The sequence below is a fragment of the Drosophila nasuta genome, chromosome 2R (assembly GCF_023558535.2).
Source record: "Drosophila nasuta strain 15112-1781.00 chromosome 2R, ASM2355853v1, whole genome shotgun sequence".
Lineage (NCBI taxonomy): Eukaryota > Metazoa > Arthropoda > Insecta > Diptera > Drosophilidae > Drosophila > Drosophila nasuta.
This window is the reverse complement of record NC_083456.1, coordinates 16548283-16786176: the sequence shown is the minus strand read 5'-3', so window position 1 is coordinate 16786176 and position 237894 is coordinate 16548283. Positions and strand designations below refer to the sequence as shown.

General features: G+C 40.8%; 15 protein-coding genes across 23 annotated transcripts; 9 read left to right on the top strand and 6 right to left on the bottom strand.

Moving 5' to 3' along the window:
* Positions 1-23043: 23043 nt before the first annotated feature.
* Positions 23044-24531, bottom strand: LOC132787166 (isoinhibitor K). Its single transcript, XM_060794083.1, has 2 exons — positions 24207-24531; positions 23044-23654 (listed from the first exon to the last, which is right to left on the bottom strand). Exons 1-2 carry the CDS (start codon positions 24268-24270, stop codon positions 23467-23469), a joined length of 252 nt encoding a protein of 83 aa, XP_060650066.1. The 5' UTR covers positions 24271-24531; the 3' UTR covers positions 23044-23466.
* A 26898-nt stretch (positions 24532-51429) lies between these two features.
* Positions 51430-104000, top strand: LOC132785639 (alpha-2Db adrenergic receptor). 2 transcript variants are annotated; one of them, XM_060791831.1, is made up of 3 exons: positions 51430-53451; positions 95318-95476; positions 96834-104000. In XM_060791831.1, the coding sequence occupies exons 1-3, from the start codon at positions 52573-52575 to the stop codon at positions 97950-97952; spliced, it is 2157 nt and encodes a 718-aa protein (XP_060647814.1). In that variant the 5' UTR covers positions 51430-52572; the 3' UTR covers positions 97953-104000. The 2 variants fall into 2 exon arrangements, with proteins under 2 accessions (XP_060647814.1, XP_060647815.1); XM_060791832.1 differs by lacking the exons at positions 95318-95476; positions 96834-104000 and adding an exon at positions 77426-77480.
* A 2861-nt stretch (positions 104001-106861) lies between these two features.
* On the top strand, positions 106862-145162 carry LOC132785400 (sodium-coupled monocarboxylate transporter 1). 4 transcript variants are annotated; one of them, XM_060791488.1, is made up of 11 exons: positions 106862-107030; positions 109230-109323; positions 133776-133993; positions 134064-134211; positions 141824-141998; positions 142424-142559; positions 143139-143298; positions 143515-143733; positions 143786-144164; positions 144226-144368; positions 144431-145162. In XM_060791488.1, exons 3-11 carry the CDS (start codon positions 133783-133785, stop codon positions 144897-144899), a joined length of 2040 nt encoding a protein of 679 aa, XP_060647471.1. In that variant the 5' UTR covers positions 106862-107030; positions 109230-109323; positions 133776-133782; the 3' UTR covers positions 144900-145162. The 4 variants fall into 4 exon arrangements, with proteins under 4 accessions (XP_060647471.1, XP_060647470.1, XP_060647472.1 ...); XM_060791487.1 differs by having other exon boundaries at positions 109226-109323; XM_060791489.1 differs by lacking the exons at positions 106862-107030; positions 109230-109323 and adding an exon at positions 122014-122099.
* A 543-nt stretch (positions 145163-145705) lies between these two features.
* Positions 145706-154541, top strand: LOC132783975 (ectopic P granules protein 5 homolog). Its single transcript, XM_060789310.1, has 16 exons — positions 145706-145841; positions 145904-146667; positions 146725-147010; positions 147076-147545; positions 147874-148101; positions 148156-148555; positions 148609-149426; positions 149487-149630; positions 149693-149870; positions 149931-150898; positions 151018-151474; positions 151537-152293; positions 152353-153070; positions 153127-153447; positions 153513-154088; positions 154143-154541. The coding sequence occupies exons 1-16, from the start codon at positions 145815-145817 to the stop codon at positions 154453-154455; spliced, it is 7425 nt and encodes a 2474-aa protein (XP_060645293.1). The 5' UTR covers positions 145706-145814; the 3' UTR covers positions 154456-154541.
* A 198-nt stretch (positions 154542-154739) lies between these two features.
* LOC132783976 (serine/threonine-protein kinase greatwall) lies at positions 154740-158442 on the bottom strand. 2 transcript variants are annotated; one of them, XM_060789311.1, is made up of 7 exons: positions 158048-158442; positions 157081-157923; positions 156840-157019; positions 156620-156772; positions 156137-156312; positions 155242-156071; positions 154740-155178 (listed from the first exon to the last, which is right to left on the bottom strand). In XM_060789311.1, the coding sequence occupies exons 1-7, from the start codon at positions 158195-158197 to the stop codon at positions 154913-154915; spliced, it is 2598 nt and encodes an 865-aa protein (XP_060645294.1). In that variant the 5' UTR covers positions 158198-158442; the 3' UTR covers positions 154740-154912. The 2 variants fall into 2 exon arrangements, with proteins under 2 accessions (XP_060645294.1, XP_060645295.1); XM_060789312.1 differs by lacking the exon at positions 156620-156772.
* Positions 158443-158873: 431 nt separating this feature from the next.
* LOC132785582 (immunoglobulin A1 protease autotransporter) lies at positions 158874-163806 on the bottom strand. Its single transcript, XM_060791735.1, has 2 exons — positions 163675-163806; positions 158874-161172 (listed from the first exon to the last, which is right to left on the bottom strand). Exon 2 carries the CDS (start codon positions 161117-161119, stop codon positions 159455-159457), a length of 1665 nt encoding a protein of 554 aa, XP_060647718.1. The 5' UTR covers positions 161120-161172; positions 163675-163806; the 3' UTR covers positions 158874-159454.
* Positions 163807-164342: 536 nt separating this feature from the next.
* On the top strand, positions 164343-166239 carry LOC132786079 (thioredoxin domain-containing protein 9). The gene is made up of 3 exons (XM_060792467.1): positions 164343-164454; positions 164665-164934; positions 165111-166239. Exons 2-3 carry the CDS (start codon positions 164758-164760, stop codon positions 165582-165584), a joined length of 651 nt encoding a protein of 216 aa, XP_060648450.1. The 5' UTR covers positions 164343-164454; positions 164665-164757; the 3' UTR covers positions 165585-166239.
* Positions 166240-166356: 117 nt separating this feature from the next.
* Positions 166357-167423, top strand: LOC132786077 (uncharacterized). The gene has a single exon (XM_060792466.1). The coding sequence runs from the start codon at positions 166579-166581 to the stop codon at positions 167347-167349; it is 771 nt and encodes a 256-aa protein (XP_060648449.1). The 5' UTR covers positions 166357-166578; the 3' UTR covers positions 167350-167423.
* Positions 167424-167827: 404 nt separating this feature from the next.
* LOC132784901 (deoxynucleoside kinase) lies at positions 167828-169724 on the bottom strand. Its single transcript, XM_060790799.1, is given in 5 exon segments — positions 167828-168066; positions 168572-168649; positions 168651-168843; positions 168908-169262; positions 169558-169724. Coding segments are annotated over 5 exon segments (810 nt in total). The 5' UTR covers positions 169592-169724; the 3' UTR covers positions 167828-167916.
* Positions 169725-170075: 351 nt separating this feature from the next.
* On the top strand, positions 170076-173876 carry LOC132784900 (adiponectin receptor protein). 3 transcript variants are annotated; one of them, XM_060790795.1, is made up of 7 exons: positions 170077-170230; positions 170922-171314; positions 172154-172252; positions 172467-172819; positions 172878-173179; positions 173241-173320; positions 173379-173876. In XM_060790795.1, the coding sequence occupies exons 2-7, from the start codon at positions 170952-170954 to the stop codon at positions 173511-173513; spliced, it is 1332 nt and encodes a 443-aa protein (XP_060646778.1). In that variant the 5' UTR covers positions 170077-170230; positions 170922-170951; the 3' UTR covers positions 173514-173876. The 3 variants fall into 3 exon arrangements, with proteins under 3 accessions (XP_060646779.1, XP_060646778.1, XP_060646781.1); XM_060790796.1 differs by lacking the exon at positions 172154-172252 and having other exon boundaries at positions 170076-170230; XM_060790798.1 differs by lacking the exons at positions 170077-170230; positions 170922-171314 and adding an exon at positions 171893-172074.
* Positions 173877-178256: 4380 nt separating this feature from the next.
* LOC132786431 (elongation of very long chain fatty acids protein AAEL008004) lies at positions 178257-186656 on the top strand. Its single transcript, XM_060792954.1, has 5 exons — positions 178257-178550; positions 185124-185215; positions 185290-185547; positions 185608-185907; positions 185969-186656. Exons 2-5 carry the CDS (start codon positions 185132-185134, stop codon positions 186185-186187), a joined length of 861 nt encoding a protein of 286 aa, XP_060648937.1. The 5' UTR covers positions 178257-178550; positions 185124-185131; the 3' UTR covers positions 186188-186656.
* A 489-nt stretch (positions 186657-187145) lies between these two features.
* Positions 187146-196382, top strand: LOC132784803 (uncharacterized). The gene is made up of 6 exons (XM_060790662.1): positions 187146-187228; positions 189451-189738; positions 194711-194826; positions 194896-195663; positions 195726-195910; positions 195990-196382. Exons 2-6 carry the CDS (start codon positions 189654-189656, stop codon positions 196060-196062), a joined length of 1227 nt encoding a protein of 408 aa, XP_060646645.1. The 5' UTR covers positions 187146-187228; positions 189451-189653; the 3' UTR covers positions 196063-196382.
* A 9-nt stretch (positions 196383-196391) lies between these two features.
* Positions 196392-225300, bottom strand: LOC132784802 (octopamine receptor beta-1R). 2 transcript variants are annotated; one of them, XR_009632285.1, is made up of 9 exons: positions 224848-225300; positions 208115-208873; positions 204830-205027; positions 204588-204759; positions 202636-202772; positions 202358-202540; positions 202120-202273; positions 201835-201957; positions 200298-200419 (listed from the first exon to the last, which is right to left on the bottom strand). XR_009632285.1 is itself a non-coding variant. In XM_060790661.1 (8 exons), exons 2-8 carry the CDS (start codon positions 208573-208575, stop codon positions 200129-200131), a joined length of 1596 nt encoding a protein of 531 aa, XP_060646644.1. In that variant the 5' UTR covers positions 208576-208873; positions 224848-225300; the 3' UTR covers positions 196392-200128. The 2 variants fall into 2 exon arrangements, 1 of the variants encoding a protein (XP_060646644.1); XM_060790661.1 differs by lacking the exon at positions 201835-201957 and having other exon boundaries at positions 196392-200419.
* A 4318-nt stretch (positions 225301-229618) lies between these two features.
* Positions 229619-233013, top strand: LOC132785533 (uncharacterized). The gene is made up of 5 exons (XM_060791672.1): positions 229619-230081; positions 230150-231573; positions 231632-232290; positions 232351-232547; positions 232601-233013. Exons 1-5 carry the CDS (start codon positions 229979-229981, stop codon positions 232750-232752), a joined length of 2535 nt encoding a protein of 844 aa, XP_060647655.1. The 5' UTR covers positions 229619-229978; the 3' UTR covers positions 232753-233013.
* Positions 233003-234338, bottom strand: LOC132785534 (inositol polyphosphate 1-phosphatase). The gene is given in 4 exon segments (XM_060791674.1): positions 233003-233717; positions 233777-233834; positions 233836-234156; positions 234158-234338. Coding segments are annotated over 4 exon segments (1119 nt in total). The 5' UTR covers positions 234266-234338; the 3' UTR covers positions 233003-233085.
* Positions 234339-237894: the final 3556 nt, after the last annotated feature.

Here is a 237894-nt window from a genome sequence, read left to right as displayed (position 1 = left end):
GCATTTTTGTGCATACAAATTATACAATGGGCCATGATTTCTATTTGTATCGAATGTGACTATTATTATGCGACTGACAACTAAACTTTTTCACCTGACTGTGGCAGCATTGAACGGTCAGCCAGCCAACAGATTGCTGGCCAAGGAGCGGGAGTGGTGAGGGGGGTGGGGCGCTCGTTGCTGGCCATTGGCAATATCCAATTGGAATTGCATTGAACGGCTAAATTGAAAACTGAAAAGCATATTTCACTTATCGCTTTTCACACAAAACACAACCAGGAACAAAACGAAGAGGCAACAAGCGGAAGAGGGGGCGCCAAGTGTGAGGGGGGGCAGGAGGAAGGTAGAGGGCGGGACATTGATGATGGTAGTCAGTTGCAGAGGTAAAGGGAAACAAAACGAGTGAAATGAAATTGTAAGCGCACTACAAAAACGTAAAACACAACAACAATTCGGCCAACCCAGGCAATACAATAATACTCTCTATGAGTGTGTGTCTGTGTGTGTGTATGTGTGTGGGCGGTCAGACTAAGGGCAGCCAGTGTAGATCGAGTGGCAAAAGGGGTAAGTAAAGGGGATGGCACATTGTTGTTTTAATTAAAAACAAACCCAGAGTTGCTACCCTGACACAAAAACCAAGAAAAAAAAGAAAACACGAGAATGAGGTACAAAAAGTGAGCAACCAGAGAGCACTACAGCGATGAGGGAGAAGCGGAGAGAGTGGCATAGAATAGCACATAGAATGGGGATAGAATGGAAAATGGCAAAGAAAGAAAACTGTTGAATATTTAGTGCATGGTGAGAGAAAAGTTGAACACAAAAAAGGAAAAAAATGAAAATTATTGAGCACAAAAATGTCTAAATACAGACACCGGAAATGTGAGACGTGTCTGTGTGTGTGGTTGTGTGTGTGAGGGTAATGGTAACCCTAATGCTGTGGTTGTTAAAATTGGACACACAGATGCACACAAGAAGTTGTTACAAAGCCGAACCTAATGGGAATTTAAATGAAACAAACAGCAGAATAAAAATCAAAATGAAAATGAAAAGTAAAAACCGACGAAAATCGCATGCAAACAAAATGGAGGCCTGACTAACAACGATTTACTTGTTGCTGTTGTTCTTGTAATTGTTGTTTGTTGCTGTTTGCTGTTTGCTGGCAAATGCACTTTGTTGACCGCAAATGCAATTTACAACACAACAATCAGCGTCAAAGAAAAAAACTAATAAAAATACAACTTTTCAGCAGTTATTGTTGTTGTGTTTATTTTATATTTTTTGCTGTTTTTTTTTGCAGTCATTCTTGTTGTTCTTGTTGTTTCAACATCAACAACAAGTATTTTGCCATCAGCAGTAAAAAGCAGCTCGGCTACCAAACTGCATTAACTAACCAGTTGGGGACCAGTGTTGGTCAACGGGGGAGGCAATCGTGATAGTGTTGCATATGTGCAAATGTGTGGGTGTGTGTGTGTCTCATGTGTGTGTGTGCTAGTTCCGGTGTGGGTTTTGGCTTTGGGTTGAATTGCGTTGAATGCCAAAGCGAAAGCAGCATCATGCTTTTCGCCACACTCACACAATAGCATTTAACTGGCCAACACACACACAAACACATACGAACACTCACACAATTAGACGCAGTGGCTTGCAGAGCGAACAATGGCTTAAGGGGTGAGGCGAGGAGGGGCAAAGCAGGAGGAAAGCGGAGTGCTTTGCCGCTGATTGAGGTTCAACGAATTTTTGGGTTTACGTTTTAAATTAAATTTGCCGGAAGCGTGTGTATGTCGGTGTGTCTCTGTGTATGTGTTTGAGTGAGAGCTTCTTTCCCTTCTTCTCATTCACTTTATACCACTGCAATCATGCAACTCGTACAATTCTAAATAAACGCCATTACCGCGATTTTATTTGGACTCACTCAGGTGTGATAAATGAATTAAAATGCATATGCTGTTCTCTGTTCCTGCTCCTATTTCACTTTCTGTTACTGCTGCTGCTGTTGCTGCTGCTGCTGCATTGAAGTAGGCTACGACTACAACTGCAAAAGCGCGAGTGCGAGTTTTAGTGCACTCATAAATATTTATGATCGGTGTGGCGCTTGGCGGGATTGTGTTGCCTGGTCAATGGGCTAACCGAGTCGGGTTGTCCTTTTATGTGCGGTTAGCTGCCATGATTGAATTGGCCATATCCGGCCAGCGAACAAGACCAACAACCGACAACCGACAACCAACTGACTGTCGCATTGGTTGAATGACTGACCAACTGACCAATAGCTCACTGTATGTGTGTGTGTGCTGAGTTGTGCAACAAACAGTTCATGGGGGCACATAAACTGTGGCACGTCAATTCGGCGTGGACACGATTGCAGGAAACAAATGAGCCAGTTTAGACCCGTTTGTCAGTCGGCACTCTATCGAAATGTGTTGCCCGCTTTTCAGATTCGCATCATTAATGAATAACGAGTGCACAGACAAAACAATAGCAAAACGAGAATGAATCAAATCAAATCAAAACAAATACTGAAAACATTGTGAAGTTGACCAAAGGCGAGGACCGAATACGCTTACGAAAATGAAAACTTCATTAATTTGACTTATATTAATGAATTTTCATTTCTTGGATGGCTTAAAAGATGAAATTGTTAGAAATATGTTAATTAATTATTCAATGCGTCACTTTGATTAAGGAGATTTTAAATTTAATGTGTAATTTATTGAAGTTATGTTTAAAGATATGTGTAATTCAAACGAACTTTACTTACGTATACTTAATATCTTAATGTAATATAGATTTTCTTTAAAAAGATTGCATTATAATAATTGAAATTCCAATATTTTACTGTTAGTTTAATTTATTGACAATCAGTATAAAATAATGTTTGTTTGCAAAAAATATTACTTACGTATACTTAATATAGAAGGAAATTAAAGCTCCCTCTTGAAAAGATTGTTAATGCTAGTGAAGTATAAATCACAATATTTGAATGTTGTTTGGTGTAATGTATTTTATTATAATTTAATATTGGTTAAAGTTACGTATAAGACTTAATGATTATTTAAGAAAGTCTTTTTCAACGTATACTTAATATAGTGAAGCAAATAAAGCTATAGCTGTTAATAATTGTTTTCGTTGTATTGCATAAAGACGGTTATAAAGTTAATTTAATTTTTCTTATTTATTGTTGTTTTACAATCAAAATTAAAAATTATTATAACAAAAACATCATAATCAAATAAACTTAAACAGCTCAGTTTAGCTTAAAGGACTTATTTTTTAATAAAATTTACACATATTAGTATATTCTTATTTCCTTGTGGCATGTATTATTTATGTTGAATCACTTCTTAAATTGCAATTGCCCTTTGTTAGAGTATCACCGGTCGTGACTCATTAAAAAGTCAAGCTTCTGTTGCTTCCTGGGGTCTTCCTGCTGTTTCTCAATATTTCAAACAGTGCGGCGACTGGCAGAGATTGCGATTTCGAATGCGATTCGTGGAGCTTTGGCCCAATAATGCCGCACGTAACGGCAATTCGGCAAATGATGATGCAATGACTACTGCCGCATTTGAAAGCAGACAGAGGCGGCAGAGAAAGCAGGAAGGGGAGAGGAGAGGAGTGCGGCACGTTTCAAGACGGCAGTCAATCGTTTGCAACATCTCGTTGCGGCTCCTTGGGCCTTGTGCCTCAGCTCCTCGTAAGTCATTTAACATTTTGAGGTATTTAATGAGCCAAAAAGTTTTTGCCGCACATAAATTAAAAGTCGACTGGCCTAGCGAACCCAGTCAGTCAGTCTGTGAGTCTGTGGCCAGGTGTTTTTTCTTTTCTGCAGGCTGACCAAGCCAACAGCAGGGCAGACGCTCGGACAAGCCAATGGCTCTATTAGCATGCCCATTAAAATTAGACAAATGGTTTGCCGTTGCTGTTGCCGTTGCCGCTGCTGTTGCCATTTCGCATATCCGCAACTTTTGGCCAAGACTGCAGATTTATGGCCCGCTGAGTGGGGTTTGTTTGTAAGTGTTCGTTGCTGCTGCTTGGATCGGTCAAGATTTGAGCCGGGTTTGGCCTTGATTTTGGCTTGGCCAGAGGCTAGGCAATCACATACGCCACTTGAGAAATGCCATTTGTTATGATAAATGATTATGTTTGCCAACGCTTGCCCCTATTGCCAAATTGACGCAGAATCGCGAAGTTCCCTTGCTCTCCCTCTTTCTTTCTCATGTGAAGGTCAGTGAAAGGCATCGTCGTAATTGGCAAGAGCGTCAGTCTTCAGTTTTCAGCTTTAAGCCAAGTTAAGCCAGTGCCTGGGCCTTAAACTCGTCTCAATTTCTTGATACACTTTCTGCAATTGAACAGAAAAACAGCATAAAAGGAAAGCGATTTACTTTTGTTTTGTGCTCCACCTCTTTTGTGTGTGTGTAAGCTGCTTCGATTTGGCTGCTGTTGCTGCTCCTGCTGGTTGGTAGTGATGTTGGCCAAGACACCCTTTGGCAAATCTAACCCTTCACTTCATTAAACGTATTTTCGAATCCTTTTGGGGTGCACAAATCACTTTGCCGCAGATACTTACAAAAGCCCTGAGCTGAGCTCTGGGGATGGGTGTGGCCATAGAAATTTGACAAGCAGCCAAACAAAAGCCTAATCGTGCAGTTGTCCTCCCTCACCCGTCCCCTGTCTCCTCTCTCCCCTTCCTCATCGATCAGCTGCTGAATACACCTTCCTTACAATTGCTGTGACTGAGAAGAGAAGTTACAGCCGCCTTTTGGCTGTAATCCATCAAGCGGTTCTTTTGCTTCACTGTCACAACAAATGCAAAAAGTAGGTGAAGGAGAAAAGTGGGAGCTAAGAGGCCCAACAACAACAACAGCAACAGCAGCAACAACAATCGTAGGCAGCAAATTGTTTTCTACTCTTTGGCTGTCGTCATGCCTTTGTCTCTTGTTATTTTAGTTTTGTTGTCGATGTTGTTGCTCGGTTGCTCAGTTGCTCAGTTGTTGCTGCTATATTAAGTATTTAAGCAGTTAGGACAGTCGCTCGCTCGGTTGATGGATCACCCGTTTTGTGGAGTCTATAAGTCATTCCAGTTGACATTTCATATTTTTTCGGGTCTCTTTCCTCTCTCCCCAGGGGCTACATTCGGCTGCCAAATGAATGTTGAGGCTGTGACAAATTAGAGCTCAGCCTCAAAGTCACAATCGAAGTCAAAGTCAAAGTCTGTCTGCTTGAAGATGTCCTGCCATACTCTGTTGTTGATGTTTAAGTTGCTCTTTAATTGGTTGTTGCTGCTGTTGCTGCTGCTGTTGTCGACAGCTTGTGGCTGCCCAAAGTGCAACAGGGGGCCGAATACAGATACCAAGTGTCGTTGACATGGCCCAAAAGAATGGCCTAATTGATATACATTTCACTTGCCTGACAGTCCCTGAACTGACCACACGATTCTCGTGTCAAATGACGAGAGACAAAGCAACAAAATAACACTGAAACACTGATAATGACAGCAACACACAGTGCGACAGAAAGGCGAGAGAAACTGAAGTAGTTTAAACGAATTTAATCGCACACCCAACTACAATTTCAATTAACAAAGTTCCGAGCAATTATTTCGGCAAGTTTATTCACCTTGATTGAATGCAAACGCTGATGATACCCTCAGTTCTTGGAAAAAAGGGATTTTCAAACTTTCGAGGGAAAGTTATGCAGTAAGTTATATGGGGGAAAGTATTTGTTAGTTAAAGTGAAGTAGTTACAAATATTTGTAGTTAAAAGTCGAGTTGCTGCAACTTTCTGAGGCATGCCAAGAAAGTGTTTCTTTTTGTACTTATGACTCTAGCTTAAATGTTCGTAGTATCGATATCAATAGAGCATTGAATATTCGTGCAGCTCTTATTGCACTTGCGGCATTTGTTATTTATAACTGGAAGCTCTTAAGCTGATCTCCGCGTGCAACTTAAAAGTTTTTGTGCAATGCTGCTGCAGTTTTCTGTGTGTGTGGCAAACTCCTTGCGTCAATTTCAATACGACACGCACATGACTTGGCCGCAAAACTTTGTTATTTGTCCATGACTGACAGGCCAGCCGCACATTGCACCTCTCGCACATTGGACACATCCTGGCCTGCTGCTATCCCTTGACGATCTGCCGCATCAGAAGCAGAAGCAGAAGCAGCAGCAGCGGCAGCAGCTGCTAAACTTTTTTGCAGTTTTCAAAACTTGCAACTTTTCTCATTTGTGCGTGTGCATTGGTAAGTTGCTGTCTACTGACTGCTGTCTGTGCTATCTTCTGTCTACTGTCTGTTGTCCATTTGTCCATATCTCTGTCTGTTGACTGTTGCCTCTGTTGTCTACTCCTCTGCTCATGCTGGAGTTGCACTTTTGCAAATGATGTCCAACTGTGCTGGCACTCGCTCGCATCCTTCCATCTCTTCCCCGAGCCCTGGACGAGCACGAAACTAATCCGCAACATGATGACAAGAAAATTGAATTCTTGCAACTGTCAAATTGAATCTTCCTGTCGCCCAGCCGCACTTACATCCTGCCCCTTTACTTGCCTCCTCTCAATCTCTCTCTTCTGCTGCTGTTGCTGCTTCATAAAATCAGAATCAGAGCTGCTTCAAGTTGCTGGTCCTACGATTGCCACGTCCTCTATTCGTCCCTCTATTCTTCCTGGTTGCAGCTATTTGTTTCAGCAAACGTCCAAGGCAACGTGACAACGCCGAATGTCAAAAACTGAACCCGTCCTCATAACCTTCTTGCTCTCTCCTCTCTTGCGCGCACTCTCTCTCTCTCTCTCTCTTTATTGCTTTCTTGCTCTTGTGCGACATTTTTTTGTCCCGCCTTTGACGCCGCCTAAGTGTTTTTTGTTGCTTTGCTATTGAAAAAATTGTACTTATTGACTTGCCTTTGGCAGCGACTGCGACTGCGACGTCAACTGCGACGGTTGACAGCAGCATCGACAGCGACAGCGACAGCAGCAGCAGCGAGGGGCTCATGATAATGACAGACTTCATCGATTACGCGATTATCGCAATGTCACTTTAGAATTTTCGAAATTTTCCTCATTTCAGTTGGCCCAAAAGCTTTTAGCGAGCATTTTAGCACTGCCACTGTCATTGCCACGCCCCCTCCCCCTCACTCTTCAGCCCACCTCTTTGGCACTCTGTTTTGGACCGCGCATTGCGCATTTTGTGGATGAAATTGCTCTGCTCCAAGTGTAATTTCACTTAAGCTCTTAAGCAGACAACCACACTCCCGCCATCCGCCATCCGCTATCCGCCGATTGTCGATTGCCAACACTTGGCTGCTGCTGCTGCTGATTTTTTTTTTGTATCGAAATAACCGTTTGGTCGCCACCTTCTCTGCCCCACAGACTCATACATATGTGACGCAGTCGAAGAGCCACTTGGAATGTGTTTAGCTGATTAGCGCTAAAAGGATTTTGCTGCATTAATTCATTTAAAGCCAGCGAACAGAGTGTGAGCAATTGCTTTGCACTTTAATGTCATGTTACAATTAAAGTCGAAAGCCAAGCAAAAAATGAAACACAATAAACATTTCAATTGTCATAAATTTTGCAGCCAACGACAAGTAAAATTGTTTCCGCTTTTATTTGCACGCTAATTTCGAAGCGAATTCAACTCAACAAATTAGTCACTTAGTTACTGTTGTTGCTGCCACACAGTACAGAGGTACAGGTAATATACTTGCCATATGTTGCAAGTACTGTAGTCTGCTTGGGACAGCTAGTCAAAAAAGAACGAGGGGAGAATGCAACTGCCAAGATTCCGTTGCTGAAATTTATGTTCTACTCATGTTTGCCATGTGTGTGTGTCGAGGTAAACAATAAAATAACGAGTCGTCTGCAAAGTAAATTGCATAAAAAGAAAACGGGAAAAGCGCTGAAAAGGCAAAGGAAAAGGAAAACAACATGCATTACTATTTCTAGTCTAACATGCGCTGTGCCTCACTCCCTTCTCCCTTGCCCCCAATCGTTACCCCTTCGCTTAGCACGTGCCAAACTCAGGCAGGCGGCAAGCAGGCAGGCAGGCAAATGTCTTACGCTTCTCTGAGCTGCCTAACAAACATGCAACAACTGCAACACAGCGACTGAAACAGCTAACAAGGCAGCCAGGCAGCTAGGCAGCCAAACAGCCAGCAGCCATTTGGGGCCAGCAGTTGCCTCAAGCAGTTGCAAGCAAGCGAGCGAGCAGGTGCATGCAACATTTTTGCCCCCGTTTGCATATTTGTCCCAGGAGCCAACTCAATTTCTATACCCATTGTTGTTGTTCTGCCTCAGCAGAAAAGAACAGCAACTGCAACTGCAATTCGGCATTAAAACAATGCTGCTCCGTTGCGTCTTTAATGCGACTTACCTTGCATAATTTTGGACAATAAAATATAATAAAATGAATATACGACAATTTTAAAATTTGGTAGATTCAATAGCCTCGGTTGGTTGCATTTTAGATATGATCACAGCACAGCACAGCATAGCACACAAAAGCACTAAATATTGATTATATAACTTTAGAAATTGTATAAAGTCAGTCGAGAGAAAGTTTTCACAATAAACATCAAATGAATTTCTAAAATGAAATGCCAAAAGCGCATGCAAATATTCATATTCTTGCAGATAAAACTAAAATCAAAACAAAGTCGAGTGTGTTTGACTGTGAGATACCTGTACCATTGTGAATAAAAGAAAACAGTGCGGTATTAATTTCAACACATTCCACATTTATATACTGCAAAATACTAAAAATATACAGAATGCTATACGTGGTGTATTAGTATAATACTATATGTATCAAATATGCCAAATATACAATGCATAAAATATACCAGATAGTCGGCCAAAGCAACTAAGCTCTGATTCTAGTAGAGGTAATTTGCCATGCAGAAGTATTTTTTAAATAACTTTTTCAGTTTTTATCCGATCGCAGTCAAATTCTCAGAAATCATAAATACTATAGTTATAATTGTATAAACTTAAATTCGACTCTATCATTCAAATTATGCTTGTTATTTGCCAACATGGCTCTATCGTCTATATACTTTATAGGGTCGCAAATGCCTCCTCCTTCCTGTTACATACATTTCCTGAAAGCACAAAGATGTAGCACACTTCTACCCTATGGGTAGCGGGTATATAAATATACTATATATATACATAATAAATAAAATTAAACTAAATTAAAATTGAGCATACTCAGATGCTTCCAATTCCCACATAGAGTATTCAATGCATCACAATATTCTTAATAATAACTGAACTAAATAATATACACAATACACAAGCTTTCTTCGTTTGGAGATAAAAAGAAACTAAATCATATACAACATATTAAATGTTTTCCGAGTATACCAAAATGAATTCCAATAAGAAATTCACAGAATTTAGTATGTGATGCATCTGAATATTCTCAATAATAAAGAGCAGGAAAGTTATTCAAGAAACTATTTGATGCATTGCATGGCAACTGTACACGCGGTCGTATACTTGATTTCGACAGAGCAAAACATACTCGGAACAACATGCGCTTTTATCGCATTTGCGTTACATTTTCCACTAGCGAATTGTCTTCAATTATTTGTATTCCTGTCTAACTCGATTTCTGTGTGTCAGTGTCTGTCTGCTTCCATGTTTGTTTGTTTGCATGTTTATTTTGTTATCGAATTTCCAATTAATGGGCGCAACAGCGAACCGAGTCGAACTTCATTAGGTGAACTCGCGCCAGCAGCTGGCCAATGCAACGTTCGCATTCAATTTAAAGTGCCAAATCGAAATGCTGCGTGACTTAATTAAATTGCAATGCCATCCTGTAATCCTTCCCCTCCCCAACCCCTCGCCACGCCACATCTCACCGCAACGCACACCGCATGCCAACAACAATTGGGCCTGCGTAATATCGACATTATCCATTTAGAAACACAATGGAAGCGCCGCAGTGCACGTGATATGCAAACGTGAACAATTAGCTTTTTGAAATAGATACACACAGACACACACACACTTACTGTGTGTGGGTAAATATAAATATCCCCTGCCTAATCGGCTAATGCATCTGATGAGATGAGCCTTAAACGCTGCACGTTTCAATTCGAATTAGCCGCGTTGATGTCGCTAATTTAAATGCATACCGCCCCCTTCTTTCGATGACCGTGGCCATGGGCCACGCCCACTACAACGCCCACGTTTGTGTGTGTGTAATCAGCAAATAGCGTATGTTGTAATTATCGGGCAGGCAGACTGCAACTGTTCGATTAGACTGCCCTTTCTTTGGGCCAAATGTCTTCATTGTCCTTGTCATCAAAGAGACTTGCAAATGGCGTGTGAAATGACATGTGAGCGCCTACACACACACACACACATACAAACAGGCACAACGTGTGCGTGAGCGAAAGGATAACGCGCTTGGCGCTTGGAGTGTGACTAATGCCGACGTGATGATGATTAAGTTGTTGTCCCATTGCGTGCGATTCAATGGCGCCTTCAGGTCGCCGCTCTGGAGATTCTGGGCGTGCCTGGGCACAATGAAGTGTTGGTGGCCAAAGCAAAACGATTGAGTCTCAGTCTCAGCCACAGTCGGAGTCCCAGTTCCATTTGTAGTGCCATCGGCAATTGCTCAACCCACGCACGTGATTCAATTAGGGTGCCAAGCGAGAGTGAGAAAGAGTGACTTCAACTCTTTTTTGCCAATAATAATCAGTCAGTTATCCTGCGGGATTTGTAGCGTTGCCTTTTAATTATGTTGCTAATTAGTTGCCAGACGTGATGTCTTTGAACCGACCACACACAGACACCTCACTATCCCTAAAAAAACAAAAAACCCAGAAGATGCCAGATGGAAGTTGGAAGATTTGAATATGATTGTTGTTTGGTTTTAACCATGATTGCAATAGCAGCTGCAATTGTGACAACACTTTGCGTATGCTGACAGTCTGACAATTGCCAAGAAAACGTGGCAATACGAAACGAAACGAAATGGATGCCCTGGCATAAAGATATTTCTACACTAACCCTGGCTGCTGTTTGCTGCTGCTGTTTGCTGTAACCTGAACTGCCAATCAAACAGGTCTCTCTCCTCTGTCACGACGAGACAGGCACAATGATAACAAGTTGTCCTTGTTCTCTTCTCGACCAAAAAAAAAAATACTCGGTGAGTGACAAACACAAACTATGGGATCTAAATCTTGGCAGCCAAACGTTTCTCTCTGCATTTCACGTTCGTCGTTCTCTGACAACAGCAATTTTGAGCTCAGAATTCATGTTGCCCTCTCCCATTGAATTGTGTGTGCTGCATTTTCAGCGGCCAGCTCAACGCTGTCCCAGTCGCTGTCGCACGTGTCAATGCGTCTTTGAATGCTCAATTAAATTTTCCCCGACTGATTTGGTGCGTCTGACAGTCTAGCCACGGCCTGGGCCCCCGAATTCAATTGTAATTGAGGTTTCGATTGGGCCGCATTTTGCATTTTGCGATTGAGATTACGATTGTGATTTTTGCATTGGCCCTTGAGCAGGAGAAACGATTTGCCCCATGAGACCCGCTTGACATTTGCTTTGGATTTTTATTGGCAAAAATTCGCTAAATTCGAATTTGCCTCAGAATTGTGCGCTGGCTCATGAATTATTCACTGCGGCTGCAGTTTGAGTGGCCTTATTGATATCGTTTCGTTGTCCGTATGCTGGGTGGATCATGGGGAATGGGGGAAGAGGGAAGGGTTTCTGCAACTATGAGAAAAATATTGGCAACCATTTCTATAAGTCATGTTTACAAAACACTTACACAAGTCGGACACACAAAGTCCAAGTCTCGAGTTGCCTGATGAATGAATGAAGTTAATGAAAGTTTATTGAGCGCAAGGCGAGCACTTGAATGGCGACGGCAATAGCAATAGCAAACGGCATTGATTGAGGCATTGCCTGGGTGACTGATTGACAGATTGAGTGACTTTGCGAGCCCCATTTTGTTCGGGCTTAATGAATTTTGCCAGTTGAGCGGAAACGGAAATAATGCGCCGACATTTTGTAATGTGTATGTATTGCTAAACAAAGTGGCTCACACATGTGCGTGTGTGTGAGTGTGTGGGTGTGTCTGTGAAAGGATTTTACACGTGGCAATTGCCAAGTTTTCAATTGTGTCTGCGAGGCTCGGCTTATTGAAACACTTTTCATTTGCTCGCATCTCATTTGCCATCAACCTTTGTCTCAGTCATTAAGCAGCAAATTCTTCCCCCCCTCTTTTACCTAAACTTCCCACTCACACACACTCTCGTTTTTTTTTATTGCTTTATCATTGCTTTGACGTCGCTCTCTTTGGTCTTATCTCTGGCCATTTTGCCATTGGAGTTTTCTGTGTAAAGTTTTTCTTTGCTTTCCTTTTATTTGCCACTTTCATTGGGACTTGTGCTCGTATTACATTTGCGATCCGAACAACAAATTTACATGCAAATAACTTTCTCAACTTTGGCACTTCACATGCCGCAACACACACACACACACGCACACACAAACAGCTGTGTGTCGCCTCAATTGCCACTTATCAGCTCATCGATGAGGTTGCTAAAAGTTTTTTGTGGCTCATCGGCTGCCTCAAAAGTTTCTTTTCATTCGCATTTTTTCTGTGTTTTCTGATCGGGTTTGTTTCTTCATTTTATTGGCAATCGACAGATATGTATCTGGTTATTCGGGCATTAATATGTGATTTTAATACGCACATTAGTTATGCCAAATCCAAAGTCCTTTGATGGCCCTAAAGGGCTGACACCTTCCCACTTCCTCTCTCACACATACACACACACAAACATGTGTCCAGTGAACATTTGAGCTATGTTGCCGCAGAGTCGAATTAACCGCAGCCTAACAGCACCAGGGGCTGAAAGCAGTGACTGCTTTAGCTTGGGGGTGACTGACTGACTGGTTAGTTTACCTGGCCGTAATCATAAATAACGACAGGAACCACACACCGCTGCCTGTTGCCTGTTGCCTGTCGCACAGATCCTGTGATGCACTGCACCACTGTGATTTGCTGTCGCATGGACTTAATGTGAATTATTTGTATTGCGGTCAAGGCAAGGTGACTCTGCTTGCCTGCCTCTGGCTGCTCAGTTGACACTTGGCCCGCATCCGCTTCACTTATAATTGATTTGTTAAGCCTCAGAGTTGGGCAATTAAAACGCAGTCGCGCGCTATCAACGCGTCTGGTCCCTTGCTGGTACCCTTGCGGCATTCATTTAAAATGCATGGCATGCCACGAAATTTGCTATGCAACGCGTAACAAGCAGCTACCAAATTGGGGTTAGCCAAACACAAGCTGCAACGCGCGTTTCCCTCCCAAGTTTTCAATTTCCATTTGCGCGCTCAACTTTAACATTGCTTAGCTTAGGCAATTGAAGCTTGAGAGCTTTCCGCGCTGTTGTGTTGCATGTTTTAGAGCCCCCATGCGGTGAACTTATCGCTTTATCGCTCTCCCTTAGTCCTTCCCCTTATCCCTCTGCAATTTGTATTTGTTAATTTTGATTTGTTTGCTGCATTCTGTATTATGCGGAACTGAGAGGTCCGCTTTGCCTGTTGCCAATGCAAATTGATTTCCCCGCACCTCCCACCTCCCACATATTGTAACATGTTATTTTTGCTGCTGCTGTTGTTGTAATTGCCGCTGCTTGCCATCCAATTTCGTTTGGCTCTGTTTTTTGGCAAGTAAATATGCGTTTCAGCAAATATTTTTACTTGCTGAGTGTTCGGCGTGTTTGTTTGCTTTTTTTTTCTGCTCGCATACTTATTTCATTTTTAATACCCTGACGAAAGCGATTGTAATAATGTATTCTAATTTATTACTCTCGACTTTCGAAACTTTTGCTGTTCTTACACAGGAAACTCATTAATAAGTAATTATTTAATTCTTGCAAAGCCTGAACTTGTCAACTTGACTTTTGTTATGGGTAATGAGTTAGTTTGGAAAGTGATTGCTTATGCAGTATCTGCCAGTCGAGCATGCTGAATAAACCAATTGCTATTCTTGTTTTCAGGTTTGTGTTTTTTTTTTGTTTTGAGTTGGTTGCTGTCAAAATGTTTGCTTTTAATTCCGGTTACTTCCAGTGTGCGCCATTTTAATAACGATAACAAACTGACAGCAGTGGCAACGCATCAGCAATTTTCAAACCGGCGGTCTTAGGATTTATTTACGAAATCAATATGACACAAATTGCTGGCAGCTTACACGCCATAAACGCTTCTTGATTTGAGCTGCGCTCAAAAGTAGGCATCACTTTTTATACTCGAATAGTTGAGATTTTGAGCATTTGATACTAGATCTCGCAACGAAATGAAAATATTTAACATGATTTAATATATTATAATTAAGACGGAGCCTATGCTTTTTTTTGGTTTAGTTAAATTAAGACATGGAATGATAAATATACATTATTTATTTTAGAGACTTTAAATTATTATATTGATTTCAAGCTCGAGTAGATGACTTTCTCATAGGATTGATTAATATACCTTATTTATTTTCGTGACTTTAAATAATTGTAATACTTTACTTAAATTTAAGCCCAGTAAAACTACATGTGATATAAGCATTATTAAAATTTTACTTACATCCGTTTGCTGTGGCAAAAACTAGTCCCTCAACAAGGACGAATTTTTGTGCAGTATTTTAAATAAAAGTGTGCAGAACTTTGTAGCAAATTAAATTACAAATATTGATTTTCAAGCAAAGTTGATGAGCTAAGTTTATAGTGTTATGCATCGCAAAACTCTAGTCTGCAGTTTAAAATACATTAAAAAGGCCAATATAATAACGATATCTGTAAGTTGTGCTTAGCAGAGATAATAAATTTTAAAGAGGTATGAATTTTAATTAACTGTAATAAATATTCAGATGGTTTTGCTTTTATAGCGTAGTAGATGAGTCCACTAAAATAATATTAATGTTGGGTAATTAGTTTTAGTAAAAAGATTTTATTTGCTATTTATGTCTTCGGGCACTTCGATTTTAAATTCAAATTGCATTGAATAAATAAATGTGTGGCTGATTTTCATTTAATTTGATTTGGAGATAGAATGTGATATATTGCAATATAAATTGTTCTAAACGCATTCCAATACTTTGTCATCATTTTAATTTTATCTCATTTTAATTTCAATTTAAGCCTAAATGTAATAAATCTATGTGCAACGCTCTTGGCACTTTAATAAGCTGGTAATTAAATTAGAATTTAAATGTTCAATGGCTAAATGTAAATGTATATATCTCTATTTAAAAATGCATTAAATGTTAGGGCAATATATCAACTACTTGCGGATATAATGTATAATTTAAAAGCACATAATTTATTTACAAGTTCTCGATAAATGAATTCAGTTGGACAACAATTTATGTGTGTGTGAGTGTGTGTCTGTGTGATATGTGATTGTATGCTGTCAACCAAAGTGCGTGAAAAGCGGATGTAGCAAACCGGAAATGGCAATAACAAACAACAACATGAATTAATGCGGCTTTCCACCTTTCTGCAATGCGATACGCTTGGCCATTATTTGTAATTGAGCTGCTGTTGTTTACATTTATAATGCAATTGATTTCCTTTTGTTCCCTTCCTTTCCCGATTCCCATTCGTTAAAGAGTCAGCGCATAAAACGCTGAATATTTCATAGAATCCGCTTGAAATTCATTTCCAAAAACGATTTTGTGATCATTGCTATTGCTGCGTACTCTCTTTTTCTCTCCCTTTTTCTTGTTGTCCTGGCTGTCAGTGCCTTTTTAATATTTCGTTGTTGACATCTCTCGCCGTGTATGTTGTCCTTTCCCTATCTCCCTTTCGCACACACATACACACACATTCACAGATAATGCCATTCCTCTTACTCGCTTTATCTCTGTCGGGTTTTTGTTGTTGAATTTCATTAAAATTTGCGCCCATTTGCCATAATTTGTATTTCTCATTTTTTTCTTATATTTTTTCATATTCTTTTTTTTTTTTTTTTGGTTGTCATACGAATGACAAACACGCCCCGTCGCCCATGTTGCCGCACAACAGTCAGCGCAGCGCAGTCGGCGCTGAGGCCGTGCCACAGATGAGCTTGACAAGTAAATGAAAAAATATACAAAAGACTCTCGCATTTTGTGCAGCGCAATGTATGCGAGCTATAAGTGAACTTTAAACAAGCAGGAGAGCTTTAGCTAACAATGATGGACGAAGATATACGCTAGACAAATAATGAGCATTTCACTTAAATTAACTTCTGTAGAATTTCAAATTAAACAAAGTTTCGTTTCTTTGAAAATTATTTATTTTTTTTATTTCAATACATTTTATTTAGTTTATTTATTTTATTGTTTGACTTTGGTTATTTATTTCATTTTATATTTTTTGTGTTTATTTTATTTGTTTTAGTTTGTTACTTGTTTAATTTATTTTGTTTTTTGTATATATTTTATTCACTTTATATATTTTATCATTTTTATTAATTTAATTTATTTTATGCAAGGTATGAAATCGTGACGCATTTCTAAGAACTCAACACTTGACGCACCATTTGTTGCGAACCAATGAAATGCCAGACAGTGTCAGATCTGACGGCAACTCGACGACCCCGTTACGACCACATTAAACACATGTGCATGCGTACATACATATATGAGAAAGAATATTTCATTTGCGTTTGCCATGCAGTCTATTAACCACGCAATGCGCTTAAAGGTGGCCAGATTTATTTGCTGTGGTTAAAGTTGACACTGATTTTTCATCGATTATGGAATGTTTACTTAATAAATCATAGCACTTACTCTCGCAAGAGAATGAGAAAGACAAAGAAAATGACCGAGAGACAGAGAGAGAGAGGCAGATAGAGTAGTGTGGCAATGTGGCAGATGAGACATCACTCATACGCACTGTTGACTCCGGATGCAGGCAACTTATTCATTTATGCACACATGCACGATACAATATACGTATGCGGATATGCTGCTGTGAGTATTTGCCATCATTAAACACTGCCAACGTTCATTTATAAGAGCTAATGCTAATGCATTTCGCATTAATTTCGAAACACGACACTTGGCAGCAGCAAGATGCATGCGAAAATGAAAATGAATTGCTTGAAATTAGTTAAAACGCATTTGACGTTTTCTAAGTTTGGCCTCAAACTTTACACTGCCGACACGTGCGTGCCAAGCGAGTGGGTGGGGAGCGATGCAGAAGGGGAGGGGAAGGTATGGATATGCTGGCATTAATAGTTATACAACAACTGACATTTTGATAAATGAGCGCATTTTCGAAGCACCATTTCAGGGCTTCAACTACAACTACAACTACAACAACGACAAGAGCAAGCACGGGGTTCAACTATTTCAATGGCAAATGGCTTGAAGCGAGCGACGCAGCAGCATTGCTGCGAAAAATGACTTTAGTGCCAAGCGTGAGAATTTTCAACATTCGCTGTATACAGAAAAACACACACACAGCGTCGCGTTCGGGGTGAGAAACAAATGCTTGCAAATATTTCTGCAGCTGTGATTCCTTTTTACTTGCTTCGCTATCGCTTGCCTTTCGCTATACGCACAACAACGCAAAAGTCTCGAGTGAGTGTGTGTAACATTTGCCAGCAATTTTTGTGCCTTTCGTTTCTCCATCGAACGCGCCACAATGAGTCAATTTTTTAACATTTATTTGACAGAAATTTTCATTTATTTTGCTTAGCTAAAAAAAAAAAACACAACAAAAACGAAACGAAATGAAGCAGAGAAAAATTTAATTAAATTGAAATTAATTTGACAGGATATTGCCAGCACCGCCAGAACTATTAATAATGTGCCATATGAATGAGCTAGCGCAGTGAGTGCCAGTGTGAGTGTGAGTACGAGTGTGAGTGCATGTGAGGGCGAGTGAGTGTCATGGGCAAGACAAATGCGCGTGAAATAAATTCTCATGTTGCGCTTTTGAGGCTGCCCATCAAAATTGCACAAAGAAAGCCAGCGAAAGCGTAGCTGGGAAAACAGACCAAATAGCGAGAGATTCACTGCTAGCCACCGCAATTCCTGCTCCGTTTCCCTTACTTTCCCCCTCCCCCGCTCATACTTTCATCTGCTATGCTAGGCTGGCAGCAATAAATCATTGCATACGCTGCGGCGCACAGCATCCAGAGGCAATAGCAGCAACGGCAACAGCAACAGCAGCAGCGGTATATAATTAATTAAATTTCACTTTTAACAGAGCAGCCATCCACAAAAAGATCACATATCCGCGAAGCATTTGCCGTTATTGGATTGGTATTGTTGTTATTGGCGCATCAGTTCCCAGTCTCAGTCTCAGTCTCAGCATCTCAGTCGCTTGGCATTGACATACGCATACTAAATAAATAGGCTCTATAAATTTTCAGTTGGCGTAGCGAACGTGCTCGAAATTCTTGGCTCTACAACATTTTTTGGGGTTCTTCTTCGTCGGCTTTACAATAATGCAAAACTTTCGTTTAGGTGCGCTATAAATCGCGTGCTGTTTCAGTTTTTGGTGACGCCTGAGCCGGTCGCCTTTTTGAACGCATGAATGCTGACAGCTTGAACTGCTTGTACAAGTGGGAGAGAGCGAGGCGTGGCATGTCATTTAAAGGTTGTGACCAAGAGCCAAGACCGAGTACCAAATGCCACGCGGCGCAACGTGCTTAAGTCGAATAAATAACACAACATTGGCGGACAGGCGGCAAACTGAATTTATGGCTAAGCACAACACAATGGAACAAGCAATTCTTTTAAAGCTTGTAATCGGCCAAATGGCAAATTAAATGAACTTTAAACTGGTGCCAAAATGAGCTAAATTCCCACTGACTGATTCAGTCGATTCTCTTGATATCCCGACTGACTGACGGACTGACTGAGTGACTGACACGAGCTGGAGACAATGATGGCTCGATGGCTCAGTGGCTCAAGTGGGCGGCTCGATGAGAAGCTGTCGTCTCCAGCGTGCACATCGCTAGGCATTAGGTATGCATGCCATTGCCTCTCGCTTGTTGGTGGCGGATGGTGGCGCTGCCAAAGAGATGTTCAGCAGAAATGCGCCCAGAGAGATAGAGAAAGCGAGAGACAATGGGCGGGCGCACAACAAGGACGAGATCAGGCGGCAAAGGCGAGGACATAGATGAGCAGCGATGCGTAGCGGCAAATGGTAGCATCAGCCTCGATAATGAAGTTAAAAATTCCATACATACAAACACAGAATGACAGACAGACAGACAGACGAAGAGCGAGCGAGAGACAGATGCTTGCGAAGGCGTGTGACAGAGACAAGATTGCAGTTGTTGCTGCTGCTGTTGCTGTGCGGCATTTGTCTTTGGTATTTATGAGTACGTTGTCCTTGATATGCCTGTGGAATTACTAAATGTCCCTGACTTGACACTAACTCACACGTATAGACATGCGACACACTCACACTCATACACACACATACACGCATCATCAGCCCTTCATTCACTCATTCATATATAAACACGCCCGCTTCCGTCTTCGTCTGCGTCCAGCACTGACTGCAGCATGTTTGCCTGCCACGCCCACAACAGCATCTCCCTTGGCAGCTGCACACGTACACCTTTTATGCGAATGTGTGTGTGTGACTGTTTGTGTGTATATATTTTTTATCTCGTACGTGCAGCAATGTTCGCCCGATTCGAAATTTAAATAGAAATAGCATGTTGATGTTATTCGATGTAGGTTTATATTTAATTTAATATCCGACTCGATGCCTCTGTGTGTGTGTGTGCGCCATAAATATGTATTTTAATTTATTTGTATGCAACAAGCGACAACAAACTAACAGCATCAACATACATAAACGTATAAATCCACTCGACTGTGCTCTCGACTCAACTCAAGACTTGCCTCGAGTTGTGGCACTTCCATTACAACACAGCCTTGCAGTGACTCTCGATGTAAGCTCTGCAAAGAGATGCGTAACACCAGAATGAAAGAGAGAGAGAGAGAGAGAGATAGAGAGACAATGTCTGTGCCATGCATTGCAATGTTGCTGCCTCCGAAAGTAAAGTGTGTTGCACCTTTTTTTTCTTTACATGCTGTCATGCTGTTGTCTATGTTGTTACGTATACGCACCGATGGACCATCTAGGTGGAAATATCGAAAAATCGCAATATCAGCTAGCAAATATATATACACTATAGTGTGTGTGGGATGTGTGAGCTTGAGTGGCAACAAGCGTAAGTTGGCTGCTCGGCTGATCAGCTAAGTGCAGATAACAAGTCAAGTGGTTTTCAGAGCCGCAGTGCTTACCATGTGTGAGTGGCTCTCAACTCAATGTATGTGTGTGTGTTTGTGTGTGTGTGGGATGTGGCACCTGGAATAACAGTACTTCAGTTTGTGCATGAAATCAAGCAGAAAGAGAAACCAATTTGTGTGAAAATACAAAGAAGAAATGAAATTGGCCAAAGGGGTGACGTCTTGGCCATGACCGTGTTTGGCTTTGGCTTTGCCTGAACTGAGCTGAGCTCCACAGAGCTCTGTGGCAAACATTTGGTAAGACAAACTTTTTTAAATCGCCCAGCGCCAGGACGATGGCAATAAATTTCGTGACAACTTTTGACCCTCGACTCTCCCACTCTCGCTCTTTATGAAAACTTGTCGCAGGAATTTTAATTCAATTCGACTCACAAAAAAAAAACATTCAAAATCAAACAGAAATCCCAGTGACATAACTAAGGCTCATCCACAAAACGAAGCATCTTAAAATTATTTAAACGGAAAAATAGTTTCAGTTAAATTGTTGCCAGGGAGGGAGGGAGTAAGGATGGTGCACTCAAATGCTGTACGGTTAACCGGCTTGGGAAAGAGAGAAACTAACATTATTTGATCCACATAAATGAAGCCCAAAGCCAGTGGGGCACAGACACACACACACACAACAACCAAGCCCTGCTGCCAAGTTGCATGTTTGGACCAATGCAGGCTGTGTTGCGTGCATGTGTGTGTGTGCAAGGTCGCCTGGCCACTCAACGTGAGCGACTGTGACTGCGGCTGTGGCGGTGGCTGTGGCGGTGGCTGTGGCTGCGGCTGAGTGTGCGTCGCAGTGGAAATGCACCCGAATAAACACAAAATTTATATGAACACATATGGGCGTTGGGCTAAAGGGAATGCACACCACACTCACACTCACACACACGCACACTCACACGCGCACATACACATGCTCTGCCTTTCAGTGAATCCTTGCACGTGTGTGGCAACAAAAGCAATTTTGTCGTTTCATGCAATCCTTTGGAGTAAAATGGGGTGCATGGCTTTAACACGACCTGCGGCACATTTTCGTTCAAGCGAAATTCAATAGACTCGCATGACTAAGAGATACCCTGTTAATACATTCTACTATATAGTCTTGCAGCTTATATTCTTTACACCTGCATACCCTTTAGACTAAAATTCCAGGGCAACGGCATCTAGCCACAAATACATTTTCATTTTTCATTTGAGCAAATCGTTTTGCATAGCACACTTTTGTGCGCTTTGTCAAAGGCCTGGCAGGATACTGGATGAGTGCCCACAGAAATATTGCTGTTTTTGGTCCAAAGTCGGAAATCTGGACAGCCCATATAGCTGAGCCTCAGCTCCGCTCATACTCACAATCGCCCTCGTCATGATGTGGCTCATCAACATGAAAACTTTTTTGATTGACCAAGAGTACGGCGTCATTTTTATGGAGTGCAGTATATGACGTTCGCCGCAGGTCGACACTAAGAGCTTTTTGACAAATGCTTTCCTCCCTTTCCCTTCCCTTCTACAATTGACTGACCTTTGGCATATCGAAGTAAAAGCACGCACACAAATATTCAACTCGACGGGAGTAGGAGATACATTTAGGCCGTATACTTGGTGAACTTTCTTTGCAAATGATGCCCACAAACTGTGCTTATCTGATGTGCGCCTCACTCTCTCTCTATCTCTATCTCTGTCTTTCTCTCTCTTGCTGCCTTTGCTTTTGTTGTGTTTTTCGCGATGGGCACATAAAACTCAATTGAGTCGTTAAATGTAAAAATTGTGATAAATAATCAAATTACACGCATTTGTTGCTCGCCAAGATTTGCTGCTTTCAATTTTTATGCCACAGATTTTTTGTTGTTTCCTTCTTTCGGTCGCGCCTTCTTTGTTCCGCCTGCTGACGCGGCGAATTATTTATGACCAGGCGTCGATTATGGTATAGCGATTATGAGCCCTGTCAGCTAGTCAGATAATAATTTGTATTATATGTATGCGGATGTGTTCTATGGAGCTGCATTTTCAATTATCACGCATACGCCACGTGTGTCCTTTACCCACTTTCCACACACAGCGCAAAACGTATGCGAATTGTGCGTTTAGAATTTCCAATTAGAATAAACTAATTTTGCGCAAATTGCCAAAGACTGTCAAAACTTTCCACTGCCAATCAATTTCGCCGTGCGAATCTTTTCTGTGCGTAGCAGGTGCAATTAAAGGCCACGTCCACGTACACACTTTCTCTTTCTCGTTGTTTGCACCCACATATGTGTGGGGTGGCTTTTTATGTGGCCACTTTTGGATGCTCGCACTCTTCGGGGTGTGTCTGTGTGTGTGTGTGTATGTTTGCTGTCATTTAAACAGATTAATGCGCTGCCGTCAACGGCGTGTCATGGGCGATGCCACGTTATGCCTTTGATTGGCAGTTTGTTTGCGTTGAGCGAGCAATCAAACAAAACGCCGACCGACGCACTTAAGTCTCGATAGGGTATTTACTATTCGAGACGGAGGCAGGAGGTGAATATAATTTCAATTACTTTCGCTTTAACTATTTTAATTAGCCGTAAAATGATCACCGCCCGAAATGGCTAGCAGGCAAACAGATACGATAGACAGGCCTTTGATGTGTCCCTGACATTTGCAGCGAAACGTCCCGTCTGGCTGATGCTGCTTTTGTTCTCGTTGTTGTTGCTGTTGTTTCTCCCATCCAGCATTGTCTCGCAGTGCGTCAGCACTAAAAGCCCACACTCTAGGCAAGAGCCTAAGAGTCAGCATTCGTATCTACACATCCACACATCCACACATCGGCATCGACAACGACATCGACATGGGCATCAAAATCAAAGTCAACTGGCCATTGGCGACACTGTCATGGGGCATGTCATCGCGTTATTTGATACACGAGGCGTCAGCACACTGACAGTTTGCACATTTTTCGGACCAAGCCAAGTGCTGTGCTGCATATTCGATTGTCGTTGCCGATGTTGTTGTTGTTGCCAGCTTACAGCACTCGACTGTCTATTTTGGTCGGCATTTAGCGACTATTGATTCGATCAAAGGTGAGAAACACTTGCGGCGGCTTCCTCTTTCTATTTGCTTTCAGTACTTAGACTAGACTTGTGTACATACAAACTTATCAACTAAGTGGATGTGAAACTCAGATGTAGAGATGTGAAACTTGTTGTGAATCGATGTGAGTGTGCATTTCTCTCTCTGTGTGTGTGAGTTTATTTCTTTCCACAGCGTGTTTCACAGCTTTCCTGCGTGCAGAAGCGATTCCGATTGCCATTGCAGCCACGATAGGAGAAGGGACGACAGGAGCCCTTATCGTAATACCAACGGGTGAGAGCCTTCGTCTGGTCCTTCCTGTTGCAATAGTTGCCCTCGTTACGGCCCACATAGCAGTTGACGTTGTCTGAAAAATGGACCAAGCGAAACGTTTGCTGTATAATTGAGCAATTAATTGATTAATCGATTCCTAGAAGTGCCCATAAATCCGGACCGGCATTATTATTATTTGTTGTGCACTCCGTCGAGTGCCCTCATTTGTTGCAATTAAAATTTGAATGAGCGCATTACGCATACAATTTTGACATGAAACCAAAAAAAAAAGTAAAATAAAAATCTCTAGCTATGTTTATATGCAAATAATTCTATAGAAAAATGGCAAAATACGGCTGGCGGAAATATTTTTTGGCAGTGGCTAGCTAAATGGACGAGTGAAGAGCTTTTGGCCAAATGTTTGCTGTTGCAAACTGCAAAATCAATGTATATTTCTGAATGAATGCATTCACAAAAACCTAAAAACATAAACCTGTCTTTAGCATATTATTTCATTTTGCCACATTTATTTGATCAAAGCACTTTGTGACCCATTTGATTGAAATAATTGCGGATATTTCTATCATTTTTCGATTTTAATTGGATGATTGCATTCGGTTGCTGGTTGCTTTTTGGTTTTGCTTACTTAGTTCCTTGCATGATCCATCTCCAGATGCGGAAACATGGTGAGTCAACATTATGACAGACATCAAGCAGACACAGAATGCTAGAGAGAAAGCATTGTCATACTGATTGGAATTTTCATGTTTTCTTTTCTCTTTTTTTCTCGCGCACTGAGATAATCTGCAAACAGCGAACGACGAATCGAAGCGAATTGTGCGAAAAGATGAGCAAGAACTTTGTCAGCGTCTATTCCAAATAGTTTTGTTTGAGTTTATTTTAAGTAATTTGCGCTACTTTTGAGGGAGAAAAAGCGCGACGTGGGCCAACGAACCGAGCGAACTGAACGCTGTCCGGGGCGTACTTTCAGTTTATATACGAAATGCCGGAAATTGTGTCGAGATTTTGCCCCGAACTCGACACGAGCAACTGTGTCTGTTCCCATTTTCGTAATACTATTATTCTTTTTCTGTTTTTTGCTTCTAGCTTTCTTTGTTGTTGCGGCGAAAATTCGAAAATATTTCGAGCATTGTCCACTTGTCCAACTAACCAGTCAACCGTTCATTCATTCATCCATCCATCCATCAATACATCCATCCATCGGTTCATCTGTCCATCCACAGTTTTGTGTCCATCAAATGCTAAGTAGGGGCGGCTATTTTCGGTCCACAAGTATTTATTTTTTGTCGAAGGGGGGCTAAAGCAATTGCACTTAGCGTTATCTCGAGGCGTTTACTTTGCGCTCGTTTGCATAATTTCCAACTTATTGAATATATTCCACATAATTAATTTTAATTATTTGTGTTCTCTGTCTCTCGCACTCTCTATTCATTCTTCTTTTTTTTTTTGTTTTTTGAATTAATTTTGATAAAGCAAGAAGCAAAAGGGTCGACGACGGAGAGGACGCAAAGACCGGCCAAGGGTTCTCTTCCATTGTCTCTAATTACAATTGGGCGGCATTTGTTTTAGATTTTTCAATGTCCCTTTGGACAACTTCATGTTCTCACCGCCCCGCACCAATCTGTTTGTCAGACCGTGTCCATGTTTAAGTCAAGAGGCAAACGCTAAAATCAATCTTCATTTAAAATTCAATTTTATAACCGAAAATTTTTATCTTTGAATCCTATGAAATGCAGAGCGGGAAAATTAAAATGATATAATTCGAACACTGACGCATTAAAGCGAAATGAAATGAAGGAGGGAAGTGAACCGCAAGTGCAGACTTGTCATCTGTCCAGTGTCCACTTGGGAGTAAGTAATCATCAGCTTACTTTCTCACTTTCCAACTACCTTACATACATATGTGTTGAATTTAATTGGAACAAGTAAGAAAGCTTCGGTCGAGTGTACTCGACTGTGAGTTACACGCAACCCATTTTGATAAAAAAAAGCAAAACAGTTAGTGTTATTTTAAAATACACGAAATTAAAAATACTAAAATTATATCAAAGGCTTTTTTGACCAAAGCAGAGAAGACCCGATAGCATTGGCCTTTTTGCCCATACAGTATTTAAATTTTCATATGAACGCAATCAAATTTTCAGGAATCATAAAGATTTCTGATTTTATTGTATGTACCAAATCGCTACTTTAAAATTACGCTTGTTATTTGATTTTTGTCGATTTGCGGGGGCAGAATGAGCGTAGCAAAAATTTGAAATTTGAAACTTCACAAATGCTGTCGAAAATTATATCTCTAACTTTCATTGTCTCCGAAATTGCATGTGTTCATATGGACGGACGGACAGACAGACAGACGGACGTGACTATATCGTCTCGGCTGTCGACCTTGATGAAGAATATATATACTTTATAAGGTCAAAGATGCATCCTTTTGCCTCTTACATACATTTCCTGGAGGCACAAATCATAATACCCTATTATCCTGAGGATAGCGGGTATAAAAACAACTCGAACGGAATCTGCAGTGTCCCTTATGAAATGCGCATATGCAAAGTGTATTTCGATAAGAGAGACAGAGAGAGAGAGAGAGAGTGAGAATTGAGTTGGTTGTATTCGCCTTGCGAGCATCTTTTACTGCACAACACATGTCGTTTAATTAATTGCCAAGTAATGCACAAGAAAAGTGCTAATGAATGAATGCGCTGCGCGCAAGGACAACGACAACACTAATGATGACGATGATGCCGATGCGCCAGCTGATGACAAACCAGTATTCGAGTCGTCATTCATCTGACAGACGACAGCAATCGGATCACACCCTTGCCCAAGTTTCAGGTTTTTATGTTTGCAGTGCCAAATGTCAACTTGATTTTTAATTGGATGCTGTGCTGCTCTGCTCAAAGGAGGGCGATATCGCATGGGGAAGTTTATCTGTAGTTGGAAAATAATCAAAATTACGGCAAAACGGAAAAGTAAAATTGTAAGAGGATATAAGAACCCCCCCCCATCCATTCCCAGGAGCGGAAGTCTTTCCCAAATACCAGGTACCCAGGTATACAAAACCACTCAAGTGGAATAGCTGACGAGCTGCCAACCAAGCAGCAAAGCAGCAAAGCAGTGAAGCTACCGAGTTTTACCCTGCTGCCAAAACTCTGCCCGCAGCGACCCGCAGCGAATGAGTTTTGAGCGCAATGTCCGTGATTAGTTAGGCAAAGGGCAACACAACGAGTCGAGTTAAAAGGGGACGGAACGGGATGATGGCGTATACGTGATGTGATGTGATGTATCAGCGACAGTAAATCAATACATACTTAAATGCCGCTCATACCACACAGCATTATGATTTAGCTCCAGCTACAAAAATGAAAAATCAAAATAAAAACGAAAACCAAAACGAAACACGAAAAATAAAATGAGAAGAGGAAAATATAAAAAAGAAAACAGAAACCAGAGAAACAAGCGCAACATAAAAGCCGCCAACGTTTTGATTTCTGCGTGTCCGTTGTCCAGCCAGCCACGTTTTGTAATGCCGTAATTTGTGATTTTCCACTTGTTTTGACAATTTGGTGATTTTCTGAGCTTTTCCGTCTTTAATTTTGACGGATTTTTGAACGCACTCGACCAAAAGTTATTTAATGGCTGCACTTGAACGTGCCGAGAGTCGATGCCAGACCTTAACTCTCAACTTAAGCTTAAATCGAAGCTAAAGCCCAAAATGCGTCTCGACATTTTCGCTGACTCCATCACAAGGTGAAGTCAAACAACTCGACGACTCAAACATGCTAGAAATATTCTCGAGTTATTACAAAAATGCAGATTTCTCTGCTTATATTGAATTCATTGTTGTACTCGTCGTAGTGGGAAGTTTCGTTTAAATATTTTTTTGGCTTTCCCCCGCTGCTCCGATGGCTTCTTTGTCCTTTACAACAAGTTTGAGTAAATTCACTTTTGACTTTTGCCCACAAATTGAGGAAATGAAACATTTCAATGATTCATTTCCGGCTTTTGTTCTGCAAATCGACAAGCAACCAAAAAAAAAAAGAGTTCGTTTTTTCCACATTTTGTTTGCTCAATTTAAAACGCTTTGCCAACTAAATTATTTAAATACCAAAAGGTATTGGGCGATTTCCTCCTTCTCTACAAAATATCTAGTAAATACTTTGAAAATGAAGTGCTCAATTTGGAGTGCTGGACATGAAGTAATTGAAGCTGCAAATATTATTGATTTCAATGGCAGATGGCAGTTTTCAATGGCAGGCCGTTTCTTCCACTACATTGGCATTGTGACAATGAAATCTGTCGACATTGCCAAACAATCAGGCCAGACGCCTTAGCATTGTTGTTGTAGTTGTTGCTCTGCCTTGTGTGTTGTGTTTTACTAAAAATTTTACAATTTGCAATAAAAATTCCAGTTTTGCTTTTTGGAATTCAGTTGATGCTCTCGGCAGTAAGCCGCTAAGCAACAGCAACAGCGCCAAAGTCAGTGTCCTTGTGCGTTGTTGGATAGGAAAGGATACCGATGGCTTGCCGAAGCTATCAGCCAGAAATTATTATGCGTTGTAGTGGTTGCGTGTTGAGGCTGTGCTCCTTGAAGCAGCAGCAGCAGCAGCAGCAGCAGCAGCAGCAGAAGCAGCGCCAGCTGCGTGTGTGTGGCTAGTGGAGAGTTGAGGAGTGGGCGTGCCAAGCAACAATTTAATAACAAAACATATTTCGCTTGCATGCCAAAGATGTTGAGGAATGCGCAGTGAACAAAACCAAATGAAGCGCACACTTTTGTTGCTGTACTCAATCATGTAGCGCAGTGAAGTAGTAGTAGTAGTAGTAGTAGTAGTAGTTGTTGTTTAAAGCCATGGCCAAAGCCTTGACATTTGCCAAACCCCAAAGGAGTCCCGAGTTATGCAGCTAAGGATGGGCAGTGTCATGTTGATTTCACTCATTTCCGACTCAAATGGATTTTGATTGTCTGAGCCTGAGCCTCCACACAGAGTCGCGTTCGGTCGTTCGCTGTCTGTCCATGATGGGCATGGCATGATGGTTGGAACGTGTCTGCCATTTGTCTGCACACTCGTTTGGCAGCCGCCACTAAATGACTTTCTTTTCTTGGCCCGTTGGCTGACGGCAGTTGGCAGTTGGCAGTTGGCTCCTGCCTGTTGGCTGTTGCTTTGGGGGGCCATTAGGTTTTATTGTAATGATTTCTATTGCCACACTGAATACTGCTACAGTCCTTGTTGTTGTTATTATTGTTGCTGCAGTTGCTTGCAGTTGGCCAGTTGACCAGTTGGCAGTTGGCAGCGAGCAGTTGGCAGTTGGCAGTTGGCAGTTGGCAGCTTACGTGGCCATCGCGCTTAATGAGTAGTTATTTCCGCTTGTATTTCTTGATAATGCCAACTCGTGCGAACATCGCCTTTTGTGGTACTCGGCGCAGTTCCGAGACACGTTTCCATATTAATTGCTCTTTATACTCGCTTTCGCTTTCGCATAAATTCATTAGCGTGTATGCTCTCTAATTGAATTTATATATGTGTGTGTGCTTGGCTCTGCTCATCGCACGAAATTTGCATTTATTTATGCATAATATGCGCATCATATTCCTTTTATATGTTTTATTTAGCGCAAAACGTTTCATTTTTATGAATTTCATTACGCAGCTGTCATAACAAACGATAATAAAGAATAATCCCAATTTGATAATCCACAAAAAGCTCAACCGAAAAAACATGAAAACAGCAGCAAAAACAAAATATGAAGCGATGATAATCAGCTTTTATCCCCTTAAATTTTTAATTAAATTTAATGTACATTTTTAGTTTGGCATGCCAAACTGTCGCGCTGCCATTTTTGCACACACATCTCTGTATCGATTATAAATATAAATTTAAGCTTAGTTTAAATATTGCTAAGATTGTTATTTGTATGGCGCAAATCGATTCGCATTCACATCGCACGCAATTGGGAAAGTAAACGGCATTTTCAAATGGCTTTTAGCGCTGTTTGTGCACTCGACTTTTATGTGGTTTAGCACAATGCAGCGTCACGAATTAGGTTGCAGCCACTGCTTGCAATTTCCAACTTGCCTCGCTATTTCACTATCCAATCAGTCACCACTCTATGCAAAATAATTTGCTGGGGATTTTGCACAGCTCGCATGGCAGGCGACTGATTATCCATTTCGATTTTCGTTGGTTAAAGCCATATTGAAATTCTTCTTGAATTCTTGAATGACAGTGGTTCAAGCTGTGATTGAGTTTCATTTATTTTTAATCATTTAAAAGATGACTTAGGGTAATGAACGTGTTGTTCGTTGACCATTTTATGTATTTAAACAATAACAACTATAAATATTAGTTTGATTCAAGTAGATGTGAGCAACACTGTGCAACCATTGTAAATAAACCAATTTCAATCATTGAGAAGAGCGATCACATCCGCGGTTTCATTTGCTTTGTGATAAATTAATGATACCGAAAAGCGCTAAGTTTCTAGTCGATTGATAATGTGGTTGAATGCACAATTGAGAACTGAATTTCCATACGCAATTGTTGCTTGTCATCATTTGTGCGACAACTTGGACAACTGGATTGCAAATGCTATAAAAGTTGCTAAAGTTTTTAAATGCAAAGCAACTGCTGTAAAACATAAAAATAAGATGCAAAAAAAAAACAATGAGAAAAACAGTGCCGAGTTAGAGAAAAGCAAGTGAAAGAAAGTTATGCAAATTTATATGCAACAAAGTTGCGAGCTTGTTTGCCTGCAAGTGATTTATGTGGCCGAGACCGCGAACCCGGCAACTTTCATTTCAGCATCGCCCTCATTCGTTTGTTATAAATAATGCGATGAGCACAACAACAGCATTGAAAAACTTCTAAAGAACAATGCAAATGAAGAGTGGACGCTGCGTTGCGGATACGCCCGTTGGTACGCGCCTATCGAAATTCAAATATTAAATAAATGTTTTGTATACGCTACAAAACCGCAGGACATCTGAGCTAACCTGAAGGCTTTATTGAGAGGCGGCGCTACCAGCTGCTGGCTAGGTTTATTCCAACCAAAAAAAATGTCGTAAAACAAAATAATAAATATAAATTTAAATTTGATAACTACTGCAATGCAGAGTGGGAATGACATTAGCTTTTTAAAGAAGATCTTGGTAAATTTGCGATAGAAAATCAGATTTTTCTCTGATTACTGTTTTGTATGGTATGTGAATCAATTATTAAAAAATAGAAAATTAAGAAAAATATTTTATTGTTTCGCACTCAGTTTTTAAGTAATACAAAATTAAGCTACATATTTTAATATTTTACATTTCATTTTTAAATAAGAAAAATTATGGACAACATTTTTATGTTTGAGAATAAAATGTGTTGAAAAATGTGATAGATAGAATATCATATTTTAAAGTAGCTCTTAAGAACTTTTTAAGGTAATTAAGAAACGTTAACATCAATTTAAAATATATAAATTATATTAAATTTTTAAATAATAATGGATGAAAATGTTTTTATATTTGTCAGTGAGTTAAAAAAAAAAGAGTCCTTATCCCATTGTGCACTGTTACGCTATTGTTCCGTATACAAAAAGCAAATTCGAGCTACTTGTTAATGTTTGATAAGGAGTAGAAGTTTGGACAACTACAATAATGAAAAGCGCTAACAATGGTGTTGGCACGATTCTCTCTGCAGTTATACTATGTGCTGCATGCTGCTTGATATATATTTCAGCTCAGGGAATATGTGCAAAATGTTGATATTTCGTCGTATTCATCGTGAGTTGCTTTAAAGCCAAAGTGTCAGAAGTCCAATCTCATGCGGTTAATGTTAATTAAGTGAAGTAGCTGCTAAATATTGTTTGGTTTTGTGGTCATATATGAGAGTATATACTCTGCTCATAAAGGCACCGCATCCCGCATTGTACTCGACGGCAGCCATCACACGCAAAGGGTGCAATATTGATATTCCTTTGAGGTCACGTCCATGTTTGACTTTGGTTTGCATAATTAATTTTGCAACTGTTTTGCGGCCGGTTTTAAGGCCCAGCTGAGCAATTGTACAAAATTGCATATTGCATGTAATTAATATTCAATTGTGTGTGTGTGAGGGACAAAACATTTCAACTTTTCTGCATGTCCAGCGTGCAATCGTGTAAATCACTTAAGTTTTTGCCAACTTCGTAATATTGTTTACACATAATTTGGTTATTAACGCAACACCGGAGCAATTCAGTTAACACAGACACTCATATACAAAATCAATTTTGACTGCAAGCAATCAATGACAGACGTTTCGTTCCATGGCCTCATCCTTTATCCCCGCGAATTTCATAACCGACGAACGCGCGAATATCTTTATCAGCAGCCCAAGTGCAATGCACACCTACGTTGTAAATATGTGTGTGCGGTGTGATCAAACGCACACACAGACCGGACACACATCTTCACAGCGTAGGTGTGCATGATGTTTTTCGCTTTTATAGAGGGAAAAATACTCATTTCACATGCGCTGCAATTTTCTCGCTCACTTCAATTATGCAAATTGTGTGTATGTCGAAACCAATTCGCATTGCTTGTCAGCTCATGTGTGCCATTTGAGTGTGCGTTTCGCTATATGCGCTATCCATATACTATTATGCAAACCAACAGGCGGCGATGTGCCGCTAAAGAAATGCGCATCAGCTTCGCCATTTCCAATCGGTAGTCGCATTCGCTGCTGCTGCTGCTGCTGATGCATCGAAGGCAACAGCATTAATGTTGTACATGCAATTAACGTCGCTGGCATTACACTGCTGCCGACAGCGAACAACAACAATTCGACAATCCAACTATCCAAAAAAATAAAAAGGAAAAAAAAATGGAAGACAACCAAAGACAGCAACGTCGTCGACGGAAGTCGTCCAAAAACTTGATGCATACCAAGCCAAAAGCAGCTGCTGGAGAATGGGAATGGAAATGGAAATGGGAAATGTGAGGGGAAAACTCGAACTCATTATAATTTTCTTCAACTTAATTTTGGTTCGTTTGCTATTCAATTCAGTTGTTGCGTTCATTAAAGGCACTGATGTGTGTCCTGCTGCTTCCACTTCTTCCACTGGGATGCTTGTAATTTAATTTACATGAGCTGCTCCCGGCTTCGTCCAGTTGCCACATCGAAAATTATCCATCCGATGCCCAAAAAAGTTTTGCCAGTGACATTTGCCTCGCCTCGTCTTTCGCCATACCAGAAGCCCATCTCTCATCTCACGTCCTGCTGCTGCCTGTTATACTTATATTAATTACTAATGTGAAAGTTTTGCGTTGTGTGTGCCTTGTGGACTTGGCGATTATGAACATATTTCGGGCATGTAGTAGACCAAGTTAGCCTGATTGCCAAGATTTTGGGAATGGCCAAATGGGAGCAAAGCTAATTTTTAAACTTGTCCAAGAAGTGCTAACTCAATCAGTGTGTTCGAATATGAAAGGGCTGGACTCGGTCTCGGTTTTCATTAGAGAGAGCTGCTGGCAAAATCGAAATTAATTTAACTTTAATTGGTCTGTGGCTCGAGGGATGAAGAAGAGGTCGTGACTGTATTTGCTTTACGTTTTGACAGCCGATTCCAATTGACTGTAGGTTACCGTAAGTAAGTAAGTAAGTAAGTAAGTACGCCGTAATCAGGCCAGACTGTCTGACAATTTGAGTGGCTACTGAGGCGAATGGGTCTTCTGGCGATTTGTTTACAGTCTGCTGCAGGCTGTTCGAGAGTCCTTCTGCCAGGCAAAGCCAAATTGCACTTAAGTGGGTCAGGCATTGAGGCTTAAATGCATACAAATACTGCACACTTGCAACAAACTACCTGGCTTTGCTTAGTGGTTCGTGGTCAGTGGCAATATAAAGTAGACAACGGTGCCTCGCTTCTTTTTCTAATCCAGGTGCCAATTTCGAGCTCGACTTACGGCTGTAAAAACTAAAATGTGTGCTACATTTTTCGGCTTGAATTGAGCGAGCGAGCGCGCGCACGTAAAGCTGAAATGTTGCATTAAAAAGTTTGCTGCAAAAAGCATGGAAAAAGCGATTCAATTTAATTAGAGAAGATTTTTGGCAACTAAAAGTTCGCTATGCTGTTTTTATGCGCCACTTTTATGGGGCAAGTTTCATGCTTGGCATTTTCAATTGAAATGTGCCACGACTACTCTAGTCGTAGCTAAAATGTTTGCTGCTACTGCTGCTGCTCCTCCCAGTTTCAGCCAACTCATGCAGACATCTGGTATTGGATTGTGGAAGCATTGAAATTCAGAAGTAGAAGAAAAAAAAAAGAACAAACGTGCATCAAAAGCAAAAAGCTGCCAGCATATTGAATGGAAAACAGGTGAGGCCCAGGCAAATTTGATGGATCACCAGCCGCCAGAAGATAGAGGCGGGGGAGTGAGAAAGCGCGAGGGGGAGAGAGAAACCGTCTCCGGCCATTCGAAGCGACCTGACTCAAAAGGCGGGCGGCCAGACGACGGCCATTTGAATCCCAAGGGCGGGACCAAAAGGTTGCTCATATTTCATATTTTATAAACTGCCAGCTTACATTTCTTATTGATTTGATGAACTTGGCATGATTTTTGTTTCGCCAGCTCATTATTCGTCTTTCAATTTGCTGCCATTTTTTCCATTATATGCTATGCACTCTTCATGTTTTTCCCCCACTGCGCTCGAAAACACCCACAAAAATACCTTTTACTTTGCGGATTTGCTGCTTAGATCTCCATTTCTATATATACATATATTTTTTTTCACCTTCCTCGTTTTGGCTGCCACTTTGAATACCAATTCAGTGAAAAGTTGGTGCTTTTATGAAGACGCTATAAAAAAGTTACTTTATGCGCTGTCTACGTGTGCCTCTCCGCCTTCTCCTTTTCCTTACGTTCCTTGAGTGTGTGTTTGTGTGTGTGCTAAGTGCGCCTTGTTGCGGTTGCGAAAATGTAGATTTAGCTACACCTTTCATCTGGCTCTGCTATAGCTACTATAGCTACTGCCAGCTTCTGTTGCCTGCTTGATATTTGCGTTTGCTTTTGCGTTTTGGGTTTGAGTTTGAGTTTGCGTTTGCATTTGACTCTTGCATGTTATTCTGACATTGGCAGCAGAGCAGCCAGCTCGTAAAAGTCTCTCACATTCTTGTGAAATGCAAATGTAACGCCTGCATAGCAATGAAGTTGTGGTCCACCCATCATTTAACGGCAGCAGGCAGCAAAGATCGTCAGTTGCCCAGCCACAGAATGTGCTCTTCTTAGTCTACTATATGTATTGTATTTTGATTTTCAACAATGGCGTTGTGTTTACAAATTGCAAGGTCCATTGCTTAAAGTTCACCCAGCACCTTTGCAGCCAGCATCCGTATCAGCATCAACTTAAGCTTCAAGTTAAAGCTGGCTAACCAAAAATGTTACGCTCAGGTGTAATTTTTGCATTTAGTCTTCAATTTGACCCAAAGAAAGAAACAATGGCTGTGGATGGAGAGATGGAGAGTTTTGTGCCTGTCGTTTGGCGTCTTAAATTTTTATTGCAAGAAAAGCGGAATCCTTGGTAATTGCTCTCGGGGCGCACATAAAAAGATGTGTAGCCAACTAAGCAGAAGAAGCTGCCTGGCACGCAAATGCCCATCGCTCTATCACCAACTACTCTCTTACTAACTGCGCCTTGCCTAATGCGACGTTCAGCAGACACACAGCAGTTACAGATACATAGACAACATAGAACAGGATGTAGAGTGTTGTGTGTATCACTTCAATCTCTTTGCTTCGTTGTGAGAGTGTGTGTGAACTTGAAGAGCCCCTTAATAGCACGTGTTCACTTGGCTGCCACTGCTTTGGCTGTGTTGTTGGCCAGTGCTAACTGTAATCTGTGCCGCACTGCAGGTGTTAACTGGCGTTGAGTTCGGCCAACTGAACTCCAGCTCTTGTTTACGTTTAGTTTACTCGGCCAGTCAAGTTGAACTTGCCTGAAATAAGCCTATTCACTTCGACTCCGACTCCGACTCCAACGCCGACTCTGGACTCCGACTTTGGCTTACAGTTTTGCAGCAAACTTTTACCCTAATTGCAAACGTATTTGAGTAGCATTCAATAAAGTGCGAGTGCGTTTGTGAGTGCGAAAGTAAGTGCTCTTAAGCTCGGAGCGGGCAGTTCATAACTCAGGCGCCAACTGCTGGCAACAATTGCAAATTGACAAGCTTATTAATCGGCTAATCGGCTTGCAAAGTTTCATGTAAATCGGCTGAATTAAGACGCGCTCTGTTTGGCTTGATGAGACTGGGGGATGGGGACTGATGGGGTTGGTTTTTGCCTGGGGAAGGCAAAACAAAGTTTTTACTGTTAGCTGCTTGCCAAAAACTTTTTGATAATTGCGCTCGAATGGCCTCGACTAAAAGGGTTTGCTATTCACTTGGCAATCCGTCGCCTTTTGCGGCCTGGATGCTCGCAAATGAAAGCTCACTGCTCACAACTGTGCCAAAGTGTTTTGTTGTGGGTCTTAGCTTTAATGAGGGCGAGCAAAAACGCTTAATGACTGCAACACATCATACTGTCGACTGGCTTAGCTGCGAGGGTCTTTGGAGTCTTGAGAGCTAAGCCGCGCTGAGCTAAGCTCAGTCAACTCCCTGGCCAGAGCATCAGTTTGTCGCACTCTAATCACAGTATTCGTTTGCATTTCACAATCTCATAAATAGGAATAAGACGCGCAACTCAATGGCGCACACTATTCCATTCCAATCAAGCTCAAGCTCCGCTCCCAGTTGCCCGTTGCCCGTTGCATTCGGACCAAAGCAATCTGGCGAGAATTTAATTTCCGTGGTTGTTATTGTCTCAGCCAAGTCGCATATTATTTTGGAATTCACTAAGCCATCGCCTCGAGCTGGGGGCTGGACTTGTAGGTGTGGTCTGTGTTGCCTCTCGCTTAGTTTTCGCTTAAACTTCACTTCTTATGGTCCACTGTAAGTAGACCATGGACTACAACATTGAAAACAATGACAACAACAACGGCTACGACATTGAGAATGAGAATGAAAATGACGATGCCAACGGCGGATGGCCAACAAAAATAGATAACATTAGCCAGCATATACAAGATTTTTGTTTTTTGGAAGTGTTGCAAGTTTATAAAGCTGCCGCACGAGTTGAAATCCAAATGAAATGCGGAAGCACAGGACATAAACTTGGACGTGGTCATTGTTGTTTCAGTCTCCACCAAGAGATTATTTGTACAGATTGTGGCGCGTGGCGTCTATAATTTGCCGTATCTTCAATGAGTGTCTCTCTTCTGGATCTGATGATCCCCGTTGGACCTTAATTCAATTAGATACGGCTACTTGTTGCCGCCCGCTCATCAGCTTATGATTTCCAATCAAAACACAATCAAAAGGTTGCCTGCAATTTCAATTTGCTTATTGTTTTCGCCGAACCTTGCTTTGCCTTGCCTTGGCATTTGTGTGTATTTCCAATTTGAACTTTTAAATCCCAAAGCAAATTCATTGAATTTATTTTGTGGAAATAAACAAAAACAACAATTTACATTGTTTCCCCCCCAAAAAAAAGAAAAACTGGCCCAACTGAAGAGGCTGAGATCCAAAGACTCTCAAACATATGCAAGTTGGCCCTATTGTTGGCAACTTTGAAGCTGCTCTCTTGCTTTTGCTCTATAGGATGCGATGACGATGTCGAAGCCGATGCGATGCGATGCTCACCTGAAATATTTTTGAATAAACTTTCCGACAGTTTGTTATGGAAACTTTTTGGCTCTAGGGCTGTTTGGGCAGCTGTGAGCCCACTTTAATGCGGTTTATTCTATTGCTCTGGCCAACCACTCTCCATCGCTCTATATGTATTGTATATGTATGTATGCAAGTGCCTTTCATTTTCTGCTAGCAAAACAGCAAAACAGGAAAACAACAAAACAACAGATGGAATTTTTGGTATTCTTCTTATTGTTTCGCCTGTGGCATTTTTCATATTTCCATATTTCCTTTGTCTTAACAGTATTGCTTTCTAATGCCAATCAATAATCCTCTTCTTCGCAATTTATACTAAGAGGGAATTTAAATCATCCAAATGGCAATGGGCTGCTGTTTGGTTAAAGTGGTTTTCTCCATCACGTTGCGTTCATCATAGCTGTGTTAACACTTCACTTTGTTCGCGGTTAAAATGTTGATTATATTAAAACTGTAATTTTTCTAGCTAATCGCTTTACAACAAACAACAAAAAAACGTCAAATTAATTACGTTTATAATCAAGTAGATAGTCGAATGCTTAACCAATTTTAATAAACTCACTAGTAATGATTATGCATTACCGCTAATCAACTCGATTATGAGGCTCGGCGTGTGTTTCTGTCTGCGCCTCCGATTATGGCAATGTGTGCGTGAAAATGCCACAATATGCTAATATGCTAATAAGACTGGTCGAGCCGTTTAATAAACATATGAACCGCACACGCATACGCTTGTAGCACACACACCTACATATGATTGCTGTTATAGCAAGCAAATGTGTGAACAAATATTTACCAGGCCACAAAATCATTGCGCAAATATGCAAACTATGCGCGACAATGAAACATTTTGCATAAACAGTTGCAAAACTTTACAAGGCACCATTTGCACGGCCCAACGCGTTTCACACAAACATAAAACCTGAATAAGTCATGTCGACATGCAGACACTCTATAGCTGCTGTTTTATCCTGCCTTTAATACCAACTCGACTGTTGCTGCATTTTTAAAGCATACTTCTAGGCTGCCACTAAAATCAATATTAGTTTGCTCGTTCGCTGCTATTTTAGCTTTCCGATGGAGTCTAATAATAGTGTATGCCATTAAGCTAAGGACAGTTTTGTTATCCTCTCGATGAGGCTTTACAAACAATTTGCAAACGCAGCTCTCTAGTCGGGGCACACATTACGTTTATGGCAGCAATACATGGCATCTCAGTTTATACACACACTTTTTTTTTATTTATATTTTTGTGGTAGGGCAAAAGTTGCAACAGCTAAAATCAACAGCAGTTACAGCAGTTTTTTGAACAACCACATTTGGTGCAACAGTGCAGAGTGACAGAAAACCAACAGTTTGCTGTTGTTGTTGCAAGTGGAAAAGTTTAAAGTTGCTGTTTGTCTTCTTTTTCCTTTTTACTCTGCAACTCGACATTTATATTTTAAAAAGGTGTGAGTAGCATTGTGTTTGTATATACAACATATACCATAATCTAGAGGTTTGAGGAAAAACTCAATTTTGGCAGAAATAAATCAGAGTCAGTGGGTTCCATCAAAGTTTGCAACCAGATTGCTAGTAATTGAAGATGAATCGTGAATGTGCGCCTGTGGGTTAGAGCATTAAAATAAATAATTTAGCATGCGTTAGATTTTAATTAAAAGCCATCTTGCCACAAACCGAAGCCGTTAGTCAAGAAGCCGCTCCATTGCATAGGGTTTGCCTTAACTTAAGTGTGATTAATGCTCAGCAGGAGGTTCCATGAATACCAGGTATGCCTTCCACCTCCCCCCTGCCATTCGACACACACACATCTACACATCAGAGATTTTGTGTGTATTTTTGGCAATCAAAAGTCTCGAGTCCTTTTAGTGGCAGCAAAGGGGTTTCAATTTGATTTAATGATGCCAGGACAAATTCAACGCGTTAGCGTCTAAACACAACACCACAGAAACACGTCACAGAGGTGGCACAAAAGTCAATTCCATCAGGTTCCGGATGCTGCATTGAATAACAACTAGTTTGGACCAGCAGCAACAGCAACAGCAACAACAGCAAATAGCAGTGTCCTAGCAATAGGACGCAGGCCACTTAAACTTTTGTGGCGTTGACGACGGCGACGGCGACGGCGACGACGGATGTTGCGTTTCACAGATGCCACGGGCGAGGTTTTCATGTCAGCGTAAATTTCCGTTTCAGTGCCGCAAGTTCCTCACACACACACACTCATGTAGTGGTCTATCTCTTTGCTTTCGTCTTTGCTCACATCATGTGTCTGTGGGTGTCTGTTTGGGTGCTTTGCTTTGTCCTGCAGGTGGTAGACTGTCAATGACTTCATGCATAATAATGAGCTCGAGCTCAAATAGCCTGCTGCTGTCCTGTCGCGTTGTGCCTTGTGTTTTAGCCCCGTTGCTGTTGCTGCTGCTGCTGCTCCTCAGAGAGACTCTTCTCCTTGGGGCGTCTCGAATCCTTTCGTCCGAATGCCTTTTGCCATTCAAGTTTTGGATTTATTGTACGATATTTCTGGCTGTGCATATAGACTTGACTCAAATATTGCCAGAGGCAATTGCTTGGCATCGCTTTGATCAAATTGTTCATGTTGTTTGCTTTGCATTTAGTGAAAATGTTTTCTTGATTTCTTGCCAATATTTGCTTTAGATGCATAACTTTATTATTTTGTCGGGCCAACTGCTGTTTTATTCTGCTGCCGTCTGCTGGGCTTTTTATAAGCAATCGCTCAAAATAAATGTCACAAAAATGCACTTTACTGTTATCAATTTCAATTAAAATGCAAATGTCTTAGCAGCTAGGGCAAGCAGCTGACATGCATGTAAATGCATTGTTGGGGACGTTATCTAATATTCATTTGTCTGTTGACAATACGTATTCATATCAAAAAAACTTGGCTTATTTGATTAAATGCCACAAAACACATTTTGGGCAACGCAATTGCAATTAAATCTCAAATTCAATGAAATATTAAATTAACTTTTGCTTGGTCAAATCATAACACTGAGCGAAAATTTATATTTCTTGTCTTCAAATTTATGGCTTGCCATCTGTCATTTGTGAAGCATTTGTGATGGGAACTACGAGTATGGCATATTTGTTCGAGGTGTAGTAAACTCAATTCGCTGTGTAGCCCACGCAAATTATCGCACAATTGGAATTAATGAGGGCTTTAATCAAATTTCTGCACACAGAATCACGTTCATTAATTTAGGACGCAATTATTATGATGCTGCTGCTCCAGCATCTTTGGAATGCCATCGCGCCGTCTTATTCGGAGCTCGACTCGGCTCGGCTCAGCTTCACGCCACTTTATCAAACAAAACACACACACACAATCAGGCGAATAGAGGGCAAATTACTTTTCATTACAAGTGTAGAACATAGCCACCACTGACCACTGTGCAGCGTCGTGTGGCAGCGTGGCAAGTGTCAAGTGCCGGATCCGGCTTAGCTCGGGCATTTAAGCACAACTTCATCATCATTAGTAAGTAGTACTACACAATGCTAAAAAGGCTCTCATAATGCTGATTATGCCGCATAAATACAAACAAGCGCGCACACACCAAATATGTCTGTTTGTGTGCAGCAGAGTGTGTGTGTGTGTGTGACTCCTGCTGTGTAATGAAATCATATTGAGTGTAGATTAAATGGCGGCACGTCGTCATGTTGGCGCATAAAAATCCATTAGATGCGGAAATGTGCACAGACATACTATATATAGTGTGTGTATGTATGTGTGTGTATGCTCATGTATGCTAGCGACGAGGTTTAGCAATTATCGTAGTAGCAAATGTTTCGATAGCACACACACTAAGTTCACTCCCTCTCCATAGCAAGCACTTACAAGAGCCTTGACTTCGATATTTTTCGCCTCCCGTCGGCATAACATACACTTAACCCCCCCTACCTCAGAACTGAATGTGCTTAACCCAATTTTTGTTAATTTCTCTCTCGAGTAGCAAATGGCACAGAAATGCAAAACATTATCGCTCTGGTTGGTCGGGTCGTTGAGTTGACAATGCAACCGATTCATAGACGTAATTAGAGTGGAATATCCTGGAAATACTTAAAAACGTTTCCAAGTGTGTTTGCCTGGCGCTGGTAATAAACTGAAGATTTTGATTTAGTTTTCTTTTCATAGCCCTTCTTCTTTGTAAGTACAAAGTGTAGTCTCAAGCGGCTGCTGCTGCAGCTGTGCTCCTGTGTATGTGTGTCTGTGTGTGTGCAGATGACATTCATTTCTTCAGCAACAGACAAGGCAACTTCAACTATCAAAAGCCGTTCGTTGGTTCGTTCGTTGTGCGTTGTGCTCTGTGCGCTGTGTGTGCGGCTTAGCAGATAAGACGCACATGTAGGGCTGCTGCATGAAGTCCTGGTGGATGCTTTCAAACTTTGTATGAACTACACTTACTTGGCTTCCGACTACCATCCCTTCATCCATCGTCTGCGTCTGCAGTCGAGAGCTGAGCAGAGCACACGGTTAGTCAATGAGAATCTGCATGCGGCATGCTGGAGGCTTGTCAAAGTTTTTGTGCGACAGAATTGCGAGTCAGTGAAGCGGCGCCACGACAGGAAAGTATTTCGCGCTAGTGACAAACAACTGTCACTATTTTCGCAAACTTGTCACGCCAATTATGTATGAGAGACAGAGAGCGAGAGAGCGAGCGAGTCAACTTTGGCCGATGCATGACAGTAATGTGAGTTATGTCAGTTGCAAGTCAACGACCCATAGGATTACCCCCCTCTCTTACGACTCCCGACTCACGACCCCTAGATAACAATGCCCAATGTGTATTGAATACATACTGTGACTATTTTGTTGGACGTAGGCGTGTTGCTAATGTGCGGCGCTCTAATGATATGTTGCGCATACGTCGCGTGTGCTGCCATGCAATAACTCAAAATCTTAGCGTCGTAAGCCAATTTTCGTTGATTTAGTTTATCACCAGCATTAGGCGGAGCATCAATACAAATGCCTGTGCGTCGGTTATTCCCATTTGGCCTTTCGCATCGCTATCTCTCCCTTCCCTCACTCCTCACTCTCCCCATCGAAGCCACTTTGATTCCATTTGTTGTCTCAATTCTCAGCAGTTCGCAGGGCTGAAGTTTGTCGACTCGCAGAGACAATTTGATTTATTGGCACAAATTGCCTTACATTACATTATCGCTTTGAGTTCCACTATACAAGTACTTTGGGGAAGCCTAGCCTGCTTTTGTGTGGCTCTGTGTGTGCTGTGTGATTTGGCTGATAAGTTGCCACCGATTTACCTTAAGGCATCTGCCACTCCCTGTACCCTCAACTAATACCTGTTTCTCTCCTCTCTCAGTCTCAACTGCATTTTTCAATTACTTAATGGGCAGCCATCGTTAAGCTAGAGCAGCATATCTTTAGGAATTTGCTGCAGAGCCAACGAGATTCGTATTCGTACTCGTATATTTGTCAAATAATTCCTAACGACTTTATTCAATTCTATTTGCATTTGGCTGACCCCGTAAAGACTCTCTTACACACACATACAGATCAAACACTCTGACAAATGGGCGAAAGAAATGTCGTTCGAAATAAGTGCACAAACATAAAAAGCATTTGCTTTAAAGCATTCTCCCGATGGGGACCGATTGCTGCCACCAAAAGCCATCTCTCGAGATTTGCAATTACGCGCGAGAGCAACGCGTGAAACTCGAAACGCCAACAAAGTGGACCCTTTTTGAAAAGCAGCAGGGGAGGGGAAGCGACCAACCCAATCTGACACCTAAATTGCGACAGGTGACAGCAGGAGATAGAGGGGCTCCGATTTGCTTGATTTGGGTAGCGTTTGGATTCGAATCGTTCGCATTTTTTTTGCAGAAAACCCCTTTAATTGAAATTCAAATTGAAATTGAAGCTCAAGTTTCAGCTTAGATTCCAGCACGCGTTTCGCTAATTATGTTGTCTATGCATTAAATCGCAGTTCATAAATGCAATCTGGTCAATTTCAATTTAAATGCTGTCAAAGCTAATTCAAATTAACTTTATGCCTGCATTAAAAAGTAATTGAAAAAATATACACAATAAAAAATATGATTTTGCAGATTTTAGCTAAAAATATTTTAATGACAAAATATGTCACAATTGTTATAGAAAATGCATAGAAACTTTAAATTCACTTTCAAATTAGATTGCATTGTTAGCAGCAAATTCAATTAGCTCAACCGCATATAAAGATGAGCTATCCTTGAATTGAAATTTTGTGTAGAAAATACAAACTTTAATGCAGCTCAAATAATTGTTTTAAATGTTTGGTAATTTAATTAAATAACTAAACTAATTAAGCAACTATTATGCACAAGTGTTTTTTTATTTTACACATTTATCAGCACACACTTCATGCAATTTAATAATGCAAATTATAATTGCGAGTGTGAGCTGACCGAAGAACTCTTAAAAGCTAGACAGCTCTGCGGTTGCTCTAGAAAATACTTTTGTGAATTTGAAAGCAATTCGGCGCACTTAATGCATTTCTGGCAACAGAGAATAATGCTGCAGTCGCCTCTTTGCAGCAGTTAACAACATTTTTGCGGTACAAAATGACCAAAAGTTTCCATTCTGGCCACAAGGAGTGCAAAATGTGCAGAATTTGTTGTTGCTCTACTGGAAAAAGTAAAAAGCCATGGAATGTTAAAGGAGTGCAAGCCAAGCGACCGACCGACCGAACAACAGCAAGTCATCAAGTTATTTCAGTGAATTCTCATTCATTAATTGTGGCTGGCATAATGGAAAGCAATAAATTCGTATCGAATATCTTCGGCTGCTGCTGCTGTTGTTGCTGTTGGGGCTGTTGCCATTAAAGCGTTAAACAGAATTCACCTGGTTGGCGCCAATTAAGTTTCAGCACGTTTCATGCATGTATGCGAAAAGTTTTCGCACCAAATGAAGCGAGGGTCAAGTAAAAGAGGCCACTGCCATGGCCAAGCACACACACACAAACACACAGACACTGTTGGGTCATAAGTCGAAAGGTTGAATCGACAGCAGGAAGTTCATTAAATACGACTAACTTTTTTGTTCTTTTCGACAGTTTAGTGTTAACGATGTGTGAGTCTCTCCGTTGTTAAACACTTGAGCAGCCAGCCAACAAACCACATTATCAAAATTGAGGCATCTTTAAGGCCAGTGTTATCCAGTTATCCTCTCGTTTTAAGCGTTTGCCACACGCGTTTGTTCGCGCACATTGGCATTGCATTCAAATTGATTTCGATGCGCCACGTTGCGATGCGATGCGATGCGATACGTTTCGCATTGTTTCGCAGAGCAATGCAATTAATTTGAACCCTAATTGAATTTTTGTTTGATTTGAGTTGATATCAACTCTCAACGCTCAAACGCTCAGCGCTCAGCGCTTCAACTGCAGGCAACTCTTCAAACACTCTGCAGTTATTTAGAAAATTCAATTTACTTTCACCAGCCAGCGATTGTTTTTGTGTGCTAGTTGCCAGTTACCAGTTACCAGTTTGATGCTTCTGGAACGCAATCAAATTGCCGCAACAAATAATTTGCAGCGAGCATAGTTTGTTGCACTCAACTGTACGTAATACGGATTGCCGCAAAATTAGCTGCTGGCAACTGGTGAACATAAATGGAATGTTCAAATTACTAGATCACCTTTGACTTTTAGGCTGCAAAACCTTTTAGCCACGCCGTCGCTGTCAATGAAGCTTGGCTGCAAACGCTCTTTCAGTGCAGTTGTCAAGTTTGCTGAGTTGTCGAGTTGCCCAGCTGCCCAGTTGCCAAGTTGCCCAGTTGCCAAGTTGCTTAGGTGATCAGGTGAGCTAAGCCACAATCAAGGACGAAAGCTCACTTCAAATGCTGATTGAAAATCAATTGAAAGCCATGACGATGCACTTACCATTCGCTTGCCTTATGAGCGTGTCTAATGCGTTCTCTACCTCTTAGGTTCTGCTTTCAAATTGTGGGCGTGGCTTAAGGTGGGCGCTTAAAGCATTCAGGCATCAATTTGACCCTTATGAATGAGTGTTGTTGCAATTGCAGCAGCTGAACATGTTGCATTTAATGTTGCCGCTTGTAATTCCACATGTTTTACAATGCAACAACACACCGACAGACGGAGACAGGGACTGACACAGTGAAAGAGAAAGAAAGAGGCACTCACAACTTTGTTGCACGCATTAGTTTCGGAATTTGTTATGCAACGAGAAGAGAGAAAAAAAACAGCTTGAATTCCATGCAAATATTTGCAGTGTCGAAGGGACGCGGTGGCAGCAACAAATTCAACAGACCCTAACAGAACAGAGCCGAGCAGAGCAGACGCCCCCTCTGGCCATATGAAACTTGCACAGATGACACTTTATGCAAATAGATTCAAAATTAGTTTCCATTTTGGGTATATTTTTTTGTTATTGTTGCTACTGTGGCAAAAGCAGTGCAAACAGAGAGCAGATTCTGAACACTGAACCGGCTGCAGCTGGCGGCATTCACTTTGATTACACAAAACTTGTGGACAAGCATAAAAATGAAATACAAAAGATAATACTCGTAATACACGCACTATGATAAACTTGTCCTATCTACGAACAGATTTCCATCGAAATCAGTTCGATTAGCAGCCGATTGTGCGCCCCAACTCTTCACTCTCCTGTGAATTGGACGCAATAAATCGCTTGCTTGGTGACAGAATCAGAATTAGTACACGAAACCAATGTAACACACAGCGTCACAGAACAACGGCAATTACACGCGAGCTGCTGGATTCATGTTTCACCGCCATTTTCGTAATTACACAAATGCCACAACGCACACACACACTCGCACACTTACAATCATGTTCACACATTCACACATTCGCACATTCACGTCTGCGACTATGGCATCTAATTGCCTGCGTTAAAGTTCTTCTTTGGCGTTGCCCAAATGCAGTTCACATGTCATTGCAGCGTCCATCCGCGGGGCGTCTGAAGGCAAAGTGCGCCTAATATGCTGCTCTTTTGGCTGTCAGCATAAATGTCACGATTCCTAGATACCCATTAAAGAATTGCTAGCGTTGAGAAAGGAAATGTGTCATTAATAGTATCAAACTTATATTAAAAGCTAGGCTTGTACGAACAACTTGTCTCACTCTTCATTTAAAATTAAGTATACGCCCAGCACTCCTCAGAAATATACCCCCTAAACCCGTTTTGATTGCAGGGTATGCGAAACAGCAACGGTAACAGCTACACAAAATTCTAATTAAGTCATAGGGTTTTGTGTTTCCACAGCCGCGGGCGCTTTGTGTTGCGAATTTTCGTGTCGGCTTGGAAAATTTGCCATAAAACAGCAGTTACAAAAAAAGCAAGCACAATGGGAACTATGAAAAAGGCCAAAGGCAGACAGACGGATTGCTGGCTAGTCGGCAACAGAGGCAAACGGCGTCGACGGCGAGCCAAAAGTAAAAGCAAAAGCTGGAAACAGAAGCAGATGCAGAAGCTGAAGCAGAAACAGACGCAGGAAACGCAACGCAACTGTTCAAAAAGTGGCGCAGATTTTTGATGGCGTCGAGAAGAGCTCCATTTGAAAGTCCAAGTTTTCATGTTTGCTTTTGCCATAGCACCGGACACGCCACGCCACACTCTGCCTCGTCCTTATCCCTTTTTTTTTTGCCACCATGCCACCGTTCCACAGCTCAGGGCTTCTAGCTCGAGCTCGAGCTTGAGACCACACAACGACCTTTGTGCCCGTGTCGCTTTTGTTGGCGGCCCCTTTTTCGGGCTTTGTTTTGTTTTTGTTGTCGGCGCAGCTAATTAAAAATTTTGTTAAGTGTAATATGTAGGCAAATTCCAACGTCGTTTTTCGTTTTTTGCTATTCGCATTTTGTGTTGTATTCACATAAATAACTCCAAGCATTTTACCTGGCTACATGCTGTTGCCTTTCGCCTTTCGCCTTGCCTCACCTCGCCTGGTCTGGTCTGGTTCACACAAATTTTGAGGGACATTAAACGCATTAATGTCGAGAACGAACCTTTTATGATTGCTCAGTCGGCCAGCACAAGAATCGTTCGCTATGTCAGATATGCCAACGCACTCCAAGCACTTTCTTTGTCTGACCTTGTGACGTTCCAGACTCGCCGAATGCGGCACAATTAGCTGCACAACTTCGCCTTAAGATTAATGGCACTTTATGGCAAAAACGTCCTCCTTATTGGTTGTACCCACCTCCCCTTCCTCTCGTCCTCTCTTCCTTTCCATCCACCCAACAAGATCCACTTCACTTTAACTAAGGCCACAGCCGTCGGCTGGGTTGTCGTGTCAATAAATGGTTTGTTGTTGCTGTGTGTTGTGTAAATAAAAATAATAAATGATGTCGCTGCTGTCCCCCATCCCGGCATTCTATGAAAAGTTGCCAAGAAAACGGCAAGTAATTAGGCGCATAAATTTTATGACAACTGACAATGGCACACTTTGCCGCTACACACACACACATACAACTTTAATGCAGTAGCTTAAATAATATTCAATAAGAAATTCGTTACTGAAAACATTGTTGAATTTACAACGATTTGCATTAGCATTTGGATGCTGGCCCTGTTTGTCTGCCCGGCTAAGCAGCAAATTTGATATGTTGTGTGCCCCGAGGCGCATGCTACATGCACTTGCCACAACCCATGTCGAGATTGAGGCATCCTTTCCTGCCCGCCCCGAAGAACTTTGTTGTGTGTTTGTTTGTGAAGTGAAGTCGTCAATTGTCATTGGGCGCACGTGTTGCCCACTTTTGGCCGGAGGCTAATTATCGGACTAATGGGCAGCCCGGAAAGACAGAGAGCAACGCAGAAGGCGGAAAAGGCCAACAAAGCAAAGGCCATTCGAATAAACGCATCAAGAGATTAAAACTTTAAATGCTTTGCCTACAAATGGTAAGGGTCGCGATGTTATCGCCTTTCCAAAGGTTACCCATTAATTTCATTTTGTTGCGCATTTAACTTCAATTGATTGTTATTTTCAGTCAAGACAAGTAAGAAATCTGGAGTCGGGTGTGCTCGACTGTGAAATACGCGCTACCCATTTTAAATAAAAGCAAAAACAAGATGTTATCATTATAAAAATATACCAAATCAATATACCGTAAAAACTTAAATATACCAAAGGTGTTATAACGAAAAGGTCAAAAATATACTGCAGGCTTTATACAGACTTTCTACTTTAGACTGAAGAAATGCTTTATACCGAAAAATAATAATATACCCTATGCTTTATTTGGTATATCGATACACTATTATATTTAAAATGTACCAGAGTCTTTAAAATATCCTAGATTGTCAGCCGAATATTCAGACAGGACTTTATCGTCGCTGCTGTTGATGCTGATCAAGAATGTATATTCTTAATGGGGTCGGAGATGTTTTCTTTAATCTGTGACATGCATTTCCTACCTCCACAATTTTATAATACCCTTCTACTCTACGGGTAGCGGCTATAAAAATTGAGACGCATTTGCGCTTCGCATTGTTATTTGGTTTACTGATAATTTTCTATAATTTTTGTTGCGCCCTGCACATGAACCGCACTGAGACAGCTGAGAGCTAAATGGAGAAGTGAAGCGTGGGTGTGTGTGTGTGTGTGTGAGGCAGGCATAAATAATTGCCGCTGACAGTTTGATAAATGAGTTTTCAGCCGAGTTAATGAAACTAAAACACGGCACATGAGTTGCCTGCCAGCCAGCCAACTTGCTTACTTGCCTGCCTCTGCCTGTCCAATGTTGTGTTTGCTCTTGTAAATCCATACAACGGTGTTTGCTGTTGTTGTGCTGTGCTTTTAAATTAAGATAATGCATCGAGTGAAGCGCCACGGTGCGTATGAGTAACGCAATTTCCGGGGGCCCTAGCAGTTGCTGTCGCTGTCGATGTTGCTCTTGCCACTGCCATTTGCCAGTGGCTACACGGATAATGCCGTAGGATACCCCACAGCAGCAGTCATTTTGTTTGCTTCTCTCCCTTGGCATATGGCAAGCTTTTAGCAACAATTTTGCCAGCTAATGCGAATGATAAGCGCACATAAAATATTCGCAGCCATTAGCGAGCTGCATTTGCGCATTTTTCAACTGAGCCTGCATAGAAATGTTTCGTTACGTTACGTTTCGTTTCGACGGGCTCTTACAGTCAGCCATTGAGTCCCTCAGCTTGCGCTCCTATTCCCAGTCATATAATGACAAAAATACGAAACGAAACGCAAAAAAAAAAAAGAAGAGAAATGAGCGCCAGCAGCCTGACAAGTTCTGCAACGAAACGAAAGCTTAGAGTGCTCGATTTTTGCGACTTGGCCACGCCCATGCAGTTTAGCATAGCCGCCGACGCCCACAAATCCGATTTCATTATGCAAAACGTGCGGCGAATTAAAATTAGATTTTGCACAACGACCAACTTCAATGGCAACGTTTGCATTTAGTCGCAAGATGAAGGCTCCATTAGCGGCACACATTGTGCGTGCTGCAGTTGCAAAGAGGCATGCAACATGCAAGGCACAAATATGCAAGAGTGTTTGTATGTATGTGTGTGTGAGTGTATGATTGTATGCTTGTAATTTAATGCATGCGCATTTGAGAGATTTGCGCATTATCTCTGACGTTAGACTAAGGAAAACCTATGCGGCGTATGCGCAATTTGATGCCTGCGTGTGCCACTGATTGGCTTTACGCACACACTTCTACTGCTGCGAGTGGAGGTGTGCGTGCGAGTGTGTGTGTGTGCAAGGGCGTATAAGACCATAGGCAGTTAATATAATCAGCGCTTGACAAGCAATCTTCTGTCAGGCGTTGACGATGAGTGCCCGTTCTCTCAGTTCGATGTTGATGTTGCTGTCGCTGGCTGCTTACTCTTTCCGGCATTTGTCACTTGACTGAGGTCGTGCGGGTGTGTGCGGCTGTGTGTGTGTGTGTGTGTGGCCGTCACGGCAAATAAGTTGCTGCTGTAACAGCTCAGTCGTTGCTTGTTTGTCAGTCGACGGCCCTTTTCAGATTTATTATGTTGATGTTGCTTTGCCGTATGTAATTTGAAATTATGCGTGGCAGCAACAGCAGCAGCAGAAGCAGCAAAGTCGAGCACAGCACAGCGTATGCTTAACATAATCAAATAACTCGCATAACTCATACGCAGTGTATACATCGCCGCACTCGCAAGAAGCAGAAGCAGAAGTAGAGGCAGCAAAATATGCTGCATACTTTCGAGGCGCTGCTCATAAAGAACTTCCAGACGAACTGTATTGAAGTGTAGTATGTGCGTTGAACTTTTCATTATCATAATAATTTCTAGCTGATTGCATTGCCTAGCCACAGATAGCTAGAGCAACAACCTGTTTGTTGCCAGCCCCGATTGATACTCGCATACGCCCAACTTGGCTTTTCAATTATGTGATCCAGGCACGTGACTATCGCGCATAATGTGCGTGATATGCCGACAGTTATCCACCTACCCACTTTAAGTATATATATTCTTAAATATAAAGGTGGTTCAAAGTCGACCCGCACGACTTTTGATGGCTTCATTCGACTGGAGTGGGTTGCTTAGCTTTAACTGGTCACAAATCGTGCGGAGTATTTAAAGGTGAAACTGCCCAAACTTTTACTGGGCAAAACAAAGCCAGCAATGTGGGTTAAAATAAAAATGTAAACAAAAGGCCGCATCGCTCACATGGGCATCGTTGGCATGGCTAACATTTGTAGCAAACACACACACACACTTACACGCACGCAGACACTCACAGATACAAATGCCAAAAGGTGCAACAACGAAATGAAATACGTGAAAAGTGCTGCAACAAATGGGCTCAGTTAGGTTTTTGGTTTTGGGTTTAGGTTTAGGGCACTGGGACAAACATCAAAACAAAAACAAAACTCACACAAAACGAAACGAAACGAGAAAGAAACACCAACAAGAGACAATTTCCCTTCGTTCAGTGAGTGAATTTCCCATCAGAGTGGAACGTGCCGAACATGAAGCGAAACAACGACGACGATGTCGAAGTCGTCGAGGAGCCGAAGCAACGAGGCAGCAGCAGCGGTGGCGGCGGCGGCAATAGAAGCTGCGCTGCGTGTGAAAGACGAATTTGGTAGCAAAAATTGTTGGGCTATATTCAGTTAAGATGTGCATTTCCAGCGGTGCGAACGTGTCGCGGACGCGTCAGCTGGCCGAGTAGCCAAAAGTACTTCAAAATAAAAGTACCAAAGTAGCCAAAAGAACGGGCAACAGTTCCCAGCGCAATCAGTTGAGCCAAGTTATGCACACGCCCGATTGAATTGACTAAAAATTCGTGGCGCGCGTTCAGCTTGTAAATAAACAAAAAAAAAAAGAATAATAGCCGGCTGATCGAAATAAGTGAATGAGTAACAAAAGATACAAAAACGATTCGTTGCCATCAAATTAAATGAAATCGAATCAATTTACAAACTGTTGATCGAAAACCGCGAGTGTGCAAAAAGGGCAAATCAACAACAAAACAAAAACTAAGTGCGAAGCGAAGTCCAAAGTGAGGAGGGACGAGACAGTGGACGCTATGTGAATAATTGTTTGCCAGCCGTTCGAGCAGATCGATGAGATCCAGATCTAGATCGAGATTCAGATCGTGGGGATCATATGCCGCCAAGGCGATGAGCCCCAATTGTAAATAGTCAACACACATAATTAGCGGGCAGTCTTTTTCTATTTGTATTCGTGTATATCGTATATCTATGTATGTTATGTGATTCTCTACCTATCTATCTGTCTAGATATCTACTATATATGTATGTATGTGTATACGTATGTATGTGTTGTTTTATTCAACCATATACATAATTAATTAAAAAGTCGCGCGCGCGTTTCGTTCGACGTGATCGATGCAATCGTAAAGAAAAATTTAAAATAATAAATAAATAAACGCGCACCACGCACATAGCAACAACCACAACAAGAAAAAAAAACACAAGTTTCGGTGCAAAACGGGTAAAACATAATCGAATAATTTGCGAATCGCAAAACTATGCTAGGCATTATTAGATAAATTGTTAGATTTAATTGGGTGTTAGCGGAAACACACTCTGAATACAATTCACTCTCACTCACTACGCGCAAAAGGAATTCGAAATTGCCGGCCGCATTTTCCCCAACATTTTCCCAACCAACAAAAAAAACGAAAAGAATTTTATTATAAATATCTCTAAGCGAAAGCTAAACTGAGTGCGCCAGCATGGGACCAATCAAACGTTAGACAGAGATAGAATCAAATTAAACACAACAATAAAAATAACTACACCAAGATGGACTACGCCAAGGTGGAGGCAAGCATCAACACGGGCAACATCAGCACCGATGATTTCCTCGCCGTCTTCACAAGTGGCACAACAACAACCACAGCTGCCACACTGGCGGCAGCTGCCATTGGCAGCACTATCTCCAGCTCCAGCTCCAGTTCAAGTGGCACCCTCAATCCGCCCCTGGTGACAGTCGATGGTCAAGTGCAGCTGCCGAATCTGCTGGATCTGCAGTCGCCGGTGAATGATACGATCTACCTGCTCAATGGCAGCTTCTACAACAACAGTCTGCAGCTGGCGGGCAGCTATTACAATCAGACGACGGGTAATCAGAGTAGCGGACTCGGTGGCTTACTGGGGAACAGCAGCAATGCCACCGAGGTGCATTGGGATGGACGCTATCCAAGTGGTTATACGTTGACACATATTGTGATTGCCTCGATCATTGTGACCATACTGATGATCATCATTGTGGTGGGAAACATGCTGGTGATCATTGCCATTGCCACCGAGAAATCGCTGAAGAACATACAGAACTGGTTCATTGCCTCGTTGGCCGTCGCCGATTTCTTTCTGGGATTGATCATTATGCCCTTCTCGCTGGCCAATGAGCTGATGGGCTATTGGATCTTTGGCAGCTGGTGGTGTGACATTCATTCGGCCATGGATGTGCTGCTGTGCACCGCGTCCATTATGAATCTGTGCCTCATCTCGCTGGATCGCTACTGGAGCATCACAAAGGCCGTCGACTATCTGAAATCGCGTACACCCGCCCGTGCCGCTGTCATGATTACGGCTGTGTGGATTATGTCCGCGCTCATCTGTATTCCGCCGCTGCTCGGCTGGAAGGTCAAGATGCCCGAGGGTGATCTGCCAAAGTGCGAGGTAAGTGCAGCAGCCGCCACTTGAAATTGACGCCAATTGTCGGTGGCAATTGACGGCATCACAATGCCGCCCGCCGTAGCTCCTCCTCCCCATCTCAAGCATCTCCCCAAGTACGGCAAACGCTGTCCATTTGCGTATTTGCAAACAATAAAGTGAACGCGTCCCGCACACTCTGACTGTGTCTGTCAATATGCAAAACACAGAAATTCGAGGCAGCCCCCTATGCAAATTTCGTTTCGTCTTCATCTCTCTATTCTCCATTCTCCATTCTCCATTCGCCACTTGCCACTTGCCAGTTGCCAGCACAATTGTCGGCCCATTTTGGTTCGCATTGTTATTGGATCTACGGCAAATGCCGCGGTGCGTCGTCGTCGTCGCAAAGTCACGCAGTGTATAAACCCACACAAATATTTATGCATATGAGTTTTGCCTTCTAATTTGCTTGGCTCCCTCCGAAATCGCTAAATCACATGAAGGCTCGCTTCAAGCCAGTACCCAAAAAAACTAGGCAATAACCCATCAAGATATGCGTGTTATCATGCGGGTCCTAGCCACAGTCTCTCTGTGTTTCCCTATCGCCATCTCTGTCTACCCTCTCAGTTGCTGTCTCTTTCAGTCGTTGTTTAAGTAAATGCGTGCATACATTTACATTTTTCGAACCGCTCTTCACCCCCGCGCACATAGTTACTATACTCTACACTAGCACATACTTGCCCACATTATGAATGTGTGGCGCTCCCCTTCGTAGCAAGCTGGCTGGAAAATTCACAAGAGAGATTCCTTGACAGCGGCAACATGGGCAACGTGCCACAAGGCACAACATTTTGCAGCCCCTTCCAACCCCCCTCTGAGCCCAGTTAGCAACCCGACGCTGACTGTTGTCGAAGTTTCGTTTTGAAAATGCTTTAAATTTTGCCACAAATTGTATGCGACGAATGGAGCAGAGGGCAAAAGCAGGCATTCAAGTCTGTCAGGCACACATCACAGACAGAGATAGAATGAGAGTGAAAGAGTGTCAGAGTGAGAGTAAGTGTGTGTGTGTGTATATGCGTGTGTGTGGGTTTGCCCCAGCTGAGCTCAGGCTGCAGTAACGCAGCGCAGCGCAGCATTCAATCAATGTGTCAGTGACTGATTGACTGACGGGCCAACACACATGCCCCAGCAGTTGCATTGGCAGGGGAAATATGCAGAGCATACACAAAATTGAAGCAACCTAAAGCAAAGCTCAATTGCAACAACAGCATCAGCACCAGCAGCATCGCATCGAGTTATTAAATGCCAGCTGCCTTTGGGCAATTTAATTGAATTTCAATTAAATCGCTGCTGCCCAGTGCTTGTGTGTCAAGATAAGCTGCAGTAATATTTATGGCAATCCATGATAAATACTTGCTTACTTACTACCCCAATACGAAAACAAACAACACTCGTCGTTTATACGCTGAACATTTCGCGTATTCTGCGTATCGTAGCATCCACAACAAAAATTTGATTAATTTTTTATTCGTTCCGCAGTAAATAATAAAGCAAGAAAGCAAAAAAGCCGATGGCAGCAGCCAGAAAAAAAGACAATAAATAAATAATACGAATTATAATAAAGTGCGGAGCAAAAAACACATGTACATTAAAGTGATCGGCTGTGGGGCACTCTGCTTATGTAAGTTTTGCCATTCAAATTAACCTTGAGACAATAAAAACCAGCTCATTTGTGTGGACATTGGTCAGTGAGAAAGAGGCGCCTCTCTTTTATTTACGGGTGCATGAGTTTAGTGTGCTTCTTCCTGCTCGTTCATTGGGTGTTGGCCATTGTCCGTTAAGCGTCCGGCTGTTGGGTGCTGGGTGCTGGGTGCGGGGTAAATGCGACACATTAATCAAGACTAAGTGGCCAGGATAACGTGCAGCCAACTGCTGGTCGCTGGCTCAGTTAGTTGGCCAACGATTTTTATACCCACTTCACATTGGGTTGAAGGGTATTAAAACACTGTAATACAGCACTTTTGTGGAAATTCTTAAAGAAAAAATGTAAATTGCAAAAAAACGTCGTGTATGTTTTTAACTTTATGATATATTTTGAACGCAATACTTTTCAACTTTTAAACATTTTAAACGTAGTACTTTATATTAAATATCCTCGGCATACTTTGTATTTTTGGAATATTAATTTGGTGAATTTTCGAAATAATCCGCACTATTTTGCTTTTATTCAAAATGGTTAGTCGGTATCTCACAGTCGAGCACACTCGACTGTAACTTTCCTACTTGATTTTTTTTTTCGTCCTGGTGCCAGAGGCGCTTTAAATTTAAGTCGGAAAGTCGTGAATATGCATAACAAAAATAAAATGCTGTTTTAAAGCGATATGCCGCAGGCAAAATTGAACAATCATCATAAATTACGCGACGTACAAGATAAATATATTAGAGTAGTGAGGTAAACACACAAGCACAATAAATCTAAAGGTCAAATGCGATTACCTTTTGCTTGAATTATTGTTTTTCCTGTTTATTGTAATAATTTTCTGATAGGTTAAAGGGCAACAATCTATAATCGAAAGAAAAGCAAAGATGTTCTTAGTAAACAATATTAACTAATTAACCAAGCAACTGCATTAAGATTATATTGCATTAAAGTATAAAAAAATATGCCAGAGCACTTTAACTTGTTCCATTTTAAGTTATATTAATAGTTGGTTCAAGGCAAACAAAACAAAGCTGATTATGTTTAAAAATTCGTGCAAACAAAGCTTGCGAAATATTCTGGCACAATTCATGTTTATTTAAATGTATTTTTGTGTGTGTGAATTTCAATTTTTATAGGACTTTTGATCTTTTATTAGCATATTATTTTCGTATGCTATTTATGTATTTATTTTAACAGCACACACCATACACGAATGTTATTTTTATAAAACGAGAACGATTGCATATATGATTATGTGCAAAAAATATATTTATTTTTGGTAGCCACATTGTGAATCATTTTGTGAAATAATCTCTCTTGAGAACTGGCTCATAATTGTAATACCAAGCAAAAATAAAGCCTTATATGTCACTCTTAAAGGTGTAATCCTCACTGACAACTGACAACGTCTGACATTCAATAAAGCGGGGCCAGGGCAAAGATGTGCAATTAGTAGCATAGTCATTTGAACCCCTAATAAATGGGTACAAAATGTCGCTGAAACCCAAACCGCAAAACCAATCAGCTAACCAGCAACTCAAACTCAAATAAGTTGCCCCGAAAACTCTTTCCACTCTCTTTTGCGCTGCTGCTTTGCTGGTGCTGTTGGGTTGAATGCCAGACGCGGCCCATCATTAAAAATGCCGTCCAATGGTAAAGCAAACAAAAACGCTGGCATTTACAAAGGAAACGCCTCTAGGCGATGGAGGTCGCGAATTTAAGCCTCCAATTTGCGAGCGAATCGAACAGCACACACACAGAGAGAGAGGGAGAAAGGAGGCAGAACACAACTACAAGGCAAACAAACACAGACATACTCGCAGCAGCACACATACACACACATTCAGCCAGTGGCATGGCCTGGCGAACATTTTAATTATGACACCATGTTGACATGTTTAAAATTGTTGTACACTGTTGTCGTTGTCGACGACGACAACGACGACGACGACGTTGACATTCGCAGCACATTGAACCGCAGCACAAGCCGCACAACAGTGAGGATTGGTGGGCAGGGGGATCAGGGGACGACCACGCCCTGTCGCTAATTTGACACTTGCCTGTCGCATTTAATTAATAAAATCACATTTTAGAGAATTATGTCGTTGATTTTAACTCTCGCTTGTTCGCTCGCTCAGCCACCTTTGTTGCCAAACTATTCGGCATCGTCTATTCTGGCCTGGAGGGAGCAGGCGAGTTCTCTTTGGATTTGTTTTTTTGGTGTGCGTGCCAGATGCTTGTGTAAACATTGTGACAGACGCATTTAATTGATGAACGGTCGGGAGATAGAGACGAGGGCGGGGGGCAAGGGGTGCTGAACCGCGTGAAGCTGATGAGGCAACAAACTGCTGAAAGTTTTCATTCTCAAATGTTGCGAGCGTTGATTAATGCAAAGTTGCTGCTGCTTTTATGCGGCATTTGCCTAATGAGGTGTTGGCAATTACGCATGAATTGTCTGCGTGTGGCTGCCACAGTGTATGTGTGTGTGTGTGTGTGTGTGTGTGTGCGTGTGACCTGCTGTGGTTGCTGTTGTTATTTTTGGCAGCCTAATGAATCCCGCGGCGCTGCTGATCTGCAAATCAGCTGCCTTTTGTTCATCATCATCAGCCAATGGGCAACGCTCGCAATTTACGTAATTTGAATAAAAGAGCCAAAGGAGCGAGAGAGCAGAAGCTTTTCAATAGCCATAGCATTGTTACTAAGTACATAATTTAGTGCATTATTTCCTTGCCAACACGGAGAGCATATGGCAAACAAAAACGCTGCCCGAGTTCCTTAAGCAGCGTCGTCCTTTCCGTCCGTTTATTGCCTGCCATCCAGCAGCTTTTGTGATCCCAAGCAAGCATGCACAAAAGGATCGTATTATTGTAATCCTTAAAAGGGCACACAGTTTATTGAAATATTAATCGAATATTATATGCCATTTTTGTGGCCGAACAACGACGAACAACGAATCACACAATGGCCAGAAAGGAGCATAACAAGAAGTTCTACCGAATTAAAGTTGTAGCAAAACAAAGGCACAATTTTCCATCCCCTAAGGGCAGCAAGTTGTTGACGTTGGACGGCGTCATGCTCACACATTAAGGGGACTAGGCTGGGGAGATCAAAACTGCTGCCAAAGGTGACCGAGCAAACGTTGCGTATGTGTAATGTCACGATGTGCAAACGCCCACACAATAATGACTTAAGTCATCGCCTAAGTAGCTCATTAGCGTCGGTTTAGCCCCGGTCTTTGGTACTTTAAAGCAAACGAAGTGATGGCCCCGGCATTCAGCATTCACAACTGTAGTCAGTAGTCAGTAGTCGGCATCAGTATCCATGTCAAGCCAGAGCTAGGCGCTCGTCTGTCACTCAGTCTGGGCACTTCTCATCCATATATTTGTTGGCGACCAGCGCAGCAGCTGTAAGAGCTTTAAGTTGACATTCAGCTGGGTGAGCCCCGAAGGCCTGAAAAGAAAATATCAAAAGTGGATGGACAGACATACATACATACATACATATGTGTACTACATACACTTTTGAAATTTTCTCATTATTTTCCAGTACGTGTGAGTGGCATTTGAGTGTGTGTGCGTGTGCCTGTGCGTGAGTATATGTGCTTGGGATGTGTGTTTGTAATTTTGGTTAGGTCTTTGTTACATTTCATACACTTGACTGGCTTTGCTTAAAGTCTGTCCTTGTTGTTATTGTTGCTGTACTTACACATGCCTTTAAATTGCGACCGTATGAGTGACTGAGGATATGTATATTGAGTGTGGCTGTGCGTGTGTGAGTGCGTAGCCTTTTTCGTTATCCAAGAAATTTTACATTTTTACGTAGAACACCCCAAAAAGTGTAGCAAAAGAAAAGCAGCCCTAGGAAAAAAATCGAAACTAATGGGGCCCAGGTCCTAGCGAAAAAGGATATGCTATGTGTATGCTTTTTCTCGGCCATTACCGAGTCGACAGTTCTTAAGATTATAATCAGCGACATTTACTTTCAATAACAGTGCGGCAAACTCAACCCCTCTGGCTGGCTGGCTGGCTACTTGGCAACCATTTTTGCTCTCAAAGTGCGCGCATTGAACTGCGTTATTACATCCTTGATTTGTTTATAACAGGAAATTGTTAAAGAAAATGTGAGCCAGCAATGAAGCAAGCAAGTGAAAGAAAAAAAAACGTACGCACTGCGAGCAAAAGAAAATCAAATAACACGCATACGCCGCGTTGTCTCGCTGCCTCCTGCGCTTAAATCGTTTGCTAATTTCCGCTCTCGCCGCGGGTTTTGGCAATACATATGCCACAGAGTGTGGCAACGAAGCCAAGAAGCGAGAGGGAGCAACAACTGGCGGCAAAAAAAATATATTTTAAATGTCCGCTGACAAACACACACACACAAACTGACACACATGCAAAGGAAGCACATGCTTTGGCATTTGGTGGCGGGTTTAATGCGTAGCATAGCCAAATATTGACATTTCGGCTTATGGAGCACGCACCACTAATACTGACGCCTCGGCCCGGTGTCCTCCCTCGCTCCCTGCATCAACAATCCGCATGCTTAAATTAAATTACTGAGCAATTCTTTCCGGCTGCTTTCGGCCCTTTATTACCACTGTTCTGGCATTGTTCTGGTGAGTGCACCACGTACTAGAAGCATACGTACAAGTGCGTACAATTTGCGGTCGCTCTTCCTTCCTTTTAGCCGCAAATGACGACAAGCATGACGACGACGACGACGACGACGACGATGGCACAACTTAAACTTCATTTGGACTCGCTTCTCATGCTCATGCTCTTTGCAGCTGTGTCGTGCCTGTCGCGCATTTCGCCAATGGCTTCGTTACCCAACTGCGTGTGGCATATTTCTTCGTTACTTTCAGTTTTTTTTTTGGGGAACTGCTTCTCTGTCGATTTGATTAAAATAAAGCAAAAGTTTCTAAGCTGGGATTAGTGCCAGCATTTTTTTGTTATTGTTGTTGTTGCTGTTGTTGTTATACTTCGGCGCACCGAAGTCAGTCAATTGTTGTGACTTCTCTGGCGGCACAGGTTCGACACACAATGAGCCCGAAGAGGCTTAGCGTGCATGCTTTTTAATATCGCCGCCAGATCTTGAAAGAGATTGGTATAAGGTTTAAGTCTCGCGTTTATTGCTCATAGAATTTGCATTTGCATACTCGCTGCTGCTGCTGCTGCTGTCTGTCTGAAAAGTTTTTTATTGCATTCCTGTAACTGCTGCAGCCCGCTTGGAAAATGGCATTCTTTTCCATCCCGCATAGCCTTGAGCACACATACACACACACAAACACCCCGAAGTACGCACACCCATTTACGTAGATAGAGAGAAGACGCCAAGTCTGCGGGCCGTTACTCATTTTTTGTTGTTATTCTCCTTATCGCACAAAGCACGAGTATTCATGCCGGTCTTGAAACTTTACCACTGATACAGGCAGCAAGTACAGACACTCCCACACACACAAGCACACACACTCAGACATATGTATATACACATGTGAGGAATGCAACTTTATACGCGCTGATGTCATCTCATATGAAGAATAATTCCTTTGCTAAAGTTTAGCTTCATATTTTTTTCTTTCGCTTGCGCTCTTACGTCTTGCTTCTTGCTCGTCTTCGTTTTTCTTCTTTTTGGGGACCGCGTGCTAAAAGTGCCTGAAAATTTCGCACGCGTATTAACTTTCACTTGCCTGGCAACATAAACAAGCTTATGGGAACAACAGCAACAGCAGCAACAACAACAGCAACAACAAAGGCCAATGAAAATTGAAACAGATTTGAAATTTATGAGCTCGCGCTCTCACATTTCGCCTCGTCTACGGCCGCGCAGAGAGTTGGGCAAAGTAAATTAAAGTTGGCAAACAAATGCGACAAAAAAAAGCAGAAATAATAACGAAAAATGAAATAAAGTAAGCGAAAATGTTAAGAAAATTGCTGTCAAGCTGGTGACGCGACTATCTAATACTCTACCTTAAGAAATTTAAGAGAATATTGTGTCTCTATGTACATTAATTTATTTTTATTAAATTCCCTTTATTGATGTAACATTCAACTTTTCACCATTTACGTAATTGCAGGGTATAAATGCGAGTGTTATTAAATGTTAAATCTCTTTTGTGAAAGTTCTCGTTCTGTTTGTTTATACTGAATCAATTTTAATCCGACTTAAAATTACGAGTTGGCCAAAACTTAAGAGTTGCACAGTTAATTTATTGCGAAATTTCCAAAACGCAGCGTTGGTTGTCGCCTGTCGCTTGGGTGGAAAAGTCGACAAAAGTCAACTGGCGCCTAATTGGCAAAACAAGCGGAAAATCGCAAATTAAAGCCAAAATGCACGTTCCAAGTCCGAGTTCCAAGTTCCAAATTAAGCCGGTCGTCGGTCACTCTGTTAGTATCTCCTATTTCTCACCCTCTCTTTCTCCCTCTCAACCCCACTCTTTCACTCAGTTTGATTCAACTACCGAACGCTTTCAACTTTATACAGAGAGAGAGAGAGAAAGAGAGACAAATAAAACAAATTGCGTATACGCCCAGCAGCTGCTTTGGTTGTTAGTTTTTTGGGTGCGGCCAAAAGTCTTGTGATTTTCCATTTCGAAGGCAGCATTTTATGAAATCAAATGAAATGCCTCCTGCTGCCACATGCCACACACACACATAGCCAGCATACATTTTTAACCAGTCTCCGGCGCCAGGCAGCAATTTTCGCTGAGGTTTCCTTTGGGCGTCTGCCAGCAGCAATTTGCGGCCGGTCTGCTGCTCTCAGCCGTAAACTGTAGAGTTTTGGGTGAGCTGTGAGATCTTCAATTAAAGACAGTTTGTTGTACTTAATGGTAGAATTAAGCACCCTCCTCTCGTTCTCGGTTGTAGTACTCAAGCGAGTCCACACGATCATAATTCTTAAATGAAATTCCAAAAAATTGTCGACATTTATGACAACATTTGCATACATGAACACCATAAATTAACCCCACATGTGCTCCACCCATCCCAACCATAAACGACAAGCGCCTCCCCATTATAACTCCTCCTCATCTCGTCGTTGTTGTTGTTGTTGCTGTCATAACAATGTCAAAACTTAAATATTGACAATGCCATCGACATCGACGCCAACGCCATCGCCATCGCCGTGCGTCGCCTTTATAGCCACGCATAATTTTTCGATATTTTCACTTGTGTCAAAGTCAGAGATTTGAGAACCCTTTCACACGGAACACCCACACACACACACACACACTCACATACAGCTGAACACGGGACGTCGTCTTTTTGCTCAGCTTTTATGTGCAAATTGCGCGCAGTAAATAAAAATAAATGAGTATGAAAATTTTTACTCCTATCAGCAATATTTTTTATTTGCCAGCTCGGCATGGCGAGTCGAGCCAACTTCAATCTACACACACACATACGCTCCTACACTCACTTACACACACACACACACACACACACATGCTACCCACCGTAATAATCGTAATGAATGGCTTATCACGCCAGCTGGCATTGTCAACGATTTGCCATCGCCTGGCGCCTTTGTTGGTTCGATACACACACACAGCGTCAGTCAGAGGGAAGGGAATGAGAGTGGGAGTGGCGTCTCGTGAATCGCAGGAAATGGTTAATAAATGAAAGAGTTATGCAGTCGTCGTCGTCGACACGGACTGAAAAGGATATGGCGGCAAACGCCAGACGCGACGACGACTCGCACGATTTCACAATCAAATGAAATTTAGCCATACAATTTAATGCGTTATTCGCCGTAAACTGTGCCCATATCAAACGCATATTGATTTACTCAAAGCCCCCCATCCCACTGTCTCAATCTCTCTGCCAGCCTGTGATAGATAATTGCCTGATGAGAGTCACACACACACACATGAGACCCGCCATCGCAATATGGAGATTTATAGCTGATGCCAAGCTGCTGCTGCTGCTGTGAAGTCAAATAACAATTTCGCCTTTCATTAAATTCAACTCTAAGCCCTGCTTTAAAACGCAAAAGAGGCTGGCTACACACTATAAGAAAGTATGGCAAGGAATTTGGTTGGAGCTGCGGTACTTTTTGTCGCATAAACATAAACACCTCTAAATGCCGCGACAAGCAAAACACAAGAGTGTAGAAACACCATTGCATCCATTGGATACTCTTATCAGCCGCACGATAATTCAGTCAGTAAGCTGAGAATACACATTATTATTAGAGCACATCAAATAAATCAATTGACAAGCGTCAAACACATCGATTGATAATAAAATGTTAATTTAAAACAAATCAAACAGAAAGCTCAAATCAAATAATTGCCATAAAAACACAGTACACAATAATTAATAAGAAAGTTGTGGGAGAGAGAGGTGGCGGCAGTAAACATTCATAAATAATAATTTTAATATTGCCATGAAATTCATTTCATTTACATTCCATTTCTTTTTCTGTTATTTTCCCATTTTTTGGCGAGAGTATTAAAGCTTCTTTGCATCTTTGTCGTTGTCGTTCGTTGTCGCAGTCTTGTCTTTTGTCTTTCCCTTGTTTTTTTTTTACGTTGTTGTTGGTGTTTTTGTATTCTTTTGGTGCTGTTCACAGGCGGCATAATCCATTTTAAATAAAATTCCAAATGAACAGGCACAATGAAGGCACAGCCGAAACCTGCGCTATCCTTTGTTGTTGCTTTTGCTGTTGCTGTTGCTGTGTTGTCGCGACGGTCGTTGCCTTTTTTGCCGGATCGGAGAGGCAAACACACTTAAAACATGAGCACGAAAAACATTTACATAAAATCGTCTTAACGCATTTGCCGCCTCATCGTCATCGTTGTCGACGTCGTCTTCGTTCGTTTTCGCTTTGGGCCTGGCCCTGACCGAGGACAGCACATTGTGGCCAGGGCAGAACAGGAAGAAGATGGGAAGAAGGACAGCACGCGGTGCGCCTTTGGGCCAAATAAATTACACCAAGTGTCGTTGGGCCCGTTCTGTGGCACATTTCATGGCAATTTAATATGCCCCAAAAATATAGGGCAAAAAACGAAAAAAGAACGAAAAGCGAAAAACGAGCTGCACAGATAGACAAAAATTTAATGGGCGTGGCTTAGGCAAACAGGGCGCACTTGAAGTCATGATTGCAGCAGCAGCAGCAGCAGCTATAATTGTAAGCATAGCCTTTTTGACTAATAGCCAACTAATTGCATTTGCTGCTGGTTAAACACTCAACACAGTGATAAGTTTTAATTTGCATTTCAATTTCATTTGCCAAACATACACACACGCACACACACGTACACACATACAGACAGAGAGAGAGAGGAAATCTGTGCGAGCTTAATTAACATTTGCGAAGAATTAAAGTTTCATGTGTGCCACTTAATTGAATTTCATTTTCAAATGCATTGCGCAAATAAATTTTGTTGCTAGTTTTAATTTGTTGCGCAAGGGGAAAACTTTCAAATCACATTTACAGACAGCAAAACTGGCAATTGCCAGCCACCCTGCCTGCCACTGGGATGATGTTCTTCCTTCCGAACATGTTTAATACTCGAGAGAAATCAACAAAAACAAGACAAAAAAACAAACAAAAAAGACATTAAACTTTGCAAATTGAATGGACATGGAACGCTGTTGGGTGACTGTAGAATTGTTCTTGTATGATGTTTTATTATTGACTTGAATAGCAACAAATGTAATTTTCAGCATGAGCTTAGAATTCGAATAAGTTTTTTTTTAGCTCAACTAACTTCTTAACAGACAAAAATTTTCTCTAGTTTTTTGTGTGACTCAACTCAACTAAACTATACTGCGTGTGTTTTTCATACTCGAGTCCTAGCTCTGGTAATTATGTAAAAGTTGCTTGTTTTTTCAGCCGTTCACATTTTTTTGGTTGTTGTTCAAACTCTGTGTGCATTGGGTGCTGAAGAGTGTTGAGTGCTGGGCATTGGGTTCAGTCCCTAAGGGTCAATTTTAATTACGTTCATTTGAGATGCGAAATAAAATGTGAAATAAAATAAAATGCCGGGCGTGTAAAGTTTTTTGACAGGCGCCAACGAAGTGAAAATTGCTGTGGCATAATTGAAAGCGCGCTGCCAAGCTGAAGTTGAAGCTAAAAGCCATGCTCAAATTGGGTTTCAGTTCTTTCTTTCGTTTTGGTATGGCATTTGGGTGAATAATTAAAAATACATTGACATTTAATGGCACGTCGTGTTATAAATATTCAGTTTTTTTTCCTTTCGTTGCCTTTTCATTCCTTTACTTTCCTATCGTTGTATTGCGTCGAGTTACGTTTCGTTTAATTTTGCTGTTTGGTTTTTGTTGTGCCTGCCTGCTGCTTTATTGTTAGTCGGCTCAAAGTCATTTTGAAATTCCGCTGGCATATTTGGCCGCTGGGTAAGCCTTTGACATGTCAAGACCGACTTTCTTCTTTTGCCCAGCCCAGTCGCAGTAGTGGTAGTAGAAGCTGCTGCTGCATACTTTGCGGCGTATTCAAATACCGTCAAGCCATTGGCAGCCAACGCGGCGCATACTTAACAATTCATTTGCGAAATTCCTTTTTATTTTGCATGCCAAAGCAAGCAGCAGCAGCAAAAGCAGCATCAGTCCTCTGATGCTGTCGCTTTTACACACTCCGTCACCCAGTATAATCATCAATCATCATAATTGAAGTACTTCGACGCACACATTGCGCATACGTCTCGTTGCCGTCGTTCACTCTCACTCACTCGCTGGTTAAGTGACTCATTTTCCCAAATGAAGCGCACTCTGCTGTATTCACTTTAATGTTGTCATAAAAGCTGCCGCCAGATATCTTCCCTCGCTTTTCATTAGCACCTCAATGAACTTGGCTAGGAAAATGCCACTGTGACAGAGTTGCGTTGCTGGCAATGCGTTTCATTTGCTTTCCAAATGTTTGTCGTCTCCTTTGTCTCTATATTATTATTAGAGCATTTGTCTGGCACTCAGCTTTGATCATTTCCCCTTGGCAAAGACAATGCAGTTGTCCTTGAAGATTTTGTCAAAGTTTTTAGCAAGCAACAAAGTTGCCGTCGCGATAAATCCATTTCTGTTTTCTGCGCTCAAATAATATCCTTTTTCATCCTGTCTCAGTCTGCGGCATTTTGGGCATTTTTATTTTATTTGGCTTTATAAAATTAGTAAACGTTTGCCCATTTTTGTTGCTGTTGCTGTTGTGGCTCTCTTAAAGAGATTCCTTGTTACTTTCCCTCCACTGCTGCCTCGGTCGGAAGTAGCAAGAGAGATTGAGGACCATGCTATGTGTTTCGGTTGGAATAAATGTTAAAATATGATTTGATATTATGCCCAGGCACGCCCTAAAGACAAATGGACGGAAATGGGTCAGTCGAGGCAGCTGCCATGTAGCTTTGGCATTTGTTATCCTTTTTATGAATTCGAGCATGCAATGAGTAGACTCCTTATTGTTGGCCACAATAACAACAACTTATCCAAACAATAACAAGCGGAACACACACACACACACACACAGAGGCACACGCACAAAAACGAAATACTTGTACGCAAAATTAAGTGTTGAACGTCATTGGAATTTTGATCGCAAAAAGTCAAGAAGATATTCAAGAGACGTAATCATATTTGAGGCAGAAAACCAGATGCGTAGCTTTAAGCGCTGGTTGCTTCTAATTGTCAACTACAGAGGCAAGCCAAGACAGGACAGGGTAGGAATGAAACGGAAGCCACGTGTTTTTCATCTGGCAAATCATAAAAGCACTGGCATAAGAAAAGATGGCAGCCACTCATGATTCCAGAGGACGGTAAGTGGCCACAAATAGCGGGCTAGCTAACAATGCGCGCCCAAGTACACACGTAAAAAGAAAAGCCAAACTACAAGTAACTACACTTTGGCATGGAAATGAAACAGCTACAGCTACAGCTTCAGGTTCAGCCAAAGCTTAAGTGGTTGCCGTGAAAGTCAAGCCAAGACCCGGTTGCGAGTGTTAGCTGGAGGAAATATGCTGTGAAAGTAGAGAGTCAGTCAGGCGCAAGGCAGACGTGTGAGCTGGGCTGGAGCACAGCTGCCAACTGCGGACGGGGTTGGGGTTCAATTCCTGTCCAGCTAGCTGCGGTCCCCCTCTATTTGACTTTCTGTCTCTCTGTGTGAGTTGCGATTGCTACAGTTGGAATATAGCCGGCGTATGCTCTACGTCAAGCTCAGTTGCTGATCATAAACTTGACACACACATATGTACGCACATTCATACTCTGCTCATATGCTAGGCAAATAAATAACAGAGCGCAAGAAAAGCCAACGCCCTTCGCACTTTTGCCGCCCTTCGAATGCTCAGCAACTAACACTCATCCAACAAGCACAAGACACAACATATCATTTGTTGTCCGCTGCTGCCATTCCATTGTCCGCTTGTCTCCCGTTCCATATGTCCGTGTGCTTAGGTACCCTGCAAAATTACCGCCAAAAGGGTATATCTACGTCCATAATCAGTCAAGGTCTGTTTATTAATTGCAATAGCATAACAATTGAATATTTTACACATTCAATTAATTACACTTTTAATTCCTTTTTTTTGGTTTTGTATTTTCTAGGGTGTTTTATGGGGCTGCCTTTATGCTGCCTGCATTCTATATAGTTCTTTTCTGTTCTCTGTTATTGTCGTTGTTCCATTGTTGTTCCCGCTTGCGTTGTCGTGTTTGTGGTTACACTCTGCGTGCTGTGCATTGCCTCCCCCTCACATGATGCCAGACTTGCCTTCCTTCTCTCTCCCCCTCGCGCCTCCCGCATGTTCCAGTCCCTGTCGTCATCCTGTCGTATATTTTTTTTGCTGCTGCCTTTTGCCTGCGTTGCGCTGCGGTTGCTGTTCCGTGTCTATTGTGCTAATAGGCAGCGCTATCGTATTTTAACAGCTTTTATTTACACATACGTATGTGTGCATACACACGCACACCCTTACAGACACACATACATGGCGCAAGCATTTCACTTGTTTATCATAGTTTTGCTATTGCTGCTGCTATGTTACCATACAGCTTGTTTTTCTACCCTTTCGTTGACGACTGAAAGGGTATGTTGAAAGGTTTGAAATGGTTAGAGAACACTTTTAATAATTTATAATCGATTTTAGTTGATTTTTAAATAATAATAAATAAATTGTATTTTTTAAATAATTAATTAAATTATAAAACGAATTATAATTGCAAAAGTAAACGATGTTTTGCAGCTACAGTCGATTTTTGGTACATACATTCATGAAAATCAGATTAATATTGTAAAACTAATTTAAGAAATAATAATATATGGCAAAAGGCGACTATTGCTGTCGGATTTTCGATACTTTAGTTGACAATATGGTACTTTCCACACTGTGGTATATTCTGAAAGTAGTATTAAATCAATACACCAATTTATTTTGAATGCAATAGTACCGAATATACTGGTGTATTGATCAGTATATTCGGTATATTTCAGTATTTTTTTGGCTTTCTTTTTCGTAATAATTCTGCACTGATTTGCTTTTATTGAAAATAGCAGTAGCAGGTATCTCTCAGTCGATCACACTGGACTGCTGCTTTCTTAGTTGTTATTCTATACGCTTCATTCCAAATTCTTGCTTGCTTGTCTCTGCATCTGCTGTTAATCTCTTTTGCTTGCTTTTGGCACATAACTTATTTGGCTTTGCCCAAATAGCAAGCGCAGGTGGTCATGCAGTCCATTAGGAGAGGGTTCATCACATTTCGGGCTGCTTCCGTTGTGCTGCCAGCTGAGCTGAACCTGCCACGAGCTTGTGCCCGGGCTGGCTTTTGGCTCAAGCATTCACTTGTCAGTTTTAACAAGCTTCATGTCCACGTGCAGCATGTCATCAGCATGATTGGCATTTTTAAGCAACGCTATTTCCCATTTACCCCAAGCTACCTTTCCGTTTTTCACATCTTTTTTCGTTTTTTTTTAATACATTTTTTTGCGCATCAATAAAAATGTCAAAATGACAGGTTTTATAATTGGCGATAAAATGCCATCAACGAGGCGCACACACAGTGTCAGCAACAGTGGCTGTAAGCAGTCAGCAGTCAGGAGTCATCAGAGCCAGCAGAGCACACAGTGGCCATGTCCATGACATGCTGCTGGTCAGAAGCCATTGTCTACTCACGTGTCTGGCTGACAGCAACACAGCAACACCAACAGCAACAGCAGCAACAGCAGCTGCAAACTTAAAGCTACTTGAATTTTGCACATTTTGCTCATATCTTGCGATTCCGGCCAATAAATAGCAATTGAGCTACGCTCAGTCAATAAAATTGTTAATGGTCATCGTTGAAAAACGCATCAACCGAGGAGAAGCGTGCAACATTTGAGTTTTAAGTGTTGTAGCTTTAAGTGTACCCCACCAACTGACGACTACGACTAGACTCCCAGAGCAAAGCAAGCGTATCCGTTCTGATATGGTTCGGGTGGGGGGAAACATTTTGCGTGGCAAACGGAAGTTGCAAGTAACTGAACTTCCCGACGGGCGCCAGTAAACTGTTATAAACACTAAAAGGCAGCGCAGCGATGGCTTGAGGAAGCTGCACATTTAACGTGCCGCACCAGCGCCATTTGACTGACAAATGTGGCCGGCAAACAGAGCGTCCCGGAAATGGCAAGGAAATTAAAACAAATATAAAATGCCAGCCAGCACGGCCAACTAGGAGGAGGGGAGTAAGTAGCTGCTGGAGTAGTAATGGGGAACAAGCCAAATGAAAATAAATATGGTAGAGAAAGTTTGCCCGCAGCCCAAGACACAGACTAAACCAAAGCGAAGCAAAGCAAAGCCAAGAGGGAGAGTCAAAGGCAATGGCAAAGCATGGCTAGCCAAGCCAAGTAACTCACTGAAGTCCGCCAGGAGGCATTTAAATGCGGCAGAGCAGTAGTTAAGCGACATGCGGCATGCGGCAAGCGGCATTCGGCGAAAAAAAGGCGCATCCCAAACCATTTTTGCCATAAAAGTCAACAACTTTCGCTGCTGCCTGTCGGCGACGCTGATAAAGGGCAATCGAGCAACTCCCCAATCCCCTTTTCTCGATTGAGTTACGCGTAATCGTTTCGAGTGCTTAAAAATTAAATTAAAAATTTATTTACTTTAAAAATGGCTGCGTCTATGGCGGCTGCCAGCTTATCACTGTAAGACGTAAACACACCGCACTCACACACACACTCGCAGATAGACACAATCATACACACACACATAGAGACAGCTGGTGCGCTGCCAAAGGCCATAATAAACCGCAGAGTGATAAGAAATCGATTTGTCACCAGGACGTGAGACTCAATTGGCGCTTAAGCAAACAAAAGCCAACGCGAACGCAGTCATGAGGGCATAAATCACGCGCTCACACACACACTACTCTGTGTACACGCACACACACATACACAGAGACACGCATCCTCACTCATATGGAGAGAAGGCACGAAGGTGGGCGTGTGTGTATGTGTGTGGCACATTTAAGTTTATTACAGTTACTCCAGCGAGTTGTTTTGAATCAAATCCCCAACAAAATACTCGATGCTTTTGTGCGCAATGTGCGCAACTGAGATTTGGATTTATACTTGTAATCATGGACGGGCGCGACAATGAAGAAGAAATTGAAACAAATTTTTGAGTCATGCCCCCCTCTAAGCCCAGTTGATCCCCTAGACTAGCAGGCAGGCAGACACAAACAGAGGGGAATCCTCGTAAGTTTGTTGTGCTTTCTTTTCTTTTTTTTTTTGCCCCTAATGGCAAATCTTCAAAGCGACGCCTGAGTCGCAGGTGACTGACTGACTGACTGTGCTGCCTGTGCTGTTGATTTATGTTCGATTTACAAGTAAATCCCCCAGTGAAATATAATTTCCATGTGTTTATTTCTGCAAAATTTGTTGCTGCGATTGAGCGACTCGCTTCGATCATCAAAACCCCAGCACAAAAATTTTGACAGACTTATTTGCTTTCGCTTTACTTCGCTTCACGTGACAACACATGGTTGGCTGGCATCGACGTTCAGCTGTGTCTCCCATTGGAATAGTAGTGTCTGCCCAGGCAGTTAAAAATAAGGTAAAGCCAAATCTTTCTCTGACTTTTCTTTTGCCTCCCTCCTTCCCCAATTCTCCCGCTGCCTTTCTTCCCATGTTTCCTGTTGCGGCTCCCTTGAGATGTCGAGCTATTTGTGGTAGCTGCTTCTGTTTTTAGCTGTCGATTTAAACTTCGTTTTTTCTCTACCAACAGTTACTCACATTTTCTTAAAGAGTTTGTCGTTTTAATAAAACAAAGAAAGAGAATTATTTCTTAATTTGTGTTTTCAACGTTTATCGTATAATTTAAGTTGTTCACTTTAGAGATACGCATTCGTCATTAATCCAATAATTAAGTTATTAACATCTTAAGAAAATTATTTCTCAATCTGAATTTCAAGTATTTATCATACATAAGTCTCAAGTGATTTACTTAAACAACGAAATTTAAATTATTAAATAAATCACTAAACTAGCATTTTCTATTTTTATAAAAGCAAACGATTTAGAGATTAGTTGAATATTAAATAAATCTTTTGAATCTTTATAGAATTTAAAATTTTAAGTGGCTTACTTAAATGCTCAATCAAAAATTATGAAATAAAGCAGTCAACTTTATTCACAGTTCAATGTGCTCTTTCAATATGAAAGTGTATTTGATTTTAGCTGAGACTTTCTAATCAGTTCCATTCAGTCCAGAGAGCTATGTTGCTTCTGTCTGTGCGGGTTGTGCTCTGTCCGCAGTTCGTGTTTCTCCCGTTTCCTCTTCGACAGTTTCCTGCTGTTTCTGTTGCTGTTTCCCTGACAGTCTCGAAGGTAATGTTTTTTGCCTCAGCTGCACGTGAAATATTTTCGACAGCCGCAGAGTAAACAAGCGCTTACATTAACTTTCGCTTACTTTCTGTGTGCACAAGTGTGTGTGTGTCTGTGTGTGTGTGTGCGAGATTGTATTGCCGTGTATGTGCTTTCACACACACTCTCAATTTAAACGCTTGATTTCACTTTATTTCGACTGCGATTTCAATTTAAATTCCATGAATTTCTTTTGCGCTTCAACGTCTTTTACTTAATCTCAAGTTTTTTTTCTTTGTTGGCTTTTTCTTTAGCTCATAAAAATGAATGGATTCTGGTGATTTTAATTTTTAATTTGGGATTTGCGCTTTGTGGCTTGCCAAATTTATTTAGCCCTGATGTGCGATTTGTTGTTGGTGCAGCAGCAGCAGCTGAAGAAAAAGCAGCAGCCATCTTAGAGTGTTCTACTTTAATTAAAAATGCAATGCGAATTATGTTGAAGCGGTCAACCAACAATTGGCTACAACTGAACATGCGGGTAACACGGAAAAAACCCTTTTCCTAAAATGCACGTTCTTTCCGAATGCGGATCACTTTTCAAACGGGTTAAAAAGAAAGAGAATGTTTTAATTAACTTTTGTTTACACAGCGCCCAAAAAGTTTTCCATTTGCTTTAACTCTGCTCGAAAGCTGAATGAAAACTTTTAGCGTTTTTGCAGCTAAATCTGTGTGTGTGTGTTTGTGTGTGGAGTGGCCGCTGAAATGTAGGCAACGCTTTTTATACGCTGCCAAAACCAAACCAAAAGCTGCGTGGTCCACATTAAAATAGATTGCTGTTTGCTTTCAATTTACTAGCGCGCCATCTCAATTCAAATCTAAATCCAAATCTCAAACGCAATCGCAATCCTTTGGCGCGTCAACGCACCCCAGAGTAAATATTTGCCTTTTAGTTATTACCATTTTGATGCCAACAGCTCCTTGGCACCAACAGTCTTCGTCTCCTTCTCTATCTTCATGTTTGTTTTTTTTTCTTCTTTTTTTTTGGGTATTCCCTGCTGTTGATGGCTCTGTTATGTGGCAGCATTTCAGTTTAGATCGCTGGCAATATATTAACTGCACATTTTAGCGATGTGCTGTCAAATAGCTGCAACTTTCAGCTGTTCACCCAGCTTTGCAAATTCCCCAAACGCATAACAACAACAACAGCAGCAACAACAATTGCAACTGCAGCCACAACAATGGAAAAGTGTATGAAAAGCGAACGCATTGTTTCGCACAAAAGTATGCAAATGTCAACAGCAGCATTTTTATGACTTTGCCAGCTTCGGGTACAACAAAAAAAGTTGCAAGTTTGATGCAAAAATGAAAATTGCCGCTTTGGGTGTGCTCCACAGCTTCAGAGTTTTGTGTGTGTCACGTCGGCAGTTGAAACTTGCACTTTTCCCTATTTTTATGGAATTTCTTTCATTAGTCTAATACCCAAACGGAATTTCTGTGCAGTTTGCCGAGTTACGTCAGAGTTTAGTCTTCTTCAAATTCCGAATTCCAAATATGCACAGCTTAAAGGGCCAGAGCGACAATATTTGAACGGTAACCGAAACCATTTTGGGGGTATTAGCGGTTGGCATTGCTGCCGTTGGCACATCTGACATTATCGCTGCGTTGACGTGACAAGACGTTTTGACGACAAGGACAAACAGCCAAGACCAGCATTGGTCATAGAGAAGGCCTGAAAAAGAGAAAGAGAGAGAGAGAGAGAGAGAGAGAAAGATGGCGAGGCATGACCATAACTAGCTTTTTGGTCTGCGTTTTGCGTTTAAACAAAGTGACAGAAACATGCCACTGCTGCTGCTGACGGAGCGCCACTGCCGCAGCAGATGCGGCATTTGTGGCAACAACAGCAACAGCAACGACAACAGCAAAACAGAAACAGCGACATCAACATCCTCGACATAGATAAACAAGCGTCTGTTGCTGTTGCCGCTGCCATAACCGCACATATCGCTCATAAACACCGCTATAAAAGTTACACAAACAAACAACGAAACAAATATGTGATAAAGAGCGCAACAGTAACAGCAACAACTAAATATATGAGCTCGAGTATGTCGTAGTCGTAGCCATTTGGCTGTTTAATGGCCCATCGGTAGCGGGAACTAAGTAAAAACTTTGGTCACTCGACGCCATCAAAAGGCAATAAAAAAAACTTATCCTAATTTTCTGCATCAAAATCATTGCAACCGAAATGTGCTACAATTTATGTATTTTCGTGTCCCAAAAAATGATAATTGTAAAATGTAGTCAAGGCCTGGTTTTTACGATACTTTGAAGATGTTGGCTAAGAACAATGCGCATACTAGGCGTATGCGTAATGTGCTTTTACACTACCCATAAAACTGGCTGTCAACAGAAGAACTTGAAGCTTTGCGCCCTAATTGTCAACGCTTCCGCTAATTAAACGCAATGCCGCAAGAAGAACAACAACAACTTGTCCAGAAGGAGGATGGCAGAAATCCAGTTGAAACGAACTGAGCAAAACTGAAACAGATTATTGCATTTGTTGCTATCTGCTGCTTTTGCGTTTCCTTTCAGCCATTTGTGTGTTGATAAACGTTTACCGTCATTTAAGAAGCAACAACCAGAAATTGCAGCATCAAGAGTAAAATGCACAAACAGACAGACACAGCAGAGGGCAAAGCGAAGAGAATGAGAGTGAGAGCTGACTCTCTAGTCGCAAAAGGGAGGAGAATCGAGTGGACAGTGGAGGAGGAGCAGAGCAGAGCAAAGACTTGAGACAACGATGGAAACAAACGCTGGCAGCGTTTTGCCAGCATTTAGCTTGTCTTCGTTTTGGGGCCAGTTAAAAGGAAAGCCAGCACCAGGCTCCACCCTTCTCCATCCCTTCACCCACCACACTCACACACACAGACAACAATGCAGACACGCAACGCAGGATGCACGCTTTATTTGCCTTAAACAGAGCGCGCCGCATTCGTTCTTATTGTTGTTGTAGCCGTCTTTGCTTATTGTTGTTCTCGGAAAGTAGGCTACGTCGTCATCGTCATCGCCATCGTCGTCAGCCTCGGCATCGTCCCCGGGCCATCTCCTGTTCAAATTAAACCGAAAGTCTTGTCCGCTTTACAGACAACGCAACGCAACGTTGTCTGGCCATTGCCGCTCCCAAGACGACGGCGACGACGACGCCCTCGGCCTCATCCTCCAAAGGCGGCCAGAACAATGTTATGAGGCAAAGTGGCAGCACTTTTTCTAGAGCACTCAAACCCATTCTACATTCTACAATCCCTTCTTCCTACCCAGCGAATGTTGTAATTAAACTTTAAGGATTGCGCAAAGTTTAGAACAAGATGTAGAGAACGAGAATGCGGCGGTACAGCAAGAAAGCAAAAGATACAGCAATACAGCGTTAAACAAAAGGATAAAACAAAATGCCGACATGCATTCGAAGCAGGCCAAAGCCAAAGCAGGCATCAAGTCGGTTATTTTGTCGGTCGGTCGGAGGCTTCTTGGTCAGCCATAATAATCGATAGCTCTTTAACTTTTGCACACAACTGTGACACTGATGGGTTAAGCTCGCGCTTAATGGTCGTCTAAGTTGACACAACGCTGCCAATGGGGAAAAGTGAAGAGAAAACCGAAGTTGACTGCGTCGACGACACTGAGCTGAATTGAGCTGAGCAGCGAGCAGCGAGAGGCCAGCAAAAGTTTTTCTGTTGATTTATTAAATTAATTGCTGCCACATGCAGCAGCTCCCCCCTTTACCCACCGCAGAAAAGAACCCTGCAACGATGTTAGCATTTATTTGTCTTTAATTTAATTTATATGAAAACGCCGCAAAACTTTTTTTTTTTATATTATACGACAACATTCATACGAGTGAGAGGCAGAGGCCCCTTCTCTTTTGATGGCCTCGCGTCAGTTTCCGCCGCCAACTTTTGCAATACTCGAAAAAGAGGTAAAACGGAAGCTGCAATTTATGTACAATATTTTCATGCTGGTTGTAAAAGTAGCGAAGAAATAAATTCATATATTTTCTTGATTGTTGCACTCTTTTGTAAGAATTTATTTACTCTTTCACTTGTACTTTCAATTATCTTTGTGAAATATTATTCGACACATGAAACGAGATATGCCAAGGATTTATGAGCAAAAAATGTAATATGCATACCATAGCAAACAATTTGTATTGCTTGAAATGTAAACAGAAAATGTAGAAAAAGGCGATTGAAATCGGCCCAAATATTTCAATTGAATTTGTATACCCATAGGGTAGCTTCGTTGCTTTGGCTGACAATGTAGTATGTTTTCTACTTTGGTATGTCTTGAATGTAGTGATATATTAGTATACATACCAAAAAGGGGCATATTTTATGAACAATACTGCAATTTTTTGCACTTATTTAAAATGTGTTGCGGGATATCTCAAAGTCAAGCACACTTGACTGAAGTTTTCTGACTTATTTCTGCTGATTTATTGCACAATTTCATCGACTGCTGACATAAATAAAAAAAATAAACAGCGAGCTTTAAGGAAATGTGAATCAAATTTAAATAATTAATATGAGTTCGCAATATTTTGGTAATTTCCACACAAATAGTTTTCTATTGTGTTGTTGTTGCACCCGGAAATTGAGTACAACTTGCGATATGGTTGATATGGTAGAGGTTGATGATTTATACGAGCGATGCACGCACTGAAAGAGATGCGAGCAAAATGAATTGCCACACTACGTGTTGCTGTTCCACACAATTTCCGGAGGGACGAGACGAGCACATCCTGCTACTCCTTCGTCTCCTTCGACTCCTTCGACTCCTGCTACCTCATCACTCAGCTGGCCGAGTTTCAAAACGGAGAGGGCGAGCGAGAACATAACATCCAATCGCTTCGCACACACTTTTACAATTGATTTAGCTGCTGTGAACTGAACGCAAGAATACTTCGACTTTAGTATGTTGTGTGTATCTGACCAGATTGCTTGGCACTGCTTAAAGCGTGCGATTTGTTGCTCCAAACTTTGACCAACTTGGCAACTTAGGACAACATTTAATGGCATTACAATTTGCCTTTTGTTATTGCCTGAGACGAAGGTGACGTTGCGTCCGTCTACCACTGAAATCCAAGGAGAAAAATGATGCCACAAAACCCCACGGTGCGAAATGCTCATTTATTCCGTGTGGAAGGAGGGCACACGGACTAGGGTAAAACCCTTAGAATATGTTGCACGTTTAACGTTCGCTTTCAGAATTTATTGCTGGGCGGCTGCGCGGTTGACAGTCGAACCCATAAAAACTCACTCTGTATGCGGGTTGAAGTGGCATGGGTCACTCCCTCCCTCCTAGGGAGTATGGGGCATGGGGCATGTGGCAGCATGGAGTGTGATGTTGACCGTTTATAGCGTTTACAGTTACTTAATTCCTTTGCATGAACTTGCCACATAAAACAATAATAATTGCACACCTTTAGTAACACGCCCCCCCACTCTCTCTCTTTTTTTATCGTTGCAGGTACGTTGGTAACTGTGTCAATTATGCGCGGGACGAGGAGGGGAGTGTGCAGCATTTTTGGATTGTTGGCAACTTTTGTAAATTCTTTAAACTTTCAAAAACTGCTGCTGCCATTACAGCCAAAGCCCAGCACTGAACAGAACAGAGAACATTTTGTCCATGGCTCAGCAACATCAGCAGCAGCAGCAGCAGCAGCTGTCGACAATGCTATTGTTGTTGTTGTTATTGTTACTGTCGTTACGCGCGTTGATTGTATTATGAGTGACGTGTACCGCAAAAAAGCTTTTAAGTCATTAATTTCATTTGGAGTGCCACACTCAAAGGATTTTAAAGTGCACAGTTTTTGATGCAAAGCCAGACGATCCCCCATCTCCCGCCTCCCTCTGTTATCGACGAGAACAATCGCAGCCATCAACATGCCATTAAGTCGCTTTTCAGCCTGCAGTCAAGGGAATATATATCCTCCATATATATATATATGTATGTATGTAGGCTTGTACATACAATAGTACAAGATGTACAAATGGCTTCATTAAGCGCAATGAATTTGCTCGAGATGCGTGAAAATGTCAGGCAAAAATAAATCTGCTAATAACTAAGATTTATGCAGCAAACAACCATAGATATATTCGCATATCTACAGCAGTCAGAGGACGACGACAAAAACCAACATTTAAAAGCAGCCGAGATAACGACACAAGAGAAAGGCACAATTCACAACCTCATATCTGTGTGTGTGTGAGAGAGAGAGAAAGTGCGTGTGTGTGTAAGGAAATCAGAAAACACAATCTGCATTCAAATGAATCAAATAAATTAGTTTGGCAATTTTGAAGCAAAAGCTAAAGCATTTTTCTAGCAGCCTCCAGCAAACGCCCCCCACAAAGTAGGCGTGGCTGCGCCCCTCACTCACACTATGTATGTGTGTGTGTTTATATCTGTTGCTGCTGCTGTTGCGGTTGCCAGCAAAACTTTTGCCTTATTTGATTAAATAATTTCCACTTAACTTCTTACTTTGCCCTCGTCGACGTCTTACTTCCGCCACAGCAAAAAGGACTAAGGCCAAAAAGTCAGAGACGAGTACGAATACGAAAGTCTATGTTATGTATGTATTTTGGTAATTAAAAGCAACAAATTCACACACACATACACACACTCGCACACACGCACAACAATTTTGCTGGCAATTAGTATGGCAAAAACTTAATCTTTTGGCCCGCAGGCCAAGCAAACGAAGAAAAGGTGAACGACGTTCACAATGAATGACTTTCAGCCATAAACAACTAGCATTGATTGTCGACATATGTACGTGTACAGCTGCCACTCTTCTACATAGCTGCCTACATATCTAGTTAGTTGCCGAAAAAAAAAAATATATATAGCAACTCCTTTGATATTCACACTCGCTTTCGTCGGGCAGCCAGGCAGACAGGCAGACCCAGCAGAGGCAACAAATGAAGTGGCCCAGTGGCTTTGGTCTCCTGACAGCTAGATTTACAGTGTGGTCATATATATGGTATGCTGCCAGACAATGGCATGCACTCAAAGAAATTGTTAAGCTACTTCGAATAACGGTAAGAAAAGTAGAAATGGGTAGATGCAACAAGAAACTCGCTAAATATACTTAAAATATACCAAATTAAAAATTTAAAATATATTAAAATACGCTGTGAGGATTATTTGACATGTCGATATACTACATTCGACTGTAGCAACACTCTAAAAATATACCAAATTAAAATGACGAAAAAGTACTTAAAGGCAATAAAGGCAAATAAGGCAATAATTGGTATATCTTTATACTAATACTTTATGAGATCGGAGATGCGTGCTTCTGCCTGTTGCATATATTTCAGTATCCTACCCTACAGGTATCCGGGTACGAAAATAGATAAATCTAAGCATTTAGTTTATCTCAGCATAACTTAAAATTTATTTCGAGCAGTGCAGGCGACAGACAGAAGATAGAGTAGCATATAAATATCTGGGTGGCGCCGTTTGCGTCTGCGAGTGTAGAATGTGGAAATAGGGTTAAGGCAGCAACAAATATCCGAGCGAGTGAGTCGAAGGAGTTGTGGAAGGTAGAAGAGAAGCGTTCTTAACATGGGTTCGCAAATTGTATTGTTTTTGTGTAAATTAGTTCATTGTGGCAGTGCGTGTGTGCGAGTGTGTTAGTGTGTGTGTGTGTTAGTGTATGTGTGTGTGTTTGTGCTACATCTTCAATTTGGACGACGTGTTTGGTCCTTTTAATTTGCATGTTTTATGTTCTTTTTATGAGATTTGAGTTGGTCTTGTGGTTTAGCATAAAATATTAAACTGGCCACATGTGTGCGTTTCTGTGTGTGCTGCGATCATAATTTATCGTGTGCCTTTTCGTATGGGTTAACCTTGCACACACACACACACACTCACACACATCGACACACTTTCAATTTGAGTTTTTGCCTGACGTTGCGTTTGCCACAAATCTGGCTCGTGTTTTCTGCACTTCTCTTCTTTTAGTTTTCGTTTTCCTTTTTCATTTGCCTTTTGGTTTTGTTTTTTCTTTCACTTTGTTTTGCTTTGCTTTGTTATTTATTTAATTTATTTATTTATGTCGCCCACTAAAACCACTTTAATCAGACCCAAGCGACATGACCAGCTCATCTGGCCTGAAAATTAAGCCCACACTATAAGCCATGATTGCCGAAGAGCCTGACATAACCAGCAGTCACTAAGCCGTTTAGTTATAAGCCGTCAGCACGCACGACGATGACGACGACGACGTCAACGGAGTCGGAGACGTCGACGCCTTGGCTAACGACGGTAGTCGCCTAATGACATCCCGTCAGTCGCTCACTTGGTCAACTGATTTTATTTATGGCCCCGTTTTATGACACATTTCGCTTTGAGCCAACTGGCAGAGCACATGCAAAAACTTGAGCCAAATAAGCAAAGTCAGGTCCCAAGAAACACATTTAATTCTTATTTATAAACATGGCCAAAAACATGTCAAATTAGTGGCCCAATGGAAATTTTCCAACTGCATCGAGCAATTGGGGAATTGTGCGGGTGGTCTCCGAATATGCTTGTGTGCCTGCCAAACATATCAATAATTTAAGTCAAATTCCATTTGGAGCTATACATATTTATAGATGGCAAACAAATGCGTTGTGGTCACATTCAGCTACGTGCAAGTGAACAAGGACATTCAGCAGGAATCGCAATCGAAGCACATGTTAAACTCTTTACACCGACATAAAGAGCGAGCGAAAATACGTGCGTCGCATGATACATTGTAATTGAGGCCAACGACAACAGACAGACGAAGAGAGAGAAAGAGAGGAAGAACGACAGTGAGACTGAGAATGGCAGACGGATAGATGAATGAATGAATGCATGGATGGATGGATAGATGGTTGGATAGACGGATTGTGGCAAGAAATTGATGAGAACAGAACGCAAGGATGTGTCGATGTGACAACACATCCTGCTGCAAAACAAACATATAACAACTCCAGCTTCAGCTCCAGCTATACCACTGTGATCCTGGGCCAAGCAATCAACTGGAAAATGCAGCAACAATGACACTTCTCAGCTGCCATACTAGCTCTCTTCTCCCACGTTTTACGTTTTTTTTTTCTGCTGGCTCTCTCCGTGTATCTCTGTTTTGCTGTTAGCCGGAGCTTGGCTGATATGTTGCCCGTGAGTGCAACTGAAGTGCGATCCAGTGCAGCAGAGCTGAAAGCGCAGAAGACGCTAAGAGTAGAGCAGAAAAAGAAAAAAATAATAATAAGTGGAGATGGCACATTGCTGGCGCATGTTTTCAACGACTGTCAACGGAAATTGCTGTCAGCATTGCGCTGTGCAGGAGCAACAGGAGCAACGAACGTTTCGTTGAGGTTTTCAAATTGTTTGCTTACATGCGGCGAACTCGACAACTCGACAGAGCCGTGCATGTTACCATAAATCTGGAAATGAAATAAGTGTACACTCTTGTACTATATTTGACATTTGGTCACTCAAATTCTCCTGGAGTTCAAGCACTCTACCGCAGACACTCCCTCTACCTCGCTCTCTATCTCTTTATTTTGACTAGCTGGCTTTCTGCTTGGCCAGCAGCGTAAACTTGAAGGACTTGCGGACAGCACGTACCGTATTTAAGTGTCCCTATGTGTCTCTATCTCTCTCTCTCTCTCTCTCTCTCTCTCTCTCTACTATCTGTTCATGTGTGTGTCTGTTTCTGTCACAAACACATGCGTCAATTTAATAACAACAAGCAAGGGAAATAAGCAGCACAAGAAGAAGACCCAGAAGTGGAAGTGAAAGCAAGCGAATGACCAAGCAGAACACCAAAATAAATGAGATATTACCAATTTGTATTGAATGCCTTAAATGACATAATGGCCAAGGCAATATCCTACATGTTGTCGCAGTTGTTGTTGTTGTTGTTGCTGTTGGCGTAACGCTTATCGGGCTATCGACTGCTTGTCGTTGTCATCATAGAGGTTGTAGTTGATGTTCGTGTGTTGTTACTGTTGTTGCTGGCAATCATTTGTGCTATCCCCAAACGCAATTAGGATAGCACAAAGCAAACACTTGCAAGTCATTAACCGTGTCAAAGGCGTTGCAAATCCATTACCTTTATTAAGTATACGCCATGTGGACACACGTCACAGGCCAGCCAGCAGCAATAAGGGAAATTAACATGGCAGAAAAGGAAGAACTAATAGATAAGATTCAACCTATTGATTAAACACTGCCCCACTGCCAAAGTGATTTGTATACTCGGTACACGAATATACCAACTGGGTATTGCATTACATATTAAGTATACGCAGTGTGTGGGGGGACAAAAGATAAATACAAACACAACATTAAGCAAGGAAAACCGAACATCAATCAATCATTAAATAAATATTTATAGATAAGACAGTGGCATGCCACTTAGGCTTAGCAGCATTTTTACAGGGTATAAGCATCTAATGCACTGACGATAATAGCAAAACAAATCAAAGCAAACACAAATACCAATAAAGGAAATTAAAATGACGAAAATCAAGAATGGAAAGACATAATATATACACAAATACTGCTTAACTATGATCATCAAATTATGGGGTATAACAGCATTGCTTGCGTCATTGCGTATACGCCACGTGGCCTGCAAATAGATAATGTATAAAATTATCGTAGCGAAAGATAAACTACGAATTATATAAGAAATATGTATTCCAAAAATGGAATTCCTAATCAGATTAAATAAATCAAAAATACCCCAGAGTGAGAGTGCCGACTTTGCAGGGTATAAGCACCCAAAGTACTGACGATAAAAGAAAAATATGTCAAAGCATTGCATTCCATTTCCCCAACACACACACACACACAAGCACACAGCGCAGCTAAATGGACAAAACATGTGCCATGCCGAACTGCGAGCAAGGTCCTTCATAGCATGAATTAAATGGACTACAAAGCTACAAAAACAAAAGTACAAAAAGCAAAAAAAAAATGAAAGAAGAATAAAATAAAAACAAAAACAAAACAATGCGGCAACTGGCAACTCGTAAAGCAACAGGGACAGACAGAGGGGGCAGGCAGCAAAAGTGAGAGAGAGCAACAGCAGTAAGAGCAAAGGAAATTCGTACACAAATTGTAAAGAAATAAAATTTTAGTATGCGCATATTGATTTTATGATCAGAAATAACTACGCATAGAAGAAGCAGGCAGTGACTGGAGAGGGGAGGGCTGGGGGTACGAGTGGGATACATTTCAAAAAGTGCAAAGCAATCACGAGCCTCTCGCTATGAGAGAGAGAGTGTGTGTGTATGAGTCTATGTGGCAGAGCAATGTTAAATTGCCGGGCATGAAAACGAAATAAAAAAGCGAGGCACACGATGGCAGCCAGTCAGCCGGGCAGACAGCAGAGAGTTGGTTCGTTTCGCTTTCGCTTTTCCTTTGCGAATTTGGAGTTGCGAGTTCCAGTTCCATGGCATATTTTCCGAGGACACTCCGCGCGCTCCTCCGGCGTGACAGGCCTGGCGACAACAGTAAAGTATCTGCCGGCCATACATTTGACAGTTGTAATAAATTTTTGTGTTAGCAACGACGCATTTTGTATCTCTCTCTCTCTCTCTCTTTCTCTCCTTTCCGACATTTGCTGTTGCTTTGTTGTGTTTTTCCACGCTTCTGCTTTTCATTCTGTCTCCATCTTCTCTGTGGTATCTGCGAATATGTTTCGTTTAATGCAAATTGATTGGGCGCAGAATGTCAGCCATAAATATTTGTGAATTCGCTTGATTGCATCTAGCAGGGCGTCGGAACAGTGTCAAGTTCAAGGCAAACAAAAAGAAATAAGCAAAAGAATCTAGCAAGCAAAACAGCAAAACAGTCTTAAATGCCAGAGGCGAGCAAAGTTTTTAATCTCATTTGCTCATTTGCCACATTATACGCTTCATAAAAACTTCATAATCCAGTAAACCTTCTGTTCGTTCGCTTTTCTATCACAATGTAACGAATACATCAACGGCCAAAATCAGACAGACAGACAGAGCCTGCTGCTGTTGGCGCAATAAAGAAGGCGCACAACAACATGCCAAAATAGCTGCGGCCCAAATGTCGAAACTGAAACTGAAACCGAAAGCGAAACCGAAGCGACGGCGGGCGGGCGGAATAAGGCGGCGGCCCAAATGTATGCCACAGAATGTTGTTTACAAATCTCTTCAGCAACGCCCACAAATTTGTATGCAAGGCATTGTTGTTGCTGTCGCCTTTGGCATGCGGTTCAGAGGTTGTAGATTTCAATATTTACTTAGCCATGGATGGCATCATGGCATTCGCTGCCGAAACCAAACACAAAACTTTCTGCTGAGACCGCTTAATGATAGCTTAAAGTTTTTTTTGCTTTCTATTCTATTTCGAGGGAAATACTTCGCTTTATTAAATTAAATATAGCCAAAAGAGGGCCGACCAAACATGAGTTCAACAAGCCGACAGGCGTTGTTTTACTCGCTGCTCAGCTGACATTAGAGGCGGCCAGTGACCGCCATAAATCGACTAGTCCTCGGCCTGCCCAATGCGACGCCAATGCCACACGCCTGCCATAAACTATGCTGAGAGAGGGAGATGGAGGAGTTGATGCTGCCGCCCCCTAGCACATGTCCAGCAACCACTTGAGAGCAGCATCGTCCCAACGCCCACTTCAACTTGCCTCGAATTTCGCACAGATCTCGTGTTGCTGCCTAGGATGGAGCATAGTTTCAGGAGTGTGTGTGTTTGTATGTGTGTAATAATTATGTCACTTTTGGTTAGATCTTGGCAGACATCGGCAGATGTCGCACACTTTAACAGTAATTTGAACTTTAACTTGACTTTAAATTCGGGCGGGCAGCAAACACTTTTTGCTTTCGACTTTATTGTCCTTTAAATGACATTTGCGACGACTGCAGTAAAGTTTTGCAACCCTCCATCGCCATCGCCATCAGCCGCTCTCAGCAACGAACGAAACGACGAAATTGTATACAGAGTGGAAAATCTAAGCGAAAAAAGTGTCAAATAAGAAACTAAATCGCATGTCCGCCACGCCATTTCGAGCTGACCCTTTTGTGCTTTGTATTTTGGCAAGCATCTCAAATTGAAGGCTGCCTTTCAGTTTTTTTTCCTTTACTTCCTTTTTTTTTTGGCAACCAACATGAGCATCTAGGGGAAAGCGGAAATGGCTAAGGGAATGGCACCGGATGTGAGATCCTGGTGGGTGGGGGAAAACGCGAACGGCAATAATGTTGTTCCATTGGGGTCGCTAGACGCCCCAGGGCAGCATTTAATTACGCTCGTGTTCGTTGTAATGAGGCAAATTGCTTTTTGCTGTCAATTAAAGTAAAGTTTTCCCTTTGGCTGGCAGCGGCAACGAGAATACAGCGACAGCGACTGCGACGGCAACGGCGAAGTCAGCGTCGCTGCCATTAGAGCCAATCAAATTTGCGGAGCCAAAAGCGAGAACGATGCCAACGTGCAGCTGAGATTTTTGTGGCATTGCCCCGGTTGTAAAGTAAACTTGCACACTTTATCTTGTGTGTGGCACACTTACGAGCCAGCACTCCTAGCAACCCATCAAATGGCGGCTCTAATTTCAAAGCGCATAACACACACACACACACTGACATGATCAATTCCATATGCTCATACGTTGCCTTGTTGCTATACTTCCGTTTCCGGATTGGCGCAGTTGTGGCTTTCACGCCGCGTTCTAGTTTCCACTCGCATTTAATGTGCGCATATATGTGAGTGTGTTAGTGTGTGTGTGTTTAGGCAGTGTCTTAGAACACGTTTGTAAACATCTTAAATGTGCTTTTAATGAGCAGCTTCCCTAGAACTGAAGCAGTCAAGCCAGTCAAAGAAAGACAAGCGGCAAGGCTTCTGCCATGCATTACATTTGTTCCTGTCCTTCTACCCCTCTATTCCTCCCTCACTCTCCTCCCTCTTCTGGGCTATTGCGCACTTGTAATCGCTTGCCAGTGCGTTTGCAGACATCGTTGGCACTTTTGAAGACGTTGTTACCGTATTTTAATAACGTTAATTAGCGTTCTAATTAGTTGTTGCCTTAGTTCGCATTTAGTGCGCGCATGTTTAACGCATTTAAAACATGCACACACGCCCACACATACGTATATAAATTTATATGCCAGTACTTGAATTTCAAGTGGCAATTGGTGTATAGCTAAAGTTAAAGTCAAGTCCAACTACTTGTGTTATATGCTGCAGCTGCATGCGATGCACCGACTCTGAACTGACCTCGCTTTAATTTGTGGCCACATCGTTATCGTGAATGTTACCGTTTAAAAATTAATGAAAATTTAAATAAAATTATTACCAGACATTTTACATAACAAAACGAAGCGAAACGGTCGAACAAATTCACCCCATGTAGAGTTTCATTCCAAAAGCTAGTTAAAGTCCCTGCACTGACTCCAGTTGAACATTGCGTGCCGTTAGTGCATTTGTTACTATGCGAAAATGTTATATATATATACATATATCGCAGAATAAAGCTGCAATTAATTAGCCATTATTAAAACGGAACACACACACAAACACAGGCACGTGCGTGCACCTTGTGTTGTGGGTAATAAAAATGGCAATTGTTGCAGTTGTTAGTGGTTGGAAATGTTAATCAATATGCGTTGATTCATTGGCGAACGATACAACAATGCATTTAATGCCATTAACTAAGTGCTTTAAGTGAAAATAAAGGAAAAACATTAATACGTAACTCTTTGCTATTGCCAAAGGAGAGAATGGGCAGACAAAGGGCGGCACAAGTGGACAATAAATTGCCGGCGAATTACACAATTTTTAATCGCAATTTCAATTAAGCGTTTGAGGCATTATGTAAAGTTTCGATTCAAAAGCGATAAAGCATTTAAAATCCATAACACGAAGAGTTAATACACTTTTCATGTAATGAATGCGAATAATTATTAAATGCAATAATTGTTTCTCAAGTATGATAAATGGAAGAACTTCGAATCTATAATAAAATGACAACACAAAATCAGAAATACAAATACAGAAATTTTAAAATATATATATTTCAGTTTTCTATATTTTGTACTGTCATTTAAATTCGAAAAACTAAAATTAAAATCTCCTCTCTTCAACTAAATACAGGGTCAAACTCTGAAAGTGCAGAATATGAATATGTGCAGTCACGCATTCAATGAAATCAAAAATGCCTTTCATCAATCAATTGCGTAGTTTACAACAAGCTCAGCCAGCGTAGAGTATTATTAATGATACAACAACAAATGGATTTGTATGGCAATTCACGAATAATTTAAGCGTATACGCAATCCCCTATAGAGCTCTGTGTATATTACCGCCTTAAAGGATAAACGTTGCAAACGGAATGATATGTGAAATATGTGCTTAATGCCAATTTAACATTGCTGCTGCGTTTGTTGTGGCATAATTACAAATATTGAAATTCAATAATGCACCTTTTGTGCCATAAACGTTTTTATTTTCTTTTGCACACACACACATACATACAAATGTACATATATATATAAGGCAATAAATAATGGGCAGACCCTGCCATGGCATTACTTTGGTCTGCTCTGGTCTGGGACAGCCCACACAAACCAAAAACAACATTGAAAATTGCGTGAGCTGTGCAAAACTGTTTTGCTTGTTAAGAGATGGTCAACAGCAACAACAATAACAACAACGGCAACAACAATGCCTGTCGTTGTTGATTGTTGTTGCTGTCGTTGGTGTTGTTGCTATTGTTGCTGTGGCAGTTGCTGTCGTTGCGGTTGAGTTGCTCCTCTCCTGTCCTCTGCCGAGGCACATCCCTCATCCCTCATCACTCGGCTGAAGTAGACCAATGGGCAACTTGTGCATGGCTCGCACCCGCAGTTGTTCATTTGTTCGGTTCACAAGTGTCATGCTGTTTGTCCTAGAGCGACTGTCCCCCCGACCTCTCCCCCGCCACCCTCTTTCGCCTACTCTAGCCACTATTGTGCCTCTCTCGCAATGCATGTCTTTGTGTGTGCCAATAACCATTAAGCGTTAAAATTTGTGCAGTTTGTTGATGTTGATGTTGCTGCTGCTACGGCTGCTGTTGCATTGCACTATGGGATAATTTATGATTTTAGAGAATTAAGTCATTTTGCAAATCAATTAAAATTCTTGAAATTTTTTGACATTTTAAGAAAGAGTTAATTGTTAAAACGGGAATGAGAAGTCGGCACATACAATAATAACTAGAGTATTTAACATTGTAAAGTAAAAACCACTTTAAATATAATTTCCTAAATCCATTTTTATATTTGATAAATAAGGCCTTATTAATTATTTTTAATCATCAAAAATGTTAATAATTCGCCAATGTTTTAGAAAATCAGATATAACTATCTGAAATTGCAATTTTAAAGCAGTTTCTTCTCAGTTCAGAATGTTTAAAATTGCTTAAACATGACTCCAATATTCATTGCAGTCCACAGTGCATTTGGCTTGTTGCTGCTCAATGCACGTACGCAAGCTGTGTGTGTGTGTGTGCGTGCAGCCAACAAGATTTGTTAGCCTGGCCAAAACACTGTAATTATTTTATGCTTGCAATGGTCAGTAGGCCATAGAATCTCTTTCCCCATTCCCCCAACGATGCCCCTCAACAGATTTCCTTTGCCAGGAAGTTGTTCAAGAGCCTAACCAAAACTGGCCTAGTAGTAGATCATTTAAAATTTCCAATTGGCTTGACAGACACACACACATACACACGCACACTTGCACACACATCGACACACGCACAACCAATAGGGTCAGTTAGCTGGTGGCATTGCCTATGGCTGGTTAACTGCCCAACCTCAACTTCTGCTCCCGCTTCTCCTTCTGCTTTGGCTACAGTTTGGCTACGCTTACAGCTTTTGGCCCATTTCGAGGATGCTTGTATTTAATTTACTATTGAAATTAACGATGCGTGCATCAGTGTTTATATGCTTATACTTGTGCTGGTGTGTGTGGGTGTGTGTGGAAAAGTCAAGCCCCAAAACAACAGTTTGGCAGCAATTTGTTACAAGCGATGGCAACTGCAAATGATTAACAATGTATGCGACATTGTGGTTAAAAGCATAATATTATCATACATTTTGGCCGAGCCTAGCATACATTACACACACACACACATGCACACGAGCATATAAGGGCAGGGCTTACACACATGTATATGGAAATTAATTTTCTGGCATTTTACTGACACTGACTGTGGCGCTCCCTGCGATTGCCCCATTAGCTTATTGTGATATTTATGCGGCAGCCATTAGAGTGAGACAATACCCGTATTAATTACACATTTCATTTCATTCGACAGCCCCGAATGCCAATGAGGCTAAATCAATAACTGCGTTCCCCCGCTCGCTTCGCTCTCTTCTCATTACCTAGTCCCGTAAATAGAGTCATCATCATCATCGTCATCGTCGGGCAGCGAAGCCTGTAATCTAATAAAACGGAATGCAAATCGTATGCTGTAATTATGGTGCGCACCATGGCTAAGGATAAACATCAATCAAAATTTAGCAATTGGAGCGAGCTGGCTGGCTGGCAACTGAGCTCGCAAGCTTAAAAGTTGACCACCGGCAAAGTGAGAAAACAAATTGCCGTGCAGTAGGTCACACACACACACACACACACGCACACTTACATATCGTGTCTGCGTGTCAACAAGCAATTTCCGCTGTGAACGATCGGGAACAAAACAACGACATCAATGGCAGAGGCCGCTGCAATAGGCAAAAACGTGTGCGCGCGATGCAGCAACAGTTGGCGAGTTGTTGTTTTATTTTTACGATAATACCGTCTGCCAGACGCACGGACGGACGGACGGACGGACGGACGGACGGAGCATGGCAATCAGCATAAAGTGGTTGGCATTAAAAATATCAGGCCGCACAATAAAAACGCCGTTTCGCAGCGGAAGTGTCAAACAGGGCAGAGAACGAGAATGGGAATGGGAATGAAGAATGGAGAATGGAGAGAGAGAGTGGAGCATAGGGATTGCCAGTCCTGTTGCTATTGTTGTTCTTGTTCTTGTTTTGGTTTTTTGTTGTTGGGCAACAAAATCAAATAATAAAGCCATAAAACTGCGCTGGCCACAATTAAAATGCCTCTAGCACATTAAGGCAACAACATTTTTGGTTGCTTTCGGTTTTTGTTGCCTACTTTTCATGGCACATAATGGCGACCAATGCATTTCCCGTGGCTTTAGCGCATGACACAACATTGTGCTAAAAAATTGCAATTTAATGAACCATGCCGTTAGCCGCAATTAGGCAACAATAACGAACTGCCTCGCAACCGCCACAAGCCCCGAAAACCAATGCTTACCCCAAATCGGGTATATTGCCGCAGAAAGAGCTTTGGTAACGGACTCGAAATAATAACCGAGCTGCTGTAACGTATTTCGAGCGTATTTTATGGCAGATTCTCATAGCCTTTGCTTGCGTCCATTATCAGCGGGCATCTGTTTATTTTTTTCTTCAACTATCGAGCGTTGGTGTCTTTTAATTGGCGACGACTGTGGCGCGTGTTGGACATTCAGACAACGGGACAGATTGTTCCTCAAACATAAATGTGCATTAAAGTAGCCATTTTTTTCCATTCTTTTTGTTATTTTATCTTCCCCCCATTTATTTTCTTTGCGTTTTCCCTTTGAGCAATTGATTTAAGTTTATGGCGAGTGCGGGCAAGCGTAAAGCTGTGGAAATGCGAAAAGGCAAAGAAAATAAAGTCAACGGGCGACAATTCCAACAGAACTGAATTGGGAATTGGTGTCCCAGAGCGAGAAAGAGAGAGAGAGTGAGTGAGAGTGAGAGCTTCGGGGCAAACAGAATGCAGTCAATTGAAATGCAAGTGCAAGTCCAAGTCAAGTCTGGTGCAAAAGCGAAAGGAAACTGCCAGGCAAATTGGCAGCGCAAACTACAAAATGGTTGCTCCACTGAGCAGCGACAAATAAAGAATGCTGAAGTTGCGGAACCATTGGCAATGGCAATGGCAATGCAAATAAGTATGGCTAAGAAACCCAACTCAACTCAAGTCAGTCATTCAGTCGGATTGGTCGAGGGGCCGACCAGCAACAGCAGCATTCACAGAATTCACAAGCACTGACAACATTGTCAAAGCACAAAAACGAAAGCAAAAAAAAAAAATGCCAAAAGAAAGCTGCATCTTCTCTTTGCTAGCATTGAATGCGAGGAGAAGTGCACTGTGTGTGTGTGTGTGTGTGTGTGTGTATTCTCAGTAGTCTCGCACTTTAGATTTATTGATTGTTTCAACAGCGGCGTTTCGGCCTTGTGGATCCACTATTTGTCCAAAAGCGGGTCAGAAGTGTAAGAAGGGAATGCTGTTCTGCAGTTGTCTTTGCAACCATTCGAGTCTTGAGCTCGTTGTTGTCCCTCTGAAAAAGTTGCAACGACAACAATGCTGATGATGACAGCCGCCATTCGCCCTTGTTTCCGTCTTCGACCATGTCAGAGAGCTGATGTCCTCGGGCCAAAACGCACTTTTTCTCTACACACATACACATACACACACACATACACATGCACAAACACTTGCGTTCACTTTTTGTGCAAACTTTCAGCAACGATTCGGATTGGAATTCTTTTGTGTTTACAACGGAATTTTTGCCATATATTTCTTGTTATTTGTTTTGTTTTTCCTCTTCCATTTTTTTTTATTGTTTCTGTGTGTGTGTGTGTCAGTTAAGAGACGGAAACGTGTCATAAGCACATATAAGCGGCCAGTTGATTTAGCTTTAAAATATGTACTTAAAAACGATTTCTCTCCCTCTGTGTTTTGCGCATCACTCATACGGCACGTGGCCCCGCGTGCACGCTGCGTGGACAACATTTTTATCTTTTAATTACAGTCATTTGAGTGTGCCGCTCGCTTGATGTTTACATTTCAATAAATTGTGCGCTCTCATCAACACTTTGCCAACCATTTCGTTCTCGTCATCCTTCCTGGCACTTGTGTGTACATCAACACTTTTTGCTTTGCTTTCGCTCTCTTTCCTCCTCTCAGTCATCGTTGGCGTCGTCGTCACCGATGTTGTCGCTTCGACGTGGCACCTCCCCTAACGATTTTGGTTGCCCATAATGAGTTTTTGTTTCCAGCAGCTTAAGTTCTGCATAGCGAACGGCAACAGGAAGAAGACACAGAACAGAACAGCAACAATAGCAATAGCAACAGCAACAGCAACAACAACACAACGGCAGCAAGCAATTTCCACTGCCATTTAATTAAAAATTGCAGAATAATTATTTTTCTTTTCGCATCTTTTCCACTTTACACGGACTTGGCTGCGCGCAAAAAGAACTTTTAAATAAACAAAGGCGCTCAGCGCAATTTGAAAATCTGCAAATTAGCGCAAATGCAGCTCAGATGAAAACAACAACGACGAAGCACCATCCACCAACGCAAATGGATAATGGGTAATGGGTAACGGAGAAATGATGAAAATGAAGCAAAAAACGACAAAAGAAATGTGATGGAGTGCGAGCGACTTGGAAAATGGGCAGCTGCAAATGCAGCAGGCGAAAGCAAACTTTTCAATTACATTAAATCCGCTCACTAAAGTTCCCAGCACGCACACGCACCGTTGACAATTTATTGTAAGCTTCTGCTTTTGGCTCTGCTGATGCTCAAGTTTAGTAGTTGCATGCCATTTGCTTAAGGAACGTAATCAGTGAACGCCTGTTGCCGTTGCCGTTGGCGTCGCCTCGTGAAGAGCTTTGTCCAAATGCGTTAGTAAAACCTCTTTGGCCACGCTCGGATTTCACATGATTATCATATACTAAGTGGAAGCAAAGTTGTGGGCGATCACCCACACGCCCACAGGTGTTAAGATTACGTGCCAGCCCAAGTGCCAGGCAGCGTGGCGTATACGTAACTTTTATGCCTATGCCCCAAAAGTTTTGCGTTTTACTTATGGGCTGTAAAAAGGGAAGGCCATCTTTTTCACACGTTGTAACTTTTGCCGGCAAATGTTACTTTAAGTGAACTTGCAGCAACATTGCGTATACGTAGCGCTTAAATATCGATATCTGCCAGAGCAGAAGAGCAGTCGACAACAGCAGCAGTAGTCGAGAGAAGCAGCAGGAGTCATGCTCCATTGGGCTAGCTGTGGGTGTGCTGACAAATGCTGTCAATATATCAACAGTAAACCCTAAATGATGAGACGATTTATTATGATGCTGCAACGGCAACAACAATGAGTTATCCTGCAACTGCAGCAGCAGCAGCAGAAGCAACAGCAACTACGACTTACGCTTCCTGCCTCTTGGCAATAAGCTGAAATATCAGTCAGCCCGTTTAAGTAGCTGTTGGCCCCTGGTTTTTGCCATTGCCCACAACTGCAACCTGCCACTTGATGTGCATACATACTCGACTTTTCTCTCCCTCTCCCACTCCGCCTCTCTTTACTCTTTCTCTACCACACGTACTTGTGCTGTGCTCGTTGCCGTATATTTTGGCAACATTATACTGACGCTTAATACTTTATGCTTATTTTGTTGCGGCAAGTTGTGTGCGGCAGCAGCAGCAGCAGCAGCAGCAGCAGAAGATGCTACAACGTTGTCGAGAAATTTATTTTGTGCTCAGCGGCCGGATAAAGTTTATGCAGCCGCCGCAGACGCAGACGATGCTGCGACTTAAGATAAACCCCGGCTCAACTTGAGCCGCAGGCACTGCCCAATCACCCTCTCAGAATCTCCCCAATCTTTTGGCCCACTCCTCCACATCACATTGCATTGCAGCTACTCACTTGCCGCTCAAAAATTCAATTTAGCAACATCCCCGATCTCCCCGCAATGCTATTGCTTGCTTTGCGTGTAAGCGGATTACAAGTTAAATAAATTTAGTTTACAATTCTTGTGCTAGTTCTGTGTGTATACCCGACACACAACTTGTTTGCCAATTTCTATAGCTGAACTGAAGTCAGGCATTGCAGGCAGTTTCCCAACACACAACACACACCTGACACAACTGCTTAAATAGCTGGAAATCTAAAAGCAACTGGCCTCTTGGCGCACTTGCCAAAAAATGTTGTTGCGGCGAGAATTTTGCTATTACCCGGACGAACAAAAATAACAATGGCTTTTCATAATAATGCGCGAAAGCAACACTAACAATGACTGCAAAAGGGACGGCAAAAATGCCGCTCCGGCTCTTAAGCAATCTCTGCGAGGCATCAAGTGCTCTTCTTTGTATGCTTTTCATCAAAACACTTAATTTGCATAATTTTGTGAAGAGTTTTCGCGGTAGAGAGCCAAGAGAGAGAGAGACCGCAGATTATAAGCGGAAACTCACTCAGCCAACAACGACAAAGTAACGAGAAGCGGCAAAGCAGCAATGTGGCAAGATATCAAAAACTATGATGCAATTTAATTCCGCCAGCTTTAAATAAATGAAATGCCATTGCTTCAAAATATGGCGTCCATTTTGCTTATTCACGACCTTTCTCCGTCACTTTGTTCTCTTCCTCTTTCTCTCTCTCTCTCTCTCTCTCTGTGTTTATGTCACAGCAGCGAAAAGACTTGCAATGCTTTTGTGTGCAGTAATTTAATATTTTTACTTCATTTATCGTTATGAAATTTCCGTGCAAATCGTGCACTTTGCATTTTTTGCACATTTTTCACGGCAGCCAACAGCAACAGTAAAACTGACAAAGCATTTTCAGCCAAGCGGGAAGTGAGAGCAGTAAATGCATTTCCCAACGTAAAATCAGTCTAATGCACTCAATAACTGCCAGAGAACATACCATTCATTCTCTCTCCCTGTCTCGTCGTCGTACTTCAATGCCAAATACCCAAGCAAAAGTCCAAACCAAAGTCCTTAGTAAGTAAGTTAGTCCATAAAAGGCTCAACCAGTCAAGCAATTTTACATTCAATTTAAGTTCTTAAATTGTAACCAACTGCAAATCCTCCCAAAAACACACACAAAAAAGTAACCTGCTGTCAATTCCAGCAAAGAAATAAAACCTTGCAGCAGCATAAATGATTTATCAACTTTATCGAACAAGCAGACGTAAAAGGTGAAATGTAAAACTATTAGCTAAAAATGAAAATTGTATCTCATTGGAGAGCATAAATCGTGATAGAAAAGCACTAAGTTTAAACTATGATATGATACTCTGACTGTATTTATTATGTTTCTTGCATCGTGAAAATTGACAAATTGGATGCAGTTGGTGGCTCGCAAAATCTCAAGATGAATACATGTTTTTCTTTGGGATTTGCGCAACTTAAGTTATAAATCTCTGCTGAAAAGCGAGCAAGCTGAAGAGCGAGCGAAGGGAGAAGGAAGAGCTTGTTTCTCCATCACAAATCAATATTTAAACGTTTTCTCTCTTCTGCTTGCAGCTAAGCGAGGACATTGGCTACGTGCTCTATTCGGCGCTCGGCTCCTTCTACATACCCAGCTGCATTATGGTATTTGTGTACATACGAATTTACTTTGCCGCCAAGGCGCGGGCGAGACGCGGCATTAAAAAACATCCGCGTAAAACAAACAACGAACAGGTAAGTGACAATTGACGACGAGCGATAAAGTTGCGCCAGGCAATGACAGAGACGTGTGGTTTTGAGTCGTGATTACCCGTAGAATTCATATACCAAACTGATTCATTGTTGTCATCCACAGGCGATTGTCCTGTCAAAAGCGGATGAGCGAATGAATTGCAACAGTCGCTGCCCGCAGCTGCAGCTGTAGCAACCACTGTAAATGCAAATGTTGCCATTTGAATGAACATGCCACGCATTCGGCATCGCCAGCAATCGAAATTGGCTCTGACACTTGCACTGGCAGCTGTGGCGTATGCGTAATGCGGCGCTGGCTTAAAGTCAGAGCGCACTCGCGCATTTTTAAAGTGCTTTTTGCATTGCACAGGTGCAAGTGGCACACACACACACACACACACACACATACGCACACACAGACAGACAGACGTGCACGCTTTCTTGTCCGCATTTGTGCTACGTGCTGCAACTTTTCAGCAGTCAGCAGCATCCATTGCACTTTTGCCACGTTCGCCCATTTTGCTCATTTGGGGCACAAACGATGGCAGCCGCCATTGTGCAGCGTTCTTCCATTCAACAAAATGACGTCCGTTAGCGCTTTTGTGCTCTTCCCTGTTACCTGTTACCGATGATGCCTGATGGCTTACTCTTGATTTTCACGGCAAATAATCGCAAAAGTGGGCAAGCGGATGGAGTGTCAAAGTTCGCTGATTGAGTGCTGAAATTCTCTAAGCGATACACGTAGCATTAATTACTGAAAAGTCAAATTACCTGGAATTGCGTTGGCACATCGAAACAAGAGCGGACAAAAACATTTTCAAGCCAATTCATTCACAATTTGCATTTTCAATTAACCAAACGCGTCGCTCACAAAAAAATAAGAACGAACGTCCGAGAACGAAAACGCGAACGAGAGCGACACTTGACCAGCATTTTCGTGCAAACAAAGCTGACCCCAGAGCAGGCAGTTGGCAGTTGGCATTCGCAGTTGCAACACACAAACAGGCATGAGATTAACCCACACTCGTGCACTCGGCTCACATGATTACACACTCACAAGGGTGCGCTGCAGCAGCATTTTCGGGCGCTGTTAATTGCCATTGGTAATTGTTGTTGCTGCTCTCATTGCATATGCAGCATGCCTCGCCATGCCATGCCACGCCACACTACTGCCACCTTGCCCCATTTGCCGCAACTTTGCCGCGTTGCCGCCTTTGTTTGCGTAATCGTTGCGCTCTGACGCGCCTGTAAACAGACTTAAAAGGGATTTTGGAAATGGAAAAGCCATGTAACAGCCCCGCCATATGCTTCAGCTCACTCACTCCTCGCTCTTTCTCCCTCTCTCTGTCTCTCTCTGCAGGTTACGAGCTTCACCACCGCCAACAAGAAAGGAACAATACCGATGCCATCCTCCAGCGGCGCAACGCAGCTGCAGCTGCATCAGCAGCGACAGATAGCCACCATTGAGACACCACCGAACAGCGCGACGTTACCTATGCAAATACCGACGGTAACTATGGATCTTGCCTCCGATATATCCACCTCGGAAGCGGGCGAACTCGAAGCTGTTGCCGCCCAGGCTGCAGCACTCGCCTATGCCAATCCCAATCAATGCCTGATAAATGCAAATGCGGCTGCATCCGCAGCGAGCAGTGTGCCCAGCTCACCGAAAGAAACGCTGCAGGTCAGCACGATTGCAACGGGTCGCGGAGTTGGCCTCAATGTGCCCGTGCCGCCGTCCATGGGCAGCAGCAACTCTATCAATGTGCTGAATAACAACAACGGCAGCGTGGCCACCGATGTTGCTGTCAACACCACGGGCAATGCTACCGTGGCGAATAACAACAGTGGGGTAGCAAGTGGAGGCAATGCGGCGGTGGCAACTAGCAATGAGTTGCGCGTATCGCCGATTGCCGGACGATGCCGGGCGTTGTCGGTGGGCATCGATACGGATATGGTGAGTGAATTCGATCCTTCCAGCTCGGACTCGGGCGTGGTTAGTCGCTGTGCGGTAGTCAAACCGCTCAAGTTTCGCCTTTGCCAGCCCATCTTTGGTCGCAAATCGAACCAGCAGCGACGCAACGAGTCCAAGGCCGCCACAGTTGCGGCCAAAAACAGCGCAGCCGCTGCGGCAGCCAAGAGCAAGGAGCTGGCGGCCAAAACGGAACTGGAGCCGGCCATACCGAAAACGCCGAAACCGAGGGATCCCGAGAAGGAGAAGCGACGCATTGCCCGCAAGAAGGAGAAGCGAGCGACGTTGATATTGGGTCTAATCATGGGCAGTTTTATTGCCTGCTGGCTGCCGTTCTTCTTTCTATACATTTTGGTGCCTGCTTGTAGCAGTCATTGCAATATACCGGAGTCGGCGTTTGCGATTGCATTCTGGTTGGGCTACATGAATTCGGCGCTCAATCCGGCCATCTATACCATCTTCAACAAGGACTTCCGGCGCGCCTTCCGACGCATCCTGTTCAAGTGATGTTTGGCCTATGTGTGCTGTTACAGGTGCGTTTATGCGAGCATCGAGAAGGCTACCGAACGTGCCATGGGCAGCACACCCATGGGCTATGGGCATGGCATGTATCAGCATTACAGGCGTTAGATTTGCTTCGTTTACACCGACTTCTGCTTCTACTCTTTCAACTTTTCAGTTCATTTTCGTTCGTATTTGTGTTGTGTGTACAGTTAGTTAGTTAGCATTTCTTGGCATTTCTTTTTATTTCCCTTGAAAAGTAACGAACATTGTAGCTCATTTCAAAAGCAATGAACGGCTGTGAATTTGATGGAATCTCTCAATTTCAGTTTACGCGTTTTTTAGTTACATTTCTAAGGCTCTCCTCGAACCACGAAACGTACACACACACACACACATACACATACTCGTCTCGCCGTGAAACCCTCAAACTGTGTGCAAACACAAATTCCAGCAAAGCAAACATCTTTTATGCAGACTGAATGGCCATTCAACTCGATATTATTTCACAAATTTTCATTTTCCCTCAACATACATCAGCAGCAGGGTGAGGGTGGGCGGTGTAGGTAAACAATGCAAAGGCTGGCACATATTGTCTGGCACTTAGATTGAGGCCATCGAAATGTAGACGCGCCAAATGACACTGTGCTACAAAATTAAATTTATTTTTGTTTCCATTTAGTCACTTCGCTGCAATTCTGCTTTGAATAGAAAGTGGATTTCTAGGCACGAAAATGATGGAAAATTCCACCAAATACCACAATAGAACAAGCAAACTGGGACGCTCCAGTTTTATGCATACACTGAAATAAAACAAAATGTAACAACAGAAAGCCACATCTAATGGGTCTACACAAATATTGCAGATAGAAATCCAAAAGTCTACTTTATACTATATATAGAGCTAGCAGCACTTTAGATGCCATAATTTTTCGGGCTGTGCATTCAAATGTATGACACGTCATTCAGCCAAAGAGAGGGAGGCGCCACAAGATACATCTAAAGGCATGTTTTTGGCATATGGCCCATGCAATCACACTATTTACTATTTTGTTTGCAAGTCCAAAAGGCGAAACACACACAAATATGCATAAAATACACTCGTTCATTGCCATGTGTGTGAGACTCTTTCATATTTTGGACACTTTGTGAAAAATGTAAGAAGTTGCCACCATGATAGAAGATGCAATCAGTTGACTTCTGAAATGTTTATGGGTGCTTTTAGCGTTTGGGCTTTCAACACACCGCAAATATATCAAATTTATTGGCCACCCCATTCGTCGCCAACCTCTTGAGTTGTCGCCTTTAACGTAAAACGTTAAAATGCTCATAAATAATGCGGTAGACAATTCTGTCAGTTTCCAAACTGAATCATTTGAATGTACTGTGTGTATAAAGACAGCAGTTTTTCTTTTGCCATCAACATGCATTTTTTATATACCCTACCACCACCGCCACCACCACCAGCACTACAACAACTGCAGAGGGACAATGTCATTGTCAGCACTGCAAACTGCACTTAAATGACAATTTGAGCGCAGAATAAAACAGAACAGAAAAAAATAGCAACAAAAGTAATGGCACAAAAAGTGAAATCGAAAACAATTGAAATCAATGGCAAGGCAGCACACCCAGCAGCAGCACATTAAAATGCGCGACACACACAAACACACACACACCTAGAGCACTTAACTGCACTTAGGTGCGACGACGACAGGCGAAGGATGAGTGTCGAGTGAGGGAACACATTCCGCACGGGCTTGGCTTTGTTTTCGCTGGCACATCGAAAGTCATTTTCGCACAAAGTGCAAAGCTACAACAAGAACAACATTAAACGTTACTCGCTGACGTTGAGTCTATGCGGCGTATGCGTAATATGACGTTGCTCATACGTCGTCAATTGAGCATTTTGGGAAAGCATTTCGGAAATTGTTAATGGTTTTCGCCACATGACAAAATATTGTGCATAATTTATTAGAAAGGTCTTTCAATTAGCATAAATAACATACAAGCTAATAAACAATAGTAATAATTGAACACTATTAAATTATTTGCATTAAAACACATAATTCAATTATACACTTTTTATGCAAATTTCTGCACATTTCCCCATTCATTTTTTTGATTTGTGTGCCTTAATTATATTGAAATCATTATTGAACAAAAAAAAAAACATATATAGACAAAACAAAAACAACAGAATGCAAATAGTTGTGGCAAATGACAAAAACGTTGACCGAAAATATTTATTAAAAATATTTGCTTTGAGCGAAAAGCCGCCAGCGCTGCAGCGACCGCAAATTCATATGTCAAATTAAATTATTAAGTGTGCGGCGAGTGCGAAAATTAGAATTTGTAATTACAAATTTCTGTCAACATTTATTGCGCTGCGCTGTGTTGCTCTGCGATATAAGAGAATGCGCCACGTCATAAGCTAATTTAATGCCCGATTAACCTGGCAATTACACAGCAATCGACAAGTTGAACTGAACTATTACAGAATTCAAATTCAAATTCAAATTTTGTTTTGTCAAAGTACACATAAATATTTGATTCGACTTTTGTGCAGCGCAAGTTAAGGCCACAATCAGATGGGAATATTTAATCACAATATTTGCTTATGCCTGACTGTCATAATTAAGCGTTTTATTAAAGTCGAAAAGCCCGAATAAATCACTTTCGACTCAGCTTTACATTTTGTTTATAGTTCGCACATGATAATCACTCAGTGCATAGAATAAACTGCTTTGCTGGAATAGATTTTAGACAGACAATATTACAACATTTCACAAGGTTAATGAGTTTTGTTGCATTCTGATGCTATTTGTGGCTTATTTTCACAAGCAGACGCCATTAGAATGCTCATTAAAGCAATTAATTTTGTATAGAAGGAAAACGCAACAACCGCTCAGAGCGATCATAAAATACCCAGTGGTGTTCGATAATAAATGTGCACTTAAGAACTCATATTTATTCTCGCTGACAGCATAAATATTTATGAACTACGGGACCTCAATGGGCAATAAAATGGTTTCACTTGATTATTTGCAAAACTTGTGCGAAGCGATTCAGTTTAAACGGTTCGAGGAGAGTTTCGTGATGATTGCATGATTCATTTCAATTTTCATATTTTGATTTTCTGTTGAAAACTAAGCAAATCCAATGCCTGAATATAAATGTGTATGTATGTATGTAAGTATGTTAAATGATAATGAATTTATTGCCATTACGATTATACTTAAAGAGCAGCCCAACTTGAATTGAAATATAAGTTTGAAGAATATTATATGGAGCGGCACTACAACAAAAAATGACTGAAATGCTTAAATGAAATTATTTCATTATAAAAAACCATAGATCAAATAATTTAATTTAATTTAACTTAACTTATAATATGTATTTCAATAGTATTGATTAACATTTTTTGCTAATAACCGTAGCTTTTAGCATTAGGCAATAGACTCGTAATAATATTATAAATAATAATAATACTAATGATACTATATTATTAATAAAGCAGCATATATCAAAGTTGAATATTTTAATTTACAAACTTAATGAAAGAAAGAAGAGTAAGTAACATTAAATACGAGTACATTTATAAGTAGTTCATGTATTTAGCATAAAATCAAATGTTTAACCATTTCACATATTTAATTGTATTGTGCAGAATGTGCATAGCAAATTTTTAACTTCTTATCGTATCGTGTCTCTCTGTTATATAGTTGAGTGTAATAGTTAAATATTATGAGTAATTAATCAAACTAAGCAAATACGACATACTATATATATATATGAAATTGACAAATATATATAATTACGACTATATACAAATTAAATTGTGTATATCAAGAATCAAACTTGATAAAATACAAGCAACAAAAAACTGTTTAAATAATTAACTACCTACATTTTAAGCGGAAGTCTTCCACTACAATTACGCGCTCCAAATTCATTGTACTCGCAAATTCCCTGAAAGTTTCCAATTTGTTTCCCCCCACAATGTCCAAAACCGCGTAATAATCCCCTAAATACCGTATCCAATCTAACAGAATATAGTGTTAGTTCTTTTGATAACAAGAGAGATGAATAACAATCTAACAAACTCTGTGACGACTTGTGTGCGAGTTTGCAATGTAAATTTAATGCTATACAAAAATGAAAGAGAAGTGTATATGTGTATGTATTTCAAGGTTTCTCCCCCTCAAAAAATGATTCAATATACTTAAATACTAAAAAAGATAATGGATAACTTTAGCGATAGCCATAAACGATAATTTTACCAATTAAGGATTACACCATATTTACTGCACATTTGCATTATTAATCATCGTAGAGTTTTAAGCTAATGAGAAATTACATGTAGTTAACATAATTTAATCGAAACTTGCCATTGAAATTGTTAATCATTTTGTTGCTGTTATACGAGACGAGTTCTAGACAAAAATCATTGATTTTAAATTGTTTACACACACAAAAAAAACCTATACATATAGTTACACAAATATATTCATATGGCTAACAACGAAGTAACATGGTGCTATGAGTTACGCATATTCACATTTCGCATTTCACATTTTCCTGTTCCGGGAAATGGAACTGGAAATAACATAGATCCGATTATTTTATGTTTTACGGGATGGTCAAATACGTTAAAATATGAGCCCCTTTTAACGTCTTGGACAACATTCATTTCACTTATCTCATCTTATAGACCAAGCATCTAAATTCACCCCCATAAAGAAATAAATTTACAATAACAAAACACTGCAGAATGAACGCATGAAGGAACCTATAGCATAAATTTATTAGCAACTTAAGCAATGTAAATACTTAACATTATTCTCGAATTATGTCAAATATTGATATACAAATATTTAGATATAAACAAAATGTAAATTGTGCAAAAGAAAATTGCAAATTGAAGCCACCAAAGAATTGAAATTTCGCATGTAAGCTGAGTAAAACCAAAACTAAAAGCAAAACAAAAAACCAAAAATAAAACACATGGATAAAGTATAAAATGAAGTATTTAATTATAGCAGACGTAAGCTAAGCGTAAACAATCCCAACTCGTACCCTGAGACATACATGCAGAGACCCAGTTGTAACCTAAACTACCATAGTTGAAAGAAAACTTTTAGCAATTAGGTGCTCATATATCATAGTTCAACTAAAGCAAACAACATGCGAGATGTAGCAACTGAAAATGCATCTCTCGCACTCTCTCTCAGTAACAAAAAATGAAAAACAACTAAAAAAAAAAGAAAAAACCTATTTGTAAATTTCGACAACTCAACTAAACTAAACTAAAACGCATTTAAAAAGTTTCCGTTTTGTTTGTGCAAACTCTCATTAAACTACATACACACCAGTTGAGTTAAAGCAACGTATACACGTATGTAAACTTATTTACGCATATAGATAAATAAATATAGTACATCCTGTACACACTGTACGAGTACTCTTCTTGTATATGAAAAGTGTTTTCCTAACATCTTCTAGATTCTAAGACTCTGAATTGAACATTTACAAAAAAAGAAAAAACAAAAAACAATATAACTACATGAAAATATACATATAAAAAGAACGCCAGCAGTTTAAGGCATACCAAATACAACTAAAAGAAAAACAGAAAAACTATTAGCTAAGTGAAATATGTCCATTTAAAGGACAATAAAAATTCTATTAAATTAAATACCTTACAATTAAGCAGGTCGACTAAATAAATAGTTATCCAAATTTCATGAGGCTAAACTTGAACTCAACAACAACATAGCAAATGCTACAAACTATGGAACCTACCTACAGCAACAAACAACAAAATACATATAAATAAAATGTTTTAAAATTATTGTCGTTAAGTAAAAAAAAGAAAACAGAAAAACAAAAGTAACAACAAAATACCAACAATCCGAAAGCGAACTACATAATATGTAATAAAAACTGAAAGGTATTCTTAAATTCTTTAAAAGTCAAATGTCTTTTCATTTCCTCAAAATATTCAAATTGAAATGCAAATGAGAGCTGACAACCCTGTTCCAGGCGACAGTCAAAAGTCAAGGCTAATGTCAAGCAGCGAGAGTGTTTTTGTGTGCTGCAGCAAAAGTGCCATGTTAAACCATTTAAAAACAGCAAAATTATTCACAAATCGCCTGAAATCTACAAGCATGCCTCGAGCAATATGATTATCAATTTAAATGTCGACTCGCCTTATTTGCCACATGCGCAAAAACTGAATGAAAAACTCAACGCTAGTCGTGGTATTGATTTTTCGCACTGGCGAGAAAACGAAAGGCGCAACGGTAAAAGGCAGCCATCTCACGCAGTTGACGCAACTGTCGTTAGAGTTGCCAACGCGACGTATGATTTATATGCAAGCAGTGGTAAGTAACTTCTTTGTTGCATACTTTTGAGCTCCAAATAAATTTCAATTTCTTAGCATACTTTGCGGCGCTATGTTAATAATATAAATACTGCTTTATTTGTGAAATTAATTACTAAGCAAATATTGAAATTATTAAACTATTTAATTTTATTAAGGTCGAATGAATTGTTGAAAATGTTTTATCTAATTTGAGCGCATTATGTTTTTATTACCCAAAAATAAGCTAGAAGCGCCATAATAATAACTAAAGTAGGATTATCGAAATTATGCACGCAAAAAGTGGCAGCCATCCAAGAGCAAACTTTCGCTTCATGGTTAGCTGCGCTTATATGCGTATATTATAGAGCTTAAAAAAACATTTTGTGAAGCAATTAAATAATTAATGTCAAATTGCCACAAAGCGGCTGCAGCTTCATTAATCAAATCGCAGACAGACACACTGTACTAAGTAGTAGAACAGTACGACATGCAAAGTTCGCCTGGCAGCCGAATAAGTAAACAGTCAGGTGCTAATTACACACGTGATGCCAGCCTAACCCAACCCATGTCTAGGCAAAGGTGTAAAGTGTGCCGCGCGCTCGGTAAAAGTTGCACACGACACAGAAGAGAGTAACGGACAAACATGGATGCAAGACAGTGTTGTTAATTGTAACAGTTGTTCACTGTGATGTTGTTGCCCCCAGCTGATGCGTTTAGCAGGCAAACAAAGACAGCGTCAACAGAAGGGTTGAGGTCAGCCCCTTTGAACACGAATGTAGTTTGTCTTCCTGTTGTGGTGCGTGCAAATATTTTAGCTGAATTAAAACAGCAGCTACAAATAATTGTATGGGGTCTCGGTTAACAAAATAGACTCAAAGCGACATAGTGCAAGCGGGATAGACTTAGTAATAGAAAAAGGGAAAGACAGAGACAGAGATGACGAGCAGTTCAAGTTGTGAAACTTTTAATTAGTTAATTTAACGCCTGGCGCCAAGCAAAGCAAGTGCACGCTGCGTATGAGTAATGTAGATGCACAGCACAGAGCACAGCACAAGCCAGCACGTTGCACATACGACGCGTGGGCTTTCTTCAGAGCTGTCAACGCTCTTAAGGGATTGGAATTGAAATTGGGGTGCTTGCAGTCGACAGCAGCGGCGCTGCTAAGTAATTTCCTCTGGCGGATGCAACTAATTACTAAACATTTCGCATAAAATTCGCAACTTGACAGCATCTAACTGACTGCACCATGCTCGTCCTTAGCACACACACACAACACAGAGAACAGAGAACAACAACAACACTTGCTGAGCGTACGAATGGCAGTGAGAGTGAGTGTGCGGCTTGTTATCAACAAATCTACATGCGGTTTTAAGCTAATTCACGTCATTCCCCGACGCTCTCCCCTTACTCTTGTGTACTTGTTACCAACGGTGGTTATAAAGTAAGCGGTGTGGCAGACAGAATGGCAGACAGGCAGACTGCTAGAATGGCTGCCAGCTCAGTCAGCAACTGTGGGTGGGTGGGTTAACACTTCCGTTTTTTGTTGCGTTTCGTTGAGTTGAGTTGAGAGAACGAGGCGCCAGACGATGAAAAATGATCGTAAAATAGCAGAAATTATTTAACACTATTTTGCATTTAATGCAAAAACTTTTGCATTTCGCACTGGCGGCACTGAGGCCACTTGTCTGTGTGCCGACTGAAAATTGTTGCCGGAAGTTGGCAGAAGTTGCAAAGTTTGTGCCACGACAACGACTTGAGCGCCAAACGAAGCGATTAATAGCAAATATTTGTGGTTGCCGTGACTTCTTCAAAGCCAATCCTCCCCACCCAGCCTGAGCCAACAAGTTGAGGCGCGATAATTAACGCGTCAACTGTGAAAAATGATTCATGGACAAAGTGTATAAAATGCATTTTCCAATAATAAACACGGCGCAGACGCCCCCAGACAAACGCCATGGACTTGACTCTGTCGATAGGCAATTGCTTAATTGTGCAAAGGGCAGCCGCCAATTGTTGATGGTATTTCGTTGACGTTTGGCGACTAGCGCGTGTTGCATGTGCCCATTATTTTGCCGTGTGTATATACACCATACACACACATATTTGCTCAACCCATTGACATCGCAGCGAGTCCAAGTGCAGTCAAGTGTTACAGAGATGCTGAAGATGCGACTACGATCGGTGCTGGACTGTGTATGTAAAAAACCGGCTTGTAAGGCAATTCATTAAACAACACCATACGCATATTTGCCTTTGGCCAGGCCAGGCCAAGATGTGCATTCATTTATTGTACAATAAAATCCAACGACTGCAGCGTTGACTGCGCAGCAAGCTTTAGCGTCGACGTCAACGTCAACGACGACGTCGACGACACACGAACCTTACAGCGACGACGGCGACGATGATGACGACGTTAAACGCAAACGTAACGACCTCTGTCGCACCTGACGTCGCTAACGTCGCGACGTCGAAGCGAGGCGAAGCGTCCGCGACCGCGAACGAGATCGAGCCAACAAAAGCGCCGCCCAAGAGGCAAACGCAGCCGCCGATGACAACAAACCCGTCGTGGCACTCGCAGACACAAGACGCAGCGCGCTTCACCGATCCGATCACAAAAGTGAAAATAGAAATACAATTTCAATAGAGAGCAGCAGAGCAACACAAATAAAATATCACACAACAGCCCGATTGCCGAAATAAAAGTACAAAATCGAAATGTAAATAATCCAAAACAAATGCAAATACGCAAACAATTACTCAATTATGCTTTGAGTGTTGCAATTGCCGTTAGAAATTGTAGCTTAATTTAAAATCGAATCATCAGCAATTCAATCAGTTTAATTTAAGCGATCAACCAATGCATCTGAAAATAGAAACGCTTGTTTATCGATTCATCATCATCTGTCGGAACTCTCGAATTTAAAAATAGACAAATTGTCACATTAAAGACACAGATCGAACCCTCGATAGGGTCATCACTCATATGGCTAATTAGCTGCATAGTTTTACCTCCAAGTGACAAGTGAAAATCGTGACAAACATTTAAAAAAACACAAATAATGAAATGAAAAACAAATAAAAGGTCGTCCACACGCGCGCCCTTCGAAGGGCGCTGGGAAACTAAAAAACAAATTTATGTTTGTTTCGTAAAATGTTGTGCCCGAACATATAAATTGCAGTGGAAATTTTTCATAAATACTTTGTGACAACAAAGTATAAAAAAAAAATGATTACGAGGGTCGAACTTTAGTTTCGGATATGGGACAACAACAAATCATCATATAATCAATAAACAAATGTAAATTCGAAATAAAAATTTAGACATTTAAATGCTAATTAAGTGTCGTTAGGGAATTCTTGAGACATGAGAGAAAGAGCGCCGCATAGAAACGGAATATGTTTATAATTTTTGAGTTGATTGAATATGACCAGAATTTTAGCATAATTTGGCGTGAACTCGAACGTGTTTTCGTTAAGGCATTATGCATATGTGATTTACCAGAGAGACGCATTAAAATAAAATATGTCAAATGAATGACTAGAGAAACTGGTTCCCAGCCAAATCCTAAAAATAATCTCTTACAACGAACTGATTATTAAATTATTCATTCTGTTTTACAAATGAACTATGCACCTAGCATACATATGTTATTTACTTACTTGATCTTGGGACAGGTTCAGCCAGTTAGCTAAAGCTAAGTATGAATGTTCCGGTCTAAGTAAAATGAATGAGACGGACGAATGTTTACCTGAACGCTGAACGATGCGATGCGCACACACACAAAACAAAACACAAAACTGTTTAAAAACATTCCGTTAAATTAATAATAATAGCTGTTCGGAACAACAATAAAATGTTTCAATTGCTTAGGGCGGTTGCTATGTGACAGTTTCCGCAAATTATTATTGTTTAGCTTGTTTAGCTGGCTAGCCGCCTATCCGCAATCGCATTAACATCATTTTCTGGTCGCGTAATTGCCCAGCAAACACACACACACATACACTAGCAGAAAGAGAGAAATTAATTAGTGCCTTTATATAAATAAAGCATAAAAATTTTCGTGGCAAATCATTTGACATTCAGGCGCTCACAGCAAAACGACAAGTGCGCGACCAAAAAAAAATCGGGAAAAAACTGTAAAAACAGCACAACAAAAATACAACAGAAACGAAAAGCAACAAGAGAGAAATAATTTAAAAACAGAAACCGAAACCGAAACCAAAACCAAAACGAAAACCAAAATCTAAATCAAAACAAAAATGGCCCCCAAAACCCGCCGGTGACATTAGAAAATCACAGACCGGTCACGTGATTCCCCTTTTTTGTTATCTCTTTTTCTGTTTCTGTGTCTGACTCTGCGCCTGCCCGTGTATCTGTGTATCTGTATCTGCATCTGTCTGTGTATCTGAACCTAGACACCGCACAGTACCTGCTGCATCGCCTTTCACAGACAACTTTTCGTAGCTGTCTCATAATTTGTGGTGATTGCGCGCGTTCGCTTTTAGCCATTTGTTTCTGGTTCTCTTTGTGCTTTGTGTTTATCACTTGTGCATTTGCGACTTGCCACTTTCAACTGCCATTAAAAAGCGAAGGCGAGTGTCGCGTGTGGCGGCCGTTGGCACAGGAAATTATTTCGTTCTTCGAATACTAGATGATGCCCCGATCCGTAGCTGTGCAACTGGCCAATTTATAAACCATATATAACAACATAAGCAAATAATTTAAATTGTTTACAATTTGCAAATGGCGATTAGTGAAACTTGTCATAAAGTCAAACAGTCAATCTAAATTTATACACACTTATTAGCCGCGGGTTAAAATTATCTCGCTATATAATTGATCAATCAAACACACACATTTCTATGTATTTCAATTTCTCCCCTACCTCTTCTTCTATTTCCGCGAAACCAGCCAGACAGAAGCAATTGACGTTTTTTTTATTTGTGATTTGAAACGGATTCGAGTTCATTTGCATAGAGGCGACAGTTAACACCTGGAATTGATTAAAGGTAAGTGTGAATTGATGTGCCATAAGCTCCGCTAACCGTTGTGAAATCACTCACTCTCTACCAGGCACTGGGCTGTGCTGAGTTGAGTGAATCACGCCCGCCCATTGTATGCTCTGTTACACATTTATTTAAACCATCATGATACATTAGCAGCTGCCAGAGGCAACTTGAGTTGAGAAAAAGAAGGTGTGGCAGGCAGAAGGCAGAGGGCAGAGGGCTGAGGGCTGAAGAAGAACTGTCACAGAGCGCAACGACTAAACATGCAACATTTTGCAATGCGTTTGTCATGCAATTTTAATCGCAATCGCATTTTTAATTTTCCTCTTTCCTACCTGTGCCGAGCGCTGTCGTATTTCTATTCCGTTCAGCTCAGAATATACGTGTATACGTCGAATGCGACGCGTTTTTCTCCTGCGGACTTCTCTCGCCGAAGGAAAGAACGTAAAAAAAAAAGAAAAATAAAAGCGAATAAATATTAAATGCAATACACTCTATACACATCCAAGAGACAGCGGCAACAGCAAACTGACAAACAGACAGCCAGAGGGCAGAGAGCAGAATAAAGTGTAGCGAGTCGAGGCAAAAATAGACAGGAGGAGACAAAGCCAAAAGGATAGGGATAGGATAGACTATCTATATACGGGTCGGAGGCTGCATTGGCAGCGAGAGAGCAATGCAGAAAAAAGTAAAGGAGATAGGATACGAGTGAGCCATTTGCATAAATCTACATTTTAACCATATTTCTGTTGGCCTCAATCGTGTTGCCAACAATTGGCCCCTGAATACCGTCTAAACATCGAACTGAAGAACTAAAAGAGTGCGGCATGTTGGTTGAAGTATAAACATAATGTTCGCTTAATGAGCTACATCAATTATAAAGCCCATGTGTCAAACTATCTGACATTGACCAATTAAACTCTGTCGCCCTGTCAGATTGTCAAGCCAGGATTAACCTTTCATAAATATGACAGGCTCCACAGCAGCAGCAAGAAGAGTAAGAGCAACCGCGACAGTCAACCACAGCGCCAAAGGAGCTCCACTCACAACCACATTGACACCCACACCCAGGCAGTCACACATACACACAGACACACACACAGAGACACTCACTCATTACCGGCAAATATTTATGAGCTTTCAATTGAATGCACTCATTAAACATTCACACTCATGAATTTGCCCACTTCAAAGTAGTGCAATAATCCGATTTTTTTTGTTGTATTTCACATGTTCGTTTATTTGCTTTAATGAAAACAAACATTGAGGTACAAAATAAATAAGCATACATATTGATATTAGCATTGAAAATTGGACTTATTTCGGTAGCATTTCTAATTTATAATTGCATAATTTCACAGATGTCATCGGAATTCTCAGAACTTGTTTACACTTAGTTGTAGTTTTATTATTGCCCGTAAAAAGTGTTTTAATCGCTTTGTGGAATAGCCAAATGATAATTAAATTATTGATAGACTCTTCAATTTGTTTACCGAGACTATATTAGTCACTTGGGAGGGGGATTTTAGAAATGGTATATAAAGTCCAAAGGGGATCAAAGGTTTGAAAACTTTCCACGAAACGAAACCCGTTAGCAAATTTTGAGCAACTTATTTACTTATGCAAGTTTGTGTATCCATTAAACGTATTACAAAATTGAAATCCCTGTTTGTTGACTTTTCAATTCTAAAATACTTTGCTGAACAACAAAAAGTCGCTGGCGAAACGCGCGCGACTTTGCGTGTGCGATTTTTAATTACAACAATTTGCTAAGTACTCAATTTGCATGACACTCCAAGCAATGCAAATAATACTAGTAGCTGAAGCAAGAACTATAACAAAAGACAGAACAAGAGCATCACGTGCTTGTTGGTTCGCGTGACAAACATTTAGCTAAGTGCGATTTTTAGTCAATCTCTTGATTTGAATCTAACTCAACACTGCCTTCCTCCCTCCATTCGCCTCCGCTTACCTGACAAGCAAAATTAACGTCAAATAATTTCAGCATTGACACCTTGCCACTGCCCTGAACATTGGTCAAGCATGCCACTTTTTTCGTAGCTTTTGTTGTTGTTGTGGCAAATAATTGAAATGGAAAAATTACGACTTTAATTAATTTTAACGCGTTCCGCAGTGTTGCCCGTTTGTAAGGCCATAATTGCGACCAAAAAAAAAAAAGCTTTATCATAGTTGTTTATAACAATTCACCGATATTACATTTGGTGTCGCTGATGACGCGCTTTGGTCATATGATGTTAATATTGGTCATTAAAATGTCTTAAACCAATACAAGTTTAAGTAGAAGTCTTGTGTGAAACCAGATTTCACTATTCGAGCGAGATGTGCCACATTTAATCCAATCAATAAAGAATCGCGTTGAGTCATGGACGAGTAGTAGTTGTAGTTGGCAGCAAAAAGGGTTGAATGACTGCTCAAAGGGTTCGCTTACCCGACGATAACTGATTGATTGCATATGACCCAAATTGAATTTCGAATCGATTCTGCCCAATTCGAGTTGTGAGCTGTGAGCTGCAGCAGCAGAAGTGGCAGCAGCAGCAGCGTATTTAGAGCTGGCATGCAAACACAGCAATTGAATTACAATCGAACAAACAACCAAACAAACAAACAGTCAAACAACTGTGTGCGCTGTAACAAACAGCAAGAGCAATGAGAATCGAACAAGGAACAACGAGCAACGAGCAGTGTGCAGCATGCAACGTATAACGTGCAACATGCATGTTGCCAGCAATTATCAATGAAATTCAATAAAATACACTGACAAACTGGATAAGCTCACAGTCTGCATTTGCATCGAGTTCTTTGCTGTGCGGCCAATGAACTCGACGCCACTCGTTATACATATGCAGCAGATAGGGCGTCTTCACTACCTGTTCCATTTCATTTGCTGCAACAACAACAAGAACAACAAGTCAAACGACAAGATGAGCAACAACGAATTATAAACACGACGCCAAAGTAACGCGAACGCGAATCACAAATTAAAAATCAGCTTGCCCGGTAACCTGACCTGCGGCAAATTCTGCTCAGAAAACACGCCTTTCTTCTTCGTCTTCTTCTGCATATCTTCGTTTCTCCTGTTGCATGTAGACAGCCGTGATAAATACGACGACAACAGACAAGAGGCCAACTGAGACATGGTCGATGGTGCGGTGCATCCTCGGACTGTTGTTGCCTGTCATTTCAATGTACTTGCATTTGGCCAAAGTTGAGTTGCAGTCATTTCGCTTAAGTGCTGGCCCAGTCCAACTCCGACCGACTGACTTAACCATCTTTGAGTTTTGCTTTTACACTTGAACAAAAACTGCAGCAAGTTCTTAAAAATATTATCAGGTTGGAAACGAATACAAAAAGGCAGTAGTTCCTGCTGATAGAATAAACTTATTGCAAGTGTTTAAGGAAACTTTAAATAAATATATATTTTTCCATCAAATTCAAAAGATTTAAATCAATATTTTAGCTTTTCATGCTTAAAGCATGAAGTTTCCAAAACTCGTCTTTAAATGAAATCTTTTCATTATGTTAGTTTTTTAAAAATATATTCTTTACCTTTACATTTCGAAATTTTAATTAAGACAAGATTAAAGACTAAACTATTATGCAATTAGTGAAGCGTTTTCATTAACAGCGTTTTAAGCATAATATTACCAAAGCTTCTGAAAAATTGTCTTATTAAAATGAAAACAGCTTAATGTCCAAAAATTGTTTAATTAAACCCTAGCTCTTTTTTCTGTTTTGCTGAGTGCATGCTGATGGTTATTTATTGTTTTTGCCAGGGCGTTGAATTATTCCATGCGCCACTTGGGAGCCCGCCCTGGCAGTTCGTTCAAGTTTCTTTTTCATTCTTGCCTCATTTTTGAAGTCCACGCCAAAGAACGTGCATAAAATTGTAGCGCGTTCTCTAATCATAAAGCGCCGCATGCTTTGCATTTTAATTGCGAATCTTTTTATAGTCGTGCTTTATATAAATAAAAGACGACATCAGTCTGTGGCATGCTCGCCGCCCAAAGCAGATAAGCAGATGAGTTAGCTTTTAATTTAAATGCAATTTGTGTGCTCAGAAAATTATGTTTCATTAATGAATCGTCAATGCAAGTGCTTAAAGGATTGAATATATCTATGTATCTTGAGTAGCTGTCAATAAAAATAAACGCAGAGTGTGTGTATATTGAATATAGAGAAGTGGAAAAACTTTTAGCATTATTTTGTGATTGCCGCAATCAGAGACAGTTGTGTTTTTGTGTTAGTGCTCTTAGCTGTTGGATGTTGGCTGGTGATGCAGCAACCCAACCAAGAAAAAAAGGAAAACTAGGAGAATGAAATTGGCTGAGGGAAGAGCGTAGAAATTGTTGAAACCAAATCAGCCGTACAAAATCCATAACAAAGTAATCAATGAAGGCTGCAAGCAAGCAAAGCAGGCAATGCGAGGACTGGCAAACAAGTCGGAAGCCAAAAAACAGTTTCTTGCGGCTGCAATTTGTTGGCCAACACGCCAAGCAGGCAGCCAAGCAACGAAGCAACCAACAAGCCAACGAACCAATGAACCAACAACCAAGCAGCCAAATCAAACAAGCAACTGGGACAGCAGCGACGACGCTTTTCCAATCCTGTCCGCCTCTCTGGCTTCCTTTTTGGCTTCACGAGTTGCTGCCTTGGACTGCGCCTCAATAATAACAACAACAGCAACAACAACTTTCGCATCGCATCGCAATTGCAACCACAATAACAACAACAAAACAGCAAATGCTCTTGATAGTTGTGTACAAAAGTTTACCACCCCGAAAAAGAAAAAAAGAAAAACAAAAATTCTGTTCTAGTTATCAGGCTTTACTGGCATTGGCTTTGCTTTTGCCTTCTGTGACTAGCCAGATGATTGCAACAGCCACTGATTGTTGTTGTTTTTACTGTTGTTGTTGTCGGCAACTAATTGAATTGCTTGTTATCAACACGCCCCAACAAAAGCCCATTGTATGTCGCTGTTGAAGTATTCTTCTCTGCTGTCGCGACCCAAACTGACATTTTCGGATAATTTCGAGTGGAGTCGTTAATCCACATTGAGAGACAAAAAAATGGGAGTAAACTGATAAACTGCAGGGTATGCTTAAGTCGAGCGAACACTCGGCCGCGCAATACTTGTTGTTTGTTGTGCGATTGCAGTCTGCAGTCGACATTTTTCGTACTGCGAAAACTGATTTTAAAAGGCAGCGCACGTGGCGTATGTGTAATGTGCATTGCACAATATACACGAAGAAGAGTTCATGCTGGGTGTTTGCATTTTGCATGATAAAGCCGATTTCATTTCGCCTGACGCGGGCTTTAAATCTGCACAATACACACACACACACACACACACACACACACACGGAGTCGAAAGGGGCCTGCATAATGCCCAAGTCCTGCTCCTGCCGCTGTTGCTGTTGCGTCTTTAGCTCCTGCTGCTGACTGTATTCGTAGTCATGTGTGGTGTTGTCGTCGACATGACGGCAACGCCTTCGAGCAACACACACAGGCAGGCAGGCACACACACACACAAACAAACAACACGCAACATTCTCATAAAAATTAGAGCCTGCTCCGAGTTGAGTTCACTGCAGAGCAGCTAAGTTGAGCTCTTGATGGGGTCTCAAGTGTGCGGCATGAGCAGAGTGCATGTTGCATGCAACATTGCTATTTATGAACTCAACGAGACTTCTGCTGCTCCTGCTGCCGCACCCTTGTCTGTGTGTGTGCCTCCGACATGCGCCATAAATCGCAGCAGATAAATTTCATTCTTGGATCTCGTTTTGCTTTTGCCAGTTCGGGCCATGTCTGCCCTTTGGTCAGCAAAGAAAATATTATTTTGCATACTCTGCCAACGAGTTGGCTTCAACTGAATTTATGGCCATTTCGACAGAGCAAATAAACATTTATAGTGTTTTATAATTGAATACAGAATATATTTCAGTTGAATCAACTATTTAAATCAGTCAAGTAAACTATTAATTTAATGCAGTTCTGCAAAGAATCTTAACACGAAAACAAGCTAGTTAGAAACAGAATATATTTCTTGTTGCATTTATCAGATTATATTCCAAGTTATTAAATAACAAAGATAAAAATTAAATTAGAATCTAGTTACAGAATATATTACTTGTTTGAACACTAAAGTAACAAATAACAATAGAAATAATTTTACTTTGCTCTACTTCTTTTGTAATGCAGCTGAAAACGTATTTGAACTTAGCAGATAATATTAAATACCAAAGATTAAAATTAAATTAGAATCTAGTTACAGAATATATTACTTGTTTGAACACTAAAGTAACAAATAACAATAGAAATAATTTTACTTTGCTCTACTTCTTATGTAATGCAACTCCAAGTTATTAAATACTAAAGATTAAAATTAAATTTAAATCTAGTTACAGAATATATTGCTTGTTCAAACGTTAAAGTAAAGTAAAAACACAATAGCAATAATTTTACCGTGCTCTCTCTCTCTCTCTCTCTCTCTAATTCCCTTTGTAATGCAACTGAAAACGTATTTGAGCTTCGGTGCTTTGAGTTCTCAGCTCGCTTCCTGTTTAACAGACTGGGTCAAAATCGTTCACATGCTCCTTTACACCAGGCAACACTCGCACACACACACACAACCACACACTCACATTCACAGCGAGTTGCCCATTTTATTTATGTCAATCTTCAGGCTATACTTGTTGGCCCGTTGTCTTGGCTTGGTTTGGGTTGCCTGGGCTTGCCAGTTACGGAACTTGGCCTGCCTCTTGTAGGCCCTGGAAATGCACATATATGAACACATACACACACTCATACTGGTACAATATAAATAATCAGCGGACAGAGATGGGACCACGCCCCCTTCCTGCTATGTGTGCATTATGTGGGCAATGCGGTGAAAATGTATTTCACTCTTTTGCACTCTGTTGCGTTGCATCGCAATTTCATTTAATTATTTATGTTAAAGTTTATTTTTTTAATTTTCGCTTTAAATATCTCTGATAGTTTTCATTTGCTCGCATTCTCATTATTGTTGGTTCTGTTGTTGTTATGGTTGTTTGTTTTCTTTGTGGCTCTGTGGCTCTTTGCATTTTTAATGAATTTAAATTAATTACATTCTTAATGTGACCATAATCCCTGCCATGTGTTAAATGACTTTTGAATTTTTTATAAATACGGATTAAATTATTTTCATTTCGGTTTCTGTCATTTCTCTTACCAACGACGACAAAGCACAAATATTTACATGCGATTTTGCGTCTCGATCCCACGGCTAATGATATTAACAATCGCTTCGAAATATTTCTGCGATTACTTTAAATATTTTCATTAAATTCAACTTAAATGTTGGTTTCTCTTTCGTTTTTTTATTCCACTTTTTTGGGTTTTTAATGGGAAATGCAATTTAAATTGTGCAATACGCTTCGTTTATCGCTTGCATCTCTCAACATGAACACATTAAAAAAAAGATAAATAATTAACAATAAACGGAAAATTACAATTTCATATAGTAGTCCACTGTCAATTGAATCCGCTGCCGAAGGGACGTCCGGTTCGACTACGGGTTATATCCCAGCTTGAGCCGCAATAAAATTCTACAGCAATTACCAATTTTTCTGTTGCTGTTTCAGTTTCTGTTTCTGGCTGCTCTTGGTCACATTTGCAACATACATTTAATTGCTTGTCAGTGTGGTGCAGCACATTCCAGCACAATTTTTCTTCTCGTTACTGTTGTTGTATTGTTGTTTTTTCTCGCAGTTACTGCTGATGTTGTTGTTATTATTATTGTGGTTTCGGCATTTAATTTGCTGAACAGCGTGCGCTTGTCACAATAAAAATCAGTCAAGTGCAATTCGACCCCCGAGCAAATGCATCACAGCCACAACAGCAACAGCCGGCAACAGCAACAGCAACAGCGACTGCAGCACTTCGTTAACCTCGACATTGCCTGGGGCTGAGGGCTGAGGGTTAAGGGTTTCAGAATCGTGGTCATTCCGTTTGCCACTCCACCGATGCCACTAACAGTGGCACTCACTCTTACCGCCTCTGAGTGGTTGCAACGCATTGCAACGTGTTGGTCAGCGAGTTACTCGCTCAGCGTATGGCATTTTTGACAGCTTCACACGTACGTGCACACTCACACTTACATCATCACGCACTCAGCGAACATGAGAATTCAATTTGTTGATAAAGAACAATCTATTAAATTTGTAAGGCTTACATGTGTTAACAACAGTTCAATCAAAGATAATATTAATGTTTGATATGTGTTAACCACATTTCAAGTGCTTCGTTTTGCTTTGATTCTATTCTCATGCTTTGATGCTATTTAAAGCACCTCAACTCATCTACTTATAAGGAAGATGACACAAAGGTATTAAAATATGGCAACCTTAATTTGATTATCATAATAATAGACATTAATAACAATAAAGTCAAGTATGATTATCTTTATGATTTCAAATTTATATTTCTACTAGTTCAACAAGCAATAAATTTGCCTTGTACAAGTTTTTTCGGTTGTCGTGTGTATAATAAATGCATTTAAACATTTTGTTTACGACCTGTTCACCCAATTTGTTAATTAAATGACAATGATTGCTAAATTATGTGAACAAACCTAATCAGATCAACTGATGAAGAAATTCTCAACAAAGCTCAAAGCTATTCAGAATTCGTATTCCAAGTATTTATAGTAATTATTTGAGCGCTGCAATCAAAATTAGAAATTAAACCATAATTATTGAAATTCACGTGAAATTTGTATTTTTTAATAGCGAGTGAAACATTTTACACGCGAAAAACACGTAGATGCCAGATGACTGACAAGATAAAGTCACTTAACAAAAAGATTTGATTGTAGTTTTTGCAATTTCACAAAAAATGACGCATGCAATGAAAAGGCCTTGCTCTCAGTAATTCTAGGTGACTTTGTGATTTGATTAAATTAATTAGAAAGATACCAAATGAAGTACATTTTAAATAAATAAATAGTTTTGATAGTTGATTTATTTAGCATCCGCTGTAAGCATTATTATGGCTTCATTCAATTGTGGCAATTAGTGTTATCATTATCATTATGAAACTGTTTTATATAAGCCACAAGCATTGTCATAACAGTAATTTATTTACTCTATTTCAAATGAAATTAAATGTGCAAGCACATCAGCAAATATCACCTAAATTCATCTTTTTTGAGTAGCAGAACTTCATAATTATTTACGCAGTTTGCTTTTCATCGTGAGTGAATCAATATATCCAGTGTTATTCAATATTGACACTCTCCGTTTCGAATTTGTATTCCGACCTCTAGGGGCATATTCGTATTGTTGTTTAGACTTCTGTGTGTCCAATTAACAAACTGTAAACAGCAATAACAGCAACAATTACTTTCCTCATAACAAACTCAATGTAGCTTCATAGTCACAGCTATTAGTCATGTTCGTGGAAACTGAAGCAGCAGCTAAATCTAAAGCTGACGCTGATGCTGATTCCAGCTAGCGCAGCTTCCCTCGACTCAAAATTTAATTAACGATGTTGCAGAAAATTAGCATAAATGATTTAATTAAAGGTAAGTGCCAACAAGGCTCGAGACTTGAGACTCCCCCAGTTGCCCAGAGACTAGGCGCAGATTTCAGCCACGACATCCACGAAGCGTTTATAGGAGGGAGTTGACGAGCAGCTGTCGAGTAGCTAACAAAGTCATGTGTTAATTTTTTAATGACATTTCATAAATCTTTTAACACCTCTCCCTCCACCCCACCGACACCTTATGCTGTCAACCAGGCGCCATTCTGTTGTTGCCTTTACCTTTGCGCCTCTTCTCTTTCACATAACTAATGAGTGGAGCATTCAGTATAATTGCTCTCGACTGCATTGATAATGCCACAAAACGTTTGCCAAAACATTTATATATAAATGCCTCGTCTATTTTGCATATGACCAGACAAACGGTGGTAACAAAATACATTCAATGAATAGCAGCAGCAATAAAAGAGTACACAATTCTGTAAAGCACATTGAAATACGTGTAAATTCCCTCAAATCGCACTTTACATATTTTGTGCAATTAGCCAAATGAGAATAACAAATGGAATGGTATTTGCATATCCTGTAAAAAACGACTAAAAGGTATTCTAGTTCGCAAGTTGAATATAAAAAGTTTTACTGGGTATTTTCATATCGAGTTCTCCCACTCAAAAAATTTCTTTCCATTTTTTGCAAACGCTTTATAACACATTTATCTACATTTAAGCATAAATAAAAGCAAGAGCGACAGCTGCAAAAATTTAACTAAAATAGTGCTATAATATTTTATGCAGATTTTGTTGGACAACAACGAGCACAATGCACAATAGATGTGCCAAAAGAGGCAGAGCAAATGCTGCGGACAACAATTGAGCTTTGCTTGTTGTTCTTATTATTATTATATTTGTTGCTGTTGCTGTTGCTGTTATTATTATTCCTGTGGCAAATAAATAAAAACCGCATCAAGACTATTGTAATAAAAACATTTTCATTGCGTTTTCAATACGCACAATGAGCGCAGCAATTGCAAATTGATTTGTGTGGTTTTATGAAAATGTACACTCGTCTTTTGTTGACCAATTCAACCCACCCACCAATCAATGCCACCACCCTCACCACCCTCTTCTCTCTTCTGCACGGACAAGCATAACAGTGTAAAAATGACCAAAATCAGCAATACTATTCATATTTATGTTGCATATATTCAGTGGAGCAAACTTATGAATTTTTAATTACGTTTTCGAATGCTGCATTTTGAAGTGTAATAAAATAACTTGAAACAATACCAGCACATGAATTGAACATGCTTATTTAAGTTACCAACAACACACAAAGTGCATTCTGTACAAGGAGGTCAAGTCTATGAAATATTTATAGAATACTAAATGCACTTCATTGAATACTACTAATAAAATATCAATGAGCACAATGCAAATGTTGAATATGTTTCACTATTTGTCTGCTAAACGATTTGTTTAACAATAAACACCACAAGAGAATTGTTAATTTCGGTTTGACGACCGATTAATACTCTAACTGGTTTATTTTATTATCATTTTGCAAATATATTTGAGCTATCAAACACAGTATAAATTATCTTGACTTTAATTTGTCTACTCAATCTTCTCAATCGTGAACTTATTGGATTATTGACTTATTATGATCAATAATAATATTTTGAATGCCAACACGATTTTCCTGGAAATCTATTATGCGTTTTCAAGAATCAGTTGAACATTTGTTCGTCAAAAAGAAAAAAAGCATGAGTAAAGGGGAATATGCAAATAACCCTCGAGTACTTAGTACAGGTGTCTAAACAAGATTTTGGGTACTTTATCGAATTTTCGACCGGGGAATAACATCCAAGCATCTGTTTCGATCTATTGTGACCATGTGAAACGTCGTCGAGCTGTCAACTTGTGACGTTTGCAATGTAACAGCTGCTGTCTATTGTCGCCTCCCTTTTATGATTATTGTTTAACTTTTTTGGCTGCTTTGTTTTGCTCTGACTTAACATAATAAAGCCAGCGTTTGTTAGTTAAAAAATCAAAAATTTGCAAATGTAACAAAACCTTTTAACGCAATAACGTAAATTTTCATAAATTCGAAACTTTACGCTAACCCAGAGAGGTGGCCCATAAATTCCATGTACGCAACTCTCATGCAGTCAAAAATTCAGCTTATGCCCTCTTTTATATTTTTTGTTGGCTGCTTAAGCCGACGCGACGTCGGGCAACAACAAGAACAAAAATTTGGCTTATGTACAATTTTAGGCTAATGAAAATTTATGAAGTTCTCTGTGCGGAAAACGGAACGCCTCACTTAAAATTATGAAGTTGATACTTTTTGTTGTTGTTACTACTGTTGTTGGTAACAACTTTTGTGTTTGAAATTAAATTATGGCTCATTATTTATTGTGGAATCATAAATTACGAGTGCGAGTATGGTTTGCCATTGGCTAATCCAATATATCACAGCGTCTAACCAGCTCATAGTTGACGGTGGAGGAAGCACTGCAAATGCAGCAGCGGAAAACAAAACGGGATAAACGGATGGGCAAATGAGGAATGCGTTGTGATGCACAACGAATCACGGACAGAACTAGCCACAACTGGTGCATCATTCCGGGCATGCCATTTTTCACTGGAGAAGATTAATAAGCCAACCATTAAGATAAGTCAACAGAACCTACAGACTAATTTGTGATAACGCTGCGTATACTTTACGACCACAGCCCCACACAGCTGTGAAAACACTTCCGATGCATTTCGCCCAGTTCAGGATGCCTCATTCAATCTTCAGCTTATCTGCTATCACCACACTATCACCTCGACCAACTGACTGACTGACTGACGTTAATAGATTACGTGAAAATGATGCTAAGATTAAATGGTAAATGTCTTTTTATGATTCCATAGACGGGCAAACATTTGCCTGGTTGTCTGGAACGCGATTCCACTTAACTAATTACATATTTCAAAACAACAAGGGGTTGAACAAATGGAAAAAAACACCTGTGGCAATCGCGCGTACTCGGTATTTGATTAAATATTTTCACAATAAATCTCGTGAGTCGCCCGACACCCAAAGAAACCGCAGCAGAAGTACTCACACAATATATAAATAGGTAACCGGGATGCCGGCCGTATCATTTCATTTTCAATTTGGCACCGTCAAGTTGATTTTCAAGTGCGTTTCCCGTTTACAAATAGAAGACTCTGCAAATAACTCGTTATCACGTGAGTGTCTAAGTCTCCCAGACTGACTACGTATACGTTATATTTTGTTTGCCATTTATTCTTATTGATTGACTTAGTCAGCGATTAACACGGCGTTTTGGTAATATTTGCACAGCTGATGCTGTATTTTTTTAATTTTTTATTTTGGTGAATCTACCCTAGAAATTTATCAAGTGAAGTTTATTTATTTTTGTATTTTACAAAGTTAGATAAAATATAAAATAGTAAATCGAATAGGAAAAGTTTAGATAGTTTCGAGAATATGTTTATTTTAAATTTAATTTAAAAGTCTATAGTACATTATTATCAAAACAAGTTAATTTCCTATAAGAATCAAAAATCAATTCGTTCCATTACCTTTCCACTTAAATTTAAATTGCAATGCAATTTGTTTTGCTAACACTTAATTATCGTCAATCATTAAAAACTAGAAGTTTAATATCATCTCAACTCAATCAATTACTGAGTATCTTGACAGCAATAATTCACAATTTAACGTGCCAAAAATGACTAGAGCCTACCATAAAGTATTACTCATCCATTTCTCATGCATACGTCAACTTTTAAGTTGATCTGGAACAATACACAAGCTTGGCTGCTGAATTAATTCAAGTATTATCGTAATCATGCGAGATATCAGGTTATATTACGCATAAACCATAAACATTTGTATAATGAAAATAGACGCAGAAGTTCATGTTTAATGGAGCTCAACTAGAACATTCAGTAGCTCACCTTTCTCAGCAACAGTTACACTTGAACAGCCGTTGTTGCTGCTTACGAATACGAATACGCAAACGAATACGAATCGGAATACGTGATGAGTGTGGCAGAGGCAAATGGCAAATATTTTGGGTAAACCATCACAAACGAAATATGGGTTATTAGTACAAGTGTTTTTCTAATCCGGAAGATTCGGTTAAAGTCCTTGGCTCAACTTCGTCAAGTAAAGTTGAGTTGAGTTGAGTTGAGCTGAAAAGGAAACGGAGGCGGGGCGGAGGCGGAGGCGGCAGGAGTCTTAATGAGTTAGCAACCATTATGACACAGACAATCTGAAGTCTATGCAAATTAACTCACTTTGCTGGCATACAACTTTATTTAAGTTCGTTACGTATGCGGGCGACCTTCGACCCCAACAAGTGCCAAGGCACAACAGGAATATTGCCATCGAGTTATGACAAAAGGCAGCAACGACAAGAGCCACAGCAACAACAGCAACAACAAACAGCAACAGCAACTACAAGTGCAGCCGACAATGGCAAACAACGCCCACTTGGCTAATAAATGATGTGGCCGAAATGGGACCTGAGAACAACAACCACTTCCTCTCTGAGGAGCTGCTCTCCACGTCCAAACGCACACACACACACACACATACAGAGACATACATTGTAGTGGGTTTTGTTGGTGTTGGTGACGCTGGTGCTGCTGCTACTGCTGCTGCTGTCAATCAAGACGTGCAACGTTTTTAGCATAAACACAAAGTGACTTTGTTGTTGCTGGACAAGCTGCTGTTGTCAAACTTTGTTGTTATTGTTGTTTTGAGCTTTGCTGTGTGTTGTCGTGTAATTGCTGTTACGCTTTACCAAGTTATTAAGTGAGTTTGTTGTTGCTGTCGCCGCCGCCGCTGCTGTTGCTGCTGCTGTTGCAACATAATCTTCTGATTATGACAACTTGCCACATCTTTGCTGCTGTCCTAAGCGAAACGTAAATTACACTTGAAAAGTTTATGCTCAACGTGTGAGTGTGTGAGTGCCAGTATGTATGTGTATGTGTGTTGGTGTTGTTGTGTGTGTGTGTTGCCTACTTTCAAGCTTCTAGCTTAATTGATATGAGAAATTAATTTAAGTTTTGTCAACGCTGCACTTGAGTTTGCCAGCAAATTGGCAATTTACTCTTGCCGCTTTCGGCATTCGTGGAATGCAACACTTGCCACATGCAACGCTTGCCGCTTGCTGCTTGCCACTTGGCGCCAACTGTTGCATTCCAATGTTGACTAAATGCCATGCCAGCCAGGTAGCCAACTAATTACCTTTAATTATAAATTTAACTGCAAGCGAAACATGATTTTGTGCAGCTGACACGACACGCGTCTCTCATCCATCAAACGGCTGACGTATGAGAAATTTCTACCAATTGGTTTCTACACCCTACCCAAAAAAAGAAGAGAGTATGCTGAAATCATTAATGGAATCACTTACAACTTTATGCAGAGTATTCGATGTTGTCATACGACACTGTGATTGCGGTTGTTATTGTTGTTTTACGTGCGTAGGCGTTATGATGGCTTATCAATTAAAACTGCCACCCGGAGTGGCATTGAAATTGAAGTGCACACTGTGCTAATTGCCCACTTTTTGTTGTCAATTAATTGCTGCGTGGCAGCTAGGAGGGAAGGGAGGAAGGGCGGCTGCATTCATATGTAAATAACTCTTTCATAACATTAATTGCATATTGATAGTGTTTATTTGTTTGAAACTGTTGTTTGTTTATCTTTCAACTTTTTAAATGATTCCAACACGTTTTATATTGTAAATGCCGCTGGTTAATGCGTGCCTCACTCCATCCATCAATTGCTCAAGCAATCAATCAAACGGAATATCTATTAATTATGCAATCGTAGCACAGAGAGCGAGGGCTGGACTTATAAACTTGTCATTAGCCGCAGTTTTCAGGAGGCAACTTAATTGCTGGTCCTCAAGTTGTCAACACTTTGCCAACTGTTAAATGCAATTTGCGTCTCATGAATATTTATGCCGAAAAATATAATTAAATATGCTAATTACTGCTGATTGTACGCAAATAATTGTGTACAATCATTTGAAATTATAATTCGAGCAACGCTGATGGCAACGTTGATGCCCAAAACAGGAAAATCGCGAGACTCTCTCTTAAGCCCTCGAAACACGGCTCCAAAACAAAACAACAGCGAGGAGCGAACAACAACAGTCCAAAAGGATAACACGCATTTGTAAGCTGACAATTTAGCATAAATTCAAATGAAAATCTACAACAATGTTGTTTAATAGAACCAGAGGGGAGAACGCAGCGCAGCGCGACAACTGCTGCTGTTGGACGGGCAACTGTTGCCAATTTCAGGAGTGGCCAAAATCAGGAAAATAAAACCAAAAAATGTGTTGCAGAGAAGAGAATTAAATAAATTACATTGTTGCCTGCAAACTTTTCGCTGGCAGCAAACAATTTGTGCAGCTGCCACATGCAGCCACTCTCTCACTCTCTCTCTCTTACTCTTCTAATGCCGTGTCGTGTGGCACTTTGGCATTAAGGGGAGACACCGTCACATGGCTGACTTGCTCTTTTTTTTACCTGTCGAGGCTGCATAGAAATTGTGTCGCTTATCTTGGCAAGCAAGCCAGCGAGATTGTAGGTGACTGCAGGATATCTGCATATTGGCCAAGAGAACAGCAAAAGCAGCATCAGTGGCAGCGGCAGCGGCAGATGATGACACGAAAAACGTTGAGCCAACTAATTTTTTTGTTATCAAGCTAAGTGAATTAAAGTTTTAATAACCGGTTGCCGGGGCCAAGCAGCACGGCTAAGCTTTTGCTGCCATTGACTATGCCCAGTATCCCATAAAAGTTAATTGAAAATCTAATGGACAAGCGACAAGCAACAAGCGACAGTTAACAGGCAACTTAATTGCAATACAGCATCAAAGGAAATTGCATCAAACTGCAGCCCTCCAAAAAGCAGCAGCTTACACATTATATGCAAAAGGTCCTTCAAATGATCTTGAAATTGGCAGTTGACTAGCCAAATGCTTGTACATAATTAAAATGCAGATGCACACGTCTAAACAAAATTTGCCATAAAGGCCACACGCACCTGTCAGACAATGGGGCAGACAATAGGGGAAAAACAACCATAAATATCCATTTAAAGCAATTCCATGGTGACAAAATGTAGCAAGTTTAATTTATTACCAGCAGCTCTTGTGCAAACAAAGAGGCCAAAAGAGGTTTTTAATTTGAGCTGACACACACACACACACACACACACACACACACACACACACACACACACACACACACACACACACCCGAACAACAGTAGCAGAGACAGAGAAAACACAATAAGCTGGACAAACGAGCTGTGCTGGTTGCAGGACAAAACATTTCATTAGTTCAATTAGTCAGCAGAGCTACGAAAACTGCCACTGAATTGGGCAGGTGGAGCAGCAGCAGAAGAGGGTTGGGTGTTAAAGAGTTTTGTCATTCTCCTACTCCATTTGTCGGTGTGTCAAGTGGCAGCTTTTTAAACGATGATTAGTGTGCTCTGCTGTGTCACATGAAATACAAGACAAATTATAGTTTGTTTAGCCCTTGCCTGGACACTTAGCTTCAAATTTATGGTCAACCAGCAAGACTTTAACATTTCAATATGCGGTCAAAGGCTCATCGCAGCTCATGACCCGACTTCAATTTGCGGTTAATTTATTAATATGGTTAGACCAAAATCAGTAAGAAAGGAACAGTAGAGAGTGTTCGACTATGAACAAATAAATATATATTGAAGCATACCGAAAAATATATATTTGTACTGAAATATGCCGAAAAATGTTTTTATGCTACTACTTCCAGGATATACCAAAAAGTACAAAATATATAAAAGTGTCATATAAAATTAATTCTTGAATAAAGAAGCATTTTATCGAATTGCAACCAAATGTTCAAGAATGATAAAGACTGAAATTATTATTGCTACAGTTCAGACCAGTGAACATTTCGTGTAGACATAATTATATTACCCTTCTACGCTAGGGGTAGTGAGTATAAAAATACGTGCCAAGAGGTCAGCTTAAACAGAGAATTGTTAGACTATTGGCTTACAAATACAAGCAAAACAACTTATTTATACCTTATTCAATCACCGCCCATTTTCCAATTTTGCATGCAATAAAAAAACAACAAAATCTGTCTGGCCAATGGCCAAAAAAAAAAGGATAGGTCTGCATAAATTGCCAGTCTGAGTGAGATGAATGTTTCAATTTAATTTGTCTCGACTATGATAAGCCGAAGAGAACAAAGACACTTTATAGATTTTGGCCTATGGGGAAATTAAAAGCTGGCGCCATTCAATTGTCGACGTGACAAAGAAGCAATACACTTGAGAGGGAGAGAAACTGAAACTGACTTGAGAGACTTTAAGACCGCATAGAGAGCTTTAGTTGCAGTTCAAGTTGAATGCCTGTGGACGACGGTGTGAGCCACAAGTGGCCAGGACAACCGCTAAACGCGTTAATATGCCTAATATGGGGAGACTGTCGTCGCCATTGTCGCAGCACTCAACGCGCTGGACTAACTAACCTAATTATTTGTGAAATGTGCAGAGAGATGAAGAGAGAGAGAGGCAAGTTGAAGCACAAACTGAAACCGCGCTCCATTGTCTGCACAGCAGGTGCAAGGCGGGCAAAAGAGATAGGAAATATGAGATAGAGTGAGAGTTGAGTAGCCTGGAGAGCGGTTGAAAGGACATTGCACAGCACGCGTAATGAAAACTTTGTTAAAGCAAAGTGCAGCTACACAAAAAAAGGAGAGAAGAAAATATGAGGCAAAAACAAAAAGGAAAAGTACAAAAGGAAAATAGCTGTGGAAGAGCAACACCCAACGAAAGTGCCAGAGCCCAGCTCCAGTGCAAACCGAGTCCAGCAATGGTGTCGAATGCACAGAGTACACAGGGTGAATGGCAGGATGGCAGGCATCCGGAACACGGGACGTGAGCTTGGCGACAACGTGAAATTAGTTGTGCATGTTGTGAGAGCAAAAGGGAAAAAAGATACAGAGAGAGAGAGAGAGAGAGAGACATCGAGCTGGAGTTGGGCATTAAAAGTGCTGCGAAAAGTAACTCCGCTGACCACTAAATTGCCACGATGAAGTCGTGCCAGCCCAGGAGCATGTTGATCAAATTAACAGCATGTGGTTGCCTGCACCCCTCCCCTCCTTCCCTCTCTCTCTCTCTCCCGCTGTGTGTGTCGCTTAACCATATTTGCGTAGCATACTTTTCAGCGGCCAGTGAGTGTGCCACAAATTGCTTAAACGGAGCAGCTACCTAATTATTCGACAGAATAACTTGTAAACTTTTCTTTGACAATGTATAGTAAGAGGAGCAGCAGCTACAAAAACAAGCAAACAATTGCAATTGTCGCTCACTTTTAAGAAAGTTTTGCATCAGCAAGCGAATCACTTTTTAAAAGTCATCCTGCAAAAATATATTATAATATGCGTCGCAGCAAATTATGAATAGCTTGAGGAAGCTCAACTGCAAAGTTAAAGACAAAACTGAGCGCACAAGTCATGCCAAATTGAAGGCCATTCAAGAAAGGCATTCGAAATTCCTTTGCTATTCTCTCCATTCCTTTGCGTTCCTTTCCTTTTCCCCGTCTGTCTGTGTGTGTGTCTTGGCCTGAGAAATGAGACGTAATTGAAACTTTAACCCCATCGCCAGGCGGTTGAAAAATTGGCATTATATTCTTGTGGCTGCACAACAACTACCAGCAAAAGTACGATAAATAAGCGGCAACTGAAGCATTTTGTTTGGCCAAGTATTTATTTTGCCTCGCTTTGATAAATGACTTTGATGGCGGGAAGTGCAAGGGCGAATGTTGAAATCTCCTTCCCCGTTCTCTCTCTCTCTTGCTTTTTTACACTTCAAAAGCCAGCCGAAAACCGCACTTTGAGGCGTGGCAAGAACGCCCATCAATGACTTTTCTCATTAGACAGTCGACCGAACGTGGTCAAAATAAAATCGAAGAAAATTCGTAGCAAGCAGTCAAAACGACCAACATGTGTTAAGCGTCGAGCGGTTAAAAGTAAAACCCCAAACAGAGGAATGCAACAGAACAGAACTGAACGAGAACAGAACAGAACAGAACCGAACAGAACAAAACAAGCAATTGCCCAATGCAATGAGGGACGAAAAAAAAGAAGCAAAAATGAAAGAGGGAAAAGCTAGAAAACGATGAAACAGTTGCATGTTGGCAGAACTTTGCGAACCGCATACTTCAACTTCAATTTGCTCTGCTCGAAGAGGAGAAGGTGGTGGTGGTGGGGATAGTAGGAGAAGGTTGGCTGACTCGTATTTCATTACTCGAACTGGTATTAAGTGGCAAAGTTTTGTGTTTAACAACTTTTAGCAGCCGTGCGGCAAAAATGAAGAACAAAAACCGATGAAAGTTCCCTGTTCCCTGTTCCCAGTTCCCTGTACCCTGCGTAAAAAGCAGCAGCAGCAACAAACAACAACCGAACCGAAACAGAAGTAACTTGCAGCCACTTGACTTAACTGCACTTGCTGTGCAGTTCAGGGGCGGCATTGCCATCAAGTGTGTGGCAAGAGAGGGCGTGGCCAGCAAACCTAAATGAAAGGCGACAGTTTGCGAAGGCAAAACTGACACAACGCGATTGCGAGCACATTAACTTTAGGAGGTGTAAGGAATCTCTCTCTGTGAATGAAGACAACTTCTTCCACGAAGCACTTGCTAGCGAAGGAAACTGCAAAACCCATCATGAACAAGTTTCTGCCACATTTCCATTGCATTTTTGATTGGTAAAATCTGTTGCAATCTCTCGGAAAGTTTGCTACGCTCCTTTAATTAGCCGAACGCACTTGCAAATGCAGCGAGCGTTAAAAGTTTTATGCATTGTAATGAAATGCATACATTACGGGCAACTTTGTTGCATCCTTCCCAAGCTACTGCAGCTACATACATAAAATGGGGTCGCATCGCACGTCGAGTACCTCATAAATCCACTTTTTGACTTCACATAATGCTCGCATACAATGTAAGTACGAATAAGAGTATTTTCCCCTAGCAGGCGGCACTCCATCATAACCACTTGGCTTTAACGTCGAAAAGTCACTCGTGATTTTAGTACTTTTTCTACGCATAGCTTAGCCAAGTCTAAGTATCTTATTCATATGCATATTCATGCATGTTTGTTGGTCCATTAAAAGCCGAGCACATCTGTCACACTTTCTACTTATTGGCTTCATTCATTCGACTGCTTTTACGACATTATAAAGCCGGAGACAGCAATCTATTTTTTCAGTTATTTTTGGGCGTGGCGACATTACTTAGCTCTGTTTGCATTGGCAATCAAGCTAAATTCGTGTTACACTTTAATCTTTCCATTAGCGTTTTTAAATTTCTGTTGAAGACATGACATGAATTTGCCATCGATTTGACCACACCCCAAGGTAAAGCTAACAAGACAATTACCATAATTACCCAGTGCAAGTCATAAAAATTGATCAAGGTGATGACTGGCGACCAACTGTCCAATGGAGGCCACCAATAGGGTCAAAGGTTCCAGCAACCAACTGGTCACTCCTTATGCCAAACACACACAAAAAAAAATGCAAAATCATGCATTAAACATGCAACTCCTGCTTTACCAGAGAGTGTATGTGTGTGTGTGTGTGTGTGAATGTGCAAGCGAAAAAAAAAGGTGAACAAAGTGCATAGTTTTTCATACGTTTTGCGTCATGGCGGGCACTTTAAGCCCTGCTACTGTCCTTTGCCCTGCTTGGACGTTGGCCAAGACACTGGCAGACACTAGCTGCAACTGGAGCTGGAGAGGCAGCAGGAGGGCGTGGCGATGGCGGCGCACAAAAGTATGCAACGCAATGCTGCACTTTGGCTAAATTACATTTTCAATTTGTCAGTGGGCAAGCACAGAGGCGGAAACACAGGGCACAAGCTAGCAAATGGCCAACACGAAGAGCAAAAAAATAAAAGTCGTGGAATATATATATATATATATTAAGAGAGAGAAATGAATAGACTGACAGATGGAGAGAGACAGACAAAAGAGACGGGGCGTGGCTAGGGTGGCCATCAATAGCAAATTAAGTGGCGTCTTTGCAAATGTGTTTTTGATATTTTCATTGGACAAGAAGAATTTTTGGCGCATTATCCAGCTACTGTCACGCATGCTGAATATTTCATGAGTGGCATAAATTTTGTTTATGTGATTCTCTCATCCCTCCACCCCCTCTCTCTTCATCTTCTTTACTCGCGTGTCTTTCCGTTTTTTAATAACTTTCCATTGTGGCTGTCAGTTTCAGGCACACACTCACAATGCCATCTTCCATGATTTTTTCCTTTTTTTTTGAGTTGTTGTTGCCACTGCTACTACAAGCTGCTTTATAATTTATGATCCTTGGCATCGACGACTCCTTCGTCATCTCATCTCACACATGTCGCCAAGTTTCGTATAATTTTTCAAGCTGTGCCAAAAGTGCATGAATATTAACTGCAAGTTGCCAAGCGGGTAAAGAGGCGAATTTTTCTCTCTCTCTATGTTTTTTTTGGCAAGCGTTGATGATGTGTCAGTGTCGTTGTCGTCTCCTTTCCGGTTGCAACATTTTGCACCCCGTCGACGTCGATGGGCTACTTGAGCGACACTTTTATTATATGCCATGTGAAACTTTCAAGTGGCAGCGCAGCACTTCTTCTCTGCTTTAGGAAAGTCAGTCTGAGTATGTGAGTGTGTGTGTGAGTGTGGTTCAAATCGCTCTACTTACTTATGCATACGTGTGGCTTAGTTTTGGCTGCCACTTTGCATACACATGATGAAAATGTGTGCGCCAAGTTGTCGTCGTCGTTGTCTATTGGAAATGATGTCTCCCTCCATCTCCATCTTTTTTTTACTGATGCTGTTTGGACATAAGTCCTAGTTCTAAAACCAGCCACCAGAGGCACCTGCTGCAGGAGAGTTGTTAACAAAGCGCTCGCAACACGGATAATTTGCTTAAGCTCAGCAAGCAGAAAATAACATTTTTCGCACAAGTTCACACACACAATGGGGTCGACCTTTGTTAGCCCACAGGCTATGCTCCCTGTGTCTGTCTGTCCGTCTGTCCGTCTCTGCGTCTCTCTGGTTTTGGCTTTCGTTCCTTATCACATGGTCAAGAAAAAACGGACAGTTGTGACTGGTCAGCTGTCAGCTCTGGGCAGCTGTGCAGTTTAAATGCGACTCTCTACACCTAAAGTAAACTAAAAACAAAAACAAAAACGCCCAAAAAGAATAGAAAAACAATACTGAAAAAACATGACTAATAGTTTGTGTAGGGGAAAAAGGCAAAACAAAAGCCAGACAGAGTGTCAGATAAAAGCTTAAAGGATGGCAAATGACAGACACATACACAAACACAGAGAGAGAAACGCACACACACACACACACACATATGTATGTGCATATGGTAAATGTGCCAATTAGTTGGACATCAAAACAGTTAACGATGCTGATGATGATGCTGACGATCGAATGACTCAGCTGCAAATTAAATTTACAATTTAATGGAGCGTATGCGTAATTTGAGATAATATTTTTAAACAAAATCAACACATCTGTTGCAGTGCATGAAGTAAAACAAGAGGTGCGGAAATATCGATAGCAAAACGTTCGATAACATCGCAAATATTTTGCATAAATGGGCAAGAAATTGTCAAACTTATAAATGCATCATAAATTTCCATACAAGCTTTAAAGACTTACACCCACATAGAACAGTACTACAAATGATTATCAATATGCAAAAAGAAAAACCCAAATAACTGAAAGTACTTTACTTCTTTTAGACACAAAACAAAAACGAATGCTGCTATAAATAGCCAACAAAAAATTCCCAATTTTTATCATGCCCAAGAATATTATCAACAATTTTATTTACGTGCAAGGTTGTCTACTCTTAAAATCTTTATCTCTCTTCGTTTTTCTTTTTTGTTCTGTACTTTTCGTACTATGTAAACAAATGTTTTTTTTTCGACTAGAGCTTTTTATAGACATAATATGAGCGGGTATTTTTAGAAAAACGTAAAGTCTTAAAGTTTTGTGTGTGTGTTTCGAGCTTAGCAATTGTAAGCTAGACTACATACATATAATATTTTTGCGCTCAGCACACAAGCAGATCAACAGTTGGCTTTGTCCTTACTTCAAGTACAAGTAAAAAACACAAAGTTGCAACCCAAATCGCACATAAGCTGCGCGCTTTGTGGACCACTACCAACTTGTCGTAGTTAAACCAAGGCACACACACTCGCACACCCGCACACTCGCACATATGCAGATGTGTGTGCAGTTGGTACATAGATTCATAGGTAAAAGGAGACAGCAAGGCTCCGTTGTCTGCCTGGCATGCATACAAATGTCAGCGGTGCGAGCAAAGGACACAGTCCATAAATTTTGTAGCGCGCAACATTTTGCTTTGTTTTAACTCATTTGCCCCGGCGCCAACTTGCCCCCCCTTCTCTCCTGCCACTCCTGTCTCTCCCCCTATTCCTGCTGTTGATTGCTTTGGTTGGCTTGTTGCACGGGTTATGATGCGACGGGTGGCTGGGCTGCGTTGTTGTTGCCTTGCTCTGCCATTGGGACACCGCAGAAACTGTCCACGCGCCTGCGGATATGCAACAATGTGGACAAAGTTTCAACGGCAGTCTGGAAGTGGGGGGAAGTGGGAGCACTATGTGCTCCAAGCGTGACTAATATGCACATGTTCAACTGCGCCAGAAAACGTTTTGACAATAAACCACCCCAGCAGTGGAGAAGTGGAGCAAGCAGCGAAAAGTTGTTTTGACCAAGTTGCCATTTGATTTTTGCATTTTTAGCTTATATTTTATTTTGGTTTCTCTGTTTTGTTCGGTACTATCTTTTGCAGCACCACAATGGCCAAGGATTTGAGCACTCTGGGTTGGGATTACTTCATGTTTGTGGCATTTATAGCGCTTACCGTCTTGGGTCCACTCTGGACCCGCATTTTTGGCAAAAAGCAGCAACAGAGCAAGGCAGATTATGTCTTTGCCACCGGCGGCGTTTCTCTTGTGGCTGTCATGATTTCCATAGCTCGTGGCACACTCGGCGTACGCTCTGTCTTAGGTAAGTAAAACGCAGCCTAACTATGCGACTCTATTTAACATCTCTCTCCCACCTCTACCATTTTGTGCAGGCTATCCAAGTGAACTCTATTATCGTGGCTCCGCAATGTGGGAGATTGTGTACGGCATGATGAGTGCGTATCCCATTGTTTGCTTCATGTTTGTGCCCGTCTACTTCAACCTGGGCATCACTTCGGTTTATCAGTACATCGATCTCAGGTGAGTTCCCCCATTCACAAACAACAGAGAAAAAAAAACCCACTAAATGAATGTGGAGGCGAAAAGAGAGAACATTTAATTAGCACAAAACGATAACATGAAAATTGTTATTTCAACATTCATTTTAATTTCACAAATGCGTCGTGCAACGCACGACCACGCCCATGCCTACGTCCGCGCCCACGCACAAGCCAAAGACACAATGACACAACCCCCTTCTTATCGCCGAGCCCAAGCACAATTTTATTCTTCATTAAGAGCGAGACCAAATGAGTCTAAACAGAGACCAGAGCAAAAGAACAACAGCCTGTTGTTGTTTCGTTTTCCGCGTTTGCTAAATAAATTTGAATAACATTTTCGAAAAAAAAAACACACAGCAAGTGTCCAAACAAAGGCGCACCAAATAATCTATACATTTGTCCTTAACAGGACAAACGCAGGACACGACTTCGAGTCCCACGCGTAAAGTCAACTCTTGGCTGTCGCAAGTTGTCGCCGCTCGTCTGCTGTTCGCCTTATCGCCGAGCAGCCTAATTGTTTTTTAAGATTGAAATTAGTAAACTAATTTGTTATCAAATGTTTGCAGTTTCGACAACAAAATTCAATTAATTGCCAAAAACTGACAAAACGCTGCTGCTTCTTCTTCGCCACCGCCTGAGGCAAATGGCCAAAAAATACGAGAGCCAGCGAATGCTGAGCATAATTTGATTCAAATTTAATTGGCAGCGGCCCAGGCAACTGGCAACTGGCGACTGGGCGCCCAGGCAAAGATTGTTTGTCTAAAATCTGTTACGGAATTGAGAAATTATTCAAATGTTGCCAAATGATTGATTGCTGTCAACAAATGCAAGCGAGCGAGTTACTCAAGCAATTGAAAACATCTATTTCGCTGTAATCAGTTGGAAAGAAATGAACTTGAATATTATGACATACGCTAATCAGCGCGAGTCACGTCTTAAACTCGACTTATTATCGTTGCCATGACATACTTGCACTTGAGCTAATTATACGAATACAATACTTGAAGTAGTTTGCTATTGCGTTGCCGTTGCCATCAATCTTAGTTAGCAGCATTGTTGTTAGTGGGTTACGATTAGAGGCAAGAGTCCCATACGAGCATTCCAGACACATGGTGAATTTTCATGTGCGATTTAGTTTGATGACAACCAAATGACATTCCAGACGACAACCCCAAAAAGGGCTGCAAAGGGAGATGACGACAAATACAAGATGTTGCCCGGACAACAAAAAAGTTGTTACAAATTTGAAGCCTCATTGTCGCTTGTCAACGCAACTGGCGCGCCGCGACATGTTTATGCATACAACTTCATCAAAATCGGCTGGCAAAATGGATGACAGCAAAAAGGGATGCGGGGTCGATAAGTGAATATGCTACAAATTGCCAAAGACGGTCTACACTACTCTCCCTCTCCCTCTGTCTCTCTATCTATCTCCATTCTGCTAACAAGACAAAGACAATGGCAACAACAAGCAAGAGATGAGGAAGGACAAAGACTTTGACGACATACTATGACAATGCAAAACAAGTTGAATCACCGCAATCAAAATTGAACAGCTTCCAGATACTCTAGCAACGTCTTCATTTATCTGATGATTATGCCTAAAAGTTAAGCAATTGTTGAGAGTGCAAAAGGGGTATGTTATATCCTTTCTCAACTGAATTAATGATTAGAAATGTCGAGTCAAAAGATTAAGACATCTTAACTTGGCAGGGTATAAAGACCAAGAAGCCAACTGAGTACATATAGAAGAGGGGGAAAAAAATATACAAAAAAGAAAAGAAACAAAGAACCCTCTCACATGCTGACACACTTGGGCTGGCTGTTGACAAATTGTATGACAATTCGTTTGTGTCATAATGTTTATAAATAGCGCGTGTTGTTGCTGTCAGCCCATCATGGCAGTGGCATCCTGTAGCAGTTCGCGTTGACAGACATCCCCGCCACGCAATTCTAACACCCCCTCAAATCACACAGTGAGTCAACAACCGAAAACTTGCAAAACCAAAAAAGCAACCCAGTTGCGTATACTTGATTTTTGAACAGCTTCTTCGCCCGGTGAAAATGTGCCTGACAAGTTAATGAAAAAGGCAGCAAACTTAATGGAATCTTTAAGATAAGAAAGTGCTTAAGGGAAGTTCAATTATTGTATTATTAAAGCAGCAACAGACTTTCAGTATAGTATAGTGGTCATGTGCTGTGGCATGGCCACATTTCCTGCTGGGATGTGGCCAAGACCAACTTACACACACACACACACATACACGCACAAGCAGCTTCGACTTGGCAGACTTGTCAGCAGCCTGTCGCAAGTGACGCCTGCCACTCAGCACATGGCCTTTGCCTCCTGCTCAAGCTCGAGCTCGAGCTCGAGTCTTTTGCGAGGTGGCCGAGATTTGTAGCCTAGCACTAGTTACATACGAGTATTTGGCATTTTGCCCTCGGTGTGGTTCAATGGTCAAGTTAGTTGAGTTCTTGACACAATCCAGTGTTGTGGGTGTTCTCTGTATGTGTATGTGTGTGTGTGTGTGTGGTTGCAGTTTGAGTTGAGTTCGAATAAGAGACAATTACATCGAGAGAGGGAGCAGAAGTAAATAAATTTATTTGACGCTTGTTTTGGCTGCGGATCAATAAAGACACTTTTTGGCACTTAATACGAACAACAACGACAACAAAGTGAGAAAAAGAGCACTCGCAAGTGAGTGAATGCATTTGAATTCCGCTTGAATATTTACGAGTACAAGGGCCGAACAAAGTACCTGACACACTCACATCATCAAAGATGGTTAGTTCTCGTCTGCTCGTAAAAGAAGCAAAACGAAAGGGAGACAGAGAGAGATATAGAGTGGGGAGAAAGGGCAGAGAGAAAGACAAATAAAGTGGGCCAAACATGCACGCATAAATAAAGACATTTTTTGGCATGACGGCAGCAACAGCAACAGCAGCAGCGAGTAAGTGGCAACACGATTTGCAATTCAAAGACAACAAAGTTGTTTTGGCAGCAACACGTTTTTAGGTATTCGCACACACACACATCATATGTGGGCGTATGCTTTTATCACTCAGTGTACTCAGAAACCCATTGCTGATTATGTTTATTTATGCGAAGCATTTAATCCAATCAAAAGGCAGCTCCCAAATGGCAGCTGAGCCGCCTTTGATTATAAAATTAACTCGACGCAATGGACCACAGCAATCGAGTGCTCCCAGAACAGCGATTAGATTGCTCCTCCACCTCCCTTCTTCTCTCTGCTCGCTCGCTCGCTTGCTGACATATTAAATTTGGACCCTAATTTATGCTTTTGTCCATAAGCAAAGCGGTGAACCGGCTTTGCGCCCGCATTGATAAATGATGTGCTCGGTCCGCAGCAAATTGCGAATGCGAATGCGTCAAGGAGTGACTACGACTAAGACAGTCTTAAGCGTTGCCACAGCGCGCTCTGCGAGCCAGTAATGCATTCAATAAACGGCCGCAAAGTGGGGCAAGTGGGGCAGCAACGTGCGTAGCCTTGCAAATAAGCGTTGCCGGTTTTGTCATTGCAGTTGCCATTAAGGTTAGCTGGTCATTGACGTTGCCACAGGCAAGGCAGAGGAGTGAAAGGGAGAGAGAAAGAGAGAGGCAGAGAGAAAGAGGGAGAGACTTAGGGTGGATCGTCCTTGTGGCCTTGCTGGTAATTGCATGAATGCTGGCTAGCTGGCTTGGTTGGCTCGGTTGGCATCTTGGCCGCAGGCAACGCTGCAGCAATTATTGCATACTTTGCGGCACTTACATTTAATTTAAAGTTATTAAGCGACGTTCGCGACTCAGTTAAGACAGCGTAACCGCATTAAATAGACACAGTGCAATGCAATTGCAGATTAAATGCAGATACAACGCGCATAAAGAAGAAATAAAGAGCAAACAGACAAAGAGAGAGATATATATGTATATAGTGAAATAAATGCTGCAGCAAGTGAGTAGGAGCTAGGGGCCAAATCAATTAAAGTATAACAAAAGCCACCCACTGTGTGGCAGGCAGCGCTCAATCAACTGACTTTGCTGGGCGGACAGAAGGGCAGGCAGGAACGACAGCGATAGCCTAGGGTCATCACTCACATAGAGGGAGCTCACACAGTGAGAGATAGAAAGGAAGAGAGGGAAAGGCAGTGGTGTATTGATGCAGAGCACTTATTGTGATGAACACGATGTTAACAGGCTAAATGAGAAACAATTGCTACAAGCGAACACACACACACACACACACTGACACACACACGCACGCAGTGGAAGACACAAAAGAAGAGACGAAGAAACAATAAATCCCATAAATCATATTAAATTGACATATCAGGCAAAAATTGACCGCAAGCGAGGCGATGCGAGGCAAGAGGAGGCAACCAGAGATGTCCTGCTGGCCGCCCAAACACGTGTATGAGAATGAGAATGCCCACAATATGCTGTGTATGTGTGTATGTGTTTGTGTGTGTTTGTGCGCATTTGCCACAATAACATTTCTTTATCAATTTCCGTTACAAGAGCAGCATGTGCAAATGCCTAAATAAACGTTTGTCTATTTCATTTCCACTCCTCTTATTTTTGCTTTTTTTCCTCTCCTTCTCTCTCTCTCTCTCTCTTGTATTTTGCTTTGCAATTGGCACGCCTTTGCAATTTGTGGTTTATGCCTCAAACATACGCTTGATACTCATTATTAGCCCACGCCAATTGCGTCCCGCTTAATGACCTTTTAATAAAGCCACGGCCATTGGCATTACGAGTGTCCGTTGACAATGAGCTACTCACTATTTACCATCAGCCTCAGCTGACTCGGCGCATTGGCCATAATTAAAATATATAAGTATACAAGTATATCACATATCCCGCATACGACATGTTGTACAACTGCTGTCAACTGTTGTAAGCCGCTTAAGCCGCTCAAACAGAAACGTTGCATTCACAAATGGCAATACATAATGTGCATTAAGCGCATTTAATGCGCGCATCAAGATGAAAGTTATTGATTGATGTTTGCTTATTGATTGTCAAGCATTGTTTGCGAAAGTTGTGTGAAAAAAGCCACTTGCCTTTGACATTGACTGCAATTAGATGCAAAGCATTGTGGCATTAACGTGACAGACAATGCAGCAGTGCACACCTGACTGACCCATTCCCCTCCCTCTCCTCATTAAAAGGGGCTGGCTGTCCAATCATTCAAATGATTGAGCAGACGCAGCTGAAACGAGGCAGCATTAACATGCAGATAAGCCTGGGCTTGATGACAACACAAGACTAATAAATATGTATTTGTCTTTGGCCATTAATCATTTAGTATGCCATCAATAAAGCCAACACACACACACACACATAAACACGCATACACAAGCAGTGGATTATGCAGTCACACACCACTATGTTGAATTTGACCCGTTTTCGTGGCCAAAACTCATTTTTCGCAAGTATTCAAATTTCCGTTTTTTTAATGTTACCATGTTGAGAAATGATCAAATCGCGATATTGTATACCTAAAATGTTAACTTAACAGTTTAATGTTAAAATAACAGCTGTTAAAGTAAGCTGTTGCAAGCAGACACGACGTGCAGTGTTAAATGTTAAATTTGCGGTGCAATTTCAAATTGGCATATCTTCCACAAAAAATCATTAAATAATAAAATTCAAAAGGAATATTACTTCTTCAAGTTTTTACTATGTGTTGATACTAATATGTTGCGTGTTTTGTTCGTATTTTTCTTACAATTTGTATATTTAGCAAGTGTTGTCCCCTTGTCACTTTTCGAAAGAAAGTTGAACTTTCCAAAAGGTTTTAACTAAAATGTTCAAATTTGTTCAGTGAGTGTCTATATACATGTTGTAGATCTGTCAATTCTGAATTCATAATATGTAAGCTCATTATGCGTTTTTTGCGGTTTTTTGCGTAATTTGAATTATTAGGGAGCAACATTTTGATCAGAATTCCAGAACTGCTAGAAGTGTTGCGTAAGCAAGGAGCTTTTGCGAGAAACAAAATGCCATATACACTTTCATAACTTGTTGATCTTGCTGTCCTATTAAGATTACTTGCGTTAAACCCTGAAAAAACCGTCACTTTTCGCAAAATGATAAACAAGCCCTTGGTCAAGCCTTTGCGATTTTTTTTTTCTTGAATAACTTCCATATTTTTTATCCGATCTGGACCAAATTTGCAGGAAGCATTTGAAATAGGACATTCATCGTGTGTTCCAAAATTGGGGTCTCTAACTTGAAAATTGCTTTACATATTCGCTTTTTTTCGATTTCTGTGGGCGTTGACACGCCCACTTTTTTAAAATACCTTTCTATAGTAATAACCTTCATTATACAAGAAAGCTGCATTCAAAAATCTTGCTAATATCAAAAATTTTAATTTTGGCCACAAAAACGGGTCAAATTCAACATAGTGCACACTCACAGAGACACGATTCATGTGTGCGACAAGTGGAGCTATAATTTGGCCACTAATGCCACAACAGCTTGATTTCGCACACACACACACCCACACACACTCAATAGATTTGTTTGCTTCAAGTATTTGCATATGGAAGCTGCTGCTCAATTTCATATATTAAATATAGCATACTTTTGAGAGCAAGAGGCTGCTGATCAATTTCGTGCGTTAAGTATAGCATACTTTTTAGGGCAGACCTAAGCCTTAACTTTGCAGCTTCTCAAGTTCTACGAAATTGATTCAAAAGTGGATTTAACAGGAAATCACGGCACAACGCTGTGGCATTTGATGCCTCAATAAAAATATTTATTAGTTCTTAAAAAAGATAAACAGAAATTGTGTCTCAAATATAAAATACCCTCGCAGTAAACTAAACTAAATAATGCAATTTTTAGACTTAAATATAAGTTGTCTTAAAAATAGTTGTACGCATAAAAATGAGTGTAAACATATTCGGAGCAAACTTCAGGCCACTCAGTAAGAAACTCTGCGGTTAAAACTAAACCCCTTTCTTAAGGGGACGATCATTAGACGAGGCAAAAAGCTGAAACTGGATGCCTCCTTTGATGGAGGGCCACTTGGCGCCTTGTCGCGCATTTTGCATCAAGTTAACACACAAATTTTTATAACCATGTGCCGGCAAAAGGCAAAAGCCGAATGAGGAGGCTCATAAAAACCCGACACAACTATAAAAACAATCAAAACGAGTTACGAACTCGCCAATTTGGCTGGCAAAATGCGCTGCCCGTTTCCCTTTATTCCTGCTTGTTGTTGTTTCATGTTTTTTTTTTTTTGTTTTGTGCTTAGCTGTCGTAAATTTGTGGCACGTCGGAAACTTGAGCTTGCAAGCTGCCACGCCTACCGCCCGTTTTACAGCTGCAGTAAATCATAAAACAAAAACAAAAAGAAGTGTGCGCACATAAAAAGGCCAAACCCATTAAAACTTTAATAAACGCAGCTAATAAAAGTAAATAAATGAAAGGCCAAAGCAAAGGCAAAAGACGCTTGCTTAATTAACGCTGTAAATCGAGCCACAACTACACCACCTAAGAATTACCATAGACTCAAGTGGAGCACTCTACTCACCTGTCACCATTTTAATCATTCTTCATTCTTCATTCTTATGCTTTACAGATTCAAGAGTCGCACCGTTCGCTGCCTTGCCTCTGCCACTTATATTGTGCGGCAAATCTGCAATCTGGGCATCACCGTCTATACGCCCAGCGTGGCGCTATCCGCAGTTATTGGCATTCCCTATTGGGCCTCCATCACGGGCATGTCCATCATCTGCATATTCTTCACGATTCTCGTAAGTATAACACTCGCATTAGAGCTATCATCACATGTGCTGCATTTGGTTTTAGTCCATTTGTCTTTAAAACATCACAAAAAAAAGAGAGTATAATGAGTTCGTCGAAATCGAAGTCAAACAAATATATATTTTATGAATAGGTATAAATATCTATCTGCTTAGCTACCAACAAACTATATTAGATAGCGTAACCAAACTTTTTGAATTCTTTTGCTAGCTCACTGTCCTGCACAAGTTTATTTTTGATTTTAATATAGATTTTAACTCCGCTAGTTTTATTAAGATCGGACCATAAATATTAAAAATTTAATTACCGAAAGTCAATATAAAATGCTAAGCAGAGCAATTTATATAAGATTTCCGATAAAAGGTCTCTTACAGTCGAAACCCTACTATAATTTGCTTACTTGTTTCATCTTTAGGGTGGTCTCAAGGCAGCCATCAATGCGGATGTGATCCAAACTATTACCATTCTGGTGGTTACGTTGGCTGTCTGTCTTCAAGGCACAATAGTCAGCGGTGGTCCGAAGAAGGTTTATGAACTAAATCGCGACAATGGTAAGTAAGCAATCAATGGGCACACGAGATTAGCTCCACGATTGATCATGGCAGCTTATTAGCGAGTCCTTTCAAATGTCATTCCATGTGTGTGTCCCAGTTGCCCCAGTTTCATACACAATTTCTGCTGACGAATGATGACTATTAAAATGGCATCCATTTTAGGTTGTTGTTGTTGTTGTTGGTGTTGTCGTTGTTGCTGCTGCTGCTGCGTCGGCTCATTATGCACATAAATGATGATGATAAAAACAGCATAAAACAGCAGCAGCATCAGCGGCAGCAGCAGCAGCTCCTCCTCCACCAATCTGTGGATGATTCTGTGTGGCACAAACGCAGCCTGCGTGACGACAGTAATAAATGTCTGATGGGGCAGCGTGTTTGTCACATGAGTCTCGAGTTTGAGTTGTTGTTGCCTGTCATTGGGCCAATTGTCGAGCTGGGAATATTCGCATATGGAGACGTGGCAACGTGTCCCACAAAAATGTGTTTTCATTTTTTTGTTCTGCCATGCAACTGCCTCTTTATGCAACACGTCCTTGGCATCTTTTTCACACTGTGTCTGCTTTTTTGTGTCCATAGGTCGTCTAAGCTTCTGGAACTTTACCGGAGATTTAACCGTGCGCGTCGATACCACATCCGCCTGGCTGGGCCAGCTTTTTATGTCGTTATCACAGATCGGTTGCCAGCAAAACTTTATGCAGCGTTATGTCAGTCTCAAGTCACTGAAGGAAGTGCGCAAGTGAGTTAACAAAATGCAATTCATTTTAAGCTTGCAAAAAAGCGACAGCTAGTGCTGAGTGCGATAACCTTACTGAAGATATCGATAACCAGCAAAATAATAACTGCAGAATCTGCAAGCTGCATTGAATGTATCGATTGCAGTTGCTATCGATGTAGTATGAGCAGCACATATAAATTTATCGATTCAAAAAAAAACTTCGAATTTCACTTGCAGTGTGATGCTGAGCAATGTGCCCGTTGTGTTCCTGTTCTTTGCACTCTCCTGGCTTTCAGGCATGGTTATTTACTCGACCTACATCAGCTGCGATCCCTATGCTGAAGGTTACATTAAAAAACCCGATGAGATTTTGCCATTCTTTGTAGAAGATCAGCTCGGCTTTCTGCCCGGCTTTGTTGGCATCTTCATGGCGACACTTTTCAATGGCGCACTTTGGTAAGCCTGCAAGTCTCAACTCTAATTACTTAGCTAATCCATATTTCTCCAGTATTATGGTGTCCAACCTGAACTCACTGGCCACCGTTTGCTGGGAGGATTTCATCTCACAGATGCCCAAATTCAAGGGACTCAGCGACAAGCAACAACTAAAAATTATTAAGATTGTCACCATCGTTTGTGGCCTGATCATTATGTGCGTTGCCTTCGGTGTTGGACTACTCAACGGTGTCATCGAGTCCTCGTTGCTTGTGTTCTCAGCCACCTCGGGACCGCTGCTTGGCTGCTTCATTCTCGCCATGATGGTGCCGGTGGCCAACTGGAAGGGCACATCAGCGGGCATGGTGGCAGCTTGCGCATTTGTGCTCTGGATCATTGGCGGCAGTATGACCATTACAAAGCCCTCAAATATGCTGCCCACATCGACAGAGGTAAGTCGGAAAAATAATGATGCATTCTTTGTGCTGTTTACATGGCTTTGATAATTCTTAGGGGTGCTCCAACTTTACCTTCTCGCGGGCAATCACAAAACCCAGCAGCGGCATCGATGAGTTGCCTTGGCTGCTGAATCACACACCCCTCAACGGCTACAATCAAACCTTTGTGGATCCCACCCCACAAATTCCTCACGAAAGGCAAGTTGCAAACATTGTTGCAGATGATTTGTCCAGCTGACATTTGTGCTCTCCTTTTGCAGAACTGGTCTTGAGACCTTCTACTCGATTAGCTTCATGTACTACAGCTTGATTGGCACAGCACTGACGGTGCTCATTGGCACACTCATCAGCTGTCTGACGCAGCATGCGGATGATGAGTACGATGCCAAGCTGCTGCATCCGTTCATCTTCCGCTGCTACGAGCGCCTGAATGTACCCAAACCGTATTACATTAAGCACGAGGAGGAATCGGGTCTGAATCGTCGCAGCAGTAGCACCTCATCGGCCACAACCAGCGGCAAAGTGGAGAAGATCAATCATGCCTTCGATGGTAACGAGGATAAGAACAGTCCCATCTCTATACTCTTTACGACCCCAAGCTCAAACAATGAGAACACAGGCGATCAACGTCGCACTTCCATTTGCAGTAGCAGTCGAATTCAATTGGACACGGTTCCCGCTGGCGAGACGGGCGTCTATCGTTATACGGGCTCAAAGACGACTTACTGAGGAGTCAAACCTTAGTCTTTATTTAGTTTGTATATTAATAAGCTAAGCCATAAGTTAGACCAATTCATAAGTGGAGTCGATAAAGATGCTGTGATTACTTATTGTACAAGGAGTATAAACAATTAACGCAGATTTAGCAGGTAAGTCTTTGATAGATATTCGCTCTGCGTTTTTTGTAGAATAACAAATGTGTTTTGTACTTATGTATGTGTAAGCAAAGGCAATAACTCAATTATAAGCTCAACCAAGATTTTTCTGCATTATTTAAGAGTTTTATTTAAATAAAAAAAAAATACAATTTTTTGACACGAAATGAAAACGGGTGGTTTTTAATTTCTTATTATAAAACGAGAAATAAATTATTATAAATATGCTTTAAAAGCTTTTTAAAATAAACGTTTCATTCGTTTGTCACTTAACGGCTATTTAATTTCAAATATTTAAAATGTTTCGTTAAATGCTCGTCAAGCCGCATCGTAGATAAGTGCTACCCATATTTGTGCTTGCAGTGTTGCCCATCTACCTAATTCGTCGCTCAGCTGTTTTTCGATAGCTCGCCAATGCACAGCTGTTCGTCAACAGTGCTGGCAACAGTTAGTTGGCTCGATAATTGCAACAGCTGAAAGTGTATAGAGCTTTTAAAATAAAATTAAACGTTTAAAACATTAAATTTTAGCTCCAAACCAATAAAATTGGCAAGCACAATTAATTTTAGCAACTTTCGTTAAAGTTATTACTCTTTTTTGACCAGAGTTAGCTCGATTAAAAACAGCTAAAAGTCGCTGTTGCCAACACTGACGTTGACAACATGATTTTTGTGGGGGATTTTAATGTTTGCGGCGCATTGATGAGCTTAAGGCGCAAAACGCTGGAGCAGTCAGAAATAGACAACAAAGTGATTGCAAATAATAAATAATGGCAACTTTGGCAAAGCCAAAAAAAGTAAGTAATAGTTATATTGAAATAATTGTGAAATTCACGTTATAAGCAAAACGTAACCATAGAAAACCAAAAAACAAAGCGTCTTCAGCGAGCAGCGTAGGCAAGAGGAAGAAGAAGAACAAGAAGAACACGATGAGTTATCAACAAGTAGAGCCCAAGAACAAAGGCATGAGGAAAATGCGTCGTCTGCGCCTTCGCTGTTGGAAGAATTGGAGCGAGTGGCTAGCAGCAGTGGGAATAGCAAAGCCGCGGCCAATATTATTAGTCATGACTGCTGCATTTCAAGTGACGTAGACCCCGATCTGATAACAACGCCAGTAACAACAGAGGAAAGTGAAATTTTTGAGGCTACGCCCAGTGCCCCCACAGCGCCCGTCTCTAGCGTGCCGCTCGTGCAATATCCCAATCTGCAGCCCATTCGTTTAACGAATGCGCTCATCGAGGAGCAACAGGCGCAGGTTGTTTACAAGCCACAAGTGGCACGATCCCCGGGCTTCGTCTTGGCCAGCAGTCATCTGAAACCCTTTACCAGCGAACAGCTGCGGGAATACTATCAATGTCCCGATCTGGAGCTGGCCAAGCATTTTGAGCTGGAATTCCTCATGAACACACTGCTGGAGTCCAGTGAAACGGATCCGCTTTACTTGGAGCTGTTGGAATACTACAATTTGCAGGGCAAATTGTCGTCCAATCTCCATGACATCAAACAGCGACGCAAGGAGTGCGGGGAGACGCAGCAGCAAGTGTGGATCAGCGAATCGGTGACACGCACCTTCAGCGGCCATTGCGGGGACAGAAATATGGTGCAAGAGAGCGAAACCTATGAGTAAGTTGAGCATTTCTCAGTCACGTGCATTTTCGTACTTATTTGCTGTCTTTGCAGGATCTATAAAGTGGATCCCGTCAAGCTAGAGGTGGCATCAGCTAAGCTGACAAACCTCTACGGTTTAGTTTGTCACACATACACCACAAATCTGATAAAAACAAAGACATCCAAGGTGCGCATCGATCAGATCATCAACGAGCTCTGTGCTTATTCTCATGTAGATCCATTGGCATCCATTGAGCTCCATGAGCGTTTGGATGACAATGCTCTCAAATGTGTGGCGCAATTGCGACGCGCTATTGGAATTCTCTTTAGCTTTGCTCGCCGTCCCAGTCCGAATGCGGTAAATCTTTGCAGCTTACATTTTACTTTCATTTCAAACTAATTGAAGTTTCTTGTCTCTTTTAGCAATTTGATGCCGACTTAAAGATCTGGCTGCGCAAGCTTGTTGCCTTGCAGCTGCTGCTGGCCACCAAGGAGGATCATTGGTTTCTGCTCTTCAATATTTTGCGTTGTCCCAACGGCGTCGCTATCTGGACAGCCGAATTTCTGCAACTTCCAGGCATGACACCAAGACAAAACAAGCCCAAGGGCACGCAGCCCAATGAACTGCCACTACCATTGAATTCCCCTGAGCTCAACCATTGTGTAGCTGTGCTACAGATACTGTTGCTGCCGATAAAGAAGCGCAACGAATACTTAAAGTCTCAGGCGCAGGCTCAAAAGGAGCTGTCGGATGCCACAGGCAGTAATGAGCGCTGGACAGTGGTGGACTCGGATGGCGAGGATACATTGACGCCCACAGGCGAATACGGAGGCGTTAAAGAGGGCGATCTAATCGCACTGCTCAATCAGCTGCCCTTCGACAAGCTCTTCACGTAAGCAATTGCTTCACATTGTCGCCTTCATCTATTGTGTATACTTGTTTCTAAAAAATAATTTTCGAGTGCTCCTATCTCTGACTCAGACTTGTTGCTCACTTATTTAAATCATTTACATCGGTGGCTATCACTAAACATAGTTCATTTTGCAGTTATTTAATTAAGTTTACTTTATTTATGGCGGTATCGCTTTAAGTTTCCACTGCATTCCCATTAACCATTGCCATACATTGCTCATTAGCATGTTTTCATTTTAATGACATTTATGGCCTGTTCTGTACTTATTTCTCTTCATTATAATAGTATTGTTCTCCCTTCGTTACAGCTCTGCCATGTGCATTGAAAAGTTTCTCGATGACTACATCATTGAGCCGGACATGATAACGCCTCAGCGCATGCTCACCGTGGTCGCATTCTTTGCCCAACTGCTGGAGACACTCGGCGAGGGCATGTTGACCTATAACAACGAACGCTACAAGCAGCTGGCCAAGCGCTTAGGGCGCCTGGTGCGGCACACTCTGCAATACGTGGCCGATTATCACGAACTCTTTTTGTAAGCACTGTTATAGAAATTCATCTTCAATTTCTTAACTTTTTCAATTCACAGGCAGAACAAACTGCGCAAGTCGCAGGATGTGTGCGATCGCATTGAACTCGAGTTGCAAGCGCTGTTAATGCGCGCTTGCAGCTACATCTATCGATCTCGCAATCTGGGCACCTGGCAGTATTTCACCACATTGCCTTACAGAACATTGAATGCCGACATCATTTGGCATTTGTTCTATTACCTCAATGTTGGCTTTCCCAGCGATTTGAACACCAAGATCTCAACGGACATGGAGATTGTCTATCAAATGGAGTTCTGGAGCAAGTTTGATGTGGCTAATGCGGATGTGTCGCCTGAGGATATGTTCTATCTGCTGCAGGCCTTCTTCGAGATGGCCAATGAACGTGACCTGACCAAGGATGGACCACTTATACGCATCATTTGTCTCACCATCTTCCAGGTGCGTTGTGCAAACATTTCGCAGCTTATTCCTTACTAATTTTATTGACACAGATTGGTTTCATTCATCAAGGCACCCGAGAATATTGTTATAAAACGGCACGCGATATGCTTGTCAACATCACGTTGGCCTATGAGGATCTCTTGGATTGCCTGCTGCTGCAGCTAAAGTCACGCTTCTCTGAAACGGAGCAAGCCGCATATCTATTCAAGGCATTGCCTCTAGAGAATTGGCGTCCAACCATGGACAGCTTTGAGCTGCTATCAAACTGGCTGCTACACTATGATTATCAGGCAGCCGAAAATCAATTGGCACGCCTTATCATTGGCCATCTCAACTGGGGCTTCGATGTCGAGGGTCGTTTCTATCTGCCTCACAACATACACGTGCGCATGGCCTGCTTAGTTACCGAAGCTATTACCAAATTCACTCCCGAGGTAATTGGTGCCTCGGGCATCTCTGAGAGCGTGCGTCAAGTGTCCTCGTTGATTGACTCGACACAGTCCAGCCGCGAACAATTTACCAACTGGTGTTGGCGCATGGTTTCCATGCTGCGACTGCATCTGATGGATCAGAGCATCGAATCAGTGAAGCGTACGCTGCAGCATCCAACGGAGCCGCTGCTCTTTGTGCCCGACTTGCAGCGTCTGGACATGATCTGGCAGGGTGTCACTGAGCAGCGACCACTGGCATTGTATGTGGGAATTCTTGTTAGTTTGCATGGCCATTCCATACCGGTGATTTGCCAGCATGGCTTTGATTTGCTGCAGCAATTGATCAGTGATCATCGCCATGCGGCTGTCATTCGTTGTCTGGAGCTGATCATACCGCTGTTCCTCGAAACACCCGATACGCTGGCGAACTGCGAAAGGTAACTATTAAAACTATTATATTGATTTTGAGGAATCACTTTACACACGTTTTATCATAGCTTTCAAAAGTTACTCATCACATTGCTGAATGCGGATAGAACGTATCTGAAGCTGGCCAAGGACATGGTCTTTGCCAACTCAATTGGTCCGATTCTCGAGCTGCTGGATAACATGTTGCACCACCAGATTGTGTCCTACACTAGGTAAGTAGTTGCCATACTTTACTGTTGATCGCTTCTCATCAAGCTTTTTGCTCTTCCTACAGTTATGGCCTCTGCTCACCGCTGAATCTCATTAATGTCTGGCTAAATTGCTTTACAACGCTGCCAGATTGGGCGCAGAATACGCATGTTCTCTATCTGCTGGACAAGATGCTATGCACCTCATATCAGTTCACCGATTGCCGTGTGCAAGCTGTCGAGTTCTTCTACAATTACTTCAAGGTGCGTCCTTCTAAGCTACATACATTTAAAATCTTATTAACTTTCCTTTTTCTTACTTAGGACTGCACCGATTGGAAGTCGCCGCCCAAGTCAACCGGATTAAAAGGATTTTTTGGCGGCCAGGCCAATTCACCAGTTCCACAAATATCACCGCAATACTGCTGGCTTAATCTTGTGCTCTTGGACATTGAATTTCGGCTTCAGGATACACGCTTTTGGCCCGAATTGCTGCGGCAACTGGGCAATCAAACTGTGGAGGCAGCGCTAAAGAAAACGCTGTCCCTTAGCAAGTCGAATGCGTTTCCCGCCAGGCAGCTGGTCATCTACAAGTACGCTCAGCTGCTCTCCACAATGGACACCACTCACGCACTCTTTCCTATCGTATGCCAGAAGTTCTTTGAGCTCTATTTGTGGCGTGTGCCCGTCGAATGTGATGTGAGAATCACCAATGAGAATATGGGAGTTGCCGAAAAGTTCTACGAACACAATGTGCCACTGATGAAAACGATCAAGACACAGCTCAAGACTGCCGAAGTCTATTACGCTGCCATTGCAAACAAGCGTGCCCAGGAAGAGGCCACGGCTTACATGTATCGTAGCTGCACCAAGCTAATGCAGAGCTGTGCTCTGTGGTTGGAGGACACACAGATCAATCGATTTGCTAATGATGCCACCCAATTACCAGCACAATACAACAGCGAAAAGCTGCGCGAGCTACTCAATGGTCATGTGTCCCATTGGACAGAGTATCTGTGTCTGGCCGATCTGCGCAAGGATCAACGCCAGCAAGCGGATGAATGGACAGCTAAAATATATCGCACGCATAATTATATTCCACTACGCAATCCATTGCAACCTAAGCCACGTTTGACGCCAGCTCAACGCATCAAGAATCATCTGGCTACGTACGACAAACGGCTTCCAGCGCCCAATCACCATCATCCAGAGCAGATCCAAAAGCGACCCATCGATGGCAAAACAAAGTCCGAGCTGAAACGTCGCATACAAACGCTAAACAGCACCGCCAAGTAAGATGCTAAAATAACTCAAATATGTGTACTCTTTGTACCCATCGCTTTCCCAGACAAATAGAGATATTTGTCGTTGTTTCTTTCAACTTGTTTGTATAACTTATTCTGAATTACAGCAAGGTACATTACAACACCTCCGAAATGAATTCCCTCAATTTGAACTATCTGGAACGCGTTCCCGCCTTGTATGAAATGGTGCCATACGTAGACACGAGACGCAAAGAGTGCACATCCTTGATTTTCAAACGCAACTGCTCTCAGGCCGCGACGATTAAAGTGGAGGGGGAACACATCAGGCGCAATGAGCAGATTGCGAGGAAACAAGAGCAGAATCGTGATCGACATGACAAGATCATTGAGGAGATGTTGGCACTAAATGTAGATGGCTTTGCCCAAGCCATCGTTGAGCTTGGCGATTACATTACGCTGTTGGTTCAGGCGCAGTCAGCGAATGCGAGCGCAACCGATATTGGACTCGACATATTCTACCATGTTGTGGATAATATGAACGACACGACAATGAAGTTTCCGCCCACCAATGACTGTTACTCCCATATGCTGGAGGAACTGGGCGTAAGTAGCAAATTCTATGTGCTATTCTTGAAACTATTAATGATTTTCTAATAATATCACAGGTATTCATTCAAGCGGAGCAAGCGGCACACGGTTTGAAAGTGCTAAAATTGGCGCTGCATCGTGGCGATCTTGTGGAGTTGCTATCTGGCGTCTTTGTGCCCTGTCGCACCGATGCCCAGCACTTTTTGGAAATGTACAATTTCCTCATCGAGTCCCATTTGAAGCGGTGCGATACCAAAATTCTTTTTGTGCTGCTCTCCAAATTTGATCTGCTCTCATGGCTAGAAGCGTATCAGCCAAAATTAAGTGAAATCAATCGACTGCTGATGCTGGTACTGCAGGGCCTAGAGTCCTGGTCACAACCAGACAGTAGTCTGTTGCAGGATCAGTTTCGTCGCCAGCTGGTGCACATCTTTACCTACGATTTTCCGCAGCATTATGGCGAAGTTATGCAGCTGGTGCTGGATCGCATCTCCGACCAGAAACTAATGCCCGTGGTACTGCTAGATTTGCTCAACGCGCTGCTTTCGAGCGCCAATAGCCCCACGCTAGCATTGCAGAGCAGCGAGGCACTGCTCCATGAGTTGGCCGTGGACTTTGCGCGACGTCAGAAGCTATTCACGCTGAAGGCTGCGACGGATACGTTGTTGCTGTTTGCACGCCACTTTCAGAAGGAGCGACTACATCATGGACTGCATGGCTTGTATCCCAAACACAAGGAATACTGCCAGCCGCTGGTCATGTGGTTCACCTGCTTTTCTCACGTGTTGCTCGCTTCCGCCATTTGCAGCTACCAGGAGCTGCTAGCAGACCAGAGTGAGTAACCTAAAGTTCACATAAGATGAAGAACTTGACCAATTTTTCTTGGCTTGCAGTTAGCGACATTGTCTTTGGATCCATTGTGGAGACGTATGCTCCTTGGCTTATTCCCTATACAGAAAATACTGAAATTGGAGCTGGCGCCGCAGCGCATTGGATACGTCAGCTAAGTCCAGAGCAAGGCAAGATACTGCTGCCTTGGAGCGAGGCACAAGTGGACAGCAGCAAGCTCATGATACGCTCGTTCATTGTGAGTGTGCTGCAGGTGGTTCAATATCTGCCATCCTCAAATAAAATACTGGAGCACACCTTCGCCTGGTATGTGCATCACTTTGCCCAGCCCAATGTAGCCAGGCATGTGCTATCGCCGCTACACGAGGGTTTGGCTCAGCTGCCTTGGGAACGTTTCCTGCCGCCTGCCAAGCACATTGAGCTGCTGTACGATAGTTTGCAACGCTTTGTGCCCGAATCACATGCTATGCTGGGACACATCTTTATCAGAATCGATTGGAATGCTTGGTTTGGCCAGATGCCGCAATCGCCAGAAATTCTCTCACGACTCTTTGGCATATTTATAAAGATGGCATTCGAACCGAACATTCATATGCATCCCAATACGAGCAAGATACTCGAGGATGCCGTCAAGTATCCCTGGCATCTTGTAGAGTACAGCGAACTGGAGCAGCTGTTCAAGTGGTTCGTGTCCACCGTGGAGCCTGCCATTGTGTTAAAACTACCCAACGAAAGCAACTACGCAGATCGAGCAGTTCTGGAGTAAGTGCAAGCCAAGTAAACTCAACACCAGACTTTACTTTTTATCATTTCTGCAGTCTGCTGCGCATCGCCTGCGCCATGCTGCCGGAGAGCAGCGCCCAAAGTGCCTTGGTGCAGGCAACAGCCAAGCGCATGCTCTACACGCGATCCATCGTTCGCATGCAGCGTGTCTGCGGAGCCAAGCACACCAAACTGATGGCCACCAAGGAGGGACAACGCAGCTTTACGAATGCTTTTCTCCAACTACTACAATATATTGATCAAGCCATTAGCGGCGTCAGTGAGCATCGTACGCCGGAGGAACAGCGTCGAGAGGCCCTGAATCTGATGCTGGAACTTGTTGCGCCCACCCAGACACAAAGCGAGGAGATCTCCAAGTAAGAAAAGGTTAAATGATTGATTCATTCGGTTTAACGTCTATTTTTTTCTTTCTTTCTGGCAGTCTTCACATTCAAACGTTGGTACGCTGGCAACAACATTGTGCACCAGCGAATCCAGTCATGTGTGCCGCTCTGCCAGCAATTGGACATCTCAATACGTATATATCGAGCATATACATGCTGCTGGAGTCCAGCATCGAGTGCTATTTCCGCAAGTCTACAGAGAACGCGCCGTGGCATGCGCCCAGCTGGCAAGGATTGTTTGAGGCGCTACAAATGTCGTTGCCAAAGCTGGAGCTGATGCCGGTGCTGCAGGGCGGTTACTTCTTTTCACTGCACGTCTTTGTGCTCTATAAACTGGAGGAAATCGAAACGGATGGCGAGAAAATCACTTTTCTACAGGATGTCACGCAATTGCTGGAAAATTTAAAAACCGATCCACAAACCGAACCGCGTATGGCGCTCGTTTGGGGTCTGATCATCTCACGTGGCTGCCAGATACTGCAGACTTCGCAGCTAATTAAGAAACCACTATGCATGCTGGCACGACACCTGCAGATAGCCTCAACCAAAGCAGAAGGATGGAGCGATGGACTGCTGGGAGTAATTGGCCTGAAATCGGAGAACATTACCAATAGGTAAGTGCGTGAAATTGAATCGCTACTTGCTTACCATAATTCTTCATTTTGTAGACGCAAAGTATTGACACGCTGTTTAGCATGCATCATATTTTCGCTGTTCCCCGCCAGTCGTGATCTGAGGTTGCCCAGCGAGGAGTACGAAAGCGGCATGCGGGAGTTGGCCATGTTGTTGGCCAACAAAAAGTTCACCGATGTTAAGCCGCTGATTGTTCGCGCCGTAAGCATCATGAAGGAACAACCGCTCCCAGATCTGCAATCTGTGCCGCATTTGATCTGTCGCCTGATCGATGTATTCTACGAGCAGAGCTTCCTGACGACAATACCGGAGGTGTGGGACTGCAACTTCAAGCTTAAAGCTAACTAATTAATCAAATATCTTATTTGGCAGCCAATTGTGTTATTTTGTATAAGGGGAAAATAAAGTGATCATTTTGTCTTATTAATCAATTAAATCAATTATTTTGTATTTTTTTTCTTTTTAAAATGAGTGTATATAATTTGTTGTATAATTGAATTAGTTTGCTATCGTGGATATACTTGAAGCTATTTGTTTAAGCGTAGTTAGACATGATCGCGATGGCGACACATTTCGATTGGGATGATTACAATGAGGATTACCGAGGGTTTAAATATTTGTAGCTAATGTCGAACGATATAACAAAATATTTATATATTAAAATAAACTTACACAAGCACAAATTTTTCTATAGCTAGCATATAAATAACACTTAACACATTATGATACAATTAAAAAGTTGAAATTTTGTTTATAGATAGTGGGTTGATAGTTTTGCAGCCGCGGCTCCGCCAGAGGACAGCATTCAGTCATCGAGTGCAAAGTTGGACAGTTGCAGATGCTGCAAATTGTTCCGCGCCTCAAAGTAGCCAGTGTCGGTGGGATTATCGGGCGTAGGAACAAATGGCGGCTCCATGTGTCCAATGTTCTCCCAATCTATGTCGGCAAAATACCGCATCTGCTGCACTTCCTTAGCAGCTGGACGTTCCGCGGGCTCCATGGTCAACATTAGTTCCACAGCCTCCACGGCGTCCGGTGACAAAGCCTCATCGCCTTCCGGCCATTCAATATCTGCAGTATTCAAGTATCCAATTGTACTAAAGTTTTTAAGTGATAGATCATTTTGTTACTCACTCTTGTTAAGAATGTTGTCAAATACTTTCTGAGGCGTTTCATCGTTAAACGGTGGAATGCCGGTCATAAACTCATAGAAGCACACGCCGAGCGCCCACCAATCCACGGCAGGACCGTGTCCCTGTTTCAGCAATAGTTCTGGCGCCAAATAATCGGGTGTACCCAAAATACGTTCATTTGAGACGCGCATGCCACGTCGCACAGACTTAGGTGTGCGAAACGGCGTATTTACATTCATGTTGGTGTTCTTTGGCGTCTTCGGCACATTGCCCACGCCATGGTTGATCGGCGACATAGTGGGATCATCAGCCAGCTTCAGGTGATACTGCACTGCGGACAATTTCTCCTTGGCTGCGTGCTCACGCTTCTTGTTCTCAATTGAAAGCGGCAAAGCAAAACGAGTCGCCTTCAATTTGCCCAATAAGCCGCCATCGCGACGTGGCAATTTTTGCGAGGACACGGGGGTCGAGAAGACAACATTGGCCACGCTGGTCTCGGGACCGAGCAGATGTTGCATAGGTAACTCCTCATCAGACAGCGAACGCACCTTGAGCACACCGCGTATAGGAGAGGAGCGTGCCTTGCGTTTCTTTGGCGTGCTGCTACCAATGTTGAGAATCTCGATCTCTTGGGTGAGTCCTGAGCTGCCGCTCGCATTACCAGCAACGTCAACCTCCATACTAGATAAGTTATCCGATCGATTGACAAGATTGATTTTACGCTTCATGCCTCGCAAAAATTCGGGACGCTTGAAATGTTTAGAGAGATTGCGAAATGGTGAATTCATATGAATGCCGCTGATTTCATTGCCATTATTCGTCAGGTTATAGCTGCAAGGGAGAATTGATTGGGTTATAAATGCTATAGAAGAACTTCAATATAAGTGAATGTGAACCTGCGCGAGTAATCGGAGCAGCTGGATTCCTCCTTCGACTGGCTGAGATTTTCCTGATTTTTTTCAATGGACGAAGCAGTGCTTTCGCTGTTTAGATTGAGATGACAGCTGGAATTGTCGTCCCCCTTGCGACTCGAGACGCCAGAATCCTCCTGCAGCTTCAAATTCCGATTGCGCTGATTGAATCACATTAAGAGTATTATTAGAAATTGTTGTAGTTTGTGATTTAAAGCGCTGACAAGTCTTTTGGAAATAGTGGCTAACGTATTTTGCAAATGATTTAGAGTAAAAGTTATTATGCTAATTGAAGGAGAAAAATTGTTCTGCCCTTTATCAATAGTCAAATTATACAAATTGTTTAACTTTCCATTTCCTCTTAAACTTATTGCAATATTTGACAAGCAATCAAACTCATATTGGAAAAATAAACAGACAGAAACACACACAAACGACAGGGAAGACAAGGAACAGTAGCCAACGCACCTCGTCGAGCGAACGCCTGCGCACCATGGAAAACTCAAACGAAACTTCGTTTGTTTTTTCCAACTTGGCGATTTCTTTAGAGTCGCTGCTGCTGCTGCCACCGCTGCTGGCAGCAACAATGCTTTGCTTGTCCTGCTCGGCCAATTTGCAGCCCTTTTTGAATGGATAATGGATAAATATGCAAATGTTGATTTAGAAATAAAATGCAGCGAATGCTCACCTCGCAATTGCCGCGTCCACTGCCACTGATCACATCCAAGGCGAACTCAACACGTCGCTTGCTGGTCGCCGGAGCACCGCTCGCGGCTGTTGCTACTGCTGCCTCCTCCAACGGCGGCGAACTCTTGCTAATCTCCGCAGAAGTGCAGGTGTGATACGATGATGCGCTGCTGTCCAGTAGCTACAAATATTACGAGAAATAATAGAAAGCTCTAATCAAAGGATATTTCCTAAATATTTACATTATTGGTGTTGGTATTGCAGGTGTGCGTGATGGACACGTTGACTTCCTCTGCCGAGAAGAACGGCGATACACCAGAGATTTTACTATCACTCGTCTTCTCCGCATCGTTGAGCGATGTGTCAGCCTCGCTGTCCGACGACTCCATGATCAAGCTATGCTTATTGATGGCCTGCATTAGATGTGAGGTTCCCGTTCCAGGTACTGGCAACAAAGCACTGTTGCTGCCCACGACACCACAACTACCGAAATCCTGCGCCTTTTTTTCCGAGCCAAAGGATAAATGAGATGTGAGCGACAAGAGTTGCCCTGGCGTGCGTGCATTCAAATTAGGCGAGCAATTGATCAGATCCGATATCTCCAGATCCCTGCGCATTTCAATCTTACTCAAACCAAAGTCTGTTAGCTTCACATGACCCGTGGCCGAGAGCAGCATGTTATCCGGCTTAATGTCGCGGTGCACAATGCCATGCTGATGCAAATACTGCAGCGCCATCACAATTTCAGCCACATAGAAGCGTGCTGTGGCCTCGTCAAAGTAGCCATACATCGCCAGCAGCGATTTAAGATCTCCACCAACCATGTATTCCATGACCAAGTAGACTGAGCTCAGCGATTGCAGAGAGTAGAACAGATTTACACAGAAAGGGGAGCGGGACAAGGCCAAAGCATTACGTTCCGTGATCACCTGGGAGACCATATTCTTATTGATCATCTCGGATTTGCGCATCACCTTGATGGCAAACAGTTTGTTGGGATCGTTGTGTTTGTAGCCGAGGAAGACTTTGCCAAAGGCACCACGGCTGATGGGTTTGATGATGGCGAAGTCTTTAATAGTAGGCAGCTGCAGGGGACAAGGGAGAGACGGAGAGAAAAAAGAAATGTGCGTTGATATTAGTGTCAAGTAACGGCACCACACCCTGTAGTTTTGTGCGTGTGACACTTTAACTGTAAACTGTATTTTGTACCTTTTGTGCATTGTGCGATTGATTCTCCGGTTTGGTAGTTAAAATGTTGATTTTCTCCAATAATGCCTCGCTATCCAGAATTGAATTTGTTTTCTTTGGGGTTTTGTAGTCAATATGCGGCTCAACTTGCGCCAAATCAGCGTGTTCCATATTTTTACCACTTGATTGCTATTGTAATCCTGAGTTTGTTGTTGCTTCTTTGCGGTTCACGCGCGCAAATATTTATTCGATTTAATTGTATGCCTTTTTTTGTTTTTCACATTCTTCTCTTTAATTGCGTTAACAATTCTATATATTTTATGCTTAACTTAGACAGCATTAATTAATATATACTATTTTCAAAGATGCGATTTAAACAGAGCGTCGATCCTAGTTAATTCTAAAGCAGTGTTGAGTAATTCTTCATTTGCAGGGTTGTGTTGCGGCGCAGGTTAGCAGCTCTGAAAAATGCACGTTGGTTTTCAAAAAAACAAAACACTCATGTGAGACCGTAAGTACGATATTTAATATTTTCAATATGAAAAGTATTTGCTTTTGAATTGCCGTTTTTGTTTTCAATCATTTAAATTCAAAAGGTATCCAAACGCTTGTTATTATTTTATTTATTTACAAAATTATGCTTAATGAAAAATATAAACATAATCCAAAGTTAAACGAATACTAGCCTAGGCCTTCGCCTTCGACTCGCTAACTCTTTTTGCCTTGGGGTAACATTTATAGATTTACTTATTTTTCCCCTAAATAACATTACCACCCATCTTATGATTTTGTCCACAAGCATCATGACCACTTTTAAAATATTGTGTATTAGAATAAAAACATAAAATTTAATAAATCTGATCTTTATTTAAAATATGCGATACTCTTTACATATTACTTTGTGGTTGCGTATTGTACAAATACTCTGACGAATAAAACACAGAAAACTCGCAAATACATATACAAATCATTTTAGCTTAAAATATTTTACTAAGACTATATATGTATGTGATTGAGAGATTGGTTTGTTGTCTACAAAAGGTAATTTTTGGTTTTTTGTTGTACCCAAAATTGTTTGGGTACTGCAATCATATATGTGTATCCTAACAATATTTAACGATTTGTCGGTGCATATCTGCCACATTAAATAAATATGGGAGATATCTAGCAAGAAATCGCCATTGTTGACAATAGGGCTGCAAATTGTGTTTAGCGTTTGACTGACATTTCCTTCAAGCCGGAAAAGATGAGTCAACGCTTCATACGATGGCTTTGGTTGCAGCCCCTAATTGATATGCTTACTCTTAACATGTAATTATTCGCAAAGAACACAAATTACCAAAGAGTTATTAAACACTACTAAATGAATGACATTGAACTTAAGAGCTACTTTAATAAGAACAGCGGGAAGAGGATCGGGAAATTTGTTCACATTATAGCGCAACGAGATCGGTTGGCGCCTTCAACCTCGGTGGTGGATCCTTCCACTTCAGCAGCTGGCACATTGGCTACTAGATCATCGCCCACCACATCCTTATTGTTTAGTTCCACATCCTTGTTGTTGTCCTCAGCGGCTTCCTTGACTGGCGATCCGCCCTTTTTGGGTGTCTCCAGACCAGCTTCCTGGGCAACAATAACTTCATTGCTGGCTGTCGATTTGTTTAGCTGTTTCTCCTCCTCTTGGATGACAATGCCCGACACATTTTGCACCTCTCCGCCATTCTCAGCCTCTTCTTCCTCGCCAGCTGGCGGTGTGTCGTCCAAACGCAGACGTGTTGATGGCGAGTTAATGGTTGCCTTGGAGAAACGTGAACGCAACATGCTGAATGGCGATGCTAAGTTCATGCTGAATAGCTCGAAGCGCGCACGTTTTGGTGGCGACATCTCAATATCGCGGGCCAGGTCAGTAGTTGACTGGCTGCCCGCTAGTGGCGGTGGTGTGCGCTCACGTTTGCGACCACGCCCAAAGAAGGAGAACGAGAACGACGAGCTGTTGGGAATCTCGGAGCCAACGGTGGCATTCATGCTGGTGTTGGTGCAGTTCGAAGTGTCTAGCTCACTGGTGTTGATGCAACGATAGTTGCCCAGTTTGCCAGGTGTTAGTGCTGTCTCGGGCCGTATGCTGCGACGACCGCTGATCTGAGCAAAGGTGCGAGCTGGAGTTCCAGCTGGGGAGCTGGATGGCTGGGCGGCCAGTTCAACTTCTTTGGTCTGTTTGCTGTTGCTGCGGAAGCCAAAGAGATTGCGACCAGGTGTGGAAGTAGCCGCAGGTTGAGAAACTGGCTCGCTTCGAATAGGCGATGCCTCTACAACCAGTGTTTCCATCTCAACATCTTCGACAGCCTCAGCTAGATTCGCAGCAACGATTTCAACAGTTTCTGGTTCTTTCTTTTGTTCTTGTGGTAAAGCTTCGATTTGCTCAGCCTTAGTGGGAGTTTTCTGTTGATTTGATGTTTTACGTGATGACTTGCGCTCCGAAGTTGGCGTAGTTGGTTCGGGAACCACCATAGCTTCGGGCTCATCATCCAATTCAATGATTTCAGCTGCTGCTACTGGTTCTTTGTTTTTCTTGGCATCGACAGCAGATTCTGCTGTGGGCGTAGCTGCTACCTTCACTTCACTTTCTGCTTCTTTTACAGCCACAATTGGTTTGGCTTCCTCCTTGGTTTCTTTTGGCTTTTCGGCATGCTTTTCCTTCTCCTTTTTCTGTTGCTCCTTGGACACAGCGACATTGGAGCTGCCGCCGTTCTGTGAAGACTTTTGATTGCCATTTGTAGATTTGCTAACGCCATTTTGATTCTTCTTCTCTTTCGATTCTTTCAAGCTGGAGCTGTTGGAAGACGACGAGGATTGCTGTTCCTTAACCTTCTTTATAGACACGAATGGTCCATTGGCAGCCTGTTCATTTTTCTTGTTGTTCATATTTGGACTATTGGAGCGTCCATTGCTACCAGAAGCTGCCTGCTGAAGACGGGACACTGAGCTGCTGCTTCCGGTGCCGCTGCTCAAGGAAAGCGGCACACGACGTCCGCCGACAGCAGGACCTGCGCCTCCTGCTCCCACATTATTCGATTGTGCCATTTTGCTGAGCATTGGTTCCACTTTTGCTTTTGTACTTAGCACAATCTGTACGTGTTGCACGATCTCTGCAAAAGACAAAATATGGTATATATTTATAAGTGAGACAAGGCTAAGCAAGTAATTGAAACATCTTGTGTATTCTATTGAAAAGCAAGTTTATACTGTTCACACTTGAAGTGCAGCGAAATCGAAAGATTGCAACGGAAACCTAAACACGCTTCATATATTATTCAACAGCTTTGTTTACGTTTTGTACTTGTTGTTTGCTGCTCTCCCACTGCATTCCGTCTAGAGAACCGGCTTTGTCGTTGTACTTACCACAGTTGTTTGCTTATTTATAGTTGTTGTTGCTAGGCTGACTAGATCTTTTCAATCACAGATGACGTTTCTAGATATACTTTTCTTTAATCTTTTTACGGTAATCTCTAACGCTTAGCGTTTTTCGGTTTGTTAAGCACGTGCTAACAGTTCGATGTCTTTACTTTGTATAACTGACAACAGATAAGGAGCACGCTCTTAAGTAGGCAGCGGACAGGACGCCAGGTAAACGGCGACACGATAACTATTGCACTACCTGCAGTTGGCACAAGGTATTCTTGTTTATTACCAACAGCTGCGCTATCATAATTAGGATATTCCAGCAATTCGCGAATATTCGAAGATCGTTTAGGGATAACACCTTATTGCAGACATGAAATTCAACAGTAATTACTGAACCAATCCCAGTTCTGTAAACAGAGACATTGTTACACTTGAACAAGCCTAGTTCTCCCCACGCATTCCTAAAGGCATCCGGTTCGAGGGTGATGTGAAAAGTTCCCCAGGGAGAAGAATGTAACGAAATGCTTAAAATCGCCACCGTAACGGTCATTGGACACATCACAAAAGGGAAATAAATAATCAGAGAGTGATTAAGTATAGTCCAGACTAAAAAATACTCATATTGTGAATTATTGGAGAACATTTCATCCATGTTAACACACATAAACATCTTCTACCCAACTCGATATTTGAAAATGATCCTTAAGAACTCAAAAGATGCTGCGAAGCATTTGTTTCCAACAGATCGAAGTCAATTACAATATTCTGATCTAATATGTATATTAACTCTAAAATAAACAAATACATAATATAATATACCTAACTGATCACAGTTCCTCTTTAAATTCACGATCATGCTGTAGACATTACAGACATTTTAATGTCGCAATTGCTTTTCGCGAATGTTAGGAAAGGGGAAGGCACTGATTAAAGCTGCAAGTGTGTGAAGATTTTCTTTTAGAAAGTACAGCAAGCAACATTGCAAAAATAAAGAAAAACTAGAAAACCAAAGTTGAGTGGGGTTTACCGACCATAAGATACCCGCTATCATTGTTAAAGCTGTTAACAACATTAGTTTAAATATATGTCCAAGGTTAAATAACAATTTAGTTAAATAAAAAATATGGGACTTTAGATGCCTTTACTTTCAGTTATATTGATTTAATGTTTGCGCAAATTGATAATACCCTTTTTCCATGGACATCGGGTATAAAAAGGAAAGCGACAGCGAGAGAAAGAGGCAACACATAAACACACGCAGACATGCTTTGATGCTGTAGCGAAAAGCAAAGCAGACGCCAATCAAAACACCAATACATATGCATGCTTGCAATTATGCGCCAAGCCCTCGCATCGAGATTACTGTAAATAATGTTGTACATATGTAGATACAAAAGTATGAGCGTATGTTTGTAATGCTTTTTTCGCTTTTTGTTTTGCTGTGCCGTTTGTATGCCAGCAGAGTTTAATAAACTCAACTAAACGTTCACACATACAATGATCAAGGAGAGAATCAGCATAAGAGAGCGCGAATGGATGCACATACATCTGTATATAAATACATACATGCTGCACATTTTAATTAAATTCGATGTTTATGTCAGATTTTTAAGGAACACAAACACTGCAATACTGTAACTGTTAGTTTGTAACAAAGGCACACAGTTGGAATATCAGCAGATAAAAAGGCGGCTTATAGTGACCGCCAAAATAATATGTACGGTTGCCAGAAAATTAAATAACTATACAAATAGAAAACAATTACATACACTTTACATTAAACGTTAAGTAAATTTATAGTTTTAATCAATATTATCAAATTTATCAATCAATATTAAACAAATTCGGCAAATATACAAAAGTTATGCCGTTCTTTTTATGCCTTGCCACCACTGTACCAGACAGGCTCAATTGACGGGGTTCGTTTTAAAAATGGCGGAGGCTGTAGCGACAAATAATAAAAAATTACATACAGACAGAGGTACATACATATGTGTATATTTTAACGCGCGTATTTTTGTGCACATTCGTTTTTGAGCACAAACACATATTCCGAATAGTTTTATTTTGCACACCTTTGTAGCATTTTCCACTCATGTAATTGAAGCCCGGCAACTGTGCGCTAGGTTTTTTTATCTATACCAATGCTAAAATCCTACCGCAACACAAAAATAGTAAGGCACACCTACACTTATTGCTATTAGAACTAGTCGAAATGCTAATGTAAATGATCAATTATCACAAACCTTTTGGGTAAACACGAAAACCAATACGATTTGAATGTGTAAATCCTTTGGTCACTTAAATTATTTTATCGGACCCAAAATGCTGCCGACGCCAACGAAAAAATTAAAAAACTAACGCGCGACGACGGCAAATGTGACCAGACTTCAACTAAACATTAAATTTCCCTCTACTATACTGAAAATGCCCAATCCTCAATTACAAGATTATAATAAATTTATTTAAAATACGTATTTAACAAGATGTCCTTGAACTTAAAGTTAAACTCATGAGCTTGAAAATGAATATATATTTTCGGAAATTCATTTTCGATAAATTTCCTTTTCTTATTTGAAGCGCAATATACATAAAAAAATTTAGCATAAGTGAATTTAATTGTGTTGACTGAGCTATAAAAGATTTGCCTTGCAGGGTAACCTAAAAAGCTGACGCTTATTGGAATTTAGACTTGCCATAGATCGATAGACACATCGATTTTACCATATATTTTTTATATTTTCAAATTTGGTAATCAAAAAATTATGATTACAGTTGCCCAAGTAAAAAACAAGAAAAACTTTTCTAGCCTTGTTTTTAAAAGCTAGATAAATTTTTATATTTGTGGTATTTCAATTTGATAGTTTCCTCGATTAAATACTATGTTTTTTTTTATATAAACCGTATATTTAGAAAATCTAGCCGCGGTCACACTACAATCGCTGGACCCACACGGCTAATAAGAATTGACAAGGAAGTAATTCAATAAACTTTTTAGAAATAAATGAAATCAGTGAAAAACTAATGTAAGTACTTTGTTAAACAATTATTTATATGTACCTAAATAGAAAATGACTGCTCTTATTCACTAATGTCGCTTACTTTATTGAATTTTCCACAAAACATGACGCATCTGCATCTGGATACGCCTTTCATATTTATGCCGGACACACACACAAACACACGTATGCACACAAACAAAACATTTGTAAAAAAACACGCACACTTCCACACAGTGCGTACATTACAAACTCACACAGCCACACAAAATAGATACGAAGAATCTATTAGCTGAGTAAAGATAGAAAGAAACAAGTGCAAGAAGACAAATGGCGCACATATTGGAAAATCAATTATTTGCTGCTGCGCAGGTGATTGAACAGCAGTTAGATCAAGAGTTCGATCGCTTGGACAACTTGGACACCGATGACTTGAAAGCGTTGCGCGAGAAGCGGATACAAGAAATGAAGAAGCTTAACAATAAAAAACAGGAATGGCTCAGAAACGTAAGTGAATCCACAACAAATGGTTCGTGTCTTTGTTGAGCACTGATTTGAAATGCATGCTATGGTTTGTGACTTAACTGAACTTAGCGAAGAATTTAGAAAAAATCCTCTCTTATTGCACAATTAGATGTCACATCAATTTATATTTATATAAATGGATAAATACATTTTTTCAGGGCCATGGTACGTATTCGGAGCTGGCGGACGAGAAGGAATTTTTCGAGGTATCCAAGAAATCGCCCAACATTGTGTGTCACTTCTACAGAGACAGCACCGAACGCTGTCGTATCGTTGATATGCATCTCAAGATACTCGCCGCTAAGCACATTGAGGCCAAATTCTGCAAGGTTAATGCCGAGAAGAGTCCCTTTTTGACACAGCGTCTACGCATCAAGGTGATACCTACAATAGCTCTGGTCAAGGATAGTAAAACCAAGGACTTTATCGTTGGATTCTCCGATTTGGGCAACTGCGATGATTTCTCCACAGAGATGCTGGAGTGGCGCATCGCCCACTCGGGCGCCATTGAGTACAAAGGGGATTTGTTGCAGCCTCCAGATGTTAAGCGCAAGCCATTCATCAATCGCCCACAGAAGACCATACGCGGTGGCTATGATTCGGATGATTCAGATATCGATCTGGATGACTAACGTCGTTAAGACGCCAACATAACAAGTACGCGAGCTGCTTGAGAGAGAAACAAAGTATAACAAACCAACAACACAACAAAAAACCAACAAGGAAAATCAAAAACTTAGCACATGAATGTAGCGAAAGCAATTAGGCATACTTTAGCGTTATTTATTTAATTGTATAATTCCAATCGAGCTCTTGCTAAACTCTAATCCTAATCCCAAATCCCTTCTAACATTCACTTACTACGATGACGTCTGGTTGGTTAAGTGTGCTCAAAGTTTGGCTGCCTTTTTCCTTTACCAATCACTCACTGCCCCCAGATAAATATTCTAATCTATTTTTTTTACATCACCCTTTGTTTTTTTTACATTCAAACGGGCCTTACACGCCTTTGGCACAACATATGGAATAGTTCTAACTGATTCATAAAAAAAGAAACTTACTTAACATAGCATATAGCATATAAACATAAAAGACAAAAACAAAGCTGACATATATTTTGAACAATATTTGACCTTTTGTGCAGCGATGCAATTTTCCTATTGTAGTGAAGAGAGATACAACTAACAACTCACAATGTACAAGTTTTTTACATTTATTTTTGTAATTCTACAATTGCGCATCCAAAAAAAAGCATAAGATCGTCTTCATATTAAAACTGCAAGTACGGAAAATACAAAAAACCCAAATGCATTTTAAGCTATCTACCTGTTGGGTGGGAGAGCGTAATTAGTTGCAGGTCAAAGGATACGATCCTTTGGTGCAGCTGTCGCTTAGCCGTAAACTTGGTGCAGCTGTCGCTTCTGCTTAAACTTGCCTGCGCCATAAAAGTCATATCGCTAATCCTCTCGGTGTCGTCTGCAGGTCATAAAACCGAAGTGATCCGAATTGTAAGTTGACCAACTATTTGCGTATAAAAGACGCTGCCCGAGCTTCAGTTGTCACATTCGTCCTGTGATTTTGGCACGGCCTACAACTTACTTAATCTGTGAATTTGTGAACTCAAATATGAAAATGATGCGCGGTACTGATGTAAGCAAACTGGTGAAGTCACTGAAGAGCACCTACAACCACGAGGAGATCGCCCAGATACTCGAGTGCGATGTGGATAGTGTGCGCATCTGTATGAAGGCCGATGAACCGAAGAATGACAAGGTTGGCAAGGTGCGACTGCGCACAATGCCAATGGAGCCAACTCGACGTGAAGTCGGACGACCCAAGGTGTTCGAGAACCGCAAACTGGTGGAGCAACTGCTCGCCGAGCATCCACAGTACACATCGATTGATGTGCAGCGTGAACTACTCAGTCGCCATGGCATCGAGGTCAGTCGTCGCACACTGCAGCGACGCATCAGCGAAATTAAAACAGCACAATTTCAACTGAGGAATGGCAGCTTGACTCCTGAGGTAAAACAGCGGCGTATGGAATGGGCACGTGCTCACGAGGATTGGACGGTGCAGGATTGGCGCAACATCTTCAACATGGATGACTACAAAGTGCTCGATGGCAAGACGCCCAAGGAAATCTATGTCGATACTCTGGTGGGTCCAATCTCTCCGGATTGCAACGATTTGAATCTGCTTGAACTTCTGGTTGCCATCATTGAGCCAAAGATCAAGACTCAGCCGGCAAATGTCAGCGAGTTTCGTGCTGTGCTCTATGAGATTTGGCACAGCGATGCTGATATGGTCAGCAAGATGGAGCTCCTCTACGAATCGATGCCTTGGCGAGTAGCAACTGTCCTGCAAAATGGCGGCGCTGAGACCGGATTCTGCTAAATCAGATAAATCCTAATTAAATTGTAAAACTATTCTTAATTTCATAATACATTAATTACTTAAATAAAATGATATAAAAGCCAAATAGAAGTTCTTTCATTTTTAAGGGCAATCAAGTTCAAGGGAAAACTCTGACACACGATCTACAATTCACCTCTAACATTATTCTGCTGAATTTAATTATACGATAAAGTAGCAAAGCAAAGCGAACAGTATAAATTCCGAGAACTAAAGGTGTACAGTGATTTTTATTTCAAGTTCAGCTTACAATCTAAAGTTAGGCATAGAATATAATATGGATTATAATTGTTCAAATTGAAGGAGAAATGCATAATTATTATTACAAAATTAAGTTGCTAACCGAAAATAAAGGTAGCCTCCTCTAGTTTACACGTTGAAGTCGTAATGGAACAATTAACACTAATGTTTTTAGGAAATTGGAATTCTCTGTGCACAAAGCTGGCAGATGTTTCGATTAGGTAATGCGCTTAAGTCTAAGATTATAAATAAGTTTTTCTGCTGGCTGCAAACGTTGTCCAATCATCTACTTTTTTCTTATTTTGTAAGTTATCTAGACATGCGTTGACGTTTGCTGGGCGACACCAAGACTGCAGGAGGCTGAAGTGCACCTGAGATTGCATCAAAAATGCTTGTCTCTGAACGTTGATACTCGCTGCTTATGTTCTCCAGATTCAGATCAGCATCCAGAACCAGAACCTAAAAAAAAGATATCAGAAACAGTTATTAGGTTGTTCGAAAACTATTGCTAGCATTTATTAGCGATTCATTCAAAAAAATCTAAAAATCTCTAACCTGGGCATAATAAACTCTTCTACTATATAAATTCATATCTGTATGGATTGGTAGCAATTGGCAATACTGTTAGATATCTAAGCTATTATTACTATTGGAATTTGAGGTAAGGACTGGAAATATGTTTTTAATATATTAATAGAAGTATGTCAAGAGCACATCTAATCAATACATTTAGGTGATAGTAACTTAGTAACTTAATAGAAGTATTAGCTGTCAGATAAGTGTATAGCTGGTAAAAAAAAAGTCCTAGATCTTCAATAGTTGTAAAGCTATATAGTAGTACAAAGTAATTTCATACTAGTAAGCCTTGCGGAAGTTGTTAACTATTAGGTAAAAGTTATACTATATTTCATCACTCCATGTTTGTCATATCTAAATAATGTAAATAAAGCATAATTAACTGTACCTTGCATTGCTGAGGACGTCGCTGGTGTATCAGCCAATCCTCGTGTAGTTCGTGCAGCTCTTGCAAATACTTAAGGGGGCACACAACTCTCCTCGGAGCGAGCACGTTCCCGCATGCGTTCGTATACTACTTCGGGTGAGGTGCGGAGATAGATGATGAGATCGGCCTGCACGTGGATCGATTCCTCAATGAATTTGTACCACTCTTGCAGAGTGTTGTACATTCCCAGTTCCAACGAACCGTTGCGGAACATGTTCTCCACAAAGCAGAAACTGTTCCAAGTAGAACATATATTAAGTACTTCACTGCACTTCTTCAATTTAATTCGATGCTTACCGTGAACTATAAATAGAGCGCTCAATTATTTTCAGCTTCTTGTCTGTAGGTTCGGTGTGAGCTTGGAGCATCGTCAGCGTAACGTAAGACTGAAAGGGCATCGCCCATTTTTTGGGATCTTGATACATCTTGGCCAGCAGATTGACCCCGTTTACATTGCGCCACTTTTCGACGGGTTCCGTGATCAGACAAACATCATTCTCGTACTTTTGAAAGTGATTTAGGAACGTTGTCTTGCCACTGCCAATATTTCCCTCGATCAGCACTGTAAAGGGCTGTGTGTCCTGGGCATACTTGCGTCCACTTTTTGCTGCTGTTGCTGCTGCAGTTGCCATTAGTCCAGCTAATCGTTGTTCTGTGCGTTGAAACGAAAGACAAAAATCCAAATTGATGCGTTTTTCTTTTAAACAAATTCTAACCAATGTGGTGCGTCAGTCAATTGTAATGTGAATGAATGCAACTGTACGTTGTGATCTCGTTGAATACCAACTAACCACTAATTTTTCACGATTTTGCCGCCGAGTCGACAAAAAAGCGGGAAACTTCATTCAGATGGCGCAATATTCAATGTTATTTATTTGGGTTATTAACAGCTGTTTTATGGGTGAAATGGGATGCATGCGGAATCGATATTGTATTTATGTATTTACTTATTAGCATAATTGTGCTGTGTGAGGCCTGCATTGTAATTTTATTTCACAACCGAATCGTATTCCCTAAGTACATACATATATCTTCAGATATATACTATATGTTGCCGAATTTTGAATTACATTTGACGACGACTGTAGCGAGGTTAGTATTTAATATTTGTTGATGGCATCAGCTGATATAACAGCTGTGTTATGTCGAGTACTATTTAACAGAATCTTTTAACCACGATGTTACCGAAACTCATCAGTATTTCGACATCGATATTTCTCCACCGCTAGTGGGCTTACGGTATTTTTCGAGCTTCAACAAAAAACATTGCCGTTACTAATTTTTGGGATTACCATTTCTTTAAAAATTGTATTTTTAATGGAATTCAATACTTTGCCGTCAATGTAGTATGCAAATGAACTTTGAACATGACGTCGATGTAAAAACATCGTTGTTGGCATCAAAAATCGAATGTTGAAACGAATATTATTAACGAAATCGATACATCGATAGTTAATGCAGTCGATTTTCTCCACCTCAAACGCACTGTAGAAAATATTACAGAGGAAGGAAAACGTTGTTATAGTAAATTGTTGGCCTAATTGTTCAAATATCATCTAGAAGACTCCAGCGAAATTCCATTTCGCAAGGATAAAGTGTAGGAGTTGCGAAAAATAAGGGGTGAGCTTATATATTATGCGGCACGTGGCTGGATTTAAGCAAGTTTTCATTTTAAAATGAAGTCATTTATTTTTTCCAAGTGACGTTTATAGGGTAAATGTCGTCACAATTAAACAAACCCTGAATTAAATATTCATGGCAATGCCAATTTTCAATTCATCAAAATTTGTGAAGTGTCGTGTCTGAGGAATGGGTCAAAATAAAAAGTGGTTAACTGCTGGCCAAGTTTCCCTCCCCTTTTAGTTTACTACTACAGTGCCTAGAGAATTATTCACCCATCACTTGGCAACTACAACGTCAAACTGTTGACGCACTTATATAAATGTTTAATTGCTTTTAATCGCCGCGTTGTACCGCTTGTTGCTTTGTTGGATTGCTGGCTTTCGCTGTACACTTGCCCCACACTCCAATAATCTGATAAACACAAAACCACTACAAAAAAACCACAGGGCACTAACAGGTCTTGGGCACAAAACTTTGTGCGGTGCAAAGTTCATTTTGTTTAGATATCAACGCAACGTGTTGTTGCTGCAGTGGTATTCGTTGTTCATGGCTATTAACAATCGATTCGATAATTCAAAGTGTCTACACGAAAATTTCAAATGCTAGCGATAACAAATTATCAGTATAGAAATTATCGAAGTTTTGTCCAATTTTAATATTTGTATATTAAATTTGCCGTTTTTTATAGTTAATTCGCTAAGAGAGAGACCAAGGGAGAATGGAATCCAAAACAAATCTGCTGGAACGCAATAGCAACAGCAGCGTTGTGAATGGCGATAATGATACCTCAAGCATTACCCTGACTAATAATGGCAAAGATCTCGATTCGGGATTACCTTCATCGGAAGAAATGGTGATTACACCAGCTGCTGTTGCTGCTGGCGACGATGAAGAGGATATTTTCGAACAGGTGACAATGATACTACGCAAACGTCGTGGCTGGGGACCCGAGGATTCACTTAGCCACAATGGCCTCGATCTGGATTTGCTCGAGGATGACGACGATGAACTGGTCGAGGAAGATGACGCTGGTTGTCCTCTACCCTCGACGCCAGAAGACACTCAACTCATCGAGGCAGAGGTAAGTCTTTCGATTGCGTTATCTCTGACCTATCTAGGTTATCGGTCAGATCCGTTATAAAGTATATGTATACATCATTTGCTGTCACTTGAAAGTCGCCCCTTATCAAATGGATGGACTTTAATAGGAATTGCCAGCTGTTTGCTATTAGCCTTTTTTGCAACAGCTGAAGACCTTAACCCACCTGGCCTATATTGCAAATGTATGAGGTATTTGCATATAGTATAAATACTTTGTTTTAATAAGTATTTTCAACTTTTATTGCTGTGCATTGGCAATTAGTATGCTTTTGTGTGGTTGGGTCAGGAGCGGATTAAGAGCAGAGTGAGGCTTTGGGCGCCTTTTCAAAATAATATACACTATAACAGTTGTGACGCGTTCAGAATATACTATAGTATATATTGTATAGTGTATCAATTTTGTATTTTGCGTTTTGTTGTTCAACTTCGTGTGCGTTATCTTATCGCTGTTTTTTCGTTTGCCGTTTCTTTTTGCCGTTGGGTTCCGTCTGGAAACAAAAAAATTGTATACAAAACGTTTTAAACTAGTAGGCTGGTGTTTCAAAGTGCAAAACTTGTGTGTCGTCGTCGTCGTGCACTTGTCTTATTTGTTTTCGATGAAATTGAAATAGTTGCTCAAGATGCTAGAGACACGCGTTGAGTGCGATGCCTCGGCTCCCGGATATGTGGATGCGTCTGTGGAATCATATAAAAAGCTACCTGATGAAGAGACAATCAAGTGTGAGGCAAGCGAGACCAATGTTAGTGTGTGGTGCTAAATTTAGTTTTCGCTTTTAAGTCCGGTTCAAAATAAAGCTCATCACTTTCCATTTTCCACAGATGACGGAAGTGCTGAAGGCTGGAGTCCTCTCAGATGAGATTGATCTCGGCGCTTTGGCTCACAATGCAGCCGAACAGGCTGAAGAGTTTGTACGCAAGGTAAGTTGCAAGATTCATTCAAGCTATAAATCCTGGGTGATCGAATTCTTTGTGTAATTGCTCACACTTCACTAACAAAATGATAACAATTCCTTTTTTTGTAAATAAATTCATGGATTTTTAATTTCATATTTTTGTTTGTTTATTGTTTTTAAAGTTCATTGTAATTTATTTTATTTAAATACGATTCCTAATGTTTTTTATGTCTTCACAGGTCTGGGAAGCCAGCTGGAAAGTATGCCACTATAGAAATTTGCCTAAATGGCTGCAGGACAATGATTTCTTGCACCGCGGCCATCGCCCGCCTCTACCATCATTCCGTGCATGCTTCAAATCGATATTCCGTCTGCACACGGAAACTGGCAACATCTGGACGCATCTGCTTGGCTGTCTCGCGTTCATTGGCGTCGCTGTCTACTTCATATCCCGACCAACTGATGAGATTCAGTTTCAGGAGAAGATCGTCTTTGGTGCATTCTTTATTGGCGCCATCATCTGCTTAGGATTCTCGTTCGCTTTCCATACATTAAGCTGTCACTCGGTGGGAATTGGAAGACTGTTCTCAAAGTAAGTTTTTACTCGATTTAACACTTAATCATTATTAATAATTTTGTTGTTCTTTTAGACTGGACTATTGTGGAATTGCATTACTTATAATGGGATCGTTTGTGCCCTGGCTTTACTATGGCTTCTATTGCCACTATCAGCCAAAAGTGATATACTTATCTGTGGTCTGTGTCTTAGGATGTCTCTCTATCATTGTCTCGCTGTGGGATAAATTTTCGGAGCCGAACCTACGTCCGCTACGCGCTGGTGTCTTCATGAGCTTTGGATTGTCTGGTGTCATCCCAGCTATTCACTACAGCATCATGGAAGGCTGGTTCAGTCAGATTAGTCGCGCAAGCTTGGGTTGGCTTATACTGATGGGTGAGAGCACTCTCTTTATAAATTCATGCAGAATCGTTTATGCCTTTTGGATTGATTTCAGGTCTGCTGTATATACTCGGTGCTTTACTCTATGCTCTGCGCGTTCCAGAGCGTTGGTTCCCCGGCAAATTCGACATTTGGGTATGTTTTAATTGACATTTAGTAGAAAATATCTTTTCTAATACGTTTCTATTTACAGTTTCAATCGCATCAGCTTTTCCATGTGCTCGTCATTGCCGCCGCTTTTGTGCATTACCATGGCATCTCGGAAATGGCAATGTATCGTGTTACTGTCGGCGAATGCACAGTGCCAATAGAGCCTATAACTTTCTAAACAAAATTTAGCTATTATCCAGTATACAATCATTATACTCTCATTCACATACACAAAAATACACATTGAACTCTCACACTGCACGTACAAAGAGACTCATACACTCAAATTAAACACAATCACTCATCAAAATACTTAGCGCAGTTTAACAATGCAGCCACATTAGCTTTTGGCTCGCCTTTGTTCTATGTTATATGAGAGGAAAGCAAAACAACATTCAGGATGAATACATGGTAAAGTTTTTACCGCAATCACGGATAGATTCGCATTACAAAATGCATCGAAAGAAGCTGTTTAATATAATCGAATGAAATCTGTAGTAGTTACATATATAATTAATATACAATTTATTTATAAAAATCACTTATTGGATACTTAATTCTATTTTAGTTTAACATTTTTTGAATACATATATAGTTCATATACATAGTATAGTACATATAGTCATACATTGCTGGCAAAAAATTGTTTCTTTCTTTTAAATCACTGGAGTGTAATCGCAAATGAATTCAATCATCCAATAATGCGTTGTGCTCAGGGTTAAAATAATTATACAACAACTTTGAAAGTCAGTCAAGCAATTTTATACTTTAAGCTAAGCTATGACGATTTAGGATCATTACTATTTTCCGAGCAGTTATGTTTCATTGGATCGGAGTCTTATTTAATTAATGACACACTCAAGAGACATACTACAGCCCCCAACAATGCATGATTCAATTATTGCACTTGACGCAGTCGTTTCAATACATACCCGTAATAATCGCCAATAAACCATTAGATATGATAACGCGAATCAAAACAATAAAACTGTAAAAGACTTTGTGAGTAACGAAATTAGACATTTGAAAATTTAATAGAGTGCGGGAGGGTTAAATGATTTTGTAATTCACTGCAACTATCTCCGTATTTGCCGAGATACTTTGGATCCTCAAGGTTATTTAGGATTTCGAAAGTAACAAATGATTAACATCTCGAATTACAATAGATCAAAACTCAAGTGAATTTGTCGATAAGCTTTGGGATTTTATTTTAATCTGGTGAACTAATCATCCACGATTCAATAGTTGTTGCAGTAGTTATACCTACGAAATCTAAAACAGAACTTCCATTTGAAATCGCCGAGGTTTTTCGTTTAATTTCTGATGCTCCACGTTGTTGTTTGTTTTGGTCTTTGACTTGACAGCGAGGGTAATGTGCTTACTGCTAATGACTGGCAAATTCGGCTCAAGAGTTCGACTTTGACCTGCTTGATCAAGTGATCAACTAAGTCTGGTCTGAGCTTCGTTTTTTGCCTTTTGCACCTTTTTGTTCTACTTTGAGTCATTCGGTTTTACCTTATAATAGTTGTCATTAGGCCAACGTTTTAGTTAAGATCATTATCTGCAATATCAAAATTTGGTTGAAGTAATAAAATGATAAAATTAAGCTCAGTATATTATATTGCAATTTGGGTTTCAAGTTCAAGATTACTAAGTTTGCACAGCTTAAAATTATGCAAATAATGTTTACGAATTTAGCAACTATTCTTAAATTCTTTGATTAATTCGCAAAACAGTTATTCAATTCAATTTTATACAGTTAGAATTATAACATCATTTTATATTTAACATTTTATTGCTTTCGTTTTGCTATTCAAAGCAGGGGTCAAATACGAAAGATGATAAATATACATAAATGTATTAATCTTATCTGGGGCAGCATTTAACCAAGTTTGAAGCCCTGGGATGTCTGCTGAGTTAACATTTCGGCTTTTCATGTGTGTCTTCTTTGCACTGATTCGTGTCTCGCTGCTTCCATTTTTGGAGCCAACGGCGTGCCCTGATCTTTGTCAATTTGTTGTAAAATCGTTGTAAATATCTAGGGAGCGTTGTTGTTGTTGCTGTTGCCGTTGGCAATGCTTTCACTTTCAATTCAAATGTACACGATTCACGCAGCTGTAATTTTGATCATTATATTTAATTTTACAATTAGCGTTGTTGTTTTGATACTCTTTCTAAGGGCATGCTTATATTGTTAAGCAGTTTGTGATCTTTGGAACTATTAATTCAATTAGTTTATTTATTTCCTTATGTTTTGACATCTACTTTTGAATATTTTAATATTATACAGTAGGCATAAAAAAAGAGTATTCACTCGGCGCGCATTTTTAATTTGACCTATTGTGTTATATGCTTTCTATGCTACACGGAAGCTGTCTGCATTTTGTATATTATATCTCATAGGTAGTATCTGCATCTGGCATAATGATGTGTAGTTCAATGTCAGAGTATATTTCCATAGAGTTCAAGACACCCCGATCAATTGGCGGCTGTGCTTGCTTACTTGTTGTGCTTGTGCTGGGTTTCATTTTGACTCTTGGCTTTTATTAATGGTTTTCAGCAGCTACGTTTCGCTGTGCGTATAAATCAATAATATATTATATTATACGGACAGTCAAAGGCAACGGTAATCAACTTGTCTTTGAAGGTTTTTGGCGTTTAAGTGTTATGGTCAAGGCTATAGACCCAAGGGGCCGTTGCATATAGTATTCACTCGTTCCTCATTGATTTCTAATCAGCATGACAGTTGCTTCTATCGTGTGTCTGGGTCTTGGAGTTTTGTTTTCCTTTTCTCTTCTCTTCTAGCATAAATTGAGTTTTAATGTAGACACAATTAGTGCGTCTATTGCCTAAAAATCAACAGTATCAACAAAAAACTTTGTACAGAATATTTTTTTTTGTTGTTTACTTTGTCGCTGCTGAAGAGGTTAATGAGCGACAAAGAGGACGGCGACAAAAGTTTTGATTCTTTGCAGACATTAGCGTTTCGTAGCGATCGAATCCCAATCATTATCATGCAAATTATGCTATCTTGTCAAGTTCAAAAACATTAAAATCGTATAATAAGCAAAGCGGACAAAAAAGAATTCGCTTCGAAGTTGAAGCTGAAGCTGACGCGATTGGCAATTTTGGCCTGTTTTGAAGTGTTGTAAAGATGCTCTAATATATGTGTGGATGGATGAATCGATGGGTGTGTGCGAGTTAAATAAAAAACATTAATCGAGTAAGTCGTTAAAACTCACACACTCACAGACTGTTGTGTTGTGTGTATTGAACATAGTCAAGTTTGTGCCTTAAGTCTTTTGTTTGCGTCTCGACTACAAAACTGATTTAATTGATACATTTTTAAATAGTCGCTGGCATGTTGCTTGCATGTTTTAGCTACAATTTGAAGACACTTGAAGCACGCGTCACAATTCGTTCACCTGCGTTTGTGTTTTTTTGTTTTTTGTTGGACGTGTGACCAGCAGCAGCAAAAGCAAAAGCAAAAGCAGCCGCTTAGCAATTGAAATGAACCGCATGTACAATACATCCCTCCCAATGGACACCCCAAAAACAAACACATTGATTGCCAATTGCCGTGTGTTGCTGTGTGAACCATGCTCGAAACACGCGCTTGGCATGCTAAAAGAGACGCTTCACCTTCAAAACATTTGCGGAAGCTGATGTTTTTTTTTGGGACTGCACACAAAACAAATCTGCGATCTATGAATGAATTGATAATGAAACAAAATTCTATGGCCGATGCCCAAACTATGGCAGCCACAGTAGAGAATCATCTAACAAAAAATCAAATAGAAACAATTGAGTAATTAACAATAGGGACCAAGGCAACGCTGTGAGTCTTTTGAGTGCCATTTAATTTGTTGGTCTCCACACCAAATTGCAGCGAGTGTGTTGTATGAGTTTTGCCGCTTTTGGGGTTGGTGGCGCAAAATGTCAGTCTGTCAGTGTGCTGTGCGTCTCATGGCTGTAGGCTTCTTGATTGTGCATTATTGTAATGGTTTTGGAGTTATGGTAAGGTACTCATACTCTTAGTAGGCACTCATATTCATATAGCACTTGCTATACCTGCTGCTGTTGCTGCTGCTGCTGCTGTTGCTGCTGCTGCTGCTGTTGCTGTTGCTGCGCCTACATAATGACACCCAGCCCCAGCTGAATGATGACGTTGCTAAAGTGCGCCACAAGTGCTCAACAAAGTTTTTGGAATGCTTTGTAGACTCGTGTGTAGTTTGTAGTGTGTGGAGTCAGTCACTTTGCGAGCCATTTAATTGCACAATAATTTGCGCACTCAGCAGCTAGCATATAGGTCGCAGTTGCTGTTGTTGTTGTTGCTGCTGCCTTTGGACACGTCCAAGTTGATAGATCTTTGCGATGGAACTGCTGGGCTGCAGCAGTCCATATGTCATTCTCATGGCACACCTAATCAGCCAAAGGGAAAATGAATAACAAATTGCAATCAACAAAAAAACAAACGACACGTTGGGGGCGTCAATAATTTGTGAAAAGCCATAGAAATTATTGCTTTCTAATTACAACTTATGCATGTGCATTTATTTAACGCTAATCATAAAGCTATAATTACTGCATATTCAAATAGCAACACAAATCCTAGAACAGAAGCCCACAAAACCATGCAACAACTAAGCATTAAGCGTAACCAATACTCACACACAAACATAGCTGTTGCTGTTGCGCACCAGTGTTGCCTCTCTGTGTGTGTGTGCGAGCGGATTCTTGTAGCTGAATTAACAAGTTGGTTTCCGATCGCGTTTGGCGATCGCGATCAGCTTCGTATCGCAACCTCGTGCGATCGTCTCAGTCTCAGTCTCGGTCGATGTATCTGTGTGCTGTTTTCTGTATCTGTGTGTGTCTGCAGCGGCGCATAGAAGACAGCTTGTCGAGTCCGGATGTCGCTTAGTCTGTTGCCGGCGCTTTAACCGCAAAGTCAGCGCAGAAGCGTGAAGTTGGCCCCTGGCAAAACTAATATCCCATTTTTTAAGCTGCTTGCTGTTCTGATGCGCCGCGTGTTATCTCACATTTAAGTGCACAAAATTCAAATCGAAAACGAAGAAACATATAAAGGATAACGAACTGAGCGAAACGTTTCGTTTCGACTAAAAACTTTTGTGTGTGTGTGTGTTTTCTAAAATTGTGCCGTGTGCAGTGTCGTGCCACAATAAAGAATAATTTAGCAAATTCCAAAAATCAACAGGCAAGTGGAAATAAACAATTTAATTACAAACCCAAAAAAAAAAAAAATTGGTGGGCGGTTCCATCCCGAGTTAATAGTTACTACTACTAGCCATATATAGTATTAGTAGCATGTTTAAATTCCATCTTTACAACGCTTTCAAAGTGAGCCAGTTTTGAGTTTTTATGTTGTACCAATTTTGGGGCGCATTGCGAAAGAGTCGCGCATGTTTTGCTTTGTTGTTTGTCGCTTTGCTGATCGATTCCGACAACATACAAAAAGAAGAAGTCAAAATTGACCATATATATAGATATATAAGAAAATGAAATGAATCGCAGAGTGTTGGCAGATCTTCGAAACCAGCTTACAACATACAGACAGCCACCACACACTTAGCTACGGCTGCAATATATACCACAAAATGTGGTCAAGTCAATATCTATATGTAAATGGTTTTTTTTTCCTCTTGGGCGATTGATCAACTACGAACTTAATCGGATGCTGCTAAACAAAACAAAAAAAGCGCATCTTCGATATTGATCACGAATGCCACGCAACACTAACAACTTGTTGTTAATGTGTAAACACACAAACATACACACAAAAACCTGCATTTGCATTTAGATGTGGATGCAACCAACTAAAGAAAAAATTAAGTTATATCATCTTCAGCAGCGGCAAAAATAAAACTGCTTCATTTCCTTGCGTTACACATTTTTGACGCAACGTGAAATGTGAAAACCTGGGCAAAAAAAAGAAAAAAGAAAAAGAAACTGGCTCAATGTGCTAAACGTAAAGATACACTGCACATCTTGTAGTACACATACATATTGAGAGGAGTACAGGCGTGTGTTACCAATTTCTCATATGCGTAAATCGGCCGAATGCCCTTCAAAAAAGTAAAGTAAAGAAAATACAAAAAATGTTAACGCATGCGCGCAATTTGTTTATTTATGATTTTTATAGCTGTTGTCTTGGCGCAAACATAGGAGATGCCCAAGCAAAGTTATCTTTATATCGGCCAACTAAGATTTTTATTTTATCTCTTCTCTTCTTGTTGTTATATTTCTTTTTTTTTTGCTACACATCCGTTCGCACGTTGCTATTGGAGCGCGGGTGTCGTTTGTGTTGGGTTTTGGATTGTTTATGTGCTTGGCCTTTTGGGTGACATCTATGCGGCAATTTGAAATAGCATTTTAATTTGTTGAATCCAATTGGGGTCACATGCGTGGCCGGTCACACCTTCAGTTTCATCTCATTTCTGTTTTATTTTTGTTTTTGGTTGATGTTGTTGTTGTTTTTGGTAAACTCTTGTATGTTTGTTTCGCCTTTTTTGTTTGAGTTTCTCCATTTTCTTCGGCCCGGTTGATTTTTCAAAATGACTTCGTTTGCCTAACAAGCCATGGTCGCTGCGCCGGTCAAAATTTGATAATAATGGCAAGGCAAACACCCTGACTACAACTACAACTACTACTACTACTAAGACGAATGCTCAAACGAAGCGGGAGAGAACCCAATGATGATGATGGGTGATGACAACTGCAAATATTGGAGGCCAGAAGTTTGAGCAGGGACATTGGCTAATCCATCTACCTAGAGAGATAATCACTTATTTTTGTTGGTGTTTTTGGTTTTTGTTTTTTCGTTTTTGTTTTTGTGGCACTTACCCAATGACTTGGTCAATTGCAAAAGCCCTTGGTATTGGCAAATGATTTGCCAAATTGACATACGATAATAATAGTAATAATAATAATACTAAATAAAATGCTAATAATACGACTTTGATGATTGTGTGGCGAACTGATGATTGCGCGTAATAAATGAGTTAGTATTAAGTACTATTTGTTAATTAAGAGTAGTCTTAGTAACAAATTGGTAGATTGTATTTGAGATGTGCTCAATTTGCACATTGCGTAAGCGATTGCGAAATACTCAAAAGCTACTTAGAACTTGCATACCAAACGAAAGACTCAGGAAACGAACTCTGCACTCAATGGCGTAGGCACAGCAGCATTTTAGTCACTTTTAATTGAAAGCTATTTAACATATTTCTCACCTGTTGACACTCATAGAAACACACTCACAGAATTTTATAGGAAAACTTTTTAAAATGGTAATGGAGCCGAATGCTATTACAAGTATTATTGCTTAATATACTCACAGTCAAAGCATATTGGGTGCGATACCAGTTTTCTCCATGCACTTCAAAAGTGACACAGCGACAACCTTGACGTAATAAAAGTCCGCGAGACTAGGAAAAATCCCAGCTAATCAGCTATTAAATAGCTCTAATGCGATTGTTTATCATCTTGGCGAAAAAGGAATGCGCCGATTGTTGTCAAGACTAACGCCTTGCGGAAATGAATTGGCCGCATTTGTTTATCGCTTTGATCACAGATCGTTTAGAGTGCATTATTTATGAGTGAAAGATATTTGTGTGCGTATGTGTGCATCTGTATATGGAGTTTATGCGATTATTTATAGCGCTGGTTTATAAAACAGGGCAACTAACTAAAACGCAGACGCACTAGTTCAAGGTGAGTGTCAGGCGAGCGCACACTAAAGACACAACCACAAAAAAACTAATGCCAAAGAGCAATAGCATAGCAATAAAAATCAAGTTTCAATATCGCTAAAAATCTACATACAAGTTGGTAACAAAATTCACGCTCTTTGTGGTTCGTCAAAGCGACTTCAGATAGCTGGCTACTTAATATGGCCCAAAACTGACGTTGTAAATATAAATCGAGAGTGGTGCTGCACTGCCGCAGATCATTTCGTCTTGAATTGTGTTTTCGTTTCGTTTCCTCAAAAAAAAAAAAACAGAAAAAATCATACAAAAACGTGCGACCTTGGCTACGAATTTTAATGTGTTGACGTTAACGTTGCTCTGGGTCCATTTGGGCGCTTCGGATGTTGTGTGTGTTGATCGATTCAATCGTTTCGATTCGATCAGATGCTGCCGACAAATCGAAACACTGTTGATTAATTTTATGCGACGCACTTGTCAATTTTCAGTTTGTTTCGTTAATATTAACAATAACAATAACAAACACTCATAATAATGTTGTTCATGCTATTGAATGTCCAATGACGCTGCGCGAGTTGCCAGCTGAGAGCTGACTGCTGACTGCTGAGAGCTAGAAGATACATGTATGCAACCTTCGGTTAGCTTCTCTTATCAAAGGGAATGCCATTAAGCATATTGCGTATACGCCATGTGTGCGTGTGTGAGACTTCCATATTTGGGCGGCATGATTCTCATTATGGCAAAAGAAGAACAAAATGTTCAAAAGAATTTAAAGAAAAAATTAAATAAATTAAAATAAACGTGCGTTGCTTTTGTGTGTGTGCTCGGACGATGACAACGCGTGTCTAGAATTTATCGTCAGTCCTGATTATCACACAGTCACATAATAAGCTGGGGATGCAGTGACGTCAGTCAGTAGTCAGTCAGGGGCGTAACAACGCTTGAATCAAATTTCTATCTCTATTTACATATTTCTCAACGAGTCTCAAAATCTTTTTGACACTGCTTTAGTAAAACAAACTCGTACTAACACACAACTGATTGTTAGAACTATTATGCCAAATGGTTGCAAATATTTATAGAGCATATTCTCATTGTGAACTCGTTATCTCTCTCGTCTGACTCTCATACTCACCAATCGAATGATGATTGTGATGTGCAAATTATGGAATTCATATGCCAAGCAACGTTAAGAATTTTAAAGCATTCGATTTCGGGAACTGCCCGATTGTTTGTAGAGGGAACCGAGGCTGATTTGCATGTGAACGTCGCTCATGTTTTGGAAATTAATAGCCGGGTAAATAAATATGCAAAGTTTACAGCATAGTCCAGACACACACACGCACTTTTGTTTGTCTAGAATGAACCATGAGGCAGCTTGAATAGTATATAGAAGTATATATAGAATATAAATATATGAGTGTGTGTTTGTAAATAATCAATCGAATATTTATATGTATATTTATACCTGTTTGTAAAGTGAACTTTAGTCCCCACAGGTATCAAGAAATTCTGGTATAAATGTGGCTGGCTGCCTCTCCTCTATCGAAATTAGTTGGCAAAAATGAGAAATGAAACCGGAAAGCCTTTTTAGCAGACTTTTATTTGCTAATCAAGTAAATTTCGCAATTTACTCACACAATTAATTAAGATTGTGAAGATTTTACCAGACTTGCCGATCAATTTAACTAAACTAGTTTGACAATGAATTTCGTGGTTGATTGACATTCAATTATTTATGTTCTTATTTTTTTTATATAATCATATTATTCTTAATGTGACATTTGCACTTTAGAAATTCAATAGAGACTTTGTTCTGTTCATGATGACGGTTCAACAACAATACAGGTCTTATGAATGAATAAAAATAAAACAACGTTTTAATTGTGAAAGCATTTTGTAGTCTTTTCTAGATACACAAACAAGCTTTTAAATGCTTTAAAATGTCTAGATGGGATCAAAAACCCTCAAATAATGTTGGTATACAAAACAACAAACAAAAGGTTAAGCACAACGAAAATAAATTCTAATTTTGCTTTTTTGCTCTTAAGAACCAAAAATGTAGAAATCACATTTAAATGCAAAATGCTTTCTAAAATATGGCTCTCATTCTGATCGAGTTGTTTCTCCCAGCTTTGCCCAAAAGAAATAATAAGAAGCATATACTATAATTATTAACAATTTTTTTTGAAATTACGCCACAATATTTATTAAGTCTTGCGAAATATTCGGGCATTTGCTTATTAATGTACAATCGTCGAACGGCAGTGGTTTAAGGCAAAGGTGACCGCGCAGAACAAATTGGATCAGATTGGATAACGAATGGCAGTTATCATGGCAAAGTAGAGTAGTAAAGTAGTATACTAGTTAATTCTTGGCTACCTTCGATTGTCCAATTGCTTGATATCTGATGGACACGCCTTTTATGGTAAATCCCGAGTTGAAATGCGCTTTTCTGAATGGACCAAAAGAGCATGTTTGTCTGTCGCAACTTGGGCAAAGAACGATGACTGAACAGTAACTTAAATGGACAAAAAATATGTGTGTGTATGTATGTGTGTGTGTATCTACTTAGTTGTTAGTTGTTGCTGTGGGGTCGTTTCAGTTCGTTTGTGATTTGATATGTGAGTTTTTGTTTTGTTGTTGCCACGATGACGTGCAGTTTATTCGCAGTTATGCATGTGCAACGTTGAGCGTTGCAAATGAGTTCGCGTCATAATTAGAACGGCCTAAAGTACAAGCAACTAAATTTCTCACCTCAGTCTTTTGAGACACTTGCCATATTTGATTTACGGCAATTTGAAGTGTGCGGATTGTTTGTTGGGTTGTTTCGCTCTGGGAAGATTGCAACATCCGTTCGCTGGCAGTTTAGGTTTTGAACGTTTTGTGCATGTATAGTATATGGAATGAATGCATTCATTCAGCTGGCATGGCATTCGATGTGCATGCGAAGCGCGCCTCCAAATCCAAACGGTTCAAGGCCGCGTGCACACTTGAAGAGTGCTCATGGGGCAAAGGCAATAATAATACTTATGTGTTGTTTACAACTGCCACAAGATTCAGTGCCAGACACGGACTGAGGCGTGCCGCATTTAATGATCGAAACAAAGATATATATATATATATAAATCGAGGCATAAAGGACTTGCATCTAGCTAGTCAATAATTACGATATTTATGCCACACAAGGGAATAACTGGTTTCTGTTCCTTGCCTGTCCTTGAACTATCCTGCCTCAACTCCAGACTTTGCCGCAGCTTCTTGTGACCGCTGACTGCTGTCTGCTACTCTTGTTACTCGTTGGGTCTTTCCAGCTTACACAATAAACTAGATGACAATACAATTCGACAAGCGTCACGTCGTCACAGCGACAGTTTGGCATAACCTGTTCCACATGGTTTGCTTTTTGTATCCCTGGGCCTGCTGCTGCTTGCTGCTGTCTGTGCTTGGGCCTGTAATTTTAGCCCAAAAGCAAAAGCAGAAAAAATTAATTTTTACATAAATGACTTTTATGATGAGGCCAGCAGCAATACAATCAGAAAATATTTTGCTGCAAAAAGAGAACGATCGTTGGTAATTTTTCGCCGATTTAGCAGAAACTGATGTCTCGGGTTAATGCCACGGAACTTTGTTTTTATTTATTTCTTGACTGATATATATGCGCTTTATTATTAGCACGATAATTTGCACTTGGGCGCCCTTCAGATCAACACAAAAGAATTCGCATGGACATTTTATAGTTTATCTAATTCGTGATAGTAATATTTCGTCATTTCTCATCCGATTCAATCAATGCGATGTCGCACAGGTCGAACGAAGGCGCGGCTTTGCCTTGGCTAACGCAATGTTGTGTATCTTTGCGATTAACGTGCACGTCTATTGTCAGATCAAATAACAATCTGCGACCCAAGGTGCTAATACTATTACAACATCATGATACTAGTGCTAGTGTTTATTTATAGTAGTCAATATAGTACGTAAGATACTTCCCTAACACGGAGTAAGAGAGCAAGAGAGCTAGAGAGAATCGCCAGTTGATAATTTAATTGTTTATTTGCTTACAGTTGGCAAAATGTCGGTCAGACTGAACGAAACACAAACCATTGTTGATCGCATGGTCAACTTTTTTGTGGAGCACGAGGATCTGCGCACAAAGGTAACAAACGCCCTTGCACAAGAAGTTGTCGATGGGATGCTAATTTCAAACTGTTTGTTTTTCTTATTCTGCAGAGCTGGTTCCTCTCGAATGCACCCGGACCACTGTTCATGATATTGGGCGCCTATTTGTACTTCTGCCTCTATGCCGGACCACGTTATATGCGCGATCGCAAACCTTTCGAGCTGAAGAACACGCTGCTTGTCTACAATGCCGTCCAGGTGCTGCTCAGTTGGGTGCTCTTCTACGAGGGCTACAAGGGAGGCTGGGGTGGACACTACAACTTCAAGTGCCAACCGGTGACTTATGCCACGGATCCCATCTCCATGAGGGTATAACAAGGTTTTGCTTCCCATCACAAACTGTCAGCTGATTTGGCACCTCTTTTCTAGATGGCGAGAGCGGTTTGGTTGTATTACATTGCCAAGATCACTGAGCTGCTGGACACCGTGTTCTTTGTGCTGCGCAAAAAGGATCGTCAGATTTCGTTCTTGCATCTGTACCATCACACTCTGATGCCGGTGTGCGCTTTCATTGGCGTCAAGTACTTTGCTGGTGGACACGGCACTCTTTTGGGTTTCATTAATTCTTTTATCCACATCATTATGTATGCTTACTATCTGCTGTCGGCAATGGGACCCAAAGTGCAGAAATACTTGTGGTGGAAGAAGTACATTACAATTCTCCAGATTGTAAGCTATATAATACTACTTTGTATATGTATATTTGTTTGATAAACGTTTTCTTTCTTAGGTGCAATTCCTTATCATCTTTGTGCACACGCTGCAGATTCAGTTCCAGCCCAACTGCAACTTCCCCAAATCGATTGCGGCGCTGTTGACCTTCAATGCTGGTCTGTTCACCTACATGTTCAGCTCCTTCTACGTGGCCAACTACAAGAAGGAGGCCAAACAGGCAGCTCAGGCCAAGCAAGCGGCACAGGCAGCCAAGCTGGCAGCCAAACAGGAGTAAAACGGTTCAAGCCGATATTAGATTGCCTTAAGATCGGTTAACATTGCGAAAGCAAAGTTAAAAACAGTCGTTAGTTAGGCTTATCACCTGTATACACGTCTACACACACACACACACACACACTCAAACACAAACACATATACAAAAACCCTTTTAGATATGCATAGATAAAGTTGGGTACATGTACATTTGGATATTACATTTTCTAGTTTGTAAGTTCGTTTCGTAGTATTTTGTAGTCAAGCATGAGAAAGTGGCTCTTTGGACAGTCGCCATTGCGCAGTGATCTTTTTTTGGCACTTGCTGTATTGGGAAAGTATAATAGAACCAAATATATTAGGTTAATAGTTTAGATACATCTACGTACTATGTAGTTTTTATTTTATTGATTCGATCGCAATAAAACTCTAAGACATACAACAAAATATGGAATATAATTAAAATTGTAATTTTGTAACAAATTGTTTTGTGAGGAGGAACGAGAAGAAAAATGTTAAATGTACAATATAAATTGGTAATAAAATGATTTGTATATTGAATGCGTCGCCTAAAAGTATACTATACAATTTGAGCCAAAAGTGATGCTAAGAGTTACGGGCACATGTCGCTAGATGGCGTGTAAGTGTAGCTTTCGCAATTGCTTTGACAATATTAAGATTTGATTTGGTAATAAATCAAGTACGTTTCTAACGCTGATGTTGCCTTTGGAAAATGTTTTTGTACACAGCACTGTTGCTGATAAAAATCAGCAATCGATCTTAACTGTCGCTTTGCGAGGTGGCTTAACAAGTAAGCAAAATTGGGCTACAATTGTTTTGCAGTCACAGCCCAAAAGTATGCAATGACATTGATGTATCTGAGCATGGTGTACATATGTATCCGCAGCTGTGTAGTTATGTGGTGATAAATGTTGAAGTTGCTGCAGGCAAATTCGATTTCAAACTAAAACTCGCCTCGCAGTGTTGGCGAAAATGTGGTGAAGTGCAGACGCGTCCCTTCCGCTCGTTGGCGCGTTGTCGTTTGCGTACTACTCTGTTTGTTGTAAGTGTCGTATTGTTGTTGTTGTTGTTCTTGTTGTTGTTATTATTTTTGTTGCTGTCGCTCATTGTTATTGTTGTTGCTGTTGTTCTTGTTGCGCTGGTTGCTGTTGCCAGGTATATAGGTTCGCCTCGCCTCAACTGTTGGCGTGCGCATTTTTATTTTATTGTATTTAGGTTAAATTCGCGTTCGCGTGTGTGTTACAAAATATTGGAAAGTGTGCGAAAATAATACAAACAAAACGCAAAACACAAAAAACAATCGCAACTAAAGAATTAAGCGAATGGAATTAAGCCGAATGAGCAAACGAACGAACGAACGTTGCTTGGAAATTTTCTGTGGTGACGTTGATTCATGAAAAGGGAAATCTGTGCAAAACCCCAAAAACATCGATATGGAAAGAAAAGAAAGCGACTTTTCGTTGTATCGTTGATATAATGCATGATGCATAAAATACAAGGAATTGTCAAGTTTTGTGTTTTAAAAATAGCTACTGTACGAGTGTATCCGTATCTATGTTTGAGAAACGCTTACTCATGCGCACACAGATGCATACATATGTATGTATGAATATATACAGACACACATAGATATGTGTAGATACACACGTTGGGTATTTCCCTGTGTCGTTGCCATCCCTGAAGATGCAAGCGGTGCAGACTTTGCATAGCAGTTTCTTCATGCTCATCTGGCGTTTCCTGTGATGCCGCTTGGCAACAGCCAGCGCCAGAGCTATCAAAACAAAAACAAGACGCAGACGAAAAGGAAAAAAAAACAAAATAAAAGCCAAAGCGGAGGCAGAAAGAGGAAGAGAGGAGAGTGTGAAGCCAAGACAACTATACAATGCCAGGTTTTGAGAGCTCAGCTGGTTCGTCAGCGTCAAGGGGTGAAGTTAAGGCAGCAGCCACAGCCAGAGCCACAGCCGGAGCAGCAGGGCACACCTGAGAGTGCATGAGTGTGTGCGAGTGCCGTTAAACGAGATCTGTCAGATACATTTGCACGAGTGTGCCGTTACCAGCAAACGAGATCTGTCAGATACTTTTGTGTTTGTTCGCCTCTCTGTGCGCTGTGTGTGCTCACAACAAAAGTATCTGTATCGACTTGCGAATAATAACACAAAGCGTAGCTAAAACTCACACATACACATACACAGCTATCGATATGAGTATGTGTGTGTATCTCAAAATATCGCGAGCGAGCTGCCAGCTACCTGTTGATCAAACTGCGACTGTGACAGTCACTGTGACTGGGAATGTGATTGCGACTGCGACTGCTTCTGGTACTTCATACGTTGCTTAGCTTTGGCTTTAGATAGTCTCGCACTTGGCCAATGCAAATACGTGTTTAGCACCTACCCTCCCTGCGTCCTCCTCTTCAGTCTAGTCATGCAGCTGTTATTGTTGTTGGCCGCATTGCACAAAAACGACAAGTGCTAATTTACTTATCACAAATTTGATTTGATTAAATTTTATCTAATTGCGAACGCACATGCTAAGGTGTGTGTGCACAGTCACACACTCATACACACACACACTGTCAGCTGTGTTGTGTGACGCATACAAGTGCAAAATTGAACAACAAACGCAGCAACGCAGACAGCGCCTCCAAAGTGCCTCGAACATGCGCCAACCACCAGCCACACACTCTCAACACGCTGAGCACTAAAGCCAAAGGTGCGATAAGCAAAAGCGGCACCAGCAGCAGCAGCAGCAGCGGCAGTTGAAGCAGCTGAGGCAGCGGCAGCGACGTTGCGAGCGAGCAGAACGTTCAAGAAAATGCCAACTTGATTTTGTAGCTTGATCAGTTTGGCTGAGAAACGCGTCGCGATCGCAACGTTTTATTTGCGTTTTTCGATTTGTTTGGCGCGTACCGTAAAATAAACGCCCGACACGCGCCCTTCCCGTTCAAAGAAAGAAGCAAAACAAAATAAAATAAAACGGGCAACGCAACGGTCGTATTCCAATTGGATTTGATAGCCAGTTGTTGCTTCGATTGGCTTTGGGCCCAATTTGGTTTTGTTTGCTTTGTCGGTGATTCGTTTAGCAAAACTGGGAGTCACACTCACCGTTGCTGACTGCCAGTCAGTCACTCCAACAACAACAATAACAACAATTACTATATAGAAAACTGCTTACTAGTCAAAACTGCATAACCAAAGAGATATTTGTAATAATAACAATAACAATAACAAGAACCAAACATAAACTTTTGCCTTTGTTTTCCAGTGTCTTTTGTGTCGCGTCGTCGTCTCTCGTGTTTCTATCTCTTTCTCTCTCGCTCGCGTAATTAGTGATAAAAACGCATCAAGTGTGCTGTGGTGTGTTGCGTGTCTCCAAACCAAAGAATTGCAATAGACAGTCGAGCACTCGACATAAACAAAAACACACACAAAAACAAAAACAAAAAACAACATACACAGAGAGGCAAAATGCTGAAAACAAAAACAAGCGACGACAAGCTCGACACGCTGCTATCGCGATCCGCGGTGCCCATCATCGATCTGGCTCATTGTGGTAAGTTCCAAGCATGAGAATTACTATATAACATACACATACATATTCACATCTGTATGATGAGGGTCCAACATAAGAGCGAGAGAGAGTTTCGCAGTTGCCAAGCACGCCTTTAACAATCGCTGCTTAATTAACCACAGCCCTGAGTCATAGTTGGATAATTAACAATTGTTTCGCCGTTGTGCGAGTAAATCGTAATTGCAGTTGCTTAATTTTTCAAAACACAGACTTTAATTATTTCACATCAACATCGACATCGACATGAACATCAGCACAGCTGACACCTGTCGCCGTGTCATTCACTCGATTCACTTGTGCAACAACTGCATCTGTTTGTAATTTACTGCAACCAAATGATGTCTACGAAATATTACGTTAACTTTTTTTTAAAATGCCAAAGCTGCACGCGCCGCCTTAAACTGTTAGTTAAGCGACATTCTACTATTGCTAAGCGTTAATAGAGATACTGATTTGAAGTCGTGCTATGTTCAGATTCAACTAGATAAGATTATTAAATGCCCAGATAACTTTGTAGTTGGGCTAAGGTTAACAAACGTAATTATTCTTTCAAGTGTGTACATAAAGCGTTTATTAGAATTTATGAGCTTAGAAAGTAAGACAATGCGCCAAAGTAGAGAGTGAGCTCAGAGTTTGTAAATAGGCCAGGCTATAGAGGCAGGTCGAGGTCAGCCACAAATTACAGCCAACAAAAATCCCCAGAGCTGCAACTGGGTCGAATAACTAACAGACAAAACAAAAAAGGAAAAAAGAAAATCGCAGCTTTTCATTACAATCTAATTATATTTATTTTATACTCCACTGCTTGACCATTGTTAGCCACAAAATTAATGTGTTGAACTTAATTATTTATGAAAAAGTAGTCGACAATTCAATTGTATTAAATTTCTATTTGTATTTACAAAGCGTATTTATCAATCAAGCATTTCAGTTACAAATTAGATATATAGTACATATATAAAAAGGGAAAAACATGTTATTAATAATATTAATTGGCAGGCCAATTATTTTTAGTTAAATGGCTTAGTCATAACTTAGTCATAGTATGACTTTTTATTGACACCAAAATAATCAAGCTTAACAAATCATATGACAATAACAAGTAGATAAATAGCCGACAGAGAGAGAGAGAGAGAGAGAGGCGGGACAATATATAGAGAGAAAGCTAATTAGGAGCTCGAAAAAATGTATGTGAAAATAATTCTAATAAACAATATAATTTGCATATGAATTTGTGATGCTGTCACAGTTCACATAAAAAAGCAAAGTTAATACGAGTAATTACACACTGAGACTGAAAGTATTCTAAGTATAAGGCAAGTGTGTGCATACTTTTGGCATTACTGTCATTTCGAATGTCTTCCAAGAATGACACACCATAAATTATTCAACTGTTAATGAGAAAAGTAACAAAAATATCCAAAACTACCAAGAACAACCTCGATAGTTGAATTGTCGGAATTCTACGAGGGAATTCACAAAACGTATAAAGTCATACCCCAAAAGTTATACCCGGTTGACCTTCGATTAAGTACTTGACCCTCGTGTGACGAGTTTGTTTCCAAACATTTCAGCCATTGACCCCCAAATAAAACCGACAAAATTACTTCAACTCGAGCTCCACTTGTGTCAACGGAACTTGAATTGTTTATCGAACTGTTGAGGTTTTTGAACCACATTCTCTGCTACTGATAGTTAACGTATAGAGTATATATAGTGAGTAGTTAGTTGAAGTCCCAATGCTAACTGCTGATGATGATGAGTAAATTGCGGAAATGCATCCACAATATTTACATTCATTTTTACTTTATTTGGAGAACTTGATTTGATGGTTATTTGTGTTTTTCTTGCTTTTGTTTTTGTTCTTTGTTATTGTTATTGTTATTGTTTTTGCGGGTTTGTTTTGTTCGACTTATGGTGTGTGTGTGTGTGTGTGTGTGTGTGTTTGAATTTGTTGTTATAACTGCTATATTTACACTCGACTCAGACACAAACCGAGTACACGAGTAAAGCAAACCACATGTATTGCGTTCCCATTCCCCATTCTCCATTGCCATTCTCAGACCGATTTCGATTCCGATTCCAATTCGCGTTCCAAACGACGTCAGCGGAAAAGTGACGCATTTGGCCAGTGAATCCCCAGGCAGCGTCACCAAGCCCGCGCCCACTTTGCCGATTGCCAACTTAATTGAAATCTGCGGCATCTCTCGCACACAACTAAAACACAACACACGAGAACAACATCAACAATGAGAATGTCAGCCGATATTAACGAGGCGCTTGGAGTCCGATTAAAACCAGCTTAAACCTGAATAGCAACGCATCAGAATATAAATAAAGCTGTTCAACACACACACATACATACGTATTGCATTCACTCGCAGTTAGCCAAGTTATAAGAGATGAATGTGCACTCGGAAATTATTGCGGATTATGGTAAATCAATTAGCGGTTTGGCTTTTGCATTTCTGACATTTCTGGTATCTATTAACTGTGGCGTAATTGAACTAGAATTTAATGATAGCGAACCATTCGACCAAAGCTAAACACTTTCAACTGCGCACAATTAATTTTTCTATAAATAAAATATGTTTGCCAATAAAAATGGAGGCTTTTAAGCTCTCTATGTGCGCTCCATATGAATATTGCCCTATAAATAATGAATTAAATGTGCGTTCTATTGTGCAGGTTTTGCATTTCCAATTGAACGAATACAAGATTCCTTATACTATTGTAAAAGCACAAGCTAAGAGCTGAACTAATGTACCCTCAATTGCTGCTGGGTATCAAGAGCAGTCGAAGCGTCAATAGAAATTCCAAACATTTGAAAAACATATACAGAAAGTCCAAACGCATTTTGGTCTGTTTATGGCGCCCGGGGCGACCATAAATATTCCGCCTATATAGTGCATGTACATATATACGTATGTATATTTGTGTTTCTATTTCTTTGGCAGCCGATCGTATCGAAAGATGCCAATCAAAGACTATTTAGATATAGAAATTCAAAGCCAACAACAAATAAAAAGAGAGAAAACTGTATGTCGACGATGATCTTCAATTCTCTCGCTCTCTCTCGTTGGCTTCTAAAATACTATTATGCTGAGTCAATTAATTAGCCTCAATATAGATAAATAAGCGACAAGTTAGCGACTAGCATGTGAGCAATATAAAATTGCAAACAGAAAGAGCAAAAATAATGGTCATTAATTGAAAAGTGCTCGCAACTCGCTCTGCGACGTAATTGAATTGCATGCAAACCTCAAGCTGCCTCAATTTCCTCCACATTTCAATTCAAATCGCCAGGGGAGATAAAGCGAGCGAGATAGAGATAGAGACGATAGAGAATAAGTGCCGTTTGCATCTATTCGAAATGAAATCGAAAGGCATTTCTATGAAGTAATATTGAGACTGCGTTGCGCTTCAATTGATTCCATTTAATAGTCTGAGGCCTGACCTCAAATTAACAAACAACAACAACATCGTCATCATCATCATCTTTGGCATATTCATGATTTGAGCATGACAACAAATAATTAGGAAGTATATGTGTGGTATATATTATATACTACATATATGCACTTGTACCGCCTAGTGACAAAAATCTGTTTGGGTCTCTCTTCAACAACACGCACTGATAGCTACACAACGTAATTACTATTAACCGTGAATTTCCGTTCTTATCAGCTGAAAAACAGTGCGTCATGGCGTTGATTAGAGTTCTCGCACTTACATACATAGATACACTTATATACTTACTTATGTATGTTTGTATTTGTGTGGGGTTGTTGGTTTGTCTTTGTGGGGTGCTGATGTGGCGGGGTGTTGATAGCTTCTGTTGATTGGCTCGAGCAGGGGAGGGGCAGGTGGTGGTGGTGGAGTGGTGACTGGTGGCGTGCGACAAACTGAAATTGCCAATTATTTATTTATAGATTGCTCATACGCCCCGTGTGTGCGATTGTGTGTGTGTGTGCGTCAACACAACGTGTGGAAATATTTCAAATTGTTTGGCTATTCATTCATTACCTGGCGCTCAATGAACAACAACAACAACAGTGTGACGCTTATAAATATAGATATTTAAAATGCGAACAAAATGCATAAAGTTGTCGATGAGCTGCCTGATAATGTCTGACACTTGCCCCCTCAGAGGGGGGAGGAGAAGGAGAAGAGAAGACAGCCACATCCTTTGGGGCTCAACACTGTCGACTTTCTCTGGGTTTCCACACTTCCGCTGCAGTTGAGCTGGTTTATTTATACCATTTTTTTTTTTTTTAATTTTCCGCAATGGAAAAGCCAGCGCTGTGAGCATTTGCCATGGCATTGAAATTGATTGCATTTACCTTTATTGCATTTATCGAGTTGGACGGATGCATTGCCTTGGTCGTTGTAGTCGTCGTCGCCGTCGTTTATATCATTGCCCATTATGGCAAAATGGATGCTTTATGGTCTATTTCGATTGCGTTGTAAATTGTAAATTGCGCAAAGTTTTCAATTCTAATTAAATGATTGCCAGTTTCCAGTTCCCTGAGAACTTTTGGCACGTGGATTTGCCGACACTTGGCGTGTGGCTTCGCTGTGGTTGTTGTTCAATTCGCGATTCAATTCAATTCGATTCGATTTGTTTTGTTTTGCGGGTATCAGGTATTTTTACTGGCAATCGTATAACTTTTGTACCCTAATTGTGGCTCCATAAATGAGTCGAGTCGAAGCGAAGCAAATATTTTTATTCAATATTTATGATTATTGTCAGCAGCTGTGCGATTAATATTTCCCAGAAGACCACAAAACGATTAACACCACTATTGAAAATTCGTATCAAATTGTTCAAGTGGCAGTTCCGTTTATGTTTCTCTCTCTCTCTGTCATTATCGAGTTCACAACATTCTCACGCCCACGCATTCAACTGATGATCTGATAGTAATTACGTTTTTTCATTTTTTTTTATTTGCAGGCATTGAAGAGGTGCCCGTCAAATCGGTGGTGAATCGTGTGGGACATCAACTGCAGAAGGCACTGTCCGAGAAGGGCATGGCACTGCTGGTTAATCATGGTATATCTGATGAGAAGGTAAACTAACTAATCTTCACTGCTTATCTAAACACTTTACTAACTGAAATAACTCTTTAACGAACTCAGCTAAAGACTGCGTGGGATCATCTGGATGATTTTGTGGACTTGGAGGCGGATGTGAAGCAGCATTATATACGCAGCGATGGCGATAATCATGGCTATGTGAGTCCGGGCGTTGAGCGTTTCGATGGCAAAACACCGGAGCTGCGTCATGCATTCAACATCTGCACACTGAATGCCCAGAATCTGCCCGAGGAGCCGTTGCCCGGTTTTGCGGATCACATTAGCACACTGGCCAATGACTTCAAGGCGCTGGCCAGCTTCCTGCTGCAGGCGCTGGCCGTCTCGCTGGACATTCCGCACACATTCTTCCTCGAAAAGCACTCACACATGTTGTCCGGTGATCACGACAACATGACCACCCTGCGCATGCTCTACTATCCACCCGTTGTGGACGATGAGCCCGGCCACGGACAGAACGATGTGATCAAGGGCCGTTGTCAATACAGCTATCAGCGTTGTCTGTCGGATCAGCCGGATTTCCGACCCGAACACAATCCGCGAGACGACATCAATGAGGTGGACGGTATGACGTCCAATGGCAAGGATGGTGAGCTATCCGAGCACAAGCTGGCCAATGGCGAGATCATTCGCTGTGGCGCCCACGTCGACTATGGCACATTCACATTGCTCGCCCAGGACTCAGAGGGCGGTCTTGAAGTGAAGCTGCCTGGCAGCGAAAAGTGGCATCGTGTTGGCCATTTGCCTGGTGCCATTCTGATCAATTGTGGCGAGATCTTGTCCATCTGGACCAAGGAGCGTTACCCCGCACTGGTAAGTAAAAGAATATGAATTCCTTAAAGTCCAATTTAAACATATATCCATTTCTCTAATAGGAACATCGCGTTGTTGTGCCCGAGCAGGAGCACATACGTAGTCGTGGTCGACATTCGATCGCCTTCTTCTGCCATCCAGACAACATTACAATGATATCTCCCAGCGATCTGCCTCAAACAGATGCCGCACAGAATGCAGCATGCCTCAAGCAGCGCAAGAAGTCCTTCAAGGCGGCGAAAGAACGGTTCGTTTTATCACTTTTCCCACCTGCAAAACTTTTATTAACTTATTAACTTGTTTTTCTCTTTCCTTGAAACTTTCAGCGTCTACAATGCATATCAGTTAATACAGAAAAAGTTTAAAGATACATACAGCAATAACAATCACTCTCAATGACAACAACTTCTGTAAGCCACTGTGCCACCCTCCACCCTCTCCTCCTTCCCCTTCTTCTGTTTCCACCTTCAGTCTTTTTGGAATCTGTCAAGCTGTCAACTTGTGAAGCGTTTAGCATCTTCGTAGATGGGATGAGATGACGACAGACGAGAGACATTGTTTGATGTTTTCAACTTTTTATTTTTATTTTTACTTTTACTTTTATTATTATTACATATACGATTGTAATTGCTTCATTTCTTTAGTTTGTATCATATGTATTTGATATACATACATACTATTTATATATACAAATACAATACATGCATACACCATACAAATATATATGTTTTTTTTTTTGCCTCTTCTTCCTCTTCTTGCATAGTATAATGATTATTACACGCTTGACTTTAATTACACTGAGAGAACGCACATACTATTAACATTTACTTAAGCCTCGACTCTGTGTTTGATGTTTATTTGAAGTTATTGCAATTCCAGAATTGACAGATATTATAAAGATTTGCATGGATGTCTATGTTATACCCTGAATCCAAATGAGAATGTCGAGATAGTTTGTTGTATTATTCTTTTTGAAATATGCTTTAAACTAAAATACTTTGAGACTTGCTTGCTGAAGAAATGAAAATCACATACTGTAAGGCAAGGTAAAAAAAGCAGTTAGGAATTTTTGTAGAGGGCATTTGCAAGTCGATCAAGTCTGAGTTAAGATTGCAAGTTATGTAACTTGACTGCGATGATTTGTGATGCAACTTTACGTGCAAATGGCTGTAAGCAGTTTAACAAGTTTTCATTAGCTATTCTTGGTATTCTATATTCATATTGTTGCTATTATTGCTGTACACACACGCACATACACACACAACAAACACATTTAACAATTACTTATTCTCTATATATAGCATTTTTCGTAATTTCATTACATTGTCAATAATCTAAGCTGTAGTTAAACTTTTGGACATTTACGAGCGTATTTGGCTTTCTCTTGAATATGATATATTGTTTTTCTTTTTTTTCTTTTTGCTTTGCTAAATACATTCAACATTAACAGTTACACACACAAATCCATTTAGATGGTAAGTAAGTACATATTGTACATTCATTAATGACTACTACTGTTTTTTAGATCGTACAATTCTAATTTCGGAATGAACAAAGTGTCGAATGCAATGAAATTAATCAGTCATTAAAGTGTTTACACAGTGTTTGTGGGCAAAAGTTGATCAGTTTATCGTCTGGAATAGAGAGAGAGCTTATCATCATTATCAGCGCTGGTGGATAGACTTTTGCCGATGACTGTGACTGTGTGATCAATTTACTGTATGGTGGAGTATACCGAGCTGCCATAACTTAATTATTTGCCTTTTTATTTACGCTAAATATTTAATTTATTTATAACTGAAAGTCACATGCTCTGTCTGTCAATTCACAAGCCAATTTGTTGCTAAACCAACTAACAATACATCGCATGTTGTTGGTGTTGTTGTTGTTGTTGTTGTTACTGTTATTATTATTGTTAGCCAGCTGAGTTAAGAAATATATAGTACACACACACAAGTCTGTGACGTGAATGGTTTACGTACTTTCAATCAGCGTCAATATATTAACTGCATATTGCCATTAGTTGTGACTCACTACTTTGTACTGATAGTACGAATAGATACTTTACGCATTTGCCTCACGCTTTGCAGATTATATTAATAGATCTATTTTTAGTGGCTTTCAACTGAAGTGTACTCTGAGCTCTATTGTGAAAGCCTGCGGCAAGTACAAACACCTTGAACACTTGTGGCAACAATTAACGATCAATGCATTTAAATGTATTTACTTTACTCTTTCATTATGTCCGGTATTAATTAGAAATATGCAATAGAGTAGCTGATGAGCAAACAATGACATCATTGGCCCTATACTTTCCGTTCTTTTGATTGCTAAAATCTACTTTGATCTATTTCGATTGATGTGAATAAAAAAACCGAAAGATTCTTTTAAATGTGGAATTACTTCAACATTAAATTTGGCTGGCATCCAAATAATAATTCTTTATCGAAAATTGTATTAATAAATTCGTATTTGCTGGACGCTAATTAAAGCCAATTATATTTGGAAATTGGTAATGGCAAATGCATGTTAATGTCAAGTACAAGGCCAAGTGTATTCCTCTCTATCCCCCTTTTAGATATTCTCATCGATTTCACGTTTGGATTTCAAAAATTGATTGTGCTGAGAACACGCGAATTCGGTGGCATTTCGTGGGCGTTTCCATGTTTAATCAAAGTGTCAAAGTTAAATAAAATAAATATTGTCATATACTAAAAGACGGCGCAGACAGAAAGACAGACAGAAGCTCATTTGTCTATTGGATTGAGCCCTTAAGCTGGCGCTTTAGATAATGACTATGATTCGCAAAACAGTGCTCGCTATATGTTTGCGTACACACTAAGTACATGGTACATACTAAGTATACAATGTATACATAGATATATAGTATGTAGTATAGAAGTATATTGCAACAATTTGATATTTAAGGCAAACAAAGCGAACTTGATAAGCTGCTCGGTGTAAATAATTGCTTTGTTTTCTCAGACAGTCGAAAATGAAAGTTAGTAGAAAAAACCGAAAACGAAAACGACAGCGACAGCGAAAAGAAAAGAGACGAAACAATCTTAATAATTTATTTTGCTTGTTTTGGTTTTAGTTTCGTTTTATTTATTTTTTTTTTGGTTTTTTGGTTTTTGTTTGCTTTGGTGCTTGTAATCTAAATGCAAAGTCAAAGCGCGCTTGGATAAGATTGTCAGGGCAATGCTAAATCAATATAAATATAAATATAAAATTTATATGAAAATAGTATAGAGATTTGTTGTTGATAATCGTAGAGATATGTCAGGCCAACAAAAAGTTCTGGCAGTTTGCAATTCGAGTGGAATAACTAAACAGAGTAAACGTAATTTAGCTGCTACACAGCGAGCGAGTGATTGTTGTTGTTGTCGATAGAATAGAATCGAATAGAATAAATAGGTAATTACTTAGCGTCTAATATACGATCCATTATGGTATTTGAGCGCTAACTAGACTTACTACAACAATTAACTAATGCGCTCAAAAATCGCGACGTGCTCAATTGTTATGTAACAGCTTTGTTTTGATGAGACTTCAAGTCACGCTTCTGTATTTACTCGGTATATTATTATACTATATATACTTATTGTGTGGAGGCTACGAGTAGAGTGGCTAATAGACCCAATGGATATGTTAGTCGTACGATTTACGAAATTAGTACGAGCTGAGCACGTGCAGTACACGTGTAGTACTACAATACTATATACATACTATACATTTATTAATATACTATATATGCTACTTACTTACACGTCTAGGCATATAAGAAGACATTCGCGTATCAATAATTCATGGGACATCAAATACACTAGCGTCGTAAATGTTGCATTACTATTTATATACGTATATCAAACATTCAATAACTATGTATATATATATAGTATATCTGTATATAAGTAGTATATCTATATATATGCCATATAAGTATAAACACATTGCACTAAATGCCAATCAAATGTTGCTTGAAATTGCCGGCAATTCTAGGAATTCTTTTCATATACATTCATATATTTAATATCGTTTATAATTTCTTTTGTTTTTTGTTTGCTCAACAATTTCGCTTTAAATTCAACTTGTAAATATTTCAATTATTTATTGTACGTATTCATTTTGTTTTAATTTTTTGGTTTTTTTTTTTTGTTTCATTTTTCATTTTCAATTTTTAATTTGCACATTGATTTCGGCTAATGTATTCTGAAGGCTTCAATTATTTCTGTGGGATTGTCGTGTTCGGTATAGTATTAAATCGTTCTATTCTCTTGTTTTGTTTTGCTTATAGCGTGTGGTCTTACAGTTGGGCGCATAAGATATATAGTAGATAGTAGGTTGTATTATAGCGCTTATTTTTAAGTTGAAGGTACACATAAGAAGCACACATGAGTCGAGCATCAAGTGGGATGAAGATGTCAGTAGTCTGTAGTTGGATTTGATACGTTACGTTGCTTGCTTAATTTGTGTACAGTGGATGCAGCTGCTGCTGCTCCTGGGCGGTCATTGTGGGCGTGACAGAGCCATATGGACGCCCCCGCATCACATTCATGTGTATCTCCGACGAGGCCGTCGAGTTCATATACGCTGGCAGATCAGCCGAGCCATTCCTGGCGCCATTATCCCCCCTCCGATGGCCAGTCCCTCCTCTGCCGTTGCCATTCCTTCCAGCGCCGTCGCCGCCGCCGCCGCCGCCTCCAAATGCTCGAATGCTGGCGCGACAATTGATGAACGCATAGGGACAGCAGCTCTGCAAAAGACACGCACACACGCACAGAGACATAGAGATAGAGAAAGATAGAAAGAAATGAAATGAGTGCAAATAGGCTGAGAATATCATTTAGAAACTGTTTATTACATACTCAAAGGTTAGGCATATTTAAACGACGTCGGGGACAGAGAGACAGAGACAGAGAGAGAGCGAGACAGGGAGACAGACAGCGAGCGAGCGAGTAAATATTGTTATATGTTGTAGTAGATAAGAGAGACAAAAAGACAAAGTGTATGACACACAGTCAGAATTCGGGTAAAGCAGCGCCTAAGTGTGTGTGTGTGTGTGTGGAACGTGTCTCTGCCATGCCGGAGCAAGGAAAGAATAAAAATGAAATTCCAAACGAAATAAAAGGCCGCATTCATTATACACAAATGAAAAAAACAAATGGTCCAGCATTGTCTGAATATGTGTGTGTGTGTGTGTGTGATAGTGTGTGTTAAAGAGTTGTGTGCAAAATGAGAAACTTGTGGAACAAAACAGCTCAGAAAAAAGGGAAAACATAAAAAAGCAAACTAAAAAAATATGTATGCACATTTGCAAGTGTTTCTTGTTGCTGTTGCTGTTTGTAACAGGTGCTGTTGTTGGTTTACCATAAATAGAGCAACGGGTTATGTGTGTGTGTGTGACTACATATACTCATTCATATACATACATATGTATAACATACTTATAGAAGCGAAAGCTTTTCAATTTGAATATTACATTTCTGTTTTTTAGTTTTTGTATTCTTTTTTTTTTGGTGTGTGTGGCATTCTTTAGCATGGACTTTAGCATTTGTTGGACGTTAAGCAACGTATCAGTAAGGCAAACGCCATCTGTGCATGGAAAAGATGTAGATGAGATTAAAGATAGTAGATAGCAAAGAAAAGAGAGAGAGAGAGCGAGTTAGAGCAACCAATTGAGATGATATTCATACGAGACAGGGACACAGCATAAATACATAAGTATATATATATATATATAGTATGACTATAGACAGACAAGAGAGCAAGAGTTCAAATGTATACGAAAATGTTGATTTACAGCAAGTATATGAGAGAGAGAGCTGAGAGGCAGGCAGAGCGTGCAGAGAATTCAGCAGGCAATTCAATATATTGATATATTTTTCATTTCAGTTTTCATTTATTTTTTTTTTGTGGCAGCAATGAGAATCGTGACATTTGGCAGGCAATAGCTGTAGGAGAGTTGCAATTGCAATTCAGTTAGCGCAGTCAGCTGATAAGTATGCTACACTTTATGTGGCTTGCTGTTTACTTTTTTTGTTTTGTATCTACTTTCGGCTACAATGCATTGTATATGGCTACAAAATGGAGCACTAGTTGCCCCATGCAGAGAGAGCGGCGAAGTAAACTCATACTATAGTTGTTAACTCATATTGTATATATAGCTACCAGGATATGCATTGCCTCTGTTGTTGCCGTTGCCTTTGCCGTTGCCGTTGCCGTTGCTGTTGCTGTTGCAGTTAGCGTTGCTGTTGTTGCTTCCCTTGTTGCAGCAGCTGCTTTCAACTAAGTCTAGGCGAGAGTCGGACACGGCCATTCAAATGCGATTTCGATTCAGTTTCAGCAATATTTTGTATTGATCAAAGGGCTTACATAATAAATTACGCTTACCCCCCCCTTCGAAAGTACTTGGTAACCAATACCAAATGCGCCCCCACATCACATTGAACTCACCTTGAGCGTTTTCTTGAATGCGGCCCTGAAATCGCGATTGAAGTATGCATAAATAATTGGATTAAGCGCCGAGTTAAAGTAACCAATCCAGAACAGTATGCCGACAACGATTCGCGGCGTCTTGCAGCTGTCGCACAGCGTAAATGTGATGTACCTGTTGTGGATGAATGAAATAAGAAGGCACATCTTCAATACTTTCGCCCAAAATTAATTGCAAAATTCTCTCAAGCACACCTACCAGAGGAAGAAGGGCAGCCAGCAGAGCAGAAAGGCGCTCATTATGATGCCCAATGTGCGGGCTGCTTTCCGTTCGCGCCGCATTGTCGTTATGGCCGACTGCTCCACTTGTATGCTTGGCCGCGGCTTGGGTATTTGGCTAATCTGCAGATGCTTCTCCAGCAGCAGGGCGGCCACTTTAGACCTGTGTGTATGTGTATGTGTGCGTTGTGTAAGTAATTAGCGTTAATTGCGCGCTCAGCTCAGCACACACAAATTAATTGCGTTTAAGCGTTTTACCTGTAGACCAAACGCTCCTGTCGATCCGCCTCCTGGTAAATGCGATAATACATGGACAACATGACGATGCCTGGTATCCAAAAGCTCATCGATGAGCTGACAATGGCATACGCTTTGTTCACTTTGAATTCGCATATCTGGAAATTCAATTAAATGTGATTAGATACAAGTATATAGCGCAATTGACCGCACGAATGCCTTCAAACACACACACACACATACAATAGTTGCAAATTGATATTCAAATGTCGAAATCATGCAAAGAGACTGACTGTAATTTAGTGAAATAAATCAGAACAATGATAGTTAAACGTTCGCAATAAATGGATGTTAGTGGTGATGGACGTGGTGGGAGCTTTAATGGCCAACACAAGCCATAAATGGCCATAAGTGGTAATATGCAAAATGCACTCAATTAGCTGACACGAACAATGGCAAATTTGTGTGCGGTGTGTAACTGCAATAGCAGTTGCAATTGCAATTGCAATTGCAATTGGCAACGCTGCGTATGCGTAATGCGATTATGGCACTCAAGTGAAAGCAATAAAAAAGCCAACGCAATTACTGCATACATTAAACTGATGATGCAAAGGCAAAGTCAGTGCCAATGTCAGTCAGTCAGTGGCATTTGGTCAGAAGTGTGTGGCATTCACTCTCTCACTCAAGGCAAAAATCCCTCAAGGCCATCTAATCTGATTTATGCGAAAGCGAGAGTGAGCGAGAGAGAGACAGTTGACAAGACGCCGCCGCCGACGCGGTTATTAACAATAAAAGGAGCTAGGGGAACAACAACAACAACAACAATAACAACGACAGCGACAACAACAAATTAAACTAATTAAAGTCCTACTTGAATGCTAATGTATGCAAAGGGCTTTCAATGAGTTGGCGCTTTGTGTGCAAAGGCGAAAATTATGCACAGGCGGCGCAGGCACCGCAAAACGCAAACGCAAATATAATTACATTTATTAATACATCAGCAAGCAGTTGTTGTATTTGTACGAGTATTTGTGTTTGAATTTCTATTTCTGTGAGTGAGTGTGGCAACAGTTGTTAGGCAGCAGCCAACAGCAGCAGCTGTTTAAGCCTGTCTGCTTTACTGCCTGACTGCCTGCCTGCCGGCTGCCTTGGCAACTTGGCCAATACTTGAGAACGTGCTCATGCTGCAAAACTGGCCAATATAGCAGACCAATAAATATGCTAGCTGTCGAGCCTGTCGACTCGAAAGGCGTAAAAATACTCTAGACGCCAATGGCACACACACTCTGCACACACACTCTTACACACACTGCACACATAAATCAATTTTGTGTTGGAGCGTGCTGAGAGCTTGTATTAAAGTCATTGGACATTGATAGAATTTATTGCATACCTAGCTGCAAACAACATATGGCAGCAGGCAAAGTTGCACTCAGTGCAACAAAATTTAGAAATTCTGATGCCAGAAAATTGAAAAAGAAAACTAGTAAGCAAGCTACATATGCGTGTGTTCGACTCAAAACACTGCGAAAATATACAAAACGAAATTATTGAAATATACCGAAAGCTGCATTATCTTTAAAATACACTAAATTAATATGCCGATAAAATATTAAAATATTCCAAAAGCAATACTTGGTTTATCAATATACTTTATTCAAAATATTACCAAATCAATTAAAATGCGGCAGACGTAGTCTGATTCCGGCATATAAAATTATTTTTTAAATAAATTGAACTAAATATTTACAAATGAAAAACTTCAGTTATTATTGTGTGCATCGAGACTCTAGCTGTAACATTATGCTTAGTTAATCTGCGTGCAATAATAACAAGTAATGTCCAAAAAGTTTGTATCTCTGAAAGTATCTACAATCTAGGTGTTCATTCTGTTGGCACAAAGTTATAATACCTTTCTTCTCTATGAGTGCGACTAGAAACTACTACAGAGGCAAGAGCATTAGGCAACTTACATGCGGATTTGATTTGAGATATTTCCAGTTCTCGTTGGTCGTATACCAGCCAGAGCAGATGGGCAGAAAGGAGAGCAGTGCAGGCGATAACCAGACCAACAGCAGCATGATAAACACACGACGATGCGTCATTATCAGTGGGTAGTCAAGTGGCTGCACTATAGCATAGTATCTGCAAAAGATGAGAGAGAGGAAAGAGTTGCAGTTGTTTGTTTCACTTGAGAGCTGTAAAAGAGTTTCACCTGTCCACCGATATGCAACATAGATGCATTATGCTGGCTGTGGAGAAGTAAACATCAAAGCTGTTCCATATATCGCACATGAGCGAACCGAACATCCATCTGCCAGATATCTCGACGGAAGCATTAAATGTCATCGCACAGAGAGCGACCAGCATGTCGGCCACCGCCAGTGAAACCACAAAATAGTTGGTAATGATGCTGCAAAATACAGACAGATAAACAAGTGTAAGCAACCCAAGTTGAAATACAATAAATACAACGCTTAGTCTTAACTCAGAAAGTCGCAGGAAAATGTGCAAAAGTTTTCGGCAAGTCGAGTTTTGTAACAAATGCAGCTTATCTCTTTTACTTTCCTTGCATACGCATTACGCATACGCAGCATGTGACAGCCGTTTGGTAAGTAGATTTCATGCTTTAATGACTTAATTGTTAATTAACTTAATATCGCCGTGTAGCAACAAGCAACGGTGCGGCAACAGCTGTAACAATGGCAACAAGCGTCACTGCTGCATGCCTAAACTCAATTAAGAGCACACGGCGTATGCGTAATGTCGAAAACTGATTGCAGCTTTAATTTGGCGAAAACTTTAAACAGACAGCCTGGCAATTACATTTTCATATTTCACTTCACTTTACACTCTAGGCCAATGAACCAGGCACAAGCCAAAAAAAAAAAAAAAAACGAAATAAAACGGAGAAACCCCAACAGCTCCCTTGAGCCAGCCATCAGTCGGTCCTTTCTCCAAACAAACTTAATTACAACCAACAGAAAACCAGCCACAGTTGGCGAAAAGCAGGCAGGCGGGGGGAGGGTAGGCGGACAACTGATGTCTGGGTAAGCTTTAACTACCGCAAAAGTGCACAAGGCACAAGGCAAAATACCAACAGCGCAAACAGAATGAATGGCCTGACAAGAAAAAGCAGCCAACTTTCGTTGGCCAGCTTTTGCCGAACTGAACTGATGAACAGATACCCTTTAAATATAGCAAATAAATACTTGCGCATCGAGGAAACAGTTGTCAAGCTTGATGAAGATAAGAGAGAGAGAGAGAGAGATGTGCATAAAGTTTTTATGGATTTGGCGGATGTCGCTATCAATTCATTACAAACTTCTTCATGCGATTGTCAGGCACATTCTTCACTCTTTTTTTTTGTGTTGAGCGGATAGACAGAGCATATTTTTGGGGCGTCGCTTTAAAGCCGATTAAAATGTGTGTGTGTGTGCAGTGGGAGAGAAGAGTTAAAAGGATGCCGTCGATGCTGATAGGTGACAAGTTTAATTAGATTTATGAGTTGACAGTTCTTCTCATTCCCCCATCTTGAAACCAAGTCGAAGCAATCAGGCTTAAAGCATAAGCGTTAAAGAAAAGTTAACTACAAAATATGAAAACTTTGGGAAATATAATAAGGCAGCACATACATACATATACCATCTGAACTTTGCGCCCTGTATTATATTTGAGAGCATTAAACAAAACTTTTCTTTAGCTGCAGCATAATTTTGTATGGCAAAGTTTGTTTAATTAACAGGCAAGAACTAGGCAGACAGTCGATCCACTGACCAGGTCCTGTTAGTGTGCTACTTTAGTTGCCGTGTGCACACTTTTATGGCCCTTGTAATGTGGCCCGGTTAAATGAGGCCTAAATTATCGCACGACTATTTGCTTTATGTGAGCGCAGTTGCCGCAGCACATCTGGATGGATGTGTGATGTGAGGCACGGAGTAGGCCTAAGTACGAATGCATGTTAAGCATAATTAGGCTTAATTTGCCATAATGATTTAAACTGCGCAACGAGGCAAAACAGTTGAAATGGGGCTGCAGCCAGATAAAAATGCTGCCTGGCAATAGACAGCAGAAGCCGCATTCAAATTGCCCAGTCCCAGCCCCAGCTCCAGGTTCAGCTTTAGCTTTACCTTCAGCTTCAGCTGAGTTAAATGAGCCTCACAAATGTCAGATGCTTGTCTGCCACGTCGTTTTTTTTTCCTACCTGTGTTGCCAAGGCGACGCAATCATTTTCTTGGGGCTTGCTTTAAGAGTTTATGCCTTGACATTGAATGCCTCAGGCATGTCAGGTAAGTGGGCGTGTCGCCGCCCTTTTGAGGCGGGTTTTATGCTGGTTAAATGCCAAACAATGTGCCAGTGAAGCACATGAAACACGTACAAAATTATGGCAAAAATACAAGAAGAGCAAAACTCTCTTCTAGAGCCACAGAAAGACACCTAGCCAAAGGTGTGCACAACGCGTATGTATTATGTATTTTGACAAATTTATATGGTTTGTGCTCGTAAATGAAATACCACGCAGCGTCTGTTGGCTCTGTGCTATATCACTTTATGTTTGCCCACACAATATTTTGATGTGAACGCGTTTTCTTGTTATTAACATATTCGATGTAATTACGCACGTTTCTGACATTTGACAGTGCCACCTAAAAGTATGCTTCTAATACCAATGGGGGGTCAGCCAGCAACAAAAAAAAAAATTAAAGCGCCACTCCTTATGGATACACGGCGTTGGAGGTGCGATAACGAGCAATGCCTTTGGCACGCAAATTGGCCAAAAATATGATAAATGATGACAAAGTAATGGCGCACAGGATTAACGCGCCCATAGCCCGCCAGCAATGTCCTTGACTGCGCAACATCATTCTAGCTAACAATTCAATAACACAACATAAAACAAGTAAGAACGCTACAGTGATCGACTTTGAGATACTCGCTAGCTGTTTTCAGTAAATGCAGAACAGCGCGGTATTATTCTTAAAATAAAAAGAAATATACCGAAATGTACATTTGGTATATCGATATATTACTATATTCCATAGAGTCAATGCATTATAATAATGCATTGAATCGTTAAAATATCCTATATTTGAGATAATAAAACAAAACTGAAATCATAAGTGTTAAATTAAATTATATCTAACCTTTTTTTTTAACAAATGTTTGATATCTCGACATATTACTACAATTATAAAGTACCAAATATACCAGATAATGCTATATAAAATGAATTCTTGAATAACTTTTAAGATTTCTATCTGAGCGCAAACAAATATTCAAGAATCTTCAGAATGGCGGTAGTCTAAACAGGCTATATCGTCTCTCCTTCTAAATATAAGAATATACTTTATGGTGTAAGAGAAGGCTCCTTGTGCGTGTTGCATTTACCGCCAGCACAAAGTTGTAATACCCTTCTACCCTATGGGTAGCAGGTATAAAAAAAGCTAGACAATTGCGTCGCAAGCAAAACTCAAGTATGCTTTTTGCCTTGTGGACTCACCGCAACTTTCTGTGCCGCATAACGGACACAATCACCAGCATGTTGCCCAGTATGGCGGCCAGTATGATGAAACCTATAATGAAACACTTGACGATGACAAATGTTAAATGCCCGCTGCCTGCTTCAGCTGCCGCCGCCGCCGCTGCCGCTGTCGATGTGCTGCCATTATCCTGGCCAAAGCTTAAGTTATCCAATGGCAAGGAACCGCTGTTGCTGCTGCTGCCATCGACATCGATAAGTCCATCGGCAACGAAATTCAAATAATTCGCATGTGACGCCGCCGTTGCCGTGGCCGAGGCAGATGCCTCAAGGAGCAGTGGCATGTAGACGGCATGCGAGTTGTGTGACTCTGCATCCTTTGTTGCCAACAGCCTTGTTGTTGCCCCATTGTTGTTGCCAGTCTCAAACATGGTTCGTGCCGCAGTTGTTGCTGTTGCTGTTAGTTTGCGCATAAAAGTCATTGTGGTTGTTGCATGTGTGTGTGTGTGGCACAAAGTTAGTCCTTGAATCGAATGCAATTATTGGCTTGCCACTCGCTGCTGCTGCTGCCGCTGCCGCTGCAGTTGAATACTCGTAGTTGTTCTACAGCATAGTTAGAGGAACATGCTGCACGCAGGGGCATGCTGCTTTGGCTACTGTAATTGTTGTTGTCAGTTGTCGTTGTCGTTGTTCCTCCTATTGCTGTTGCTTTTGCTGTTGCGGTTGCCTTTGTTGTTGACTGTTATTATGGCCATTAGTATGGCAGTCGCTTTGCCAAGTCTGCAATTGAAAAGATAAACGATTTATTAGTGCTCATATTTCATTTTATTGCCGCATTGTGTGAGTATCATCATTCGATTTGTATCAATTTGCCATTTGTTTGTGCCACAACCATTTGTCTAACATCTGTTTTCCCCCCACTCTCTCTCTCTCTCTCTCTCTCTCGCTTTCCTTCTTTTGCGGCCCGCCACAATTCGCGGAACGTAACATGTAAATGTAAACCAGCCCATAAACACCTAGCGCCTTTGATGGCATTGTACAAATTGTTTAACCTCAGGCGGTTGGCTACCCAAAAATTCCACATTGTAGAGCACAAAAGCCGTCGCTGAGCCTTTGGCTGACAACTCGCTGCCAATGGAAATTGCTACTACCTACGCCAAAAGCTCTCAAGTTGCCCCCGCCGTCAGCCTAATCCCACTCAGCCAAGGCAGCCAAGGCAGCCAAGTCAGCTCAACTCAATTGGTTTAATTTGCCATAAATAGCGTCAATGTGTCTGCTGCGAGCGAAATTCTCTTTTGGCGCCAGCAAACGCGACAGAATACGCTTTCCTTTCTACTTTCCTTTCGAAAGGCAGACAGACTGTTGCCTGTCAATATTTTATCCTTATCCCAAGTTCCCTTTACACTTATCCCTATTCTTATCATTAGCGCATGTCGAATTTCAAATTATCTATGTACTCAGTGAGATAGATTTGCCATCGACTTGTAATCTAGCGAAGCTAACAAATGTCCCAATTGATGTTCTTATTTACCGATGTCAATGAGTGTGAGGGATGTTGTCTTTGATTTACTTCCGGTTATACAAATATTTGTGGCTTCAACTTGTAAGTTTCCCACATGAGAGTCTAACCCACAAAATAAAAGGCCTTTGGGAATGTTGAAAATGTCTATGTGTGTATTATGTATGTGTGTGTGTGGCATTTTGGGTGTAGCTTTAGGTAAATTTATTTCATGTCGACACGCACTCTGAAAAACGCAAGCACGCTTTTCATTTCCCATTTCCAACACAACAGCTCGACACAACTTTAAATCAATAATAAAATTTGTGGGAATACAACAACGTGGAAAAAAATGAAAGAAACCAAGAAGAATATTCTTGAAATCTGTCATGCTCTGCTCTGCTGCTTCGCCAAGTGCTTTTGTCAAACGCATTGACAATGCTTCACACAACAGCAACGGCAACAGCGGCAACAACAATGTCGACAACACCAACAAAATAATAGCTGCAGCTGCCTCACAAGTGCTCTAGGAGTAGACAGCGGGAATATGTATGAAGTCAATTGAGATTTGTTGCCCATCTGCTGTTCGCAGCCACAATACTCGTCCATCAGCACGAGTTTCCCAGGTAAGAGGACATCTGCAACCTCAGCCCAACTCACTGTTGTTGTTTGCAATTCCCAACTCTCAGCTCCCGCTTGAAGTCCAGATTGTTGCTTGCGACTTGCGCGCTTCACGCTTTTCCTTTTCCTTTTCCTTTTCCAGTTTTTTTCATTTCGTGCCGTCGTGTTCTTTTTCGTCCTTTTCTGTGTCCGTTGCTTTTCTTTTCTTTGCGACTTTTATTTGTTGTTAAAGTATCTGGGATTTGGCTGCGCTTGTTTGCTTTTGGGCTTCATTCAGTCTCTGCAAGAAGGCCGTTGCACAGTGAAGCAAAGATATCACATTAAGTTGCCTGCTTTCCCAGCACATTCCTTCCAACTTCCGAAAATATTTCCTAAGTATTTTTATGTGCGCTATCTTTAGCACACTGTGCCACCGTCGGGACTGCGAGAGTGTGGGAGTGTTGAATCGAAAGTTAGCTGGTCTGGTGGGTCAGTGGGTCGTTCACACGACGCTCCATTCATATTGTGACGGGCTGTGATTCATTTCGTTTCATTCGGGGCTCTCTCGCCTGGCCATTGCTGAGGTGCAATGGAGAATGATTCGCTGACTGCCCGACTCACTCACTGACTGACTGGCTGGCTGGCTGGGCAGGTAGTCAACCTGCGTCAGCGGCATCTCGAGCGTCTCGGATATTCTTTCTCTTGTTGGCTTATAAGTTATTTATTCGTACTTATTCTTGCTTATTTGAATTTGCCGGTGTTTATTTACAGCTGGGCATTGGGGAGAGCGCAGAGCCAAGAGCTACTCGTATTTGCTTTGAATGGCAAACCCAAGAAAAATTCCCAAACCGCAAAAAACTTATACACACATTCTCAGGCTGAAGCACTAAAGACATATTTATATAAGACCAGCGATTCATTGTTTGTTGTACTTGATTCGGAGGTCACTTATTATTGGCCTTTAATTACTTTCTTTAACGAAATCTTCTTTATTTTCTGCAGCTTTTAATTAAGTTTTTATTTATGCTACCCAAAAAAAAAAGAAAGAAAGAAAGAAAAAGAAATTCTGACCGATTTCTAATTTCTTCTTATGCTAATTGATTTTCCATTCAAAGTTGGGTTTAGCTAAAGCAGTTTGGGTCATTTATCAGAAGAGCATTAATGAGCTTGAGCATGGGAAGGGACACATAAATATTGCTTGGGTCTTTGTCCAGATGCGAATTAATTGAGTGCTAAAAATGCCAGCGACAGAAAATGGGAGCGAGAGAGAGAGAGGGAGAGATGTATAAAGCGGAAGGCAGATGCTAAGATAAAAGGACGCACAGAAGGACGACAAATGAAATCAAGCGAACATTCTTGCTCAGCAGACAGCAAATCGAACCCAAAAGCGTAAACAAATCGAATGCCAACGAATCGAAACTAATTGGGCGACTCCAAATATGCAAAAAGATAAAGCGGCTGCGGTCAGCCACAGCAGCAAACGAGGCGAGCAGAGAATGGGGAGAAAACAAGAGCTGGGAAAATGTTGCAACCTTCAAGGGGAAGGGGGATCTCTGTCCCCCTAGCCAATCCCAGTGACCTTGTCGTACAATCAGCTGTCAGAGCGGAAGTAGCAGTTCAATTATTCATCCACTCCTTGATCCCAACACGCTCTGTTTTTTTCAATCTCTCTCTATTCTTTTCTTTGCCTTGAGTTGATTATGACGAGGCGGCATGCAACATTAAAATGCCGCACGCATACACAGTACATATTACATATTACGTATACGTAGTGTGTGTGGCAAATAACTGACCAAAAGAGCAACTGGCAGCTGGACAGCCATCTTCTTAGCCTCGAGCATTTACATTTTAAATTGCGGCAACACGATTATTTGCATTGCCTGCAAAATGGCCTCAAATACGCGCTACAAATTTGTGAATAGCATTTTTTGTACACAATTTGAATATAGTTTGCATAACACACACACACACACACACACACACACACACACACACACACACACACACACACACACACACACACACACACACACACACACACACACACACACACACACACACACACACACACACACACACACACACTCTTAAATGCCACGAAAGCAGAGAGCAGAGCAAAATGTTATGGCTTGCATTTTTGCGGCTTTTCACATTTGGCTGACGGCAACAAAAACAGCAATAGCAACAGTAACAGCCACGGCAAGAGCAACTTCTGCGGTTCTAGCTGCGCTTGTCGATGTGGATGACAACGCGTAACGAGGGCACACAATTTTATTGCATAATTTAAGCTCGGGATCAACGGGGATGAGAGCATATGCCGAAAATAGAAGCTCGCTTACCTTGGACGTAAAAACAAACCAAACTCGTAAATGCAAATGGAAGTGCAAAGTGTCATTTGCAATTAAAATATTTATATTTAGCCAAGAACAAAAGGCATAACAATCACTTGCAAATCTGACCCACTAAGAGCGTTTAATTAGGCCATTGTATAACGCACAACTAATGCCAAAGCTTATGCCAAATTCGGTTGTAATTGGACAGCTCACAATGCTGTTGAATAAAACTGGAATTGCCAGTGTGATAGCAACACAACAAAATGCAAACAAAGAATCACCAATTAGTTGGCAAATCAGTTGAGTTTCGATTTCTGCAGAGAGCGAGAGAGTGAGGGAGAGGGAGGGAGGGAGTCTAAGCCTTTTTAGCCTTTTGCACAGTTTGCATATAAATGTTTATTGAATGAAACGAAAGCAACTTTGTCGCAAACAAATTCCATGTAATTTTATACTCTTTTCGACTGTGACATTTGAACTTGATTCGCATGAATGCGCACACGTGTCGTAGCTTAACAACCATGGTCGAACCTTTAGCCAAAGTTGAAACTGGCTTTCATCCGACGGCCAAACCCTCAAATTAGGAGTCCACATTGCCCACGACGAGTTTCTTTCCAAAAAGTTCTACAAAAATATATATTCGCAAAAAAATCACGTAATGCAGGTGTGCTTATCTGATAAATACTCTGTGGACAATTCTAAGATAAAATTCGTATCTTATTTATTCAATTTTGATTTACCACAAAGCACATAAATAATATTTACAATATTGAGTTTTTATATTCTAAACTTATTAGGTTATTCTTAATACATTCACTAAAAAAACAAGTAACACTGATGTGCTTATGTGATAAATGCTCTGTGGAGAGTTCTACGATACAATTTTTTTTTTATATGTACTAAATAAAGTGTTTAATAGCATAAAGTTATTAAATTATTTCTAACATATTTGGAAAAGAATCACGTAAAGCAGTCGTGGAGTGAATTTTTGCTTAAATTCGTATTTCTCTTAATGAAATTTTCATTTATTACAATGCATATAAAAAATTACTGATTTTAGTTTTTAAAAGTATGCAAATTTAAATTCAATTCGTTTTCTTTTAATATTCAAATATTTCTAAAGAATTTTATAGTTAGCATACCCGTTTCTTCATCACTTGTAATGAATAAATTTAGTACCAAATAAACCAATATAAAATCAAAAGAGCAGAGTTTTGTGTTTTGTTTGAAATTTGACTCAATTTAAAAAGAGAGACAGCAAAAAAACTAATAATATAGCTATTAAATCAAGGCTGTCACTCGACACATTAGTTAATTAGAAACTTAATAAATGATACTTGCATTTAAATTAAAGACCCGCATTAAGCAGTGACAAGTGGACAGGTGGCCAAGTGTGCGTTATGCGTTTGTCTGTTTTCCAACTGCTCGTAATGTGAAATGGCGCTTCTGCAATTTTTAATTAATTTCAGTTGTTGCATTCTCCACACACACACATACGAGCACACACATTCGCCTACAACCTTCAACATAACCAGCTTTACGTACATTCTTTCAAAAGGGTTTTGCAGCTTTAGAGATGGATGAGAATTCGTTTAATTTGTTCGTGCATAAAAAAAGGGATTTTCGTGCGAAAAATATGGAGAAAAAAATTGACTTAGTTGCAGACAAATACAGACGAAAAAAAAGTGGCAAGCAGCAGGCTGAAGCCTTTTGTGTGCGACGATGAAACGAGGGCCATCTGCAATCTGCGTCACGTTGCGCATACGCCACGTTGCCTCTTTTTTTTACTTTTTAAATTGCATACTTTTAAGCGCAAAGTTTCCGTGCAAACGCGTAAACTGTTGAATATTTTAGCTTATTTGCAGTTTTTTACGACCCCGCTAAAGGGAGTGTGTGTATTAGTGTGTGTGTGTGTGTGTGTGTTGGTGTGCGGTCAGCGGACACACGTGGCTCAAGGCACGTTATGCTGCAGCTGGTGGTTGTTGTTCGTTCGCTATAATTTATTTGCCAAAAGTAAAAGTGCAAAGAAGTCATGGGCAGGACACTAAGTGAGTGATGTGTTTACACACACACACACACATACAGAAGCACTTGTGCTGTGTGATTGTTGTTCTTTCATATGCAAATGTTTGGTATTGTAGTTTATCGTGCGGACAGCATTGTTGCTACAACACACTTCAGTAGTTTTGCAACAGCACAAAATTTACGCACGAAGCACAAGCTTCATTAAAACAAATTTAAAGCGACACAGGAAATTGTTAACAAAATATCTATGCAGAGAGAAAGTTGCCGAAAACAATGTTGTTGACAAAAATAAACGAGCAAAACGTGTCCTTAACGCTTTAATTGATATACAAGGTGATGCGTTGCGTTGTTGCTGTGTTGTGGGTAGGCGCCTCACAAAATATTTAGCATATTTTTGTTGACAAATTATTTAGGAAACCGACGTCGGGAGAAATGCCGCAAGCCACGCACACACCTGTCCCACACACCTGTCTGCATAAACGTGTGGATGGCCACTATGTAGACAGATGTCCGCAAGGACAACAAAAGCAACAACAACAACAACAACTGGCTGACTAACTGACTCTGAGTCTGACTCTGACTGTGAACAGCCCTGAGCTTGCCCTGCTCATGTGTCTGCCGCAGTGTGTCCGTCGTGTCTTCCGCATGATTTTGTATTTTAAATTATTTCCGAGTGCAGCTTAGCATAGGCTACCAGACATACATACATACTCGTACATACAAACATACATTCATAACATGCCAGCATACAAATTGTATACCTCAAAAGCCGCTGGCTTTTAATGTGAATGTGAATGCGAGTGTGGAATGTGGAAAAAGAGGCAGAGAAAGGCGAGAGCAGAGCATTTTGTTTTAAATGCCAAGCTAACAATAGAAAAGAAGCATCCTTATCAAGGACACAAACAATTGCATGGCGTGGCGTGGCATCGTGGCACCGAGAGCTCGTTGCAAAGGAGAATAGGAGGCAGAGAAGGAAGCAAACTAGTTGCCCATGTTGTTGCTACTATTATGTGGGCGGAGATCTGGCAATGGCAGAGCACACACACACACACAAACACAGACAAAACTGCTTGCAGCACAGGAAAGTACTTTGCCTCAATTGTTGTTACTTTTGTGCTGATTGTTTGGGTGTGAGTGTGTGTGTTCGTGCGTACAAGTGTGTGTGTGTGTGTGCGAGATTGTGTGTACTCAGCTCAGCAGAGGAAGCCGCTCTTAGTACGAGTGGTTGGTTTTTCGCTGCAGACTGACTGCCAAACTGACTTTGCAACCTGTGTGTGTGCAACATACTAAAGTATATACATATATCTACTATATATGGCCCTGCTGGACTGTGGCGCCTATCAGCCGCATGCACCTTTTAGCTTTGACCTTGAGTGGCGGCGCTGCTTAGACGGTCTGCTGCTGTTGCTGCTGTTGCTGCTGCTGCTACTGATTGCACTCGCTGCCCGAAAGTAATACAAATAAGAGCAAACACACGCACACAGAGCTGTGAGACAAACAGAATGCGCAGCTTCATTAGCGTTAATTGATTACATGGCCCAGAGAAGTAAAAAGCGACGACAAAGTTGCCGCGACGACATTGACAAACGAAGCGCAAAATTGTAGACAGACTTTTTGTGGGGAGAACAGGCGAAGGGGCAGGGGCGATGGCGATGGCGGGGCGGATATGCGGTTTGCCGTGGCTGACAAAACTTTTACTCGAGTTGATGCAGTTGAGCTCCAACAAGAGCGCAAGAGCAAGAGCAGCGCAATGCCATCATTACCATGAAATCACGTATACAAGGTCTGAGAAGTGGAGAATTCCTTTCGAGTCAATCACCTAAGTCGGATGACTTTGGCCTTTTCATGCCGTGTGACCTTCGCTTCGCTTCGCTTTCGTTTCGTTTCGAATTGACATTGTTCCTGGGTCGGTCAAAGAGAATGTCAATTGGCATTTGCATTTCACGTATACACATACATACTCACCTACATATCGATTTACATATACAACAACACACGCACACACTCAGAGACGTTGCCCAAATAAGTATGCTACGTTTCGCTGTGACTCCGACTCGACAGACTTCGTCCTTGTTGCCGTTGTTGTTGTTTCTTCCGCAATGGCTTTTTATGGCATCTGCGTAACGCACCCAAGTACACTCGAGTGTGTGAACGTCGGCACATTTTATGGCATTTTGATGCCTAATATGACTGCAATTTTGTACTTATTTTATTTACTCACAAACCCAAGTGAGTGAGCGTATGAATGTCTGATTGCCAACGCCAACTGTCTGCCCTCAATAAGCTTATTCCCCTCCAGCTTGAACTCGAACTCATTTCATTTCTTTACACACTTCTCTCACACTCTGCTTCGGTTGTGCTCATTCCTCGCCATTAGCAGCAATTACGCACTTTACAGAGAATAGAATTTGATTATTCAAGTTCAAGCCTGAATAAATATTTAATTTTCAATTAAAGCACAGTGGCAACTTAAGTGACTGTTTACACAGCCACTTTAATGCCTCACTGACTCTCCAGCTATTTTTATACCCCCACACATTATCGACTTATGCACTTACGTATCAATAAATTCATATTGTATATAGCTCATGATTATATTGAGCGGTCTGCTTTCCTTTTATGGTCAGACCCACGCATCTCGCCCGTAAATATCAAATTTAATAAGCCTAAAATGTTGAGGCATATGTATGTGGGTATATATTTAATATGAAAATGCAGATCAAATGATACGCTCTTGGGTGCCTTTAATGTGCCAGCATATACGAGGAGAAATTTAAAAATAAAAATGCGAATATACATGTCAAATAGCATCCCTTTTAAAGCACATGATTTGTATGCGATGCTAAAAATATGCTTTGCATTTAAAATTAGTTGAGAGCTCTATTTACAACTCCATTCCGAAATATGCATAGCTTGTTGGCTGATTGAAAAAAATGAATTGAGTAGTCCATAAAGTTATGATGCTTTTCTCCCTCCTGCTGTGCATAAACCAGCGCGAAAGTTAAATTCAAAATCAGCCTATATTTTCACGAAGCACGAAGATGATATCTTGCTTTGGTATCAGTGAAGCGTAGCTGGAAGGCATTCACAATATGTAAATGAGAAAGTGCGGGGGTGAAAATTCTGCAAATTTTGTTGACACTTCATTTGTATTTACAAGACGTTTTGCTTCGTTCCCACAAGAAATTCGAGAAGATTCAATAAGTATTCGTAATATTCTTTGCAGACAACTTAATAGGATGACGTGCAGAAGCCAAAAATCGAATTTAATACGAATCTATTGTCCATGACGAGTAAGCAATTTTAAGTTTCGACAAATCGCATTCGCCAATGTCCGTGTCCGTGTCCGTGTCCAGTCTGTGTCTTAGATTGCTACCCTTTTCACAGCCTTGATGAAATATTAAGAAGACAAATATGAAATCCCACATTGAACGCTCGGGTAGATGGAGAACAATTTAACTTTTATTGGTGCTACTGCTGCGTGTATCTGTATAACACATAATGCGATTTGGTCTTCGATTGTCAGCAAAGGTCATACCCAACTTAGTTCCCTTATACCACCTACTGTATCATCAGCCATGTGCCTCGCCCACTTTAAAGACCTTGCAAGGTCTGGCAAGCATATTGAACAGAGAAGAAAGAGAGAGAGAGAGGGAAAGAGCGCTTTGTGCAAAATGCTCGACAGAAAATACATATTTGTTATTTGGCTGACAGGCAAAGGCAGCGGCGAAAGGAAATGCGATGGAAACGGCAACGAGCAAAAGAAAAATCACGAAATTCAAGCTGACAAGAAACAATACACGTACACATAAAGCAACAACAACAGAACAACAGAACAGCAACAGCAGTGATGAGGAATATGCGCAACCCGCTGGGCTGATAGCTTTTGTCTGATATTCGATTTGCGGTCTATATTTCCTGCTGCTGTTTCTGTTGCTGTTGCTGCCAAAAGAGACAAAGCACACCAAAGCAAGAAATTGAGCCGTGGCAAGTGCAGAACCTTTAAGCCAGATACGTGTACAACAAGGCCAAAACTTTGATGAGTACTAGTCGTATACTCGATATGAGGACATAAAACGGCATCTGCAACTAAAGTGATTAAATTAATATTGGAAAAAAAATAAAGCAGCAAATATGTGAAGTAGACACCAAAAACAAACTCTACTCTCGGCTCAATGGACCTGAGCGCCCCTTAAGAAGCAACGCACGCAGCGCTTATAAAATGGCTGCTGCACACGCGCCACACAATCACTGTATTATCCTGCATGTGAGTGTGTGTGTGTATGTGTGTGCTTGCCTCTCTCTGTGAGCCTTTTAGTGGTCTGCGTGTGTGTGAACGCCCGCTGGTTTGGCCACGCATCATAACATGTCAATATACTTTAACTCCCAACGCCATTAAAGTCAAAAGCTCCACGGGGAATTTTCAAGGCAATGACTGTTGAGGTGGCCACACCATCCAAGGACTAAGGACATTCCCCTTCACCTTCTCCTCCTTCTTATTCACTCTCACTACCACTATACTATACCCTATAAGGTTGCAGCAAATGGCATACCATTACAGTTTGTATATATATTTAATGTTGCCAATTTGATATTACATTTTATTTTCTGCTTCGAGCAAATGCTGCCAAAAATTTAAAATACAAAAATAAAATAGAACAAATATTTGTACTATTTATATTTATTGCTTAAGTTGCAGATGTGAATATCAAAAATGTAATAAAAATTGGCATAGAATTGCAAGACTGCAGATAAATATTTTGTGAATAGGAAATTAAGTTCAAGGATTTAAACTGGGTTAAAATAAATTTTATAGCAAAGCTGTATCCATTTGAATCAGTCATATAAATAATATTATATATATACGGGTTGATGTGCAATTACCCCTACATCTTAAATAAATAAAGTTGGCAGATTGAATAGAAACAGTTAACCAACTGAATATGAGTTCATGTACACTGAAGAAAAGACCAATTCCTAAAATCAAGAACATTTGTCTTAAAAATTGTGTTCTTAAAATGATCACTTAAAGAACAAATTCTTAAAACTAAGAACAGTTGTCTGAAAATGTCACATTCTCGAAATAAGACCAAAAACTCTAGATTTAGGTTAAAAAATTCGGTAATCCATCAAAATTCCTATACAGTTTTTATCTGTTTTCGTTCATAGAGTTAGTCAAGTAATCGCGAACTATTCTTCATTGCAGTCAAAGAAAGGAGGAACCCAGGATGGGTTAAAAAGCTGCGCCTATCGATGATAAGTATTTCATATGTAGAGTGATTAACAAACTAAAACTGAATCTGAGATGAAAATAATAAAATGATATAATAATAAATTAACAGATTAGTAAAAAAAAAACAATATATAATATTATATATTATATTATGTGAAAATTTTATCATCCATTATATTATAATTGGTCTTAAAACTATAAGTTTTTTCTCGTAGTTCTTATTAATAAACTTGGGTTTTTATCAAATGTTCTTGAAATCAAGATTTGTTTTCTAATATAAAAACTTTTATTTTCTTGACGCAGTTTTTAGACCAAAATTGTTAGTGCTAAAACCAAAATCTTCACTTTAGAACTTTATTTTTCAGTGTATTAATTAAATAAAAAAGAAATATATTCAAGATAATTTTAGAAAAGTTTAATGGTTATATGCAGCTTTAAATTGAACGACTAAACTAAAAACACTGCTAGATACTTATGCAGATAAACATTTACTTTAAATTAGAGGGTATTTGTTCTTCACAAATATTTGATTTATTCTGATTTCTGATTTTCGGGTGCGACAATGGCAGCGGCAAGAGGGAATACAATGTGAGAAAAGTGTATAAAAAACAAAGAAGAAAAAAAATGACGAGCAAATGTTGAAAATCGAATTTTACAGCGTTGTGCGCTTCAGCTAAGAATCCCGATGGCAGTTGACTTTAGCTGGCAGACATGCCATCATTTGATGGTATATTAAAGCGTTTTGTTTGTATTTACATGCAGGTGGGCGACATTTGTTTATTTGTATTTGTATTTGTATTCAATCAGCGTCAAGCGAGGCGCCAAAACACAATAACAACAAAACGAGAGAAAGAAAAAAAGAAAACGGACAAACGATTTAACAACAAAAGCCAAAAGCTGAGCTGAGCTGAGCGGGCAAGTGAAATGTGATGGTAAATCGAATCAAATGAAATAAAATAAAATAATGGCACTGGGTCGCAGCGATATCAATGTGTGTGTGTATGCAAGAGACTGTAAAGGTGTGTACGTGTGTGTGTGTGTGTGTGTGAATGTGTGCGCTGTCAGCCGACATTTGAGTTGCCATTTGCCAATGTACTCGAAATTGTAGCAAAAGGTGAGTGAGACAGGCAGCTCTCAATTCGAGGATGTTGATCACCTGCTGCAAATATGACAACGAGACAAACGAGAAATGTATGCACACACACACACACGCACACACACTAAAACACACACCTTGATTTCCATCTCTTCAACAAGCTAATGAACTCAATTTCTGTGTGGACTTATTACCTAATGTCTGTTATTTGGAGTATTGACATGAAGCTAACACGCAGCCTGATTACAATGTTATTACATTGTCATCAAGATTCAACGTTGTGTATGAAGGTAGGAAGATGCCATAAAACTATCTAAACTGTAATATTGCCAGCAATAATGATGAAAATAAATAACTGTCTGGGCCAAGGGTTGCAAGCACACATGTCCTAGACCTAGTAAGCCCCACAGCAACAGCAACAGCAACGGCAACAGCGACGGCAACAGCCTGCTTATGCCGTCGGATGCGACGGCCTTCAGTGTGTGCTAAGCCCTGTTACACCTACTACGAACGCTCCATTTGCTCGTTAAGTTCATCGCAGTGGCCGTAATGAAGCTATAATTAGATAAGCGCAGCAGTAGTCAGTCAGTCAGTCACTCAGTCAGTGAGTCAGTTAGTCTGGGAGTTAGGCAGGCAGGCTGTTTGTAACCAGCTGAAGCAGTAACCAGCTGCTCTGACAGCCAAACAGTTCACCAGGTTAGCGATGCTGATGATGATGTTGCTGATGCTGATGGCGTCGTGTGTGTGTATCTCTTAGATACACAAAACGAGCTGTCGCTGGCATTGTATTTTTAGCGACAGCAGCGAGAAACGTGCAGCAAATGTAACAAACGTTTCGACTAACCAAATTCCAGCTGACAACCAATGGGTGTCCAGCCATTAGCCGACACACAACACACGACACACGACACAGACACCCGTGGAGCCAATGTGGACAATGGACAATCGCAAACACACACACACTCTATGGCACATAGTCCAGTCCAGTTCAGTTCAGTTCGGTCTGATTATCATCCGTCTCCTATTTCTTTTGCGTTTGTGTCACTTCGTTTGTTTGACATTAAGCACATTGTGTGCCTGTGTTTGTGTTTGTGTCTCTTTGAGTGCCAGTTATACTAGTTGGAATGCAAACAATGAGTTGTCGCAACTGGACAACACTGCGTATGCGTTATGACGCCACTTAAGTAGTTAAAGTTACACAGCGTTTCAATTTACATATGCAAATCGATTGGCTTAATTACTAAAGCAGTTCGATTTACTAATATGTCATTAGCTTAAGAGCAAAACAATGTTCAAGTGCTGAATTGATTACACTCCTACTCAAAAGTTTCTTCGAAATCAAATTTCGCACAGTGAATTCCAATAATGCACGTGCTGACCTTAGAAAAGTCATCATGCCATTCCGCAGTCATATTTTATGTCCAGCTCGACTATCAATCAAAAGCAAACATACAAAACTTGAATCGAAACTCATCCTGCTCACTGCAGCTCGCTTGGCAAATTGTGTTGTGAACCTTCTTTAGGTCTCGTCTAAGTGACCCTGACACTTGCAGCATTCCCCCCTGCCCTATCGATCAGACAGCTTTAAGTTGTTATTGCTGTTTGGCTGTTAATAGCATTGTTAGGTTCTTCCTTTGCCATATTGTGGGCAATTAAAAAGCCAAAGGAAGCGTCACTCGATAGCTAAATACTCGATACAATGAAAATCAAAACACAGACATGTTTTTCTGCTTAGCTCTGCTCTGCGCAGTTCAGCTCAGCTCGACTGGACTGGACTTGACTTTGGCCATCAATCAGACAATCACTTAATTAACTACTTCAAAGGGCATTGAAAGCAGAAGCAAACTTAAATAGACGCTGGCAAACTCGACAACTTTTTCGATCTTTGCTCAGTTCAGCTAAGCTCGTCTGTTCATTATATTTGTGAATTGTTTGCACCATTTTATGTGGCATCGATTGAAAAAGTTGCTGAACAATTGAACCTCTTGGCTGCCGCACATCTCGTGTTTTGGGCAATCAGCAATCGTTTGGCACAGAGCGTTTAATTAAGTGCCATTGAGGCGTTCACAGTTTTGCCTGCTATTTGATATACGATAACTTTTCTCTCTCTCCCGAAAATGCGGCTCAAAAGCAAAATATTATGGCACATAATTCATTTGTGAAAGTTTGTATTGAAAACATGAACGATTTGGGTCGAATGCTGCCGCAGGTTGTTTCAACAAATTTGATGCTGGATTGCACGTAACCTAAGCTCCTGTGCGGTCAATTGTTGAGGGAGTCGGGGAGGAAACACAAAAGTTAAGTAATATTCAAATTGTGGCCACAGTTTCGGGACGAAGTTGCAACTCTGTGTGTGCGTGTGTGTGTGTGTGGAAGGTGTGTATAAGTTGTGCTAAGCGAACGCAATTTGCCAAAAGCTATGAACTTTGTTTGTTTTGCACAACTTCCTGTTTGGCATTTGCAAAGGTCCAAAAAGGTAAATTACAATCAACTAAAGCTTGGATCGCATGCTGAAAGGAAAGAGAGAGAAACAAAGAGCGAAGGAGAGAAGTTCTCTTAATGCACAATAAATCGAACTGGAGTACGTGACACTTAGCTGCTTAATTAAAATGAAATGCGCCATGGAAAATTCTCTTTTACACGCAAACACACACAGACCAGCCAAAAAAAAATAAATGTAGGTGTTTTAACATAAGTAACTAAGTTCTCACATAAGCAGCTTATGAATTCATGAGTTTATGCATTACATTTGTGGCCATAAATGTTGCATACTTTTTTTTTGGTGTTGCTTTAGAAATGAGATGAATTTGCTGAGTTTGCAATTGTTTGATTTGAAATTACATTTAATAAAATCATGTTTAATCTATTTATACAATATTTATGGCCAAGCAAACAAAAGCATAAGCTGCTGTTATATATTGATTACATCAATTCTGTTTGTATTGCGATATAATGAATCTTGTAAAATAAAAAACGAAAGCGAAAACGAAAATGAAAAACCATGATGTGTAAATATACAATATGCTGCCGCAGTAATCCAACCACCTTCCCTTGCCCCCCCTCGATATCCATCACAAGTGCACATACACAATAACAACAGCGGTTATTTTGGTACGTGAAATATTAATTTTCTATTTTGAAAATCACTCTCAAGGATACGCGCCGTGTGCCTTGTGCCTTGTGCGCTATTTTTAGGCAAGTTCCACAAAATAAATTTTCAGCCAGGCTCGACCCAGAAAAACTGATAGCCAGACACAAAAACCCGAATGCGTTGCTCGGGGGGCCATTTAAAGCATAGGAAAACTATTAAAATTTATGCGTGGCGCGCGAGGAGCAGAAGGAGAAGTAGGAAGAGGAGCAGGAGGAGGAGGAAGACAAGTCAAAGTCGATGTCGAGGCAAATGGAGAACAATTCAGAAAGCATAAAGACAAACTGTCGCGCCGCCAACTGCCAACGGCCAACAACACACGACACACGCAGAAGCAAAAAGGACACTTGTGAAAGGACATGAACATGTTAATGCTGTCGACAAGGCATTGGGAAAGGTGCCACGAGGTGACTGACGTCGGTGTCTTGGAGGCCGCAGGGCGCGCACAGGTTTCGCTTTGAGGGTTTCACAAATCCTAACCACGTACTTTAAGGGATAGCAAAGCAGTCAGTGAAATAGAGATGAAGATTAGGATATTGCCCAAGCACACGACAACAAACCAGCAGCAAGAAAACTTATGAAAAAGCCAGCAGCCGCAAGCTTGAACACAAAAGGGGCAAAAATCCATTTAAATACTTACGTGAATGTGAGCACAGAAAACCGCTGAGATGATAACTCATACTAATGTTTGATAAATTTATATATATTGTGTTGTTGTTGTTGTTGTTGTTGTTGAAACCAAGTGAACCCACTCTTAACAATTAAAAGACTTTTGTGGACGGGGGTGTCCCACAATATCATAAAGAAGAAGCCAAAATGCTTACCAGAGATTTTTACCGACGCTCTTTTCTTTTCCAGCGACCGAACTTAATGCTTTCAACTTGTAAAACACTTAGCGGTTATTTTGTTTTTCTTTTATTTTCTGCTGGGATGCAGAGCAGCAGCTGAGCGTAAACAATACACACACTCACAAACACCAACAACAACACACGGACACACACACATCTCGACTTCAGCGAGTCCTTGTGAATGCAAACTCCGCGCGTGCCAAAATTTTTTGGGCAGATAATTTAAAGCAATTTAGGTGCAAATTTGCTACGTTTCTTTTTCGTGCTTCTCTTCCCTTGACTTGACTTGGCTTGAGTTGACTTGACTTGAGTCGACGTGAAGCAAGAAGCGAGCGCCTAGTGGCGCGCACAGGTGTGCACTGGACGTGTCTCGCGGACCAAGTTAACAAATTGTCGAGCTGGCGAGCGCGTGCACAACCGACAGGAGCAAAGGACAACGCACGACTGTGGCAAACGAATGCCAAGCGACGAACACTCTGGGTGACGAACTAGAAAAAGCCGAACGGCAGCAGCGACAGCAGCAGCAGCAGTTGCTTTATAGCCCATTGGCACAGCAGAGCGTCGTCGATGTCGTCGTCGTCGGCATTTGTTGAAAGTAAGTTAAAATATGAAAAAGAAGTAACAAAAATAGCAGCAGCAAACGCCAGCGTCGGCAGCGTCAGCAGCGACTGCGGCGGCAGCAACAAATAAATCGCTAGTAGATTATTCGTGCTGGCACTCAGTTCCCCCCGCTGATCCGTTTCCCGCTTCAACTCCGACTGTGCTGTAGGAGTAACACCCACGACCGTCCCGCGCCGGCACCACCAGCAACAGCAGCAGCAGCAGCAGCGAACGTCGCCCACTCCTTTTTATACCCGCTACCCATAGGGTAGAAGGGTATTATAACTTTGTGCCGGCAGGAAATGTATGTAACAGGTAGAAGAATGCATCTCCGACCCTATAAAGTATATATATTCTTGATCAGCGTCAACAGCCGAGACGATATAGCCATGTCCGTCTGTCCGTCTGTCCGTCTGTCCGTCTGTGTGTCTGTCCGTCCGTCCGTATGAACACCTAGATCTCAGAGACTATAAGAGATAGAGCTATAATTTTTTTTCGACAACATTTGTTATGTTTGCACGCAGATCAAGTTTGTTTCAAATTTTTGCCACGCCCACTTCCGCCCCCGCAAAACAAAAAAATCGAATAACAAGCGTAATTTTAAAGCTAGAGTTCCGAATTTTGGTATATATAATAACTACTATAGTAGTTATGATTTCTGAAAATTTGGTTGCGATCAGATAAAAATTGTCGAAGTTATAAAAGAAATATTTTTGTATGGGCAAAAACGCCTAGTTACTAGGGGTCTTAGTTGCTTTGGCTGACAATCTGGTATATTGTGCCGTCTATGGTATATTTTGAATGCGGTACTATGTCGATATACCAAATATACCATTTGGTATATTTTTAGTATTTTTGCAGTATATTCGGTATATTTTGAGAAAATACCGCAAATTATATTTATTTTATTCAAAATGGGTAGCGGGTATCTCACAGTCGAGTACACTCGACTGTAGCTTTCTTACTTGTTTTGAAGTGCGCCTGTGTGTATGCTACGAAAAATTGACAGCCGCAGCAAAGGGGACACATTTGTTGTTGTTTTCGGTGTTGTTGTATTTGTTGCTGTTGTTGGAGCCTCTTTTGGGTAAGTAATTTTCGCTGTTTCTATTTAATTTATGACTCGTGTTTTTCTTGTCTTTTCTTCTGGTTTTGGTTTTTTTTTGTTTGTTTTTATTTGCCTTTTATTAATTTGTTTATTTGTGCGAAGCGATGCCTTGCGATGCGTTGCGATGCTCATTTCCCATTTTGCCAGTCGGTTTGCTTTTTAAACGTTACTTTTTATGTGCTCCGTAATAAAAACTCAAAGACTCACACACACACACACACACACACATAGTCAATGAGCTGTATATAGACAGCTTTATGCACTGCTGTATCACCTATCCATCCATCCATACACACAAGTATGTGTGTGTGTGTGTCACGGTTGTGGCTTCCTGTTGCTTGTCCACAGAAAATCTCTGCGCGCATTCTGATCTCAGCGTACACAATGCAAAGTTTAATGCAAGGCGAGATGAAATTAAATTAAGCAAGTTATAAAGTTACACTGTAAACTTCACTTTACTTTTCATGGCTCAACTTAAAATCTTGACCTCCAGAACTTGACTCCGATCAATAAACTTGAATATGATTACTACTTTATGGTTTTCTAATTTCGATTTTTATTTCTCAAAATTGTCCAAATCGTTAATTGTTTCCTTCATAATGTTTTAGCCCTTTTATTTTCTGCATCTTATTTCCCATCGTAATGAAATTTGGAAAATTCATTTAGAATGACACACTTTCAACGTTTTTCAAGTTATAAGCTAATATCTTGAAATATATATTAGTTATTAATATAAAATTGAGAAACAATATAAAAATTGCAAAAAATTTTTAGTACAGAACATCCAACTACTAAAACAAATGTAAGAAGTCCGGCATCTCTGAAATCTAAATATTTATACTATATATATGTAGGCAAAAATTTAATATGCACAAATTTTAGCTATTAAGAAGGAAGACAGCACAATTAAATTATTGCAACCAAGTCTATATATTAAATTTAATCTGAAAAATCAGTTGCATTCTCTGAGTGTAAGCTTAAGTTGGCGTTGACATCGTCGTTGCAAGTTTGTCTAGTCCGCGACTTATCGTTGCAAGCGAAAATTGCTGTAGCAACCCCTGTTGCATGCAGCCAAGCCAGCTGCACTGGCCGCTGTTTTACAAATTTTTCACTTTTTCGCTCTCTTTTGTTGTCTCCATTTCTATCTCACTCTGTTTTGTTTTCACTTATAATGAACTTCAGTTAATGCGACGATGTTCATTTCGCCATGCTGTCATTCGCTCATTTCGCTTGCACTTAAAACTGTTTTGTTAGCACTTTGTGTCATTTTTATGGGATGTGCTGTTTACGTCAACTAAAATGGGCAATGCTGCCTGTCCGTCTGCCAGTTTTGCTTGCCTACAGCTTGTTGCTCACTTGAGGCAAGTGTTATATGCCTCAAAATAACCCATACGACATGTTGAACAAGCCGCATAAAGATTATATGCAGTACGCACATATTTTGATTTACTGTTGCGAGCCACTTAATAGACCACAAAAGCTGCGCAACACCATAAAGCGAAACGAAGAGAATGCCACAACCAACAAGCAACCAGCAAATGGCCACAAATGACACGTTTGGTGTTAAATGGAGGTCGCCACATGTGTAAGTATGTGTATGTGTATGTGTGAGTTAGAGTTAGAGTGTGTGTATGTGTATGTGTCACAGTTACAGCTAAATTGTTTGTACAACATTCATGTACAGCAAACATAAATCCCATCCTGGCTGGCAACTAAACGTGCGACGCGAAGTGAAGCGAAGTAAACAGTGTTGTCCCATTCCTGCCTGCCCAGCAGCATGGCAATTAAAGCCACTACGTCTACACACACACACACATGCATATGTGGGTGTGTTTGTGTGCGTGCGTGACGCCTGCGCCCAGCTCAAGTTTATGTTAGCCGAGGCCTTTATCAGCCTATGTGACTCAACAGCTCCTGCAGCTCATTAGCGAACTGTAACCAACGGCAAATCAACTTAACAACAACAATGTGTACACATTTACACGAAATTGAATTCACCCACATACACCCACACACTTACACACACACATGTTGCTGCAAGGAGTATTATGAAGTATAATCACACATACGCACACTCATATACACCTATACAGCCGTAGGCCATGAGCTGCAATAATCAGCTGTGGCTTTGTTAAACATATACATACGTACATATATGCGAATATACACTTTTGCCTTCGAGACAAATTGTCTCGACTTGAAAGCACCCACAACAGATGCAGCTTAATTGCACGGAATCGTCACACGTTGCTAGACAACAGACAACAACAATGCATGGCCGGTAACGACTCCCTTTCTCTGTCTGACAGCCAATAAAGAAAAAGCCAATTTGCTTTAGCTTTCACATGTCCGCTTTGTAAACACGCAGAGAGTAAGTTAAAAAAGGACGGCAAATACAAAGCTTTTATGAACACTTGTTGTATCTTGTTAGACGTTACAATTGCAGGGTTGCCACATTGCTGCATTCAATATGAAATATTGATGGCATTACTTTTTCGTAATATCTGGCAATATTGTCTCAGATACAATTTTTTTCTGCGTAAAATATATGACATTTAGAAACAGTAAATATCTGAGCCTATTTTTCCGGTAAATAATATGTTATGTTAAGCAATGAGAAGATTTTTTCATTATTAAGTAACGGTAAGATAGATTTTAGTGTAATTAATTTAAATTCAGATGTTAATTCATGGAAATTTCTTATCATTTGATTGTTCTCCTCCCAATTGTTTTTACCCTTTTCTGTTCAAAATAAATTTTTTATTAGTTTTAAATCGACTTTCCGATGTCTAATTTTTTCAACTAAAAATACCAATACATTTTTGTGCATACGGTCTTACTGATGTGTTGAACTACAAAAAAAGTTAAAAAAAATACCGTAGCAAAACAGAGCGTCATTCTTACAATTTATTTTATTTTTGTAAATAATATAAATTATTGAGTTAAAACACTGCAAATATGAGTGACGCGAAATGTGACATTCACCCAGTACGATAACTCGCTTTTTTATATTTTCAAGATACTGCCCCCAAGTACAGCTAGAGTAGGAAGAAGTAGAAAAAAGTATCGATACTCTTGGCAAGCTCAGCGATCAAGCGCTTTGAAACGTTTAACATATTGAAAGTTAAAGTTTATATTTATTTAGTTAAACAAAATATTTGGCATAACTGTTTGTGCACCTGTTATGATTCAATCCGTCAGTTTGGAATAGATACTCGGAATCCTCGCTGCATTTAGAGTCCCCAATTCACAGCAGTCGACAAACAACCGTTAGATCGGCCATATTAGTTTTGTGCCTACTCGTTAACACGCGTGTTTCGATCATTTGCGAAATAAAAGAATTTTATTGAAATCGGCAAATTAAATTTACGTAAAAAAAAATGACTTGTGTGGTTTGTGGAAATGCGGCCACTTTTATGTGCCAGCGTTGTACCGAACCTTATTGTCAAGCTTCTTGTCAGCGCTCGGATTGGCAGCGACATAAATACTTTTGCACAACTATGCCGTAAGTGTGATAGGGACATTCATTAAATGCGTACGATTTGAATTGTAAAAACTGCGCTATCATTGCAGACCTCTCATTAACCGTACAGCGGATGCTAGGAATGAAGGAACTTCGAATGTTGATGGCTCCGTTAAATCGTTGGAGAAGTCAATTTCTAACTGCAGCATTGACTACACAGCCAGCGAGGCAAAAAAACGATAATACTTCATCAATCAACACTAATCTAAGTTGTGTCTGGCGCACAAAAGTGTTGCCGAATGCAAATGAATTCTTCGAATGTCGCATTACTTACGTTAACAATAAGGGCGCCATTTGGGTAGTGGAATCATCGAACATTGAGCGCCTGGAGCGCTTAGCTCAGGACATGGTGCTTAAGGATACATGCCGCATGGAGAACTTGGGAGTTGGCGATCTGGTGGGTGTTAATTGGAGACAGCAATTTTATCGGGGCGAGATAATGCAAATGCGAGATAATGCAAATGCAAATTGCGTCATGGTACGACTCATTGACAGGGGCTGTATGATCAAGTTCGATATTGACGAAATCTATTTGGCTGTGCCGCTCATGGCCGAAATTGAAGCTTTTGCTTTCAAAGTGATGCTACCTCAGAATGTAGAGCACGAGTTTTACGAAAACAAGACAATCTGCTTGCGTCTGTTAGGTACCAAGAACCAGGACGGCATCTTGCTCGCTGAACTCAAGGATAGCTCAGCACCCTTGCAGTTGCTGCCCCTTCAAATGCTGGCGAAGAATGCAGGCGTATCTTGGTTGAAAAATTTGGAAACCAATGTGGAGCGCAAGGAGCCGCAAGTGGCATTGATGCAAATTAAAGAGTTGAACCAGCTCAACGAACAGCTAGAATCCATTTTGAACGGCACCGATGCTCAGCCATTTAACATACAATTTCCGAACGCTAAGCTTCCAATCTTTGTGGCAGCTCGCACCAAACAAGGCTTACGACGTGCCTTCTTGATCGATTTCATTCAAGAGCCTATCAAATATTTGATTTACGAAGTGGATGAGGGCTGCTTCTCCATCGTTCATGAGGTGCTGCGCATTCCCAATGAGATGTTCGCATTGCCACTGCGAACATTTGCCATCATGTTGCCCAAAGAACATGCAATCGGCCTTTCAGACTTAAAAGATCTGGCAATAGAGTTTGATGAAGTGAACATGGACAACGCTTGTGGCACATTATTGGCACACAACGAGAAAATTTGCGCTGTGCGCGTAGCCAGCTTTACGGGACAGTTTGCTAAAGAGCTGAATTGCAAATACTTTTGCGAGCCAATCGCAAGCGGTAGCTTGGTCTACATTACAAACGTTGTTAACTATCAAGAGATTTGCATAAGCTCTGTGAAAACCAAGGAGTACTCTAATATATTCACGCAGCTGCAACAGAAGTGTGCTCCATTTGCCAACACTGACGAGATTGAAGTCGGCAGCATTGTGCTTGTTATCTGCCCTAATCGAGGAGCTTATCGCGCAGAGGCAAGTAACATAATTTAATTTGAAGCGTTCTCTTGTAATTCAATTTATCTTTTGACAGGTTAAATCCAAGTCGGACAACGAAAATTACCGAGTGCTCAACATTGACACTGGCATTCATCACCTAGTGACTGCTGCATATTTGCGCAAGTCTTGTGCATTTTTGGAGCATTTGCCAATTAGTCTTTGTCGCTCTAACATCAAAAACATCTGCACCATTCCATCGACTGCTGTGCCCCCAAATACATCAGCTCTCAATCTATTAATAAATCTCTATGAGAAAAAGTCGGAACTGCTCGTTGAGTTCTCGGACTCCACATGCAGCACTTTTGATTTAGTGGGCTTTAATGAGGAGCCGCATTCGCTAATGGCTCGGATGTTACCCTTGATGTTTACATCGCAGGAAGCCCCAATGCCAATCTCTGCCTTACCGCCTTTGCCACCATCGCCACCTAGTACACCGAGTCCGGCTTTGGCTCTCGATGCAAAGGCTAAGCCAATCAAACGTCATTACTTTGATGACATGAAACACGAGCTTTTGCCGTTTAACCAGGAAATCTCAGTTATGATTCTGTCTGCTGTGGATATGCAAAAGACTGGCTTTGTTTTTGGTTGCTATTTTGCAAATGAGAAGGTAGCTGAAAATTTTCAAAATCTGCTTAATCTTGTGGCGGAGATTGGACTTTCTGATCAGCAACTTTTGCCTGGTTATATACCCAAGTAAGTAACTAAATGGTAAATTAAATATACCATCCAATTAATATATTGCTTTACTTATAGCGTCGGGGAAATGTGTCTGGCAGTTTTCAGCGAGGACAATTCTTGGTATCGTGGCGTTTGTATTGAAGTCAGCTATAATGAAGCGAACATTCTGTTCTGTGACTACGGCAACACGGACATAGTTTCAATTGAGAATATAAAACCTATTCCAGCCAATTTGGTAAAACCAATATTTACAACCAAATGCTTCATAGACGGTGAGTTCGTTTTAGACTTTATAGATTTTAGATTATTTTTTATTCGATTTCAGGTTTTGACAAGTCTGGTAAATTCAAGTTACTGGAAGACTATCTTATTGCCAAAAATAAAATCAATTGCATTGCTTCGCTTGGATCGGAGCCCAACACTTGTCTTATACGTATTCCGACGTTGGACAAAATATTATCTAAGGAACTTGTTTAGGAATTGGCTTCCTACTTTTACTTTATATCAATCTAATTTTAATTTCAATTCAATTAATTAATTTAAAACAATGACGATATGAAGAAGTCTAATATTAATTTCAATATAATTAATTACTTTAAATTCAATTTAAAACAATGACGCTATGAAAATGTCCCGATCTGTTTTGTTTACTAGTTTTAATGTACACCAAATGTGTATTGCGCTATCGACATTCGAATTATGAAACTAAATAAATTTAATTTTTACGTTTTGTTTAAAGATTGAGATCCATTATTTATTTGATACAAACATGTACAACAATATAATACAACAGCAAGTGTAAAACAAAATTTAATTCTCCTGCAGCTTGGGAAGCAGTTCTTTTACTGCTTCGAGATCGCGCAGAGCTATCAAACCATTCACATTGCGCTTCCAATCGGAGTCGGTTTCCACTTCGAGATACTTTAATGGCACGGGCTTTTGTTCCTTGATACTTTCGGCATAATTGAGAACATCGCCTCCCAGAGCACGAAGAATAGCTTGAGGTGCACAGGTGTCCCATCGGAATGTGGATCCCTTGCTAAGCAAGTAAACGTCCGCATCATTGGTAATTACCTTAAGTGCTTTATGTCCAGCTCCCGCTGAGAAAGCAAGCTCGTATTTTAGGTCACGAAAACGCTGAAGTATTTGGGCATCTTCAGAGCTGGAAAAAATGCCAATCTTGCCACGGTCATCGTGGCCAGGAAAGTTATGGCAGTTGTGGGCCTTTGTGTTGGCCAAACAGACGCCCCAATATAATGAAGTGCTGTACACATGCTCTTCCAGCTTGTTGGCAAATGGCTGTGCAACTATGCCAATAACTGGAACGCCAGAGTCGCGTTCATAGACACCAATCAACACTGTGACGCAATCCAATCCCGTCGATGTGATTCCAGGAAAGTTGGTGAACACAGTGTCTCCCGAAATGTACTCGGCAGTGGCATCTAAAATATGATAGTCAATTTTAATTTACACAAGATTCATTTGCAGAAAAATCGCTTACCAATGGGATCAATCCAAATGCCCAAATTGCTGTAGTCAAGCTTTGCTGGCAACTCTGGGAATGTCAGCCAACTTAGCGTTGTCATATACGACCTTACGATGCACTTCAGCAGCAAGTGAGTTGGATGCAGTTTGATGATCATCTCCAAGAACAGCGCTGAGGCACGCTGCGGTTGCGGCTTCATTGTCACCCACAGCAATTGTCACTTTCTGGCCCAGATGGTTTGTGAAATTTGGCGACTCTTCACCTTGTATGGCATCGCGCATGGCTGGAAACAGTTCACCAATCTCATGCTTAATGGTTTCCTGTATCAGCACATCAGCTAGAGTTTTGAAGTCATGTTCAAAACGTTCGTTAGCCTCGGCCCCAGTTTTCTCCTGGGACCAGCAGAGCTAGCAGTTCACTGTTGGAGCGACATGTGCGTGCAATGTTTGCTGCTTTCTCTGCACAGTTAATTAGTGCACGCAACAAATTTATATTTTCACCCATTCTGCAAGTTCTTATTAATTTTAATTAGTTCTGCATCACTTTTACGGCTTTATTTACTGCTGAACTGCGTGACCGTAGGTTTCGTAGTAAAATATACCAAGGCACATTTAGTATCAACAGGTACATAAATGGGCACACTGCTACTCACGATAGTATCGCCTAGCTGCAGACGCATTATGTGTTACTCGATATTTATGGTGCTGCTAACTTAGTTTGGAAATTAGTTGGTGTGAATTTTAATAAGCAACTTACTAATAAACATTAGTTAACTTTAGATTTTTTAATTATTCAGAATTTGTATAAAAATACTACAATTTTAAGTAGAATATTAGCAATACATGTACTTGTGATGTATTTTGCATTGTTCGGTTATTGCGTGCAGCTAAATTCAAACTGTACAGTTTGAGGAGTTTCATTTGCCAGATTCTCCATATCGAATTGTCGAGCGATATTTAAATATAATGTAAAAATAATAATTCTGTATGTTAAGATTAAAGAAAACACGCGAAAAAATTAATTTGAATTATTTATCATACGCTATGAATTGATAATTCATTTGGTTTGCTAGCAGCGCGAATTGAATGCATTTAAATTGAATTTAATTTCGTACATATGTATATTTATAGTAATCACTTTTATCTTAAATGAAATTATATTATGGTATAGCCAGACTTCACCAAAACTACTTATTAAATTACTTGTTATATGTTTTATATCTTGTCTTCCCAATTATGATAAATTAATATTTTATTGGCATTAATTTTTTAAACACATCAAGGACTTTTTTTTTAAATACGTAAAAATGAAGTACATATTTCGCAACTTTCACTTCTTAATTGAACCAGTTTTAATTGGCAATTAAAAATTACGCACTCACCGCCCATTTAGCGTATGTGGAAATGATTCATGAATCATTGTCGGCGAATAGCAATATGCTGAAGATGCTGTTCAAATGAGAAAGAAAGAGACTTCGATCGGTATAATTTGCACCCGATCTTATCGACGAGCATTGCTAATGATTCGCATTAATGACGCTGAATATATGTTGCTGTCTCGCTCTCACCGTTGCAGGCTATATCAGCTCCTGCATCATCTTATGAAATGAGCCCATCAATCTCCAGTTCGCATCCCGATCCCGATCCTGGCTTGTTTCACGCATTTGCATATAAATTGCTGCTAATGTCGCGCTATCAAAGTGACTGCATCAACGCAGCATTCCTGGCATTGAATTGCCTGGCTGCCCTACGGGGCAAAGCGTTCATCCAAGTTATTCGTCGTGTATCGCGCTTGGCTTATGCTAATTTTCCCAGGCAACGGCTGCAGTCGAGAAGTCAGTCCAAGCAATTGATGTTTGGATAACGTTGACTTGATGACTTTGCATAATTTACGCCACACTGTAGAAGCAGCAAAATGTGAGAGTGTGTGTGCGTGTGTTTGTGTGTTGGTTTCGTTTGAGTTCATTTTTCACTCAAACGCACGCGTTGCTTATAATGTGTTAATATTCATGTGGCAGTAACAAGATCGGCAGCAACAACAACACTTTGTCGTTTTCCTTTTTAGCCAATTTCGGCTCTTGACGTTTCAATTCCATTGCCCAAACGATTTTTCTTCACCTTAGCCCGAAGCATCATCTTGCATTTTTATTAATATTGATAACTTGAGCAAACAAATCAACAAATTTACTGATTAAAAAAATTTTGCTTAATCGCAAGTAAAAGCACACTTTAATTACATATACTAAACAATAAAAAAGATAAACAAAGAAAACAATTCGATCGATCGATCATAATGCTTTGTAGCTGTCGTTGCCTTGACAAGTTTGTCGCCTAAGTCTTTTGTTTTTGCTTCAAGCTAAAATAGCAAGTAATATATTCATTTGGTTGTTTTTAGTGTGATGTGTTTCACCTGGCGACACATGTTCTTCGTGTTTTGTTGAGATTTCTGTTTGCATTGTGGTTTGTGTACCCTTTTCACGTCTAACAGCCTTTTAATTAATCGCTTGAGTTAAACAAATTCTTAATGAGTCTTTAATTAATCGCCAAAGCGAAATGTAAGCCAGTCGTCAGTCCCCATTCGTTTCTCTCGCATACACAAATATATTTCTCTTGAAATGTATAAATATTTAAATTTTTTGTTGTGACTTGATTTCTGTTATGGCCACGTTGTTGTTGTTGTTGCTGTTTCTGTTGTTGCTGGCTACTTGCGACAGCTCCTCCCCTGAGGTGTTTTAAACAAGTTTCAACGCTTCTACAAATTTGTTATTTGTGTTCATCAATGATGTTTTGTTGTTTGTTTGCTTTTGCCTAGCCTGTTAACTTGTGTATTAAGATGCCACAACAAAGCTAACAATGTTGATAACTGTTTTAAATTATGCGCTTTGCTAGCGGGCCATCGATTTCGCTCCATTGACTCAAAGGGGGGCGTTGCCAATTCCTAGAAAGTGCGTGCAACTAGACTTTTGCTGTCCATGCAAGGGATTCAACGGGGCGGATACTCAATGTATGCCAAAATGTCTACCTATTGAGCCCAGAACTTGTCTTTACCAGTTTCGGATTGGTGCAATTTTGTCAACGGCAACAGCAAAAATGGTGCACTAAAGTGGTTTTCTATGTCGGATTTATTGTTCATTTATTTTCTTTATTTTCTTAAAAGAACCAACTTAAAAAATTATTACGACAGTTATATAAATATTTCATCGTTTTTATGCTGGCATTAACTGAATTTTCTTCTTAAAATTATCCTGGATTTTAAACTATGTTTGAAATATATAAACATTTAGTTATTTATTTGAATGCTTCTACTGCCACAAATACTTTGAAATTATTTTAATATTTGTGCAATTTAGGTTTTTAATTTTAAATGCATCTTTAACATATGAATATTAAATAAATATATTCATAAATTTTCATATTTATTTACTTCGTTAATCCTATGGCTATAACTATATTTCAATTATTGTGATAAACACATCAATATATATAATAATAATTTAATTATATATTTGCTTCGTTAGTTACATTTATATTTTATAGCTTAAAATTAATTTAAATTAAATTAACGATTTTATCTTCTTTTGAAATCAAAAGTTTGAAAATATATGTATTTATAAACATATATTTGCTTTAATAATTTCACTTAATCGCTGCTAAATTCAGAAAAAAATTAACAATTTTATTTCAACATTATTTGAAGTCAATATATTTTAAATATATTACTAAACATTCATTTATTTATTTACTTTTATAATCAAACTAAAATATTTATTCATTTGTTTTCAACATTATTTGAATGTAATTATTTGACTTTTGCTGAATTTTGCAACCGTCTTTAAATGAATTTATTTTAAATATATTACCAAACGCTCAATTATTTATTGACTTTAATAATCATACATCAACATTTCATAGCTTTATGCCAGATGTATGTATGTATTTCACAATTATTAATAAACATTTAATCGCCAACAACATATCAGCTATTCACTTTAATGGACATTCACTCTAACATAATTGACAGCTGAAGAATTGAAATTAGTTTCTGCTGTCTAGCAACGTCCAAGATGATGTCTATTGCCCTCTTGGATCAAGCGGAAATACAAACTTATAGGAGAAACAAATCTCAGTTTGTGG

Bases quoted from the DNA above. Each gene is read 5' to 3' on its own strand.
- LOC132787166 (XM_060794083.1), bottom strand. From the start codon at position 24,270: ATGTCTGTCATAATGTTGACTCACCATGTTTCCGCATCTGGAGATGGA. The intron at 23,655-24,206 runs GTAAGCAAAACC...TCCATTTTTCAG, and splicing joins TGGATCATGCAAGGAACTAA to ACAACGTCAACTGCTATGTG.
- LOC132785639 (XM_060791831.1), top strand. From the start codon at position 52,573: ATGGACTACGCCAAGGTGGAGGCAAGCATCAACACGGGCAACATCAGC. The intron at 53,452-95,317 runs GTAAGTGCAGCA...TTCTGCTTGCAG, and splicing joins GTGATCTGCCAAAGTGCGAG to CTAAGCGAGGACATTGGCTA. The intron at 95,477-96,833 runs GTAAGTGACAAT...CTCTCTCTGCAG, and splicing joins GTAAAACAAACAACGAACAG to GTTACGAGCTTCACCACCGC.
- LOC132785400 (XM_060791486.1), top strand. From the start codon at position 122,920: ATGAGTGTGGCAGAGGCAAATGGCAAATATTTTGG. The intron at 122,955-133,775 runs GTAAACCATCAC...TATCTTTTGCAG, and splicing joins GCAAATGGCAAATATTTTGG to CACCACAATGGCCAAGGATT. The intron at 134,212-141,823 runs GTGAGTTCCCCC...TATGCTTTACAG, and splicing joins TATCAGTACATCGATCTCAG to ATTCAAGAGTCGCACCGTTC.
- LOC132783975 (XM_060789310.1), top strand. From the start codon at position 145,815: ATGGCAACTTTGGCAAAGCCAAAAAAA. The intron at 149,631-149,692 runs GTAAGTAGTTGC...CTCTTCCTACAG, and splicing joins CAGATTGTGTCCTACACTAG to TTATGGCCTCTGCTCACCGC. The intron at 154,089-154,142 runs GTAAGTGCGTGA...TTCATTTTGTAG, and splicing joins TCGGAGAACATTACCAATAG to ACGCAAAGTATTGACACGCT.
- LOC132783976 (XM_060789311.1), bottom strand. From the start codon at position 158,197: ATGGAACACGCTGATTTGGCGCAAGTTGAGCCGCATATTGACTACAAA. The intron at 157,924-158,047 runs GTACAAAATACA...TGTCCCCTGCAG, and splicing joins AATCGCACAATGCACAAAAG to CTGCCTACTATTAAAGACTT. The intron at 157,020-157,080 runs GTAAATATTTAG...TAATATTTGTAG, and splicing joins GCAATACCAACACCAATAAT to CTACTGGACAGCAGCGCATC.
- LOC132785582 (XM_060791735.1), bottom strand. From the start codon at position 161,119: ATGCTCAGCAAAATGGCACAATCGAATAATGTGGGAGCAGGAGGCGCA.
- LOC132786079 (XM_060792467.1), top strand. From the start codon at position 164,758: ATGGCGCACATATTGGAAAATCAATTATTTGCTGCTGCGCAGGTGATT. The intron at 164,935-165,110 runs GTAAGTGAATCC...ACATTTTTTCAG, and splicing joins AACAGGAATGGCTCAGAAAC to GGCCATGGTACGTATTCGGA.
- LOC132786077 (XM_060792466.1), top strand. From the start codon at position 166,579: ATGAAAATGATGCGCGGTACTGATGTAAGCAAACTGGTGAAGTCACTG.
- LOC132784900 (XM_060790795.1), top strand. From the start codon at position 170,952: ATGGAATCCAAAACAAATCTGCTGGAACGCAATAGCAACAGCAGCGTT. The intron at 173,180-173,240 runs GTGAGAGCACTC...GATTGATTTCAG, and splicing joins GGGTTGGCTTATACTGATGG to GTCTGCTGTATATACTCGGT. The intron at 173,321-173,378 runs GTATGTTTTAAT...TTCTATTTACAG, and splicing joins CCGGCAAATTCGACATTTGG to TTTCAATCGCATCAGCTTTT.
- LOC132786431 (XM_060792954.1), top strand. From the start codon at position 185,132: ATGTCGGTCAGACTGAACGAAACACAAACCATTGTTGATCGCATGGTC. The intron at 185,548-185,607 runs GTATAACAAGGT...CCTCTTTTCTAG, and splicing joins CGGATCCCATCTCCATGAGG to ATGGCGAGAGCGGTTTGGTT. The intron at 185,908-185,968 runs GTAAGCTATATA...TTTCTTTCTTAG, and splicing joins ACATTACAATTCTCCAGATT to GTGCAATTCCTTATCATCTT.
- LOC132784803 (XM_060790662.1), top strand. From the start codon at position 189,654: ATGCTGAAAACAAAAACAAGCGACGACAAGCTCGACACGCTGCTATCG. The intron at 194,827-194,895 runs GTAAACTAACTA...TAACGAACTCAG, and splicing joins ATGGTATATCTGATGAGAAG to CTAAAGACTGCGTGGGATCA. The intron at 195,664-195,725 runs GTAAGTAAAAGA...TTTCTCTAATAG, and splicing joins AGGAGCGTTACCCCGCACTG to GAACATCGCGTTGTTGTGCC.
- LOC132784802 (XM_060790661.1), bottom strand. From the start codon at position 208,575: ATGACTTTTATGCGCAAACTAACAGCAACAGCAACAACTGCGGCACGA. The intron at 205,028-208,114 runs GTGAGTCCACAA...TGTATTTTGCAG, and splicing joins ATGCGGCACAGAAAGTTGCG to CATCATTACCAACTATTTTG. The intron at 200,420-202,119 runs GTGAGTTCAATG...TGTCTTTTGCAG, and splicing joins CATTCAAGAAAACGCTCAAG to AGCTGCTGTCCCTATGCGTT.
- LOC132785533 (XM_060791672.1), top strand. From the start codon at position 229,979: ATGCGGCCACTTTTATGTGCCAGCGTTGTACCGAACCTTATTGTCAAG. The intron at 230,082-230,149 runs GTAAGTGTGATA...CTATCATTGCAG, and splicing joins TACTTTTGCACAACTATGCC to ACCTCTCATTAACCGTACAG. The intron at 232,548-232,600 runs GTGAGTTCGTTT...ATTCGATTTCAG, and splicing joins AACCAAATGCTTCATAGACG to GTTTTGACAAGTCTGGTAAA.